The sequence below is a fragment of the Chiloscyllium plagiosum genome, unplaced genomic scaffold (genome assembly GCF_037043375.1).
Source record: "Chiloscyllium plagiosum isolate Xiang-an unplaced genomic scaffold, Cpla_swu_hap1 HiC_scaffold_24, whole genome shotgun sequence".
Classification (NCBI taxonomy): Eukaryota; Metazoa; Chordata; class Chondrichthyes; order Orectolobiformes; family Hemiscylliidae; genus Chiloscyllium; species Chiloscyllium plagiosum.
The window spans coordinates 23725956-24014313 of NW_028270162.1; the positions used below are offsets into that span (position 1 = coordinate 23725956).

The 288358-nt window shown below is 42.0% G+C and overlaps 1 protein-coding gene and 4 long non-coding RNA genes across 6 annotated transcripts; 2 read left to right on the forward strand and 3 right to left on the reverse strand.

Moving 5' to 3' along the window:
• Window positions 1-1097: 1097 nt before the first annotated feature.
• On the reverse strand, window positions 1098-15049 carry LOC122562457 (uncharacterized). The gene is made up of 4 exons (XR_006315309.2): window positions 14944-15049; window positions 10010-10126; window positions 6062-6121; window positions 1098-2041 (listed from the first exon to the last, which is right to left on the reverse strand). It is a non-coding gene; the product is annotated as an uncharacterized LOC122562457 (long non-coding RNA).
• A 2519-nt stretch (window positions 15050-17568) lies between these two features.
• mn1b (MN1 proto-oncogene, transcriptional regulator b) lies at window positions 17569-130732 on the forward strand. 2 transcript variants are annotated; one of them, XM_043715618.2, is made up of 2 exons: window positions 17569-21238; window positions 125471-130732. In XM_043715618.2, the coding sequence occupies exons 1-2, from the start codon at window positions 17569-17571 to the stop codon at window positions 125653-125655; spliced, it is 3855 nt and encodes a 1284-aa protein (XP_043571553.2). In that variant the 3' UTR covers window positions 125656-130732. The 2 variants fall into 2 exon arrangements, with proteins under 2 accessions (XP_043571553.2, XP_043571554.2); XM_043715619.2 differs by lacking the exon at window positions 125471-130732 and adding an exon at window positions 43000-49730.
• Window positions 79994-86854, reverse strand: LOC122562622 (uncharacterized). The gene is made up of 3 exons (XR_006315377.2): window positions 86593-86854; window positions 85403-85553; window positions 79994-80177 (listed from the first exon to the last, which is right to left on the reverse strand). It is a non-coding gene; the product is annotated as an uncharacterized LOC122562622 (long non-coding RNA).
• Window positions 130733-235251: 104519 nt separating the features above from the next.
• Window positions 235252-242697, forward strand: LOC122562459 (uncharacterized). Its single transcript, XR_006315310.2, has 3 exons — window positions 235252-235369; window positions 241020-241175; window positions 242614-242697. It is a non-coding gene; the product is annotated as an uncharacterized LOC122562459 (long non-coding RNA).
• A 24830-nt stretch (window positions 242698-267527) lies between these two features.
• LOC148145376 (uncharacterized) lies at window positions 267528-272423 on the reverse strand. The gene is made up of 2 exons (XR_015761299.1): window positions 272294-272423; window positions 267528-268253 (listed from the first exon to the last, which is right to left on the reverse strand). It is a non-coding gene; the product is annotated as an uncharacterized LOC148145376 (long non-coding RNA).
• Between the last annotated feature and the right edge of the window lie 15935 nt (window positions 272424-288358).

Here is a 288358-nt window from a genome sequence, read left to right on the forward strand (position 1 = left end):
AACTCCAGTCACCTCGTATCAATGTGGAGTATAAAGGAAACTATAGATAAGGTGAGAAACTCAAAGGATAGGAGAGAATAAATCCACAGTGGAGATTTGTTCACATCAATGACCAGTCAGACTGTGGTGATAGAAGCTACTAATGTTGGAGAGCACAGAGGGGGGTCAAATAAGGAAATCACAAGTGGACTGCAAAGGCTATGAAATGCAAAGTTGCAACACATAGATATGCACAGTAAACTGTCTGCTTCATTTAGCCTTCTAGACCAAACTGTGATACCAACAGGCATAGTGATTGTCAAAATAGTTTCCTCCATTATTGGTGCTTTAACATCTATACCTAAGGCATGTTCATTAAATAACATTTAAATCATTTAACATTTTGAATTCCAGTTCTTTGTTCATGTCTTCAGGGATTTTTTAAGTTAACAAAGGAGGTTTTGTTGTTCACCAAGGTCTCAGCCGTGCATTTTAAATAAGGTGGAAATCTGATCCTCTGAGGTCGCCTCTCATGCACATGAACTGTCTGCAAAGCACGTTAAAAGAACAGTTTTGTCCAGAGCAGGGCCCATGATCACATGATACTTAAACAGCATTCATTATAAATGACAGAGCAGAGTTAATGGGATCCATTACCATGTATAAAGAGGCTGCTGGCTTTTTATTAGGAGTTGATGTGTCGGACTGTATGGTTTAATTTTTAAATATAAGAAAACAGAGAAAGAAGAGGTCCCTTGATGATCCCACTGTTTGAAGCAATAAGATATTCACCTTTACATTTGAGAAGGGTCCCAGGTTCAATTCGCTATCTGTTCTGAGCTAACGGATCTCAGATGGAACTGTTGTAGATGTATGATTGACCTCTATGTTCCTGAGATGGAAAGGGAAAATATTATCCAAAGTTTTTGCTGATGATTGTGACATGCAGAAATGTTTATGTTAGCTCTCCATGTATTTTATAATATAATTAGAATGAAAGATGTATTTTTTCGCGCATATTCAAAGTGAAGGATCACAGATGATGCTTTGTCTGTGGAAATACATTGAGTAGCTTTATTGAGAAACCAATTAAGTCAAAGTTGTTCTAGTAGCTGGAACAGTTTATTTGAAATGTTAATGTATGCAGATTGACAGACAATGGAGTAGAACAACTCTATTCATTTCGAATACTGAACCATTAGGGTAATCCATTATCTATGCAAAATTCCATCTAGGGGCACTGCATATTGGAGATGGCAAATATCCAGCCATTAATACCTTCCCTTGCAACACTTAAACTTCAAACTTGCTTGTTTATTTGAGAACAAATGGCTGAAACATAAAGACATCCATTGGCACAAGTCAGAGATCAGACTTTAGTTCTGGTTATGATACTGAACCACTTGGGTAAACTGGAATTCAAGTCAACTGTGTAATCGCATCCTTAAAGTGTACAAGAGATTAGCCCCATAATTGTTTCATCCAAATGATTTGACTTAGAGGGTCTGATGCTTATTAAATCCACATTTTGTAAATTGGATCTTAACTTCTTGAGCTATGACTTTAGTTTAATTGCTTTTTTTAGAGATGGTTATCATTTTGCATTGTATTTGCTTTTATTTAACCAGTAAGTAAAGCTGAATAAGTCGTGCCATCCTGAATGCAGTAGTATGATAGTATTTCTGTCTTCAAAAATGGTACCAGAATTCAGTAGATCTCCAGGCTTTAACTAATGAATATTTAAGGGTTAAATGTAAAAATTCAATGCTGCATATTATGAAACAAATCACAGAAATGGATGCACATGTTTGTTCCTAGGGACTCAGTGCTACAAAAACAGCCAACTAACAATGAACACAGAGCCAATGTGTAGAGGGAATAGCCTTAATTGTCATTCTGATTATCTTAAGAGTCTTGATGGAAAGTCTATTCAGGTGAGGGCAGGGTCAGTTGTGATGCATCTCATGATGGATATCCCACTGACACTTGTTGTCCAGGTTCACAATGAAGAATGATAACTTAGGCAATATTAGCGAAAGAGGCTTCCACTCATGGTATGAATCTTGATGTTTAGGAAAAGATGGAAATAAACAAAGAGGAAATTTGTATAAAACAAAGAGAAAAGCATAAAAGATACTAGAGAAGTTACTAATCAAGCTGACTTTTGCTACCTTATATGACTTTTTTGCTGTAACATTCTGATAGCAATATAAGGTGACAAGTGTAAGCACCTAATACTGAGCAAAATCCCATTCAAAGCCACATCAGCTTACATTGCTGCCACCATTTAGTTCACAATGGTCTCAAACCACTTTTATCATAATGTAAACCCAGCTGATCTCTGATAAAGATGTTGGTGTATCAGTCATTGATGTGACAGTCAGTTACACAACGCTGAACAGTACTGTCAATGAAAACACTTAACTTAGCAGCAGCGTCAAATCAAAATGATGCATGCTGGTAATTGGATGGTGGGCATTTGTGCAAGTGGGATATTGCTAAATGGATGGAGACAAAAGAGATGGTGAAACAAGGCATGATTAATAAAACAATTGCCTGGTGTATATGCATATACAGTATCTACTTATCTGTTGCCTTTCACAAAATATTATAGGATTGAAGTTGGTAGTGATGGTGATTGGGGGCTGGGGGTTTGGAATGGGGTGACATAATACACATATGACCCATTATTTTCTATTAATCTTTGAAAACAAGAACTATACAGAATGAAGATTATAAGTACCTGTAAACGCTTCTGTTCAAAAATGAGAAACATCTTTGCCTCACGAAGGAAGGGAAGGTTTTGGTCATGCAATAATAATTATGAAAATGAACTGAGGTCTCCACTAATTTCTACCATTCAGAGTGGGAAGAAGGGAAGAAACAATGGCTCAGTGGTTAGCACTGGTGCCTCAGAGTGCCAGGCACCCAGGTTTGATTCCACTCTCAGGAGACTGTCTGTGTGGAGTCTACACATTCTACCTGTGTCTGTGTGGGTTTTCTCCGGGTGCTCCAGTTTCCTCCCACAGTTCAAACATGTGCAGGTTGGGTGATTGGCCATGGGAAATGCAGGGTTACAGGGGTGAGTGTGGGTGGGATGCTCTTCAGAGGTTCAGAATGGATTCAATGGGCTGAATAGCTTGTTTCCACACTGTAGGGGCTCTATGGAATAAAGGCTATAGGCAGATTGGAATGAAACAGGTGTGGATTGCCTGCATCTGCTCTGACCTAAGAGGTATACCTCCTTGGAAGGTCAGAATTTAGGGCTCTAATTCACCAGTGAAATGGAAATTCAGATTTATCAAAATCTGATTTTCAGCAAATCTCTGCCAGAGAAATTGCACTGCCAATCATGGTTATGGTTATCAGTTCTGATTTCAATGGAAATGGTTTATTCTAAGCATTGGTAATGTCAGGTATGGTTAACCTACAGCATTGCGCCTCATGGATGTACCAGGCAGAAATAACTAACCCTAGGATTGGGCAAATTGGGGTCCCCACCATAGAGCCTCACACTGGGTTTATAAACACATGAGAGGAAACAGAGCCAGGGTAGGGATAACGTTTTTCTTGAATAGGTCGATGTAGCACTTGTGTCCTTTTGTTTTGTTTCAGGTTTAGTTTGGAGTAGGTATGGCATCATTATCACAAAGAGCTTCATGGAATTATAACCAAAAATCTCATGAGAATTGGTTTATAATTGTGGTGATATTGAGCAATTTTGAACACGTCCTTAGAGTCACAGAGTCATTAAGATGTACAGCACAGAAACAGACCGTTTGATCCAACTTGTCCATGCTGACCAGATATCCCAAATTAATCTAGTCCCACTTGCCAGAACTTGGCCCATATCACTCTAAACCCTTCCTATTGACATATGCAACCAGATGCCTTTTAAATGTTGTAACTATACCGGCCTCCACCACATCCTCTGGCAGCAGGGTAGGTTTCTTTCTCTGATCAGGTAGTCTCTGCCTTTGTCTCTCTTCCTCCTTTTTAAAGTGCTGTTGTTTTGATCTTTCTTCCCCCAAAGTTCCAAAATGATGCAACAGCTTATAAACCAGTAATTAGTGCTCCTCAAATCTCCAATACCTAAAATATCTCAAAAAAGGAGCAACTCTTAGAGCCACAATTTTTTTTTCCTATCTTTCTTGGTACAATTTGCCTTGGTCCCAGCACCATGCTTAGTGATGGCTCCATAGGCAGATGACAATTCCACTTTCAGGAATGGTCTCTGCAAATTTCTCAGGACAATTGGATTCTCCAAAATTCCTGGTTTAATGAGTGGAATTGTGTGTGTGTGTGTGTGTGGCGAGGGGGGGGGGGGGCGGGGGGGGGGGGGGTCATAGCTTGCTCAAGCAGCAGTCATGATATATTCATTTTAAGCCACTGCATACTGCTAGGATTCATGGAATGAGAAGGAAGACTGATTGGCTTCCAGGTGATCAAGTTCACCATCTGCAGCTCCATATCTTGACACCATTGACATAGCCATCAACTGATGAGATATAATGAAGATCATGCAGGTATCATAGATTCATAGAGATGGAAACAGACCCTTCGGTCCAATCTGTCCATGATATCTGACCAGATATCACAACCCAATCTAGTCCCACCTGCCAGCACCCGGCCCATATCCCTCCAAACCCATCCTATCCTACCCATCCAAATGTTGAAATTGTACCAGCCTCCATCACATCCTCTGGCAGCTCATTCCACACACGTACCACCCTCTGCGTGAAATAGTTGCCCCTTAGGTCTCTTTTATATCTTTCCCCTCTCACCCTAAACCTATGCCCTCTAGTTCTGGACTCCCTGACCCCAGGGAAAAGACTTTGCCTATTTATCCTATCCGTGACCCTCATAATTTTGTAAACCTCTATAAGGTCACCCCTCAGCCTCCGACACTCCAGGGAAAACAGCCCCAGCCTGTTAAGCTTCTCCCTATAACTCAATTCCTCCAACCCTGGCAACATTCTTGTAAATCTTTTCTGAACCCTTTCAAGTTTCACAACATCTTTCCAATAGGAAGGAGACCAGAACTACACACAATGGCCTAACCAATGTCCTGTACAGCCGCAACATGGCTTCCCAGCTCCTGTACTCAACACTCTGACCAATAAAGGAAAGCATACCAAACGGCTTCTTCACTATCCTATCTACCTGCGACTCCACTTTCAAGGAGCCATGAATCTGCACTCCAAGATCTCTTTGTTCAGCCACACTCCCTAGGGCCTTGACATTAAGTGTATAAGTCCTGCTAAGATTTTCTTTCCCAAAATGCAGCATCTCGCATTTATCTGAATTAAAGTCCATCTGCCACTTCTCAGCCCATTGGCCCATCTGGTCCACATCCTGTTGTAATCTGAGGTAACCCTCTTCGCTGTCCGCTACACCTCCAATTTTGGTGTCATCTGCAAACTTACTAACTGTACCTCTTATGCTCGCATCCAAATAATTTATGTAAATGACAAAAAAATAGAGGATCCGGCACCGAGCCTTGTGGCACTCCACTGGTCACAGGCCTCCAGTCTGAAAAACAACCCTCCACCACCACCCTCTGTCTTCTACCTTTGAGCCAGTTTTGTATCCAAATGGCTAGTTCCCCCTGTATTCCATGAGATCTAACCTTGCGAATCAGTCTCCCATGGGGAACCTTGTCGAACGCCTTACTGAAGTCCATATAGATCACATCTACTGCTCTGCCCTCATCAATCTTCTTTGTTACTTCTTCAAAAAACTCAATCAAGTTTGTGAGACATGATTTCCCACGCACAAAGCCATGTTGACTATCCCTAATCAGTTCTTGCCTTTCCAAATACATGTACATCCTGTCCCTCAGGATTCCCTCCAACAACTTGCCCATCACAGAGGTCAGGCTCACCGGTCTACAGTTCCCTGGCTTGTCTTTACCGCCCTTCTTAAACAGTGGCACCACGTTTGCCAACTTCCAGTCTTTCGGCACCACACTTGTGACTATCGTACCAGGAGCAATACCAAATATACTTTAGCAGCCTGAAGAGTTTACGATCGTCTTAAAATAGCACGGCTTGACTCTTCAAAGTTGTCAAAATCTTAGTACCTTTGTCATCCAGGGAAACATCGGGATGAAGCAAGCTGGAGGAAGAAAGCCTCCTTTCGGCTGTGAAAAGTACAAAATGCAGACAACATTTATTTCCATCATGATAACATTAGCCGACTCCATTCCTGCCTTAGGTCATCTGCTAATGAAACTGTTTCCATTACTATATTACTTCAAGACTTGAATGTTCTGGTGCTCTTATGGCTAGTCATGCATCTTCCATACTACTTAAATCTAATCAAAACTCTGCTGCCTGCAACCTAATTCAAACCAAATCCTAATCACCCATTGTTCCCTGCTCACTGACCTATATTCATAGCTGACCTAGTAATGTTATGACATTAAAATTTTCATTCTTGTTTTCAAATTCTTTCATTATCTTGTCCCTCCCCATTGTTTTGAGCTCCACCAACCCGTTAACTCTCCATGGTATCTTTCAATTCTGACCTCTTGTTTGCCTACAATTTCTATTATTGCATTATTGGCAGCCTTGCCTTCAGTTGTTAAGGTCCCAATCTCTCGAATTCTTTCCCCATGCCTCCCCATTTCTGTATCATTCTGTCCTCTTACAAATTGTTCATTCCAACCTTCCAAGCTTTTGAAAATCGATTCTGATAGCTTCTCATGAGGCTTGATGTCAAACTTTGTTTGATAACATTCCTGTGAGGCACCTTAAAATATTTGTTATATTCAAGATGCTGTATAAATGTAAGTCATTGTTATTAAAGAATCAGAAGAGAATCCAACTGAACCACTTTCACAGGTAGCAAGTGCCAGGGTCTCCTTACAATACCTTTACCTAGGTACTCCATTCAGCGGATATAGCTACAGTTCTCTCTCTGTTTTCACATAATACAATGACCAATACATGCAGCATTGTTTTTATCAATGCAGAGTTTCAGTTGTTTGCTTATTGCTAATCTATAGCAGTGCTCCTTCTAGGTACTCCAACAAGAATTCAGATGCCTGGTGCTGGTTGTCTATTTTGGGTCTTTTGTCAATGAGGTGTCAAAATCCTGGAATTCTGGATCAAAATCCTGGAATTCCCTGCCTAAGGGCACTGAGGGTCAACCACAGCATGTGGGCTGCAGCAGTTCGAGAAGGCAGCTTACCATTACCCATTTGAGGGCAATTAGGATCGGCAATAAAAGCTGGCTCTCCAGTGACTCCTACATCCCACAGATGAATAACAAAAAAGTGACTTCCTTGCTATTTACACCTGGTCCCACAACTGACTCTATCACAAATCCTGTAGTAGCTGTGTGGTGTTGTTTAGTTTCTGGCACATCTCTTGACATTTGAACAAGGTACCTAATGGGGTTAGATGTAATACTACTTGAAGTGCAACAGCCATTCTGTTTCCACTCTAATCATGCTTCTATTTCCAGATACTTACTCAGTCACCTGATCTCTGACCAGGCATCAAGGTAGCAATGAAGATAATGAAACTCTGCAGTATATCTGGTCAGCACGGACAAGTTGGACCAAAGGGTCTGTTTCCAGTGTCTAGCTTCTTGAGAGCACATTGGATAGACTGTGGAGATTGGTGTACCCATCACTTTTGCACCCTGACCATTCACTGCAACTGGCCTTAGGATTACTGCCACTTTGAACTTGTCCACATTTGGTTCTGATGTCGCCCAATGCACCTTTTGTACATTCTTAATAAGCAGTAATCCCGATTGGAACAAGTGAGCTCTTTCATAGTGACCATCCACTCTTGTGTGGTGCTGGATGCATTCTCTAATAACTCCAGAAAATGTTGCTACCCAGGTAACATTCCTCTTTTCAAATGAGGCCCTGCAAGATTTGGATCCTAAGGGGGTGTAGCGAGTAGAGTCATGGAATTGTGAATCATACAGCACGGAATCAGACCCTTCAGTCCAACTCGTTCATGCTGACCATGTTTCCCCAACTAAACTAACTGCACTTGCCTGTGTTTGGCCCATATCCCTCTAAATGCTTCTTATTCATGTACCTGTCCAAATGCCTTTGAAATGTTGTACCTGTACCTCCATCTACTACTTCTTCTAAAATAAGGACATAAGCTTGTGCTTCAGCTACCAGATCCAGTTCCTCTTCTGCCATCTTCACCAGCCCCTTGCCACACGTGGAATATGTAGTGCTCACCTTTAGCTACCTCCCAGTGTAGAGGTACCTGTATGTTGCTTTCTATGGGCAAGGTCAGTCTGCTGAATGCAGTGTGGTGCTGACTTCATGTATTGCATTGAAATTTGGAGTGGCTTCATCATAAACACCTACAGGAACTAAATAAAAATTAGAATGGCAATTCCTGAAGCAGTTTAAAAACTAGGATGCATCTTGCTGACACCATTTAGCACCTCAACAGTTCAATAGAGATGAATGATGGATGCATTCTTTCATTCTGCTGTTCAGCATTTTGAGATGGTGCCATTTCTCAGTTTGTGATATCACTTCATGTGGTTTTCTCCCTTTATCTCATTGATGTCCTCACTTGAGAACATTTTGATCATCCTTACCTCTCGTTTTAACTCATAATCCAGAGCTTATCGTCGCCTCATGAATGTTGACTCTAACTGTTCTCTGAGTTAATTAATCTATAGTGAACCTTAGGAAAGGTCACGGACCTGAAACATTAACACTGATCCTCTATCCAGAGATGTTGACAGCCATGCTGAGTATTTTTAGCACTTTCTATTATTTCAAGTTTCCAGTATCTGCAATATTTTGCTGCCACCTACATACAAAACTGTTTCTCTGTAATGTACTTATAGCTCATTTCTTTTGCTTCCTATCATATGTATCCTGGGTTTAATGGTTTATGTTGAGGTAGCTGATATCTGCTAGGACAACAGTTGGAGGTATTACACTTGGTCTGAGTGAACTTGGACTCAAGAGAGCTAGCGTTCCATTAATTCTTATCTATTCATACTTGATTTCGCCGGGGGGAGCATCAATCTTGATTATAATGCCAAGCTTATGATCCACCAGGCTGCCACTATCAACTATCACTTGAGAAGGGAGGATGTTCTCAATGACCAGGAAGTCCTAAATCCAGGACTCTAGGGAATCACAGTCTAAGAGTAACGAGGAGAATCTTCTTCACTCAGAGAGTGGTGAGCGTCTGGAATTCTCTGCTACAGAAAGCAGTTGACACCAAAATATTGGATGCTTTCACGAAGGAGATATGTCTTCAGGCTAAAGGGTTCAAAGCAGGAATAGGGTGATTAACCATGATCATATTGAACGATGGAGAAGACTCAAAGGGACAAACGGTCTACTCCTGCTCCTACATTCTAGGATTCTATGTTAACAGCAAATAGGAAAGAAAGTTACACTGTGGGCGGCACAGTGGCACAGTGGGTGGCATGGTGGCACATGTGGGCGGCACGGTGGCACAGTGGTTAGCACTGCTGCCTCACAGCGCCAGAGACCCGGGTTCAATTCCCGCCTCAGGTGACTGACTGTGTGGAGTTTGCACATTCTCCCTGTGTCTGCGTGGGTTTCCTCTGGGTGCTCCGGTTTCCTCCCACAGTCCAAAGATGTGCAGGTCAGGTGAATTGGCCATGCTAAATTGCCCGTAGTGTCAGGTAAGGGGTAAATGTAGGGGTATTGGTGGGTTGTGCTTCGGCGGGTCTGTGTGGACTTGTTGGGCCGAAGGGCCTGTTTCCACACTGAAATGTAATCTGTAAATCTGTAAGTAGGAACCAGCAACCTTAAGGAAAGCAAGTGGAGAAAATAGAAATGTGAATTAATTCCAGGCTGCTTACTAATGAATTTTAACTTAAGCCTTAAGATCCAAGGGATCGAAGCCTAACTCAATACATCTTTCCTTATTTTTTGTATTCTCATGTTTAAGAATTACAAAGAAAAACAGCAAAACTTTATTTGAAATAGAAATAAATTAATTTAGTGATGCAGTCATTAAACATAAACCTTTGTTGTATAAGATTTTGCAATTTTTACCAGTGCTTTTTCTGGTCTCAATACAATGATTCTGCTGTTTTATCCATGAAAATCATAATTCAGTAGGCTTGCTGATGAGTAATCTGGATGTGGACTGGCTGCAGCAATGAGTGACATCTGCTAAGAGAAGGCAGAATGACGTCAGACACCTGGCTCTATATGAGTCTTACTCAAAACTCTGGCTCCTGTCTTGAATTCCTTACACTGTTGGGATTTTGTTTTTCTGTGTGATGATTTCTAGGGAGCTATTCTGGATGGCTTTACTTTATTGGATTTTCCAACTAGTTCTTTCCAGGGAAAGAAGTGAAACCAGTGAAATTGCACTAAACTCACTTTATGTGATATCGCAGGCATTCTGCTGCAGTATCAGGTGCTGGTATTGATGCTGCCAGTGGTCTGTGATAAATGTGAGAGACAACATACTCACGAGGATAGCAGGGTGAGTGATGTGCGTGGTCCCTTCTCACAAGGACGCTAGTGGTTCAATGTCACCACAGCAAATCTGTTTTAAAAAATCGTCATCTGTTGTTTGCTGTTTTTTTAAAAGAAAACGCGCAGGCAGACACATTACGGAAAGGACACATTTGGATCTGGGTAATGGTGAGGGATGTGTGGTAATTTATACCTTATTAGTGGGATCTGAGCGTTTTAGCAGTGCAGCTCACGGCAGGGAATTTAAAAACCACGCTTAGTGTTATAATATTGCAAAGACAGTACACTGAGTTACTTACCCTTCTGTTCAACATGTAACTTTCTCTTACCAACGGGAATTAGGAAAGTGGAAACAGAGAGAGTCAATCAAATGGTTTGTCCGTGTCTCATCTGATGGCTCAGGGATGAATCCAATGCTAAGTCAAACAGAGACCAGCCAGGAGGGTATGTGGGGTACAAGAATTATTTAACATACTCTCTGGCAAAGAAAGAAGGAAAACAGCTGTCCGAGATCGCTGTTCCATGACGCCATTTGGCGTGGACTGAATTGGGCTCAACTGTTGTGTTGAGTAGCCTCTAAATTTGTATTGGTTTAAAAAAAATCAAGCAACACTTACCGTATATAAAACACTATCCGAACAACAGTTAGCTCTTTTACTTGTGGCTGGAAGAATGTTGTGTGTGTACGACAATATTAGTTATAGCCGTGGAATGGATCATTTTAAGAAATCAGTGCATAGGGAACTAAGGTGTAGTAATCCTACACCTCGACACTCACCAGAGCTGTTTTTGAAGGGTATACAAACAATCCTTTGCATCACTTTTTCTCTAACTGACATTTCACATGATTAAATGCTTTCTCTTGTTGCATTGTTTGGCTAAAAATAGTTTACAATTGAAAACTGATATATAATTACAAATGAAGAAGGCCATTCACCCATCCTAGATACTGTTAAACTAATACCAAATTTGCCTCCTCGATTCCACTTGGACATTTATTCTACATGTTGCTCAATCTGAGCACAGAAGAATTTTCTGATACCAGTACTAAAATTCACTTTCACTGGTTTGAAACTGACACACTAGTTTCCCTGTCATTTAATATAAAATAATATTCTGGACCAAATCTCAATACACTCTGAACAATTCTAAACTCCCAGCTGTCCCTTTTTAGATTAAAAAAAATCCTACGTTTCTCCAGTCTTTCACTGATGCTGGAAAGTAGTGTCTCTGTTGCTGTAATGTGTTCTTTATTCCTTGATGACCAGAGCTTGCACCATATAACATTTGACCATCAACTGCTCTGACATACTTTGCATTGTGCTGATGATATGGTTGAAAATGTTATTGGTTTGGCTGTTTGCTTTAGTTGGACCTCTGTAGCACTGAGTGCCAAGTCTCCTGATTTGCTTTCAGATTAATCCTTAGTGACACACCTGTAAAGTTGGCACTATGTATTTTCCATCTTCTGTGAAACACTTTGACAATTCAAATTACTTCATTAAATTTATCTGCCATTGTTCCTCCTATGTCTATATTTTATCCAATCCATTCTAAAGTTCCTCTTAATTCTATTCTCCCTCCTAGTTTTCTATCATCTGCAAATTTGGCCACTTCACGTTGAGGTTCGGAATCCAGGTCATGAAACGCAAAGGCACCCAGTTCAGTACTAATCAACTTCACTCTGACATAATATGCTTATTGTTCTGTGTTATTCCTTAGCCAGTTTTTTGCAGATTCCCATGGGTAATCATGAATCCCCACTGTTTTGATGTGTTTTTTAAAAATGTAACCTATATTTCTAATTAACCTATTCAGATATGTTAATACACACCTTTGGAGCTTGTGGGACTTGAACCTGGGCTGCTTGGTGCAGGGATAGGGACACTACCACTACACAAATTGAGAGTGGGGTGCTGGAAAAGCACAGCAGGTCAGGTAGCATCCGAGGAGCAGGAGTATCTAAGTTTTGGGCAAGAGCCCTTTATCAGGAATGAGGCTTGTGATGAGGGGGTGGCGAGATAAATGGGAGGGGGGCTGGGGCTGAGGGAAAGGTAGCTGAGAGTACAATTGGTGGATGGAAGTGGGGGTAATGGTGATAGGTCGGAGGGGAGGGCAGAGGGGAGGGTGGTGGGGTTGGTTGGTGTGGGTGTTGGGAGATGTTCTCTGAAGCGCCCTACAAGTAGGCGTCCTGTCTCTCTAATGCAGAGGAGACCATATCGGGAGCAATGGAGACAATAAATGACCTGTGTGGAAGTGCAGGTAAAATTCTGATGGATGTGGAAGGCTTCTTTGGGGCCTTGGACAGAGGTGAGGGGGGAGGTGTGGGCGCAAGTTTTGCAATTCCTGTGGTGGCAGGGTTAGGTGCTGCGAGGGGAGGGTAGGTTGGTCGGGGGATGTGGACCTGACAAGTGAGTCGTGGAGGGAATGATCTTCACAGAAAGTGAATAGGGGTGGGGTGGGAAATATATTTCTGGTGGTGGGGGAAATGGCTGAGGATGATGCAATGAATATGGAGGTTTGTGGGGGTGGAATGTGAGGACAGGGGGGTTCTGCCCTTGTTGCAGTTGGTGGTGTGGGGTTCAAGGTCGGAGGTGCTGGAAGTGGACCTTATGTGCTGGAGGGCATCATTGACCATGTGGGAGGGGAAATTGCGGTCTTTGAAGAAGGAGGCCATCTGGTGTGTTCTGTGCTGGAATTGGTCCTCCTGGGAGCAGATGCGGCGGAGTTGGAGAAATTTGGAATAAGGGCTGACTTTTCACGGGAGGCAGGGTGGGAGGAGGTATAGTCCTGGTAGCTGTGGGAGTTGGTGGGTTTGTAGAAGACTTCTGTGTTAAGTCGGTCACCGGTGATGAAGATGGAGAGTTCCAGGAAGGGGAGAAAGGTGTCTGAGATGATCTAGGTGAACTTAAGGTCGGGTTGGAATGTGTTGGTAAAGTTGTGGTGCCCCTGCACCACAAGAGGGCCTGTAAAGCTGTGAAATGCACTCAAACCAGGTTGAAGTTGAATCTACAAGCTCTTGATCTCTAGTTAAATACATTATCCCTGGTCCGACCCATAATATGAACCTCCTCAAGGGCCTCAGTGAGACTTAAAGTCACAATCCCTGCTTTACAAGGGTATTAAACACTGTCCAGTAGCCACTGAACCATGGAGCAGTCCCTGTTGACTTGTTTTTTAAAGCTTTAAGTTAATAACTAATTGTTTGTCCTTGTCAAAACCTGAGTTGCCCCATCCTCAGTGGAAGAGATTGGTCAGGCACAGTATTGCCTCTATTAATATGCTGACTCCTCCTGACTAGGTCCTGCCTGTACAAATGTCCCTCAAATATACTTTGAATGATCGTGTCCATAATTTTTAAATGCGATTGAGGTATATTAACCAGTAATAACCAATGTTGTTTTATCAAGGTTGCTGTCAACATAGGGACCACATGAACCTGTTTAGAGTTTATAATCCCCGGCCGTTTTCAGTGATAGTCCCATTATATAGGTCAGTACCTCACAAGCCTCCTGCCCAGTTTGTCTGGATTCTGAAATGAATAAAATCTCTCCTTGCAGAATTGTTTATTTTAAGCTTGGCGTGTGAACCAAATAGTGAGGTATCCGTGTGGGCGGACTTAAGGGGCAGGGGTGAGGATTTGTCTTTAGAAACCGGGCACGTACAGATGTATTGCTCAGGAAATTCGACATCTAACATCACTGGCCAGCAACAGGGCAAGATCCCTGCACAGGGCTGAGCCAAGATATCACAGAACGACACCTTCAACTCGCGGCAATAAAGATGATGAAACTTCGACTTCGTAGTTGTGTCCTGACTTTCTTTTTGTCGCCATCCTAATTTTCTAAGGAAAAATATAGTGTTTGAACAAAATTATATCCTCACGCTTTCTCTGGATTGTTCAAACCATCGCCACAAGATGGCAATGTCCACGTGTACAAGCTTTCACATCTTTTCTCAAAACCACAAAGAACAAGCGCTTTGTGTGTGTGTGTGTGTGTGTGGGGCGGGTGAAGAGGAGGGAGGGAGAGAAAACAACGTCTGGACTCGGGCACCCAGATAAATATTATGTTCTATAATTGTTCCCTGGCGAAAGATACACACGGAAAGAAAAAAAAAACATGAAGCAGAGTAAGCAACCTCTCTGAATCTAGGTGTATTCAGAGGGGCTGAAGAGTTCAGGTAGCAGCAGCACAATACAATGTAAAATAAATAGGGATTAAAGAACTTTGATCGAAAGGAAGAGACTGTATTTCAACTTCTCAGGCTGTCTTATATTTTATTTTGTTAAAAAAATTATAACCGGTGCAGTATGCCTCGCGTGGGGAATGTACCTGTGTGTCTTTGGTTTTGCATTGTGTTGGTGGTCACCCACAAATATTATTTCATAAAATATGTTGCTTCAACCTCAGCCCCAGAGATGTTGTAAGTCGTTCCTACATGTCATTAAACTTTAAACCCGGAATATAAACGAGAAGGGGGAAATTATTCATTTCTGTTACCTTCGGAAAGGTCTCGTTCTCCTCTCCTCTCTCCGAAATCACAATGCAAATTCGTTCAAATCTCTCGCAGCCTGTCACATCCTAACTAATAATTTCAGTGTCGAAGTTCATTTCGACGCTGTTACTCAATACCTAAAAACATCACCACGCGGATGGCTCACATGAAAACTAATTACACAGAATCAATATTTAATCACCAGCTCCAGCTCCCTGGATTCCATAACAGCTAGAGCAGAGATTCTTCTTAAAAAAAATACTGCAATACATTAATCCCCCTCAGCCTCCCGGACTCGGACACTTCAAGACATTTTAACTCCCATTTCTAAACTTTCACAAAAATCGGTTTTGTTTTACAGCAGAGGTGTAACTGACTTGAAATTAACAACGCGTTGTAGAATCGACTGTGTCTAAAAAAAACCTCCAAACGGAATAAACCTGGGAATATTTAAAATCATGACTACTGTTTAATTATATTAATAACAGGGATTATTCAACTGGGGCCGATGATTTTCGCCCTGATTTCTTGTGTGTATGTGTGTGTGTGTGTGTGAGTTCCAGATTCCCCGTTTTCTCTCTCTCTCTCTTGAGGAGGAGATTGGTTGTTGGCGAGGGAGCCTTGTCTCTCTCTCTCTCTCTCTCTGCTTGTGTCTAATTGTGGGATGAATTTCAAGCCCCGCCACCCCGCGTCCAGATCACATAAAGGTTTAACCATTTTAACTGAGATTATTGGCATAAATATTTGATAAAGTGAAGAGGAGATATTAAATTGCACTATTGATTTTAACACCAGAACAGAATTGCATTCGTTAGCCCCCCGAAGACTAATTGCGTTGTTTAAGGAGGCTTGGACTCCTTAACCATGTCATTTGAAACCTTTGTCTTTGTGGTTTTTCTCTCCCCCTTTGGTTCATTTTCTTTTTGAACAACCATCAGAATGAAATGTGGACAGGAACTGGGGCAGGTTGGGGATAACTTGAACTGAACGGTGACAGTGAAGACAGGAGTGCACTGTCCGGTTCGCTATCCTCTTCATTCGGGGGAAGATCGTTCTTATGAGCCCCTCGCTCAAAAAAAAACTTCAGCAAGATCCCTTTGCATTCCGACCTGCTTTAATTCACCGTTTGCACAACCAGACGAAACAGCATTGCTGCATTGCTCTGTGCTTGCAAACGAACTGTTAATTAGAGGGGAAAGGGCTCGCTAAACTCCCAGCTACGGCGAGCAGGCAAACCATTGGCTTTTCTGGGAGTTCGCTTTAACTTCCTTTGCAACCAGCAGATTTCAGAAAATACTGTTAACTTGACGGGGGACTTGTGTGGAGGATACAGCGCAGCGTGAATGCAATGGGCAAATCATTTTCTAAATGCAGTTAATTTATAAATGCTAAGCCAAGGCTTATCATTTCGAAGGGCGCTCTTTAGATCCTGCATGCACTTTGTAATGACACCCCCCCCCCCTCCTCACCACCCCCCTTTTCTTGCTCGCTTCCTTTTTTTGTGTGTTTGCCTCTTTGTCTCTCTTTTTAAGGGGTTCACTTCAGTCCACCTTAACTCCAAGCCCCGCCTTCTGGCTAGGAGCATGCGTAGCAATGATTGGTGGAGGAATAATGGCTGAAATTGATTGCAGATAGCAGTATCAAACTTGTTGCTGGCTTTCCGAGGGATGAGATCAGACTGTGCTTCTCAAGTCAGCACTAGTGATCGAGACAGAGAGACGATCAGACAGCGAGAGAGCGAGAGAGAGAGAGAGAGACAGATCTCAGCCTAGATTCACTCTCACATGGTGCTGGATTAAAGATTTTGAGAGAGACAGAAAGAAGAGAAAAAAAAAGGAGACGAACATTTCAACTGAGAGGTTCCAGTTCCCCGGCGGTCTCAATCAGTAGATGGATGCAAGTTTGGAACCACTGTAAGCAGCAGCAGCAGCGGGTGCAGTGTCTTAACGCCCTCCCTTTTCCAGTTCTCACCCCCTTCCCCACTCCTTCCCCTCCGCTTCCCCCACCGCCTGGTTCCTGGGCACTATCGCTGGATCAAGCGAGGAACTCAGCTCCCCCCGCCTCCCCTTTCTCTTGATCGATCAGACTAGCCCCGGGGACTTCAGTTCTCCCAGCGAATTAGAGAGCGGGGGTTGGGGTGGGGGGGGGGGGGGGGCATGTTTTGGGAAGGTGTTAAACAAAGAGAAAATTAAGAATTGATGACTGAACCCGAGAATTTATTTTAAAACCAAGAACTACAAAATAATGAGGACATGAAAGCTGAAATGACATTGTAGAGAGATAGAGAGTGTTTGGAATCACAATGTGAATCTGAGGGTGAGTTTCTTCTTCAATGTCTTTGACATTTTTAAACAATTCTCTTTTAGACTTGAGGTACTGAAGGGGGTGGGTGGGTGGGCTGCATTTATTTTCCCCTCCCTGTTTACTCGTTGATTTTAATTTGGGTGGGGGGGGGGGGGAAGAAAGAATTTTCAAATCCTCTATTTGTTTTTTCTCTCTGTCTCTCTGGGTTTTGCGGTTGAGATTAGCCCCAGGGACTCCCTCCCGGTTGACATGCCGTACTGATCAGGTTGGCCTGGGGTGGGGGTTTGGGGGTGGGGTGGGGTGGGGGGCGGGGGATTTGGGAAGTTATGTACAGCCTGGATCAGTTCAGCAGGAGCGGCGGTGGCCCGGGTGGGGAGAGAAACTTCAGCCAGGCAGCAGCCCTGGCTATGTCGGCTCACTACAAAAGCCCAACTTTCCCCGGGGCCAGTGGCAGCGCAATGGACGAGCAGACCCTGGGTCCCCTGGAGCCCCCCATGCTGGGCCTGGGGATGAACCCGGCCTTGGGCGGGGAAGCGTACTCCTTCCACCCCCGAGGGGGCCACTCGGAGCTGCACCAGGCTCCGGCAGCAGCAGCGGGGGGGAGCGCGGCGGCGCCTCCTCCTGGTGGACCGCAGCAGCCGCAGGCTCCACCGCCGCCTCCTCCGGCAGCGGCAGCGCCCCCGCCCCAGCCCCAGGCCACTCACGGCTACTTCCCCGGCGGCCCCCACCCACACGGGCACCCCCACTTCAGCGGCAGCTTCTGCGGCACCGAGCCCGGCCATTCGTGCCTGCACGGGGGGCGCCTGCTGGGCACCGCCGCCGCCTACAGCGGCAACCCCCTGGCCGGGCAGCCGCACGCCTTCGGGGACACCTATGACCCACTGGGGGAGAACCAGGCTGGAGGAGGGGCAGCTGCTGCTGCTGCAGGAGGGGGGCCAGGCGAAGGCTTTGCACAGCAGGCACCACCGGTGGGGAGGTCAGGTAACCTCTCAGACTACCACCAGCACCATACCCCGTCCTCCAACCACACGCCCTGCCTCCCCCTGGACCAGTCCCCCAACCGAGCTGCTTCCTTCCACGGCCTGCCAGCCTCTTCCTCCTCCGAGGCGCATGGACTGGAACAGAGGCGCCTGCAGAGCCAGCCAGCAGTGGACTCCATGGAGTACAACTACCAGAATGAGCCCTCCGCCAGGCCCTTCGACATGCCTGTGTTCTCGCCCTCCGAGTCTGGTGCCCAGCTCCCTCACTACGGCCCGGGTAGACATGTGCCCGGGGGCAGCTTTCCTGCCAACACCACTATGCCCAGGACCCCTGGCCTGGTGAGCTTGGGCAAGGTCCACCCTCAGCAGCAGCAGCACGGGGTGTTCTATGAAAGGTTTGGGAATGCTCGGAAGATGCCCGTGGGCATGGAGTCCAGCGTGGCTGCCAGGAATCCTCTCATGCAGCAGCAGGCGGGTTTGCTCGCGCGGCAGAACTCTTGTCCCCCAGCGATACCCCGGCAGCAGCAAGCAGAGACAGGGCCTCCGACCTCCAGTCTCCAGGACAGCGGGGCAATGATGCCGAATCAGCACGCTCCTTTTGAGTACCCCATTCAAAGATTAGAGAACAGGAATATGCACCCTTACACTGACCCTATGTTCAACATTCAGCAACAGCCCAATCAGAGACTACAGCATTTTGATGCTCCGTATCTCAATGTGGCAAAGAGGCCAAGGTTTGACTTTCCAAATAACCACAACGTGGACAATTGTGCTACTTGGAGTAGCAACAGTATGCACAACGCAAGTTTGGAAAATCACTTATCACCCTCAGCATACCCTGGGCTTCCCAATGAGTTTTCACCACCTGGTCCAGAGGGCTTCCCTCCAGGACCTCCTCTGCAGCATCCAGGGACTGATCAACAGTCCCTGCAGCAGCGGCAAAACATGCTGATGATGTTCAAGCAGATGGTATCGAGGAACCAACGGCACAGGATGAGGCAACCTGAACTTCAGCACCTCAGCCACCACGCCGATGTCAACCAAAACAGCATAGTGCACAGCGGGCAGGTGGCAAACATGTCGCAGCCTGGCTTTGAGAGGGAAAGTGGTGGGAGGATGCCCAGTTTCGATCCTCAGAATCCACAGATGGGCCAGGAAAATGCCTGGTTCCCTGGCCACCACCCATCGGGCGAAATGCTTCAGAGAAGGATGGGTGGATCCGCTGTGCCCCCTGAAGGCAGCCCCCATGAATCTGTCCAGATGAACTTACAGCAGAATGGTTCAGGCATGCTGTTCAGGCCGGGTGGGAATGGACTGGGGATGCAAGAGCCAATGAGAATGCCGGGTGACGGACATGTACAGGGTTTACACTCACCTGGGATGCATTCCCAGTTTGGCAACAGTATGGGCAATGTCGCGCAGATGCAGTCACCCAGCGGGGGCATGGGTCTCCCCAGCACGTCGACTGATCGAAGAGCCGGACCTGATTTCCAAGGTACCCCAATGGGCGGACAACCAGGCTTTCCATTTGGGGGGCCGAACCGACCCTCTAACCCACACAACAATCCCCCTGGAGTACCCCCATCGCCTGGTAACTACCCACCCCAATCTGAATACCAAACCAACCAGCGGCCCTCCATGAGCAAGATAGGGTCCCTGTCGCTGGGCTCCTTCAGCAAACCCGGTTCAAAGGATAACACCATTTATGGACAGAGTTGCTTGGCTGCCCTGTCCACGGCTTGCCAGAACATGATTGCCAGTTTGGGTGCTCCAAACCTCAACGTCACCTTTAACAAAAAGAACCAGAATGAAGGGAAACGGAAACTGAGTCAAACTGAGCAAGACAGCGTTGGGCCAAGCAGTGGGAGTGGTGGTGGGAATGTTGGTGGGCCCCCGACTGGCAGCACGGGCAATGGGCCCGAATATTTCCAAGGCAGCGCTCAGCAGAATAGTCAGATGGGGGTCTCTGGTGGTGGGAGTGGCAAGCTGGGCACGTCTACAGTGCAGAATAGCACCCAGGGGCCAAACCCGCCTTCCCAACCAGAGTGCAACCTGTCCCCAAACTATGCCTTGGAGGCCATCCCGAGTGAAGGCAAAGGACAGACTGGGCGAGGAAGAGGCCGGAGAAAACGGGATAGCGGCCACGTCAGCCCGGGGAATTTTTTTGACAAATACTCGGCTGAAAATGTGAATCCTGGGGTCAGTCCAGGGCAGCAGGGTCAGTCTAGCCACGCTGGTGACCGAGGTGGGACCCCGCAGGATAAATCCCTCACCTCCCCATCCTGGGCAAAAGGGAATGACCTCCTGCTCCCTGACCAACCTGACCTCATGTCCTCCCTGGATAGTGGAATTCAAAGTGTGACAAAATCAGATGGCAGCTCGCCTCAGGTTGACTTCTCGGACGACGTCAGCAACAACTATGGCAATGAAGACGAGGTGTCCTCGAGCTCTGACAACAACATACCCAAGGCCACCCGGTTGGTGACCAGCTCCCCCAAGCTGCAGCGAGCTGATCACGGGCTGCTCAGTGGCCAGAAATCCATGGGCCATGGCATGCTCAATGCACACCCCAACAGCAACACTACCTCCAACACGGGGCCTGGCGCCGACAGCTTCGGGCTCGGCAGCACTGGCAGTGGGCACCCGGGTACACCGGGTATGGAGCAGGTTCGCACCCCAACCAGCACATCGACCCAGGACGAGATTCACCCGCTGGAGATCCTGCAAGCACAGATTCAGCTGCAGCGGCAGCAGTTCAGCATATCTGAGGACCAGCCGCTCGCCATGAAGAACAAAAAGGCCGAGTGCCCCGGCCAGAATGGGGACACAGAACTGGCTGCTTGTAGCACGGACAATAGTAAGGCTGCCATCAGCACTATAGACATTGAATCATTGATGGCAGAGCATAACTCTACCTGGTACATGCCCAATGACAAGGCCATGATGGATCCACAGGATGAAGACAAGCAAATGGCACCGTGGGAAAAAGCCAAGTCTGCAAGTACCAACAAAGAAGGTAACTCTCTTGATTACTTTACTACATACTACACCATCACTTGCTCAGCCACCTTTTGTTTTAATGCTTTTGAGGGTCTCACCATTTTTAGTTCCAATTTGAACAGAAAAAAAAAACACAATTGCAATTGCATAATTATTTCCCTATTGGAAAGATGCCTACAGGATGTTAGGGTGAGTTCTAGGTGGTAGTGGTGCTCTTAACCAGCAAGTGGCTGTGGAGAGAAAGGCAAGGTTTTCTCACATTGGTGAGGAGTGCTCACACTTTCAGGTCAAGGACAACGCTTGTAATGGTGTGAAGCCAGGGTTTTTGGTTAGGTATGCAAAACGGGGTCGTTCTAATCAATATTAATCGGGTACTTCATTAAGCAACAGCAGGAAGACCACCAGAGGGGTAGTGCAGACTGAAGTCATGCCATTCATTTTCCAACAAAGTCACTTTTACCGAATCCTTCAGATTTGCAATCAGCGAGCGAATTTTCTCGATGAACTAAAGCCGAATGGGAATGTGTAGAGACTATTACAGATGTAGCGGTGTGAGAGGGCTCCTCCATTGTTATACCCGGGTGGCTGTGCTCGATCTCTTCATCCCCCAGCATGTGCTGTGGGCTTTCCATTCCCCCCGCCCCCCACCCCGGACTTATTTAATTAACCCTCCCACGTCTGCCCTAGTGGTTTGTGAGTCAAATTCCTGGCCAGAAGAGGATTCAGGGTCGATTCAGATTGGTCTTGAGTTTCTTGATCGATACCTCATCTCCACCTCGACTGTAATAAGTATTCATTAGAAATCCTCAGGATAGTTTCGACATGAGGCGGCGTGAGAAGCAGGGGGTGTTGCCGGGGCTCGAAGAGTCGCTGCTTATATTCCTTTAAACTGACCTAAAACAATGTTTATTCTCGGAAGAGGCGGAGGCTTTAAAACTGTTCAAGGAATTGAAGGGACAAACGAAAGAGATGCATTCAGAATTTTCCCGGGAGTTGTTCCCATTGGAATATTTTACTGACATTTTATATCACTTTCACATCTGTTTGTTACAACTTTGGTTTCTAATGGAATAAATGTTGACGGGGGGGGGGGGGGGGGGGGCAGTGGAGTGGAAGTATATTTTGTTGGACATCAAAATTGCACTGGAGACTGACCACCTTCCAGTTTCTGAGCGAAACTACACAACAGGTTCGACGTGCTGTTCTGCCTGCCCTGTTTAGCTTGACTTAGTTTCCAGCTCACATCTTGAGTTTGCTGTCTCTCCCCTAATCCACAGACTTGGCTCGGCCAGATATTGGTGGGGGGGGGGGGGGGGGGGGGGGGTGGTTTGCTGTAGAAGTTTGGACGGCATCATTTGATAGCTGCAGTCCGAATGCCATTCTAGCTTGGGTGTGTGAGTTGTGAAAGGTAACCCTGCTGCTCGCTCCTTTGTTCTGTTTAATACCAAGCCCAGTAGGGTTGGATTTCAGAGCTGGCGTGTTTAACATGCAAGACTTGTATTGGCGAGCCCCGCATCAGCATTCTCGGAGCTTCTTGCCGGCAAGGACATACACATTGCTGTGGAGAACCTTCTTCCCATTTTTCAATGTAATTGCACAGTCTCCTTTTTGGCTTTTCTGTGTTCACAACAGTTAAGGTTCCCTGGATCAATAGCTGGTTAGCAGAATTCCTCCACAACTGCCTCTTTAGTTTAGCTGAGGAATGCATTCGAAATCAACCTCTATCGTGTGGACTTAGTGACCTGTAACATTTACTATCGATGAACTACTTTGTTGAAGTGTTCCCCAGCTTAGCACACACTCTGACACGCACACATGCCGTCAAAGCAACATCGATGTACACTCTTGACACGTAATCACAGGCACACATTCAAATCCATCCAATCACACGGATTAACCGTTACACTTGCACATTCGGACTCTGGCGGAGGTATAGCAGCGCAGGTAGAAACGTTCACACAGACACAAACATTAATTCAGAAGCGCATCTCGCCCGCACAAATGCAATGACAATGCGGCTAGCGAAACACCAGAATTCACTCTCGGATATACTCGCATATACAAGCATTCACACTTGGCTTACCCACAAGTGTTCACGCATATAGACGCACAATTCACACTCAGGTTACACAAGTATTTACACTCTCGCAAAAACACAATCCACATTCTAGCCACGCACTGGGCTGACCCTCAGATAAACGCGCACCCACCATATCCACATTCACACCCGCTCCATACTGATCTGGGGTTTTAAAAGAACACACTCTGGACTTCCTTGGTCCAACTCTTCCACCATGTTCTCAGACTGCCATGCAGCTCAAACAGGGTCAGGTTATTGCGTTTGCAACATGATTTAAACGTTTGGCTAACTTAACGAATTTTACTTTCTAAACAAACCACTCTTAAGTTTACTGCAGTTACGGTGAGAAACTGAGTAAAATGTGCGGGTTTACAAGTGGGGGAAGATCTGAGGGGTCTTTTTCTCTGGATTAAGGATTTGAATCGAAGAAGGTGACTCTTTGGAAAGTTGATAGAAGTGAATGTACTGAATAAAAGTTGACGTCTGGGGTGGAACGCGACAACCGCGTTTGCTTGTGTCCTTTTTTTAAAAAAATAACTTATGCTTTGTGAGCAAAGAGCTTTGGGTTTTTTTTTTGTTTTAATAACAGAGGGTAATGGATGTTCAGGAAGCGATTGACATTGTCAGAAAGCAGCCAGAGGACATAACAATCGATAGCCCATTATATGGCGAGAGGTTTCCATCAGCAGAGAAACGGCCTGGAATTTACCTTCACGGCCTCAGTTTTCACTCCGGGGTCAAACCTCCTTCCCAGACACTTGGAGCAGACTGCAAGCCACTTGCACAGAACAAACCACTCTCTTATCAACATTCACACAGAAAGCGGCTTGGGGTTACATCAGCAGCAGATTCTGTCCAGAGTTCCATTTGTTTGATCCGGGACACCTTGACTGTGGTCAGATTGTCAACTCCGCCCGCCTCCCCCAAACTTCTTTCAGTCGTTCAGGCGGATTCGAGCTGCCAAATGTGGGGACAATTCACTATTTTACTAAACCGTGTGTGTGAAACCTCTTGCGGGAGAGCTGGTACTTGTGTAGGATGGGGACTGCTAGATTGGTTTTACAGACAGCATTCTTGTACACTTGGCGATAGAATTGGGAATAATTGGCGGGGGGGGGGGGGGGGGGGGTGGTGGTGGTGGTGATGAGGGGATGTTTCTGTCTGGATTCTTGCTTTGTATAGTTGAGGAGTTGTGTTGTGTCTGGCTTCTGTACGTGGTACAATGGGAGTGAATGGACGGGCAGTCCAGCCCGCTGTGATCCTGTGCAGAAATGGGCTCCGTGTTTATCTGCACTAACTGTATGAGTTCGACATTGTCAATTCTTGTACAGTTCACTTGGAATTGGAAACGCACTTGCTGACTGCAAAGGCCAACAGCCACGGTTTGTCAGGTGGTGTAGGCTTCTGAATGTGATAGATGGCACTCGCTGAACACTGTAATGTGTTAGATTCAGTTTCACCCGCAGTGGCAGCTTCAATAACCGGATTCAATTTATTTTAAATTGTGAAGTATACTCCACTATGGTATGGTTTACTAATTGATACCATTAGTACTTTAACTCCCAGATATTCGGGCTGTGATATGTTTCAGTGGTGCGCTGTTAGATCTCATGGGCTAGTTGCAGTAACGCTGTGGGATTGTTTGGTGAGGTGTGAATTGGTTGCTCTAAAACTCGGGGTGATTTCCTAACTGAGAGTTTTGCTACGGCCAATGGAGTGAAGAGAAACACATTTGTTTCTCGGGAGCTGAAACATTCCCGGGGGGTGGTGGGGGTAACCCTAAGTACCTGCCAGACGTTTTTTTTACACATGTAAAAGCTGCTAGAAGACCAGACAGTGAAGAGGAAGTGGTCTTCTGGCAAACTGATAGCAAAAACAGGAGGAAACGAATAACCGAGGGGCGCACGTGCAGACGGACGGGAAAATTAATCTTCTTCGACGCAAAACGTTTTACTTAACAATGGGGTGCTGATGTTTTGGGTTTTTGGAAACCTCCCTGGTCGTGTTAGCAAATATCGAGTAAAGAATGGGGATTAAATCAGTGGCGGGCGGGAAGGATTTAGATTTAACACGGATGTAGAATTTCTTCCATGCACCAGAAAGGCTGGAGTGAGCCCCTTAATCAACTTTAGCTGAAAGAACCCTGGAGAATTTCCCATTGTCACTGAAGCTATTCTCCTGAATATCTTAAAGATTGACAATGGACAGAGGCGACTAGAAATAAAAAAAAACTGCTGGTTCAATCTGAGATTGGGATTTGCACGAAATCTGGGCATTATGCGCTGCAGGGAAAAAAAAATACCCAAGGAGTTTTTAATCTAACCTGTAGTGAGATTGCAGAATTTCATGTGTTTGACCCTGGTCCTAGGTTAGAGAGAGAGAGCGGCGGGGGGTGGAATAAACAGTATCAAAGAACTTGCTGCGATTTGCCGCGCTCTCGGAATGATCCGGTTTAAACGGGCAGCAGAACTGGCAGTGGGTCCTTGGTGTGGACGCGGCTATCCCGCTCCAGGCAGCGCTTTGACTGGGACTGGAGGCGGCTGCTTCGCCCGGACTTCGTGCGCTCTGTGCCGCCGTGGGCGAGGCTCCTTCTCCCGTGACGCGCTGCGGATTTTCGGGTGCAAGGGATCACAGGGTTTGTGGTTTAACAGGAGTGCCTTCGCTTTCTCTTTCCGCCAAACCACTGGGGGTTACTGTCTAGAAAGGGGAGTCACTATCCTGGATTCAATTGCAAAATATCCTAAAAGAACTCAACCCCGTCTCTCTAAGGAGACTGCAATTTGAAATCTGATATGAAATGCCATTTCTTACATATTTGGTCTGTTCTTGGCTCTGTATGTGTGTATGTGAAAGACAGTGCCATAACACAGGGACTTAGTCACAGGTACTGACACTTGAATACATAGACCTACTCTTAAACGTACAAACTGTCACACACTCTCCCTTCAAGCCACACACTGACCCACCCACGCAGCTTTTATGCAGATACAGCTCACTGTGTCATTCAAATACTGCAGGCGAGAATTATTTCATGCTGGTGAAGCCAGCGTCTTGCTCCAGTCCGGTTCTGAAGTGAGCGCAAATATATTTCCTGTCAACTAGATTAACCCCACTTTTGCATTCAGTCTCCGGTGATTATTTATTCATCTGTTTTTCCTCCCATTAGTTGTGTTTTAATTTAAAACAACCTTCCTTCAGGCTCTTAATTCGATGCGATTACAATCTGTGCAAACTGCAATGTGAGTGAAAATCTAAACAACTCGAATGACTGAGACTAAGTGCAAGGAATAGCAGAATAGCGGGAGTGTTTGAGTGAAAAGACAACATTGGTGAGAAAGCCAGGTTCCTGAGCGACATAGCAGTGAAATCTTTACAGCTAGCTCCACACAATTGTAATCAGTAAATAAAGATGGGAATAAACGCGTGTTCAGCTTTATATCAAAGACCTTTTCATCTATTAAAGGAGATGCCAAGTAATGGTCTGTTGGGATATTTGATTTTCTCTTCAATAAGAGACTGTTCATCTGCAGAAATTGTTTGCAGCCACTCTGGGCTTGATACAGATTTTGCTGATCGTTCCTGTCAGTGTTTGGCACTCTGTTAGATTGTCTAATTAATTTCGTTCACACTAACAGTTAATTTTAAAAGAAAAAAATGTAAAGCTCGTTGCATTAAAGTCTGCCAACTTTGAGGCATTGATGTTGCATTCAACTCATAAAGGTTTTGAATATTTCCATCACATGTTTACTGCAAGCAGAATGCGAGTCATCAATGACATTTTTCAAATAAATAAATACATACATTTGTAGTGCGATGACTCTTCTGGAGAATGAGGTGCAATGTTGGTGAATTGACTCTTTCAGCTATTATATAAGCTTCTTCCTTACTCCCTCCCTCTCTCTTATAATGTGAGTTTTAAAGCAAAAATATACTGACCTATAGTTTGAGAACTTATCATCTTGGGTTCATAATATTGCAATTTTGTAGAATTCTATGTGTTGTCACTAAGATTCCACTGTCAGAAAATAGACTTGCCTTTAGTTAAGACACAGCAAAGATGGACACTTTGGCGTTAAAATTATGCACATTTGGCATCCGCATGTCATATAGTACATTTGTAGATGATTCCTTTTCTGTTGCTGAAGGCATTAACTGATTTAAAATAAATTTAGAGAAATTGTAACACCTCCACTAAAATACTGAATATGCTGTAAAAATAGTTTCATAAGGATTCAGATGGCATTCATAATCTAAATTTCATGTGCAATGTTTGTGTCCTGCTATTAACACAAAGTATTTATTTTTAAAAAGAACTGGTGGTTTCGTTTAGTCTAAATCTAGTTAAAACTCTCTTCTTCCCAATGTGACGTGCATTCCTGCCAGTCAAATACACTTCACAAACGGGCATTGTTGGTGGTGAGTTTGAAATGGAACAGCGTAGTTACTTGAAAAAAAAATGTCCATAGGTCTAATTGATTAACCTAGCTAGACATTTTACAATATTCTTCATTTACTTTTCTGGAAACATATCCATTGTTTATCCTGTTTGCTTCACTCTCATTCCATGAGAATTCAATCTAAAAATCAAATAACCTATATGTAGAAAAATATTGTTGGAATTTCTTCTTATTCCTAGCCTTCCCTTTTTTTTATCACTGTAAAAAGAGTCTCATTTCTTTTTCAGCAACAATCGTCTAGTTCCATGTAAACAAGTGATTAATTAAACTTTTGTGAACACTTTACTAGTGACAATTTTTTAAATTTCCCTTTGGAGGATTGAAGCATAGAATTTTACACATCAGAAGTAAGGCCATCTGAAGGTTACCAATCTAAAAAAAACTTTAATTCCATTTGCCCAACATTTCCAAACTTGAGGTGATTCATCTCAATGCTTGATATAAATCAGAGTGAGTGTGAAGAACATTTTGAGGTTAAAAAACATTTTGAGGTGCCATGCTGTCCAGCAGTGCAATGCTTTCACACACTGTTATCCTATGCACCAGAGTTCCACCTCTGCCTCCCATTTCTGACACTACCCACCCTAATTCCACATCTTCAGGAAAACATGGAAGGATTTACTTTGTTGAATGTGATCAGAGGAAAACTGAAGATGCATTGGTTTACCTGTTACAATTCAAAATAGCATAGTCAACACATCTCTTTATATTATATATTTTAAATTTATAGCTTTATTAATACAAACTTAAAATAGGCCTGCTAGACTAAGTACAATTTTAAATGTCATTCTCGTCACCACCCTTATATTGGTGACGTGGTGCTGATAATTTCACCTCTGTGAGAGCTGTATTTCTGGGACTGGATATCTTGTTTCAGTCTTAGTTGAGGAAGACTGCAGTGAAGGTGTTAATTACTCCTTCCATAAATAGCCCACTTATTACAAATCCAATTAAAGTAGAGCTTTATTAGGTATTATCTGGAAACTAATTCATATTTAGCTTTTTTTAAAAAAATTGATCTTATGTTCCAAACCATAACAATGAAGAGGTTCTACCTGTACTTTTCAACATAGTGCAGTCAAACATCATGGAAAGATGAGGTGGGACAGATTCTTTAAATGACTTCATGTGTTGAGCTTAAATCTGGCTTTGAAAGACATTAGAAATGTCCTTTGGGTTCATTCTGGGAACTGGCTGAACTGAATAAAGTAAATCCAACGTTCAATGTTGTCAGTGGTGAGGGAGCTGCGTGGTTCCTGGGTTGGTGAAAGGCTACATTTTGCCTTGACACCAGGTCAGGTTGGGCATACGGTCCAGAAAATGCCTGCACATTTGATGGGTAGAAGACTGCCTGTGACACCTTCCTTATCTTTCACACCCACAATCAGATAGCCTGCGAAAAGTCACTGCTTTGATTCACATATACAGAGTAGACATTTGGCTGAGATGCTTGAAAGATCTTGACATTATATTGAAAGTCAGTGCCTTAAGAAGAAGCCGAAAAACATTATTCTGGGCATAAAGAAAATTAATTATGCTTCATTTATTAGACTAGAAAGAAAATAGTTACTTATTTTACTGAGAGCACGAGTTGTCAGTTTCCATGGCCATTGCAAATTTTAGGACATTTGTATGCTATTGTCTTAATAATATGAGTGTAACCTTGAGGACATCAGTCGGTTTCATTGGTAATTTCTGTAGGAAGTTGTAGAAATGGATCAGAAAGTCAGCATCAATGTGTGTTTTGGTGTAAGGAGTGCCCAATGCTTTGAAGGAGGGTTAATTTTTCAGCCTCTGATAGTGCCTTGTTAATCTGGTGTTTTTTTTACAACTTCTTTCTCTGTAGCCTGCAGAGAGGATCACCTGCCTCATTTTCCTCCTAGATTTCAATGAAACTACATTGGATGGTTTCAATAAAAGGGTGATTACTCAGCAACGCCAGTCATGACCCAGGGTTGAAACACAGTCCTTGACCGTTCTTTTAAGGGTATGCCAGTCCAGGTTTTCTAGTCAACATTATTTTAATACCCTCTGGACCCAATGTATTTTAATTAACAACCTGCCGATGTTAAAATAACAATTCTTTGAAAAATCTAGGATTGTCATTCCTTTAATGAACACAATCAGAACTGTTAAAGACACTGCCAGTCTTACTACAAATGTAACAGGTCCTTTTACAGACACTGTTAGTTCTGTCGTGGACCTTGGCATCATATTATAGATACAGCCGGCTTTCTTACAGACACTATCAACTATGGCATAAACACTTGTGAAGCATGTTACAAATACAGTCGGTCTTTTTATGGGCACCATTCATCATAAAAGGAATCCAGTAAATTCTCATACAACTGTTTGTCCCTGGATGGAATTTGTCAGTCGTATCATGAATACAGGCAATCCCATTACAGGCAACATCAGTCATATTGTAGTATAGCCAGTCCTATTAAAGCTACTAAAACAGAAATTTCTGGAGAAACTCAGCAAGTCTGGCAGCATCTGTAGGGAGAAAACAAAGCTTACGTTTCAAGTCCTGAGACCCTTCTTTAGTACTGACACACTGAAGAAGGGTCTTTGAACTTAAAATGTTAATTCTGTTTTCTCTTCACAGATGCTGCCAAACCTGCTGAGTTCCTCCAGCAATTTCTGTTTTAAATTCAGATCTTTAGCACCTGCAGATCCTTGCTTCTTTCTATTACAATGATGTCTGTCCTGTCACAGACTATTTCTGATTATGACATAAGATATATATAGGACGTAGGATGAGATGGAATTTTATTTAACATCAATGATTATGACTTTGCTTTACAAAGGCATTGTAGTTACAAAATAAATGCAATGCTGAAAATGAACTCTGGGCACAACCTATCACCTGCACAATGTAATGTGAGATACCATGGAGGGGGGAATCTTACTCCACTTCACTCTATGGGTTTGAATATCTTCCTTGTACTTGATAAGTTTAATAAGAGTGTATAGCAGGAACCACCTTCACATTCCTGGATGTGTGGAAGAAATCAGGAATTGGGGTTACAGTAATGTGTAAACAGACTGAGTGAAATTCAAACTGATGGAAAATAAATTTCTGATTTTGTTTTAATTGATTCAGTGGCAAAGTATAATGGTGTTATTGTTAACCTCCGTTCTTTACATTAAGGAAGGTTGTGGCCTGATAATTATCCAACGATCTCTGAAAAGTGTTTTTTTGCTTGTGATACCACATGGCCAAATGGCCTGACAATATTTATTGGACATAAGCAGGTAACATGATCACTTGGGCAAATCAATAGAAAGTACCTGGCATCTTAAGAAAAAATGATTTGCAACTTCATGAGAGGAGGGACACAGTGAGTGTCAGTGCTTTCAGGAGAGGAGTGAACCCAATGTGTGTCAGTGCTTTCGGGAAAGGAGTGACTCCAGTGTGTGTCAGTGCTTTAGGGAGAGGAGTGGCCTCAGTGAGTGCCAGTGCTTTTGGGAGAGGGGTGACCCCAGTGTATGTCAGTGCATTCAGGAGGGGAGTGACCCCAGTGAGTGCCAGTGCTTTCGGGAGAGGAGTGACCCCAGTGAGTGTCAGTGCATTCAGGAGGGGAGTGAACCCAGTGAGTGTCAGTGCAATCAGGAGAGGAGTGACCCCAATGTGTGTCAGTACTTCAAGAGAGGTGTGACCCCAGTGAGTGCCAGTGCATTCAGGAGGGGAGTGACCCCAGTGTGTGTCAGTGCCTTCAGGAGAGGAGTGACCCCAGTGAGTGTAAATGCATTCAGGAGGGGAGTGACCCCAGTGAGTGTCAATACATTCAGGAGGGGAGTGACCCCAGTGAGTGTCAGTGCATTCAGGAGGGGAGTGACCCCAGTGAGTGTCAGTGCATTCAGGAGGAGAGTGACCCCAGTGGGTGTCAGTACATTCAGGAGGGGAGTGACCCCAGTGAGTGTCAGTGCATTCAGGAGAGGAGTGACCCCAGTGAGTGTAAATGCATTCAGGAGAGGAGTGACTCCAGTGAGGGTCAGTGCATTCAAGAGAGGAGTGACCCAGTGTGTGTCAGTGCATTCAGGAGGAGAGTGACCCCAGTGGGTGTCAGTACATTCAGGAGAGGAGTGACCCCAGTGAGTGTCAGTGCATTTAGGAGGGGAGTGACTTCAGTGAGTGTCAGTGCCTTCAAGAGAGGAGTGACCCCAGTGAGAGTTAGTGCATTCAGGAGGGGAGTGACCCAGTGTGTGTCAGTGCATTCAGGAGGGGAGTGACTCCAGTGAGTGTCAGTGCCTTCAAGAGAGGAGTGTCCCCAGTGAGTGTAAATGCATTCAGAAGAGGAGTGACCCCAGTGAGGGTCAGTGCATTCAGGAGGGGAGTGACTCCAGTGAGTGTCAGTGCATTCAGGAGGGGAGTGACCCAGTGTGTGTCAGTGCATTCAGGAGGGGAGTGACTTCAGTGAGTGTCAGTGCCTTCAAGAGGGGAGTGACCCCAGTGTGTGTCAGCGCCTTCAGGAGAGGAGTGACCCCAGTGTGTGTCAGTGCTTTCCGGAGAGGAGTGACCCCAGTGTGTGTCAGTGCATTCAGGAGGGGAGTGACCCCAGTGTGTCAGTGCATTCAGGAGAGGAGTGACCCCAGTGTGTGTCAGTGCATTCAGGAGGGGAGTGACCCCAGTGAGTGTCAGTGCATTCAGGAGGGGAGTGACCCCAGCGTGTGTCAGTGCATTCAGGAGGGGAGTGACCCCAGTGTGTGTCAGTGCATTCAGGATCCGAGAACCTGAGGAAGATTCAGTATTTTTAGGAGATGATGGGAAAGACTTAAAGTGGACAAAAAGGAACTCCCTGACCACTATGGTAGGCTGGAAGGGCTCTTAATTATAACAGATGAAGTGCTTCCAACCTATCCAATCACTATAAGTTTAAAGAATTTCTTCCACTCTAATCATCCGTACTTGTTTTGTTCAATTTTGTATGTTTATGGTAGCTATGACTTGCACATTCAGAGCATGATTATAGTTGTGTTTGTGTTTTTAAACTGTTGATGAATTACTTCTGAGTACAATCATTAATACTGAATTTGATTGGTGCATTTATAGCCAACTCTATGAAACTCTGAATATGATACATTGCATAATAGTGTGTGTATACACCAGTATGCCTGTCCATCTGCCTTTGTCTATTGTTCTGCATCTTTATTGCTGGATTGATCTGTCTGTCATCCTCATCTGTTTCTATCCATCTTTGTCCACTTCATCCATACATTTGCACCTACGTGTTTGTGTATTTCTGTCTCTTCTTGTGTTTGCGGTTTTCTTTCTTTCTGTGTCCTTCTGTTTCTATTGTAGCAGTATGTCTTCATTTGTTTTCAGGATTTGTCTTTTTGAGTCTGTCTGCATCTGTGTCAATCTGTGTTTGTGACTGTCTCTGTCCATCCATTTATGCCTGACTGTCTTTGTTCATCTGTCAATCTTTCTTTGTTCATCACTTTATGCCTGTCTCTCAGTGTCCATTGCCATGGTCTATTATGTATATCCATGTCGTTATGATCATCTGCCTGTATCTACTGCCTGTACCTATTGGTCTGTTTGTGTCACTCTATATGCCTGTCCATCCATTTAACTGGGTCTGTTTATATATGTCAATTTCTCCATGTCCATTTATTTGCGTTGATATGGATGCCTGTCTATTTCTGTGTAACTAAATTGGTCTCTCTCTATCTGTCTGGGCTGGATTTCCCAACTGGAGTTATCTTAATATTGTTGTTGATCTATTTAAAACTATGTGTCTGTATGCGTATTTGATCATTTATGTCTATTGGTGCTCTTTTGACAGGCTGGTGGATGGAATGATTTTTAAAAAAGTTTTCTTCCACTAGAACTGCTGAGTGCAACCTGTGCCCTGTTTGATATGCAGCAACTCATGCAAATGCTTTGTGAGTTGCTCTGCTCCTATCAAGCATGTATCTGGAATCAAATTCATTACACCACTTTCCCACAGTGTGTGGAAAGGTTTATGTGATTTTACTGATTCCAGACTAGGCTCATGGCAGGATAGTATAATGTTGATTCCTTCAATGTTTCCAAATGTGATCTCTCATGGAACATGGACTTCCTTGGTAAAAGTACAAAGACGTTTCTTTATCTGCAGTGGGGAATAATGTGTGGCTTGTTGTCAAAAGGAAAATGATTAGAGAAGTAAAATTTTAGCAGGCAGCACTTGTTACCTATTCTGCTTTATTGCTGTGACAGCAAATGCTGGCAATAAGGTGTGACTTGTATTTATTCTCTTTTCCTCTATCTTCTGAAGATATTATTTTAAATGGGTTGAGTGGTGCGGACATCTTAAAGCTGTCAACTTCAAATTTTCACCCGTTAATATTTTCCAGAGAAAGCCTTGGAAAGCAACCAAGAGTAGGACCCCCAGGACCAATGGGAACAGCTGTGTTCCTACCATTGCTCCACTGGCTTAGATCATCAAACTCTGTGAGGTGCAGGGAGTGTCTGGATGATCAATGTCATACTGGATGGTTCTTGTCCAATGCAACAGTCAGGACACCCTTTGTCTGCTTACCTCTCCACTCTCCCTAATACTTTGTCTTCGCTCACTTTGAGTAACTACCATAGTCCCTATTAGATCCTGAAAGCTTGTACATGAGTCACTCCATCAGCAAGTAAAGTCCCTTCCTTTTGTAATCATTCAGGGGAATTGGAAATTGCTGGCTGAGCCATCTCTAAGTAACCTTGAGCAGACAGTGATGAGCTGCCTATTGAAATGCTGCAGTCTGTTTGGTGCAGGTACACACAGCAATATTGGTGGGGGTGGAGATGTTCCATGATTTTGGAATGGAAGTACAGTGATATGTTTCCAAATCAGGATGGTGTGTGGCTCGATGGGAGCTTTTTAGGTGTTAGTCTTCTTATGCATCTGTTGCCCTTGTCCTTGGAAGGTGCTGTCTAAGGAACTTGGGTACATTCTGTAGTGCATTCTTGTTTCACTACCCATTCTCCCAAACACATAAGGCATTGATCATCCTTTTAACCAGGTAGCTGCCAAGAGTGGCAGTTGAAAGTCAGAAATATTTGTAGAACAACGCTGAATCTTCTCCGCAGGACAGACTTTGATCAGGATCATTGTGTATTTAAAAACTTTAGTTCGGGGTAGCTGACACTGACTCATAATTTGGGTGCCAGTGTGACATGTGAACTATTCCCAGGTATTTGATAAGTTAGGAGGTGTTGGAAACCAGCTGGACAATAGGTAAAGTAGCAGGAGGAGAAAAAAACAAATTCAGCACAAGCCAAATCCTCAATGCCCATGCACCTACAGTACTCAAAGCAGTATTGAACCTGTTCAAGAGGTCAGAAAGTGGAGCTGTGCCTTGGAGTGGGGTTACCCAGCCCCGAGTGTCCTGGAGTCTCCAGGCAGTAATGATTAATGGGCACTGCTACAAGGAACCCAGGAGAAAATTCTTAGTGGCTATCAAACACATATTCGCTGCACGTTTGTTTCTGAGTTAGAAAAATATTGGAGATGGGGAAGACAGGCTTTTTGTCATGTGACGGTGGTGATTGAGGTCATGTGATGAAACATCGAGGAGTGCCTCCAGTCAGAATTGGCAACCCAGTACAATACTGGAGTGGGAACTGGGAGTCAAATAGGAATTCTAAAGTGGGAGTGACTAGGAGGACATCAACACCATTTGCGCTCTATGGTGACTATAAACTTGAAGAACTTGAAAATGCTAATCAATGCTCCTCCTCTTTGTTGGGAGTTTTTTTTTGGTGTGGCAATTGCATTTGTAATGAGGAAGAAATGGCTGCTGCATTCTCTTAAACAGTTAAATCCCACCAGGCAAGTTGCTGATTTGAGGGTATTGTGTGATCTGAGGCAGGGGAGAGGAGGGGAAAGAAAAGGACATTTTCTCTCCTCCATCCGCCACGATTGAGCCTGGATTAGATCTTCCTATTCAGCCCCAAACCTGCCTGAGATGGGAAAGGAAAGTTTAGGAGGGCAAGGCCGCTTTCAGGAGCAGCCAAGGAGAAACAATAGTTTCTATCGGCTGTAAGGATCCAGTCAGCTCTGAATATGACCAGTTTATTGTAATTAAAAAGTCTCAACCCGTACAAAACGGCGCAAGTCCTGACTCTGATTGTTCTAAGTACACGGTGTGTTTCATTTTGTTGCCATTCAGAGCAATAGCTCGGAAAATGATTGGATTGCATATATTCTGAAAGGGGCAGCTAGAGAGAGAGAGACAGACAGACATCAGGACCTTATGCTTGACTAACCGTGGAGAACGGTCGTCTTCATCCCGGGCTCCTGCTGTGTTCAGTGGATGGAAGTTGGTCAGTCGTGCAGCAGTTGCTTGCAGTTTGTCAGCACGCTCCAGTAGGTGAAAGGGACAAGCCCGCAGGCCAAGCCAGATATTCAAACTCTGTCCTGTCACTTAAATTCTCCCAGTCGCGCTTAACTACAGTGTACATCTGATTCTCAGGAGTGACCCACGGCAGATTGCAATTTCAAATAACTTCTCAGCTCAGAAGGGAAAGAAACAAAAGCGAAAACAAAATACCCCACGCGCACACAATCAGAACAGGGGCTGAGAAAAAAAACTGTCTCCCTGAAGTATAGCCATTATTTATCGTTTCTCTTGGAAGGGTTCCTAGTTGTGTTTTAAATCCTTGGAGTTTGTAGCGTTTAATGTCCTTTATGATGCTGTATGAAGCCAGTGGAGGCCTATCTTAAAATGAGAGGTAAATCCATCTTTGTTTGGTTTTGGGGTATGAAAAGATTGGAGAGTGCAAGGTTTGAAGTTTAGTTGCATTCTGGAGACTGGCCAACAAAGGGACCAAATCTTACATGCTCAATTTCACCGATTGTAACCACCTGATAAGCGAAAATTCTAATGAAATGAATTGAAATATAAAATTGAATAATGTATTGTTGCTCAGCTCTTGCTCAATTTAATTATTTTTATGTAGGGCGTGGATGGGAATTAGATTTCACACTTGACTGTTTTTGTAGCACAGGAATATGCGCAGCATCCAGTATTTAAAAAGCCCATTTATTTCTTTCCTTTGTTACATGTCACTCCCCCTCCCCCTTACTTCTCCTAGTTTGCCAAAGGACATCCGAATAGTTTTGCAGTCTGACCTGGTGCAGCCTGGAATTTTCATTGCATATGTGAAAATTATCTTTCCCCGTTTGTTCACTCTGTCTGCTCCCCCCCCCCCCCCAAACCAGATAACACAAACCCAGACAATAAGAAGTATAATTCTCCCTGTGCTGCTCTTCTGCAGGCAATAGCTCCCCTCCATTACTTCACCCAAGTGGCCAATCTTAAGTCAGGCTCAGTCAACAATTTATACAGCACTTCCACACAGTAAAGTGTCTGATGATGTTATGCCGAATGATTGTCCTCCAAAATTTAACACTTTTAGGGCAGGTAACCAAAGTCTGGGTCAATGACATTATGAGAAAATGTGAGAAATGAGGTGAAGGGATTTAGGGTATGAATTCTAGGATTTAGGGTCAAGGCAGCTCCAAAGGTGGTGTGATTAATGAATGCAGAAGAAGCCAAAATTGCTGGAATGCAAAGATCTTGCAGGATTATAGGGCTTGGGGTGGAGGGGTTGTGTGTGGAATGTTGCAAACACAGGGAGACGGGAGGTATTGGTGGGAATTTTAAACAAGTTTGAGAATTTTAACATTTTACAGAACGCAAGTGCCTGCAGTCTATTCAGCTATGGACTGAAGATCAGAGAACTGCTGGATTTAGACTTTTTTACGTGCTAAGTTGATTGAAAATAATCATTGTTGTTGGTATTTTACATGACAGCTTAAACATTCTTGTGAATTGACTTTTAAAATCCTAGTTCATGATTGATAATTCCTTTGTAACAACTGCCTGAACTTAAGTGATCTTCTCCAGCCAGATATCTCGGCACTCACCCTCTGCACTACTCTGTGTTTCTTAGTTCCTTCTTGCACACTGGTCAGTGCTAGTTCAGTAATATCCTTCCTGTCCAGTTCTGCTTTATGTTTTGCTTTTATATAAGTTCCATAACTTAATTTGATTAAGTAAACCCAACTCCTTGGAATATATCACACAATTTTATGATTGTTACTTTACACAGAAGTAATAACCGTGTGGCTCTAAGATGAGACATACCTTGTGTTTTCAGAAAGTTTACACAAACAAAAATACTCTTAGTCCGTTCCTGATGATGGTCTGCATAGATTGTGATGGCGCTGAATGGCATTACAAAAGATACATGTGTGGATTACAATTTATGTGCGTATATCCACATATAGGTGTGGTCAGTGTGATCTGTACATGTTCATGCTGCAATGTATAATGTTGCATGGCCATAGCTATATAGAATGATCAAATAAGATGGTTGTAGTTTGTTGAGATTAAGATTTATAAATATACACCCAGGCAGCATGGTTGGAGTTAGAGTGTAATTTTCTTTTTCGAATTTTGAATTAGTTTAGAAGCAGTTTGAACTGTTCTTGTTTGTCGCTTTCTCAGGAATGCCCCCGTTATTGACAGGAATCCATGTTCACTGTCGTGATCCTGCTTTGTGAGTGCATTCGCCTGTCCAATAATTCAGCACATATACTGCTTGCCTTGTTTTTGTTTGCAGATTTCAAAGTGCAGAATCTGGTGAGTTATTAAAAATGAGGCTGCTGCTTTTTCTGACCTGAATTAGTTTTTCAATCAATGTTAATAAGGCAAGAGAAAGGTTAGTATGTGTGCAGGGTTTGAAGGTAGGGTTTGGAGGTTGAGGGTATCGAAGGTGAAGTTATTCAGAACTTGGACTCTCAGGGTGAGAGTGCCAAGGTTTGCTTGCCTCCATGTGCTGGAGTGATGGTAACACGGACCTTAGTTTGGCAGTGGTGTGATGAGCAGTACAGGAGGAGGAGTAAAGAATATTTGTGGATGGTGTCAAATTGTGTTGTTTACACATAGGCCTTAGAACAGTTTTACACCTAAGGAGGTGAACGGTTGCATCATAGATGATAAAACATGGAGTGATGATTACCTAGTATGAGTCTATCCTTATAAAGCTGATATATTTGTTGATTCAATCCATGGCATGTGTTGAATAAGTTAGAATCATGGTTAGAAGAAGGTTATTTGGTCCATTGTGTTCCTGCTGTTGAATTGAAATCACCTGGCACGCTGAGGTCCTGCAATTCACCCTTGAATGCCTGGGATTAGGGTTTGTCAGCATATAATCTGATTTGCTTAGTGATCACCCAGTGGGAGATGTTTGTGGTGTGTGTGTCTGTGGGTGGTTATTGGGGGAGGTCAGGACAAGGTTTGACTGTGGTGCCTTCTGGTGGGAATAGCTTGCTGGCAGTCACTATTCAGAGCGATACTTAATGAACAGGGGCCTTGATGAAGAGGTTCTGCATGGAGCATGCTGATGGGGCATCACCTCAGAAGATTCAGCAATTTCAGGGAGAGAGATTGTTATATTTGTGTTGTCACATGAAGGCTGTGTTGGCTCACCATTTAATCGCCAGTGATCTCGTGACGAAATGCGCTGGGGTGGGTGCTGGAGGAGTGTAGCTCTGATGACCCGTCTGACTGCCCTCTTTATTTTTTTTAGATGCCGTTCTCCACGAGGACAGCTGACACAATGTTGCGATAAAGCAAACGTGTTACTTGTAGTCTGTAGCTGGGCAGTTGGCGTGCGCATGGGCTGAAAAAAAACGTAAAGCTGTTCGAGGTGTTCAGCGTGACATCGGCGCGCAAGCGCGCGAAAAAGAGCACGGTGCGTATTTCCAACTAGGATGTATTGTGCTGAATATCAGTAGAGTTGAATGTTGAGTAGTCATTTCATTGTGCAGTGAATGATCTAAAGCATCAGTTTGATCAAGCAATTGAATTACTACGATACATTGGAACTTGAGAGATATATGCACTTTGGTTTGTTTTGGGTAACAGGACACTTTTAGCTTGGTCCTAGTAAACCATTGACATTAACCTACAATAATGTACTGTCTTCTAGGGGAGGGGTTGAGTTTTTGTTAGGGGTCACAATCCCTGGTCTAGATCTTGCTCTCTCAGAATGCTCCAAATGCTTCATGATATAAGTCTATCGTTTCCTCATGTGATCCATATCATGGCAATGGAGACCAGTAACAAATGGGAGGCTGATCCCTCCTTGCCAGGCTACCCTCCCCTAACTCAGAATAGTCTAATACCACTACATCAGTCCCATTAATAACTCTGTATTAGAGGGCCTCTTCACTTTAGTGTGGAAGCTGGAGTAACCCTGTGTGGAGTACAATGTGGACTAACCCTGCCTCCTCCTCCTTCTGACATTCACGTACTTTGTTTGCTGAAAAGCAAGACTGGGAATAACACTGAAGTCCCATTTTGCAGTTGGGTAGGTTGTCAATAGAAGGTTGAAGACCCATGGAGTAGCGAGCCAATCAAGGTCCAGGATTGTCAAGTCTGATGGAACATTTTCCCGAAGGATTCAGCACATGCCTCTGTGGCCTAATGTCCATGTGTGCAGCATATTGTCTTCCTACACCAACTGAAAAGGAAAAGGACTCCTTGTTAACTGATTGGACAATTCTTGACTGTCAGTCCAACAGTCTTTTTTGCTGTCTCTGTTATTCTGCATGCCCCTATAATCTTCTATCTGGTTGCTTGTGTCTGGGAGATCAATGTTGAATTCCTGGAGACTCCAAGATAACCAGAGAGTTAGCAACCTCCATGAGTGGACAGTGGTTCTCATGGTGTATAAGGTGCTGGACTGCCCAAATGATTGCTATTTGTACAGTATGTTGTTATTTTGATAAATTTCTACATTTATTGAATCTAAAAATACGCTGTCTTTCAAAAATAGAAATGAGAAAAAGGAGAGATTCCCATCTTTAATGTGCTCCTCTGGGGTGATTCAGCAACCCTAATCTCACAGGAAGCATTGGGTCAGTGATAAGAGTTATAATGGTGTAGTTCTGTTTCTCCAAACCACACTTCTGAGCTCAATTTATTGTTTGATGCTGGGAATGTGGGAGTGCAGAATCATTCCTTGTAAACTGCCCCTTCAGAGTTGTGAGTACTTTAGTTTACCAGGCACTTTTATAATCCCAAGATTTTCTGATACTTGACATTCTGCTCTGACGAAACAAATCAGACTCAAAAATACATGGGAGATGGGAACTGCTGTTACCAGTCATTCTTGTAATTGCACACCTCCAGTTGGATTTGAACAATTGGGAGAGCTGTTGGGTCTAAGCTGAATGCTGTTATTGTCTGAGTAGCTCATAATTTCATTTATTTATGGTACTAAATATAAAGCTGAAACATCATTTCATATTTTCTCGGCCTTGTTTTGTACCTCCTGGATACTAGTTATTTGGGCAGGTTGCCATTTTTATAAACTATGAAATTTCCCTCACCATCTGAGAACTATGCACTCAGTGGTGCTGGGGCTAAGGAATGAGATGAAATTCAATGTCAAAAGAATTTCACTTTTTCAGCTGTTTCGAGTGATGCAAAGATGAATTGCAAAGATAGTTGATGACAGGAGGTGATATTTCTTTTGTTTTTATGGCTTTAAATAGATTAGGAAGTAATTGTTACCAATTTTGTCTCTGTATTTCCAATTTAAAACAATCTTTGCCAACGCTGTTTGTAAAATTGGGCTACTCTCACAATGTTAGTGGTGTCCTGAATGAAGACGTCACTGAGCATTACCATTGAACCTGGAGAACTGACCTGATGTTATTCCAAATAAGCACTGAATGGAGCTGAGTACTCTTCATCGGCAATGGGAGGCTTTGGCTACTTTATTCAAGAGCTGTTTTTCATTGTGTGATTGCATGGGTGTTGATGAACTATTTAAACCCAAGGCATCATAACCAAACCCAATCTTGCCAATGCTCACAGGCACACATGGCCAGGGGTGGGAACTCTGGCAAACGATGCCCTTTCGTTGCTCAGGGCCAAATTAACTGCAGAATGTCCATTACTGCAGTAACTGGCATTCACTTCTGAGATCAGAATTCTGCAGTTTGTATGAGGAATTGGCTGAGTGGAATCCATTCTCTGTAATCTTCGCAAGAAGAATAGCTGATTCAAGTTTCAAAAAAGAAAGGAAAAGTTTAAGTAACTGTGGATTGTGAGGTCTGCAGGTATTAAGATGATATATTATTGACTCTCCAGCCTAAGTATGACAAAATCAGCATTTTGTATCTGGATGGTGTGTTTGGGTCAAGCTTGGAGTGCTTCACTGAATTGGATTAACCTGAGGTGAAATGCATTTTGGGCAATTTGATGGTCTCATTCTTTTTGATGTCGGTTGGGATTTGGGTTTGCGCTCACCTATTCCATTTTACTTCCCATGAGTGTATGGTAAGAAATGGACAATGGAGCAAAAAGTAATTAGATGCGTCCTGTTACAAAGGTGAGCCTATGTGGCATTAACAGGGGAGACCCTTTGATACTATCACTTAAGAGCTTTTTGCCAAAATTAATTCCTGTTTTAAAACAAAAGGACGTCTTGCTAACTTGTTTCTTCATGTCACAATGATTAATTATAAGTGAAGGAAAACAACAGGTATTGATATCACTTTTTTTTAACTGAAGAGAATTCTAAACTATTTCCCTGGCTCCCTATCAACTGGGAGTGACACCCCTCTGTAAGGGGAGAGTTCTGCAATGTTCAAGGGTTCCAGAATTTCAAAAGAATGGACCCTACCGTGTAGAGATGTGAATACATTTTTGTGAAAACAACTTTCAGACTGATAACAGCAGAATGATGATGCAGTTATTTAAATAAAAATTTTACATGTTCAATGCTGAAAGAGTGAATATAAGGCTCATCACAAAAAGGAACAGTTTCAAACTTAGTTGAATCTGATTTCCTTGGTTGCCAATGGATTTACTTTATACATCATTCCTTTAAAGTAAATCAATTTCTCCTTCTAAATTGTTCACGACTGACAGGTGACAATGAGTCTTTCCTGAAAAGATATCCCTGTAATTTGTGGATTGGAAGGTAGTTGCACCATTGATGATCTTGATTCTGCTGTCCAACTCTTGCCAAAATTGATCAGCAAAGTTCACGTGAAAAGGTGAGGTTGTCCACAGCAGGTTATACAGAGGAGAATTACAGGGGTTGCTGTTGGCTTGAGGAAAACTTTAAGCACAATAAGAAAAGTCAGCTTATTTATGAAAGAAAAAAGAGAAAACGAAAATGGTCCTTAATCCAGAAAACTAAAACTTATTCTGTTTATTAACCCTTTCCAGCCCACGAGCTTTCCCAGAACAAGGCTTCATCAGTCCAGACTGGCAGCCATTTGCAGTGCCTGTCGGTTCACTGCACAGACGACCTTACTGACTCTAAAGGCCGGAGCCCCATGCAAACTTGGAGATCTTTGCATTCGGACATCTCTAATCGATTTGGGACATTCGTGGCTGCTTTGACCTGAACAGAGATGAATTTTCTATTGTTTTTTTTTGTTGTTGTTTTCTCCTCTCGGCTGCTGCAGTGCGACAGACAGACAGAACATCAAAACAAGTAAAAGTTGTAGTCAAGAAAGCATCCGGGCCCCTTGCTGGCACTTTGCCTCAGTACCTTCGACACTGGTGGCCTGGAAAGGGTTAATTCCAAGCCTGCGCCTCCGGGTGTTTGCCACAGTGGCCTGTTGGATTACTTAAAAATATGGTACAGTGACCGGTTCTAAACTTTGTTGAACAGACCATTTGTTATTGGGATTGTACGACACACTCTCTTTACTGGATTCCTTGCACTTATATCTGATTTCTTCCCTGGCCCTCCCTCAGGCTCTGGGGACCGGCTTTCCAGGCAACAGCCCCACTGTCAAAAAGCACCATACTGTTGGAAATACTTTTGTTTTCAGACTTTGTTCACCAGGAATCCAAAGGTCGCCGTGTGTAAACTTCAATCCAAACTGGCACAAATTGGGTTCTCACTTCGACTGATATCAGGCAAGGAACAGCAGAGAAGCAGGCTTAGGGGTGGGGATTGCGGCTCGAGTTTGGATTTTTTTTTGTCGATGCAGTAATTTGTTGATAACCTCAGCCACTAATGGCTCCATGTCGTGAGATGCGGACGTAAACGTGGAGAAGTGGAAACTTGAGTTCCGAAGCTCGATTCACATCTCATCATTTCTGGACTCAAGAAGAATGGACAAATTGCTTGATACAATTTATTCCACAGTCATTACCCAGCCCATAGTGGACCGTGATCAATCTGTGTTCATTATGTTTGAATTTCTGGGACAAATATGTATTAAAAAAACACACACGCTCAAAACTTCACTAGTTTCCCATAACCATTGCATCACTGTTGTTTATAAAGCACATTTCTTTCACTTGGACAATGTTTAAAATGTGTGATGCGGCAGCAAGGCCTATAATGAGAACATCAAAACAATGTTTACAAGGTACAGCAAGAATGAACAATAAGGGTAGAATTCACCCCAAGGTGCAGTCAGTTGTCCACATCGTGTGCAATTACATTTGCACTTAATCCCTCCACTGAGAAACATCACATCATACGGAAGGATCTGGAGCAAAAGCAGGTCTATAAACCACAGATCAGACATGATCTTATTAAGTGATGGATAGTGCTAAATAGAATAGTCCTGTTCATTTGTTCCAGCAGATATATAGACTTAGAGGGTCATTGATAGTAATTGCAGTATTGGGAGTAGAGAAAGAGCTATAACCCATGCCAAAAAATAATTAAGGGAAAAGATCCCACTTATCCATCTCATCAGCTATTTCCTCCCAGTTAGCGAGTGGTCTTTTTTTATCGTGGTTCCATCGTTAGATTTTTTCTTGTTCACTGACCTCATTGGATACCTTCTCCACACCCAGCAATCTACTACTCAAAAGAATATTGAGTGCTGGGTGAATACACCTGAGGATAACAGTGCCTGTTATCATCCTAATCCTCTTGCATTTGTTGTGCAAGTGAAAACATTGGGGGCAAAAAAAATGGAGAAATCCAAATCCAGGAAGACTTCTAGGGTGCCCATCTGAGAGGGAGATGGTCAACATCTTTCCCTGTATCACTCAAGTTCTTCTTTAAGCTTTTTGAATTGGAATCATCTGGCCGTTCCTTCACTGTCCCTGAGTCAAATTCCTGGAACTGCCTGACAGCACTGTGGATATCCCTACACCTCAAACATTGCAGTCGTTCAAGAAGGCAGTTCACCACCACCTTTTTCAAGGCAATTAGGCAAGAGCGATAAATGCTAGCCAGTGACACCCATGTGGCACGAATGAAACTTCTCATACATGAATAGGAGGACTCTTAAAGTAATATGAATACACAAAAGCCCTAGTTATATGATTGAACATTGCAGCAACATTGGGCAGAATGCCATTATGTAACAATGTGCGTGTGGTTGTGTGCACAGGGCTCTGACTGAGATGCAAGTCTGAGAATGTTTTGGAGTTTATGGGAACTACCATTTTTTTTGTAATCTTGCACTGAAGGTCCGAAGCCAGGAGCTTGATTCTGTTCATGATTTGTCCGTCTCAGGTTGGTTGCTTCATTGTGAAGGGGAACTAACCATTGCTGAGTCAAATGCCTGTCAGTCATAATTTTCCATTGTGATTCTGTCTCCAGTTAGATAAGAGTGTATTTTCAGTCAGAAACAGGAGCAAGGAATTATCTTAGTGTTGAAAGTACAATAGGAACTGATTCAGTCGGTGTACCGATCCACACAGATCAGGCAGCTCCCAGGCTTGGTCAGTTTTGTTCTGTATTAGTTGGGCTTAGCTAGGGGTAGCAGTGGGGATCTTAAATGGGTCTTTGTGCTCTTGAAGGTGAGAGCAGGGAAAGTCAGGCAGAGTTCCTGTTCCTGATAATGCACCAATTCCCCACCCCAGGAATATGTGTGTGCATTGAGGTACATACAAGTTTGCTATTGTTGAATGAGGGGACAAGGTCAAACTTGGCTGTGATGTTCCCTTTTCCGATTAAGTGCATGTGCAAGGAATGGTCACAAGATCAAAGGTTCTCAAGGGTCGTTAGATGGAACAGAGAAAGCTGGTAAAATACTAAGCTGTCTGATCCTCATAGCACACTTCACTTGTTGTACATTGTGTCTCACAATGGAAACATGGGCTGGGAACAGGAGGGATGTTGGTATGGGGGTGAGAGATTGTGCTTTGAAGCAACCATGCTCCAGTAAAACATTGTCCCAATTGTGCCTAATAAATGTAAGGTTCTACTTTATATTCCCAGAGTTATGGACCAGCAATTCTTTCCATTGCTAAACTGCAATCAACATGCAGAAGAATGGTTAAAAACACCCAAATAGTACTTCAATCCATTAGATAATTTGAGAGTTGCACTGTGGATTATTTTTCCTGCAGCCAGCACTAAACCCATTCCATTTCACTCCATGGAAATAGATGTTGAGTTGATTGAAGTGTGAGCAGAGCAATTTTCATTTGTCAATTATACCTGCTGATGCCCCCTTCAGATCTTATACCATTATCATCATGATAGTTTATCCACACAAGGTTTGGAAAAGAGAAGTTTTTGGCAGTTCAGATTCAATAAACTGAAGGGCCTCTGAAGTACTGTACTATGAAAACGGTTTGATCCTTTGGTACCCCTGAACACATTAATAAACTGACTGGTTGGTTTGCATGGGCCGAACAATATGAATTATGCAAGAGATTACACAAAACATAACTGGTGCTCAGATTACATAACACACGTTGACTTCAGCAAGTACGTTGCTCAATTTCTGTGAAGCATCCTCACCCATCCCCTCAGTTTTCTATCTGACCTCTAGTTTTTTTTTGCAGCTTATACTTTTAGTTCACACTCCACCAGTTTGAATCATACAATTAAAGTTCAATCTTTGACACTTCCTTGGAGCAATGTTGCCATCCTTGAAGAAGGTGGCAAATAGGGGATGGGGGCAGTGGTTAATTAGAATGATGTAAGTAAATCAATTCAACTTTTAAAAATAACAAAAAATAAAGACTAAAAAATCCCAAGCCATCTGTTGCCTTTATTTCCATCTTGTATTTTGAACTGGGTGAAGCCATACGTACTTAAAACTATACTGAAAACAAGAAATGCTGGAAATCACAGCGGGCCAGGTAGCATCCACGGAGAGAGAGTAAGTTAATGTTTTGAGTCCAGCTGACTCTTGAGTACAGATTCTGGCATCTGCAGTAATTTGCTTCTACATTTAAACTCATGTTTTCTGAAGTATTTTCCACACTTGGTTTTAAATGAGTGAAGTTATCATTCCTGAAACATCGAACAAACTTAATGTTTCCAAGAGCGAGTTAGAGAGAAGGTGTTCAGTTTAAACAGCAAGGAGCACAGTTCTGGCTTTATGCATTGCTTCAGTCTTGCTGTTCTCAGGAAAATCCAATGATCCTCAACCCTGTTTTGAAGTATATTTCAATGAGCCTTTATATTGGAGGCGACTTTACGGAAAGAACCTCACCTGCTTTAAATCACTGACCTTAGGGAATACTGACCACACAAGCAATAAATAAACCATGCATGCAGTGTTTCCTTTACAGTGCTATATGGACAAAATAGCTGTTGCAACAATCTGCACTCAGTGCTACTATGAAAAAGTCAGCTAACTATAGAATGTCTAAACAGAATCTAAAACATTCTAAATAGAAGCTTAAAATCAATGAGAAGACATGAATCTGGGGAGAATTCCTTTGTCTGCTATGCATTAGTGACACAGTTTACCCAGTGGAAGCATTGCTTATTACCATTTTCAACCAAATAAAGAATATTTTTCTGTAGAAAGTTATTCCAATTTCAGTAGGAATGTGGAAACAGGGGAATCCCCTCCCACCTAAATTGTGTTTAACAAAATTGCCAAAACGTAGGAGCAAGTTTTGGCAATCCCTTCTGGTTATTCCGTGGAGCTCATTGTTCACTCTGCTTCCAAGTAGCCTACACAGGTAGTTACACACTGGTAAACAGTCATATTCTTTTATAAGTTAACACTAGACAAAATGAAATATATAATTATTAAATTGACGCTAGTGCTCATCTCAAATATTTGGATTATGTTTGCCCAACCAAAATCCCTTTTTTTTCCAACTTTGGGTGCTTAATCTTTGAGAATGAAATGTTATAGCCCCTGTGTTGCTCACGGCTTGTGGGATCTGTTTACTCTGAAGGAGCTTTAGTCCACAGTGGATTCTATTTCCAATGCCTGTCTTCCTTTCTTTTGTGGTTTTGGTGCATATAACGGCAGCAAGCCAGTACAGCTTATCACAAAGTAAATGGTGATTTATGCCAAGTGTTATGTGTTGCCTGACATACAATCTGCTTGAAGCACATGTTTCCTCACAGTGCTACTTACTCTATTGAATAAAGTTGATCCCACACTTAACACCTTTTGGTGTAGTCCGATTCTTATAGACTAACATGATAATAACTGTTGAATTCCAAACCATGTAACCCATTCCACACAATTTCCCTGCCTGTAGCTTTGTTTGAACTGTAAACTGTATTGTATAATGTCAAGCTCAGAATCTGCCTAGAAATCAGTGTGCAGAGGTAAAGTTGTCCAACAAGTTTAATGGTATCTGGATATTTCACTGCCTTTAGAAACATTGTACTGGTACATTGAAGTGTCTTGTAACATGCTGTTGTTCCCACGGTAGAGTGTTGCATAATCTGTCATAGACCTACATCCCCATCTGTCATCCACTGGCAGACGTTTATTAATTAGTTTGCTTTATGAAAGTAACATTTTGGATTTTCTTTGGTATTTTAAACAATACTTCTTTTCATCTCAAATCCAAATCCCTCTATCCTCTCACCCATTTTTATTTCAGCTATCTGCTTCAACTGCACCTGTACCTTCCATTCTCCTACTCTGGACAAATAATTGGCTCCAGCTCCCACTAATCAGCCATCATTGATTCATTGCTATATAAAGTTGCCTTGGCAATCCACCCCATTTGTATTTCAAGAAAATCTTTCACTCTCTCCCTTGCTCTGTGTGGTGTTCTCTCTCTCTGTGAGCTGTTTTTAGAAGTCCATACTCTGAAGGAAATTCATGTTGCTGTATTTTATGCTCCAAGCCCTCTCTAACCATTAATTCTAAACTTACTTTAGAAACGTCACAATTATTACTTTGGTTTACATGTTAAGCATCAAGGTTCTATAGATTTATTTCCATTCATGCTTAGCACCATGATTATCCTGAGCTGCTTCATAATGGGCTCTCAATGGTTGCTGTTCTGTCCTGGGACTCAAACAGTGAATTAAGAGGTGAAAAAATGGTTTCTTATTTGTTGCAAAATCTTGCCTCCATCGGTTTAAAGCCCTTCATACTCTCTAACCTGTCTCGTGTGTTACCAGTTTACACCAGCCAGTCCTGAAACCAGAATCACTGTTCTATCTAAGATTAAATTATTGTGTGAGAATTGGGGTTTGATTCGTTTGCTATTTTATGATTGTGGTCAATTTAGGTTGTTCTTGAGAGTAGGGGTAAAAAAAATATGTATTAGACAGACATAGAAACAGGTCAGCCTATACATTGAAAGGTTACAGTGGCCCTTGCCATATCATGGTGCCCGACTGGTTAACAAAAAGTTCCTTTCAGATACTGGGGTGAGGTGGGATGGAGCATCACTCATTCTGCTCTGGCTGCAGGTGAAGGCAGTTGCATATGCAACAATATGAACTGATAGGTCCTTTCTGTGTGGTTTGACAAAAAACTGTTCTTGCCATTTTGAAATTTGAAGTTTCTCTTTGGCTCTGGCTCGTGCAAAGCTGGTTTGGTCTTTGTTGACTGACTGGAGCAGTTCCCACAGTTTTTATTTTGCGTGTTTTGTTTCATTCAGTGCAACAGGATTTATTTTTGGAAACAAATTTTTAAAAATACAATCTGGACACTGTACTGTAGGTGCATTTGCCTGTACTCATGCCTAATGTATACATATGTTTTAATGAGACTCAAGAAGATGAATAAACTATAATGCAAGTTATAACTCAACTCTGATCTGAGTCCACTCTTATTTTACCTCCTATTCTTCAACATCATTCCTGAGCTTTAGATTCCTGGCATTAGATCATAGAAAACTTTGTCACTCATTGCTAGGTGTTGACTTACTGTTCAAAACAAAGAAACAAAAAACAGACAGGTCATCTTGCTTGGTGCTGAAATATGCTGTCTAGTGGCTAAGGATCAGGAGGTTACAATATAGTTAAGATACAGACTGCAAATCGAACCATGTGTGCAGGCACTGACTGAGGTTAGGATCATGCTGAGCTATGATATGTGGCTCTGTGGGTCCGCCTAAAGTATTTTGTTTCTGTCCATATCAGAACCAGAGCCACAGGCTACCTCAGTACTCCACTTCCATCTGCAATCAATTGTTTTGCCTTGCTGGAAGAGGCCTTAGGAGGGAGGTAACCTGTTGGGCCTTATTTGACCAAGAGGGAACAATCCATCAAACCTACTACCCACCCAATGTAGCTCCAGTAAATTCAGGAATCACAGTTAAAACAGTAACCCTTGCATTTATATAGTCCCTGAGTGTGTTGGAACATCTCAAGCATTTTGGACAGAGAAATGTACATCGTCTTATGTCAACAATGTTTAGCAAAGGAATTTTTCTTGTGAGACTCTCCTAACAGGATCATTTGGAGCTTATTTACAACCTTTGCTGCTGTGACAATGGTTCGGCTTCAATAAGGTTGATGGCAATTTGCCTTTTTCTTTGGCTCAAACCCACTGTCAACCCATACAACCTGAAAGGTCACCAATAAACTAGTCTTCTTTTGTGTAATAAGCCAATGTTCAGGAGAGAGGAGACTGTCTTGTAGGATAGTGGGGTGAAACTGAAAAACTTGACCTGGAGAGTGATGAGATTCAGTAAACTGAAGGCTTAAGATACAGAAACATCAAAGCTGAAATTTTTAACTAACATCCTGCCATTATACAAAAATACAACAAATATTTACAAATGCCTCATCTATATAGATGTTGAGGTGTGTGTGTCAGAAGTAGTCCCTTTTACAGTAGTCAACCGTAATTGTGCTTCACAGCTGGATGGATAACTGCAACTGGTTCCTGGCTCTCAGCTGCAGCTTCACACAGCTGTTTGTGCATGGCACCAGCTACACTCCTGCAACTATGTTGTCCAAAGGACAACCAGGAAAGAGGAACCTGTGAGCTGGAACCATGCAGTAGGGAGCGCAGGAGGAATACTATCCATTTCTAATCACTATTTCTTAAATGCACAAAAAAAAAGCTGCCTTGATAGATTTAGCATAGGAAATGGTATTCCTTTCTGATACTGGGACCATTATAGCACAACTGTTGTGCAATATAAAGTTTATTAGCATGGATGCAGAGGTGCTGTAGAGCATCAAATGCAGTCAGCACAGCTCCAAGTCATCTTGTTAAGCCACTGGGAACAGATGGGCAATACTGAAAAAATTGGTCTGCCTGAGTGCAAACCAGGTAAAAACAATGACTGCAGATGCTGGAAGAGCACAGCAGTTCAGGCAGCATCCGAGGAGCAGTAAAATCAATGTTTCGGGCTTTGCCATCAGGAATACAGGCAGAGAGCCTGAAGGTGGAGAGATAAGCTAGAGGAGGGTGGGGGTGGGGAGAAAGTAGCATAGAGTACAATAGGTGAGTGGGGAGGAGATGAAGGTAACAGGAGAAAGTGAGGTCTGCAGATGCTGGAGATCAGAGCTGAAAATGTGTTGCTGGAAAAGCGCAGCAGGTCAGGCAGCATCCAGGGAACGGTAGAATCGACGTTTCGGGCATAAGCCCCTTGTTCCTGAAGAAGGGCTTATGCCCGAAACGTCGATGCTCATGAAGGTGATAGGTCAAGGAGGAGGGTGGAGTGGATAGGTGGAAAAGAAGATAGGCAGGTAGGACAAGTCATGGGGACAGTGCTGAGCTGGAAGTTTGGAACTAGGGTGAGGTGGGGGAAGGGGAAATGAGGAAACTGTTGAAGTCCACATTGTTGCCCTGGGGTTGAAGTGTACCAAGGCGGAAGATGAGGCGTTCTTCCTCCAGGTGTCTGGTGGTGAGGGAGCGGCGGTGAAGGAGGCCCAGGACCTCCATGTCCTAGGCAGAGTGGGAGGGGGAGTTGAAATGTTGGGCCACAGGGCGGTGTGGTTGATTGGTGCGGGTGTCCCGGAGATATTCCCTAAAGCGCTCTGCTAGGAGGCGCCCAGTCTCCCCAATGTAGAGGAGGCCGCATCGGGAGCAACGGATACAATAAATGATATTGGTGGATGTGCAGGTAAAACTTTGATGAATGTGGAAGGCTCCTTTAGGGCCTTGGATGGAGGTGAGGGAGGAGGTGTGGGCGCAGGTTTTGCAATTCCTGCGGTGGCAGGGGAAAATGCCAGGATGGGAGGGTGGGTTGTAGGGGGGCGTGGACCTGACCAGGTAGTCATGGAGAGAATGGTCTTTGCGGAAGGCGGAAAGGGGTGGGGAGGGAAATATATCCATGGTGATGGGGTCTGTTTGGAGGTGGCGGAAATGTCGGCGGATGATTTGGTTTATGCGAAGGTTGGTAGGGTGGAAGGTGAGCACCAGGGTCGTTCTGTCGTTGTTACGGTTGGAGGGGTGGGGTCTGAGGGCGGAGGTGCGGGATGTGGACGAGATGCGTTGGAGGGCATCTTTAACCACGTGAGAAGGGAAATTGCGGTCTCTAAAGAAGGAGGCCATCTGGTGTGTTCTGTGGTGGAACTGGTCCTCCTGGGAGTAGATACAGCGGAGGTGGAGGAATTAGGAATACGGGATGGCATTTTTGCAAGAGGTAAGGTGGGAAGAGGTGTAATCCAGGTAGCTGTAGGAGTTGGTGGGTTTGTAAAAAATGTCAGTGTCAAGTCGGTTGTCATTAATGGAGATGGAGAGGTCCAGGAAGAGGATGGAAGTGTCAGAGGTAGTCCAGGTAAATTTAAGGTCAGGGTGGCATGTGTTGGTGAAGTTGATGAATTGCTCAACCTCCTCGCGGAAGCACGAGGTGGCGCCAATGCAGTCATCAATGTAGCGGAGGAAGAGGTGGGAAGTGGTGCCGGTGTAATTACAGAAGATGGACTGTTCTATGTAGCCAACAAAGAGACAGGCATAGCTGGGGCCCATACGTGTTCCCATGGCTACCCCTTTGGTCTGGAGGAAGTGGGAGGTATCGAAGGAGAAATTGTTAAGGGTGAGGACCAGTTCGACTAAACGAATGAGAGTGTCGGTGGACGGGTACTGTTGGGGACGTCGGGAGAGGAAAAAACAGAGGGCTTGGAGGCCTTGGTCATGGTGGATGGAGGTGTAGAGGGATTGGATATCCATGGTGAAGATGAGGCGTTGGGGGCCGGGGAAACGGAAGTCTTGGAGGAGGTGGAGGGCGTGGGTGGTGTCTCGAATGTATGTGGGGAGTTCCTGGACTAGGGGGGATAGGACAGTGTCGAGGTAGGTAGAGATGAGTTCAGTGGGGCAGGAGCATGCTGAGACAATGGGTCGGCCAGGGTGGTCAGGCTTGTGGATCTTGGGAAGGAGGTAGAACCGGGCAGTGCGGGGTTCCCGGACTATGAGGTTGGAAGCTGTGAGTGGGAGATCTCCTGAGGTGACGAGATTCTGTTTGGTCTGGGAGATGATGGTTTGGTGATGGGGGATGGGGTCATGGTCGAGGGGGCGGTAGGAAGAGGTGTCCTCGAGTTGGCGTTTGGCTTCAGCGGTGTAGAGGTCAGTGCGCCAGACTACCGCTGCGCCCCTTTTATCTGCTGGCTTGATGGTGAGGTCAGGATTGGAGCAGAGGGATTGGAGGGCTGCGCGTTGTGAGGGTGAGAGTTTGGAGTGGGGGAGGGAGGTAGACAGGTTGAGGCGGTTAATGTCCCGGCGGCAGTTGGAAATGAAGAGGTCGAGGGCAGGTAATAGGCCAGCACGGGGTGTCCAGGTGGATGCAGTGTGTTGGAGGTGGGCAAAGGGGTCCTCAGAAGATGGGCGTCCACTCTAATGGACTCACATGCAGGTTTTTGTTTCTCATGTGCAATCCTTAACAGCACCTTCACACACAAGCTGTTACATCCTGGAAAAAATGAAAATTCACTCATTTTGTACTCACCTACACAATGCATGAATTCTAGCAAGAACTGTTCTTGACCACAACATGGAGCTACTTTGGCAAAACAATACTGACATTGCTGCTTTATGTAAAACCTGCCCAGCAGAGGAGGGCCAACTGACAGGGCTAACTGCAAGCTACATACTCTCCCTGCTAAGCAAGGCAAAGACTGAGAGGTAAGTGGTGGTGTCCACTTTGTTAGTGTGATGTCAAGTTTGACATTACAAAAAGTTTGGACACTCTCCCTGGGACAGTAATGTACTTGAAAAAAGCACAGCAGGGTTAGAGGAGATGGGGAGTTGACGTTTCAGATGGGAAAGGTGTTGAATCCCCTTCTGCTCTATTGCTGCTCGACCTGCTGTGCTTTTTCCAGCTCAACCCTCTATCCATTCTGACTCTCCAGCATCTGCAATTCTCACTGTCTCCACAGTACTGTATTTCCCAAACGTTTTTCCTCAGTGACCCCGCTTTGAGGCTTGAAAATTGTTGCAACACCCTCCATGACCACTGATGGAACAGGAGTTCAGCTGCGTGGCCCTCATAAAAGCAAAGTACTGCGAATGCTGTACAGAGAATGCTGGAGAAACACAGCAGGCCTAGGATCATTTCTAGAGAAAGAAACAGAGTTGAAACAGGCTTTTGCAGTTTTTATAGTTTGGCCAGAGCTCCATTGCACCAAAATTTCAACTCATGGCCCCACTTGGTGTCCAAAGCCTGACTTTGGGATGCTTTGCCCTGAGGGCATAAATACTCACCTCTTGACAACAAAAGAATGCATCGGTGTATGTGCCTCAGCAATGCTTAGTCCTGGGGTTATCAAGGACGAATTCTGATGGCCTGGACAGAGCTGTTGCAAATAATCCACAATAAAATCAGCTCATTGTGAAAGGGGACTTTGATGCAAGAGCAGTAGCTAACTGCCGGGCTTGTGACATTGTTCAAGGAAACAAGGTGGGGAAATACATAAACGATGACATGATTCATCGAGACCCTGTGCAACCACGGAAATATGCCAAATCACCAATAGATTCTATAGACAGAGACAAAACCATATAGCTGCACCCAAAATCTAAACACTGGTCTCAGATTGGCTTCACCATCAAGTGAAAGATTTTGTGATCACTGGATTATGCAAGGGGTAGAGAGCTGTCCGGACCCAAAGATGCTATGCTCATACATAAAAATTATTATCACATTGAAATGAAGAACAACAAGCTAAATGTGTAGCACCTTGCATGTGCAGAAAGCCATGAATAATTCAGGCTGACACCCAAGGATCAACCATCCCCCATGGAGTACCCGCGAGATGATGTTGAAGTGGCATGGTTAACTTTCAGACAAGCAGATCTCAAAGTTGTCCTGGGAACAGAGAAGAGAAACCATCAAGATTGGGTCAATGAAAATGATGATCGAAGCAAACTGGTTGAGGAGATTAAATCAGTATACTCATTAGGAATCATTGACCACATCCACTGCTGAAAAATCACTCCAAGACAGCAAATGGAACCTTTACCAGAAATGTTATAGGATGCAACAAATGCGGCAGGGTGGAGAGGTCAAACAGATCAGGGAACTCCAGGACCATGTTGATCAGTAAGGCATGAGGAATTTCTATAAACACCTGAAGACTGCATGGTCCTCCATCATGCAGTTACTCACCTGCTGTCAGCACTGACAGGGAGCACTCCTTATGGACAGGAAACCTATTAGGAGTGTGTTTAAATACCCATCCACTGTAAGCAATAGACAAACTTCCAGACTGGCCCAAATGTGAAACCTTATGCTTTGCAGCTTGACAAGGCCATCTGATCCTTACCTTTAACGAAATCAGTAGGTTCAGACAGGATCCCAGGAGAAATTTACAGATTTGAAGACCCCAACTAGCTGTCAAATTTGCACAATAATATCACAGAATGTGGGATTAATAAAGCTGTGTTAATATACACCCTTCTACAGGCTTGTGAGACACATTAAGCAGTTGGGCTAACACATTAAGCAGTTGGGCAAATTCCATAGGAGATATATTCAGAACATCAGAGGGAGGACCGAGTGCCTCACGTAGCATTACTTCAAAGAGCAGGAATGTCTCTAATTGCAGCTCTCAACATCACAGCCAGTTCAGGTAGAGTGGATATGTAATATATATGACTGATGATAAAATCCCCACAGTGGTCAATTATTCTCAATTTGAACTTGGACATTACTTGCGAAATAGGTTAAGATTAAAGGACATTTTAAAAAGTGCTGGATTGATTCAGCCTCACTCCAACCACATGAGCAGATGACCTATACTGACACTCCAGTGAGGTACTGAGGGAGTGTTGCACTGTCAGAGTTGTTCTCTTTAGGATGAGATATTAAACCCTCATTCTTCTCACAGGTGGATGTAAAGGACTCTGAGACAGAACTCAATAAATCTTCCCACTCAACCAACACTGGCAAAACAGGCTCGAGCTGATGGTTTATTCACTATTTCTGCCATATTTGTCTGTCTTAAGCAGTAGTGTACTGAGGTACCTGATTGACGACAAAATACTTTGGGAGGTTATAAAAGGCACTATACAATTACAGCTCATTTCATTAATTCACTTTGTGTCTTTAGACCATATTTTACTGGCTAACTGCAGAATAGTTATGCATTTAACTTGAATATGATGGCTTAACTTAAAGTTGAAGGAGATTTGTGTGCATGTGTTCCATGGTCAATCTGAGCCCACCTTGTAGTTGCTTTCAATTTGAAGATGGCTCAGACTTTGCCCACTGAAATCAGTGAAATGGCAACATTTTAATTTTCCTTTATCAGTTTATGTGTTCTTTGATCCTAAGTGGCTCTTTGAGTTTTAGGAAGTGTCAGTGCTGTGTCAGAAAAACCTCTTTGGGCAAGTCCATTTAGCGAAAGCACTGCTGGCTTTTTTGTGTCATGTCTTTTACTAGGCTGGAATGGGGGGAGTGGTGGGGGGGAGCATGGTTTTGTTCTCTGTTGTTCTTATTCAAACTTAACAAAGAAAAATGATATTGCCATGCCAGCCTGCAGGCTCCTGTGTGTACTAATAAACAAAAGCTATGCTTGTGTAAAACTAATGGCACTCAGGGGACTCCAGAGAACCTCAAAGCACATAGGACCTGGTGTAAAATCCATGTTTCGCTCTTGTTGTGAACTGTGGGAGCCGCCAGTGCAAAAACCAATCCCAGGCTTCATTTAATGTGAACCATTGCTGCACTGGGTCCTTCCGCATTCAGTCACAGAAATGCTTCTGCTGGAAGTTTATGAATGTACAATTGTGCTGCTTTCAAAATAGATTTGCACAATCTTTCATGCCATCTTGGTATGTTAAAAGCACAATTCTTATTCCTGCTCTAACTCTATGGTTAAATGTGTCACCCGCTATGGTGTTGAATCCTTCAGGTTATGGGTGCATTACGTTTGATCACTTCAGAGGAAGTACCACAACTGGCATCAATGCTTTGAGCATGAGAGGCCAAGGCAGGGGCATGGAATGGGGGTTGGGTGTTGGTGACATAGGGGGAAGTGAGTGATTTGGGAGCAGTGATGGTGTGGGCTAGGAAGGTCTTTATCCAGTGACTCAGCTGGACATTATTATGCAGATGTTAAGTGGGAATTGGACTCGGCTCAGCTGTGTGCTTTTTAATAATGGGTGTCCTTGGAACTGTTCCTGACACGAGCAAGACAGGGGAGATAATTGAGAATGGAAAATAACATAGAAAATAGCTTTAATTTCTGAGGGCAGGCTAAGGCGTTCTCAAGTTCTCCAACCATCTCACCCTTGCCAAATATACCCTTGCACATGTTATGTGACTTGTTGTGCAAGGTTAGTTAACCACTTAAGGCACAGATAAACCTTTCCTGTCCATTCCTGAGGACAGGGACAGATGGGGTGCAGGTTACAACAGGTTAACAATGTAGTCGCTAAAACCGTTCTATATGCAGCCACTCTGCACCTCATGCCACAGAAGTCAAGATTAGAGTTAGATTGTTTTCTGTGCGGATATCACAATGCTGACATTGGGCCTGGCTGAAGAGTGACCCAGGTGCCAGGGTTGAGTTGAAGCAGCAGGGGGGCAGTCCAATAGCCTTTTCAGACGCTAAAGATTTGGGGGATTAAAATCCTGAAAAAGCAGCTTCTCAGCTGTTTGTTAATGAGTCTCCAGCCAGCCAGCAAACAAACCTAATCAATAGTTTATTAAAAAAAACCACACACACACACAGACACACACACATACACACACTGACAGACACACGCAAGCACACACATACATATACACACAGAGACACATACACACAGAAACACACACACATATACACACACACACACATACACACAGAAACACACACACATATACACACACACACACACACACACAGACACACACATACACATGCACACACAGAAACAGGCACACGCATACACAGACACATACACAAAACACACACATGCACATGCACACACACCCCCCCCTCAGCATTAGGCTGCCAAAGAAAGCCACTTTGGGGGCATGAGAGTCCACTCCAAATACCACACACACAAAAGGCTTTCCCTCTCCAAATTTGTGCTATCTCAACTTTCTCACATTTCTCACTCTTTGAATGCTGCATATTTAGGTTGAGGCTCCAATTTCGGGTTGGGTTCCGTAATGGAAACTTGAATCCACACAGTTGTTCCTTGAGTCCTTTGTGGTGTCACTAAATTTTTTGTTCTGTTTGAATAGAGCAGTATTGAAAAGTCATTAAGTAATGATAATTGGTCTAATCAGCAGGCCTTAAGCTCTGGGCTGAGGTGGGAGGCGGAGAACATTTGTTCTTGATTTTGCACCCTTCCCCCCAGCCACTGTTTAGAATTCCCTTTCTTGGAATAGTTGAATGGCAGTTGAGAGGAAGCCACCTTCCTCTCTGTCTCTTGAAAGGAAACCAGCTGAAGCCTGCTTGGTGTCACAGCAACACAATAAGCACATCTAGACTGGGGCTTGGTCTCACTTCAAGGATGAAATATAGTTTGTGATGGGACAAATAACTGTTGCTTTGATAATTAAAGGCATTTTATCTTAATTTGACCTGTTAGAAACAGTCCTTTTCATGATTTACGATGCATGGATGAGGATGGGGGAGCCCACTCCAGTGGCTGTATCTAAAAATCTGTCCTGACAGACCCCAGTGGGCCTATTACAGAGTTGAGATTGCTTGCTCTTACTCTTGATGCCTGTTCATCTCTTATTGGTGTGTGCATATTAAAATCAATACAGCATTGCTTAGGTGTGCTTATTGGAATCACAGATGTTCCCTCCACCTTGCCCCATACCTTAACAGTTCTCAGATGAACTGAAATGATGAAATTTTGTACCAGCCACAATAGAAAAGCCCAGAAAAAAGACAGAAAGTGGAATTCATAGAATTAAACGCCGAACGGAAGTTAATTTGTTTGTTGACTACACCACAACAAGTTGGTGAATATACAAAGTTGCTGACTATGATATTTTCCATGCATGTTGAGTGATTTCATAAGTCAAAGTAACTGTTCAAGATTGTATAATTGTGACTTAGTGTTGAATTTTATTTGATAATTGCCACTATAAAGTTTTGTGATGGTTTGCGACAGTAAAGGCATCATTTTGAGTTTGGTGCCAGAGTGGACTTGTGTATATGAGGCAGTGGTAGAATCTTAATATCTTAATCTGAGTAAACTGTAAGATTCAGAGGTGACATGAAAGATCAAGTAATTGGGATTAAATGGACAGCTATTTTCAGTGAGCTGGTACAGGGATGAAAGCCCAAATGGCTGCTTTCTGTGTTGGAAATTTTAGGATTCTGATTGCATTTGGTATAGCACAGATAAAATATTAAAACACAGCCTTAGTTTAAGTGTAAAAAAAGAAAAATCTTGCATGCACTACTTTTTATATCTTTGGGTCTCTTTTGTTATTTCAGATTTTTGAAGTGTAAAAGTCAGTCAAAATGGGGAGAGAAAAAATTATCTTAGAGAATTTATTCTCATACAACCACTAACAGCAATTCTTGAAGACATTTTATTCCTAATTTCTTGAAGCATAGAATCTCACCCCATTCTTCGCTAGCTGAAACGCATCAAATTTGGGCCGTATGGATTATTAGTTCTCATTCTCCCCTGCCCAGACAGGAAAACTTTACTTCTAAGGCTTGATATGTTTATTAAAAACTTTAGACCTTGTGTAATAGCAGTCCATTTTGTGTCATACTTTGGTTAATGCTGAGTGCCAACATAAAGGATTTGTGCCAACACAACCTGGACTACATGTTATAACAGTCTGAAATGTGGGCAATTATGTCTATAGTCTGTAAGACATGTAACGGTATGCCATGGAGTCTCTCTGGCGTGCAGTTATGACGTAGCTGTTGCCTGCTTTTGGGTCCAGATCACGTATCTGATAATGCTTTGGTGTTGATCCGCCTAGCTGAAACCGAAGAAACATCAGGAATGAGAAACTGGCATTCATTGTTTTAAAGCTCAACACTTTAGTACATTAACTCTTAATGCACTACCTAATAATTTGACTAACAGTTGTGTTTTTGGTGACTTGTTAAATTAAATGTTTATCAGAGCAAAATTATCTTTCATTGGATTAGAAACTATTATTCACATATTGGAGCTTTGATGGTTCTTCTGAGGGTGGTGGAGTGTGGAATGGACATATGACCTCAGACAATCATGCTGAGCTGGGAAGATTCATTTTCCTAAATTGATATTTTCTTGATAGGGGTTTGTACACTGCTTCCTATAACTATATATAAGTAATTAATTATAGGCTGATGACAGGCTTGAGTAGTGCAGATACAATTGGTTTTCTCATGATTTACAACAAAACCGTACCTCAGGGAAAAGATAACAAAAATCTGTGGGGAGGCGAGTAGGGGAACATTTCAGCCAGACACATACAGTCACGTCCTAGTGATTGGAATGTTTAATACACCCCACCTCTCACTGTTACACTGCGATAAACCACAAATCCATCATTATAATGCAATCTGACATATCTCACAATCTTACATACACCCCTAACTATAATGCAGTCTCATATACCACACATGCTTCAAAATAATACACTCTGACATTCCTCATAATCGTATGCACAGTCTCACTATAACATTCTCTGATATGCCACACATCCATCACCATAACACTTTCTGACATTCTTCACAAACTTCCCCACACCCCCTCACTCTTACACTCTCTGATATACCACACTTCCTTCATTATAATTCACTCTGACATTCCTGATAATCTTATATATATCCTTCACTGGTAATACCGTGATGATACCTGCCTGACTTGAGCAGGTTTATCCAACAATATCAATGAGGAAACTCATCTGGGCCATGAAAGTAGAGTCTAGCAGAACTATCTGAACTCAGGGAATGGGCTGCTTTGAATCAGTACTATGCAAACAATTTTTTTTATTTCAGTATGTCTAATTGCGATAGAAGAACATTGGAATATTAAAATAAAAGTAGAGTAATAGTTGAATAAAACAATTTTTAAACTGCAAATAAAGCACAAAAAGAAGTCAAATTGAAAAGCACAGGGGAAGTTATTCAAACTTGTATAAACCTTAGTTGAAACACACTTGGAAAAGTGTGACCAGATCTGGTCTCTTTAATATAAAACACAGATAGATACTGGAGGAGGTGCAAGAAAGATTTACAACAATGATACCAGAACTGAGAAGATATCTTATCAAGAAAGATTAAACAGGCTGGCTTCTTTATTTTAGAAAAGAGACAGTTGATAGTAGTTTTTAAAACTCTGAAAGAATTTCATAGGATGAATATAAGTAAGATTAGGTTCCCTACAGTGTGGAAACAGGCTCTTCGGCCCAGCAAGTCCACACCGACCCCCTGAAGAGCAACCCACCCAGACCCATTCCCCTACACCTAACACTATGGACAATTTTTCATGGCCAATTCACCTAACCTGCACATCTTTAGACTGTGGGAGGAAACCAGAGCACCCAGAGGAAACCCACGAAGACACGGGGAGAATGTGCAAACTCCACACAGACAGTTGCCCGAAGCAGGAATTGAACCCAGGTCCCTAGCGCTGTGAGGCAGCAGTGCTAACCACTGAGCCACCATGCTGCAGATATTTCCACTTACTGGGTGGAGGAGAACCAGGGATGATGATAATAAGATCGACGCTAATAAATCGAATAGGTAATTCAGGAGAAACTGTTTACTTTTGGAATGGTTAGAATGTGCAACTTAACAAGTGCTTGTGGTTGCTGAGGTGAATATTATCATCATAGTTAAGGGAAAGTTGAATGAGTACATAAGGGAGAAAGGGACTTACAGCTTTTTTGTTTGGAGTTAGATGAAAAAGAATGGGAGGTGGTTCCTGTGAAGCATAAGCATCAGCATGGACTGATTGGACAAATGGCCAGTATGTATAATGCAGTACTGTCAAACATCAGATCGATAACACACATTTCCGGTTTTAATCCATTATGATAATGGCGATGAACTGAATATACTGACCCTAAGTTCAGCAGTGATTTCTAGGTGCCAGTTGCCCTTCAGTATATGGCCAAAAATTTACTTCTTATGAAAGAAAAGGATTATGATTTAAAAAAAGCTCTTCCCCTCATTTTATTCTCTGTTTAAAAGGTGCCATACTACTAGGATCTTTGAATTGGCCGTGGACATTGATATGACACTGTCAGTGATTCTACCTCAATCTGCTGCAGTGCAGAAGCACCTTACACAGACACAGCACTTCTGTCTGACAGGGTGATATGGGAATCAATATGGTCACTTTTGGAAACAATGGTCAATTCAGTATCTTCGATGTGAATGTAATGGTTTTCAGACATTAGTATAATTCATTCTAAATAGTCAGGTGAGAGATATCCCCAAAATTCCTAGTTTGGAAGAGAACACAAGAGAAATTTCTGTCAGAAAACTGAGAATATGAGGGAGAAAACAGTTTCCCTGGAATTCAGTCTCTCTAAAATTGAATCTTTAAGTTCCACTTGAGGCATGAATGGATTGAAGAAGGAAGTTTGGTTGGATATTATCTGTTTGCACTCAGAGATCCAAGAAGTTCCTTGTAAAATGACTCCCTTTATGTAGTTTAAATACAAGCTTCTGCTGTGATTCTCTGTGAAAATTACCTGAAGCTCTAAAGCATGGAAATTGATAACTAATACATATCTTGCTGCATTAATATTGTTCGGGTGTGCTTCCAGGACCCCTCTGTAAAAGACTGTCTCCCCATCTTTTCAGACAAGACAAAACGTGGGAAATAAACTATATGTATATGGCAATCAGGAGCCAGAGAGAGGTGAGCAAGCACCAGGAAGATTGGACATTAGGAGCTCAAAATGGCATGTTCTGTTTCCAAAAAAGACACTAAGGCAGGAAACTAGTGGAGCAGGAAACAAGTGAATGCACTCCTCAAAGTGAGTTATGATATCACTCACCATAACGACCCCTGTACAGGAGGGCGCCACCCCTACCTTCAACCAAAATGCAGCCTATATTTCTTGCTTTCTATGTGAGTACATGCATGAGTAGGATTAGCCTTTGAAGAACTCCCTCACTGCCAGCAGATGAGTGATATATTATTGTAAGGACTTCAGGCCAAGTGGAAAGGGGCTGATGTTACACTAGCCATTTGTTCATCTTTTTGCAGCAGGCTGACACTATGTCTTCCTGCAGCCTTCTATCTAATTGTTTGACTTTAATAGGAAACCCATTGCCTGGTTGTGTTTTGTTCCTTTAGTGATCGGACTAATAAAAGAGAAAGCAAGTGGTTAGGGGGAGGGTTGCGGGGGGATGTTTGTGGTGGGAGGGACAGACAGAAAAAGAAAGGGAAAAACTATCATCAAATCCACATTTTTTTTCTGGGGAAAAAAGAATGAACTTTGACCTTGTAGTGAAATCCAATAGAAAGCGTTTGTTCCCTGGCGTTGAGATGAATGAATGAGGGACCCCTTTCTCCTCAATGGGTCTTTGAAACAAGACTTTCTTTTTTGTTTAAGAGAGTAGGGAAGTTGCTTTGTTCCTTGCCCTTTCGCAGGAACAGGTTTGTGCTTTTAGAGAGAAGTAAGTTTTCCTGTGTTTTATTGAGGGTGAAGGCCCAAAAAGTAATCAGACATTGATTATTTAAACTAATATTGAATTGGACACTATTCCTCAGAGCAGGCTGATTTGTGGCAAGTATTTGTTGGGCAGTTCCTGTGCGAGAAGCTGGGACACATTATACAGTAAATAAATGTTTGTAGCGTACTATTGCCTTTCACATTGTCTTGTCAATATTTCAAAGTTTCATTTGTAATTCCTTGTGTCTAAGTTACTACCACTGGAGCAGGAAGATGAGCAATTAAGTGTGCAATATTGTGAGGCAGTATTTCTGTGTCTGTGCATGTTTCAGTCTAAGAGTGCGCATGGATGGGCATTTATTTTTATATCTCTGAATGAGTTAATGGATGAGATTTTGCATTTGTATGAGTGGTGTGTTTGAGGTTATATTTGAGAGTGTGCAACAGTGGATGGTTGTGAATGAATTTTCACTGAAGATAATTTGAGACGTGTTAATGGAGCTGATGTGACTTGATCAACAGACCTCAGACTGAGCATTGGGAAGAACCAGTTTGGATTCTCATTCCTTGCTGTTGTTGCCGAAAGGATGACAGATTGGTCTGGGTTGTGATAACCTCCACTGCCAAACTCTGTGCGTTTCTCACTGCACAGCCTCTCACATATCCGGTTTGAGGACCTGGTGGGGGGGGGGGGGGGGGGGTGCAGGTATGGTACATAAAATGCCTGTAACCTGTGCAGTGCTACCCTCGAAAATCATGAGGAGGGGTAAAATAGTCCGAAAATGAAACTCACCTACCCCAGTATATCAAGAAGAGTGTGTTTGAATATGCAATATATACCACTGGGACTTGAGGGCTTGAGGTCTGGAAAATCATTTACAGCTGACCCAACATTGCTTCTAAAAACAGAGATAGTGGCCAAGTCCTGATTCTGGTATGAATGCAAAGTATTTCAATCAATAAGTTACACTGAAAATTGACGAGTGGGGATATTGATCAGACTGGGCTCCTTCTGCTCCTGATCATAACCTGTTTCAAAATACTTTCATTTTCTCAGTTGACTGAAGTAGTAAATCAGTTGACCCGTCCAACTATATCACTTTTAGTTTCCTCCCCTTCCTTTTTTAGCCTTCACCAATGCCCTGGGGCTAAAAGAGATGTCTGCCTAATTTGCTTTTCGGTTACTGCCCTCTGTTTCTCTGTCCTGCTTATACCCTGCAATCACTGCCTGGCATAACCAACAATGGATACAGTTAGGAACTCAGTGATGTATTTTTGGATTTACGTAGGGCACTTAGGTGTCTCTGGCTGGGCCAGCATTTTACTGCCGATCCTGAGAAGATGGTGGGGAAGGACTGTGAGGCCCTACACGCTGTTCTGCAGGGACACTGTATCATACCCTATGCATTGGCCACAGAATGATCAGGGAAAGCCTTGGGACTCAAGCACAGATTTTTAATGGTTTCTTGATTTATCAATGCATAGCTTCCAACTTCTGTTCACTGCCTGTAATTGCAGACCCACTTGCAAACACTTCTCCTGGCAGAAGGACACAAACCCTCACAGCAGATTTGGTGCAGGTTTCAGATCTGGTCTTACCTATTGAATTCACAATCCCCTCTCTCTATTCGGTTCACTCAAATAAGGCAAAATCTGCAAAGCTGAACCATGCCCTTCTACCCACTTTCTGCCACGTCTTCCTGAAATTGCTATAGTTAATTGGCAGCTCCTGCAAGTGAGTCTAGTCTGTAACTGATACCAAGTGGAAATTGGCAGATTGTATTTGAGGATGTAGTGAAACACTTGCAGTTGGGAGGCAAGGTAAAATAGCCAGTGGTGAAATTCAGGGCACATAGATGCATGTTACCACCCATTGGAAGAAAGACTGACTGCCATACTGTTAAGGGTCAAAAGTAGAAATTGCTGGAAAAGCTCAGCAGGTCTGGCAGCATCTGTTAACCTTTCAACCCTTCCTCAGTTCTGCAATTTCTATTTTTGTCCCAGATTTGCAGCATCTGCAGTTCTCCTGGTTTTTATCTTCTTAAGGGTACATGGTGAGATTGGAGTTCATCCCGGTAGGGGTTGGCCTAGATGATAGAACTTTAATGGGGGTTCTCTGACAGGAAATTAACACACCTCTGAGGAAAACAGTTCAAACAGTTTGTAAAATTGGCAGTTCGACAGAATTCCCGTGGTCTGGTCCCGAATGTAGGGAGGAAGGTTGGGAAATGTTTCCCAACAATGTGCAGTTAACAAATAGCAGAACTGAACCTTGCGACCCTATCAGTAGAATGTAAAGTGAAACTCTGACTGAATTGCTGAAGGGACTCTGATCCAAACGCACAGCAACCATGTGGAACACAAGAGAAACATCCACACGCTGAAGCAGTGCAGGAGTAGGGAACATTTGAAATTTTATAAGATTTTAAATGGTGCAGCTGAAGGAACACAGCACCATATCTTTCAAGGCAAGTCAGAAAATTGGTCTAGGAACATTGTGGTGAATGACAAATTTAGGACTCATGTCAGTAAGAATTTTCTTAAGTAAACAGCAATCAACAATTGGGTTTCCACTCCTGGATGGAGCAGCGAGCAAGCCCCTCAGCCCCATTCAAAGATGAGTTGAATGCCGAGATGGCCACTGCCAAATTTTACTCTCTGATGAATAAACTAACATGGGTCAAATGATCTTCCTCGTCTGTATTTAAGTTCTGCTTCACATAGATCCTCTGAAGGATCAGTGAACACTTCCAGCATGAGTGATGACAAAGTGTAATGACAACCTGCTTCTAACTCAGTCACCCCACCCCCAGCCCCCAGCAACATGGCTGATCAGTTTTGCAGTCCAAACCATCGTGGAGTTATTGGCTTGCAAATTTGTTTCATTCTTTTATTTTTTTTCCTTTTGTAATCACATTCTGCCTTTCGTCTTTTGGGACCTCCCTACTCTTCAGGAACCAGAGGGGCTTTGGTGAAATCAGAGAGAGCAGTTCTCAGTGCCCTTGGGAAATGGCATAGGTCACATCAGACAATGGGCACTTTGATAGTGGGTCTGTGGAAATGTAAATCTGTAAAGAGGAAGAATAGGCATTCTGATGAGAGGAGAACCTTCCATTTAACTGGGGGGATGGGGCAACTGCAAAAGGTTTTTAATCAAATTTTCGTTCTGTGCTTCATCAGAGAATGCTTGGTTACCAGAGACTCAAGCGCTGTTTAACCCTTGTTGACTTCAGGCAGTGTTTAGATTGTGAGAGCCCCTCCCTGCAATTATTACTTCAATCCAGTCCCTGTAACTTTTTAGATGCTTTGCCAAAGTCAGTCTGCCCTGGCACTGTTACCGCAGTTATCTCACATTCACAATCCTTTCATGTCGTTAGTACAGGCTGTCCAGTTTTAAAAAGGTAGAGAGATATTGAGATAATTTTAATAGAAAAAGGTTTCTTTTCATTTTGTTGTGTCCAAGTGATTTCTTCCCACAACATTCCTCTCATGGCTGCTGGTGACAGCAGTGACTGAAGACTATAGGTTAGAATGGCTTTGGGTGACATTAGTGAATGAATGCTGAACGGGTTTGTATGACATTCCTCTGTCTGCTAATTTAAAATAAATGAGTTAACACCTTTGTTAAGAGGGCAGACGGATGAAGGTTGGATGAATGCATATTATTACCAACAGTAATCTCTAGCCTTGTATTTTGTGATGTCTTTCACTGATAGAAAATGAAGGAACAGCCACCATATGATAGATTAATTTAGATATGGGCCTTTAATTAAAATAGAAGTGATCAGAACACAGAAAAAAAGAAAAAAGGAATTCGAGGAGCAAAGGAAACAGAAAGAAAAGGGAGCAATTGAGAGAGGAAAGAGAGATATAGGGAAAGGTAGAATGAAGGAATAAGGAGAAAAGAGAAAGGAGCAAACGTGGTGAGAGAATGACTTGGAGGAAAAAAATACAAAGAAAGCAACAAGAAGAGTGTGACTAAGGTTAGGGGAAAGAAAAAAACAGAGAAAGGAGAAAGAAGCAAAGGCAGGGAGAAGGAAAAAAGAGAGAGAGAGAAAACAGATAGGAAAAAAGATCAGAAACAAATTAGCGTATCTACCCTAGTAATAATCGATCTCATGTAAAAGTCAATCCCATATTTTTGACCAAATACTCTGGAAGTTTCCACATATCTCACGTAAACGTCGACCCTAGTTCTTCACAGATAACAGATCAACGTTTATGAGTCAGTGTGCCGTTCCAGCTATCTCGTCTGCTGGTTGTTCCGCTCCACTCCCAGTCTTCCAGTCTGCTGGCTGGTGTATTCCACTCCGGGTTTTCACAATTCCATAATTCGTTGTTTATTTTGCTTTATTCCTTTAGAGATGAATTCTGCTAATGGTACAGTATGAATTTTGACTGGCATGAATTTCAGCCCCTCAAAAATAGTATCCATGTAACAAGCGACCCCATAAATTTAACCTGAAAAAGTAGTCAAAAAAATTGACTATTATTTGAGTATGTACAGTAATAGAGAAATAATGAGAGGAAAAGATGGAACAGAGATCACGTGGAATATATATATATATATATAATTGATTACGTCGTTATTCTTATTTGGGGTTCTGCCCAACATAATTACCTTTGTGCTAGCAATGCATATAACTCAAGACAACGACGGTAATGTTTGAAATTTGTTGGCACTTCAGTTGGGAAGCGATCGTGTTGGAATACAGACTCACTTGGTAAGTAAAGAGATATTGATACTTGAAAAATGTACATTTATGTAGCAACCTTAAATGTGGAAAAATATCATGAGGAATTCAATAGGGGAGTAATACAACCATAATTGAGGTTAAGCTGAAGGAAGTGATGTTGGAAGGGATGACTGTTACCTTAGTTAAAAATCATGCAGAGAGAGGTGAAGAGGTAAAGAGATTAAGGGAGGGAATTTCAGAAGTTAGGATGTAGGCAAGTGAGGTATGCTCCCAACTTTGGGACAATAGAAATAGAGACTGCACAAGTCCAGAATTGAAAAATGCAAAGTTATCGTGGTGGAGCGGTTTATAGAGATGGTTTGGTGGCTGGGAAGTGGGGTTGGCGGTGGTGGGGTGCAAAACCGCACAGTGATTTGAACATGAGAATTTTAAAATCAATGTGTTAGTGGATTGGGAACCTACGTAAGAAAACACAAGGGTGCTGAGTCAGTGAGACTTGGTCCTTGTTAGAAAAAGGACTTTTGGACAACTCCTCCAGTTTGTAATGAGTGGGAGACTGATCAGGAGAGCAAATGAATATTGACGTCAGCAGCTGATGAGCTGATGCAGAGTCTGGTGTCCTTCTGATGGAGGAAGTATGGATTTGGAAGCTTAGTTTAGGGTCAAAAATACCACTGGGGATAATAACTCTGCCCCCTCCCTAACCCAGGCCAATTGCTCCACCCTTTCTTCTGTCTTAACACCAATTAACTCTACTCCGAATAGAAATCTAATCTGTGTCCATCTTTGTCTCAGTGGATCAATTTGCTTTAGGACTGTACTTACTATCTAATACATTGGTGATACTTGTATGGTTCTCTCTTAACTGTAGGATATGATACAAGAACAGAAAAAGAGCCAAACACTTGAAATACACCTTTGCAGTGAAAAACAGGTGGAAATTTCAAAATTACATTCTACATTCTGCGCTGACCATCTAAAGACACAGCAGAGATAAAGATTGCTGACACTGAGAAGCCCATTAACAGACACTTTATATTTTGCTAATGAAGTGTTACATAAGAAAAGGATCAGCTCCCAGGCAGTATTTTATATGTTTTTATTAACCACTCCTGTTCCTACAACCATGACTGGACCTTAGCTAGTAAGCGAGTCAAGTGCCCTTCCACCCCCCCCCCAGCAGCTGGGTTGTGCAGACTCTTTCCATGGAGCTTGATGAACAGAAGGCTGTTTTGTTGGACTGAAAATGGCAAGACCTTAATTGGCAATGTCAGGACTAATCAATGGAAGCTCTTTGTTAATTGGTGATTTGATACAGTGTTAATACTCTCTGGTGGGGGTGGGGGAGAGGGAGGTGGGTATTTTAATCAATTGAATGAGGAAGGAAAGATTTATAATTAACCTAATCTCAGGTGTTCTCATGAATATAGTTTTCTCACAATTGAGAGATGCTTCCCGGGTGGAATGACAGGGGCATCCTGATTGGTTGCCATGTTACATCACTTGTGCTTCCTATCTCAGGTACTTAACCCTGTGGGTGATTATAAAAAGTTTATTGTTTACAGTTGATTTGAAAGCTTGTGTATGTTGCACCTCACTGGGATAACACTCTAGATGTCAAGCCTCTGTATTCCCAAAGTTGACAAAGGTTCAAGATTTTAAAATGCTTATAATGATTCCCTGCTACCTGACTTTCAGACCTTACTTGACAGAAAGCATGACCATGTTTCTGTGTTTAACAAAAATGACTATTTATTACAAATAGTTAGGCTCTAGCTTTTTTTTTTAAACAGTCGTGTGGGACCTAGGTGTTGCTGGCCAGCCAGCATTTCTTGCCTGTCCTTAGTTGCCCTTGAGGAGGTAGCAATCAGCTGCCTTTTTGAATCATTGCAGTCTATGTGCTGCAGGTTGACCCACAATGCCATTAGGGAGAGAATTTCAGGACTTTGACCCAGTGACAGTGAAGGAATGGCAATATATTTTTAAGTCAGGATTGCGAGTGGCTTGGAGAGGAACTTGAAGTTGGTGGTGTTCCCATGTATTTGCTGCCCTCTTCCTTGTCAATGGAAGTGGTCATGGGTTTGGAAGCTGCTGTCTGAGGATCTTTGGTGAATCTCTGCAGTACATTGGTGGTGGAGGGAGTGGATTCTTGTGGATGTGGTGCCAGTCGAGCAGGCTGTGTTCTCTTGAATGGTGTCAAGCTTCCTGAGTGCTGTTGGAGCTGAACTCATCCAAGCAAGTGGGGAGTACTTTATCGCACTCCTGACTTGTGATTTGTAGATGAGAGATGGCTTGTTGCAATATTCCTCGTGTCTAACTGTTCTTGTAGCTACTGAATTTGTGTTGTGAGTCCAGTTTAGTTTTTGGTCAGTGGTAAATGCAGGATGTTGATCATGGGGGATTCAGCGATGGTTACACCATTGAATGTCATGGTGGGGATTAAATGGTCTCTTCTTGATGATGGCACCAAGCCGTTCAGCTGCCAGAGAACCAATCACATGTCATTGTCAGGCAGAATACCTTTGTCGTCGATAACTGGTCATAAGTCCACAGACCAATCAAAGCTCTATTTGTAGATCCATTGGTTCATCTGCAAACTGCCTTTTAGTGTCTATAGGAACCAGCCACTGCCTAAATGGTGTTGAGAATAAGCGTCAGGTTACTTGCTTTAAAACATGCAGCAATGCTACAGCAATTCTTCATTTTAAGATTTTTTTTCATTTCAGTCCACGATTGAAAATATAGAAAATTAAAAAGACATAGTCTTTACAGTGTCTTTAGCAGTGAAATGGGCCTTCGCTACTGGTTTAGGCCTAATCCATTTGCTATCTACCTCTGCTGAAGGTTTTGGTCCTTTTCAGGGTGGGTCAGAAGACCCTTTGATACCTTTCCTGAAGCAGCAATTCTTCATGAGCAATCCTAGACTGTAAGTGCTTGAACGTAACCTCCACCGCGAATATCACAGATTGACCCATTAATATTCTCACGTGACCGCCAACACAGAGATTTTCCAGCAGGGGTCACTGGCTATTGATCCAGGAAGGGAAGCCTGGAGGATGTTCCCCAAGCCTTTGGGACCCAGAAACCTGGTGGCCAAATGTAGCACTTTAACTGCTGCTCTGAATCAGACGAGAACATTGCCATGTTCTGACAACTAACAACACAGGCTGAGGTTTGATTTGGGAGTTTCCTGGCTGATATGGCTGAACCAGTGGGTAAAGCTTCATTTAACAATATAATAGGGACAAGAGTAGACCATTTGGTCCACCAGGCAAGTACTGTCATTTAGTTAGACTGCAGCTGATATTAAGAAGAAGAAGGAACAGGAACAGGAATTTCTTTCCTTTTCTTCCCTTCAATGAACTATACAGCTTGGCATTGCTGAGGCTTTAACAACATCAATGTCTTGGGGCAGTAACCCATGTGTAACCCTTCAGCTGCCAGAGGCATTTGTCCTCAGACAGAGTTAGTGGGTGTCTTCCTTCAGTCTTATCTACAAGCAACCTCAGGATGGTCTCTCTCAGCAGGTGGTCCCCCTAACATTCACTTGCTGCCCAGTTAGGTTAACGTAAATCACATTTGTTGTTCAGAATCCTTCTTATTCTCCATCTGTCTTTTTGGTTGTTTTTATTTTGAATAGCATCTAATGAGCAAGGAGTATCTGATTTCTTTCAGCCCACAGTGATGGTTCAACCTTGCAATGATTCCCTTCCTTTTGCCCTTCCAACTTCAAACATTAAGTTGATTCCAAAACTGCAATGTATGTTGTTGGAAGAGGTGATATAAGTGCTGGTGTGCATCTGTAAGTACACACGTGTGTGTGTGTGTGTGTGTGTGTGTGTGTATATATACATATGAATATGCGTGATTGTATGTGTGTGAGTGGGTAAATGATTTTACTAAAACACAGATCAAGTATGTAGTGTAATTCACAGGCTGTAGCTACTGAGTACACTGAATTACCATCTAAATTATACTCATAAATTCTAGCTGGAAACCACACTTTGGTGGAGAGCTGGAGGAGGTGGTGGACTATTTGGTGTTAAGGGATGCTGCTTTCCATCCTCCCCCGCCCCCTTCTCAATCCTATTTTCTTTCTTTCCCAAGCTGTGCTTGCTATCGCTTCCCTGGAGTATTTCAGTCTCGGCATTGATTGACTTTTTTTTGTTTTTCTGGTTTTGTTAAACAGTTCTGCCTGGTGGGTCATTATCTGGTGAGTTCTGCATAATTCATTGATAGAAAATATCAGTGAACCCAGAGGGGTGAAGGCTTTTCAATAATTTAACCCTTTTCAGTGGTGATTTGCTGTCACAGTGGTTACCCAACGTTCCAAATTGAACAGAAAAGAGAGGAAGTGATCGAGAAGGAAACAGAAACAGAGGAGGAAAGTGGGGGAAAGAGTCAGTGGGAGAGAAGGAATGGATGAGAGACATAGAGAGGGAGATGGAGAAAAGCAAGGAGAGACACCGACAGAATCAGGAAGGGAGATTGACAGAGACAGAATAAGTCAGGATTGTTTGGGAGAGGACAGATGGAGATTAAGCACTGCATCATCCTATCCTCATGTTGGTGAATTTGGAATTGGGGAACATAAAGAGGAGAGGAGGAGCTTCATTGCGATGACTTCCGACATTTTTTGCTGCCTAAGTTTCACAGGTGAGGTTTCGGTAATGGATTGGCTGCCTGGTTCATGGAGCTGGGCATCTTGTTAACATAATTAACCCTGAATTAAGGGCTGTTTTGCCAAGAGTGGAAAACCTCCCTACTGGTTGCAAAAGGCACCAGCTCAAGTGTGTGGTGAGCTCCCCACCCCCTGCTGGATCACCTCTCTGATCCATCAGAGACAGAGGCTTCATGCGACAAGGAGTGTACTGGATTTCAAAGGCTGGAATAATCGTTTACCCTCCATTCGTTTCACTTATCGCTCTTGATCCTTTTTATGTGATTCCTGCTGTATAGGCGAGTGAGGATTCCTTAATGTTGAGGTGCCTTACAATCCCTGACCTGCAGCAATAGTGCCTAACTTCCTTTCTGTCTCATAATGAGGTGGCGAACGTGGAGGTGGCGAATTTGGAGACAAACTCTAGGGTCATTGCTCGAATGGTCTCCCAGCAAATGCACAGGGATCTTGACTTTGAAGTTGACTGAGGCAGAGACTGGTTGGGGACAGGTGGCCAAATACTGGGGTCACAGATTTGAGTTTTAATGAGGATTCAAGGGAGTGGCAAAAAAAAGGAAGTCCAAATTCTGGGGCCCCGATTGATAGTGCACAAAGCTCAATTCAATAAAATTGACAGTTTGAAGTGGGGCTTGGTGCTCTGGGGGGATTGCAGAAACGGAGAGAAACAACTTCCTGAAGGGCATTAAACACCAGAGTAAGAATTTTCAATGTGAGATATTTAAGTCAGCAAATGAGATTTGTCTTAAAATAGTACACGCAGCAGAGTTTTAGACAAGATGGAGTTGATTGAATGAGATGGGAGGATGATGCGAAAGTGGCAATGATATGAATGATAGTTCCAATAGGAGGTTGAAATAGGCACTCTTTATGATGCAGAGTATTGGACTGGAAGCTCAATTCAGGATTAAATAAGACACTGAGATTGTAAAGCATTTGAAAGAGTGAGGCAGATGAAAACGTAAAAAAAAAACTTAAAAACAAAGGAAAAAGATGGACAGACACTGAAAGCATTCTTATACTGTTCTGTGCATTCTTCCATTCTGTTAGGGGTGAACCATTAAGAAGAGTAGCTCTGGCTGATTTTACTTCTTAACCTAGGAGGCTGACACCAATTGTGGCCCACCAGCTGAAATCAGCTCCTAGTATAGATCGAGGATTGAACCTGAGACCTTCCTGATCCCATATGGCTCAGGACCATATTGGATTGTGTATGAACTGGCTGAGGCACGAGGGAGTTCAGGTTTGAAATTTAACTCTATTGAGCAGAAGCAGAGATGGAAGGGTGTTGATGCATTCAGGGCTGCTTTGTGCAGTGATCAGGGACACGTTTCGAGGGTGGATTGATCTTATGCTCGCTTTGGAGGGGGTGGGGAGGTCAGTCGATTGCCTGGTTGCTCAGCCCTGCTGATGCACAGTCAGTGAAATTGATTTTACTGCTCATGTCCGTTAGCTGAAATCCTTTAGTGGGAGGGGAAGCATTTTCAGAGATAATGTGCAGAAGGGCTCAGCAGGAGCTATGTGCAAAGCACTGATCTCTCTATTTAAAAGGTCACTCCCTCCCTTTAATAAATTACCTTTGGTAGGGCTTCTAGTTTTCTCTATGCCTGCCAAATGTTGCAAAGGATTGTTGTGACTTATGCTGAATTTGATTGATTCATTGGCCTTGTATCACAAATATTATCTATGAATCAACGCATGGTTATACCATGTATACATGAACGTCCTTTATACAACAATAGCTACGTTTCAAGATCGGTTGGAAGGTGATTTGTAAAACGTACTATAGCAATGCATGTTCTCTCTTTAACCCCAACACTTGTGACAGGGCCTTCAGCCATCTTACAGCTATACTCTTCAAAAGCCTCATAATGTTACAGTTATCCTCATTTTCACAAACTTTCCCCAAACCTCCTTCAACTGGTTCACTGGAGTGTAGATTGAAATACTCTGTTTTAGCCTTGGCTGTAGTGCTGTCGATTCCGTATGCACAGCAACTAATACCTTTGCTGTGATTGAGGGTCCTTGCATTGCTGAGGTACCTAGCACCAGCCCGATCTCTTTGCTTCTCACATTTGCCAACTGTTTTTCTCAATGTTACAAGGTCTTAGGTTGTGTGTTTACCATGCTCCTCTGCTCAGCCCACTTCAGCTTAAGGTTGGACATGAGGTATAAGAAATGGGAGCAAGCTGAGGCCTTTCAGTCCTTGGATTCGGCTGTACCAATCAAACAGGTCATGACTGATATTTTTCTTCATCACCATTTTCCTGCGCGATTCCTGGATGCTTTTAATATATAGAAACCTGCCGATCTGAGCCTTGAATATACACAATGCTGAGCGTCTGCAGCTGGCTGGAGTCGAGAATTTCAAAGATGCACCACCCTGTAGAAACTTCCCCTCATCTGAGACGTAAATGTCTGCATCTTCTTCTGAGTCCCCTGCATTTAGACACCCCAGCTCGGGGAAACATCCTCCCTACTGTTACTAATCACACCCTGTAAAACATTTGTGTTTGAATGAGGCCACCTCTCAATATTCTAAACTCCAGAGAATATAGGACCAGACTGTTTATTGTTCCTCATAAGACAAATCACCTTCCCAGGAATTAGTTTGCTGAATATTTTGTTGCACTCCCTCTATGGAAGGTATATCTTTCTGTACGTAAAGAGACCAAAACTGCACACAATCCACCAAGTGTAGTTTCTATATAATTGCAGCAAGGTATCTTTGCTCCTATACGCAAATCATCTTATAATCCTGTAGCAGTAACGTTCAAGCTTGTCAAGTTCAAACTCATTGTCCAAATGCATATCACTACTGCTTTTAATGTCTCTCTCTGTCTCCCTGGTGGCACTGTTGCATTTGCACAAGGAACTGGCATCTTCTGATGCCTTATAACTGTAGATATTCACAGGCTTTGGATTCAGGGTTGCTTTGACAGCTGAACCTGCTCCTGTACCTGTCCAACAGTTAACTTGCACACCCCTTTAGAAGGTAACCACAGGGCTATCAGCATAGGGAAATACATCAAATATTCGATGCCCAACTGGAGGTTATTTCATGCCCCAGTTGGTGTTCAACCAAAGAATCGTGGGTCAGGGGTTCAACATTAGCCCTTTCGGAACTGAATAGCTCAGTTCTACATACGTTGAAGCAGTTAGCCCCATTGGGGGAGTGAGCTGAAATAACCATGAAGGAAATCTCTTCTCTCATACGGAGACGTGGAAACTTATACAAGACGATCGAATATCTATGTAAACCGAACTCCTCCAGTTCAATTAAGACATATATAGATGTGAAATGGGGAAAATATGAAAATCCATTTTACCGTTGGAGCTCAGAAAAATAGAGCAAGAAAAGATATTTATGAGAGGTCAGGTTTGATAGGATCAATCTGTACCTGAGGGAAAAAAAAATGTTAGGGAAGTGGAACTTCGATTGAGAGAGCTTTCCTTTTTAAAATTATTTACGTCTCAGTGCAGTAATGTGTTTACTGATGACCCTGCTTATAAATCAGCTTCACTGCAGCAACAAAGGCCTCTCTTAAGCAGTAAAGGTTTCAAGTAATTAATATCTTTATTGCTGTCAGTCCCCTTGAGTTCAATGCTGTTTATTTTATTGACCCCTTGGGCTCAAATTTTCAATGAGATTGTAGGCCAAACGATCACATGGACGAAAGCAGCCAGTGAGACACTAAACCAGGGCCAAGACCAATTCCCAATTAACTCAAATGTGTATGTATGTGTGAAATGATCCATTTTTAAAAATCTAGCCTCGCTTTTCTGCTCCATGAGATATTTCCCCAGTTCTCTTTATCTCTTGCCTCCAATATTGTGCTTAGCGTTAGTGCACATTTTCCTCCCTTCTTCATTGTAAATTTCGACCAAGCCACCAACACTCCCTCTTCTTGGAATACTTTCACAATGGTTTGACGCTAGTCACATTGAAAACCTTCTCTTATTCTTATTTAGATTTTTATTAGGTTACTGGTTTTCCCCTCTCCTCTCTCTAATGTGAGAATCTGACTCAATGAAATCTGATACCTCCCCCAAAGTTCTAACCATGAGAACACAGTGGAATCTGGATCCACCCTTAGCCAACACTCACCCACTGTACAGATACAAAAGTTGCTGGAAATAAGGCGAATGGAGAGGTGAAGGACTTGCAGGCCAAATTAATAGTGCTGCTTTGATGGAGAATGGTAATCTTAAAAAAAAAAAAAATAGAATCTAAAACACAGTGGGTCAAATAGCCTGTTAATCAACTTCGATCAGTTTTTAGAGTCATAAAGTCATACAGTAAGGAAACAGACCCTTCGATCCAACTCATCCTCACAGACTACGCATCCCAATCTGACCGAATCCCATTTGCCAGTGTTTGGCCCATATTCCTGTAGACCCTTCCTGTTCATATACCCATCCAGATGGCTTTTCAATGCTGAAATTGCACTCTCCTCCATCACTTGCCCTGGCAGTTTGTTTCATACACACACCACCCTTGGTGTGAAGAAGTTGCCCCTCAGGTCATAGAGTCATAGAGATGTACAGCACGGAAACAGATCCTTCAGTCCAACTCGTCCACGCCTACCTGATATCCCAACCTAATCTAGTCCCACCTGCCAGCACCCAACCCATATCCCTCCAAACCCTTCCTATTCATATACCCATCCAGATGCCTTTTAAATGTTGCAATTGTACCAGCCTCCAGCACTTCCTCTGGCAGCTCATTCCATACCACCCTCTGCATGAAAAAGTTGCCCCTTAAGTCTCTTTAATATTTTTCCCTTCTCACTTTAAATCTATGCCCTCTAGTTTTAGACTCCTCCGTTCTGTGAATAAGACCTTGGCTATTCACCCTATTCAGTGCCTCTGATGATTTTATAAATCTCATTAAGGTCAGCCCTCAGTGTCTGATGGTGCAAGGGAAAAAAGCTCCAGCCTATTCAGCCTCTGCCTATAGCTCAAACCATCCAGTCCCAGCAACATTTCTGTACCCTCTCAGGTTTCACAACATCCTTCTTATAGAAGGGCGAGCAGAACTGTACACAGCATTCCAAAAGTGGCTTAAACCAATGTCCAGCATAGCTGCAATGTCCCCAGTCCTATTCTCAATGTTATGACCAATGAAGGCAAGCGTGCCAAATGCATTCTTCTTGGCCCTGTTTATCTGTGATTCTACTTTCAAGGAACAATGCACTTGCACCGATAGGTCTCTTTGTTTGGCAATGTTGCCCAGGGCTCTACCATTAACTGTATAAATCCTGGTCTGGTTTGCCTTACCAAAATGCAGCACCTCACATTTAACTAAAATAAGCTCCATCTGCCACTCCTTGGTCCATTGGCCCTTTTGATCAAGGTCATGTTATACTTCGAAATAATCTTCTTCACTGTCCATTGCACCACCTATTTTGGTGTCTTCTGCAGACTTACTAAACATATCTCCTATATTCGCAACCAATTCATTTATATAAATGATGAACACCAGTTGAACCAGCACAGGTCCTAATGGCACATCATTGGTCACAAGCCTCCAATCTAAAAAAACATCCCTCCATCATCACCCTCTGTCTCCTATCTTCAAGCTAATTTTGTATCCAGTTGGCTAGAAACTCTGGATCCCATATGATCTAACCTTGCTAATCAGTCTACCGTGTAGAGCCTCGTCAAATGCTTTACTGAGGTCCATATGGACAATGTCTACCGCTCTGCCTTCATCAATCTTCTTTGTCAGCTGTTCAAAAAACTCAGTCAAGTTAGTTTGCTCCTATCAAGCCTCGTCCTATCCTCGCTTATCTAACCATAACCATAACCTTCAATGCCCTTCTTCCTTATGTCACCCAGCCCCCTTTAAATGCATCTGTGCTGTTCATCTCAACTTCTTCATGTGGCAATGGCTCCACACTCACCATTCTCTAGATATAGAAATTTCTTCTAAATCTCTTAGTGATTATTTTATTATGATCCCTAGTTTTGCTCTACCAGTCAGAAGAAAGTATCTGCTCTGTTAGAATCTTGAATAATTTTCATAGACCATAGGATCCCTACAGTAATAAGTCCACACTGACCCTCCAAAGGATATCCCACCCTGGTCCATTTGCCTTTCCTACATTTCCCCTGACTAGACCACCTAGCCTACACATCCCTGGACACTATGGTCAGTTTAGCATGGCCAATTCACCTAACCTGCACATCTTTGGATTGGGGAGGAGAACCGGAGCACCCAGATGAAATCCATGCTGACACAGGGAGAATGTACAGACAGTCACCTGAGACTGGATTCAAGCCCAGGTCCCTGGCACTGTGAGGTAGCAGTGCTAACCATTGAGCCATTGCGCTGCTCGTTTTAAAGGCACACTATTAGGTCAACTCTCGTTCTTTTTTAAAAGATAAAAATGACCCAGTCAGTTCAGCCTTTAAGTATAACCTCAAGTTTTTAATATCCTTGTCAATCCCCTTTGCACGCTGTCCTCTGCTCTATATCTTTTTCATTATAGGATGACTAGAATACAAATCAACACTGTAACTGATCTAAACAAGGGTCAATAAAAATTTTGCACACTCTTCACTCTTCAATTCTGTTGCTGTCAAAATAAAGTTAATTCTGTTGCTGTCAAAATAAAGTTAAGAATGTGGTTTGACTTTTTAAAGTGGTTTTATTAATCTGTGTCACTACTTCTAGTGATTTGTGTATTTGAACTTCAGATCCTTTTGCTCTTCTACCACATTTAGATTTTCCTTCCCAAAAGGACTTTCCTTCCCAAAATGTAATGACTTCACACTTAACCATGTTTGAAATGATTTGACAACTGTATGTTCATTCCACAAGTTTACTGATGTCCTCTTGTAATTCGCTGCAGTCTTGATCAGTTTTGACTTTATCACCAACTTGATATCACCTGCAAATATAGAAATTGTGCATTTGTTTTCAGTGCGTAAATTGTTAATGTCTACTGTGACCAATAATGAGTGAACATGTGAACCTATGAATTAGGAGCACAAGTATGCTATTTGGCCCTTCAGATCTCTGTGCTCAAATCATCAATGATCCTATATTCTCCAGCTATACAATCCTTCGTGATGTCCTCCAAACTGATCTCCCATCCACTCTTGAATTCCTTTACAGCACCAAGGGTAGTTTTAGATACTGGCAATGGATTCATTTCCTCAATCATTCCATCCCCCCTCAGCCCCCCCATTCTCCAAGATACTCTTTAAAAAACAACCTTTGTAACTGATGTTTACCCACCCATCCTAATGCCTATTATTTTGGCTCCTGTGTCAACACTTGCCTGAAAGCAACCCCTCCATGTGGCTCCCCCCAAAGCATCCTGGTATTTTTTGCAATATTAAAGGTGCTATATAATGCAAGATGGTGCTGTGATCTGTGCAGTTGAATATTACAACGAGTAGCCCATCCACAAGCTGACCCAACTTACTGGTTTCCTTGGCCTTTTCTTTAGAGAAACCAGTCAGGTAATTGCTGTTGATGGTGACTCTTCTCCTCTTACAGTAACCAGAAAGACTTGGGAGCGAGAATATCTGTAAGTAAACAGCAATGGCTGCCAGGAGGCAGTTCTGGTAAATCCACACTGGGGCTGCTCACTCCACAGCCTGCAAAACTGTTGTAAAATTAGCTTTCGTCGTGCCCGAGGCAAAACATAACTTGGATAAAAATATCAGTTTTCCAGGACTGTGGGTCTCTCTCTCTCTTTCTCTGTCTCCACTTTAGAATACAGACACTCTGTATTGCATGCATATTGTAGAGACATTTAAAGAAGGACAGATTCTGTTTTCAGGAAGTGATTTTTGTCAAAAAAAATGTCTTTGACCTCTTGAGGTAATAAGTCACCTGTAGGAGAGAGTAAGGCGAGCAGTTGCTCGGTTTTCCCATGTGTGTCTTAATGGCCTGTAAGTGTTTGCCCTGTATGATTCATGTATGTGCATGATCACCTCTACACTTCATTTTTCCCTGCCCTGAGTAAATACCTCTCAACTGTTCTGCTTTAATCAGGGCATTCTGGTCACAAACAGTACTACTGGCAAAAAACAGCATCAGTCTAACATGAGCCGATGAGCTGATTAAATCAATTGATTTTCTGATTCTGCAATTGTGCTCTGATTCCAAAGATTGGCCACGATTTGTATCCCTTCAACACATCACAGGCCTTGGGATATCCTCATCTGGTGTGGTAAACATTAACTGTGGTAAGGTTGGCTATGAAACCTGGAAGTCTCAGAGTACTTCATAGCCAATGAACTGTATTGAGTGAGTAATCCAGTAGCTAATGTGCCCAAAGCAATCTCCCATAAGCACCAGTATGATAGTGGCCGGATAATCTGTTTTCTTTTAGTGGCACTGACTGAGTGATAAATAATGACCAGGATACCAGGGATAACTCTCCTGCCCTTTCTTCAAAATAGTACCATAGGATCTTTTACACCCAAACGAGTTGACTGATGGGGCCTCAGATTAACATCTCATCACCCCCAATGGTTCATCATTCTCTTCAAAATGTGTCAGATTTTGTGCCCAAGCTCTGGAGTGGGACTTGAATTTGGGGCCTTGTAATTCAGATGCAAGACTGCCACTTGAATGGCAAGTAGAGTCCAATGGTGTTCTTAAATTCCTCAATAATTCCCCTGTTCTGATGTTTTGACTGTGACTGCATGCCATGACATTAATGCCAGGCACACGCTGCAATCCTCTGTTAATCCAAAGCCCAAATAGCAATCATACGAGATAATGGTCTGTAGAGAATGAACCACATGTATCCCTATCTGACTTCTCCATGACACTCCATGCTGATTTTCCAGGTTTGTGAGTAGGTTTCCTGACTATAACACCAAATAGTATAAAGTGCAGAAAAGCCAAAGTGAAGATTACCTAAGCCAATTTTTCCAAGGTTTCTTCTGAGTATGGTCTGCACAACAAATAATTGCAGACCCAGTGTTATTGTGGTAAGGAGGTAGGAAATAGCATTCCAAGTCTTCCCACTTCAATTTGTCGCAGTAATGTCCAAGGGGTGCCCCATTCAGCTGCATTCCAAAGGCAAGGTAGTGAGTCTTGGATCTGGCCTCTTTCAGATCAGCATACCCAGCAGTATGCTGAAAACGTTTACTAGGCAGATGACCTACTTTTCTTCAGGGAACCACTGAATATGTGAGTCTGGGGATTTAAAACAGTCAGACTGGCAACAAAAATGGTGGCCAATCCCAGAGTTGTTTAGTGAAAGCCGGTCTGACAAAGGACCTTGGGCCTAGATTAGAGTAGTGCTGGAAAAGCACAGCAGGTCAGGCAGCATCCGAGGAGCAGGAAAATCGACGTTTCGGGCAAAAGCCCTTCATCAGGAATAGAGGCAGGGTGCCTGCAGAGTGGAGAGATCTTGTCAGGTGGAAGGTTTGTGGTGAGGTTGTGAGGAGATATATTCATGTCCAAATATCCAAAGGTGTTATTTAGGACTTGGATGGGTATATGAATAGGAAGGGTTTGGAGGATATGGGCTGGGTGCTGGCAGGTGGGACTAGATTGGGTTGGGATATCTGGTCGGCATGGACGGGTTGGACCGAAGGGTCTGTTTCCATGCTGTACATCTGAGTCTGTATAACCAAAGACTTGCTTACAGATGTAGGCTATTGAGGGGCATCCATAAGATGATCAGAGAGACAGAGAAATTTTGGGACAGAATTCAGGAGTTTAGAAGCTTTGCAATTGAAGGCACTATTGCCACTGGCACATTAAAATTGGGATTGCCCAAGAGGCCACAATTGATATCCTTTAAAGTGCAGTATATGTGCGTTGTTGTTGCTGTGTTTCCCAGAAACTTGTTGAGTGCCTGTTGGAATCAGTGTTGGGTTATACACATCTTTATCATACAAGCATATGAATTCAGAACAAGAGTGACCGACTTGTCTCTGCAAGCCTGATAGCTGATTGTAACTTTTACTCCACCTTCTTGCCTACCTCCAATATCCCTCTACCCCCTTGATACCTCTGCCTTTAAAGTCTCAAGTAATATCAAAGAAAAATCATTCTCCTTATCTCTGTCTTAAGAGCGCAGCTCTTATTCTTAACCATAACCCCTGGTTCTAGATTCTTCTCCAGAAGGAAACATACTTTCCATATACAAGCTGAAATAACCCCTGGAATTTACTTTTTTTCAATCAAGTCTTCTAAAACTCTGGATGCATGCTTTGCTTGACCAACTTTTCCTCATAGAATAACCAGCCCATTCCAGAGATTAGCCTAGTGATCCTTCTGTGGACTGCTTGACACCCTTCAGTAAGGAGACCAATGCAATACTCCAGATGTGGTTTACAAATGTCCTGTATAACTGAAGTAAAGCAGTCTACTTTTGTTTTCAAATCCCCTCACAGTAAATGTTAACATTTTCTTAGATTTCCTAACTCTTGCTGTTACGTTTTACGGTTCACTAGGACACTTAGATCATTTTAATGACATGCTGCTCCTTTTCTCTTCCTGTTGTAATGGACAGTCTCACATTTTCCCACATTATCCTCCTTTTGCTAGATCTTTGCTCACTTAATAATCTATCGAGATCCCTTTATTGTCCTAATGTCCCCTCCATAAGTTACTTCCCTAAATATGTTTGTGATCAGCAAATTTAGCGACCAAACATTCAGTCACCTTTTGTATGTCATTTCTGTATGCAGAGGAACCTTGATTATCTGAACGACATGGGCGAGCTGTATTTTGTTCGGATAATCGAATGTTCGTATAAGCGAATGCCGGATAACACAGTTTACACAAACATTGGGATCTTGCGATCTTGTCTGGATAATCCAAAATTCGGAAAATCGAATGCTGGATAATTGAGGTTCCTCTATATTATTAAAATGTTGTGACCTCAGCACTAATCCCTGTGGTATGCCACACTTTGCATATTGCCACTAGAAAATGATACATTTGATACCTATTCTGTTTGTTGTTTGCTGGCCAATCTACTGTCTGGGTAAATATGTTAACCCCACCTAAACTTTGAGCTTTTATTTTCTGCGATAGCTTTTGATGTAGCAACTTACAAAGTACCTTCTGGAAATCTAAGTGCTGTACCTCAACTAATTCCTCTTTAACCACAGCACATGTTACATTCTCCCAGAATTTCAATAAATTGGTTGAACATGTTTCCTCTTTCAAGTCCTAGGTGTGAATAGCCTTACCCCTTCACCTATTTTCTATATTCCTCTGCTCAAACAGATCAATAATCAGGTTGCAAATCCTTCCAGTGTGCCCATGGCAGACAGTAGAGAGAGGGAGAGATTCCATGTTTAATAAGTTAGTGGCCATCAAACTGTAACCTCTTACTTGTCTCTGAAGTGGATAAAGAAGTCGCCAGCATTTTGTGGACTATAGCTAAGTATGACTGGATGGATCAGTTATTTTGGCAAGTATGTTTATGCCAAAGTCACTTGAATCACGGTGCCAAGAGTGTTGTGCAATAAAATGAGAGACTGGAACCAATGAAGCCAGGGCCGTGTGGTAATTTACACTCTGAGGAGGAAGTGGCTGCAAGTTGGCTCTGGTGTCCCATGAATGCAGTCTATATGGTGAACCATTGCAATGTGTTCAGAGATTTAGTAGCTTTTGAAGAGGTGAATACTGTACGAGTTGAAACATATTCAGCAGCGTAAGGGTTATTCATCGCAAGTTGTGAACAAGGTAAGGATTACACAGTGTGTAATTACACAAAGTTCCTGGTTATTCAGTGAGGTAAAGGCAGGGCCCCTGGAATTCTCCAGTTCCTTAAGGGCAATTTCTGTGATAAACCCAACCAATTTCTGTGTCAAGAGAATGTTGATTATGTGGCAGGTCTATTCACTTTCTCTGCTGTGTAGTTAAGTGGCTTGCACGCATTTATATTGAATGAAAAGCAGTACTTCTTAGGTTGGAGGACAGCACAAATTTAGAGAGAGGCCAAATGTGAGAGGGATAAATTATTTGGCTTTTGCTCCCAGGGAACCCTTCACCTTTGCGCATAGTAAGTAATTAAAAGTGGTGTCACATGCATATCCTCTGTATGTTGGGACCAGGGTTTCCACTATTATTTTCTTAAGGGACAGCCTGTGCCTGTGTATATAATAGGCACAGATTCAGTACACTCACACGATTAGATTCAGCTTCCCAGTTCCACATCCCAGGTTTGGATCTTCAGGGATTTGTTGGTCATACTCTAGAACCTGAGCTCAGAGGTGGGCAACTGATTTTCATCAGCACCTTGATGATCTTCAGGCCTTGCAATCTTCTGACTGCTGATCTGAAACAGTAATGGAAAATATACAGCATTAACAGCAAGGCCACAGAGATGAGCTTCTTAATCTGCTTGTCTTCTGTGCTTTCTCATCCAGGCTGTGCCAGAAGGGCCTGCTTGCCCATGACACTGACCAGTCCAAGCTAATGCCTTGGCCCAACAAATTTGGACACAGCCTGTCTTGGAGAGCTGCAGCAAAGACTGGAAGCATCATTTCTGACAGAGTGAGAGGGTCAGTAGGAATGCTTGACCAGCGAGGTGCAGGAGAGTGAGAGCAAACAGGAGTGAAAGAAACAGCAGGATAAGGAGAGCCAGTGGAGTGGGACAGGCAGCAGGCGTGGGAGAGTCAGCAGGAATGGGAGAATCCCTGCATTTGCAAGATTAAGGACATTTTATCTTAACTGAACAATGTCCTGCAAAGGCTGACTGTTCACTTTCACTCCTCCCACCTACTCCAGCAGTTCCCTGTTTGGACTTTATTACATCCAGATAGTGAAGGAGTCATTTTATGGAGTGAAAGGAACTATGCAGCCACAGAATTAAGATTGTTCGAGACATTATTTAGCTGAGCAAGGGTTCCTCCTTTGTAAATGTACAGAGTTTCTATTTATTCAGCAGGATCTTCCTCTAATCAAAAATGCGTAAATTTACTGTTTATTCCACAGGTTCAGGCTTAGTCACACTGTGATAACAAGGATTCAGGTAACTTCCAACCTGGATTGGATATTTAACTTTTCTTGTGCCCTGCTGTATCACACTTGGAGCACTTTGTTAAAACCTGGCAAACAACCACAATGAAATCTAAACCGAAGTGAAGGTGGGGGTGGGGAAGGCCTGAGTGGTGTGGGGTTGTTTTGTTTCACGGTCTGGTTCCTTCCACAGGAGGTTTGCCTTGGCCCAGTCCTGGTTTGCAGCAAATGCTTAGCCATCAACGTTATTGTGAGAGAACAAAATTGTTCTTTGTGGTTTGCATGTTGAAAAGCACAGAGCTGCTCACGAGCAAATTGGAACAGTCTCACTGCTGACTGGAGTATGCAAGAAGCACCTTTTGTTTGCTTGCAAAACAGCAGATTTCTTTTCCTCTTGAAGAGAGAACACATTCTGTTACAGGGGATAGTCTGATTTCAACATTCCTCTTCAGAAGATGCATGGAGTGGGCCTGGCGACCAGGATAGTGAGGCCTTTGATGGCTGGCAGGGGCTTTATGTTGGCTGGTTTTGACCAGTCCGACCTGTTGTGATCGGATTCTCCTCAGTCTCTCGACATCCGTTCAGATCACTGACAGTTCCTCTTAATGCCAGGACATGAGCTTGAGCCTCCCTGCGACTGGGTTTTGGTGCCTCCGATGTGCTCGACACAGGATCGTATTAGCAGCGAGTGCGCTGACGAGCTGACAGGTCAGAGCGGCTCCAAGTCAAGTCATGTGTGTGAGTCAACAGAGCACGAAGCAAGGTCCGCTGTCTGCTCCTGTGGGCCGGTTGCCTAGCAACAGCACTGCTCCTTATACTTTTTTTGGGGTGGGGGAGGCGAGAAACTTTGCACATTAAAGAAAATTATGTTTCTTCTTGTTGAATAGACAGATCTTTGAATTGGGTGGTTACGTTATGGCACAGTTATACGACAGTGAATCACAAAGGCCGTGAACAAAACCTGGAATCCCATCCCATTACCTCCTCCCCCTCCACCCCCTCATATTCAGCTCTGCTGCCACTCAATGGCCTAAGCTTATGCATGACAACCTGCCATTTGGGTCTTGCAGTCTACCGGAGGGTGCTCAGTACCTGTGGGACTTCATTTCAGTTATGAGCTAATGACTTGGGGAAGAAGCAGAAAGAAATTGGATCCAAAACAAGCAGAGGGCCTCCCAAAATTAAACGTATTAAATTAGTTGAAAATTACCTTCTAAACAAATCTGGCCACAGGCTGACTACATCAAAAAGGATTCAAGGATTTTCTTTTCCCTCCTAAAAGGAGTCATTTTATTGAGCACTGTGTAACTATATAGAGTTCCTCGTTTTTCTTAGCAGGTTAAGAGTTATTCCCTGCGTAACTGTATGGAACTCCTATTTATTTAACAGGCTAATGGTACTCACTGTGTCACTGTATAAAGGTCCTGTTCATTCAGCAGGGTAAGGGTCAGTAAGGATTACATACTGTGTAACTACATACTGCTTGCCTACATAAAACCAGGGATTGCATTGCCAAGTAAATTATTGAACATGAAGGTCTCTGGGATGTTACTGCGAGACCTGATGGGGGCTAAAATAAATTCAAGTTCTTTACTTTCTGTTTTTTGTTCAGTGAGCAACAGATGAAACTCCTGTTTATTCACCAGCGTTTCATTATGAGGAAGCAGTTTGTTGCCTTGTGCTTTACATTTGCAGTTTGTTGCGAGTGGTCTGCAGCGACTGTGCTATTCTTTTCTCAGACAGGTGCCATTTCTCTTTATGGTATGTCTTGAGCTTGAAGCAAATCCAGAAGCAAACCCCACAGTTACGTGTACTGAAGGGATTTGCTGTGGGGAAATACATGCTTTTGTGCCCACCCTTTCCACCACTTCCCTCAAAACTACGGCAGGATTGGTGGACAGATGCAATTTGTCGTTCTCTTTCCTTGGATCTCAGTTTACATAGGCCTGTGTGGTACATACTCTGCTGACATACCGGCAAAAGAGAGTGTGGAGGGGTGCCTCTAATGTTAGCTTCCTAAAGGCAAATTAAAGCAAAACATTGATGGACCTTTTGGAAGCGGCTACCATGAAATAATTGTTTTTTTGGAAAACTTTTCAATCTTGAAGTTGAACATCTTGCCAAATCCAGAGCAGTGGCAAGCTCTGATAGTCTGGACCAGGTACAGGCCAAAAACACAGGAAGAACTGTAAATGGAGGTGCCCAACAACTTTGTGCAGGTTCGTCCATCCCTGGCCTTTGGGAATGGGTCTGGGCTGGGAAAGAGTTCTGATGATGGACCAATCCTTCAGCAACTCTAGGCTGCAAGTAGCAATTGATGCTAAAATGGTCTAACATTTTAAATCTGAGCTTGATATGTTATTGTTATCTAATAATATTAAGGGGTATGGGGCAAAACATTATGAAATTAGGTCCCAGGCCTGTCATGATTTCATTGAATGATGGAACAATTTTGGGGGATTAAATGAACACTTCCTGTTCTTGTATGTTATTCTTTGACAGATGAGGTTGCAATGAAACCCTGTAATACTGAGCTCCTTTTTTTCCAACCATTAGGGCTTTCCAACCTGATTGAGTTAAGTACATGGTGCCACTGTGTTTGCATCTGAGTGGATGCTGGGCAGTGGAGACACCTATATGTCCTCATGGTGTTGAACATTGCTATGGCAATAATGCTTTAAAATTTAAAGACTTTCTTTGATAGTGCAATTGAACTCTGTGCCAGTAGACGGATTTCCAAAAGTGGTGAAACCAAGAAGTCTTTTTACCTCATTTTCCCTTTCTGACCATTTGTCCTGTTTGCTCTGCAGCAAAATTCCACCACAGAATCAATATCTTTCACCTGGCGGGGGGGATGATGCAGTTATAACGGAAAACGAGAAGAGAACCACCAGCTGTTGGCACATGCATTTGACTAGACAGCTCACTTGAGAATTAAACCTGTTGGACTATAACCTGGTGTTGTGTGATTTGTAACTTTGTACACCCCAGTCCAACACCAGCATCTTCACATCACACCTGAGAATTGTCTGTGATGACCTGACTGTGCTGGGTTTAGATCAGTGGCGGCATTAACAGACATTTGGCAGCAGTTTCCTGCAGCATGTCCCAGTGTGTGTGTATGGGTGGTGCTATCAATTGGAGAGGACGACAACCCACTACCTTGATGTCAGCGTTGATTAAAAGGGCAGCCAGATTTTGGACTGCTTTGTCACTTGTCGAGAGACTTGTACCCGCTTTAAGGACACATCTCTTCTTGACTTTCTACTACTTAATGCCCAGCTCCTTCACTCTCAGCAAAGATCCTGTTTGGTTGCCAAGCTTCTAACACTGTCCAGAAAGTTTTTTGGTGTTTTTCCACTTCTCATGACACTCCCCCTTAATTGCAGCCACCACAATATATTTGATTTACAGCAATTTTCCCATCCTCCTAAATGGTGTTTTCTACCTGTGCCTACACCTTGAATTATTTTGAAAGTGAGATTTATCAGTGTCATTGCTACATACACTGGAGATTCAGGTGGCCTCTGAAGCGTGGAATCCAACTTAAAATTAATTTAAACCTGAAGGCAAACACTTACCTAAGCCGCTCATGTTCAAGGAACTGAGGGGAGGAAGCATAAAATGTGGCCCTCCATCCTACCCGCTTTTGCAATATCATCTTAAATGCTTCACGGTATGTTATAAGATGAGCATAGGAATGTAAAACAATATTGGAGCAGCAGGGTGGTATAGTGATTAGCCTTGTTGCTGCATCACAGCACAAGGGACCTGGTTTGATTCCAGCCTTAGATGTTTGAAGTTTGCATGTTCTTTCTGTGTCTGTGTGGGTTACCATCGGGTGCTCAACGTTCCTCCATCCGTCCAAAGATGTGCAGGTTAGGTAGATTGGCCATGCTGAGCGTGGGTATAGGGTGGGTGGAGGGCTGGCTCTGGGTGGGATGCTGTTCAGAGGATCAGTACAGACCCCATTGGCTGAATGACCTCTTTTTGCACTGTAGGAATTCTGTGATTCTTGTATATTTGGTGTCTCCAGCAAGGCTATTATATATTGCCTGTCCCTCCCTAATTGCTCTTGAGAAGGTAGTGGTGCCCTGTTTTCTTGAACCACTGGAGTTCTTGTAGTGCTACAACACTGCTGAAGAGGGCTGCTGTGATCAATGTTCGATAATTTGTTATGAATCCTGAAATAAATCTTGTTCAGTGATGGGACATTAATTGGCAGTCAGATTGTCAGGATCACTTTGTGACGTTGTATTTAAATAAAGTAACAAATAATGCAATGGGTAGGAAGTTATTCCCTCTGACACACAGATGCCTGCAAATGCTTTGCTTGCAGAATATGCAGCTTGTGTAGATGAAGAGAAAGGAGGAGGTTCAAATTCAAAGCATCTTGGTGATTAGCAATGCCTCGGCTCTGCACCTAGATCACTTTCCTTGATCTGCAAATATATTTTACAATAGAACTACAGAGGTTTACAGGAGAGAAGGGAGCCTCTTGTCTCTTGATGTTTGTGGCATCATTTTGCTAGAACAAAATGTAGCCAATTCCTCTAGCCCTTCGGCTTCCTGTATTTTTATCTAATTAAAAGATGCAAGATCTCCTGACTCAACAGCTCCCTGCATGCTATAGTCCTTTATGTAATAAAACTTTCATAACCTCTTGCCTCACTGTTAGCAATACTTTAAATTGACATACCTATTGTCACTAATATCACAATCAGAGGAAGGAGCCTTTTCCTATTCACTTTGTCATAATTAAGTTTAAAATTCTTTATTAAGTTTCCTGTTAGCCTACCCCGATCACGGTATCTCATGTATTTCCATATAACCCATAGTTAAAAATCACACAACACCAGGTTATAGTCCAACAGGTTTAATTGGAAGCACACTAGCTTTCGGAGCGACGCTCCTTCATCAGGTGATTGTGACAATCACCTGATGAAGGAGCGTCACTCCGAAAGCTAGTATGCTTCCAATTAAACCTGTTGGACTATAACCTGGTGTTGTGTGATTTTTAACTTTGTACACCCCAGTCCAACACCGGCATCTCCGAATCATATAACCCATAGATTGTGATATTTGGTTACACCCTGGTGAATCCATATTGAATTTCCGTTTACCATGCAAAACCCCAAAATCTACAAAATTGTCTTCTCTCTGTGGCCCAACCAACATTTTACTTTAAATCATAGATCACATTGTTTACTTGATGGTGGAGAAGGAACAGGGGCACAATCTTGGGTGGTGGGAGGAATACATTTTGCCAAGCGAGGGAGGCTCTAGTTGGTGTCCCCTGGTACGGTCTCTGGCAACCAGAGTAGGTTGAAGCCTATACCAGGGCATCCGTGTTTGTAAATGAGACAAAGATAGGTGGAGGGACAGCTATAGTGCTGAGGAAGCAGAGAGGCTGCAGAAGGATTTGGATAGGCTAGGAGAGTGGCAGATGGAATACACTGGTAGGTGGAATACAGGTAGCGGGAAGTTAAACTTGATATGTGGCAATGAGGAGTGAGGGACAGAGGGGAAAATCAGAGCAATTTAAGTGGTAGATCAGTTAATCGTGGTTGAAGATCTGTTTGTGTGGCTGGCAGGGAAATTCTCTCTCTCACCCTGGTCTGTGTGCAATTCGGAACAGTACTTACCTGCATCATTCCCTGCCACTGCTTCCCTTTAGCTACCTGGTTTTTTTAAACCCAGGGGAAGCTGGCAGTGTCAAATTTAAATGGCTTAATTTACAATCTGAGAGAAAAAAGATTTATTAATATATTGTACTGACATACATGTCCCCTAGAATCCTCCAAAGCACCGAAATTTAGATTAGATTCCCTAAATGTGGAAACAGGCCCTTTGGCCCCACAAGTCCACATCGCCCCCTCCGAATAGTATCCCACACAGACCCATTTTCCCTACCCTATATTTACTCCTGATTAATACATCTTACATTTTGGGCAATTTAGCAAAGCCAATTTACCTAACCTGCACATCTTTGGTTTGTGAGAGAAAACTGGACCACCAAGAGGAAATCCGCGCAGACACTTGGAGAATGTGCAAACTCCACACACAGTTGGCAGAGGTGGGAATCAAACCTGGGTCCCTGGGGCTGTGAGGCAGCAGTGCTAACCACTGAGCCACTGTGCCACCCATTTAGAATGGACATAGTTGTCTTCATGAATGATTATGATTAGGTTTCACATATTAATTGATTTAAACCCGTCCTAATTATTTTTTACATATTATTGAGGACTGGGGTTTGGGGGTGGATGTGGTGTGGATGTTAAAATTCTTCATAGATTTACATCCTTCTTGTATATGCATTCCTATTTGTATAACTCAGTGGCCTGTTGGGCCATATTATGGCTTTTGCTACCTCAGCACTCACTTTAATGAATAGATGTATTTGAGTCTCTCGGTCTGGGTTTATTCTGACCCATCAGAGTCTTTTCATTAAGTGTGTACTTCATTCCTAGCTCATTCTCCAATTTTATATATAGCCACATAACCAGTCCTGATGAAACATTCACTCTCGCTCACACTCCAAAGATGCTGCCAGACGTGCTGAGTTTTTCCAGCAGTTACTGTTTTTGTTTCAGATCTCCAGCATCCACAGTTCTTTGTTTTATTTCAGTGTCTAGCCACATACCTATCGACACTAAATCATATGTCACTCTGCTGACCTGTATTTGACGGAATCTTTTGACGGAAACAGCCAGGGAAATAAAGTGTGCAATGCGAAATGTGTAAAATGGTTTAACAACAATTTGGTTTTCATCCAAATGATGCGTTTTGTTCGTGTTTAATCTGGCAGAGGGTTTAGCCTTACTTCTGTCGAGTTTTGTACTGATTATTATTATATTTTACATTGTTATTTTATTTTGAATCAGTATAGACTGAAACATCAGTGATCCAAGTGTCCTCCACTTGATTGCTGCATAGGCTCTGATAATGAAGCCATTTTGTCTGCTATATACATCACACTGAGCTGTCTATTCTGTAGATACAATACAAGAATCACTCTTTTAATGAATAATATGAAAAAAAATTGCTTCAGTCCAACATTGACAGCAGCCAATTTGTCAAGAGAGCAGTTACTAGGAAAGACATGGATGAAATGAAACTTTCTGAACTGCAGATATAAAACTCAACGGGGTTAAATTTGACTTTGGGTATCATTGATCGCTATTGATTCATTTCCTGGTTGGCTTCTATTGAATGAAAATGAGGCAAAATCTATAAAGGAAGACTGAACAAATAACTCCTTTCTTACATTATCACCCAAAATCAAAATTATCCCCGTTACGTGGAACAAAAGAACCAAGATTGTTAAAGCATTGAAAGCCTTTGGAATATTGACTTATCAGTAAAATGTTATTTTTTTTAAAAAAATCTGATGACCAGAAAATGCTCACAACCCTTATGGACTCCAAAGAGGAGGATTTTGTTCGGGTAGAGGTTTCTAGGTGCCAGTGGAATAAACATTGCAAACGTGCCAGTTTATGGATTATAAGAATTGGAACATTGCTAAAATGAAATAAAATGACATTGTAAAGTCCATTGAAGAGCACAGCATAGACTGATTGGGTTATGTCCCACAGTCCTGCCTGCATCGAGGCAATTGACGCAATCTTTATAACAGCCCTATAAACCGGATTACATGAATGCATTTCTCACCCCATTTCGCCTTGTCCTATAATGTTAGACAATGGAAAATTTTGCAGTTCTAGAAGTCATTTACAACTGAAGTGCCTACTATCTCTATCAGTGCACTTAATGTCATCAGTGGTGTCATTGCTAACTCACTTATCTCTGAATCAGAAGGTTATGAGTCAATTCCCTTCCAGGATCTGAACACAAAATCTAGCCTGACACAGGAGTATAGCAATGAGGGAATGCTGTGTGGTTGGAGGCACCATCTTTTGGTTAAGGTATTAAACTGAGACCCTGCTTGCCCTCTTACATGAGTACAAATGATCCACAGCACTGTTTTGATGAAGAGCAGGAAAATTATCCCAGTTGTTTTGGCAAGCATTTATCCATCAATCAAAGAAAATGAAACAGATTATCTGATCATTATCGCAATACTACTTATGGGAGCTTGCTGCATGCAAATTGGCTGTGCATCTTCATACAAGATTTGGAGGTGCTGGTGTTGAACTGGAAACACCAGTTTATTTGGAAACATTGGAAAGTGCTCCGAAAGCTACAAGCCAGATTACATGAATGCACTTCTCACCACATTCCACCTTACCCTATCGTGTTAGACAACTGAATCTTTTGCACTGAAAGCGCTCCGAAAGCTAGTGCTTCCAAATAAACCTGTTGGACTATAACCTGGTGTTGTGTGTTTTTTAACTTTGTACAAGAGTGGCCATTCTTCAAAGGTACCGCAAAGGCAGTAAGGTGCTTTAAGATGTCCTAAGGCTATGGAAAATATAATGTAAATACAATTCATTATTTTTTTCTGCTTGTTTCTTATCCCTGTTTCTGTCTGATGGTGTGGCTTTTCTGATTTTAAGCTTTGCATGACCTTGTGGTTGGGAATTTCTTTTCCCCAACCATTGCTGTAAGAAATCCTGCCTTCAGCAAAGCATTACCCCATGGAATAGTTCCAGCTAGCAGTTGTGATGAATTGTTAGAGAGAGCGGCACTGAACACTTTTTGTTATCACTGTTAAACAGTGTTGCTTCTGGACTTCCCTTCTACTCTTTCCAAAATTAGCATTGTCCTGGGTTATGGGGCTTGGTTCTTCACTTTGCTTTTGTCAGAACCCCTATTCTTTTGTTTCAGTTCTTGGCACAAATGTGGGTTCAGATCTGAACCAGGGACAGAGCACAGAGGCAAGCCTTAAATTCACCACAGCTAGAATGGGGAATTGCACCCTGTGCCATCGGTATAAATTTGATTCCTGCCAGCCAACTGAGCCAAACCAGGCCCCGAGTGTACTGGGGGAACAGACACTTTTACAGGCATGTTGCAATGAGAGCAATGACTGGCGATGATCGAGGCTCCAAATTTCGACTGTCACATGGCTGACCAGGCATCTCTCCTCCTCTTACAACTGGCATATACTGGAAGTGTTTGCAGGTTGTGACTCAAACTGTTTGGCCATCAAGTCCTGCAGTGGAATTTGAATCTACTACAGAGGCAGGGATACAACAGGAGTGTTATGGTGTCACAATGGTTAGTGCTGTCGTCTCACAGTGTGAGTGACCCTTGTTCACTTCCAGCCTCAGGTGACTGTCTGTGTGGAGTTTGCACATTCTCGACATGTCTGTATGGTTGTTCTCTGCTTTCCTCCCATGGTTGAAAGATGTGCAGTCGAAGTGGATTGGCCATGGGAAAAGAGGGGCTCTGGAAATGGGATGCTCTTCAGAGGGTCAGTGCAGGCATGTTGGGCTGAAAGGCCTCTATCTGCACTGTAAGGGATTTGGGGGATTCTATGGCACTACCCATTGCACCACAGGGTTTTCTTTACTTAGGAAATTGGTAATGGAAATGTTAATTGAAAGAAAAGCTGGTGGAAAATAAGTTGCTTGTTTGGAACCCACTTGCATGCTTTATTTTGATCCCAATCCAGATTGCTCCTGGTGCCAATAATGTGGACAGATTATGTAACTTCGATGTGCACTAAGATCTGTGGGAAGGATTAAGAAGCCACGACTGTTAATTATGTATTTTTAAGGGCCCGCTATACCTCAGCCATGTCCCCAACCTGACATGGTTTCATATCATCTCATATATTAAATGATGTTACGGTGAAAAATACTCCTGTTCTCTATGGGATTCTGGAAATAAAGGATAATCGTGGCCAAAAGCATTCAACTTGGGAAACATTTCTAACAAGTAAAAATATAAACACCGCAACAACTTTGACAGCAGAAGTCTACAAGCCCAAGATAAGATATTCCCAGGAGATTCAAACAGGCTGGAAGGAAGATGAGATTTCTCACCAGCTCAGGATAGTGAGGCTCCTAGTCTGATTCTTTTTGAGAACAAAAGAGGAGAGAGAATGCAGATGAGAGGGAACCAACATACTGTGGTAACTTGTTAATCCGGTTTGTGTCAGGGAGCCTTTTAGGGCAGTGCACCAAGCTAACCTCCAATGTATCATGCTTTACCAGGCTATTGGGCACCCACCTTGGAGCTTAAACAACCTGAGTGACTGCCCACTCTTTGGTGGAAGGGTTCACATTAATTTGCCCTTGTCTGCCTCTAGTGTCCAAAGCACAAACACAGTACCCAGCAGGAGGTCAAAACCTGGTTTATTGCAAGGGAGGGTGAAATTCTAATGGCTACTCTTCTGAGAGCACTTGGTTCTAACCCTTTAAAGCTCCGACATTTTAAATAATTAAATCTGAACCAGTTAGTGATTTAGATAGGATAGCAACACAGGAATTTGCAGGAGCTTGTTAGAGATCACCCAATAATGAAACAATGGGTCTACAGAAGGTGGGTCATTTGCTCGTTCATAAATCTGTTGCCGGTTGTCCACTCTGGCTGAGGTCCGCAGCACAACAATGATCGGAAATAGTTATTGCATTTAGTGTGTGTTTGTTCATTTTTAACAGCAGCTAGAACATTGAGAGTCCATTTCAAACCTGTACTGACATCATGGTGCATTTTCACATGTGTTGTCATGAGAGATGGTGTATAGGGGTCAGAAAGAGATGGTTTGGTTCTGGTTTCAATAGAGTGGGCACTGATGGCGGTCAAGATTACGGGACAGCAGGCCAGGGTGCTGCTGTGTGGTGGGAAAGATATCATCACTGCATGGCATACAAAAATATACATCATTACAGACATCCCATCTACAAACTTGTGTCTAGCCCAAACTGAATAATCATGAACATAGAAGTAATAACAGGGAAGGAGAACAGAACTCATGGTGCTGTCTTTCTGTGGCAGGGCAATTTAAGTGAGGCACAGGGCCAACCATATTAACATTCTGCTACCTCAGAGAAAGATTGGAGGCTCCTGAGAAGGATTGTACATCAGAAGATAAACCGTAATGCACTCACTTGAATGATGCATTGGCCAAGTAGAGGAAGGTGATTGGTACCTGAGGATGTGAACCTAAAACAGTCAGCTGCCTCAAGGGGACAAGGAAAGGAAACGAACAAAGTTCGGTGAGACTGAATTATTTGTATCCTTCGCTCACAGAGCCTTGTTTCTCTGGATGTGAGTGTGGGGATGTGATGCTTCAGGTTGTCAGTGTGTAGAGTTTTATTATGTCTGACTGTGACGTTTCGGTGTGTCTGACTGTGACGTTTCGGTGAGCCTCTGTGTGACGTTTCGGTGAGCCTCTGTGTGACGTTTCGGTGAGCCTCTGTGTGACGTTTCGGTGAGCCTCTGTGTGACGTTTCGGTGTGTCTGACTGTGACGTTTCGGTGAGCCTCTGTGTGTTGTTTCAGTGTGTCTGACTGTGATGTTTTGGTGTGTCTGACTGTGATGTTTTGGTGTGTCTGACTGTGGTGTTTTGGTGTGTCTGACTGTGGTGTTTTGGTGTGTCTCACTGTGATGTTTCGGTGAGTCTCACTGTGATGTTTCTGTGTGTCTGACTGTGATGTTTCTGTGTGTCTGACTGTGATGTTTCTGTGTGTCTGACTGTGATGTTTCTGTGTGTCTGACTGTGATGTTTCTGTGTGTCTGACTGTGATGTTTCGGTGAGTCTCACTGTGATGTTTCTGTGTGTCTGACTGTGAGTTGTATCAGTGTGTCTGAGTGGGATGTTTCGGTGTGTCTGAGTGGGATGTTTCGGTGTGCCTCAGTGTGACGTTTCGGTGGGTCTGACTGTGATATTTCGGTGTGTCTGAGTGGAATGTTTCGGTGTGTCTGAGTGGAATGTTTCGGTGTGTCTGAGTGGGATGTTTCGGTGTGTCTGAGTGGGATGTTTCGGTGTGTCTGAGTGGGATGTTTCGGTGTGTCTGAGTGGGATGTTTCGGTGTGTCTGAGTGGGATGTTTCGGTGTGTCTGAGTGGGATGTTTCGGTGTGTCTGAGTGGGATGTTTCGGTGTGTCTGAGTGGGATGTTTCGGTGTGTCTGAGTGGGATGTTTCGGTGTGTCTGACTGTGGTGTTTCGGTGTGTCTGACTGTGGTGTTTCGGTGTGTCTGACTGTGATGTTCTGGTGTACGTTTATATGTCATGTTTTCTTCATGCATCAGGAAAGACAGATTCTGAGACCCTTTCCAACATTGATAATTCAGCATCATCAGTTGCTATGTCGCACTCTACCAACACCTTATTTTGCACTTCTACAGGCATAGGTCAAACTAGGAGAAACATAATTCAACTTGCTCTGGAGCATCACAGGGCAGGAATTATTTAACTGGGAATGAGGTCTTGTAATAGATAACAGACCCTGTTGAAAACTCTTTCTATTCTTCGTTGACATAGTTTGCTGAACTTACTGTGAATCTGCAGACATTTAGACATGTGCTGCAGACAGCTTTCAGTCCTTAAACGTTTTTCTAAAAGACAGTCGAGAGTTTGTAATCTGACCTGTGGAGTTGGATTTACAATTCACTTGTACTTGGAGGTCTCTTTTCCTAAGTCTGTGGAAGAAAAGAGACGATTGTCCTTTCTTTTGACCTTGGGGAACAGAGTGAAAAAAGGGGATGATTAAGATTGCGATGGGAGTCACACTGAGAGTCAGAGGTGGAAAGAGAGAAGGGCCAGAGAGATACAAAGGAAAATAAATGAATGCAGGTATCAATAAATATGTGCAGCAAAGAATTTTGAAGTTGGAGTCTTTGTCTATTATTCACTGTTGTTTGGGGCAGTGCGTGTCAGGGAGCTGTTTCTCTTTCTCAGTGTCTGGCATTAATCTAAATGCCAGAAAGCAGACCTTACAAATGCAGTGATGTCGTTGAAGCAGAGTTGTGTAATTCCGTACGACATGAAGTTATCCCTTGGTAAAATTTAACAAATAAAATGGGTCCTCTCTCAGTTTGCAGCTGATAGAATTGTACACAGTGCAGGACAGGTTCAGCCACTTCACTCTGAAGCAGCATAAATAAAAAAATATTTCTGTAAATATGAAACTGCTCTGATATAGGGTTAAATGAGGCTGAAAGCCCCACAGAAACCATTGACTGGCAGATGCAAGGAGGCGTAAACATCAATGCACACACAAGCACCCACGCACGGGTATATAAGGTGACACCCACGCATGGATATAAAGAGGCAGCAACCATACAGTGATTTTTAAAAATTCATTCATGGAATGAGGATGTCACAGGTGGGCCAATGTATTCCCCATCCATAATTGCTGATGAAAACACTCTGTTTTGAAATGCTGCATCTCTTGTGCTGCAGGTAAACCCACCATGCTGTTAGGTAGGACATTCCAGCCTTTGAACCCAGTGCCAGTGAAGGAATGGTGGTACATTTCCACGTCACTGCGGGTTGTGATTTGGAGGATAACTAGGCAGATTGTGGTCTTCCATGTGATTACTGCCAGTATCCATCTCGGTGTTGGGGGTCACAGTGTTCGGAGTTGCTGTTGAAGAAATCTTGTTGAGCGCTCCAGTGCAACCTGTCAGTGGTACACTCTGCCACCCCACATTTCCACTGGTGGAGAGAGTGAATATTTGAAGTGCTCATGAAGTGTGTTGGATAGTGTTGAGTTTCTTGAGTGTTGTTGGAGCTGCAGTCATCCAAGTAAATGAAGAATATTTATCACACACTTGACTTGTGCATCATAAATAATGGACAGTTTTCAGGAAATCAGGAGTTGAATCAGTTACTGTACAATGCTCAGTTTTTGATCTGCTCCTATAGTCACATGATTTATGTGACCCATTCAATTAACTTTCTGGTCAATAGAAGCCATCAGGATACTGATGATGGCTCTTCCTTTGATGCTGTTGAATGTCAAAGGCAGATGGCTAGACTCTCTCTTATTGCTGGTAGCTGATCTAAATATTATTTGCTACTTATCAACTTCAATTTGAATGCAGTCAGATCTTCTTTCATGTAGGCACGGAGTGCTTCACTACCAGAGGACAATGATGAAGAGCTGAAGATATTTGGCTTTGGGACACTGCGCTGAAGAGCTCCTGAAGTTATTTCCTGGTGTTGAGATTTTGTGCTAGGTATGAGATCAGTGAAGAGTTGCTTTCTTGATCTCAGTTGATTATAATTTTGCAGAGGCTTCTTGATACGAGACTCAGTCAAATGCTGTTTTGATGTTCAGGATGGTCAATTTCACCTCACTGCCGGAATTTTAACTCTTTTTCCACTTGTGGACCAAAGCTGTGAGGATGTCAGAAATTGAGTGTTCCTTGCAAAACCCAAGGTGAATTTTGGTGAGCAGTCTATTGGTGAGTAAGTGTCCTTTGGTAGCCTTGTCAACAACAGCTTTCATCACTTTATTGTCAAGAGTGTGGTGCTGGAAAAGCACAGTGGTCAGGCAACATCTGAGGAGCAGGAGAATTGACATTTCTTCATCCATTGATAAGTGTGAATAAGCTGATTGGACAGAGATTTGGATTGGTTAGATTGGATTTGTTCTGCTTTTTGTAAACGGACAAACTGGGCAATTGTTTACTCTGTTTTATCGATTCTACTGTGTAGCTGTCATGGAGTAGCTTGGCCAGGGGCATGGCTTGTTTACATTCGACTTCTGAATTACAACAAAGGTGTTCCCAGGGCTCATATGATTTGTGACACCTGTGGTGCTCAGTGTTTTATTCACGTTTCATGAAATGAATTGAATTGGCTGAAGATTGACATCTGTGATGGTGAGGACTTCAGGTTCACACACTCAGCACTTCTGGACGAAGATCGTTGCATTTTCTTTTACAAACATATTTTTTGAATATATTGTGAGGTATTGCACCATGGACGTTGGGGATGTTCCTAGAGTTTCCTTCCCCAGTTGCTCTTTTGCTAACAACATATCTGGTTGGGATAGGACTGCAGAAGTTTGATCTGATCTGTTGGCTCTGATTAGGTTAGCTTTATGCTGTGAAGGTGTTTTATCTCAAATATTAATTTAATTTAATATTTAATATAATTGACTGGACAATTAACAATATCTAAGACATTTTGGAAAGTTAAGGAGATGCTGCAGCAACAACCCTATTACATTTCTAAAAATCTCAAGCTGTTCAACTGAACAGGCAACACTGAATAGACAACATTGTCAGTGAGAGGTCAGTTGACCCAATTTGTGGGTGTAACAAATCTATTGGATTTGAACACAGTGAGATATTTTGCCCAGGGTAACAGCTTTATTAACCCTGTCCCTTTTCTCTTTCTCTGAAAGATCTCTGATCAAAGTTTGAGAGTTGTAAACATACTAGAATATCTCATCACCGTTAGTGAAGGGTTCCGACAGGAGAAGATGCCATTGCTGCTACCTAAGAGTTCTTGATCAAGAATCCAGAATCTACCTCAATTGTCTCCAGGTAAAAAGACTTCAACCAGCCATACCTGCTCCTGGAAAAAAAAAAGTCCCAATGTCAACAGCTTGTGACCAAAGTGACTTTGACCACAGGATAATCTTTGAATGATCTCTGATTGTTTTTTCTGAATTAAACTTGATGTGGCCCAGGTACTTTTAAGATAATACATTGCAGAGTTTTACAATCTTTTCTAAACTCTGCAATTATGTATGTGTTTATTACTTTGCAAGCAGGGTAGTTGTATATGTTTGCACGTTTAAACCTTTTGTAAATAATATTTACATCTTTCTTTTGAGTAAGTGTTGTTTGCAATAAATTTGTTCCTTATTTGTTATTGAAGGAACTTGACTAACATTGAGCTGCGTCTGGCCTTCTATTTGTGTATAGATACTTGGCAATTTCATTCCATTTTCAAATTCAAACTTTTGTTGTGATCATTAAATGAGTAGGACAAGGAATCTAACCAATTCAGTTATGACATATGTCTATACCACTCTGTTTCAGGTGCTTAACACGCACAGTGTCTTGTGTTGTAGTTTCACCAGGTTTGCACCTTGCTTTCAGGTACCCCTACTGTTGTACTATGTGTTTAGCTCAGTTGGCTGGATGGCTGGTTTGTGATGCACAGTGATATCAATAGATTCAATTTACACACCAGGTGAGGTTACGTGAAGGTACCACCTTCTCAACCTCACTTTAGACATGGTGACCCTCAGGTTAAATTCATCACCTATCGAGAGACCAGCACTGTTAACTTGGAGGACTCTGTTCTCTTTATGTGTTTAAGTGGATATATCCATAATCTGTGCAAATCAACAGGCAAGCCAATGGTGTAATTGGGCATGTGATACAGAGTTGAATGTGTTAGTTGACCAAGCAAGAAAAATAATAGTTTATCAGCTCTCGAGCAATATGTATATACCACAGGAACTCACATTATAGTTCCTCAGTTCTATCTGAGTGATTAGTGAGTTTGTATTTGAGAAATTGCAGGAAGTACAATTCCAAATGTTGCTCCTGGTAAGTTTTTCAATAGTCCTCAATGAAACTTTGATCCTTAGTTTGGTGATAATGGTGAAGTTAGGGATAGGCCAGGGCATGAGGATACTGATAGAGTCATAGAGATGTACAGCATAGAAACAGACCTCTCGGTCCAACTTGTACATGCTGACCAGACAACCTAAATTAATCTAGTCCCATTTGTCAGCACTTGGCCCACATTTCTCTAAACCCTTCCTATTTGTATACTCATCCAGATGCCTTTTAAATGTTGTAATTGTACCAGCCTCCACTACTTCCTCTGGCAGCTCATTCCATACACGCAGCACCTTTTAAATCTTTCCTGTCTCGCTGCTGGTCATACCCTGCAGCACTCTCTGGGATGTGTAGCCATGAGCTGCTAGATCTGTTCAGGAGCCATCCCCCTCAACACTGGTAGTGTCGCACATGTTGGAAGGTATCCTCCTTGTGAAAATCCAGAGCCAGCATGGCACACCCCAACAAATACAGATAGAGAATGACGCACTTGAAGAAACACAGATATAAACACACCCTGATGCACCTGGATAGAGGAGAATGCGTAATTGTGGTGAAACAGGCCCTATCACTTTTAGAAAAGTGGTTCTGTTTGATGTAAGGTTTCCTAGCAATTGGTTATTGGTTTTGCACAGTGCAGTGAATATTGTCTTGCTTTGCACAATTCCTTTCTCTCGCAACACAACAACTCTGGAAGATTGCATTGTGTTTAAAGCATTTTTGATTTAAGCTAGATTGCAGTGAATGATTACTGGGCTGAAGTACAAATATTCCACATAGTTGTGTTTTATACAAACACTCTGTACAGATCTGGATCCAGCAGAATCGTTCTTGGCAAGCCAATCATTGTTTATCAGAATCTCACTAAAGCTTAAAACTGCATGCCTTGTTTTGAAGAAAAGCAAATGCTTAGGTATGCTTGTTGTTCTAAATGGTTGAGTGAGTTTGGGGAAAGGGTATGCAGAAGAACAAAACTTCCCCAGCATGGAGTGAGATGGATAAAAGAGAATAAACAGGTAACGTAGCTTTGGAGAATGGCCAGGACGAGGATATTTTCTTTTTATTTCATAGACTCGTGGAATGTCACAGCAAAGAAGCAATGCATCTGACTAGATTAGATTCCCTACAGTGTGGAAACAGGCCTTTCGGCCCAACCAGTCCACACTGACCCTCTGAAGAGTAACCCACCCAGATCCATTTCCTTCTGACTAATGCACCTAACACTATGGCCAATTCACCTGACCTGCACATTTTTGGACTGTGGGAGGAAACTGGATCACCCGGAGGAAATCCACGCAGACAGGGGGAGAATGTGCAAACTCCACACAGTCACCCGAGGCTGGAATTGAATCTGGGACCCTGATACTGTGAGGCAGCAGTGCTAACCACTGAGCCACTGTGCCACCCAACCCATACCTTGCTTGCTGTTGTGCTCTATGCCTCCATTTATAAAGCCACGGCTGCTCTCTTCCAGAGCAACTCAGCTGGACCACACTCCAACTCGTTTGCTACAGTTGTGCAGATTTAAAAATGATAATTACATAATAATAATTATCTTAACAGCCTTTTGAAAACTGCAACTGAATATGCCTCCTATTTATTCAGGCTGTGCATTTGCAATCCTAAACATTTGCTCCATATTAATGCTTCTTCTCACATCACCTATGGTTCTTTTGATTAAATCACTTTAACTCAGTGCCCTTGGTTGCAACCCTTCCACAATTTAAACAGTTTCTCCTGATGTACTGTGCGTAAACTCTGCACAATTTTGACCACCTCTATTACATCTGTCAACCTTTACCGTCTGTAGCAGCCCCAAATTTTCCAATCTGCACATGCAACTGCAATCCCTCATCCCGAGAACCATTCTTGGAAATCTTTTCTGAACCCTCTGTAATGTTTTCTGATCCTTCTTTAGAGTTGGTTGCCCAAAATTGGACACAATACTCCAGTTGAAGCTGAACCAATATTTAACAAAGGTTCACTTTAACCTTTGTGCTTTTGTACTCTTTGTCTCTATTGATAGAAATCAAGATCCTGTATGAACCACCGATTAAATACTTTCTCAACATGCGTTCACCTTCACCGAATTGTGTGCATGGACCCTCCATGTTTCTCTGCATCTGTACTTGCTTTTCAATTTTATCCCATGATTTATATTCCTCTCCTCACTCTTCCTCCTGAGTTGTACCATTTGACATTTTTCTACACTAACTTTAATCTGTCACTTACCTGTCTGTTCTGCCAAACTGTCTGTATCATCTTGAAGACTAGCTCGATCCACACAGTTTATAATATTTTATTTCATATTATAACGGTTTCATATCCACTGCAGTGTCAATCTTTTTTGCCCAGCATTCCCAAGTCTAAGGCATTAACAAGTATTAAGAAAAGCAGTGATCTTAATAGTGCTTGTTGGGAATCCCACGATATATCTTGCTGCTTCAGTTATTTGGTTTTTTTACTTTTTATATCTTGCTCCAGTCTGCAAAACAACAAAACCCCATCACCCTGCTTGTTATCTGGTACTTTATCCAATGTTTTTTTAGAAGCCCACGTGCACCACATAAAACACATATACACCACAAACCCTCATCAAGCCTTATCGTAAAACTTAATCAAGATAGGTAAATACAATTTTCCCTTAACAAATCTGTCTTGACTTTACTCTCAACTCCATCTACCCACCTTCTGATTAAATATCTTCACAGGTAGACTCTCCAGAAGCGAATCCAGTGTTTTTGCACATGTTCTACCACCTTCAGTAGCCTTGCCTGGTCAGTTATTCCACAAACCTATTCAGGGAAAACAATAACTTCCCTCTGACTCCTCACTCCTAAGTTTGGCTGTATTTCCTGATGTTTATTGGTGGGTAAAGTAAAATTTGAACATGAACTTAGGAGAAAAAGTGGTATCTATGTGTCTGAGTGTGGAGCATAGATCATCCTAAAATCTGTCCCCTCCCAAACTACACCAACACAAAAGACAGAAATTCCCAATAATCTGTAGCATGTACAAATGAGTCCTGTCACTCTTACTCTCCCCCTTTTGGACTGCATGGCTGTAACAGGCTGACACTGTGCTACCCCTATTGATTTTTCTGTATCAACACAACAAGTGAAAGACTGATCATCACTGGAGAATTTCCACACTGGGAAGCTGGTATGTGTGAATTGTATTCTTAAGATTTTGGAATGCCTTGTAATATAATTGCCAACTGGTAGGCAGAAAGCCAGTGAGCATTGGAGCCTGGATCAATGAATATTATTGAATTGCAGAGCTGCTCAATGAGCTGAACGACCTCCTTCTACTCCTATTTCTAATGATCTTATAAACCATGGAGCTCAAGGTACTGTAGCTGTCGAGGGATACCCAACTTCTTGGCCTGACTTCAATGAGATTTGAGATCCAACATCAGGACTACAGTTATGACATAAATGTAACAACCCACTAGGGACAAGCGGAGTCTCTTGAGGATTAAGTGAGCTTTAAGGTGACACAGTGGCAGTGAGAGATTGGAGCTGTTAACTTCCTTCAGGAAATACTGTAACTGATACTTAAATGATAGGTAAGTGTGTTCAGAATACTCCAGAGCTCAGAGCACTGTTATGAATATCAGACAAATAAGCTTATTAATAGAATAGTCTTATCATGGGGCCTGGTGCTCTTTCCAACTTAATCCTTATAACCACGCAAGCCCGTGTACTCTTGGTTAGGTGTGATAAATAGCAGAACGTTTCTAAAGACTCCGTGGATTTGTGAGCCTTGATCCTTAACAATTTCTGTCTAGAATTTCTTACTTTAGATGAATATGATGTCCCTTTAGGGAAGAAAAGACATTGAACTGTGTCTGAGGTAAACCAGACTACTTATGTGGATTTTTCAGGAGTTTGGTTTGGACACACTTACACACGATAATGGGTATCAGCACGTGCCAGACTCAAAACTGACCATAAATAATCGCTGTAAGCATACAGAACGTATGTATGCTGAGATGGTAAGATGTGTAAGAAGCATTTCAAAGCCATCTTTTTTTTAATGTGTGTGTGTGTGTGTGTGTGTGTGATGTTGCAATCTCTGTGGTACTGTGGTTTTCAAAAATATTTCTTTCTGCAGTTGAGGTCAGAGTATCAGAAGAAGGAAAAAGATGATTTTCTTTAACTCATGCTGCCTCAAACTCTGTTAAACCATCAATTCCAGATTAAAGCTCACTTCACTGGTCAGCAATAGAGGCAGAAACTGATCCAGAAAATCAAAAAAAATTTTCATCACGAAAACTTGTTGACACAGAGTCTCATACAAGGCTTGTTTCATCTGCCTGGCTATCATGACAACTATATTTTCAAAGCAGAGCTGCTTTTTGACTTGTGGAGATAGCACAGAGATCAAAATAATGTCTCAGTGACTGGCTATAGGTCGTGGTAATCATTGATATGAAACAGTATTGGAATGCACAACAAGAGATTGTTATCTCTTTATCACGGCATGGTGTGGCACGGTGGCTCAGTGGTTAGTACTGCTGCCTCACAGTGCCAGGGACCCAGGTTTGATTCCAGCCTCAGGTGACTGTCTGTCTGTGTGTTGTTTGCACATTCTTCCTGTGTCTGCGTGGGTTTCCTCTGGGTGCTCTGGTTTCCCCCCACAGTCCAAAGATGTTCAGGTTAGGTGAATTGGCCATGCTAAATTGCCCATCATGTTCAGGGATGTTTAGATAAGGTACGTTAGTCAGGGGAATGGGTCTGGATGGGTTACTGTTTGGAGGGTCAGTGTGGACTTGTTGGGCCAAAGGGCCTCTTTCCGCACTGTAAGGATTCTAATTCTAATCAGACGTCTAAACCTAAACCTAAACACAACACAAATTAATGTCACCATTTAAACAGCCCACCAAACAAACAATGGGAAGTAAGACTCAAATGAAGCAACTTTCCTATTTGCTATTTGAAATGTCTTGAGGGGTGAGTTTCATGACAGCAGTCTGGCATGGCTCCGAGTGCACTTTCCCACACAGTTTTCTGCTCTTTGCCCATCAATTATGCAAGCAGACTTATGAGCTCCCCTCTCAGAGGCAATCCAAGCCAATCCAATCTCTCTGTATGTGTCAGTCCTACTTTCCCAGGTCAGTCTGGTGATCACTCAGTGAGCTGCACAGTCAAAGTACTTGTTCTGACTTACGTGTCAGGAACTTGTGCCATTCCAGGTAGTGGTGGATGGATAAAACAAGTGGGGCTTTAATAAGATGGTAACATGGTAATGTAATCACTGCTCAATGCTGAAGTCACCACTGAGGGGAAAATCAGGAATTTTTCTCTCCATGTTGAGAATCTGATTTTTAAAAATTCTCACCACATACTCTGGCTTTTATTGTCATTGTCCATGCCACGCCAGGAAATTGAAAATTCCTCCTAAATTCCTTGGGGCCCACTATGTGCCCGTGTCACAACAACTCTCGATGCATCCAGATTGCAAGAACCCCTCTGTCTAGGCACTCATTTTTAATGTTGAGAAGGAGAGTCCTTCATGGCAACCTTGATGTGGAGGTGATGGTGTAGGACTGTGGTGGGCAAAGTTAAATATTACACAACACCGGGTTGGAAGTACTAGCTGACACAGCTCAGCTACCTGATGAAGGAGCAGTGTTCTGAAAGCTAGTACTTCCCAAAAAAACCTGTTGGATTATAACCTGGTGTTGCACGATTTCTGACATGGTAGCCTTAGTCAGTGTGGGGATTGGACCCATACTGTTAACATCACACTGCTTTGCAAACTAACTATCCAACCAACTTAATCAAACCGCTTTTCATGTTCATTAATGGCATATACAGTAATTTTTAAGCTCTGATTTTTGTTGTTCTAACTTTTCACTCAAATTAAAGCAGAGCAGCACCGCATCTTAACATATCTGAGAATGCATGTTCTATTTTCCTGCAGCACTTCAATCTAACTTCCAAGGCAATAGCTTCGAAATGTAACTCTGGGCATTCTTAAGACTGAGTAGTGAAGTACAGGAAGCAGCTTCCCTCTGTAAGGCTGTGCAAAACGTCTAATTCTAAAGAACGTGGAACTTCAGAAGGAGTGAAGTCATTCTTTCCATCATATTACTCAAACTTGCCTCCTTCAGAAGGGGAGAAAACTGAGCTCAGCAGTGAAGTCATTCTTTAAAACTATAATTCAGTGTTCTTCTACTTTGTATCTCTTTCAGCTGTTTCTTATTTAAGCAGTCAACGTGCTGGGTGCTTGCTTACCAAAGTGACCAGGGTTGACACGACACTTACGTTACTGCTGGAAATTATGGCGAGTTGGTTGAATTGAAGCTCAGACTGGTTGAGGCTAATTCATGTTGATTGAGACTCATTCGGTCATTTTAAACATGTGCTGTATATCGATGTAAAATAGAATGTAGTTCCGTGTATTTGTTCATGTCTACTATTTTCCTCAGCCCTTTTTGATCATAGATCTCAACATTTCCCAGTGTTGGCACGTCTGGCAGAGCATGCAGCCCAGTGGAAAGGCTCCACCCAGTGACAATAATTTTATAAAGCAATGTTTTTCAAAATCCGCAAAAGGCTTTATTGTACTTCGATGAACGAAACAACTGAAAAGAGACTGTTGTGTGGAGGAAGTTAAGAAAAAAATTGAGAAGATTTTATTAATAACTTTCACAGAGATTCATTCCATATGAATTGATAAACCCAACAGACTCTGATATAACACACACCCTTATTATGGCATTCTCAGATATACCCATACACCTCACAGCAATGCATTCTGAAGTACCTCCATTGCTTGCTATAACACTTAAGATATACCACACCTCTAGCTATTATATGCTTTGAAATACCTACATTACTCAGTAAAATGCCCTCAGATTCACCACAGTTACCTCAGATAATAAACCCCACAACATTTAACCCAATCTCCTGTTTCCCCAAAACCTGTGCACTATCTGCAGGATATGTGTCAGGAATGTGATAAAATGCTCTGTATTTGTCTTGATGAGTGCAGCTTCAACAACACTCAAGAAGCTCAACTCAAAACACCTTCCAAAACAAAGCAATTGACTTGATTGGCACCCTGTCCACCTACTCCAACTTGCACTCCCTTCACCCACTGAAGCATAGTGACAACCGTGTGTACCATCCACAAGATGCTCTGCACAACGGCTCCTTCTTCCCACCCTGTGATCATAACTAACGAGGGCAGCAGATGTATGGGAACCCACTATCTGTAATTTGCCTTTAAACACACACATTTGTCTTGGAACTATTGTTCCTTTAATGCCACTGAGTCAAAATCCTGGAACTCTCTCCTTAAAAGCACTGTTGGTATCTCTACATCCCAAGGACCACAGCAACTGAAAAAGGTAAATCACCAGTACTTTCTCCAGGACATTAGGGAGAGCCAGTCATATCCAAATGGCAGCCTTAGTTCAAACTTTTGTACGCAAACCTCATTACAGCCTTGATTCAAGCATGGACAAAAGAGCTTTGCCGTATTCAACTGAGTGTGGTATCAAGGAGAAAGTGAGGACTGCAGATGCTGGAGATCAGGGTCATAAAGTGTGGCACTGGAAACGCACAGCAGATCAGGCAGCATCTGAGGAGCAGGTGGGTCAACGTTTCGGGCAACTAGGCACAAGCAATAAATGTTGGCCCAGCTACTGGTGTCCGCATCCCACAGGTGAATAAAAAATGTCATGAATGAGCACAAAGAATTAACCTAGGCTGTTGTATCTGAGGAAAAATAAGACTAAAAGGTAATTGCTGAAGGTTGATGTGAGTTGAGATCATTTTACATATATCCATTCATCAGCTCACAGGACCATCACTGTCTCCATCTCACTCAACTCTGGTTACTGTAACCACCTCTTAGATCATTCACTTACCTCAGGGTAACACTCACGGATTTGCACTTCCTTTCACCCTACGTTTTCACTGTAATATTTTTTACCTATCCCATGCTTCACAATATGGCAGCATTATATACCACAATGGAACAGTCATCGACTTAGCCCACACTCTTCATGATGACACTCTGATATATCCAACACTGCCCTTGACATTCTGATATGGCATCCTCCTATTACAATTTTTAATATACTCACTAGATTCATTGATTTAAGGCATCACCGATACTGATGATATCACATTCACTCTAATTTTAAACATATTTTATTCTATTATTGTTGCCCCTTTAAATCTGCTACTTGCACTTCTTTACTGACGTGCCAGTCTGTATGCTTGAGTGCAGTGACAAATGATATATGCTTGACTCAGTTTTCTCTGTACCCTTACCCTGCTCACATCATTAGATCCTCACTCACAAATCCTTTACCTGGGAAAACTCTGCCTTGATACAGTAAATCCAGCTCAGATTAGCTCTCAATTTTCAGACCTTAACCCATTCCTCCTGAGACGGTATTATGTCAAAGTCTGAAACAGAACACATGGCCACAGTCCCCTTTCGAAATGGGGCAGCTGCATCACTAACACTGACAAGGAGGAAATACATTTTGAAGCCATTCTTGCCCTACTGGTGGCAGATTCAAGACTGACCCCATAGTCTATGAATAACAAAAAGACTTTAATGTCAGCCGAAGTCTTCCAAACAGAAGCAGTCTTCTCTAGAGAACTTCCCGCTGCTCAGTTGGGGTGGATAAGGTAAAGGTAATATATAGCCGATGGCAATAACAGAATGCTGAGACAGGCACATTTTCATTTCTTCCTGGGGGTTTGATGACACTTCTCTCAATTTCACAAAATGATTTTTCTTGAGTATCTGGTGCAACACCGAAGTACTTGTTTACAAACAGATCAATCAGATCTCATTGAGTCAACCTCCCTGATTTGTTGCAACAAAGATTTCAATCATATTTGGTGTGAGGCTGTACCTTTCTCCAGTTAAAACATAGTTAACTAATTTTTACTGCAGCAGTAAGGCGCCAATCCTTGGTTTTCCTGAGTGGAAGAAAGAGCAATTTTTCCTCATGTACAAAGGCCTAGGTTAATTCTCAGTGCTCATTCATAGCACTTTTTATTGATTTGTTGGATGTGGGCATCAGTGACTGGGTGACACGGTGGCTTAGTGGACATCACTGCTGTTTCACAGCACTAGGACCTGCGTTCAATTCCAGCCTCGGGCGACTGTGTGGAGTTTGTATGTTCTCACTGTGACTGTGTGGATTTCCTCCAGGTGCTCCGGTTTCCTCCCATGATCCAAGGATGTGCAGGTTAGTTGAATTGGGCATGCTAAATTGCCCATGGTGTTCAGAGATATATAAGTTAGGGATAAATGTCAAATAATACGTTCAGGGAATGGGTCCGGGTGGGTTACTCTTTGGATGGTCATTGTGAACTTGTTGGGCCGAATGGTCTGTTTTCACACTGTAGGGGAATCTAAGAATTAGTCATAAATTCTGAGCAAAAATAACAAAGATTTAACATCAAGTATTGTATATGACCTTCAGACAGTCTCACATAACATAAAATAACGAAATTAAAAGGGGATTGCATTCAATAGAAAAGAAAGGTAAAAGAGTGTACAGTTTAGAATTCTTTGAATGTTTTTGAGGTGTAAGTGTTTAACCTGAAACCAGAGTTGGTGAGTTGATTTCTGTGAGCATTAACATGAGCAAATATTGCATTTATCTTTTATGTTCTTGGTTTCCTGGTGTTTCATTCCAGTCAGTGTTGTCACCAGGTTTTTCTTGAGGAACAGAGGACGAGAACCTTTTCCAATCTGTTTCAGTTCTGCATTTAAAGATCAATCTCCTCTGTTTTTGCCATAGAGAGAGAGAGAGAGAGAGAGAGAGAAAGTATATTGAAATAACAGTTTTCTTATATGTTCCCCATGCTGGTGATGTTTCAGCTCCAACAGCTCACCACCATCTTCTCTAGGGCAACTAGGACAACAAATACTGGCCAGGCAGTTACACCCACCTCCCACAAGTGAATGAAAATATTGAAGAATATTGTGATGGTGCAAATCAGACATAGCAATTGGACAATCATGCAATATGGCATCAGTACCTTTTCATACCACCCAGGGAGGGCCTTTTGGCTTGTTTCGTTGCCCTTGGGGCAAATAATAATTTAAGCTCAGGTGGAATTTTGGTAAATCTACTGTGGTTCACTGAAACTTGGCAAACCCATGTGGACAGATAATGCCTGAGGCCATTTTCAGTCAGTGTTTTTGGCCCCTTTTTAAAATGATTTCAATACATTAAAATCTCAGGTATTGAAAGGAATGATGGGATTCAAGATCAATAGTGCATATTTTACATCATCATGATGTATTTCCTCAAGTCAAAGACCCTCTGTGACATTTGGATTTGAAGATACATTACTGTAATAGATGAAGAAGGAATGGTGTTGTGTTTGTGTGTGAATGTGAACTCCTCACCATTAAGAACTGATTCCAGACATTTGCATATTTACTGAATTGTGCTTAATTGCAATACTCCTTTACTAGGACTAAAAGCAAACTAATTGTTCTGTGCATGTGCAGGAGTGGCTACTTTCTGTAAAAGCTTTGACTTTTGTGAAGCTTTGACTTGCAGCAATTTCAACGTGAGGGAGAGATTAATTTCAACCTAACCCACCCAGTGGAGGAAACTGACAAGGTTGAATCAGACTGGCCAGTTTTGCTCACCATTGTAACTTATTTTAACTTTCCAAAATTATCACAAGTGCCCACAAAAGGTAATGCCACGCCATTAACTCGAACATTTGGTTGGCATTACCTTTACAGGGGCTGTAGGTGAACACCGTCCAAGTGAAAAGCATGCACCACTTGAGCTCCTTTTCTCTCAGACTTTAATGAGACTCGTCTAGGAGCATAGCAAATGTAATTTTTATGCTTTTTAGTAATAGCTGAAAGGCATTGAGACAGTCTGTACTTATACACGAACAACAGAATTAAACTGGCACTTTAAATTAACACAACTTGCATACGCTTCTATTGAATACCTATACTGTAGTAAAATATCTGAAGCACTTAACTTCAGTTAGTTGGTTCTCCATTATGCCAAATAGCTGAAGTCATAGAGTCATACAAAACGGAAACAGACCCTTCGGACCAACCAGTTTGTGCTGACCATGTTCCCAAAAGACTAGAACCATATGCCTTTGATGACCCATAACTCTCCAAACCTTTCCGATTCATGAATTTATCCAGATGCCTTTTAAATGTTGTAACTGTACCTGCATCTACCACTTTCTCTAGCAGTTCACTACACACACAAACGACTCTCTGCATAAAAAAGTTGCCCCTCATGTCCTTTTTGAATCTTTCTCCTCTCACCTTAAAAATCTGCCCCCCCTTGTTTTGAACAATCTCACCTTAGGGAAAAGACACTTGCCATTCACCTTATCTATGCCCCTCATGATTTTATTAATCCTCAATAATGTCAGCTTTCAAGCTTCTTTGCTCCAGTGAGAAAAGCCCCAGCCTTTCCAGTCTATTTTTATATCTCAAACCCTGCATTCCCAACAATATCCTGGTAAATCTTTTCTGAAACCGTCTCCAGTTTAATCATATCCAGGGCGGCCAGAACTGCACACAGTATTCCAGAAGTGGCCGTACCAACATCTTGTGCAATCTCATCATGACATCACAACTCCTATAAAGGGCGTTAAGGCAAAAATAAAAGCGTGGAGGCATTTACTCTATTGTTTATTTGGTCTTGATTCATGTGTGTTACTTAGCTACAATACATTAAGCCTATGCACTCCCAAAGTGGACTGCAGCCCCTCCCACTTTGCTAAACCATGTCACTTTGTCACTAGTGCATTGGTTGCTTAGGCCTGCTGGCAAACTCCATCACTGGCACTAATATTTTCTCATATCTCAGGAACCTGAGAGGGCTCTGTTTCCACTGAGAAAAAAAAACTTTCTCTGGAGTTTGAGGCACAGTGTGACCCAGACAATGTTTAATCCATGGTGACCTTTCCATCTTTACCAGGCTGTTGTAAGTTCAGGGTAGGATGTTGGTGCCAGCAACCCAGTGACATTAGACTTTTGCCATTGTTTGCAGTCTGAGAATTTTCTATTAATTTTGATATACAAAGCTAATTCATTTTTCATCCATTTTAACTTTGCAGAGGCTATTACACATTAGTTCAGCCACAGGTACTGTATACAGTTCTGTTCATTCCATTTCAGGGAAGATAGATCACAGTAAATAAAGGAGAGTTAACGAGATATTGTCAGGAATGGTGAGCTTTAGCTTGAGGACAGATTGGATTTTTTTTAGTTGGAATAGAAGAGACTGAAGGGCGATTTAACTAAGGTGTGTAAAATTAAAATGGCTCAACATAAGAATGTATATACAGGACCCAGCCCCTTTGTAGGTGACTAACCAGGCTTATGCATTTAAAGAAATGGATGAAAGAATTGATGCTAAAATGCTGGTAGGCACTATCATGACAGGTGCCTGTAAGTGAGGATCTTCCCAGAAAAAGTCACATGCCACTTGAACTCCATCCCTTTCAGGCTTTCATGGTACTCATTTAGATTAGATTACTTAGAGTGTGGAAACAGGCCCTTCGACCCAACAAGTCCACACTGACCCTCCGAAGAGCAAGCCACCCATACCCATTCCCCTACATTTACCCCTTCACCTAACACTACGGGCAATTTAGCATGGCCAATTCACCTAGCCTGCATACCTCTGGACTGTGGGAGGAAACCGGAGCACCTGGAGGAAACCCACGCAGATACCGGGAGAATGTGCAAGCTCCACATAGATAGTTGCCTGAGGTGGGAATTGAACCCGGGTCTTTGGCGCTGTGAGGCAGCAGTGCTAACTACTGTGCCACCGTGGATCAAAAGGCATTGCGACAGGAGGAGGAATTGTGGAGAAATGTTTTCACCCAAAGTGTAGTGGAGGATCTTGTACTCACTGCTTAAAAGAGACAAAAATCACCATGTTTTTAAAAAGCATTTGTATATGCACTTTTAGTGCAATAACTGACAAGACTATGAACTGTGAGCTAGAAACGGGACGAGGCTAGATTGATATTTTTCAAACAGCATGGACAGATGAGTGGAAAAGCATATTTTTGTGTCCTAAATGTCTATGATTCTTCAATGATTTGATGGCGCAAAATGAGATGTGGGGTCCGGCAGTAGGAGAAAAAAATTGTCAGCTACTTACAATGCCTGAGGGTTCATGGGATAAAACAATGGGCTTGTCATTCCAATGGTTCTTGCCTTTTTTTGCCTTGCCAAGGCAACTGGAGCCAAGTCTCCATTTTGACTGGCTTTTGAAAGCAGCCTGACTGTGTGAAACTTGGGGTGGAGGATGCAGGGGAAGGAATGGTACAAATCTTGGCACTATGAAACAGTGGCTGTAGTATGACTCAGGACCTCTATGGGAGGAGAGAAGAACAAGCAAAGAAAATTGGAAAACAAGAGGATCTCATGGAAGCATACTTCACTGAACATGGAGAGCTGCAATTTATTTAAATGATGAGCACCATGGAAGTTGGAATTGTTACAGAAATATTCTAAAGGCATGCATCTTGCTCCTTAAATTTAGCTCAGTAGAAACAGCGGGCTGTCAATAGTCTCGTTCCTAAGCTAGATACAGAGCAAATATGCAGCAATCAACTTCAACCAGTGCATGAGTTACATCAGCTGGATAAAACGTTCCTAAAAACAGATCATTTACATTCCACAGATTGTAATTGTGTTATGCTGGACTGCATCCACAACGGCATCTCAACAAAATGTTCCAGCTGAGCCACTATATCCTCTGCTACTGTAGTTAGGAGATGGTTTAGCTGTTTGTAACATGTTTATTTAGTAGAGTAAGGGTTACTTACTGTGTAACTGTGTGGAGCTGCCACTTCGTTAGTAAAGTAAGGGTTATCTAATTTGTATATTACAGAGAGATTTGTGTCTGAGTTGTAAGGTGTGTTATGATGTGTAGGTCTGTGTTTATGTTAGTCTGTTGTATCCATATATAACTGGCTCATCTTTGACAAAGATAATCAAGTGAGAAATGCAATTCCTATAACTGGGGTAAGTAAAGAGATGCTTTAGGAGTGTGTTTTTCAGAGGTAACAAAATCATCTAATACTTTTATTCAGGGAAAGAAATGAATTTTAAAAAAATGTGAATTGTGTATGCTGGAGCAGTGGCCCTGGTTCTGTTGCTTCTGGTAACTGCTCTGTGCTCATTAGATATGAGGTATCTTCATCCCGGTCTGACTCCTTTGGGAGTTTAGTCTTCATTTTATTAGATGTCGGCTTCCCAGTGGATTCTCTGTTAGTCCTTTAATTTACAGTATTGCCCTTGGCTAGAGACTGCTGCAGATGCTTAAATGTGATGAAATCTGACGGGGGCTTGGGCAGCTACTTAATTTCTTGGGAAGAATTTGAGTTTTTGACAAAACTCATAGTTCTTCCACTGAGTGGGAATAGGCCATAATTTAAAAGTGATAGTTTATTGCATGTCATTGGCTAGACCAGCAGTGTTATGTTGGAGGAGTTTGGTCTACATGTGCAGTGTTGTGCAAGTAATGATGTAAGATGTCTTCCCTTTTTAAATTGTTACGGCTTGGATACTACTCTATCTCACAGGCACAAATAACGCTTTTATTGGAAACCCATAATGGGAGAGCTCAGAGCAAACAGAAAACTGCAGGCAACCTTTCTATCCTGCAAGACCAATGAACCCATTATCAAGTGGGTGAGCAGTTTTGAAAAAAAAGTCACAGGATCCCCCAAATTATTTTCAGAGGGGCAATTATTGAGAAGTGGTTTTAAATAGCACATTAGTAAAATGAACACACTAGTGTAAACTAGTGAACATATTTTAAACGGGAAATGAATGTCCATCCTACAATGGTCCAATTGAAAACCATGGGTCTAGCTAGGTCAGTCCCAGCTGCATTTAACCCATGGTCACTTTATAAATTAGATTTAAAGAATAGATTATTGAGAGCCAAACTTAATTACTTTATAACCGTCTTGGCTAAATATGATACTCCTAAAATTGAGTGAATACTCCCAAAATTGAACTGTGCTGAAAATGAACTTGATGACAGATATTGCCTTCTGAATTCACCATATTGCATCCAACTGAGTTTTGTATTTCTCATCTAGATCTTTAACGGTAACAAATTTGATTGTTTCAATGAAAAATTAGAATATAGGAATTCTTTTGAGTATCATTCTCAGCTTTGTTGAATTTGGAGGTGAATGTTGTAACAATTTTACTCTAACAGGTATAGTTGCTTCATATCTAGTCTCAGTTATGCACCTACAGGACCAGGTGCATCTCTCTGGGATTGTCTGAAGGCTATCCTGGTGCCTACATTCTGTGCTTTGGTGTTCATGATCACCTGTATGGAACTGAGGGATATCTCAGTGGTACCTCCTGAATCTTCAATGTAAGCTTATATCAAACAGCTCACTGAACAACAGCTACTGCTTGTGTTTCAGTAACTTTCTAATAGAAAGCAGCTAATGAGAAGAAACAATTCTTGATTCTAGTAAAAGTTGGGATTTCACAAGTATGGGACAAAATGGACTGTACATATATGACTTTACTAGCCTCTTCCCCAAAGTCAACCTATTCCAGAACAGAAAAGAGGCTGCAATACAGTGAACGTACATGTGGTCTTTAGTTGACAAAATAATTCTCATGTCAACAGCTATAGTCCTGACAAGTCTTATGATCCTTTGTTCTGAGAACAGTCAGTTTGTGTGAAATACAATGAGTTTGAGAGGTAGAGAGGTTCTCCACGGAAACTGACCCTTTGGTCCAACTCGTCCATGTCAATCAGGTATCCTAACCTAATCTAGTCCCATTTGCCATCATTTGGCCTACATCCGTGTAAACCCTTCCTATTCAAATATCCATCCAGGTACATTTTCAATGTTGTAATTGCACCCACCTCCACCACTTTCTCTGGCAGCTCATTCCATACGTGCACCACCCTTTGCAAGAAAAAGTTGCCCCTTAGGTAGCTTTTAAAAGTTTTCCCTCTCACCCTAAACCTATGCCCTCTAGTTCTGGATGCCACCATCCTAGGGAAAAGATCTTGTCTATTTACCCTGTCCATGACTCTCATGATTTTATAAACCTCTATAAGGTCACCCCTCAGCCTCTGATACTCCAGTTGTATTCTGTCTTTTTTTTATGTGAGGGAAGGTTGAAACAGAGCTGCTGAGCTGTCTGCTCCAAAGCCAATAAAGTAAACAGCTTATGAGGTCTTGGATTTTGATTTTAAAGTTGGAACAATAGAAGCTACCTGAATGGGTGGGGGTCAATCTACCACAGAACCAGGATTTTTAAAAAGTTTTGAAAAATTTTTCACATGTGGGAATTATGGTGATGTAGGTGCATAATAATTGCAATTTTTGCTACTCTTTATGTGGAAAAAGTACATCCTGACTTTATTCCATACCAGCCTAACTCTCATTTTCAGACATTGCCATCTTGTTCTGGATAACCTGAGCATAGACATAGCATCTCGATTTGATCACGCCTCTTCTCAACACAATAGACTACCCCAATCAAATTTATGCAAACTGTCCTCAAAGATTAACCCTTTGTACCATGGTATCATTTAGACGAGTCTCTATTGGACATCCTGAAAATTCAATCTAACCTTCCTTATGTGAAATGTGCAAAACTGAGTGGAGAGTTCCAGATTGGGTCTAACAAAGGATCTGCAAAATTGAAGCACCATTTCTGAAATTTTGCATTGTAGCCCCCTGCAGATAAAGGTCAGTAATTCAAAAATGGTGTTTAAGTTACATTCTGTACTTGTGCACTAGCTTCTTGTGATTTGTACTTGGGCTCTCGATGCCTTGGTCCTTTCACCTTAGGGCTTAGGGAAGGAATGTCTCCTGATCCAACACCCTGTGTTCGACCACTGCAGCAAGGATTGCCCCTTCTTAATACAGTGCCCCTGTTACTTCTGCTGTCCCCAAAATCAACCACACATCTTCCCCTCAGCAGTAAACCTGGCTTCAGGCAGTCAATTGCCTGAATCACATAAAGTAGATTCATGGTATCCAGGGTTGGAGGATATGGGTTTACTTTAACTGTTTCTGGTGGGCAGAGTCACTACTCTCAACATTAAATCCAACCCTTGGTATCAAATAGAAATGGAATCATAAAGGGGCAGTGCTGTAACACTCCCCTCTATAGCACTGTGTTCACTACAGTTATCTCTAGAATATTGCTATAACAGGGAGAAATGAATGCAGACAAGAGAGTTTTGTAGAGAGAGAAGAGTTTACAGACTAGAGAACTATGGAGAGGGAATTGCTGCAGAGAAGGTCACGTTAGAATGAAAGCAGTGTAATAAAAGAAAGAGTACTATAGAGAAGGCCATGGTATAGATAGAGTAGTGTCAGGAGGAGAGAGCATTACAGAGGAGAATACAATCAAGATGGTAGTGCTAGAGGGGAAACAGTCTCATAAAGAGGACAGTGCTATGTACATTGCTTCCAGATGTACTGTTTGGTGTATTTTGGACTCTCTTATAGCTCTGATTTCTTGTTCTCTTGAAGCCGCTGCTTGTTTTCGTCAGGTGTTTTCCATTAAAGGCAGCCTTTGCGAGCTTTCTCTGACCTATTAGTAAAGCCTGGAGAAGCTGTCTGTGCTGTCAGGTTCTGTAGGCCTTCTGAGGCTCTGTTGCCAGAAAGCAGTAAGGGCACAAAGGGATGAATGACCCATCTTTAAAGGATACACTGACAACAACCATATGTTTTTTTTCTTATTGAGTAAAAGCAGGATTCGTTTGAAATTAAATTTTGTCTGTGGAATCAAAATTGTCTGCCTGAGTTTGCAGTGCAAATTCCACACCAGGGCACATTCCACACTAGGGCTCATTTCATGACAAAATGCTCAACTCTTTGTATTCCAAATGTATCCCTGAAGCCTGTGTCACCTTTTCCTTTGTCTAACTTACACCATGTATCTGGCTCTTCACCTGATTAGGAGGCAATAGCTCATTTCTCAAACATTTTAAACTTTTGCATATAATGAATTACCAAGTGGAATAACTTGTTATATGTAGAGGATGGTGCGTGTATTACATGTAGAAAGAGCCAAATAATGACAAGCGACCAATGCAGCTATTTTTGTACTGGACTGTGGAAGGTGGAGGTGGGATGGCGTTAGTGTTGTATGGGTGGTGGGGGCAGGGGGGAGGAGGGATGTGGGGGTATGGGGGATTGGGGTCGATGATGCTCACTTTTTGTGCTGTTACCACGTCAATTTGGAAAATAAAGTGTCCTAAGAAACCCCTTCTCTTAAAAACATCCCTCACAATTTTCTACCATGATTAAGGCGAGTGGCCTCCAAAATGTATGTGAGTTGCATTTCAATGCTGTTGCCATGTCTCCTGCCCATTTTGCCATGTGATCCCGACAGATGCTGGTCACAAAGGTAAAAGCAGAGAGTGTTGGAAAAAATCTCAAAAGGTCTGGCAGCACCTATGAAGAGAAAAACCAAGTTAATGTTTCAAATTGAATGTGACCTTTCTCTTGAAAAAGTCTTTAAATGTTAGCATTGAGTCTGTCTTCACATATATAGTGAGTTTTACCAGCACTTTTTGTTTTTCTAGCTGATTTCCAGCATGCACAGTATTTTGCTTGTATTCTGATATGCGGTGTTCAGTGTTGCCAAGCAGAGGTGTAATTGAAGAGGTATTTAAATTGAGAAAGCTTTATTTCCAATTAATCATTTCTCTTTTCTCATCAAAATCTTGCTGTCAGTTTTAGCAATGTTCCTTTTCATAGCTTTAATCAATCAGCAGAGGAGATGATGGCATAATCATTTGGGACTTTCCTATATTTGTGTCAATGGGAAAGAGCAGAAGAAAGTGAGGTGTAAAAGCAGTGAGGTCATTGAGACTAATCAGACAGCCATACCTCCCCATTTGCAGGGACAGTGTTTTGGTGGCCTAACCTTCCAGCATCCACACTGATTCTGACATATTTCTGTCCCCAGGAGCTAAATTTCAGATTTCTGCAGAGCTAAATATTACCAGCTAATCATTGAATAGAATGGTGCTACCAATCCTCCTATCTAGATATTTTCTAATTAACCTGTTCAGAACGGTATTACACACCTCTGGAGAAGGTTGAACCTGAGCCTTTTGGCTCAGAGGTAGGAACACTATCACTGCATCACTCTTCAATGTGCCTTTCTAGTTATTTCCTAATTAACCTGAGCAGAGATGTAATTAAATACCTCTGAAGCAGGTAGGGCATGACCTGGGCCTTCAGGCTCAGAGTTGGGACACTACCACTACACCATGAGAGCCCTCTCAATTCTATACTTGAGTCCAATAGTCTGTTTGGTTAGATCTGATAGATGATAAACTAATAGTGTGTCATAACAAGAAGAGACACTTATCAGAACAATAAAATGTCATTCATGGCATGCTAGCAAAAGATACGAGTTACATTGGCTAGTTAGACATAATTACTGTGACTATCAGGAGCCAGGGATTTCACATTTGACCCCCTTGGTGCCTCAAGCTGGACTCCTCAATTCTCCACCAAAATGAAATGACATTATCGAATTGGATCAAGTCTGAACCAGTCTCCAATGTTAACCCTTTCAGAACCATCACCTTACACAACAGTAAGCTTCTAAATTTAGTGATAATAACTTTGGAAGGTAACTTTGAGTGCAATAATAACCCTGTCCAAATAAAGTAAGGAAGGGTAAAAGCAGAGTAACACTGGCATATAAAATCCATGTTCTGACACACCTTCAGTGAAGAATGTTACCTTAAATTCTGTAGTAGTGTCTTTACCATGGACTTAAGCAAGGCTCTTAGTTTAATATAGAAGGGCCATTCTGATACTAGCAGTATTTTTGTTTTTTTGTATCTTTCCTACAAGTAGACCAACTCAAACAGTGGAGCATTAATTCAGTGGCACACTGGAGCATCAACTTCACTTATGTATCTCTCATGTATACTCATATCTAAGAGTGGAGCTTGGCCCAACTATATTCTATTGCAAGTGCACAATTAAGGTTAATTTCTAGATGTAAAGCTTGTTTCCAGATGAGTGAATTGCTGCCCTGCCATCAGAGTGTTTTTGAATTCCTCACTGTCTCTGTCTGAGTGGGGAGATGTCCTTCAGTAGGACATGTTGTGCTGTTGGGTAATGTTATTTCAAGGGACAGAGTCCTGAGAACAGCCAAGAACAGTTTGTGCTGAAAGTCGGCAAAAAAAAGAACAATTCTTTTTCCGTTATAATTTTAAAACAGTTGTCTGACTCATGACTGTATTTTCTTCTTGGAAAAACATAAATCACTTCTTTTCACAGAATGTAAGGATGATGGGTATGGGGAGAAAGCCTCCTTATTGTAATTAAACACTCGTGTTCAGAATGACAGCAGACTGCACACTGTTGCCAGGAGTTGTTATTGCTAAATTGGATATACTAACAGGTTAAAGTTGTTTTGTGGTTCTTTAGTTTGCCTCATTCTGCCAGCATTGACTTTCCCTGGGCTAAAGTACAAGGGATGCAGACAGTAATTCCCATGATCTCCCATTAGCACTCCCAACTTCAACCCATTTAAGGGTTCCACAAAAATGGTGATTTTAATCTACTTCTCCACATGGAAGTGAGTTTGAGAAATGGAAACATTCCTGTATTTCCTACCTTCACTGTGAAAATTCATCCCAATATCTCAATGCGTTCACCTCGTGAGAGCCAGGAGTGTCAACATCACAGCTAAAATCAATGCTATTCTCACCCAACTTTGAGCCCAGTCAGGAATCTTGACTAAATTTCTTCTTCCCTAGCTCAGGGCGACATATGTCTGTCGATTCAATTTGTCTGTCGACTTGTCTTTATATCTATCCGTCTGTCAATTCATTTTGATGTGCCCATTGTTTCCTGCTTGCCTAGCTAATGAATCTACATTTGTCTTGTAACAAGAGCATTTTACCATTTAAAATTTACAACATAATTGTCCGTATACTTATATGTGTAGAGTTGCTGTGTCAGAATATTGTGTAAATATATTTTATGCAGAACTAATGGAGCTGTACCTTTGTAAACTGGATTTATACTTACAATGAAGATAATGCCCCATGCTAGTTGTGTTGCTCTGTGTAATGCTGGGGTGTTACTGCTGGCCACAGCGAGGGCTTGGAAGGACCTGTCACCAAATGATGGATTGACAAAGACACAGGGGTCCTAAATGATTGCTCTGTGCATTTGGCCTGCAGGGGTGGTTTGTGGGTGTGCTGTTTGGTGGGAGAGGTTAGGGGAAGGCTGATAGTGAAGAGTAGGTCATGTTAAATCTTTTAGCAGAACAAAAGGTATATGACACATTGTCAAAGCTGGCATTTCTATACAAACTACCTCAATTGTTTCCATGGAAATGGTGCTGGATTCTATTTTCTTTTAAAATATTTCTCTCCCCCAGGTTGTAGGTTCTGCTCATTGATTGATCCATCAAGATGCAGAGTTGAGTGACGTCACAAGAGACCCCCACCCCCTCCAACCCCCACAACCTCCCTGCTGGGGGTCTGACACAACTGCATTGAAGTTCTGGGACTCCCCTCCTGCATAGCAGTGAAACATTTGTGCATTCCTAAAATCCAACTATAGTCAGAAAAAAACACTCCACAAATTATTAGACCTTTTTTTGTTCTTCATATATGTTTCAAAGGATGTACAATTGTTCCTCAGGATATTAATGATACTGTGTAAAATTATTAACTTTATCTTTTAAAAAGTTATGCGTCCCTATTGTCTCTGCATAACCCCTTTGTTTAGTCCCCCAGCATTGTTCTTCCTTTTACTAGGAGAATGGCTCAGCTTAGGTTATAGCTGTCAGCATGGGTCTATCAGTGCTGTTTTTGTATAATCTGATGAGGAACTCAGTAAGGAGATTCCCAACAATTATTTTCCCTTCCATTCCAGTCATTATGGGTGCTTCTTGCTTTGCACCTTGTACTTAGATTGAGAACTTCTGAAACATTGACCTGTTTCTTCCCTCTTTATACAGGGAAGGGGCGGACAAGCTGAAAGGCAGCTTTAAACGGGGAATCAAACTCTCATTCCACATTTCAGGAGTGAATCATTCAACTCAAGGAGCTTTTAGATTTTTAAAAGTTCTGTCATGGGATGTGAGCACATCTGGCAAGTCGAGCATTTGTTGCCTCTTCCTAATTGCCCTTGAGAATAGCTAACAACATATGCTATTGTGAATTTGTTGAGTCCTGTTTCCACAGGACATATTATTTGAGACCTTATAAGAAGAAAAATCTTTTGTCTGTCATGTGGTTCGGCAATCCCATTCTTGGTGGAATCAGTTCCACAGCTCAAAAATACACCAAACTTTATGCCAATTGGCAATCTCTCTCATAACATGAGTGTTTTTACAAACTCTGAGTAAGGCATCTTTTTGGGACAGAATGGAGAATGCTTTCTTTGCGCTTAGTCCATTTCAGAGCAAACCTATCAGGGCTGAATCAAACGGATTTGGAGAAGCTTTACTTTGCATCCAACCCCTGGGGCACCATACCTCGGAGCAATGCAGCACTACATGATGTAATATAAAGGGAGCTTTACCTTCCATCAAACATATGCTGTAGTTGATCCGGGGAGTGCTACTGGAGTCACAGGCTGTCTGAATGGAATGTATTTGATTGGCCAAAGCTAACATCACTCATCTCGAGTTAAAATTTACGAAAGAAAACATGATCAAAATAAAATGACTGTGCTTTGAATAAAACTGAGATTTCTATGTGTAATTATGTCTGTCTTGCTAATTATATTTATTAACCCATTACAGCCCAGGACAATTCCCAAAGCAAAGTATCGATGGGTCCAGCTGGCAGCCACTCTCAGCATCTTTCAGTCCACAGTACTGACCTCATTGACTCTAAGCCACAGAGCCCCGTGCAGTCGTGGATGGCCTCCCATTCAGAAATCACTTACCGAGCTGGGACCTTTGCAGCTGCGTTGACCTGTATATAAATGGATGATCAAGAAGGAGAGAGAGAGAGGGAAAGAAAGAGACCATGTTTTGTTAAGCGGACTGGAAAGGGTTACTGAAACCATGGCAACAAGACTTTTACATTAATGTTTTTTTAAAAAAGTTTTATAAGGTGCGTTTCCGTGCCTGGTCATAAATGTTGTGAGTGGTGTGAAGCTTCTCAATTGGTTTTGGAGAAGTTGATTAAATGCCAGCTGCAACATCCCTCTCACTCATTGGATGTGGGATAGCTGCAGTCCACAATGAGCTGGCCTGTGATTTCAATCTCCCAGCCCCCAAAGCAAGGCAAGCAACCTGATTAGATAAGATCACGGGTAAACACAGCAGAAGGGAATGGTCACGAATGGCTATTTTCGAATCATTCCGCATAGCCCACAGTTAGTTTTAAAAAGGAAACATGTGATTTCCTCAGTGTTGCACCCTAGAAAATTGGAGTACAAGTGGAGGAAGTGCAGCAGTAAGTGAGGAATACTTTGCAAGTTGACCACAAAGAAATGCCACATACTAATGATGATAGCTTAATAATTGGAAGGATTCATAACAATTTCAAATATTTATGAGGCATTGCCCAGTTATTCTGGTGGAATATTGGACTCCACAGAAGGTTATCAGTATGGATATGGTCTTGGGGGTTGACTCTGGTGCTCTGGCACCTCACTGATGAAGCTTACATGAACCTGGAAGGAGCTGTGGTCATGGTGCACCCACATGTTTTCAGAAGGATACAGGCAACAATCACAATGGCTGAACATTTCTTTGGAGCAGCTGCTGGTTCAGTGCTGTAACTTTGCCATAAGATCCAGTGCAAGGATTGGTGTTTCTCTTGCAGCTTGCTGTGAAGTTTGGGTAGCAGCTCCAAGGAAATTCACAGCTAATCATTAGGACTACCCCACGTAAAATATCTTTTAAAAAAGATCACAATAAATTCTTTTATAACTTTAATCCTGTTATCTTTAATCTGCTGAATAATGTCTTAGAGTTACACATTGTAGCTCTCATCCTGCTGGTAGACCATCTCTGTACAGTTACAGTGAGAAATCCTTATCTTGCTGAATAAACTGCAGTATAAAATAGTTATGCAGCAATTGTCCAAAGGAGTTTTTTTTTAAATTGGAAATTCTTCTTTCCCTTCAAGATGGCCCTCAAGTCTTTAGACTAGCTGCCATTTATATCAAAATTCTATTCTTGGCACTCCCTCTTTCTCCAACAAAAATCTTCTTTGTCTTGGATAGGCAGAGTTAATGTACAAGTTGGCTATGATTGAACTGAACAGCAAAGTATGGTCAAGGAGCTGAATGGCCTCTCCATATTCCTTGCCACACATAACTTTCTGTCACTATGCTAAACAATTTAAGGTTTCCCTCTGTGAATACTCACAAGAGCATATTCTTTCTGCTCTGCATCCAGATTTCCTTAACTTTGTCCTCTTTTCATCTTTTCCAGATATTCCCCTAATCTCTGGTTCTCGCATTCAGCACTCAGTCAAATACTACTGCAGCCTGTTTTATCTCTTGCTTTTCCTGCCTTCAGCTTAAAGCTTTCTTGAGTAGGTCCAGAGGTATCCCAAACACTATCCATCACAACACCTGACATTATTTCTGGAGGCATAGGATGTGGAGAGGGAGACGCAGACCTCTATGTCTTATCATGTCTCCTCTGTAGCCATATCTCCTAGCTTGCTTTTCATGGACAGGACTCTTTAATTTTAGTTAAACCCCTTTCAATGCCATCCCTTCTGATTGTTTCAAGCTGCTGTACTTTGTGCCCATCCTTTAGAATACTCATTGACCACAAAGATAATCCAACATCTGTAATGTGAACATGAGTAAAGGTTATACAGAAGGAAATGGCAAACCACTGCAGTACCTTGTCTGTATGTGTGGACCACTGCAATGGGGAGCCATGGCTCAACTCTTGGAACTGAGAAACAAAGACAGAAAGACAGTTCCAATGCAGCTCAAACATCTGCAGCAATCAGTCTCTTTCCAACCCTGCAGAACATCTTTCAATCCCTTTCATCCCTTCGTCTGGATGTTGCCTATCAGTGACATATTGAGGCCAGTTTCCATGCAAATGTTGACGATACTAAGCTCTAACTCTCCATCTTTTACCTTAACTTGTTGGTCCTTCTGTGCTGCCAGATGTTTTTAAGTTGTAGATGAGTAAAAAATCTTTCTCCAACAGAATATCAAGGCTATGATTTTTGACCTTTGTCATAACTTGTTCCTGATTCCATTCTGATCAATGGGCACTTACTGAAGCTATATTTTTCCATGTAAAAGGCATACCACCCTACTGGGCCCACAGCTGAGTTTGAGACTTGCATCTTGCCCGTCGAGGCTACTTCATGTGGGAAAGTGATGGCCAAATGGTATTGTTGGCCTACACGTGATTCCAAACCCACAGCAATGTGGTCAACCCTTAATTGTTTGCTGGGAGATGAGAAATGGATAATAAATGTTGCCATAGCCAGTAATGCCTCGTATCCTGTGAATTAAAGGAAAATAATCTTCACAAAATCACCTGCCGCAACGCTATCTTATTAATACTGTTGAAAGCCTTACCCATCTGTTTTTATTTCAGCACTTAATTTTCTAAACACATGTATTTTTGACTCCCAATCTTCTGCCTCGATACATCAAATTTTCTTATTATTTATTAAATTTCTCCAAATCTCTGTTAAATAGTGTGCTGTATTTAATACAACCTGCTCATGGTTCTTACCATACTGCACCCAACACACTGAATTGAAATTCCCCAGTATGAACCTGCACTCTGGTTTTGCCTGATACTATCTTTGCAGTTTATTCTGCAAGCCTTGACCCCATCCCCCCTTAAAATCTGGCCTTCTGAGTGCCCCATTCTTCTTTTTGCCTCACCAGCAGTGGGAGAGTGTTCAGCTGTGTCAGCCTGGACTGAAACAATTTCTCTCAACATTTCAGCCTTTTCTCACAATTTTGCAAATCCTTCTCAATGATACCCTTTTGACCAAGCTTTCAGCCTTCTTGCTAACTTGCCAAATTTGACACTGTACCTCTTCCTTTCCAATATTCCATCTGATTAACATCTTGGGAATTTGTTCCATGATGAAGTGAAATTTTGTTGTTATACGTGTTACTTCTAAATAAACAGTAATTCTGTACAATTATCCAGTGAAAACCCTTACCTTGCTGAATAAACAGTAACTTCATGTTGTTATATGATGAATCACTTCTACCCTTTGGAGTAAACAGCAGATTTTGGATAATTACACGAGATGCATATTTTTAAACCACAAAGTTGATTGTGTAACGAAGTTGTATCACAACAGTAAGTTAAATATATTGACAAGGAATGCTATGAAAAAGAAATTACTTTCAAAGGGTTAGCACTAATTCTTCAATGATATTTTATGTCTGTAAGATGATAATTTGTATGCATATATTGGAATGGGGACTGCTCATTAAACATAAGTGAGAGTCACAAATATGTGTTCACAAAATCAAATTTCCTACAGAATAACAATGAAATAGCATGCCTATAAAAGAAAAGTCTTTCGGCAACATCTAACACAAAAGGAAGTTTTAATGAGTGGACAGCGTTGATAAAGAGTTCAGCATCCTGTCTTATGGTAAAATCTACAGGTCTTGTGTTTATACTGCAGTAAGTGGTCCTAAAGTAAGGTTACATTTTGTCCTTATCGGAACTGGGTAAGGGATTGTGTAATTATCAAAGACGGTAGTTGAAGGTGGAGTTATAAAACTGGAATTATGAAAGTTTTACCCTGCTCATTGATAATGTACAGTGAGGTACTGTTTCCGTAAAGCTCATTTGTTTTTACAAATTGACATATTTTAAAAAATCTCTTCTCAAAGCATTTCTGTTGAAACTAAATTGGGGCTACTGAAATACCATTTTCTCAAATCAATACTTGACCATGAAAGAAGTTCAGGTGTGAAAACCGCCATGGATGTTCAGCCTTGACTACAGGATGCACCCTTAGGAAATGTCTGAGAAATGTTTCAAAACTGAATAGGAGGCAGGAAGGTGACGCTAATTTGTTGTGACTTTGCTGTGCAATTGCACACGTGGACAAGTTCCACTTTGACCTCTCCTGACAGAGCTGGAATTTTCACTCTCTTGATGTAGCCAGCCGCTGAAATGTTGCTTATCCATTGATGAGTATTGTTTTCCACTGTGCAGTGGGTTATGTGGCCCACAATCAGCAATTTGTGGTTCCACAGTTCCAGGTGAAGGCATCAAGTTGACTTCTGATTAGCAACTGAAGTCAAATTTTAATGATGTTGCCCAAAAGAAGGAATATTGCAGCTGGATTTAAAAATATATATTAAAAAAATGAATTATCTGTGGTACAAATTCACCTAAACCACAGCTTGCCTAACCAAACCAAGCCTAACTAAACTGGGCCAAAAATACCCCATTAGGGCTGAACCACATTAGACTTACTCAAACCAGGCCTAATCAGATTGGACCCAACCAAATTTGCAGCAGTCAAACTATGCTTGACTCTGCTTATCCAAACTAGACATCATCAAAATGGATCAACCTAATTAACTGATGTTAAGTTCTATGCTGGTATCCCTTTAACAGCTCATATGCATGCTTAAAACAATGGGATCCCTCTTTGTACCAACTTAATTCTCTTTTCTTTATGGATTGTATTCCAATTATATTTAATATCATAACATAATTGAAATTCAAATATTTGGAATTGGTTGCAGCTGAGACATGAATTGAGAATCGGGCCATAATCTACTTTATAAAAGCCAAACATCCCTTTAAAAGGATTTACACAACTTTACAGCTAAGACAAACCCAGCGTGATTCAGCTTGGTTTGGTATCATGGTTCAGGCTCTCCTTTTGTAAGTGTACTACTTTTAACCAAAATTTATTTTTCATGTAAATCTCATTCATTCAATTCCTTTTTATTAGTTCTAATTGTATGTGTGAGTAATTCATCACAAATACGAAAGCCATTCATTGGCTGTTTGAGTTCCCTATAGATGTGAAAATTTGGCCTGGTAAAATGAAAATAAAAACCACATGAGCTAAACTTGCATTGTACCAATCTAACCATCATTTGGAATCTGACTTTTCTCCTGTTTCTGGATGTGTGACATTACCTCTATGGCTTTACATGATATATAATGATACCATTGCTTCCAGTTTCTGCATGTGATCTCTGATGGCATTTGCATGTTAGTGTTTGCGTTTCTTGGAAGAAAAATGTTTTTTTTAAATTACAAAGAGACTTTTGTTTTGGTTTCCAACCATCACAAATGGAGACTTTCACTGGGAATTTCCATTGGGATTTTCTTGATCAGTCTCTATAGCTGTGCTGGAATGTATGCAGAAACTTTGATCAACTATGTAAAGGGAGCCTCAGATGATATTTTTGGAGGTTGTTTAGGTGAAATGCTGACAAATTTATTGGCCTTTGCTTTTATTTCATTTTGGTATTCAGTTCAGACTGTTCCTTCCAGAATAACATAAATTCTGAAGTTCCTGTTCCAAACAATTATCTTTCTTCAGAACAACACTGATGGGCTGTTGAAGATTCATATACACACTTGAGAGCTTATGTTTGTACCTCCCCCAGATCCCAATATTAACTGGTAGTGAAATTCCACCAACAAGTTTTGATGCTGTTTCAAAACACAGCTGTTCTGAGATGAAGAAGTGAAGGATGTTGTAATTCATTTAAATGATGCCAGGTCGGATTTCCAACTGTGCCAGAGATGACCAGAGCTCACATTGTCCAATGCTGACTGCAGAGTTCTAAATCAGAACGGAGATCGGACGAGACAATGCCAGATAGACTCTGCAATTTCCTTGTGGGGCTTAGAGTGGCAGTCCTATCAAAGAAGAAAATGCATAATTTTAATTTTACCCTTTAGTGGCATTGACCTGAACAATGCACTGAGTTGGCTGGCTCAAGTGTCCTTGTAAATATTGCAGTCTGGTTGCAATATCTGTGGAGCCTAGCAGGCAGATGGTAAAGAGGACGTGCCTGGCTTTAGATGAGTGTCCTTGTGGCCCACTTAGTTGAAAAGGGTGACATGCCTAGCAGAACCCCAAAGGCTCTGGGATGGGGGGGGGGGGCAATTTAAATAAGAAGGGGTGATAGGTGACTGTAAAGGACTTGAATTGCCAACACATACTTTCTACTAGGAGGGTAAGTTTCAGTTTAAAATCACTCTTCAGGTTGAAAATGTTCAGTCCCAAACTGAACCCATTCTACAACTACTATCCTTGCTGAGAGCATTTGCATTGAGGGTCAATCCTGAGTCTTTCAGGACACCTGACGTTAACTTATAAAACCTAAGAAACAATTGTTAATAGGATAGTTGTAGTGAAGCCATGCTCTGCAGTATCAATTTGCCCATTTATATGAAATTCCTTGGTTTGCAATTCTAGCAAAACCTTTCACTCATTAAATTTAATATTCACTCATTTTTATACTGATAGATCCAAATTTGCACCAAGTATCTCTTTATATATTGTTGATACAATTCTTTGTGAAAAACATACACCAAAAAGACTGCTGCATGGAGTTAATATATTAAATATATTACCCTAATACCAGTTAGGGGTTAGTCTCAGAACCTTTAGCATTCCACCTTCTGTTGCTTTTAGCTTCTTCAAATCCAGCAGGTTACAACATACACAAAGAAATGTTATTGCACCCCTCCGAATCAGAAAACAAAAATACAAATAAGCAATCATCTTTTTTCCTCAAAGTATTGTCAAAAATGTACTCTGATGGAATTTTCCATTTTTTAATTCCTTGTAAATATTTATGAGAACTCAAGTTTGTGGAAAGAGATGTAAATTTAATTGATACATGATTTCTTTTTAAAGAAGCAGAAAAAGAAATAAATCATGTCAGCTAAATGGGGAGAGATGCAGTTTTAATTGCCTGCACAACAGAAATGTAAGTTTAATGTTGTCAACAGGACAAGTCTCGTCCAACTAAGCAATGGTAAAGCCATATCTAAGAAACCCAACCATGTCACAACCAACCAACTCCACAATGAATGAGCAATCAGCTCTTCAACCAACTAAATGGAACACTGTCAATGTGTTAAATTAAACAAACAAATTAATGACAGCTACCCACCAACTCATTTACAAACAGCTAGACAAATGATGAGCAATTAACCAACCAATCCCATTTAAACCTAACGTCCATTCAGCCACAGAGTAACCAAACAGATCAGAACCAGTTGGCTATCTAATGACTGTAACTAACCAAAGCAACCGAAAAATCCAGATCAAGCAACAAGCTATTTCAGCAGACCGGAATATCCCAATGAAACCATCAACATATACAACCAGTAAGGGTCATGTCCCTACTTCAGTGCCAGGACATCTAGCTTCAAGTCTTACTTATTCCAGAGGTGAGTAATAACATCTCTGAACAGGTTGATTTTAGGTATTTTCTGATCAACCACTGGAACTAAAATGAACTAACCAACTGATGGCACAAAATTAGGTGATTATTGGGTTATGTCAGATTTTGAAAAATTGTACCATGTTATAAGCTGCCGTCTAGTTTCTGAAAACTTCCCAGAGTAACATGGATTGGTCTATCTGGAACAAATAAAATTAATATATGTTAATTTTTAATCATTTAAGTCATAGCCCAAAAAAACATTTATGCCTTTTTGCAACATTCCAGTCTGTGTAATAATATCCATGCTTTTGTGCTGTTGAGACCAAAGTGGTTTCCATCTCAGGTGAATTAAATGGATAACTTGATTATTGTTGACATTGATGGTGTTTTCTTACGTGATGTTTATATCACTTTGTGTTTCTCAATCTTTACCTAACGGAATGGCTCTTCCCTTGAAGATTCACAGGCTGGAGAGCAAGAAAATTTTCTGCCTCACACAATCATTTGTCCCACTTACTCATGTTCAAAGGGAAGAGGTCGCAATGGGAAGGTGGAATTATTTGACCTTCAAAAAAAAAGCCTTGAAGCTTCTGTCTTTGTGCTTTTTTTCCCACTTACTTCAGTGTGTTCATTGCTGGTTCTGTAAAGTGCCTCAGGATGTTTTGTTATATGTAAGCTGTTTTACAAGTATCACTACTAAGAATTAGAAAAGGCAACTTGTTTTGCTTCTGACCATTATATGAGTGTTCTCAGCTGGGAGCTGAACATGTGTGAACATAGTTGAATAAGTGATTGGGTTCAACTGCAGTATTGTCCGCCATGCAGTTATAATGCCTACCAAAGCGCTCTGTCTAAGCTTACTTGTAAAGGATGGAGTAAGACACTGGAAAACCATTGACATATGTGGGATCTACCCCAGAAGAAGTCAACAGAAGAAGAGATAGAAAAAAGATCAGTGAACTAAAGGGGAGGCAGTTGAATCTCTGGCATCTACTGAATAAAGGCAAATTACAATGGATGCTGAAGATGTGAAATAAAAACAGAAAGTGCTGGAGAAACTCAGCAGGTCTGGCAACATCTGTGGAGAGAGAAACACATAATAGTTTGAGTGTAATTTGACTCTTCTTCCAAATCTATCTGTCGAGATGATTTTTCAATTTTCTAATAGAGAAGTGAACAATTATACATCTGTATTATCATTAATGTTCAAAATTGTGTGTTGGAATTTTTTAACATGTTATAATATAAACACTAGTTTGGCAGTAAGTACAATGTGACCCTTCCCAGAAAGCTACAATGGTCAACTAACAAAGATGTTTCTTTAGCACTAAACATGAGGTATTGTTGAAAAAAGAGGCATGTAGTTGAAGTTTTTCATCCTGCACTCAGGACAAATGCAAAGATGCCACATTTCAAATCATCACCACAAATTTAATGAGTGCAAGACAAAAAGGCTTTGTGATATGTCTCAACTTTCAGTGATATTCAAGTTCTGTACTTCCAAATATGATGTAGTAATTCCATTTTTGAGCAGAAAGTATATCATATGTTTCCTCTTTGATAATGTAATATATGGCTATATATTTTAAAGTTGTGAGGGGTTTCAAAATGCCAGGTAGTATCCCAGCAGGAGGTGCAATTAAGATACAATTAAGTGACTTAAATGATGTGGAATATCACTTCATGTTATGTGCCAGAATTCTGTGTTCTGTGTACCACCCAAATATTCAAAATGGCATTGTATTTTGAGATTCCTTGTTGACTATAACTTTATAAGCTGTGATTTTTTTATATATAAAAGAGAAGTAGAAAGTCAAAATGCAAGTTGTTGCTCTTTCTTTAAATTGCTACTCTCTAACCTCCTTAAAATAAGGCTGCCTGTTTGATTGTAAGCTAACACCATTGGTACAGTAATCTTAGACAATCCACTTGTACTGATACATGGCAAACAAACCCCTGCCTCGTGCATTAGCTGTGACCCATTTTCTCTAAACCCTGAACATCTTCCTAAACTACTGGACTCGGGTAGAATGCATGTTGTGAGCTGTAAAATAAATGACCAATTTTCGAGACCAGCCACCTGCTTATGATGTTCTGTGGCATTTAAAAAGCTGGTTTTTTTTCTTGACCTCTTTCCTTGAATGAGCATTTTATGCAATGGTCAGGAATGATCAGGACCATCCAGTTAATTAGAACACTGGAGCCTTCTGCATACCATTTGATAGCACATGCACTTGCTCCTGATCCCAAACTCAGTTACCTCATTCCCATCTTAGAAAAGCTGCTGCTGAAGTCCACAGAAGGACTTTCTCCCTTTCTATACGTTTGAACATATATCTATTTCAGCCTTTGAGGTCAGCTTCCCATTGTATGCATCCTATCAGCTAGCCTCCGCTGGCTTGATTTCCCATTAACGTCAGATATCCCCCTTCTATCTGGCTAGCTTTCTGATATTTTGACTCAACCATCCCCAGTGACCTAGATTCACCTTTCCTTAATAACAGTTTCCTCATCTCTTGGCTTTCCCATGACTTGCCATCCTTCTCAGCTCACCTGAATGCTTCTTTCTCAGTGACTCCATGTTCTGTTAGCTGTGACTTTTTGAGTGATCCTAATTTCCTCACCTTGGCACTCAGCTTGATCTCTTAGAAGTTGGATATTTAGGACTTGCTGCTCCCATTTCCTGATGAGCACTTCTGGTTGGCCTACTGTACCTCAGTACCCTTCCTTCCCCCACCCAATTGACTGAATTTGACTGACCTCAGTCCCTCTGCTTAACTCACTTAATTTTACTCTTCTTCCTGTTCTTCTACGTCTTTTCTGTCCAATCCCTTTTTCTCTTTCCCTGCCTTGGTCCAAGCATAGCCCATGACCTGCCTAAGGGAATAACCTTCATGGTCTTCACCACTGTCTGAAATGGCACAGAAAATCAACTTTTCTTTTCTAAAAAAGAATGATCTCAGAATATTTCTTCAGTAATGCCATTGAATATTTGGCAAACTTAGAATTTGGGCAATTATTCACTGAACTGTTATCTCGTATGTGGAGGTTAGAAGTGATTTAGTTCTAAATATTTAAGCATTATCTGAACTTTTGGTCCAGATGTTGCTGGGAAGGAAGCAATGAGTTTAATGAGGCTCATTGCTACTAGTGTGTAAATTTCACAGTGCTTTGTGGTGTTGGAGAAATATCTGTGAATCGTGATTTTCACAAATCCTAAATGCTTTGCGTAACAAGCCTGTTGGAAACAAAAGCTTGTCATCAGCTTCCCTATGGGGTTCATGGATGTAATACATTTATGTTCTTCAAATTAATTGAACGTTATGCAGAAAATTAGGCCTGGTACTTGGCAGTGTAAGGACACTTTTTAAGGACAAGATTCTGGCAATTTTGCTGAAGTCTTGTGGTCCAGAATTTGCTGCTCCCCCAGCCAAGTTGTTCTCGTACAGTTACAACAATGGCATCTACCTGACAATGTGCAAAATTCCCCAGGTATGCCCTGTCCAATTACTGCCCCATCTGTCTACTCTTGATCATCAGTAGTGTGATAGAAGGTTCAGTGCTATCAAGCAGCACCAGCAATAAACTGCTCAGTGATGCCCAGTTTGGGTTTTGCCAGGGGTCACTCAGCTCTTGACCTCATTACAGCCTTGGTTTAAACATTGGACAAAAGAGCTGAATTCCAGAGGTGAGGTGAGAGTGTCAGTCCTTGAAATTAAGATTGCATTCAATGAATGTGGCATAAAGGAGCGCTAGCAAAATTGTCATCAATGGGTATCGGGGCAAACTTTCTGTTGGTTGGAGTTATACCTGGCAAATAGGAATATGGTGTTTATTGGAGGTCAGTCATCTCAACTCCAGGACATCTCTGCAGGAGTTCCTCAGGGTAGTGTCCTAGGCCCAACAATCTTCAGCTGCTTTATCAATGACCTTCCCTCCATCATACGGTCAGAAGTGGATATGTTCATTGATGATTGTATACTGTTCAACACCATTCACGACTCCTCAGATACTGAAGCAGTCCATGTTCAAATGCAACAAGATCTGTACAATATCCAGGCTTGAATTGACAAATGGCAAGTAATATTCACACCACACAAATTCCAGGCACCGACCATCTCCAATAAAAGACGGTCTATCACTATCTCTTGACATTCAATAGTGTTACTATCACTGACTCCCTCACTACCAACATCCTGGGGTTACCATTGATCAGAAAATCACCTGGACTCACCACGTGAACACAATGGCTGCAACAGCAGGTCAGGGGCTAGGGATACTAGTGAGTAACACACCTCCTGACTCCTCAGAGCCTGTCCACTATCTATAAGGCACAAGTTAGCAGTGTGATGAAATACTCCCCAATTGCCTGGATGAGTGTAGCTCCAACAACATTCAAGAAGCAGCCCCAAATTGATTGGCACCAAATCCACAAGAGTCCATCCCTTCCAACACTGACACTCAGTAGAAACAGTGTGCACTATCTACAAGATGCTCTACAAAAAATCACCAAAGATCCTTAGATACCACCTTCAAAACCCATGCCTGCTTCCATCTAAAGAGACAAAAGCAGCAGATACATGGGAACATCGCAACCTGCAAGATTCCCTTCGAGCCATTCACCACCATGACTTGAAAACATAATGTTGTTCTTTCACTATCGCTGGGTCAAAATCCTGGAACCCATTCCTAAGGGTGTTATGGATCAACCTTTGGCACATGCACTACAGCAGTTCAAGAAGGAAGCTCACCACCACCTCCCCAAAGGTAACTCGGGACGGGCAAAAGATATTGGCCCAGCTAGCAACGCCCATGTCCCACAAAAATAATTCCTTTGTTTTTAATCATTCACAGGATATGAGTGTCATTGGCTAGCATTGCCCATGCCCAATTGCCCCAAAGGACTGTTAAGAGTCAACCACATTGCTGTGGGTCTGGAATTACATGTAGGCCAGACGAGGTAAAAGATGGTACTTTCCATCCGTAAAGAGCATTAATGAATCAGACAGGTTTCCTCATAATGATTTTAATGATCATAATTAGACCCATAATTCCAGATTTAAAAAAAATTAATTCAAATACCATGATCTGCCATCGCGGGATTCGAACCTGAATCCTAGAACATTATTGGTCTGTAAATTAACAGTCAACTTGTTACCACTTGTTATGATCAAATGAGAAACAAGGAACTAGCTTCCGTCTGTGCAAACTCGCAAATCAAAACAACGGTTCAAGTTGTTTTTCGGCATGTGAACAAACATTTTCAATTCTAATGTAGCTGACTACTGTTTACAGCAAGCAGTAAGGAACCAATCACAATGTTTTCTTGAATCCCAGGGTACTGAAGGAGGTGACTCGAGAAATCGTGGATGCGTTGGTGATTATTTTCCAGAGTTCGATAGATTCGGGATCAGTTCCTATGGATTGGAGGGTGGCTAATGTTGTACCACTTTTTAAGAAAGGTGGGGGAGAGAGAAAGCAGTAAGTTATAGACCAGTTAGTCTGGCCTCAGAAAGATGCTGGAGTCTATTATAAAGGATGAAATTACGACACATCTGGATAGTAGTAACAGGATAGGTCAGAGTCAGCATGGATTTATGAAGGGGAAATCATGCTTGACTAATCTTCTGGAATTTTTTGAGGATGTAACTCTGAAGATGGCCGAGGGAGATCCAGTAGATGTAGTGTACCTGGACTTTCAGAAAGCTTTTGATTAAGTCCCACATAGGAGGTTAGTGAGCAAAATTAAGGTGCATGGTATTGGGGGCAAAGTACTAACTTGGATTGAAAGTTGGTTGGCTGGTAGGAAACAAAGAGTAGTGATAAACTACTCCATTTCGGAATGGCAGGCAGTGTCCAGTGGGGTACCGCAGGGATCAGTGCTGGGACCACAACTTTTTACAATATATGTTAATGATATAGAAGATGGTATTAGTAACAACATTAGCAAATTTGCAGATGATACTAAGCTGGGTGGCAGGGTGAAATGTGATGAGGATGTTAGGAGATTATAGGGTGACCTGGACAAGTTAGGTGAGTGGTCAGATGCAGTTTAATGTGGATAAATGTATGGTTATCCACTTTGGTGGCAAGAACAGGAAGGCAGATTACTACCTAAATGGAATCAATTTAGGTACGGGGCAGTACAGAGAGATCTGGGTGTTCTTGTACACCAGTCAATGAAGGTAAGCATGCAGGTACAGCAGGTAGTGAAGAAGGCTAATAGCATGCTGGCCTTCATAACAAGAGGGATTGAGTATAGAAGCAAAGATGTTCTTCTGCAGCTGTATAGGGCCCTGGTGAGACCACACCTGGAGCACTGTGTGCAGTTCTGGTCTCCAAATTTGAGGAAAGACATTCTGGCTATTGAGGGAGTGCAGCGTAGGTTCATGAGGTCAATTCCTGGAATGGCGGGATTACCTTACACTGAAAGACTGGAGCGACTGGGCTTGTATACCCTTGAGTTTAGAAGACTGAGAGGGGATCTGATTGAGACATATAAGATTATTAAAGGATTGGACACTCTGGAGGCAGGAAACATGTTTCCGCTGATGGGTGAGTGCCGAACCAGAGGACACAGCTTAAAAATACGGGGTAGACCATTTAGGACAGAGATGAGGAGAAACGTCTTCACCCAGAGAGTGGTGGCTGTGTGGAATGCTCTGCCCCAGAGGACAGTGGAGGCCCAGTCTCTGGATTCATTTAAGAAAGAGTTGGATAGAGCTCTCAAGGATTGTGGAATCAAGGATTATGGAGATAAGACAGAAACAGGATACTGATTAAGGATGATCAGTCATGATCATATTGAATGGTGGTGCAGGCTCGAAGGGCAGAATGGCCTACTCCTGCACCTATTGTCTATTGTCTATTGAATTAAAAAAAAGCCAAGCTTGTTATCTCCTAATTCTGAGAAAAATGGTACACCAGGTATACAGCCTTCATTCAGTCACAAGGATAAACACACATATACACACAAGGGCACAATGTTTAAACAAAAAAATATTGAATACAAAGAAAATGAAAGAACATAGAGTTTAGAGTATTTGGATGTTCCAGAGCTGTAAGATTTTAAGCTGACACCCTGGTCATCATTTGGTTTCTTAGGCCATTAGTAGCAATGAATATTGCAGTTACTTTTGCGTTTTTAGGTTCCCTGATTTTCTTCCAGTGTTGTCGCTATGTGCTTTTCTTTCTTGAGAGAGAAGCCTGTTTTAGCCTGAGTTCTGTTCTGGATTGTGGATTCCATCTCCTCTGGTCAAAAACAGCAGCTTATGTATATCCTGTGTCTGCTGAAGTTATGTTTTCAGGTTGTGTAATTGCAGAAATGTTTCAAGCTTCAACATGAAAAGCTTTTTATAATGGTCCAAATCAAATAGGAGATGACGACCTTTTCATGCCTCACAAACGGCCTTGCTGACTAGTTTCACTACCCTTGAGGAAACTATTAATTTCAAATCAGACTGTCTTTGATCGAATTCACATTGGGTTTCATGAAAATTAGCCAAACTCTGCTGGTCAGATGATCTTGGGGTTTTTTTTATTAGGTCAGTGCTTTAGTCCCTTTTCAAAACTGATTCAGCCCACGAAAGTCCTGCGTTTAATTAGATGATAGGATTCAAAACTGAATTTTTATTTCATCATGACATGCCCTCATAATGCCTTGCACTCAGAAAGAGAAACATTGAAAGCTGACGGTAGGAACATATTCCCAGAGATGTTTAAAATTTAAATTTCTAAAACTTCTTTTGTGTTTTCTTCATCTTTTGTTTTTACTCAATTTCTCACTTTATATAAAGGATTTGACTCTAGTCCACCCAATTTCCTCCTCCTTCATTTTATTCTCCATCCTTAAATCTCACTAAGTGAATATATTGTCAATTGCATCACTCACCAAGGTTATAAATGTCCAGTATTAGTTTGTACTGCCAGCAATTTATGTCAAAAATGTCATTTTCAAGCTGACAGGTAAGGTAAAAGATCTAGCAAATGTACATACCATGAGATGTCCCACTGCAGCAAGTTCAAAATGGAATCTTTAGTATTTGGAGTACACTTAGGCAGTGGGAGTGCTATAGGTTGAAGTATAAGACCATAATACATAGGAGTGGAAGCAAGGCCATTCCGCCCATCGAGTCCACTCCGCCATTTAATCATGGCTGATGGGCATTTCAATTCCACTCACCTGCACTCTCCCCGTAGCCCTTAATTCCTTGCGAGATCAAGAATTTATCAATCTCTGCCTTGAAGACACGCAATGTCCCGGCCTCTACTGCGCTCCGTGGCAATGAATTCCACTGATCAATATGATCAATAATGCTCTCATCTCAGTATTGGAATCTGGTAATTTTGTGATTCCTCATTGCATTAGGGCTACGGGGAGAATGCGGGTAAATGGAGTTGAAATGCCCATCAGCCATGATTGAATGGCGGAGTGGACTCGATGGGCCGAATGGCCTTACTTCCGCTCCTATGTCTTATGGTCTTATGGTCTTATTAGATGTGTATAATGATGAAGTTTCTGTGAATCCCCACAAAAATGCTTGACTTTATCCTCCAAGAGTTTAGTTGACTGACATTTAGAGAAGTTGAGTGAAATGACCTGATTGATACTCCAAACTTAATGAACGGAAATTATATTGGACATCGGCGAATACAATTTTGGATATGATTTGTAGAAAGTTATGAATGCAGGTGCATAAGGCTAACACCCTCACTCATCTAAATGAAGGAAAATTGTTTGGTTTCTGTTCAAAGTCGAAATGAACTTACATGTCAAGTCGATCATCAATGCAGAAAAAATTTCCCAAAGAGAGCTAGACCGAAAAGGGAAATGTGAAGTGGAGTAATATATTCTACAACAAATAAATATGGTCAGATAGGGTATTTTCATAGTGAGGGGATGAAGCTCAGTGGTAATGTGTATGCTTTGTATGTTTGAGGTATTTGGTTCAGCATCATCATTATTTATTCTTTTAAGAGATTCCTTCAACCTATCTCTTTGATCAAGCAGTTGGTTATTTGACCTAATTCTCTTTATGTGCTTCAGTGCCATACTTTGCTTTTTAATACTCCTGTGATGCTTTATGGGAGATTTCAAGATGCTAAGCGTGATCTAGATTTTCACAAATCAGCCACAAGTTTCTTGTTTTTGGTCTGCAAGACTTGATTGTACCATTTGGCCTATTACAGCTGGATTTCTAATTGAATAAGTCTCCCTCAGGCAGCCAATTCTTGTTGAGAGCCTAGGCTGGTCAAATATGTTCAACTTTGTGAAATCATTCTGTGTCTCAATAAGTTCAACAACCTGGTCTTGCCAGCACTGGCTGACAAACGTTCTAGTGGTAGCCTTCAGCAACTATCCACATAGATCAATGGTTTCTGTACTTTAAATATTTGCATGAAGCACTTGGATTTTATTTACCGCTGGATAATATTTTAGAATCATAGAACCCCCTACAGTGTGGAAATAGTTCATTCAGCCCATCAAGACCACGTTGACTCTGAAGAGCATCCCACCCAGACGCACCCCATTCCCATAGCTAACCCACCTAGCCTGCATGTTCCTTGGCACTATGGGCAATTTACCATGGCCAATCCATCTAACCTGCACATCTTCCTTGTGTGAGGAAACCAGAGCACCCAAAGGAAACTCACGCAGACACAGGGAGAATGTGCAAACTCCCACCAGTCGCCTGAGGCTGGAATCAAACCCAAGCCCCTAGTGTTATGAGGCAGCAGTGCTAACCATGCCACCCTATTTTGTTAGCTAACTGAGGTTTTTTTACATCTACTGTGCTAAATACTTAAGTTTTTTTTCTTTAAATATGTAAAATTCATTTTAAGGTTCTGCTTCTTCTTTATCTTCCTCAAGAGAGACAGATGGATTTTCAGGAACAGTGTCCTCTGAATCCAAAGTACAGAACTGTCTGAACTTTCAGATTTGATTAAATGAATGATCCTTTGCTGTAATTACATTTTGAAGAACTAAGGTCTCTCAAATAATTGAGCAACAGGTGGATCTAGCTGTGCACACTACTGCTATGCAGTGCTCACATGAAATTAGTAGGAAACTCTCTTCAAGCCAAAAAGGCATTTTGTCTATGACAGAAACGAAGAATGTGGTATGTGAATGTCAGTGCTGGCATGACTGTAGGTATGTAATCCATCCACTTTAAGGACTGGTGAATTATATCAAATGGCTGTTTTCTACAGACAAGACAATGACCATAATAAACCAACCAGAGTTTACAAATCTCAAAACAAAGTGTCCAACATTAGATGTTTTCTGCATTTGAATTACATTTCTTAAATAATCCTGAGTGTGTGATGAATTACACTGATAGGTAAAAACAATGACTGCAGATGCTGGAAACTAGATTCTGGATTAGTGGTGCTGGAAAAGCACAGCAGTTCAGGCAGCATCTGAGGAGCAGGAAAATTGACGTTTCAGGCGAAAGCCCTTCATCAAGAATACAGGCAGAGAGCCTGAAGGGTGGAGAGATAAATGAGAGGAGGGTGGGGGTGGGGAGAAAGTAGCATAGAGTACAATAGGTGAGTGGGGGATGGGCTTGAAGGTGATAGGTCAGGGAGGAGGGTGGGGGAAGTTGGACTTCACCAGTTTCCTCATTTCCCCTTCCCCCACCTCACCTCAGTTCCAAACTTCTAGCTCAGCACTGTCCCCATGACTTGTCCTACCTGTCTGTCTTCCTTTCCATCTATCCACTCCACCCTCCTCTCTGACCTATCACCTTCATCCCCACCCCCATTCACCCCATTGTACTCTTTGCTACCTTCCCCCACCCTCTTCCCTGACCTATCACCTTCATCCCTACCCCCACTCACCTATTGTACTCTATGCTACTTTCTCCCCACCCCCACCATCCTCTCATTTATCTTTCCACCGTTCAGGCACTCTGCTTGTATTCCTGATGAAGGGCTTTCGCCTAAAACGTCAATTTTCCTGTTCCTTGGATGCTGCCTGAACTGCTGTGCTTTTCCAGCACCACCAATCCAGACTTACACTGATAACCAATGTAAGATTGCCAGCTGGGCTGACAGTGTGATACATCTCCATACTCAAAACTACATATGGGGATTTTGTACATGCAGTGTACCTGTTTCATGAAAATCCTTTGACTAATCAGACAACCTGCCTGGTTTCAAATTTAAGCAATGCTTGGCAGTTAACTCTCAATCATCAGCTAACTTATGCATCTCAAGCCAATGTCTCTACCAATCAGAGACCACTTATCAAATAATCAGCATGTTCCTTTCCCTCAACATAAATAATGATTCCCTTTATATCGGTGTTCCTTGTAAATTGTCCTGGTGAAAAACTGTGAAAAGATATGACAAAATGTATAGTTTTAAAACAATACTTCCGAGTTCTGTATTTTTAAATGACTAATCAATGCTCCTTGCTGCTGGGAGTCTCCCAGACTGCTGTGGCCTCTTGTTCAATTTTCTAGTCTACTGATGCAACCTTACTCTGGTCTCTCTGTTTGCATTTGTGACTCTCTATATAACTTGCTGAATTGGACTCCGGCCAGTGCAATTGCTTGATAACTTGGACTGTATCCTGTTCCTTTGCATGTTTACTGTCAGTGTCTTTTCTGAGTGCTCGTCCATTCTCCAACTCTGTAAGTAGTTTCATTTTTGTAAATACATTACTACATGTGGACAATAGATTTCTTCCTATTGCTAACTGCTATTGTGAACCTTCTCCCGCTCATTCTTCAGAACAAATAGATTTCCCATCCCACAGTTCAAAATATCATTATGCCTCAAATTTTGTCACTGGACAGCACCACTGGATCTTGCTCCGATATGTTCCTGACTCCTTGGCTTGGATTGCTGAGCTGGTGTAATGTTATCTATCACTGGACTGGCATTGTGGTGTCCTTCACTGGGCTGGTTTTGTGGTTTTGCTGTCACTGAGTTTCACATCAGGCTTTTACTATCTACCTCAAGTTCTGTGGGTCTGGTCACAGTTACAAACAGGTAATAATATGAGACTTACAGCAGTCTTGTGAGTGAATAGCAACAGTTCAAGTAAACATAGCTATGTAAATGGAATAGTAATTGTTAGCCACATGTATTTTTACAAAACATACCTTGAAATGTGTCGAAGTCACCATGTTCCAGTGCCTATATGTGTAACAGAAATTTTATATATAAAAAAAATTAAGACAAAGTCCATCTTTGTTCAGTTTATGGCTCATGGGTTGCTAAGGTTGAGAAAAGATAGGAACCACTGCTGCAGGAAGCCAACATTGAAACTGCTGAATCTCCGACTGCAGGAACCCCAGGCCAGACCACCACACCGCCAGAGACACCACCTCAAGGGCCCATCTTGTCACCGAAGCCACTGCTGAAGAAGACCATCACACCAGGCTGCTGATTTCTGGGCTGGAGACGCCACAGAGGCTGCCTCAAGGAATCCTAGGCCAATGAAGCAGGAGGTGTTAAGAAAGGACTTATTTGCAGCCCTGCAGATATCAGTTTCAATTTTGCACGCCTCAATGGCTATCTTAAAGGTACAATTCCCTTTCTTTTACACAATCATCAGTTGATGTCCCCACTTCTGACTTTAATGGAGGGACGGTCATTGATAAAGCAGCTGAAGATGGTTTTTGCCTAGGACATTATTCAGAGGAACTCTTGCAGAGATGCCCTGGAGCAGTGATGAATGATCTCCAGCAATCCCGACCACCTGAAGTTAGTCTGACTTCAACAAGTGGAGTGTATTCCCCCCAATTCCCATTGACTTAAGGTTTGCTGGGACGCTTTGATGCCACACTAAGTCAAAAGCCGAAGGTCAGTAACTCTCACTTCTCTTCTGGAATTCAGCTCTTTTGGACAAAGACTGAAATGAGGACTGGGGTCATGTGTCCCCAAACTCAGTATCAGTGAGCAGGTTGTTACTGAGTAAGTGTGGCACATTGAGCACGGTCAGTGACACCTTCCATTACATTGCTAATGAACGAGAGTAGGGTTGTAAGTCTGCAATTAACTAGATTGGACTTATCTGCTAGATGTAGACAGCGCATACCAGTATTATGGCACTACCACAACAACTTGGCTATGAGTCCTCAGTACTACAGCCAGAATATTGTCAGGGTTCTTAGGGTTTGCTGTATCCAATGCCTTTGGCCATTTGTTTTTATTACATGGAGAGATTCGAATTAGTGAATTCTGGTATCAGTGGTGGTGATAACCTCAGGAGGCGGTTATAATGAATCATATACTCAACACCCATGGATGCATATGGTTTTAAAGGCTATGGCTTCGCCTTTTGCATTGCTATGTTGGATCCTGTTGAAGACGGGGTCTTGTGTGTCTCCTTCCATTCATTGTTTAACTGTACATTACCATTCACTACTGATTTCAGCAGGATTTCAAAGCTTTGATTTAGTCCATTGGTTGCAGAATCCCTTTGTGTGCTACTTAGATTGTTTATCACACATGTGGTCCTGGACTGTAGCTTCCATGGGTTGACACCTCCTTATTGGATTGGCAAAGCATAGTAGGTGGTGGAAAATGTCTTATGGATTCCAGTGAGAATGAATAGGCTGAGGAGAGATTCTGTGGTCACTATCACAAAAAAATGTCAATTGGGAGTTTAATTAGCATTGCTTTGATGCTGTAGAAGGGGTGTACACCTGATATTAGATTCAAACAATTAATTTGTATATCAACTCCTTTATTATAGACAAGTAACTCTATTTTGAATGGTAAGCAGTTAACAATATTGAATTCACTTCAAGAGCATCGAATGATGTGAATAAAATCTTGCTCAGTCAGCTTGAGGAATTAGTGAAGCATGGATTTCCCATCTCATCCCTAAAGCTCCATTGTATCACTTTCAGCCATGATCTGTTGATGAAGGTGCTCTAGTTTTCACTTTTACATATTCTGAACATTCATGCTACAAGGCAAGAGACCGCATTCAAGAGATTTTTCTTTCACTTTTGCTCATATCTGTCACCACCATCAGGCATTCTCTGCAACCATCCGGTCAAAGTAATTCCTGGCAGATTCAGGTAGTGACAGCTGAGGGCCCCAAGCAATGGTTCCTCCCTCAGGACCTCAGTGGAACAGCTTAACTTTCAGAGACCCAACATAGAGCAGTTGAATAGATATTTTAATACACTCAGCCCGAAGGTGTGCAATGAGACTATTTCACACATTATAATCTATTGTGGATTTGACTTTAGAGACAAATTAATGATGATAGCTCTTAGGCAAGACATATACCTTCCACCTGACTTCATCGTATGCCTCCCTTATACTTTCTCTCCACAGATGTTGACTAATACCATTCCTTCTGTGTGTTTAGGACACGAGGAGCTGCTCCAGCGCCTCCGTCCTGATCGCAGGCTGAATTCCCAGTCAGGAACCTGGAGATGGCTCTGGTGGCACCATGGACACAATTTTCGAGGAGGTGGCCAAGACGAAGGATATTCATTGACAGATTTCCTGAGGACTGAGAATCTAAAGAGATAGGTATAAATTACCTAACGAACCACATTTGGAACTATTTCAGCTGCTTTACTGTGCTTTAGCATGACTTACGGGCTTCATATGCTTACAACAGGAGGATTTTTTTCCTAATTCCATTGGGTGTCACGATCGTAAAGTATGAAATAAAAATAAAGTACAATGTTAGCTGTTAAATTTTAAAGAGCATCATAAATTTATATCTGGTTCAATGAACAATGTTTAATCGCAAAGAAAAGTGAGAGAAGTCTAACGGTTTGGTCCTTGTTAGGCAGAGCTTGTTAATATTAATTTACGGACATCACTGGCCTTCAAAGACGCATTGTACCAAAAATAATACCTTGACAGTGAAAGCCGACAAGTAGGAAGAAGATTTCTTCTTCAGAGGAGATCGCTAGTATGCTGTAATGCTCTCTTTACTGTCATGTGACACCTTATGCCGCAACCATTTAAATTTTAAGGCTTATATCTGTACTCGTTTTATGTTCTACCTTGACAGTTCCATAGATGCATGTACAAGTAAGGAGGTATATAGAAATCAGATAGGCATCAATTACCATACTACAAACTTGCACCCTTATATAAACGCTAATCACATATAAGAGCATTTTTAATGTGTCATAGAGTCATAAACAGAAGGAGTCACTTTGGCCTAACTCACTCCATCAGAATCACCTCCACGACCTCTCCAGCTCTGTTCCACATCCATCATTCCATTCGCTGCTAAGGATTTTGAGGCCTGATGGCTAACAAGATTGAGGAGCAGTTAAATCAAAAAGACAATCCTATCCTGATTGGTTCCCTTATTGGACTCCAATGAAACTTAGGACTAGATCACCCATCTCAGCACGAATGGAGTGAAGTAAGATCAATATTTCAGTAGGAAATGTTCATCCAGGAATGATAGTAGCCAAACGATTGTACTTATCCATTCATGTTCAAAACAAAGCTAGCTGTCCATGCTCATTGCACATTCGATTATCCATGTGCCCCTGTCACCCATTTGTAGCCAACACACAACTAGCCATCCATGTTAATTGCACAAGTAGCCATTTACATCCAGCAGATTGATGATTATCCATGTGCAGTTCACAATTTGTATAAACATCCAAATTACAGCTTTCACAAACAGTATACATCACTTACCCAGGGTGATCATACAGATAGCTAGTCAAACGCAACTATTACAAGCCATCTGATCCATTGCACAGCTGTCCACTGAGAGCTATACAAATAGCCATCAATCCCCAGCACGCATTTTCAAACCATCTCAGGAACCAAACAACATAGATGGAATCAAAGTTCGGTGCTGCTCCTATTCACCAATATCACCAAGAACAAACTAAAATCTGTTTAAGTAATCTTCCTCATGACAGTGGGTGATCTTCCATAGACGATCAGGTGGAAAACTTCTAGGTTTGTATAATAAAAGGTAAATTTGCCACAGTCTTACCAGACCATATAGCAGCTCTCTCAACAGTGAGAGATGACTGATGGTGGTTTAATCTAAGGCAAGGTGAGAAGAAAAGACTTCCAGTGTGGGAATTGAACCAATGCAGTTGACATCTCTCTGCATTGCAAACCAGCTAACTCGGCTAATGGAGGCCCTCAGTGTTGGTTAGCTCAGCTGGCTGGATGGCTGATTTTCAAGAGAGAGCAACACAATACTGTGAGTTCAACTCCTGTACTGTTTAAGGTGAGGATGAACAATTCTTCTTCCCTCACCTGAGGTTAAACTCACTCCAGTCATTTCTTTATAATGAAAGAGCAGCCCATGGTAGTCTGGGACTACAGGAAGGTTACCTATGTAGATACTCCAGATACAGGAGCAACAAATACTTCCCTTTACATTGGAGGAGAAACAATGTTTCAAACAGTATTGGACTGGTTGCTCCCTTCCCCTATTTTTTCAGAAATTGAAAAGTGTGTGAATAAATGGCAAAAAGGACATTCATGTACCCAAGTATACGGAAGGATGTGAACATGTTTAATTAAATAGTTTTAACTGAGCTGGAGACAACTGAGCAATTAAAACAAAATTGTTCTCGGAATGTTGGCACCACTGTTAATACAAGACTTTATGGCCCATTGCTGGTTATCTAAATAGGGTGGTGGTACAGTGTGACACAGCCAGGTGGCTTACTAGACCACCTCTGAGGGCAGGTATTAGTCAACCATATTAATGGAGGCTGGAGTCACATTTCGATCACATCAGGCAAGTATGGCAGGTTTTAATCACTCAAACCCTTTGTGGAATATGTCAAGACTTTATGACATTGTGATAGCTTCATGGTCACTTGTATTGTAACACAGATCATAGAACAGTACAGTACGATACAGGCCATTCAGCCCTCGATGTTGTACTGACCTTTTATCCTAATCGAAGCTCAAACTAACCTACATACCTTACATTTACTATCATCCAATTGCCTATCCAAGAGTTGTTTAAACATCTCTAATATATCTGACTTTACTACCACTGCTAACACTGCATTCTACACACCCACCACTCTCTGTATAAAGAACCTACTTCTGACATCTCCCCTATAACTCCCCTTCCTTCAATCACCTTAAAATTATGCCCCCTTGTGATAGCCATTTCCACCCTGGAAAAAAGTCTGTGGCTATCCACTCTATCTATGCCTCTCATCATCTTGGACACTTCTATCAAGTCACCTCTCATCCTTCTTCATTCCAATGAGAAAAGCCCTAATTCCATCAAATTTTCTTCATCACACATGTCCTCCGGTCCAGGCAGCATCCTGGTAAATTTCCTCTGCAAAGTCTCTGCGCTTTCACATCCTTCCTATAATGAGGCCACCAGAACTGAACACAATTGACCAAGTGTGGTCTAACCAGGACTCTATAGAGCTGCAGCATAACCTTGTGGCTCTTAAACTCCTTACCCTTGCTAATGAAAGCCAGCACACCATATGTTTTCTTAACAACCTATCAACTCGGGTGGCAACTTTGAGGATCTGGACCCAAGATCTCTCTGTTTCTCCACACTGCCAAGAATCCTGCCTTTAACTCTCTAATCTGTATTCAAATTCCATCTTCCAAAATGAATCACTTCACATTTACCCAGGTTGAACTCCATCGTCTGCCATTTCTCAGCCCAGCTCTGCATTCTGTCAATGTCCCGTTGCAACCTACAACAGTCCTCCACACTACCCACAATTCTTCCAAGCTTCGTGTAATTGGCAAACTTACTAACCCACCCTTTCAGTTCCTCATCCAAGTCACTTATACAAAACACAAAGAGTAGAGGTCCCAGAACAGATCCCTGTGGAACACCACTGGTCAGTCAGCTCCAGGCTGAATACTTTCCATCTAAACCACCCTCTGTCTTCTATGGGCTAGCCAATTCTGTAGCCAAATTTCCCTCTATCCCAGGCCTCCTTACTTTATGAATGAGCCTATCACAGGGAACCTCATCACACGCCTTGCTAAAATCCATATACATCAGATCCACTGTTCTACCTTCATCAATGTATTTTGTCACATCCTCAAAGAATTCAATAAGGCTTGTGAGGCATGACCTGCCCTTCACAAAGCCATGCTGACTGTCTTTAATCAAACTATGCTTTTCCAATTGATCACAAATCCTGTTTCTCAGAATCCTCTCCAATAATTTCTTCACCACTGACATAATTCTGACTAGTCTGTAATGTGAAGGGTTATCCCTATTCACTTTCTTGAACAAGGGAATACCATTTGTCCCCCTCCAATCATTGGGCACTACTCCAGTGAACAGCGAGGATGCAAAGATCTTAAGGTTGAAATAGATAGAATCTTGATCAGTAGGGGCATCAACAATTATGGGGAAAGGGCAGGTAAATAGATGTGAGGAATCAGCCATGATCGTATTAAATGGCAGAGCAGGCTCAAGGGGATGAACAGCACTTTGTCAGTATTTTATTTGCTGATTTTTTGAAAATTAAATTCAATTTCTCCGACTGCTATACTTGGATTTGAGCTTACATTACCAATGCAATGACAATCTCTCCAAGATCCTAGCCATTCCCCATTCTTCCATAAAGTATGAGAAATGATGAAATATAGAGATTATCAGTGATATTCTACATTCTGAGAGGAAAAAAATGGAACCTGAAATTCTTCTTGTAAATCCATTTGCAAAACAAAACGAACGGTCTATCAATTCCACTGGCAATTATTTAACCAGAGACAGTGACATTTTAAAATATATTAATACTATTTCTTATGCTCTATCCACAGTCAATCTATTTGAATAGATAATTGATTTTTGAATCAAATCCTCTTAAAAAGTTCAGAGTTCACAAAGCCTTGAAAACCATAAATTCATTATTTGATGTTAATATCTTTTCAGCAGATCTGCCGAGATTGTACGGGGTAATTTCCTCTGGTAAAGAAACCACTGCCCAAGCTGCAGCAAAGGAGAACAAGGATTTTCACGATCAGGTGGAAGTGGAAAGCAGTCTCTTTGTGACCAGGAGGTAGCTGAGCTTGGTGAGGAGAGGACATCTCATTCAGATCAATTCTGAAAAATACAGAATACTGGCAGATCGGCTTGATGGCAAATGAAATAGAAAATAAGACAGCATCTCTGGAGATTGGATAGATGAGTGCCTTACTCTCAATATGCCCTCAGTACGCTCTCTGTATTAGCTGTCCTTGATCATGGGACAGGTGGGCTGAAGTTCTAACTATTGATATTACAACAGCTGCAATATACACCATCATGAAACAAGGTTGGAATAAATAGCTTCTCATGGTCACATTGCTAATCATTGTGTTACGTCTTCAGTGGCAAATGATAAACTCTCCTATCCCATGGCGGGATGTCAATAAACAGGACCCTGCGATGTCAGTTGATGCAGATTATCAACTGGTATTAAGGTGACAGTGATGCTGTAAATGATGAGTTTCTCTGCACTGAGTCCGACCCTTAAAATGTACCTACAGCAGAAACATATTAAAATACTTATATAATCTTGATTGTGCATACTGCACTTCATAAATTAACTCACTGGTAAAGTAATATTTAATTTGTTTCTTACACAGCCTGAAAATGAAAATGCAACTAATTTTCCTACTTCCATTAAAAGATGTAAAATAAACAACTGATTTTATCACTTCTGCTTTCTGTTGACTTTCTTTGATCCAAACAGTCAATTTCTGCTTTATAATTCGCAGGACAAAATGTGAGTCCCACACAGGAAAGTTCCCTTGTCTCCAAAATATAAGTTTTCACATATTGCTGTATTTTGGCATACCTGGTGCTCTGTACCCTTGCTGGTTGCTCATTTTGGTGTTGAAGTATTATGGGAAAGGCTGGACTTTTGTTAAATTTTGAATCAGCAAGAGATTTGGAAGGCGCAATGCATGCTTTTATATTGACCTCGTTAGTGGACCATGCATAAAATGGCTGCTGCATTTATTTGCATTTAGTACAATTCAGGCTAATTCATTCTGGCATAAAATAATTGTGGTTGCATAATGTGTTGTGCTCATGAACGAAGACTGTAAGATCATTCCCACAGTAAGAATTGCATCAATCTGGTCAATGCAAGGTTGCTGGAAAAACCGAATTTGTTCACGAACATACTTCAGAAAAGAAATCTGCCACCCTATTGGTCTCTCTGACATACAGCAATGGTCTCACAGATGTGGAGACTTTAACAAGGAATGTGCAATAAATACTATCTTTCTGGTCTCATAAGCATAGAACATAGAACAGACCCTACTGAGCATCATGTCTGAGCTGACCTTAATGACATTCAAAATTAATCCCATTGGCCTGCACATGGTCTGTATTTCTCTATTCCCAATCTGTTCATCTGTCTGTCCAAATGTCTCTTAAACTTTGCTATCATATCTATTTCTGCCACCTCCCCTGGCATAGCATTCCAGGTAAAAACAAGGACTGCAGATGCTGGAAACCAGAATCTAGATTAGAGTGGTGCTGGAAAAGCACATCAGGTCAGGCAGCATCCGAGGAGCAGGAAAATCAACGTTTCAGGCAAAAGCCTTTCATCAGCACAGCATTCCAGGCACCTACCACCTCTTTATAAAACACATGATGCACACATCTCCGTTAAACTTCATCCCCCTCACCTCAAACCTCTGCTCCCTAGTATTTGGCATTTCCACCCTGGGAAAAAGGCTCTGACTATCCACAATATCCATGCCTCTCAAAATTTTATACACTTCAATCAGGGTGCCCCTCAGACACTGATAAGTCTCATGAATACAATCCAGGTTTATCCAACCTCCCCTTATAGCTAATACTCTCCAAACCAGGCAACATCCAGGTCAACCTCCATTGAACTGTGTCCACAGCCTGCACATCCTTCCGATAGTGTGGCGACCAGAAAAGCACACAACTGACTGGGAGCAAATACTTTCAGGTAAAACCGATTCCGAACAGTGGGATGCATTCAAGAAAGAAATATAGAGAATACCGAACAAGCACGAACCAACAAAGAAAAGGGTGTGACCATCAAATCCTGTGAAACCTGGATATCCAGTGATGCACAACATTGGATTAAGAGAAAAGGGAGGATTAGATTAGATTCGATTCCCTACAGTGTGGAGACCGGCCCTTCGGCCCAACAAGTCCACACTGGTCCTCCGAAGCGTAACCCACCCAGACCCATCTCCCTCTGACGAATGAACCTAACTCTCTGGGCAATTTAGCATAACCAATTCATCTGACTTGCACATCTTAGGACTGTGGGAGGAAACTCACGCAGACACGGGGAGAACTTGCAAACTTCACACAGACAGTTGCCCGAGGCTGGGTTCAAACCTGGGACCCTGGTGCTGTGAGGTAGCAGTGCTAACCACTGAGCCACTGTGCCGCCCATTATGGCAGATCCTGAAGACTCAAAACAGCAGAAACCCGGAAGGATATACAATGTGCAAGGGGAAACTTATTAGGGAGATTAGGGGACTTAAAAGTGGATATGCAAAGACACTGGCCCATAAAGTAAAGGAAAATCTTAAGTTGTTTTACAGGCACATAAGGATAAAGAGATAATGAGGTAAAGAGTAAGGCCCATTAAGGACCAGAGTAGCAATTTGTGCATGGAGTCAAAGGATGCAGCTAGGTTCGAAATGAATACTTTTAATTTGTGTTCGCTATTGAGAGGGGTGACAGGGGTATGGAAACAGGACAAATTACTGGGATACAATTAAAGAAATGAAAGGGAGGAGGCTATGGATGGTTTGGCAGGCTTAAAAGTAGATACATTTCCTGGGCCAGATGAAATGTATCCCAGGTTGTTTCGTGAGGAAATTACAGATGTGCCTGCAACAGTGTTCAATTGCTTTTTGGCCGCAGGAGAGGTGCCAGAGGACTGGAGGATAGTCAATGTGAAGGAAAGCCCAAGAAGGGAGCAAGTCTCACCTGCTTGCCAAGAACCATTGTTCGGGTCGACGTAGTAAGATTTTCCCCTCAGTTCTCACCCTTTGCTGATAATCCAAATACCAGTCCAATTCCCCTACAAGACATCTTATTTTAACTGTGTACTGTGCTGGATATAATCTGCCTGATAGGGTCTTGTCCACAGGTCAGAGAACTTGGGAAGCAGGAAAATCCTTTAGTCTTGGGAGAGATCTGACCATATTAAACGCCTTTCAGCGACTTAGATGACTATCATTGGGCTTTCCCTATGATTCAGGAGCCCAGCAATGAAAATCTGCTCACCAAGATCTATTGACCAGTCAGAAGCTGGCAGTGCTCCTTAGCACCAGTGGAGTCAGTGTTAACCAGAGTTATAGAGTCATAGAGATGTACAGCATGGAAACAGACCCTTCAGTCTAACTTGTCCATGCCGACCACATATCCCAACCCAATCTAGTCCCACCTGCCAGCACCTGGCCCATATCCCTCCAAAGCCTTCCTATTCATATACCCATGTAGATGCCTTTTAAGTGTTGCAATTGTACTAGCCTCCACCACTTCCTCTGGCAGCTTATTAGTTTTCCCAGACACACTCTGATGTCCAGCGATACATGAATTCAACAGCAAAGGCAATAACTGTTAACTCTGTCAGTTAGCAACGGGGGTTTCTTTCTCTCTCTCCTGCACTGACCTCGCCATGTGCTTCCTTAGTCGGTCCGGAATCTCCAAGGGATTCTGGGCTAAAGGTCAGTGAAGATGAGCTTGCATTCAGAGAATGGGAGATGCGAGCAAGTGGTGGGGGTGGGATGGTTTCGAGGCAAGGACAAGGACTTGACCTTCTGTTGCCACCTTACTTCCTGACGCTGGTGTGTGATAATGAGGAAGATGCCTTTGACAAGCCTAGATTATGCTGGGCTCAGAATTAATAGATTCCAGCTTCTTCCCCCACTTGCTTAATCAGGGTAGGTCTTGTCAAGAGTCTAATTCAAGGTCTTTCCTGCAATAGACATAGTCACCATAGTTCCTGCCACGGTGGACTGTATTAAATTTAGCCTGGTGTCTTTCAGAGGAGATGTTAAACTAAAACCCTTTCTACCTTTTATGGTGGATTTAAAAGATACTGTAGCACATATTTCAAAGGAGAGAGGGCAGTTATCCCTTCTTTCTAATCAAATATTTATCTCTTAATCAACAACAGAAAAAGACATATTATTTGGTCATGATCACGTTTCTGGAGCTTGCTTTGTGTACATTAACTGTGGTTTTTCCAGTGTTATAACAGTAAATGCATTTCATTGGTTGTAAAGCATTCTGAGTTTTATGAAAATTGCAATATTTACACAACTCCTTCATTTTTTCTTGAGGCAGTAGCCACCGGTTGTGTTCACAGACGCTGGTTTTTAAAATTCTCTTGTGGGACCTGAATGTCACTGGCTGGGCCAACATTTATTGCTAGTCCCTCGTTGCCCTTTAGAAGGTGGGGGTGAGCTGCCTTCACGAACTGCTGCAATCCATGTGGTGTAGATACACCCACAATGCCCTTAGAGAAGGAATTCCAGTATTTTGACCCAGCGACAATGAAGGAGCGGTGACATATTTCCACGTCAGAATAGTGAGTGGCTTGTAGGGAAAGTTGAAGATGTTGGTATTCTACGTATTAACCACCCTTGTCCTTCTAGATGGAAGTGGTCTTGAATTTGGGAGGTGCTGTCTAAGGAGCTTCAACAAATTTCTGCACTGCATTTTGTAGTCAGTACACATTGCTGCTACTGAGCGTCAGTGGTGGAGGGAGTGAATGTTTGTGGATGTGATTCTAATCAAGCGGGGCTGATTTGTCCTGGATGGTGTCAAGCTTCTTGAGTGTTGCTAGAGCTACACTCATTCAGGCAAGTGGATATAACAGAATGAGTCAAGATATGAGGGGAGCAGGACCTGATGCCATTCACTGTTAACCAATTTCCCATGGGCTTTCTTAAATAAGTGTCAGATCCCTCACTGCAGCATGCAAAGTGACTAATGGCCTGATTCAGACAGTCTGTTCTGAATATTGCTCGAACCAGAATGGCATAAGCCATAGTTCAAGCTTCCTTGGGGACCATGATATGACTGATCAAAAACAGGCAGAGCAAGGTCCAACTTACATCCCACAGTTTGGTCAACAAACAATGGCTTCATTTGAATAGCTTCAGTTTAAGTCTCAGCATAGAGTAACATTAATTACAAGGGGTCAAATAGAGTGGGGAGTGTTAGATGGCTACTAGAGTATTAAAATGCACCTCTCTGCCTCCTCCACCCCCCAACCCCCATACTCCCCCCACCACTTATCCCCAGTGGTGGGTACTCTGAACTCATCTCTTATTTTAGAATTGTTATTCCCACTGGAAGCTATCTCAAACATGTGTCGGTTACTTTGCAGGTATTTTTATGACTGGGATTTGCAAGTATATTTTTGTCACAGGATTAGAGGCAGCCTGGGCTCACGCCAAGCCTGGCAGGGAGTTAGCTGCTGAAAACACAGATGTAATGGAAGCCTATCTCTCCTCAGACCCTTATAGGGAGGTTCAGGGCTAGGAGTCTATGTAAAAAGGTAGTAATTGCATCACCGTGCTTAATGACAGAGCTGTAACTTAACAAGCAAACGGCAAATGGGACACAGAAAATAGTCTGTGAACCTTCTATTCTTGCCCAGCGTTAATGCCAGGCAGAACAGTGAATCTAATACGAGAATCATGTGATTCACAGAGCAGATATTTTATTCGAACATTGTGTGTCTGAAAGACTTCATAGCAGCTTAAGCCTTGCCCCTGTGAATCTGACAACAGAGTAATGCAGCCATGTGACTGACCATGAGTTATTGCCCTTTTGTGATTGACTGTTCATAGTTTAGTGCAATCCTTGTTTCAAGAAGTCAGGAATTAAGATCCCCAGGTTTCTTTGATAATAACTTACAATCCTGAAAATCACCCCGAGGTTGCTGCCTTTAATGCAGGAATACAGCTGAAGAATTAGGAATTAGGTAGGGTCCCATTTAAGAAGGTGTTGCTCCTTTCATTGGGGCTGATGCTCCATCAATACCAATCACCATCCCTCGGGCCAGCAAGGTGCCTATTTGGCCTCAGCCCAGTGGCAGAGGCCTGGTCATTGTGCCAGGTGGAGGAAGGAGACCTGGGTGGATGTCAGGCCCATAGACATCTTTAATGTCACAGCCCTTTTTATGAAGTGGAATTTTCTCAGTCGGCATGAACATGAAGGGACAGATGAAGGTGCAGGACATCATAGATCTTCAAGCCATCAATACGATCATGGGGAGGGAACCCAACATCCTCACATTGGCAGCCTATGTTGGCTGCAATTGGAGGCCTGTGCAATCAGGGAGGTGACTAAGATATGACCTGTGTAGCGTTGCTACACACTAACAATTTTTAATGTCAAACCCTGGGTGAGGATCCCCAGTTCATTTGTGGCTCCAGATGGGATCCATCAAACTGCTAAATTCTTTCTTTATTGCCCGTCTTTATTCACCCACTCCCTCAGGGTTAATTTGATAAAAAGATCCCCTCCTTTGTGGATTCCTTTCTTCCAGACTCAAATGAACTCATGTACTAACCAAACCTTCTTGGTTAACAAAGAGTGAGTTTATTTATTTTGAAATGCAAGAATTAGTAATGCAATGCACATATACACAGATTAGAAATAAGGAGTGATTTTAAAAAGATAAAAACTAAGAAAAAACTACAGATCAGACCTTGATTTATTCACAAAAAGCGGATGGTACAACATTGCAGCAATTGCTGTGGAGATTACTGATATCAGGAATATTGGTAAGTGAATTTCGGCTTTCTGATATCCAGTTTTGCATGTTTATTGATATACTGTCATTCTGATGCCTTTTGGCCAATGTTGAACTGAGTCCTTTTGGTGTCCTATTTCCTTGTGAACTGATTTGCAGCACTCTGATTTAGAGAAGGGATAACACAGGGATGACTAGGGGACAGTTCTTTGATGGCAATCCTCCCAGCATACCAGCTTTCAAACCTTGCTTGGTAAACACAAGCGTACTCAGTACCATTAATCCATTTCAGTGGAGCTTAAACTGGCTTTTTAGCCACTGATTTTGTGCAACCTTCCAAAGGAAGAAACACAAAATGTATCTCGAGTTTAGAACTCTCTCACTGGCATATTTCCCCACTCCAGCATTCCTTCCAGAACCCACACAGATTATCAATCATAAATTCTATTCTAAATGAGCACCTAGATGATGCGTGTAATTTGTTCGCTTTGCTCTCTAGGCTGACATGACGCACCTGGAGACTGTATTAGAAACTCTGATATGTGCTTTGCAGGAATTTATGCCTGAACATGGTTCCTGGAATGAGAACCTTCAGTTACATGGACTGACTGGAAAAGCTGGAGCTGTTGTTCTCAGAGATTACATTAGATTAGATTAGATTAGATTAGATTACTTACAGTGTGGAAACAGGCCCTTCGGCCCAACAAGTCCACACTGCCCCGCCGAAGCGCAACCCACCCATACCCCTACATGTACCCCTTACCTAACACTACGGGCAATTTAGCATGGCCAATTCACCTGACCTGCACATCTTTGGACTGTGGGAGGAAACCGGAGCACCCGGAGGAAACCCATGCAGACATGGGGAGAACGTGCAAACTCCACGCAGTCAGTCGCCTGAGGCGGGAATTGAACCCGGGTCTCTGGTGCTGTGAGGCACAGAGAAGAGAAGGTTGAGAGGAGGTTTGATAGAGGTGTTCAGAATCATGAGAGATCTGGGCAAGTAGATTGGGAGAAACTGTTCCAACTGGCAGAAGAACACAAATTCTGTTTAAGTAATTGACAAATGAAATGGATGTGGCATGGGTACTTTATAAGTCCAGATACTGCTAAATCCATGAACTGTGCTACTTCAGCAGATTAAGCCTGCATCATTTTGCTCCCACGGCTTCTGCCTACCTCTGATGTCTGAGCGTTGGTGTTTATACTGCACTCTTGAGCCTGCTGTATCTAGCTAGAGCACTTCTGGTCTGATTCTGCTGCACCTCTACCAATCTAAGCATAACTGCCCCTCACTTTCAGTAAGTCCTATAAAAGCTAATATAGACATGGACATCTTTCTCTCATTCATTGTGGGAATACAGAAAACAACAACACCCCAGGAATGAGCAGATAGTGGACAAACTAACAAGAACAATTTACTTGCACACCATGAAAAGACCTGAATGCTTCATTGATATTGGATGAAACAAATGATGAAATAGTGACTGATGAAAGTGGGACAGACCAGAAATATCAGAGTCTTCTTCATGAATGATAATTTTCTTTGTTGACCATGTGTATGGGGTACCTTGTAAATGGCAATGCAAATGATAATGCATGCAATTTTTTTATGGAAAGGAGGGTATTTGGAAAAATTCAATTGTACATTGCCATTGTCATATGAAGTTAAAAAATTACACAGTACGAGGTTATAGTCCAACAGGTTTATTTGGAAGCACTAGCTTTTGGAGTGCTGCTTCTTCATCAGGTGGTTGTGGAGTATAAGACCGTAAGACACAGAATTTACAGCAAATGTTTACAGTGTGATGTAACTGAAATTATATATTGAAAAAGACCTGGATTGATTGTTAAATCTCTCATCTTTTAGAATGGGCATATTGGTTTCAGATCTTTCATATGTAAACGGCAGAACTTTTTTAAAGTTACATTCTCAAGTGAACTTTAACAAATAGTGCTATGTTGGCTCAGATAATGGATTTATGGCGTGAGGTGCCCTGTGTGAGACTGTCTGTGCCCCCAGTGTTCAGACTGATTCTAATCTAAAAAAGGGATTTATAGAATCTTACATGAATTCAAGCAGTTTTTAGGTGAAATAAAATGTAATTCTACAAGTACTAATTCACCCCACAAACTTAGATGTGTGTGTATGCATGTGGGTGTGGGTGTGTGTGTGTGCAGGGGGTATGAGTGTATGTATGTGTATGTGTATGTGTATGTAAAGGGGTATAAGTCTGTGAGAGAGTGCGTGTGTGAGTGTATGTGTGAGCATATGAGAGAGCGTGCATATGAGAGACGGTCTGCGTGAGTATATGGGTCTGTAGGAGTATGTGTGTGTATGTGCGTGTGCGTTTGTGTGTGTCTCAGAGTGTGTCTTTGAGTGTGTGTCTGTCTCTGTTTGTGTCTGTGCATATGTATGTGGACACCTGTAGTGGCACATGAACCCAAAGTCCCGGTTGAGGCCATCCCCATGGGTACAGAACATGGTTATCAGCCTCTGCTCGGCTACGTTGTGTTCCTTTTGCCTGTCCTGAAGTCCACTTTGGAGGATGGTCACCCGAAGATCCAAGGTCGAATGTCCCGGACCACTGAAGTGTTCTCCAACTGGGAGGGAACATTCCTGTCTGTTGATTGTTGTGTGGTGTCCATTCATCCATTGTCATAGCCTCTGCTGGTCTCACCAATGTACCATGCCTCAGGGCATCCTTGTCTGCAGTGTATGAGATAGACAACATTGGCCGAGTCACATGAGTACCTGCCACGTACATGGTGGGAGGTGTCCCCATATGTAATGGTGGTATCCGTGTGGACATTCTGACACGTCTTGCAGTCTCTACCGTGACAAGATTTATGGTGTTGTCCTGAAAGCTGGGCATTTTGCTGCAAACAATGATCTGTTTGAGGTTTGGTGGTTGTTTAAAGGCGAGAAGTGGAGGTGTGGGGAAGGTCTTGGCTAGGTGCTCATCCTCATTGACAATGTGTTGCGGGCTGCGAGGAACATAGCGTAGTTGTTTGGCTCCTGGGGAGTACTGGACACGAAGGGAACCCAGTCGGTTGCAGCAACCATACTCACCCTCTCACAGACTTATACCCCTTTATACTCATACTCACCCCCCCCCCCACCCCACACACACACACACACACACATCCACATGTACACACACATATGAGTTTGTGGAGTGAATTTGTACTTGCAGAATTACATTTTATTTTGCTCAAAAACTGCATGAATCAATGTAAAATTCTGTAAATCTCTTTTTTAGAATAGAATCAGTCTGACCATTGTGCACAGACAGCCTCATACAGGGCACCTCACACCGTCAGTGCATTATCTGGGCCAACATGGCATCTATTATTAAAATTAACTTGAGAATGTAACTTTAAGAAAGTTTTGGGATTTACCTATGAAAAACCAAATTGCCCGTAGTGTTAGGTCAATTAGTACGAGGAAATGGGTCTGGATGGGTTACTCTTTGGAGGGTCGGTGTGGACTGGCTGGGCTGAACGGCCTGTTTCCACAGTGTAGGGAATCTAATCTAATCTAAACTGAAGCCAACATGCTCATTCTAAAAGATGAGAGACTTAACAAACAATCCAGATCTTTTTCAATATATAATTTCAGTTACATCACACCGTAAATTTTTGCTATAAATTCTGTGTCTCACGATTTTGTACTCCACAACCACCTGATGAAGGAGCAGCGCTCCGAAAGCTAGTGTGCTTCCAATTAAACCTGTTGGACTATAACCTGGTGTTGTGTGATTTTTAACTTTGTACACCCCAGTCCAGCACTGGCACCTCCAAATGATTGTCATATGACCCCTTCATCTGCTGTAAGTTACTTTCACTTTTAAAGTTGTAGCCATTAAATACAATCCTTGAAGCAGATTTGGCTGCTGAAGACCAGGAATAATTGACAGAACCTGTAGCACGTATTTGCTCATCAGTTGCATTGAAGCCCAAAAGTGACATTTAGCCCAACAGTGTAATTAGGAGAAAGTGAGGACTGCAGATGCTGGAGATCAGAGCTGAAAATGTGTTGCTGGAAAAGCGCAGCAGGTCAGGCAGCATCCAAGGAGCAGGAGAATCGACGTTTCGGGCATGAGCCCTTCTTCATTCCTGAAGAAGGGCTCATGCCCGAAACGTCGATTCTCCTGCTCCTTGGATGCTGCCTGACCTGCTGCGCTTTTCCAGCAACACATTTTCAACAGTGTAATTAGCCAATTTCACAAAGCATAGACCTTGTCCCCCAATAACCCACCTTGTAAGGCACTTGAACCTCAAATGCAGCAGGTACACAAGGGTTCTTTGGGATGTCAGAGTTGTGGCAGTTCCCAGGGTACCAGGTGTAAGATATGGAGCCAGTGATCATTGATCACTTGCACATTGATGGAATCGAAGCCCTTCCTATTGACGAACTCCACTGTAGTGTGAAATGGCTTTCTCAACATGATGTGTTTGCAGTTGATGGTGCTCTGTCTCTGGGGAGCCAGCTATGTTACTGAGTCATACTGCCTGGGCTGTTAACACTGACCATGTCAGGGGGGAATGAAATTAATTAGTGTGATCCTGTACAAATAACTTCAGCCATTGTCTTGATGCATTTGTGGGTGGAAAGTCTGAGAGATCTGACATATGTTCCATGTGGTTCTATGGAATGAGCCAGTCAAGGCAGCTGTTATTTCATGGCCACTAACCCAGGAGAGCTACCAACTCTGTCAGGTCTTATGTACTGATCTAGTAGCTGGCACAATATAGGTGTGGTGTCCCAGGATGCATGGAACCTCAGCAGACACTATGTCTCTTCATCCAGGGGAAACAGTATTGAGGGCAAAAGAATCTGAACCTCCTGCATCTTCAGCATTATCCTGAGGAGCCTTTCAGCTACAAGCTTTCTAAGTGCTGGAGACTCTTCAGCTACTGCCCAAGTAGCTTTAGCTCCAGGGTTTACTGGTGCATCTGCTCCTCCTCCATCTCCTTCCACCTTTACAATGCGGCCCCTGTGAGTATCACAAATCGTGTGGCTGGATTTATCAGTGATGCTTGCAGTGAGCCTGAGTTGGGAAGATAAGGAACAGACGGGGCTTGTAGTTATGAGAAGAGTTGGTACTTGCGTACCCCACAAATGATGGCTAAACACATTCCACCATACAATGAGACATGCAGCGTTCCAACAGGAAGGCCTGTAAATTGAACTATCATAGCATTTTGAGACAGAGACTTATGTGGAAAAGTTTCTCCCCCAGTCATTTGGCAAATACACAGCAGCAAAGGAAGTGTTCCATAAATACTTAACCTTCCAGCCCCATATCACCCAGGAAAGGCATCAGTGCATACACGACAGTCTTGCATCAAACTCACTGTTGTGGTGGAGAGGGATTTGGTTCTCTGTCCCTTTGCATGTTTGGCTGCCTTTGCACAAATGTGTACACTTTGGCTGACAGCGACATCTTCTCAGGTTGGCTGGGATTATCTCTGCAACATGGATATGCTCACCTGCAGTTTGCAAGGACCAGTGACATTTTGGACATTAATTGTGGCCAGCATTTGCCACCCACATATGTGTACACTGCATAAATTTCACACACATGATAATATGATTGCAAACGATGTAAACATGCATTCTCCAGGGACATTTTATATATATATATATATATATATATATATATAAAACCCTGGTTCAATTCCTGCCTCGGGCAACTGTCTTTCTGGAGTTTGCACATTCTCCCCGTGTTTGCGTGGGTTTCTTCCGGGTGCTCCGGTTTCCTCCCACAGTCCAAAGATGTGCAGGTTAAGTGAATTAGCCATGCTACATTGCCCGTAGTGCGAGGTGCATTAGTCAGGGGTAAATGTAGCAGAATGGGTCCGGGTGGGTTACTCTTCGGTGGGTCAGTGTGGACTGGCTGGGCTGAAGGGCCTGTTTCCACACTGTAGGGAATCTAATCGAATCAAGGCTGATGCAATTGTCCCTTGAAGGACCCTGTCACACTGGAATGGAGCTTACGCTTCTGACCATCAAATTGATGCTGATTATGTTCTTCCTGCATGTTGTTCAAGGCCTTTTTCAGTTGAGTTCACTTTAAGTGTCCAGGTCATGTTGGACACTGTGAGTGCAGGATTTGGCCTGGTCATCAGCTCCACAGTGCAGCATTACAGCGCAGAAGCACATTGTAAGTATATCAGAGATATGCTACATTGGTAAAAATGCTGGATGATGTACAGATGTCAGATTTCAATGCCCATGGATGTAGAGTGAGCACAGCCGGTGTCCTGGAGTGTGCTCCGAAATGTTGTCAGGCTGTCCAAGATGCCAGTCCAGAGAAGCATGCAGCAAGCTGGAGTCACGAGGTACCTGCTCTCACGTTCATTTCAGGAATTCTCAGTGTCTAGTTCCCAACAATTCTGTGGTATGATAGGGACCTGCATATTAATGAGGTGAGATTCAGTGTTGAGAGAGACGATAAAGAAAGATTCTTCTTAGTAGCCATCATGACATTCCATGGCAAGAATATCATTTCGAAGCCTGGGACTCTGGCGGATAATGCAACTAATTGCTCCAAAGTCAAGATTCTCCAAGATTTCTGACCATAGCTCATGTTGTTCAGGGTATTATAAGATTCTGCCCTAGGATTTTAAATAGAAGACAAGGGGACATTGCAGATGCTCCAAATATCATCATCCAAAGTTCTCCTGATCTGGAAACATTCTCCTAGATTAGAAAATTACACATGCCACTGTTTTAAAAAAGTGATAAAGGGAATGCAGGGAATTACTTCCCAGTTAGCCAAGCATCTGCTGTTGGGAAATTTCTGGGGTGTGTAATGAGTGACTGAACGCCTTGAAAATTGTCGGCTGACCAGTGAGAGCTTGCATGGAGTTGAAAAGGATAGGTCACATTTGACAAATCTCATTGGTTTTCTTTTGAGAAGATAACTAAAGTAATGAACATGGGCAATGTATATGTATATAATTTATATGGAGTCCCAGAATGAATTTGATAAAGTCTCTTATAAAAGATTGTTAGTTAACATTGAAGCTTTTGAATTGAATGCTTATTGATGTCTAAGTTAGGAAATTGGCTGAGTGATAGGAGACAGAGAATGGACAGGCACTGACAGGATATGATGCGCAGGGATCTGATCTTGATTCACGAGGATCTGATCAACTATTCCATGTATTTACTAACAATGTTAATAGTAGGATAGAAAGCATATATCAAAATTTGTTGGCACATAGACAGGTAGAATTATAAATGGAAGCCAGAACATTGATTAATGAAGTGAACAGACAAAACTGTGGCTATATTGGTAAAAATGAGGTCATCCATTTTAGAATTAAGAAGGATAGAGCAGCTTCTAAATGACAAAAAGCCAAAAGTAACAGATGTCCAAAGAAACCTGGGGTCCAGGTACACAGATTAATGAAATGTCACAGCTAGCTTCAGAAGATAATCAAAAAGGTGACTGCAGATGCTGTTGACATAAGCCTGTGAGCTACCTTTCTGTTGTTCCTTCATGGGATTTGGGCTTTGCTGGCTCAGCTGGTTTTTATAGTTGGAAGAATTAAGCCTTGTTTTAGGTATATCACACCCTGGTCAGACCACACCTGGACTTATATGAGCAGTTCTGCGCATCACACTTTCAGAAGCAAATATTGGCTCTGGTATAGACTTTCACAAAATTATGAGGAGAAAGTGAGGTCTGCAGATGCTGGAGATCAGAGCTGGAAATGTGTTGCTGGAAAAGCGCAGCAGGTCAGGCAGCATCCAGGGAACAGGAGAATCGACGTTTCGGGCATAAGCCCTTCTTCAGGAATCTGCAGCCCTTTCCTGAAGAAGGGCTTATGCCCGAAACGTCGATTCTCCTGTTCCCTGGATGCTGCCTGACCTGCTGCGCTTTTCCAGCAACACATTTCACAAAATTATACCTGGATTTCAAGAGTGAAAGTATGAGGAAAGGTTACACAAGCTAATATAGTATTTCCTGAAATTTAAAAGATTATGAGGTGACTTTATCAATATGATTAAGATTTTAAGTAGGTACTGAAGATTGCCACTGGTTGGGAAGTCTAGGATGAGGATGCACAGTCAAAACATTAGAGGAAGATAATTTAATAGTATAATTAGAAAACATTCCTTAACAAGAAGGATGATGGGGTTTTGAATTCCATTTTGCAGAGAATAATAGATGGGAAATCAGTTGATAATTTTAAAACCGAAATTGGTAGATTTTTGGATATGGGACAATGACATGGAAATGGAGTTAAGTTACAGATGAAACATGAACTGACTGAATGGCAGAACAGGCTCAAGGAGCTGGGGAGTATTTCTATTCCTATGGTCCCATGTTCCTACATCTTGTTAGGCCACAAACTGTAACATAAAAGTAACAGACACATAATAGCAGGAAAGATAAAGAATAGTGATAGACATTTGATCGCTTAGAGTCACACAGTAACAGAGAGAAATGCAGTCTAACGGAGTAATCTGCAACACCAAGTACAGACAAGCATGCAGTGAATGAGCCCACACTGTGGCACAGAATTATTCTGAAGTGTCTATAGTTATTCCGGTACTCACCCTTCTGAAATAGTGCAGTCCTGTGGAATCCGTCTGCTCTCCTCTTCTTTTATTGTTTGACTATCTTGGTGTTGTAAAAAGCTCCAATTTTCTCCAGAGAGTGCAGCACAATGGGTTCATTCATTGACTTCTACTATGAAAATGCCACTACTCTATTCAGTCACAGGCCGATTTTGTTATGTTGGGTAATGATGTTATTGGATGTTATTGTGCCCAGTAAAGTTCAGTCCAGGTCTCTGAATGACATTGCATTCAAAAATGTGGAGCACAGTGAATTGGTTTCTTCCTCACAGGTTGTGGGCCTCTTTTAATACTGACTGAGTGTTATTACGTCCTGAGGGAGGCTGGAGAGCAGACACTCCTTCACCCCTCCCAACTAAATGTACGGTTTACAATTGTTTTAAACAGTGAAACGTAAGTTCCACAGATGGTTATATTTTTGAGTGCATTGGTGTGGGACTGACCATGCCATGCTAAAAGTAGCCTGGTGCCAATCTTGATGGGTGCAGATGGTTTTTCTGAGTCCACAGTGAGGTCTGGTGGATTGAGAAGGGGTACAAGTTTTACTCTTTAATCAATAGCCATTGACTTAAACAGGAACGTGCGCGTGTATATTTTATAGAAGGACCAAATCAGGGTTAAATCTCCATGCTTGAATTCTTAAAATGGCACTTTCTAACTACAGCCAGCTAGTCCCTGTTCTCCTTTCACTGTAATACTTCTTTAGCAGTTAATCCCTTATTGCTTAATGTCCTTATCGTCACTAAAACCCATCATCAGTCCCCATCTTCACACACAAAGGTCCAAGGGATGTACACCTTAAGGTGTATGGCACACATGACGTGCATGGTTTTACCATTTATTGCTCCTCTATTGCCCTGTCCTAAACAAAAGCAGGCAGTTTACAACCACAGTCTCCTAACTGACCCTGAACTCCTATGTCCTCTCCATTGCAACAACTATCTTCTTCCAACTCTGTGATATTATCTGTCACTCACCTGGTTTCAGCTGATTAACGTTGAGATCCACATCATTGTCTTTGTCACCTCCAGACATGAGCATCCCACCATATCGTTGGCTGATCTCTATGCCTCTTCCAGAAATGTGAGTCCATTCGAAATTCTGCAGCCCATGTACCAACCCACATTATGTGCCAATCACATATTGTCACTGACACCTCGCTTCTAGCCCGTTACCACACTGATTTAGAAATGTTTGTCCCAATGTGCAGGTCCCTCATTGAATCAATTTTCTACAGCTCTGTAACTGGTTTTCTCTATAAGAGTAGGAAACAGAGTTTGGGGCAGTTTCTGGATCCCAAACCCAATCCAACAGAGGATACAATCACACCATGAATAGAACAAAGCATCCCCTTCTTTGGCATGAAGACAGATCTCTGTCCAATTCAGGGCAATAGGCAGGCAGGATGTTAGTGACAAAGAGAGTGCTTCAACATGAAGATGTCTTGTCCCGAAAAAAAAATTAATTAAAAACAGTTTGTTTCACCAGGGATGAGAGAACACCTCTATAGGATGACAATGGCCTGTTCTCATACCCAGGTAGGTACAAAAGGTCTGTCTGCCTGCCTGGAGCATGATCACCTGACCTGCTGATGGGTTCCCAATTTGAGGCACATAAGCTGGTGCCCAGGGGTGTGGGAAACTGAGAAATCCCACCTCGCTTCTTTTTATTTCAGTTAATAAAGCTTTTAATAAGCCTAACCGGCAAGTGGAGGGGATGGTGTGGGAAGTCATGCTAGTTCCAATCGTCAAATATAACAATGAACAGAAAATGCTGGAGAACTCAGTGGGCCTTGTGGCATTTGTGGAGATAAAAACAGAACTAACATTTAGAGTCTGATACAACCCTTCTTCAAAATTGAAGAAGTGCCTTTATGTGCAATCTGTTGGAACCATTAAACACGCATTACTTGAAACAAGATGTCAAAGTGGAGCAGCTGAAAATGTATGGATTTTCAGAGCTTTCAGAGAGCCAGCCGCTGAAAGAAACAGCAAACAAGAGGTGAAAAAACAGCAACTTTAAATTACAGAGTGAGCCACTCCCTCCAGACAGAATTAGAATTTCCTCTGCTCTCAGTGACAAAACTGTTAATGAGTAATAGAACTAATTAAAAAAGAAATCCCGAGCATATACAAGTTGCAACCCTACTAACAATGCTGTGGAAAGAATGCTACAAGCTGCTTGAAGCCTTGACCTCACTGAGATGCAAAAAAGCCAGACAGGGAAGATTTTGAAAGCTTTGAAGACACATTTTGAATTGATATTAATGTTATGAATGAATGGTATGTGTTCAAGATCAGAGCTCAGGGAGAAATGGAGACCATTGATTAATATGTGACTGCACTGATACACCCAATAGAATCCTGAGAGTTTGGACTGCTGGAAGATTATTTCATCAGGGATAGGATTGGCTGTGGCACAAGGGATCTTGCTGAGAGAGCACATAGAGTCATAGAGATGTACAGCATGGAAACAGACACTTCGGTCCAACCCGTCCATGCCAACCAGATATCCCAACCCAATCTTGTCCCACCTGCCAGCACCCGGCCCATATCCCTCCAAACCCTTCCTGTTCATATACCCATCCAAATGCCGCTTAAATGTTGCAATTGTACCAGCCTCCACCACTTCCTCTGGCAGCTCATTGCATACACGTACCACTCTCTGTGTGAAAAAGTTGCCCCTTATATTCCTTTTATAACTTTCCCCTCTCACCCTTAACCTATGCCCTCTAGTTCTGGACTCCCTGACTCCAGGGAAATGACTTTGCCTATTTACCCTATCCATGCCCCTCATAATTTTGTAAACCTCTATAAGGTCACCCCTCAGCCTCCGACGCTCCAGGGAAAATAGTCCCAGCCTGTTCAGCCTCTCCCTAAAGCTCAAATCCTCCAACCCTGGCAACATCCTTGTAAATCTTTCCAAAAGGAAGGAGAACAGAATTGCATGCGATATTCCAACAGTGGTCTAACCAATGTCTTGTACAACCACAACATGACCTCCCAACTCCTGTACTCAATACTCTGACCAATAAAGGAAAACATACCAAACACCTTCCTCACTATCCTATCTACCTGCGACTCCACTTTCAAGGAGCTATGAACCTACACTCCAAGGTCTCTTTGTTCAGCAACACTCCCTAGGACCTTACCATTAAGTTTATAAGTCCTGCTAAGCTTTGCTTTCCCAAAATACAGCACCTCGCATTTATCTGAATTAAACTCCATCTGCCACTTCTCAGCCCATTGGCCCATCTGGTCAAACTCCTGTTATAATCTGAGGTAACCCTCTTCAGCTGTCCACTAGACCTCCAATTTTGGTGTCATCTGCAAACTTACTAACTGTACCTCTTATGCTCGCATCCAAATCATTTATGTAAATGACAAAAAGTAGAGGACCCAGCACCGAGCCTTGTGGCACTCCACAGGTCACAGGCCTCCAGTCTGAAAAACAACCCTCCACCACCACCCTCTGTCTTCTATCTATGAGCTAGTTTTGTATCCAAATGGCTAGTTCTTCCTGTATTCCATGAGATCTAACCTTGCTAATCAGTCTCCCATGGGGAACCTTGTCGAACGCCTTACTGAAGTCCATATAGATCACATCTACTGCTCTGCCCTCATCAATCCACTTTGTTACTTCTTCAAAAAACTCAATCAAGTTTGTGAGACATAGTTTCCCATGCATAAAGCCATGTTGACTATCCCGAATCAGTCCTTGCCTTTCCAAATACATGTGCATCCTGTCCCTCAGGATTCCATCCAACAACTTGCCCACCACTGAGGTCAGGCTCACCGGTCTATAGTTCCCTGGTTTGCCCTTACTGCCCTTCCTAAACAGTGGCCCCACGTTAGCCAACCTCCAGTCTTCCGGCACCTCACCTGTGACTATCAATGATACAAATATCTCAGCAAGAGGCCCAGCAATCACCTCTCTAGCTTCCCACAAAGTTTTCGGGTATACCTGATCAGGTCCTGGGGATTTACCCACCTTTACTCGTTTCAAGACATCCAGCACTTCATCCTCTGTAATATGGACATTTTGCAAGATGTCACCATCTATTTCCCTACAGTCTATATCTTCCATATCCTTTTCCACAGTAAATACTGATGCAAAATACTCATTTAGTATCTCCCCTATTTTCTATGGCTCCACACAAAGGCCACCTTGCTGATCTTTGAGGGGCCCTATTCTCTCCCTAGTTACCCTTTTGTCCTTAATATATTTGTAAAACTCTTTGGATTCTCCTTAATTCTATTTGCCAAAGCTATCTCATGTCCCAGTTTTGCCCTCCTGATTTCCCTCTTAAGTATACTCCTACTTCCTTTATACTCTTCGAAGTATTCACTTGATCTATCCTGTCTATACTTTACATCTGCTGAGAAAGGTGAAATGCATTCTCAAGAAAGCTATCACCATGTGCAGAAGCACCACAATTGTTGAGCCTATTCATTGGAAAACAGACAAGGCTTTGTAGTTTGCTGAGGGACCAACCAAAAGCCCAAGGCCAGAGAGCAAGATGTAAATATTGAGAACGATACAACAGATAATAAAGGAAAGCATGTCCAGCATGGGGAAAGTTGTGCTCAAATGCAAGGAAGTGGATCTCTTTGTACCTAAAATAAGACAAAGAACTGGAGAGGCTGAAGGTTTGAAACAAATAACAAACAGAAATTGCTGGAGAAACTCAGCAGAATTCAGAACAGTTTTTATTGAAGAGGGGTCATTGGACTTGAAATAGTAACTGTGTTTTCTCTCCACAGATGCTGCCAGACCTGCTGAGTTTTTCCAGCAATTTCTGTTTGGTTTTTGTCTTTGCATGTAAGTGCTTTGTTGGGCAGATGTAAAACAAGCCCATAAAGGTGCTGGAAAACTATCAGCCAATGATTCTGATGAACCACTTTACACTTCTTTGCAGGTTGGTGTTATCAGGTCTAAAGACTGATAAAGGTTTTCAGACTATTAGAATGAAGATTGCAGAAGGAGAACATCCAGTGAGTGTGATGTCAGATAGACACTGGTGCTTTGTGCAACATCATGCATTTTGCAAATCTGTGCAAAGAGGCTTGAGATGGTGACCCAAACCAAAGCCCTCGAAAGTCTGGTTGAAGCTATATAATGGAACAATACTTGTGCCAAGAAGACATGAATCTGAGAACCCAATGCATTGTGAAGAATGAACACCATGATGTTCCAAAGAGTAGACATTCAGCAAAGTCCACTCAACTCAGTTACAGTAAGTCTTCGACTTGGGCAAGTAACCCTAAACCTGCCCGAAGAGGTCTGCAGGCCACTAGACCATTTGCTGCTGAACAGATTCTAGACAATTGTAAAAATATTTTTACAGATCGTGGCTGTCTTCCTGGGGCATATCACCTCAAAGTGGATGTGAGTGTGAGATCACTGCACAGGCAAGTTACCCATTCATTCAAGACCAGCCTTAAAGGCAAGATAGAAGAGAAAGGTAGAAAAAGAGAGAGTAGTCAAAAAAGTGCTATCTCCTATATATTAGTTTAGCAACATGATAGTAATGAAGCAATGCAGAAAATGAAGAATGGCATAAATCCAAAGGATCTCAATAAAACATTGAAGAGATCTTACTCTCTGATGCCACCGTTGAAAATATTTTGCCACAATTTGTCAAGGCAATGGTCTTTATGACCCTTGATATGATAAATGGTTACTGCCAAGTGAAGCTGGGTGAAAGAAACAGTTTTCTAACTATATTTTTCATGCTATTCAGGCGATTCAGATGGTTGCTCATTGTGTTGCGAAATGTCATTGATCCAGAATGCTGACAGGATGAGATGGTCTAAGATCCGCCCAGAGAGGACGTTAACCTGAATGATCTGCTACTCCATGGATACGGAAGCACAATGGAAGATGCCATTACCAATTACAATCAGAACTTACTGTAACAACTGAAGCGAGCTTGCCAGAGATCTTGAAGCTGAACAAGAAAAAAGATTTTCTTGAAGATTCCAAAATTCAAATACACAGTTCATGCATTGGTCTCAAAGGGATTGCTTCCAGATCCTGACAGAGATGCAGTGGATCAACAGATGTGGGAACAGTGCACATTTAGTTGGATTTGTGAGGTATTTAAAACATTTGTTGTCTAATTTCTCCTCAGAGAGTGAACATCTACTCAAGCTCACTGTTGAGAACGTGCTGAGGTCTTTGGACACAGGCAAGAAGCAGCTTTCACATTGAATCAAACAACGGATCATGGTGATGTCAGTGCTGAGGTACACCAATGGCAATGATTAAGCCATTTTACAGTGTGATGCCAGCAAAACAGGCCTTGGAGCAACCTTTGAGGAGAAAGTGAGGTCTGCAGATGCTGGAGATCAGAGCTGGCAATGTGTTGCTGGAAAAGCGCAGCAGGTCAGGCAGCATCCAGGGAACAGGAGAATCGACGTTTCAGGAAGAAGGGCTTATGCCCGAAATGTCGATTCTCCTGTTCCCTGAATGCTGCCTGACCTGCTGCGCTTTTCCAGCAACACATTTCCAGCTTGGAGCAACCTTTATATAACAAACAAAATTGGACTGCATTTGCATCCAGTACTTAAACACAAACTCTGCGACCCTTCCTCAGAATTATATGTTTTCTTGTGAGTATTTTAATTAATAGGTTTTTGGGAGAGACAAAGTGACAGTGGAGTTCACAAACTACCTTAAGACATCTCCGATAAACCTTTTTTATTTGCTCCAAAGTGCTTGTGAACAATGTTACTTCAGTTATAGAAATATTATCAGATGTGACATATAAGCAAAGAAAATTGCTGATATGTTGTTGAAAGCAGCATTCTCTGTGAAGCAAGTTGAAGAACAGAGTGTGTGAAATCTTCCGTCTTAAATGAGAAAAAATATCCCAACATTCTGTGGAAGTCATCAACCCACAGAGGCATTGAATCTGAACAACATGTATCTTGCTCAAATCAGGTAAACTGTATAAAATGCAACATTTCAAATGTTGCAGTAAGTGGTGACGTTAGATGGCCTGAAAGTGTCAAGGACACAACTTTTGCTATAACAGAGTTTCGGGTTTAAGGAGATAATGAGATTGCCTACCATGACATATTGTTCAAAAGGATTCTGCACTCATTATCCCCAGGGAAATGAGGAATGACACAGTGGACCATATCCACATAGTGGACCATACCCACACAGCCATCAAGAAATTGAGTTTCATTTGAAGAAGAGAAGTGCTCTACTGGCCAAATATGAGCATTCAATTAAGGACTACATCAGCCAATGCAGCATTATAACAAATACCAAAGCCACTAATACTAAGCAAGCCAAAAAATTGGTTCTGACGCTTGATGTCCCAGGCTGACTATAGATCAAGTTTGAAGTGGACCTCTTCACTCTCACAGACCTGATTGTCTTGTCATCATAACCGCTATTTTGATTAATATGAGTTAGACCCGCCAATGCCAATGAATACCAATGTGTTTGCTGAAAGCTTGATTGCATCTTTCAGTCCTTACAGCATTCTAGTCATTGTAATGAGTGACAATGGCCTTCCATTCATGAGTGAATTCAGCTGCTTCATAAAGGATTGGGAAATTCAGCACTGTACATCTTCTCCAAATTATATGCATTCCAATGATAAGGCTGAGACAACAGTGAAACTTAGCAAATGGGATCATAAAGAAATAAAGCGAATCCAGCTCAGACTTGAAAGGCAGGTGTTCAGTGAAGAAATATACCTACTGAAGGCATGGAGGGTAGTCCAGTCTAATGTCACACCTCAATAGTAAACATTTAGGTGCAACTAGTGATATGTTCTCAACACTGGCACAGGTTATAGGACGATCATCAACCCCAGAGGCCCAATGTTCCCCAGCAATGGAAGTACACCAACAACAACAGTTTGCATGTCATCAAAGAAGGGATATCACTCTGAGAGGGACAGCCAAAAACAACATCATGTGAAGAGACCTGCATGATTTAAAGATGAATGTCCAAGAAAATGGTGTTGGAAAAGTACAGCAGGTTGGGCAGCATCCAAGGAGCAGGAGATTCAACATTTCAGGCATAGTTAAAGACTATGTGTGTAATGAAAGTGCAGAAACTTACTAAAGTGGTCCTGACCAGCGTTAACATACTATTTTGTAAATGAATGATATTTTTCTTTGTGACCATGTATATCGGGTAATTTTAACTTGGAATCTACAAAGGGTTGTGCATGTTAATTTTGTTTATGAAAATTGACATGTTTAGAGAAATGCAATTGTACCCTTAGTGTGCTGTCTGACTTCCAGTAGTCACATGATCACTACTACTACCCTGAGTGTCTTTGTACAGTCTGTCAGAGCTAGTGAACCCACATCACTTGTAACAGGAGAAGGCAGGTGGGACTGATTTGATTTGGGATTATGTTCGGCATGGACTGGTTGGAACGGAGGGTCTGTTTCTGTGCTGTATGATTCTAAGAGGGAGAGCTGAATGAAAAGAAAGAATAGAAAAGGGTGAAAGCCAGAAAGGGATTCTCGGCAATCCAAGATGGAGGACGAGAAAATTTCTGGCTGTAACAGGCTGCTCCAGGATCAAGAGTGTCTCAGAGAGGGTGCAGAACGTTCTTAAGGGGGAGAGGGCCCAGCAGGAGGTCATTGTACACATTGGAACCAACGACATAGGAAGGGATAAAGATGAGATTCTGAAGAAGGGAGAGTATAGAGAGTTAGGCAGGAATTTATAAAGGAGGTTCTTGAGAGTAGTAATATCTAGATTACTCCAGGTACTACAAGCTGTTGAGGGTAGGAATAGAAGGATAGAGCAGATGAATGCGTGGCTGAGGAGCTGGTGTATAGGAGAAGGATTCACATTTTTGAATCATTTGAATCTCTTCTGAGGTAGATGTGACCTGTACAAGGAGGACGGATTGCACCTGAGTTGGAAGGGGAATAATATATTGGCAGGGAGATTTGCTAGAGCTGCTTGGGGGGATTTAAACTAGTAAGGTGGGGGAGTGGGACCCAGGGAGATAGTGAGGTAAGAGATCAATCTGAGACTGGTACAGTTGATAAAAGAAGCAAGTCAAAAAGTCAGGACAGGCAGGGACAAAGCAGAGAATAAGGTAGGACTGATAAATTAAACTGCATTTATTTCAATGCAAGAGGCAGATGAACTCAGGGCACAGTTAGGAACATAGAACTGGGATATCATTGCAATTACAGAAACGAGGCTGAGGGATGGGCAGGATTTGCAGCTTAATGTTCCAGGATACAAATGAAATAGGAAATATAGAAAAGGAGACAAGAGAGGCGGGGAACTTACGTTTTTGATAAGGGATAGCATGACAGCTGTATATCCCCAGAAATACATCCAGAGAAGTTATTTGGGTTGAACTGAGAAATAAGAGCGGGATAGGATTGTATTATAGACTCCTAATAGTTAGATGGAACTTGAGAAACAGACTTGAAATGAGATTCTGGATCAGGCAGCATCTGAGGAGCAGTAAACTCAACGTTTCGGACAAAAGCCTGTCATCAGGAATAAAGGCAGAGAGCCTGAAGGGTGGAGAGATAAGCTAGAGGAGGGTGGGGGTGGGGAGAAAGTAGCATAGAAAACAATAGGTGAGTGAGGGAGGGGATGAAAGTGATAGGTCAGGGAGGAGGGTGGAGTGGATAGGTGGAAAAGAAGATAGGCAGGCAGGACAAGTCATTGGGACAGTGCTGAGCTGGAAGTTTGGAACTAGGGTGAGGTGGGGGAAGGGGAAATGAGGAAACTGTTGAAGTCCACATTGATGCCCTATGGTTGAAGTGTTCCGAGGCAGAAGATGTGGCGTTCTTCCTCCAGGCGTCTGGTGGTGAGGGAGAAGCGGTGAAGGAGGCCCAGGACCTCCATGTCCTTAGCAGAGTGGGAGGGAGAGTTGAAATGTTGGGCCACAGGGCGGTGTGGTTGATTGGTGCGGGTGTCCCGGAGATGTTCCCTAAAGCGCTCTGCTAGGAGGCATCCAGTGGGTGCAGGTTTTGCAATTTCTGCGGTGGCAGGGGAAGGTCAGGATGGGAGGGTGGATTGTAGGGTGGGCGTGGACCTGACCAGGTAGTCACGGAGGGAACGGTGTTTGCGGAAGGCGGAAAGGGGTGGGGAGGGAAATATATCCCTGGTGGTCGGGTCTTTTTGGAGGTGGCAGAAATGTCGGCGGATGATTTGGTTTATGCAAAATGAGATGTCAGATATCTGTAAGAATACTAGGGTGGTAATGATAGAGGATTTTAAGTTTCCAAACAGACTGGAACTGCCATTGTGTTAAGGGTTTAGATAGAAAGGAATTTTTCAAGTGTGTACAAGAACATTTTCTGGATCAGTATGTGAATGTACCTACTAGAGAAGGTGCAAAACCCGACCTACTCTTGGGAAATAAGGCAGGGCAGGTGACTGAGGTGTCAGTGGGAGAGCATTTTGGGTCCACCTACCGTAATTCTATTAGTTTTAAAATAGTGATGGAAAAGGTTAGACCGGATCTAAAAGTTGAAGTTCTAAATTGTAGGAAGGCTAATTTTGACGGTATTAGGCAAGAAATTTCAAACACGGGGGGCAGATGTTCGTAGGTACAGGGATGGATGAAGAATGGGAAGCCTTCAGAAATGAGATAACGAGAATCCAGACACAGTATATTCATGTTAGGGTGAAAGGAAAGGATGTTAGATGTAGGGAGTGATGGATGAGTAGAGAAATTGATGGTTTGGTAAAGAAAAAGAAGGAAGCGCATGTCAGGTATAAACAGGATAGATTGAGTGAATCCCTAGAAGAGTGTAAAGGCAGTAGGAGTATACTTAAGAGGGAAATCAGGAAGGCAAAAAGGGGATATGAGATAACTTTGGCAAATAGAGTTAAGGAGAATCCAAAGGATTTTTACAAATATATTAAGGACAAAAGGGTAACTAGGGAGAGAATAGAGCCCCTCAAAGATCAGCAAGGTGGCCTTTGTGTGGAGCCACAGAAAATGGAGGAGATACCAAATGAGTATTTTGCATCAGTATTTACCATGGATATGGAAGCTGTAGAATGGAGGGAAATAAATGGGGACATCTTGAAAAATGCCCATATTACAGAGGAGGAAGTGCTGGATGTCTTGAAATGCATAAAAGTGGACAAATCCCCAGGAACTGATTAGATGTACACTAGAATTTTGTGGGAAGCTTGAGAAGTGATTGCTGGGCCTCTTGCTGAGATATTTGTATCATTGAGAGACACAGGTGAAGTGCCAGAGGACTAGAGGTTGGTTAACATGATGCAACTATTTAAGAAAGATGGTAAGGACAAGCCAGGGAGCTATAGTCCAGTGAGCCTGACGTCAAGTTGTTGGAAGGAATCCTGACCGACAGGAGGTACATGTATTTGGAAAGGCAAGGACTGATTAGGGATAGTCAACATGGATTTGTGCATGGGAAATCATGTCTCATGAACTTGATTCAGTTTTTTTGAAGAACAGGTGGAGTTTAATTTAGATAAGTGCGAGGTGCTGCATTTTGGGAAAGCAAATCTGAGCAGGACTTTCACACTCAATTGTAAGGTTCTACGGAGACTTGCTGAACCAAGAGACCTTGGAGTCTTGAAATTAGCTCCTTGAAATTAGAGTCACAGGTATTAGGATAGTGAAGAAGGCATTTGGTATTCTTTCTTTTATCGGTCAGAATATTGAGTACAAGAGTTGCGACTGTACAGGATATTGGTTCGGCCTCTTTTGGAATATTGCATGCAATTCTGGTCTCCTTCCTATCAGAAGGATGTTGTGAAACTTGAAAGGGTTCAGAAAAGACTTACAAGTTATGTTGCCAGGTTTAGAGGATTTGAGCTATAGGGAAATGTTAAATAACCTAGGGCTGTTTTCCCTGGAGCATCAGAGGATGAGGTTTATAAAAACCTTATAGAGGTTTATAAAATCATGAGGGGCATGGATAGGGTAAATAAACAAGTTCTTTTTCCTGGGGTGGGGGAGTCCATAACTAGAGGGCATAGGTTTAGGGTGAGAGGGGAAAGATACAAAAGAGACCTAAGAGGCAGTCTTTTCATGCAGAGGGTGGTGTGTGTGTTTGTGTGTGTTCAATGGGCTGCCAGAGGAAGTGGTGGAGGCTGGTGCAATTACAACATTTAAAAGGCATCTGGATTGGTATATGAATAGGAAGGGTTTGGAGGGATATGAGCCGGGTGCTGGCAGTTGGGATTAGATTGAGTTTGGATACCTTGTCGGCATGGATGAGTTGGACCAAAAGGTCTGTTTCTGTGCTGCACATCTCTATGATTCTAAGTAACAAATATAATTGATGAGGGCAGAGCAGTAGACGTGATCAATATAGACTTCAGTAAGGTGGTCAACAAGGTTCCCCATTAGAGCCTGGTTAGCAACGTTCGATCTCATGGAATACAGGGAGAACTAGCCATTTGTATGAAGAACTGGCTCGAAGGTAGAAGACAGAGGGAGGTCGTGGAGGGTTGTTTTTCAGACTGGAGACCTGTGATCAGTGGAGTGTCACAAGGATCGGTGCTGAGTCCACTACTTTCCTCATTTATATAAATGATTTGAATGTGAGCAGAAGAGGTACAGTTAGTAAGTTTGCAGAAGATACCAAAGTTGGAAGAGTAGTGAGCAGATGTGTCAATGGGCTGAGGAGTGGCAGATGGAGTTTAATTTAGATAAATGCAAGGTACTGCATTTATCAGGACTTATACACTTAATGGTAAAGTCCTTGGGAGTGTTGCTGAACAAAGAGACTTTGGAGTGCAGGTTCATAGCTCCTTGAAAGTAAAGTTGCAGGTAGGTAGGATAGTGAAGAAGGCCTTTGGTGTGCTTTCCTCCATTGGTCAGCATATTGAGTACAGGAGTAGGGAAGTCATGTTGCAGCTGTACAGGACATTGGTAATGCCACTTTTGGAATATTCTGGTCTCCTTCCTATTGGAAGGATATTGTGAAACTTGAAAGTGTTCAGAAAACATTTGCAAGGATGTTGCCAGGATTGGAGTGTTTGAGCTGTAGGGAGAGGTTGAATAGGCTGGGGCTGTTTTCCCTGAAGTGTTGGAGGCTGAGGGGTTAACCTATAGAAGTTTATAAAATCATGAGGAGTTTATGTTGGATAAGTAGACAAAGTATTTTTCCTGGGATGGGGGAGTCCAGAACTAGAGGGCATAACTTAAGAATGAGATGGCAAAGATATAAAAGAGACCTACGGGGCAACTTTTTCACACAGAGGGTGGTACATGTATGGAATGAGGTGCCAGAGGAAGTGGTGGAGGCTGGTACATTTAAAAGGCATCTGGATGGGTATATGAATAGGAAGGGTTTGGAGGGACCTGGGCTCGGTGCTGGCAGGTGGGACTAAATTGGGTTGAGATATCCGGTCTACATGGACGAGTTGGACCGAAGAGTCTGTTTATGTGCTGTGTATCTCTATGACCATCTGAGATGTTTTTTTCTGGAACCTTTTTAGTATATTCAATACAAAAGATTCATATATTTTTAGATATTAAAGGCATCAAAGGGTATCAATAGAAAGTGGGAATATTGTGTTGAGATAAAGGATCAGCCATTATCACATTGAATGGCAGAACAGACTTGAAGGACTAGATGGCCACACTACTCCTATTTTCAATATTTTGTTTTCTTTCTGTGGTTGGGTGGATGGATGTGTGTGAGACACTGAATAAACAATGAGAAATTGCCTGGATGTGAGAATTATAAAGTTGGGACTAAATTAACATGTGGAAGTGAAGCAACTTCTGTGTCAAAAGGAAATTTTTCACTGTAACCAAGTCTCCCACTGGAAATGTTTGCAATATGATGTTGAATGGTTCAGTGCTGTGGTTTCTCCCTTCTGATTGGTTACGTCTTCTGAACAACTAATTGGAAAATGTATGGCTGCACTGTGTGTGTAATAGCCTTTTACAAGTTAAACTTTCTGGACCCAACCAGTCAAACCTTATCTGTCTACAATCCTTACATGTCTGTACAAGCACACTTCAGATTAAAACATATTTTTTGGAATTGTTCCAAAAAATACAATTCAATCTTTTCATGAATTAATACTGTGACCTCGTGGAGAAATGCCAGTTGAGATAGGAGTGATACATTAAAGTGCTGTTCAGATTCAAAGTGGGGGAGGGTTATGCTTAGTTATTACTTAGATCCAGCCAGATATTGGTTTAAGAGTGATATCCAATTAGATTGATAGGTTCGGAGAAAGATGCATTTGAGTTATACTATCCTCTGTTTACTCACTGGTGAAATAAATTGGAGTCTGCTTCCCTACAGAATTAAAGTTTTGATCTCCAGCATGTGAACAGAGTTTAATTTTTACAGCAGGTAATCCCTCAACCTTGCTGAGCAGCCACCAAATGTTTGATGGAAACTCCTGATAATGGGATTGCTGTTGAGCATTTGCTGAAGTTACGAGTGGCCAATTGTGAGAACTGCTATGGAAATCCTCTAGTGTACATGTTGCAAAGCTGTCTGCACAGCCTTCATGAGAATCTCCACTTACGGAAGAGAGATTAGCAAGTTCAATTAAAAAACGGGGCTGATTGGTCCAATGGAGTGTCTGGTAAGCCTTTAAAATTGGCTTTGCACCAGAAGTACTTGTACTGCAGTGAAGTTCAAGTGCTGTGACTACCTCCTCAAAGTGCCATAACATTGCTCACTACAATTTGATTCATGCAACTTCACAGCTGAATTACACCTCTTAGTTTACATTGGTGCCAAGGCAAAATCAATTCACATTAATGCTAGATGTGAGGTATAACTGGGATAAATGATTCTCTGCAGTTGTGGACTGTCAAAATTTATGCACTATTTAAGCTGGAGTAAAGTATATCTGAACTAGTTATGAACAGCTCCCTATGTTGTGAAATATGCTGAAGTAGTGGGAGGTGGGGCAAGAGTCTCAAAGGTAAAGATATATTTATTCAATATCTTAACACAAGTCGGAATCTTGTGGATTCTGCACTGAAGAGTCAGACTAGATCATAATCTTCAGTGCTGAATAAAAGACTTGAACCCATAACTTTCTAATCCAGAGGCAAGGCTACTACAGATTGATCCAAGTGACACTTCAATAATAAGCTCTGCACTATGTTGTATTTATGGCAAAGTATTTTCGTGAGAAACACTGGCAGAACATTCTTTGATCATTTGGTGTTATCTATTAAACTGCATGGAAGAAATGCCGGGAATGGAGCATAGGGCCTTGCACCTTCCTGGGTTCACAGTCAGAGCTCTTTTAGATAAAGAAATCTTACAATCACAACAAACAGTTGAATGCCTAATGCCAAGGCCTGTGTAAGGAGCTTTCTTCATTGCAAAATGGTTGCATTTCATTAGCCAATGTGTAATGAATAGAGGATAGGGAGGGTTTGTAAGACAGGATATCCTTACGTATATGCTGCGAATACAATTCTGAAAATATGCACACAAGTGTCTTTCCATGTGTACTGGGTTCACTTACAGCAAAACTAAACCTCATCTCACTGGCAGAAACATTTCTACTATTGTTTTTGTCAGTGTCAAATGATCAATAAAACCATTGGCTGAACTCGGTTCATCCAGTCAATTCCATATTGCTGTCGTAGGCACTGTTCATTTATATTATTGCCCTCATGTTTTTAATCACAATTGTTTTAAACAAAGGCTTTCTCGGATTCTTACAAGAGTATAAGAAAATTCAAAGCAAGAAAGGATTCAGCCCATCAAACACATTCTATAGAGAATCTATCAATGATTAAATGACCACAGATATAGATATTTTCTAATCAATCTGTTCAAAGATAGCATGTTTTAAAATACACTGTAATCCAATGGTGAAAGATCATCAAAGTTTAAAGGGACTATACTCGGATAAGCTGTCGCTCGCTTCCCTTGTGGAGATAAGCTTGACATGGCCAGTGTGGGTTTAAATGATTGATGAATTAATACTTATCACTTTCAGATTGTTACAGGTTGTCTCAAGGTTTCAAACTCAAACTAATACAAAATATTGAGACATTCTGAAGTAACAAAAAATCTTTTATAAATGTTTATGCTATATAATTATCGACTTGATAAACAGATGTTGTAGAGATTGTGTCTCCTAGAGCTCAATTATTAAATCTGTCACATGTTGTTGAATTCCTAATCTATGTGACTTAGTTGATGCCAGCTGGCGAGCTGGTAGGGGTGCTATATTTGTTACCAACTGTCCAGGCCTAATTGGTCAGCAATGTAGCATGTAATCCAGATTCATCTCTGTGCATTCTATTTCGACCTGGCTTCTTTAATTCTGATCTGCGGTCAAATCCATTCAGCATGAATCTTACGCCTTCTGATTGGAGGATTCCTGTGTGTGAAATGTAGAGAGTGGCCCTTATCAGTAATCCACATTATTAAGATCATGTGAAAAAAAATGTCTGTGCACTTTCAAAGTCCAACATTGATGTTGTATCCTTCGTAGCCGATGTGTATGAACTTTTATGACAGCACTACTCTATCTATTATCTTTTCGTTGGGAGCAATTAAAGTTTAAATTTAGAAGGAGATCAAGCACCATTGTGAGCCTTTTGTGTGGTTAGACTTTCAATGCTGCCCCCACAGAGTGTGATCATTGCTGGATGAACGGTGTGTCTGTTATCACTGCAATCTGCCATTAGGAATGTTGCAACATGGTGAGCTGGAGAATGATGGGACATGAGTCTGGCCAGCAAAATACCCCTACTCTGTGAGTTCCTGATTTCAACATTCCACTGTGGAAAGTTGCCAAGTGCTGGCTGAGCACTTCCATGGGAAGAAAGCTATCTACAGTATCACTATGTATCATAGTTCTATTTTAATGGGGTCCTTTCACTTACAGCATGAAATCTTAGATAACCTTGTCTCCTCATAACATTCTTTCTTCAGTTGAAGAAACAAGAGTAGAACTCAACTGAATTAGTCAAAGTCCCACAACTAGATAAACTAGCATTGCAAGCTGAGAAAGGCACAGAGCAAGCAGCAAATTGATTGAAGCTAAAGGGGAAATAGATATATTATTAACCTTTCTTGAACTATATCAGAAACATTTCAATTCTTAAATTATGTTTGTAAATAGAAGATTAACCCAATGCCTGATGCTCCCTTAAGTACCAGTTTCACTAAATTTCCTTGTCTTGGACCATCTCTTGTAGTCAAAGATGACTTGCTTCCACTGTGATTTGAGTGATTCAGAGATGATTGATGAGTCCACTGCATGATCTGTAGTTTCAGCCACATGTGGGGACAATTCTTCTGCATGGTTCGGGTTGATGTGTTGTTGAAGGATTGTACATTCCCCCTGATCTGCCCATTCTCATTGTACTTGGTATCTACATGAATGAGCCATCTCGATTTTGGTTGACCATAAACTGGGATCTCTTATCAGTAAGTAGGTATACTTGGATTCTTCAAGGACACAGTGAAGACTTCCCTAAAGTGTTTTCCGGAGTCTCTTGCCACGACTGAGTTCTGAGTCGAGCCATTGTTTCAGGACTCTGGTGTCAAACACATGAACTACAGCGGAGATGGTTTTAATTGATTTTAGCACCTCAATGTGAGCAAGTTCTCTTCGGGGAGGGTGTTGTTGTTAGACCACCTTTCTAACCATTGGTCTAAGAACAAAAATGATGGAAAACTTGACAGATCAGGCTGCACAGTGGAGAGGTTGAGGGCCTTTCATCATTCCAACCACCAGATTTGCAGAATCCTGTGGAGACACTGCAGGTGGGAGCTTTGCTGTGCTTTGAGGTGTTTGCTGTAGTTAATTTATTTTTAGGAGGCCATTTTGGGTTAGGTTTCACTTTGTGGGGATAGTAACACAATGAAGCATTAAAAAACTCCTTCAGTCAAGTATTGGCAAGCCTTTTCTAACTATAAACATGTGACTGGACTCATCATATGACCTATCTCTTCTAGTTTGCACCTTCGAGACAATGGAAAGTAGCTATCGTATATGTTGGAGGAGATTTCAAACTTGTCGAGCAAGGACTATTTGAACTTGCCCAGAGCTGCAATTGTTTTATTGTTTTTTTCTTCTGAAAGGTAACTGTTTCCTCTTTAGCTTCCTTGGAGACAGCAGACTTGGTATTGTGCAGTAAGACCTCAAAGTAGTAACCTCCTTCCATCCTGAAAGCTGGGCTCCCTGAGTGAAGCCTTCTACCGAAAAGATCAAACTGACTTGACCTGTGGGAAATTGGCTGGGGTCAGTGTTAAGCCATGCAACAGCTGGAAAGCAGCTCTCCCAACCTTGCACTAAACCCAGGAGAGAAATGAGCCTTTGTTGGATGTAAGGGCCCTAACTGAGAGGTGCCTGATGTAGTTTCTATGCTGTCCCACATGAGAGCTGTGCTCACTTAAATGTTTAGCTGTCTTTCACCTCCAGGGTCGAAACTCCTCAGAATTAACAAAGTTCTCCTGATTTTCAATCCATCATATGGAAGGATGATAAATATTCCCACCAGATTACTCTTCTGGCAGTAAGGATGCAAATCTCCTTAAACTGTGTGAAGACAAACACCCAGAGGACGTGGACAAACATAAATGTGTATTTTCAGCATTTGCTCTCTGCCATTGCTTTGTGTATCATGGTGTCACATTTAATGTATTTCCTCACTGATCAGATGTGGATTATTCTCTATTTGAAAAGGAAATGGCCTGGATCTTCTAGTTTATGCTTTTCTAAGTGCAATTAGCCAAGCCAATGTAAAAGATTGCAGAATTTCAAATGCAAATAATTTTTATTGCAAGTCAAGTTGCACAAGTTTTTGCACTTGTTTAAGCAACATTGTCCTCTAAGCTGGGCCTGCCCAAAAGCTTTCAATGACACTTTCGTTGTTATTTTGAACGATTAGTTTTGAACAACAATTGTTAGGTACAAAAATACTAGCAGATCCATTTTAAAACCTTTGAAAATGTCACTTCTAAATTTACTGCATTGATTGGCTTAAATTAATAAAACTAGAAAATGTTATTGCGGTTTTGTAGAAGTTATTTAAAAGAAAGTTGTTCGAAAGTGGGAACTGTGCAATTGGACTGAAAAAGCTTACTTATCTGACAAAATATTTTTAACATTATTAACCAAACTACAATTTAAAAGCATTTACCCCTCTTAAATATATCTCAGAAATATCCTTTTTCCTAAAATATGCACAGAACATTTAAAATACTGCCTGGTTGTAGTTAAGAGCATTAGAGAAATTCCATCAGTAATACTTCCATTGCTTTTTCCAGATTCAATGGGAAGAGCAATGAGCAAACACCAGTGTTCTTCCTGAAGCCAAATCTGTAAGCAATCAGGTAAAACCCTGCACTGTCAACTGTAATGGATTGGATATTCTGCCTGAAAAGTATCTTCCCTGCCAGCTTCTGTTGTCTCAACTCTCAAATGTTCAGTGTTCCAGAGGAGATGAAACCAAATGCTGCAAAGACATTACAAAGCGTGTAGATGGGAGCACTTATCATTGGTAACTGGGAGCAGCTTGCTACAAATCATTCAAAATGGCAAAAAGTTTGTCCATTAAGGCACATCAGACCTTTAGGTCAAATGTTTTAATGATGAAGGACAATGTTGGCAGGGAAGGAAAAGAAAAAAGGGAAATCCTGCACTGTGGATCCCACTACCTGATGGGACATCTTTCTCTTTGTGCCCAAAGATCTGCTGCTTTGGAACTGGCCTGAGGAGCTACTTGAATGAGGAAAACATAAGCTACGTACCTCTCAGTAGACACCATCCTTGAATCAAAGGGCAATCAGTTACAATTATGCTGGTCCATTGTCTATTTTGCATTCAGTGATATGCAAATAGTAATAAAAAATAAACTACCCAACACGAGCACAAATTTATTGCACCCAAAGTGTAAATGCAATTCCATTCTATAAGACTGTAAGACCATAAGAGCAAAAGTAGGCCTTTCATCCATTGAGACTGTTCGACTATTCAATGAGATCATGGTTAGTCTGATAGCTCTCAACTCCACTTTCCTACCTTTTCTGCATAACGTTTGATTCCCTTGCTAATTAAAAATCTGTCTCAACCTGATGTGTACTGAATGATACAATCTCAATAGCCCCCTGAGGTCAATAATTCCACAAATTTGTCTTCCCTTTGAGAGAAGTAACTCCTCCTCAACTGTGAGATTTTGTCCTTTGGTCCTTGACTCTTCCATAAGAAGGATCTTTTGTTTTAATCTTCTGGCTATTTTTGAGTTCCAAGATCTTTTCCATCTCATTTTATCTTGATTACAACGGAGTTGCTCATGGTAATTGTAACTGCATGTGTGTTGACTATGTATTGCTGTGTATGTGTGTGTGTGTGTGTGTTTTATTTTCAGGACCTGGTTTGAGGGTGGTGAAGAGTCTGATGGTGAGCTCAGAGCTGATTGATTTTGTTGTGTGGCTGTGGGCTGTAATAAATCAGCTGGCTGTCACTGAGGTGTCTGCTGTTTGTGGTGAGAGTGCTGCCAGCAATTAATCGGCAGAAACCACTTGTGGTTCTCCCACTGAAAACAAGACTGGAACCTGTCACTTAGGAATGAGGACCATCTTGACTCGAGCAGAGGCTTTGTGACAAGTGTATTAGACTTTTTTTTTAACCTAAAGACATTCAATTACTTTGTAAAGAAGCTGGTCTTGAGACCAGAGGAGGCTTGGTGCTGCCAAAACTGTGCTTTTGATAATCGATGCTATGACCCCATATTTGCATTTGGTTCTACTTGCTGCGTGTGCGTCTCTGAATTATGAAGATCGGGAAAATCACCAGGACTCACTGCTGCGTTTCTCAGGATTTGAAAGCTTTCCTTTCAAGGACACATTTTGTTTTCTCTCCAGTTTTTCTTCCCAACTCTTCCAAAGGGACTGATTCCACAGGCACTGCATGATTGCCACTAATTCACTAATTTATCCACTTTAGCTATTGTGAAAAATATTCGATGGGATCTGCATTGCTTTCCATCCTCATCTGAATAGCAAAAGCCCATTTTAAATGAAAAATGGTTGTCACCACACCTGCAGTTGGTGATGGAGGTGTTTCTTTCTGTCTTGGGATGGGTGAGTATTTGTAAGTGATGTGAGGCCCTATAGAGGATAATTGCCTTAATCAGGCACTGATACAGTACAGATTGTAGACCTCTGTGGTCATTGTATGCTGCATGTGAAATGCATGCAGCGTCCCAATTGTGTGAAATCCTGGTCACAAGCAAACTTCAAAGGAATCACTGGTTATCTGTGTGAAATCTCTCAATTCACATCCCACAAATGTATCAAGACCGTCACTGAAACTATTTGTTGCCAGATCACATCTCATTCCACTTTGACAAGATCAGTGCTGCAGCCCGGGCTGCAGGTTTTACCACTGTACTTGGCTTCCCCCAGATGCAGGGTAAAGCAGACTGTACACACATCTCTTTACTCTGCCATATCATAATGTGGCAGACCAATAGAAAAGGCTTCCATTCAATAACTATGCAGGACTTCTGTGAGTTTCAGTATCATATCTTGGAGGTCTGTGACAGGTATCTAGGAGCTACTATGAGGCCTGTACTCTTGAAAACTCTCAAATTTATGCTTCATTTCAAAGCTGGATGCCTTACAAGGATGGCTGCTGAGAAACTGGAGGGACTGAAAGACAAAGGCTGCCTCTGTGACCATGGTTAATGACTCCAATATACAATCCCTTGACTGAGGCAGAGTGTAAATAAATGCAGTCCACTCTTCCACCAGGGCCATTGTGAAGCATACGATAGACCTAATAAAGATCAGGTTCTAAATTTGGGGGGCTGGGAGACTTGAAGTCTACTCTAGGCAGAATGTTTTATATAATCTTGGTGTGCTGAACTCTGCATAAGTTGAGCAGGCAAAGAGTGGATGTGATGGACACCAAACAGCTGAGAGAGTAACTGCAGTCTTTGGCGGAGGAGGGTGGGGATATTGAGTGGGAAGAGCACCACCTTCATCCTGATAGAGCACTGCAATGTCAGGTGCAAGAAACCAGTCAGGACTTCATTGACACCCACTTCCAATAGATGTGAGCTGGTCGAAATCACCATTCTTTGGCTGTAAATTTGTTCTTCCTTGACAAGCAAGCAGTCCCTTATTTTTGTCAAAGAAACAAATGATTTTTTTTTCCATTTATATTCTCTTGGTTCTCCCTATTGTTTAATAAAAGTTAATATTCTCACCAGATTTTCCAACATGTGATGCTGACAGGTAGAACTATGATAAGATGTTATAATTACAGTGATAAAGTGTGCTGGACATCAGGGAAACAATAACACTCCCTGGGACAAGGTTTGAATTTGGAATGGCACTAAGGATGGATATCCTGTGTAGCTTCTATCTTATGGCTGCCACTACATTGACAGTTGATCAGATATGGGATGATGCAAACAGGTATTTATGAATGTGAGATTCTACTTCCATTGAAGTATCACATGTACCACCTATCTGCTCTCAGAAACTTTTTAAAAATTTCCTTCTTACTACAAATACTGTCAAGGGCTGGTAATGTTTGACCTAGTGCGCTGTCGGACATTAAACCTGGAAGGTATTTTGAAAAATTACACAACACCAGGTTATAGCCCAACAGGTTTATTTGGAAGCACTAGTTTTCGGAGCACTGCTCCTTTGTCAGGTAGCTAGTGTGGCAGAATCAAAGTACACAGAATTTATAGCAAAAGATCAAAGTCTCATACAACTGATGCAATGTATTGAACAAACCTAAATTGCTGTAAGTCTTTAATTACTTAGAATGGGTTAATATTTTACTATAAATTCTATGATGCTGCCTCAATAGCTACCTGATCAAGGGGCAGCCCTCTGAAAGCAAGTGCTTCCAAGTAAACCTGTTGGAATATAACGTGGTGTTGTGTGATTTTTAACTCTGTCTACCCCGTCCAACACTGGCTCCTCCACTTCATGGAAGATCTTGGCAGTGGCAAATACTTCTGCTACTGGTGAGTGTTCAAATTCACAAGTGGAATGCCATAGAGCAGGGGGCACACATAATGAGGTGCACAGCCATTGGTTGCATGAGAAAACTCACTAAAGTTCACAGAGTGAAATCCTAGATGAAACTCCCAAAATTGACACAGCCAAACTTCAGCATATACTTTTCAGCAGTGAACACTAAGGTAATGGTCACGTTATATTGAAATTATAGAGTATTACATAGATACCAAAACAGAGCAATTAGTCCAACTGATCTGTAGTAGTTTTATAAACATGTCTCCTGACTGCTGTTTGATTGAACACTAAAAGCATGTCCTTCTATTCTTTTCTCTCTCACATATGTCCCTACTGTCCCCTTAAAGCCATCACTTGCCTTGGCTAATTCTTGTGGTTATAACATGTTCAAACGTGCAAGTTAAAACAGCAATTCAGATTCCTTTGGAGACCAGTTGGTTCAATTAGCTGGATGGCTAATGTGGATCAGAGTGGTGCCAATAGCATGGGGTTTGATGTGTATTCTGACTAGGGTGAGTTTAGGATTCACCTCCTTGTCCTACCACTAATGGAAGTCACAGCACTGTTGGACCTGCCTTCGGACAGAGAACTAAAGCAGAAGACAACTCCTTGTGACAGCAAGTTCCATGTTCTATCTATTTTCTGGGTGAAGACATTTCTTTTGAAATCCTTATTGGATTTAATTGTGACTGAGTTGTATTTCAGATCTCTAGTTTTGGATTCTCCCACAGGTGGAAACTTATTCCATCTGCTTGTCCTATCAAACTGGTTAATAACTTTAAAGATCTGTATCAGGTCTATTCTAGTGAAGAGAGAGTGAGCCTTTTCAGTTTATGGCTTTGGAATTGGATACTATTGCATCTGGTGCCCTCACAGAGTTCGGCGTAGCCTGGAAATCGAACCTGGAAAACATCTGGTTTCAGAGGCTCACCTGGTGGGACGTTTACCTTCCTGAAAGGGGAAGTATTTGTTTCCTTTCTGGGGTTAGTCTTGGGATTCTTACTACTGCTACCTCCACTTAACTGAGCCTTCAGTGAGCTGCTTGGGGTTTCAAATAACGCTCTTCTCTCTAACCTCATCACCCAAAAATGCCAAGTATTTTAGGTTCTAATTTCTGATACTGTTCTCTTAGAAACAAAGCTGGCTGCAAAAAAAAAGTACAACACATCCAGATCCCAAACACAGGCAACTCTTTTCAACCCCTGCTGCTGCTAAGTACTCTGACACATACATAAAGGAGCACTACTGACGTGCTTCATATCCTGGGTCGATCTGCAACCGTTGTCTTGCATTGCAATCACCATTATACAGAAAATACTGCACTAAAAGCAAGAAACATTTCCACATGGGGATTCTGAGACTATTGCTCTGCTTTGGTGTTACCAAGTAACCATGTTGGTAAAAACAATAACTGCAGATGCTGGAAACCAGAGTCTAGATTAGTGTGGTGCAGTAAAATCGATGTTTCGGGCAAAAGCCCTTTGTCACCAAACCCAGGGGTGGTTTTGCTTGTCTAATAAGGATGGGCACCTTAATGGTTATCCGAAACAATAATACTAAAGATGCTGGGAAAACAAAATAGAAACCATAAAATGATGGAAGTACATGTCAAGTCAAGCAGCATCTGTGCAGAGAAAAGCAGAATTAATGTTTGAGGTAGTAATGGAAGTGCATCAGAACTGGGAAAAGTTAGAAATGTAACATGGTCTGAGGAGGTGAAACAGAGAAGAGTGGAAAAGGAATCACAAAAGGGAGAAAGATAAGACACATTAAAGGATAAAAGGGTTGATGATGCAAGGCAAAGTGAGGGATAATGGGAGGAGTAGATCAACAAACAGTGGGACAAGAGGAGGTTAAATGGCAGCAGAATGAACAGTTGATCAAACTCTACACAGAAAAGAGTGGGCAAAGTTTACGGTCTGCAATTTTTGGACCTTGAAACTTGGAAAGCTGTAAAGTGCCTACTCAAAAGTCGAGGCACTGCTCCTTGAGCTTGTGTTGAACTTCCATGGAACATTGCACAGTATAAAGGGGAACAGAGATACCAGTGTGAGAGAGAGGTGGGAGATTAAAATGGCAGGGAACCAGAAGCTTGGGTCATTCTTGCAGCCTGAGTGGAGATATTTCAGACTGATCACCCGATTTGCATTTGGTCTTCCCCATGTGGAGGAGTCCACTAATGAATGGTGTTGGTCTCTGTGGGTAGGATGGGGTTGGGACCTCTCTGAACTAAATGAGTGAACCCTAATGAAGCCATTGTGGATGCATTTCAAGCAGTCATCCTTACATTAGGCTTATAGTGTCCTTCTCCCAATAATGTGTTAGAATAGAGGAGGGACACAGCCCATTCCTCATTGTCTGAAAATACGTCAAAGCACAATAGAGATGGCTAGCTTCCACCCATTCCACCCAAATCGTTTGAACTCTGGATTCAAAGCACATCAGAACTTTGCCCTCAAATCATCTGGATTTGGGAGAGAAGGATTTACTCCTTAGACATGTGCACATAACCCTCAGCTATTTCCTCATCTCTGGAATTTCTTGGGCTCTTAATTAAAATTCTTATTGCAAAATACAGATTTCTGTTGAGGAGTCTGCACTGTAGCAAAGCATGTGTTGACAATAAGTACTCAAAGTAGGAACTCTTAGCTATAGCTGTTGAGACACAGCTTCTGTGTGCAGTACCTGTATTGTTTTGGCCCCTTGCCCCTTGATGCCATTCTATTGACTCCTTGCCCAGATCCTCTGCCACCTTCACATCCAATAACAGGCCATAATCACAACTAGGCCAAAACTCTGTTGATCTCCTGACTTCTTCAAACTCTTTCACTGCCCATTGAATTGTTGATAGACTAAGGATAGTAAATCTGTGATGCCAACACAAACTAAAGCAGGAGCAGGACTAATGGCTTGGAGTAAGGGAATGGTTCAGAGAAGCTTTGAAGGTTATGTTGGCTGAGTTTCTTAAATGTATTTTAAGATTCTAATCACAACCTTTTTAATTAGAGAAGTAGATTAAAAATGATATTAGTCTGGGTTTCACATGATGACATAAAGGTGCTGAACTTCAGAAACACGTGTAAGGGGAACTGGATTACTAGTTCAAAAACATTACCAGATGTGACAATCCCTCATTGATAACCCCAGCCAAATTGAAGTCAATGGAAATCAGAGGGATAACATTGCCCTGGATTGGGTCAATATCTGGCAGAAAGGAAGGCGGTTATGACTCTGGGAGGAGGATTTGGTAGTCTTTGTCAGAGAAACCAGTTGAACTTTTTCTACCCATTGCCCTAGTACATTACCCAGCAAACACAGCTGGAAACACATTGGGCATGACGGTGTGAATCTGGACTGATGCTGCAGATGAGCAATCCATTCTTGTGATTGGGGGTGAATTGCCCTAAAATCACTTGTTGCTGACTTAGTTGTGAAACTGCTGCTGAGGGCTTTTACAGAGCTATACAATTTCTCCAATTTAAACAGCTTCTCCATTCAACTTATGCCAGAGCTACAACACTAAGTCAACTCACCCCAAGAATTAACTTTCCAGGACAACAGCCGAACAAAAATGGAGTTGACTTTGAAAGAACAATAGGCCAATTTTTCATAGAGTCCTTGTCTTTGTCATCAATGCTTTTGAATGACAGTTTGAGGCTACTCCAGAAATGCACACTGTACATTCTGTGCATTCTAAGCCATGAAGTCCCTCACAAAAATAACATTTCTAGCCACAGTAATCCATGCAAAAGCACTAAATGGGGTTAAAGCACTATAGGGCTTGAAGGAGTTAAATCTTACTATAGCACACATGCCAATGGGGGGATGTTATTTAAAGAGTTAGAAAATATGTTTGGATTAGAGGTTTGGCTGAGGAATGCAATGATGATAGGCAGGTCAGGGGAGTGAGCAGGTTCTGCAGTCCTCCTTTTCCATCGTACCAGACTGATGGCTCCCAGATGCTGCTGTTAACTTTGTGTTCAATGGAGCGCACAGGTCTGCCTCTAAGAAGAGGGACGGGTGGGGGTGGGTGAAAGGGACTGAGAGCTCAGGTCAAACCTCCTGTGGGTAATATAAGGTTTCAAAGGAATGAGGCCACCAGTATTTTCTCGCGTTGTAAAGTAAGGGAGAGAGACGGAGGGGTGAGGGGCTGGGGAGGTGAGAAAGAGTCAAGTGGATCCTACAATTTTAAGATTCTTGAAGTGTAGAAAATCAATTGTTTTCAAAATGGGTGATATGTTGGCTCATTGTTCTGTACTTCCACTTTTCGCACACCATATTTCCATTTATATTTTTCAGGGAACTGTGTCGAAAAGCTTAATACCAAAGTGACTACACAGAATAGCCTTCCCTGAAAAGTACTTGGTCAGAGTACACCTAAGTGACACCATGCAATAGTCCAGTTAAGGAAATAACAAAACAATTACACATGGGAAATCTGAGTCCTACAGCTGTTACACACACAGATGCTAACCACAATTTTATAAATCTGTGCAGATTCATTTAACCTTGAAATGATCACATAAAAAGGAATCATTTGGATCCCAAATTTCAATGATTTGTGCCTTCTGACTTGCTTCCAATTTGTGTGCTGTGATGGGCTGAACTATAGGCATATTATTAACCAATTACAGGTTCACAATCAGAAAATAATCAACCTTAAAGTGACTGAAGCAAGTTGAAGACTGGAGATGTAATGAATTAGAGATTGATTGTCAGCAGTTCAGGATAGATTTATCAGTAAAAGGATTGAGGTCAGTCTCTCTAGGATTGGCTTACACCAGTGATAGTTTGGGGTGTAAATGGTAAGGGTAAGGTTGGAACCAGTCACAGATTTAGGTCACTATGCACCAAGGGGTTGTAGTCAGAGGTGGGGTTGTTGTCAGTCAGGGCCAGGAATATAGTCAGTCCATATATAATGTTGCCTTGTCTTTATGCAGTCTGCATGCCAGTTTAACAGGAGCCTGGATCCTCTCAGTGTAGTTTCTCATGGTCTTGAGCTAACTGTATTAAACTGCTTGTCCTTCATTAACAAATATATCCAATTTACCAATTTTGCTAGGATAGTGCACAATGCAGGCCAGGATAAAAAAAAAATTAGATTGTCATGGAAGATACCCTTGTGTTACACATGCAAATGTTAATGAATGGGGGAAAGTTAAGGACATGGCACTTACATTTAACCTGTGCTATATCTGATATGGGAGTGCCTAATGCGACACTGCATTATTTTACATTGAAACTGTACCTGACCTAATCTTGGATTAATGAATGGGCCCTTTCTCTGTTTGATGCAACCCTGTCCAGTTTGTTTGGGAGGTGAACATTAAATTGGCAGCAGCAGAGCCCCATGCTGCGGAAAACGTCAAAGCCAGAGTATTGTATTGTACCAAAGTTCCAGTTGGTAATGACAATGCAAGTTCTGCAATGCCACATCCCAAAAAGTAAATATGAGTTCTTTTAGACTGCAGGAGTTTGAATTCAGATTGGTGGAGTGACAGGGCAGCAGCCTGGTTCCTCTTGGTGCTGACATTGACTATTTATGTTGACAAATGTAATGTGTGCTTGCAGCCAACAAGTTGTTAAATAATTATCCTTGTTTTCATGCCAGTATATTTCATTTCATTGGCTGTATTTCAAAACCATGATAAAAACTCAGAAGACATATCTATCTTTCAAAAAAAGAAACTCATTATGTTGCTTTTCTATCTTTGTCTTATTTTCCGTCATGTACATCTTGTGAAGTTTTCACTTGCTACAAAGTCACATGAATGTACTTGGTTTGCAGGTAGCATTACCTGCACAGTCTGACATCAGGATACAATGGTGGGAACACCAGGAATTTTTTTAGCTGTTTGGGGACAGATTTTTCTTGCAGTCAAGGTGCTCCATTTGAGATAAGTATTGTGGAGCCAAGATGGCTTGAGAGTTACGACAATCAAAATTGGTGAGTTTGCAAGTTATTGTGAATGAAGTTGGTGGATCGAGATATAATATAGATGGTACATTGACTTCTGACTGTTTTTGAAGAAGAGAAGAATGTCGCCTTTATCACAATTTCTCAATCACAAGTATCCTACTGCCTCAAAAGATTACTCGGTCATTCATCCAGCTGTTGCCTGCATGTACCAGTTTTGTAAGCACAACTGAAGCAGGATATTTTTTGTAATTCACTCATGGAATGTGATTGTTTCTGGCTAGCCAGAATTTATTGGCCATACCCTTGAGAAGGTGGTGCTGAGTTGCCTTCTTAAACCGCTGCAGTCCACTTTCTGTAGCATTGACCCACAATGTCATTAGGGAGGGAATTGCAAGATTTTGACCCAGTGGTATATTTCTAAGTCAGATTATGGTAGTCTTGGAGGGGCTGGATTGGACATTTACATACTGGCATGATAAAACAGTAAATTATGTTGAATGTTTGTGTAGACTAGCTTTAAATTTCCTTGATTATTTTTAAGAAAAGGATAATCTAATTAGGGTAATTAAATTGATTAAACAATTTTGTCGTGTAGAATGAAACTAAGAGCTCTTGTGATGCAGCGGTAGTGTGCCCAACTTCAAGTCCCATCTGCTCCAGAGATATGTCGTGAGATCTCTGAACAGGGAGATTAGAAAATGGCTGGAAAGGAAATGCTTCTTTCTGATGGTCAGGTCAAGTAAGAGAAGAGTTTGCAGCAAGGGTATTCAGGGATGATGTGAGAAGGTATTTCTTCATGTAAAGAATATTAAAAATCTGGATCTCTTCCTTCCTAAAATTCTTCTGGCTGGACAAAATAAAAACTGACGGATGATTTTGCTCGACATGATTATTAAAGATTACAGAACACAGGGCTCTTGTGATGCGATGGTAGTATCCTTGCCTCTGAGCCAGGACACCTAGGTTCAAGCCCCACCTGCTCCAGAGGAGTGTAATAACATCTCTGAACAGATTGATTAGAAAATATCTGAAGATAGTTTGTCAAGTTGAAATACTGATCAGCTGTGATGTAACAGAACAGCAGAAATACCTATTTCTATTCCCATAGTCCAAGATACTAACTGAGGTATGGCCATTTCAGAGTGATTTGTTGCATTGCATGCCAAGAAGATCATTATTTGATGTGTTTCCACTTGATCAGCACCTGCATAGATGGAAGAAATGTTTATGTCCTGGATGTATTATTCACTGTCCAAAGACTCTACTATCAATACCGGAGAAACTCAGCAGTTCTTGCAGCATCTGTACAGAGAGAGACACAGAGTTAATATTTCAAATCCAACAACTTTTTTTTCTGGCACAGAAATTGGACAGGTAGTTAAAAAACAAAATGTTAATGTCTGTTTTATTAAATTTATGGGCAAATTAGGTTAAAAATGGAGGGATAAGAAAAGATTATACACATAGGATAATGTGAGCATAGATGTGAGGTAGTGCATGTTGAACATAAAACTTCCACTTTGGTCAAATGGGCTGTTACTGTGTGTAATTTCAATCTAATCATTTGCCTTAGTGGTACTGATAGAATCAAGGTCAGGGTTGAGGATAACAAAAGGCAAGGTAATTGTAAAACCAAATCTGGGGGGGTGGTTAGAATTAGGACTATGTTTAGCCAATATCTGACTGATGCCTGATCAAATACTCATGCTAGCACTAGTGAGGGGTTTTAGGACAACTGAGGGGAGGAACTGCTTCCACTGTATGTAGTTTTAGGATAAATATGTTGATGTGAATTTCTTCCAGTCCATAGCTTTAATAGTTTTACAATTTTGCAAGAAATATCAAAAGGACCTGCTGGTACCACTGAGTCAAGATACTGAAACTCTCTTTCTAATAGCATTGTGGGTGTACCTACTCAAAATTAATGGCAACTGTTCAAGAAGGCAGTTCGGTTTGGGATGGGCATTAAAGGCCGGCTCAGCCAGTGAAGCCCAAATCCCATGAAGGAATAATAGAAAAACGGTGCTCAGGCTTATGTCAACAGACAGAGTGAAACATCAAGCACTTTTTTTTTGAAAAGCTGTAGGCTTTTTACTTTAAAATAAGGATTTTTAAATACTTTGACAGCTTGGTATTTCCAAGGATTATTCACTTTTTATGCACACTTATGTTGACTTTTAGCAATCCAAATGGATACTTGATTTCCCCTAAAAGATCTCTGGACCTAGTGGAATGGGCACCTCACATTTCCATAAAGATACTCTTCCCTTTTATTAGGATTAGATTAGGCTGGATTAGATTCCCTGCAGTGTGTAAACATGCCCTTCAGCCCAACCAGTTCACACCGACCCTTTTCCCTCTAACTAATGCACTTAACACTATGGGCAATTTAGCATGGCCAATTCACCTAACCTGCACATCTTTGGACTGTGGGAGTAATCCAGAGCACCCGGAGGAAACCCACGCAGACACGGGAGAATGTGCAAACTCCACACAGCCCAAGGCTGGAAATGAATCTGGGACCTTGGTGCTGTGAGGTAGCAGTGCTAACCACTGAGCCACCATGCCGCTATTTAAATGCGCTGGTAAGTTTAGAGAATATGCGGAAAAGTGTAAAGCTCACAAGTTATATTTCAGAAACCTGAATGATGAAATTCATTTCGGACCAAATACAGATTGCACTTTTAGATGTACAGCTGCCTCTGCAAATTATGGATGTGCAACCTAAAATCTACTCTGCATTCCATCTTACCCTTACATCACTTATGGGCCTAAGGCTAACATGCTTGGGCCTGAAAAATGCCCATTCTACCTCACGTTACCCTGAGAAGACAAGGTAGCTCAAAAATTTGAACAAGGGGTGAAGATAACTACTTCATGTTTCTGAGCAACACAAATGCTATTTACCACTAGCAGGGTGCTGTCATCAAAATGAAAAGACATGTTCTGTCCATCACTCAAATGGGTAATGTGCTTTATAAATTTCAGTGGCAGAGGATTCTACCATATGGTATTGGGTTGTATCAAACAGCATATGACATTGGTTCTTTGCAGCAGGCAAGGTACTGATTGGGTAAAAACAATGACTGCAGATGCTGGAAACCAGATTCTGGATTAGTGGTGCTGGAAGAGCACAGCAGTTCAGGCAGCATCCAAGGAGCTTCGAAATCGACGTTTCGGGCAAAAGCCCTTTCATCCTGATGAAGGGCTTTTGCCCGAAACATCGATTTCAAAGGTACTGATTGTATTTAACCATCCTTAGTTTGCAAATAAAGTAATGTCCAACATAAAATATGACTCCATGACTGGACAACATTCATTAAATAATTTTGAGTATGCTGATACGCAGTTCAGGATTATGAGTCTGGTTCACATTAAGGTGCACTTGAATACACTGGAAGCAAATTATATTAGGACCCACTGTCCTTTTCTTTGCCAAAGAAGGAAAATTTACACACAATGCTTCTATTTCAACTGGTTAGAACATAGCATTTTTTCTGGCTCATTTTGCAAGACAATGTTTTGATCAATCAGAGTTAATTTACCTGGTTTAAAATTTAAAAACTTGGCAGTTCAGTATCAGTCATCATCAATTGATGCAGTTTCCATGGCAAGGCCTGAATTAATCAGGGTCCACTTACCAATCAATCAGCACTGTCTTCTCATACCATATGAATGTTGGTTTCCATTTGTTTTCATATTTCTTGCAAATTGTCCTGATGAGTGCAAGATGCAAAGCTTCAACAAAATATGTCTTTTTTCAGCAATACCCATGCTCTGTGCAACCAATATGAATATATTGCCATCAGATGAGGATAACCTCATGTACTGCTTTGATACCATTGTAGAAAATAGCCAATGGAACTCACTATCAAAACTTGCATATAAAGCATGACTGTTAAAGCAGAGTCACAGGAGTGCAGGAAACACTGATGGCTTTATAATCAATATAAGTTAACTGCATTGTCAGAGCAGGTGAGAATTTGGAAACAGAAATAGACGGGGCTGTAATCTATATCAGCACTGGTTCTAAGTAATGGCCTCCACTCGAGATGTTAGCGTGAAATTTGTCTCTATAGAGGTGATGGACCAGTGTTTTCTGTTTTTATTTCAGTACTGGGACCAGCTATCATACTGCTCTGTAAACCCTCTAGTACACTCACATGGAAAGCAACTGCCAGGAATTTAATCATACCTTCAGTACCTTGGGAAGGATTTTTGCTACTGCCAATATGACTGACTGCCTTGCATTTAAACACTGCCGGAAAGTGTTTGGCACTGAAATTAAGGCTTTATTTTAGAAGGGACTTCTATAGGTTTGTGAAGAAATATTTGGATTTTGTTTTGTTTTCTAAGGTAATAGGGACCCTTATTGAAATATCTACAATGTCATTAAGAAGAAGTTAGCTCCTCGAGGTTCCATTCATTATCCCTTCCCCAAAGCTGCCATCTTAAGCAATGCAAATTTTTTATTTGCATTGTTATGTTCAGCAGGTTGAAGGATATTTGTGCTGGGGAGTAGAGCACAATTGTACTTGGGGGGACCCATTGTCAACATCAGATACTCTTAGATTAAGGAGAGTATGGATGAAATATAGCGTAGCATTTTCTCTACAGTATCACATCGTGCATTCCTAGGTTAGGAAAAACATATTTTTGCAAAACAAACCTGCACTACCCCAACATTTTCATGTGTTGTATATTTTATATATCTCACAGCAATGCAAAGATTACACCACTTTCTAATTTTGCAACAGATTTATTTTTAAGAAATTCTTTGCACTTGTGCTAACAGTGCAGCTTCTAGCAACTGCCCTGCTACCTCAAGCTCTTAAACAACACCCCAGGCTTTACCAATCAAATATAGTGAATCTGGTCAGTAATCAAACTTACAAAATCAAATACAGAACAATCAAACACTTGACACTGTGAGGCAATTTTGGGGGTGAAGGTGTTGCGTGAAGTGAGTCATTAACTCTAAACGTTGAGAGGTTCTAAGCAGTGAGGTTCAAGCTTGAAAAGTCCGAATCCCATCTCCAACCTGCTCCCACACATCCATGATTGGTTTTAACAGAGGGAGGATGGGGCAGGCAGACAACCTACTCCAAGAAGCTGGGATTGTACTTGAAATATTCTCATGAGGCTGTGTGATTGATTGTTATCCTCCACTTGAAATTCTATATTGGATTGATGTGTTCCGAGGCCTTGAGTTAACTTCAAGTGGGTAATATGGGATAATACAATTGCTTCCACATTAGCTGTCAGATTCAGTAGGCTGGCTTGGACACTAGCCATAATTAGATAGCACACTTTGAATCTTCTCCCGTCCTTTCCTATTAGGTGTCTGACTTCTCTCTCAGATTTTGATTCACCTTCATGTTCCCTCCACTATTTTGAAGCCTCTAATCTCTTACCTGGCTTTTGATTCTGTGCTTGAGGCTTACACAGTTCCCCAAGCTTCTGTTTGTCCTTCACAACTTACTCCTGCCAAGGCCTTTGTCCCCTGTACTCAAGATCAAATCCCTCACCCTACCCAACAACTCCTTCCCCCCTCTCCCCCCGCCAGAATCAGCCTCCCTCAGATCAAACACTTACATGACCAACTCTCCTCTCTGGGATCAAATGCTTCCTGAAATCAACTTCTCCCATACCCAGCAACTGCACCCCACTCTGTGGACATCTGGGCTGGGACTCTTACTCAGGATTAATTCCCTCCTCTCCCTGATTGAACCCAAGTCCTACTCTTGGATCAATCCCCAGCACCTATCCTGTCTGGAGCACAGATTATCATGTCCTGTAGCCTCCTCTTTACTGTTCCCTGTCTGATTGATAGCCAGGCCTTTCCATAAGGCTAGCTTCCCAGCGGAGAATCTGACAATAATATTGCCCACATGGTATGGAATTAAAACCCCACAATGTGTTGAACACTTTGACTTTTGGATTCCACGTACTCATGCAACTCTCACTCTTAGCAGGCTTGCCTGGTTAAAATATAACTCAGTGTATCCCAGTCACAGCTCCTCTTGCATTAACAGTTTTCCTACACCAGCTATTTCCTGATTGACTGAGTGATATTGCTGCTCAGCCTCAAATGAGGAGTAGAAAGCTTTGTCTTTAGTAAAACTTCACAAACTCATTTATATAGAGTCTTTACAGTCAGTTAAAAGTGGAGACTTTTATTCCAGCAGCCTTGGCTGGAATAGATCCCAGTTTCCAGAATAATTCTACAAATCCAAAAAATGGGAATGCAATTTGAAGGAACTACACACAAGAACTGAGTTTTATCTTGTGCCAAAACTCTAACCAACAAGATAATTATCCCACTCTCAAAACACATAAGGGGTAATTTTAACCTTTGGCAATGGAAAGAGAGCTATAGAGAGCTTTGGCCTGATTCATTTGGAGCATTGTGTTTAACTTTATCCATCTCTCACTTAGCAGTGAAAATATTATGAGAATCCATCACTAAGTCAGAGTAAGTGAGCACTCAGAAAGGTTCGAGGGTCAAGAGTGTGGTTCTGGGAAAGCACAGCAGGTCAGGCAGTACCCAAGGAGCAGGAGAATCAACATTTCGGGCAAGAGCCCTTCATCAGAGATGAGCCCTTCATCAGGTTAGGGGTCAACCTAGCTCCATGAAGTGTAGACTATATTGTATGGACTAGTTGGGCCAAAGGGTCTGTTTCCATGGTGTGTGATTCTATGATTCTCTAAGAGGGTTCTAGGGCAAAAAGTTGTGGTGATAAAGGAATATTGGAATAGGATGTGCACTGAACTTTCTATGCGAGATCATTTGAACTAAATTTCAAGTGCATAAGATTCAAGATAATCCTGAAAAGGAATTGACGGACCAGTTGGAAACTGAAAAGAAATAAGATAAGTGAGATATTTCTAGATTAGCAAGCAGTGCCAAATTGTGGCACCCCAAAGACTGATGCTTTTCACTGATTGTTTTCATACATAAACTAAAATTGGGAGAAGTGTTTACAGATCATACAATGGCAGGTGATGTACTGTGGTTTGTAAACTAGGGAATAGAAACATGCAAACAAAAGAGAGAACAAGCAAATGGAGATGTGAAGGTTATGTAATAATCTGATTAACAGTTAAAGATGTAAATAGGAATCTGCTTTACTCAAGGAATCAAAACAAGGGGACATTATTGATGAATTTGAGAGAAACAATTAAAAACAAATCCAAACGTTATTTGAGAAACAGTTGTCTGAATTTGGAACACACTCCCTGATGCAACATAAATTGAATGTTTAAAAAGACCACACAACAAAAGGTATTAGTGATATGGAAAAAGAGCTGGGAATTGAGATTAATTAGATAGAACTGTCAAGGCTGATTAAAGTGCTGGAGCAGGCTCAATGGACTAAATAGTTTACTCCTAGGGAGAATATATTGGTCCTGATGAATATTTTAGTGCAATATACTGGGATGAATAGATTTAGCTATGAAAGATTGGGTAAACTTCGGTTATGATTTCTAGTGATACTGAGGCTAAAGGGTAATCTGTTTGAGTTATTTAAAAAGTGAAAAGAACTGGCATGTGATAACTCTTTCCAGATTCAAAAGGACAATATCTTAAAATTAGGCCTAAACCTGTTAAGAGTTGATTGAGAAAATGCCTTCACAGAAAGGATTGGGTATGTAAAGCACTATTTACAAGACATGTATAGGGAATCAACTGCAGAGATTAATAGGAGATTAATAGAAATGTAACTTGGTCACAGATGGCAATTAATATATAGTGAATGCAAATTCAAGTCTGGAGGTGGGAAGTCCCAGAAAGAGGATGAATTTTAGCTGTCATACATTAGTTCCAAATGGAATGAAATCTTCCTGTAATGTGATGATATTCACAGCTTAATTAACAGGGGAGAAATATTTGTTGAACTCCTGTTTGTGTGCTGGAACTCAATGGAACAGGCACAGAAGCTGTAGATAAAGTTTATCAAGTCCTTTCCTTCCAGGGTTGCCATGGCTACCTGGCTGAAGTTATGACAGATACATGGGGAAAGCTCACATGGACAATTCAAACCCAAAAGTTAGATCATTGGATGTAGTACAGTCATTCAGCTAATATCATTTTGAAATGGATCCACTTAAAAAAAGGGTGTGGGGATGAGAACAACCAGTCAGTTCTGCTACAATGCGATAGTTCAGTTCTTGAGCGCAATCCTGTGGTATAAGAAAATAGTGTAATAGCAGCACCATCTAAACTATTGGGGCCGGATTTGCATTATAACCAATGCATGTTTTAAAACTTTGCACTTTGTAAACACTGTCCCCAGTTCATCAATCGTGTTATATTGAATTTGTGTTAATGAAATGCGCCTTCTAGCAGAAAGACCTGTCTTAAAACAATCACATTAGAACCTGCTTGCCCCTTTAAATATCTGTGCTGAGTTATAACTGCGATTTAATCAGTGGTCTTTTGTGCATTGTAATTAAGGTCCATTTTGTAATTAGGTTTCTACTTTTGCCTGATTACATCTTTCTGAATAAAGGTAAAAACAAGGACTGCAGATGCTGGAAACCCGAGCCTGGATTAGAGTGGTGCTGGAAAAGCACAGCAGGTCAGGCAGCATCCAAGGAGCAAGAAAATCGACGTTTCAGGCAAAAGCCCTTCATCAGAAATCCTGATGAAGAGCTTTTGCCCGAAACGTCAATTTTCCTGCTCCTTGGATGCTACCTGACTTGCTGTGCTTTTCCAGCGCCACTCTAATTCAGACTCTTTCTGAATAAAGCCAAGAATGTACTTGGACATTGCAGGCTCTATACAAGTATAATTTGTTTTAGTAATTGGTATTATACCAGCAACATGTCGTGTGGAAATATTTATAAAATATACGGTCTCTTGAAATTGAATTATTGGCTTCCAAAGTCCTTCAATTGGCTGTTATGAGGAAGACTCAGACTGAGTCTCTTAGTGTTTGGCTGTCAGTGAAGGGAGATGGGGTGGTGTAGGGCCTGTCTTTTTAAATGGATATCATTGCCACAATATGTAGCGGAGTCTTTAAGTGTAAATGATTACCAGAAGTGTGCTAGACTTACCTTTTTCATGAATAATATCTTAGTTAAGACTTTTTGTCTGGCAAACTGGAAATTTCCATGTTTGTTACTCACTTTTGACTTAACACTGTGATTGATAACAGATCATTGGGAAGACCGCAGTCGCTGCGAAACATTTGTGCAACTGGAAAGCAACAAGTGCTCTGGCTGCCCTATGATTGTTAAAATAAAGTTATGTGTCATTAAAATGAACTTAAGAGTGTATTGGTTAATTAGTGGAGATGTAATGTCAATTCAGAAACCTCCCATCAGCCAGTTTCCTTTCATCAACTGGTTCTGGCCTGTTAAATTTGAAGAAGTGATGTGGTTTCCATGGATCTGACCTCTGGCTGCAGTACAGAACCTCTTCTTTCTCCCACAGTCCTGGCAATGTACGTGTAATTTATCATATTGTGTCCTATATTTATAATGGGCCCAATTTTAACTCTGTGAAAATGGACAGATTTTGAATGAATTAAAAATTCACCCTTAATGGTTTTTGCCAGTGGTTGAATCAGATGGGTTAAATCACCTTGGGTTTATTGATATTAAAGCCTATTTCTGTGCATGTCCCAATCTTGAGGATGAGGTCCTGTGAGATTTACTGTACTGACACGTATGAGCTCTGTTTCAATTTTGCTATCTCTGTTAAATCATGTGTTAAATGTTACACATCCTCACTTAGTGTTTCTATAATGGGAATTGGTCCACGGCTGGCAGACAGCTGACCTCACCTCTGAGGTCTACCCTGCCAATCATCCACCATATTTTCTGGGTCACTGGAGGCTCCTTTTTGCCAGGTTTTCCATGGGCTCTTCTCTTATGGTTTTCAGCAGGATGTGGGAAGTTAAGTAGAAAGTGAACCATGGGGGTTCTTGCAGTGCATTGGTATGTCCCCAGCTATCGACCAGGAGACACAGGTTTAAGTCCCACCTGCTCCAGTGGTGTATAATAACATCTTGGGACAGGTTGATTAAAAAATATCTAGAAAGTGAGTAATCTGCTCATTCCCCCCTCCCATCTCTGCCCTCTCCATCTTCATACATTGATTCAAGTGTTGAATAGTCAAGGAGAAAGTGAGGACTGCAGATGCTGGAGATCAGAGCTGAAAATGTGTTGCTGGAAAAGCGCAGCAGGTCAGGCAGCATCCAAGGAACAGGAGAATTGACATTTCGGGCATAAGCTCTTCTTAAGGAAATTCTCCTGTTCCTTGGATGCTGCCTGACCTGCTGTGCTTTTCCAGCAACACATTTTCATCTCAAGTGTTGAATAGCCAATTAGCAATGGTTGGCAGGACAGAAGGAAGAAAGCAGGAAGAAAGAGCCTCTCTAATCAAGAGCTGAGACGTCAGGCGGGCAATGTTGCAAAAGGAAGTTGGTCAAGGTTACAAATTTAAACAATTCTTATTTTCTTCATCTTTCTTCATGATTGCAAGGTACAAAGTATTAAGAGAAAGGAGCTACTGACAGATACTGATGCGGCCACTCTCTTCAGCAGAATATGCTGCTACTTTCAGCCATGTCCCTGTAGCAGAGCTTTCTCATCATCCCTTGTCCCATCTCATCATAGCTCATCAAAACAACACCAAACTTTTTCAAATCCTGGCAAATGCAGCAGCCAAAGAGACATTGCGGATGATTGAGTTGTCAATGAGGTTAATTGCTCGTTTGTAATCATAAAATGGGGGGGGGGGCTCCCAAAATCCACAGACACTCTGAGCTTTGGATGTTAGTGTGATGATGCTGCATTGTTGACCCAATGTCATCGTGTGGGGACTGCCTGCCTGATGCTTGCCTCCCCATTCTCCTTGTTATTCTGTTTATATCTCCTCCATGTCTATTATCTGTCACTTCATTACCATATTTTGTATTGGCTGACTTTTTAAAAATTATTTAATTGTGCCTGATATATTTTCAACTGATCAAAAATCTTTCTCCTTTTTGTTCCTTTTTCTGTGCTCCCCCTTTGCTTCAACACCAGCTTAAAAGCTGTTGTCTGCAAATCGAATAGCCCATTAAAATGGGCACAGGGATCCACACCCTCAGCTTCCAATAGGCAGTGTGCAAGCTTTGTGGTCTGCTCAATTAGGCTCGGTGAGTTAGTCATGCAAAATGCAGGGTTACAGGGATAGTAGAGGGGCGGAGGTGCATCTGGGTGCGATATTTTTTTGGAGGGACGGTATAAACTCGATGGGCCGAATCGCCTGCTTCCTCATTGTAGAGATTCTATGGTAAACGATTGTAGGGTGCAGCCAGCGCAACACATGGGATTAAGGGCCTGAGATGCGGGCACAGGCTTTGAGAGGTCAACGTGTATGTGAGAATGATGAATATGAGAAAGGGCATCCTACTGGTGTGAGTCACAGCAACCATGCTGCTGAGCTGTGAGATTCTCTGACAGGCTGCGTGGAAACATTTTCACCTGGCAAGTCATTTCTTATAACGATATTTTCAATCTCCACATTTTTACCTCACAATCCGACAAGTTGTTCGGGTGCAGTTTCTGGCATACTGCCTTCCCACCCGTACCTCAGTTTCAGCATCATTCATTCGGGTTGGACCTCACCACTAAATGTTGCCAAGGTAATCAAGAATGTGGACCGACTCCTTATTCTGACCCTGACTGAGGTTAGTTTTAATGTCTTTACTGATAAATTACCACAGATTAACAATCGGATATGGGATCTTCCTGACCTATTGGATTCTGCATTGGCACCAGCAGGTACATCAACTACTGAGTCAGAAGATGAACTGATAACAGGCAAAGTTTGAGATGGGAGCAAAATGACAACCAATGAAAATGCCTTCAAGGTTATTAAAGCTTCTTGGCCTCGAGTCAGGAAGTGTAATGACATTCATTTGATATGTGAAAAATTGTAGCAGTTAAGTAAAATGTGTTGGTTTCTCTGAACCTGCTAAAGGAATTTTCAAAGCAAGCTGAGCTTTTGATATTTCACGCTGATTCACACAAAGCAAGAGATTCCACTATTTGTACCTAGCTCCGTGTTTAATTGAGTAAATGGAAAATATGCAAAAAGAGGGGCATTCAGTGCTTGCAGGATTAAATAAAACAGTTGGCTATTAGTGCATGTGAGTGATAACATCTCCATAGCCTGTGAGCTCATGGGTTGCAGTCTGGAGTTGATTCTCCTCTTTGCATTTTTGAGATACCCAAATTGTACTCCACTCTTCCCGGGATGAACTTCAAAGCTTTCCATCTCGCTGTGTTTGGCACGAATGTGGACTGTCACTGTTAGGATCTCCCAGGTAGATAATCAAATACACAATCCTCTGAAATGTGGTGACCAGTTCCATTTCCTGTTTAAGGATTTTCACTTAGGTCATGTGGCAGGCACATTTGGTCACAGCAACAGCAGTGATCTTCCGAACATAAACGTTTTAAACTACGGTTGTCCAAAATGTTTACCAAAGTCATTTTCACACTGGCACTCTTTCAGCCTGGGTGACAGGACAGCAGAACCTGATTAAATCTGACTCCTTGTTCAGGTGCCAGAATCCCGAAAGAGGTTTCATGGGTCTATCTTTCTGTTACTGGGTGAACAGGGCAGATTTATTAGCACATATTACAGGATACTGCCCTCTCAGAATCCATACTAAACAATGCTTGGTGTAAAATTAACTTTGCTTATCACAGAGCCTCATTGTGAATGATGTAAAACCATAATAAAAACTGAAGTAACTAATTCATAGCAATGAGAAATTCTGCACTGAATTTTGAACTTTTAATAAACACTTTCCCCTGTTTTAAGGACTGATCCTTGTACTATGTCACTGTCCAAAATGTTTTCTTTTATAATATATATTTTCTTAATGCTCTTTATTCTTACAAAGAGACTTGGTGATGCCTAAGTTGAATATACAGCTGATTGGGTTGTATTAGAACTGTTTGAGTAAATTAAGTTTCTCAATGGTATGGAACACCTGTCCTCTCAAACCCACATTAATTCATCATATCAATAAAGCTCAAACCTCTGAAAATCTGCTCGGCCGCTGCTCCCAATACTAATCAAGCATACCTAGCAGAAGTGACCAATACACATCTTCAATAATCTTCTGCTTTGCCTCTGATTAAAGGAGCTATCAACACTTAAATATTCTGCAAATAGGGAGATATCAGTATCAATATGCCCTAGCCGGAGATGTGTTGCTGGAAAAGCGCAGCAGGTCAGGCAGCATCCAGGGAACAGGAGAATCGACGTTTCGGGCATAAGAAGAAGGACTTATGCCCGAAACGTCGATTCTCCTGTTCCCTGGATGCTGCCTGACCTGCTGCGCTTTTCCAGCAACACATCTCCGGCTCTGATCTCCAGCATCTGCAGACCTCACTTTCTCATCAATATGCCCTACCCTGATGAATGTTACTCACTGCAAGTTAGCATCTATCTGGACCTATATAAACAGGACTGTCCAAATCATCTCCCCTCCTTGCTCCAGCCTCCCTGAACCTCCCACCCCCACTTCTTCCCACCATCACGACAAAACCACCATAACACTAATTGGTCACTGCGACCAATTTATCAAGATAAGAGTGGGTGGCACGGTGGCACAGTGGTTAGCACTGCTGCCTCACAGCGCCAGAGACCCGGGTTCAATTCCCGCCTCAGGCGACTGACTGTGTGGAGTTTGCACGTTCTCCCCGTGTCTGCGTGGGTTTCCTCCGGGTGCTCCGGTTTCCTCCCACAGTCCAAAGATGTGCAGGGTCAGGTGAATTGGCCATACTAAATTGCCCGTAGTGTTAGGTAAGGGGTAAATGTAGGGGTATGGGTGGGTTGCGCTTCGGTGGGTCAGTGTGGACTTGTTGGGCCGAAGGGCCTGTTTCCACACTGTAATCTAATCTAAATCTAAATCTAAATCTATTACATACGGAGCAACACATGACCTGCAATTCTAATCTTGAGTGCTTTTGCTTTATACATTACTCAAGAGGCTTGGGGCACAATGGAAATGCTCCAGCAATATAGACACATTTAGAGCTGATGACACAAGGCAGCCTTATAGTAAAGTGCTGCTTACAAAGACACAATACACTTGCTCATTGCAAGTTACAAACTAGCAGAATTTTTGGATTTTAAAAAAAAATCATGAAACCAATATGGAGCAATTTGTCTCAAGTACATTCTACATAAGAAGGCAGAGAAAAAGAAGACTTTCTATCAATCTTGTATCACTTACAACCCTCAGTCACCTGTTTCCTGAAGAAACTAACAAACTTCTCTTCAGGTTAAAATGTAGGTTCAGTTGGGGAGTCAGGAAAGCAAATACAATGTTGACATTCATTTCAAGAGGGCTAAAATACAAGAGCATAAATATATTACTGAGGCTCTGGTCGGACTGCATTTGGAATACTGTGAGCTGTTTTGGGCCTCATATTTAAGAAAAGATGTGCTGGCATTGGAAGGGATCCAGAGGAGGTTTCCAAGAATGGGGATGAAGGGCTTGTCATATGAGGCATGGCTGAGAACTCTGGGTCTGTACTCAATGGAGTTCAGAAGGATGAGAAGAGATCTGATTGAAACATATGGAATACTGAGAGGCCTGGGTAGAGTGGATGTAGAGAAGACCTTTCATTAGTAGGAAAGACTAGGACCCAAGGGCATATCCTTAGGGTGAAGGGATGACCCTTTAGGACTGAGATGGGGAGGCATTTATTCAGCCAGAAGGTGGTTATTGCCACAGAGGGCTATGCAGATCAAGTCATTGACGGTATTTAAGACTGAGCTAGATAGGTTCTTGATTGGTAAGGGGATCAAGGATTACAGGAAAAGGCAGGAGAGTAGGGTTGAGTAACATAGCAGTCATGATAGAATATAAGAGCAGGCTAAATGAGTTGAATGGCCAAACTTTGTATATATATCTTATGATCTTATAGTCCTCTTCTTTAGTCTGCTTCCATTGTCTCCCTGATCATATTCCCTCCACACAATACCAGCTTTTGCATATAATAAATATATCTAAACTACCTCTTCACCTTTGTTGTACAGAGTTTGAATACATGTCCTGTATTACAGAGTTTGTGGTTTTGGGAAGTAAGTTTTTAAGATTCAGCTTATCTATATTGCTTGGTGTCTACAATATCTCAAAAGAGTCCGTTATCCAATCTTCTCTCTTATGCACTCAGTTGTCTGCTCTCCTGCCAGAACATTGGTGGAAGCTCAAAAAGTTATGGTGGGAAGTCTGGGCGAAGACCTGAGAAAATTCAGATTAATATCAGCAATAGCAGGTTGAGCCCCCTAAATGTTCATTAATTGGCCACTTAAGAACTTCAATTGATGTTGGTAGGGTTCTGCTCAGAGATGGCAGGTTTCAGGCATGCTACCATCCTGGGAGCTTCAATGTCCTTCTCATCTTCAAAATCACTACTAAAGACAGCAGAAAATTCTGCCCCCAGTTTCAATTTCACTCAGATGAGGTACTAGTGCAATGAAACCATCTCTAGCAAGACTCAATGCAAAATGGCACTAAATTAATAATCACATTTGTAATGTCAGAAAGAATACAGGATGGATTTTTAAAATACTTTTGCAGGATTTAGGTATCACAGTCAAACCCTTTTTGTTTTCTCATCCCTAATTTCCCTCGAGAAACTTTATGTAGGAAATGGAGTAATGTCATACTGGTATATTGCTGGGGGTTTTGTCAAACAGCTAAGTTATATTGTTGAAACAGTTTATTCGGAAGCTTCATTATCCATCTAACTGGGAGTGTTTGTATAGATAGAGCAGAAGATTTGCTTTACCTTTAATAATGCTGTACTATGCCAGGACAGTTTTCTTATGCACTTAGCCATTCAGGATTGGATCTACAATCATTTGATGGAGTTGGGGATTCACTCTTTGGCTTGCTTCATATGTATCAAATTGCACATAGGCTACTTAATCAGATAAGAGTGCATTAACTTGGAGGTAGTACATTAACATGGTTAGAAGATTGGCTAATTAATAGAAGACAGAGAATTTTCAAGATGGCTTGTTTTATAGGATTCCTACAGTGTAGAAACAAGCAGGTCCACACCAACCCTCCAAAGCGTATTCCACCCAGACCAATTCCTCTACCACTCTATGTTTCCCCTGGTTAATGCATCTAGCCTACACATCCTTGAACATTATGGGCAATTTAGCATGGCTAATTCACCTAATCTGCACATCTTTGGAGGTCATTGCTCCAGAGGAAACCCACACAGGCACAGGGAGAACAAGCAAACTCCACACAGATAGCCACCCGAGGCTGGATGCAAACCCGGGTCATTGGCGCTGTAAGACAGCAATGCTAATCACTGAGCCACCATGCCTTTCCCCACCCACAGATCTAATGTAACTATGGAGCAACAGAGGGATTAGTACTGGGCTGCAATTATTTTCTATATCTATATAGTAGTGACTTGAATGAGGGAAGTGAATGCCCTAGCATCAAATTTGTGGATGACACAAAGATAGGTGGGAAGACAAATGGTGAGGATGACACAAAGCGTCTGCAGAGAGATACAGATCAGTTAAGTAAATGGGTAAAAACTCAGCAGATGAAATATAATGTGGGAAAATATGATGCTGTGTACTTTGCCAGGAAGAAAAGAGGAGCAAAATATTATTTAAAGAGAAAGAGGATTGTTACAGAGAAGGATTTGAGGCCCTCATGTATAAATCACAAAAAACTAGCATCCAAGTTCAACAGGTAATAGGAAGGTCAAATGGAATGTTTCTTTTTACTTCAAAGGGAAAGCAGCACACAATAGGGAGGTCTTGCTCTAACTATGCAAGGCACAAGTTAGACCAAACCTAGAGTACTGTAAACAGTTTTGGTCCCCTTATCTAAAGAAAGACATTGGAGGCAGTCCAGAGAAAGTTCATAGGTTGATCCCAGGGAAGGAGAGATTTTCTGAGGATGATCAAACGAGCCACCAGTTCATTGAATGGTGGAGCAAACTCAATGGGCCAAATGTCCTCCTTCTGCTCCTACTATTTATGACCTAATTGGGGATTGTTTCAACATGTCACTAAAGGCTCTGAATATAAAATGGTCCAATTCATCTCTCATCTTGACTTTTTTTTCAAAGCAGACTTCTCCAAAAAAGCAAGGACATTGATGGTGAGGTGAAAGGGATAAATATAGACTGTCTAAAAAGTGTTGACATTTCTTGAGTCAGATGGCAGGAGCTGGGATAGTGCTACATTGATCTGTGGGTGGGGAAAGGACATTTTATGCTGGGAGATTGCACATTGATGGGATACTGACTGAGTAAGCTCTATTAAATCCCACTGAAAGAAGGGTTGTGCCCTGACTCTTTCCAAAAACAAAACCCATTGAGATAGCAATCATACTAAATTTATTGCTTCCCTCTTCGAAGTCCCCTGCGTGCAGACTAGGTCGTGCTTTAGAATTTCAAAAAAGAGGAAAAATGGTATTTTGTGTGTGGTCCACTTCATTAATAAACATGAGTTTGTATTCATTGCTAAGACTGAAGTGAAGTGGGAGTGGCTGTGATGTGGTGGCTTTGGTCACATCTTGTATGGGAGATTTTAACCAATCTTACTCCCTACCAACCAAGATGAATTCATAGCCTTATTGTGCTATAGAGATAAGGAATGTAATGTAAAGGTTATTTGTCATGCCAATCATATTAGTTACTGTAAATGGTGAAATATATTAGAAAATCTATTCATATGTGAGAAAAGTTCTTTGACACCAGTGAATATATATGAATAAAACAGAACAGGCTTCAAGAAGGTAATACTTTTGTTAGACAAAGGACAGGGTCCAGTTCTATTTCTTTTGGAAATATATGTTCACTTACTGATTGAAGAGGAACATAAATAAAGGCACCAATTTGAAGACAAAGAGAGCAAAGAAAAGTACAGTTTTTCAGTTAGGAAGAAAAACAGTGAGAGTAGCAAGTAAGAGCATATACTGTAGTTAGATACAGCGTTGATCGATACGTGGAGAAAATTTGAGAAAAAGGAAGAATGATAGATCTAGGAATAACAAAACTAAGCAAAATGAAAGAATAAATAAACACAGAAAAGGATAATGCAAAAGGTATAAGTACAGAGGTATTAGTTGATGCCCGCAAGATGGAATCCCTACAGTACAAAAACAGACCATTTGGCCTTTTGCATCCATACTGCCCCTCTGAAGAGTATCCCACCCAGACCCACCCCATCCTTGTAACCCTGCATTTCCCCTGACTAATCCATCTAGCCTGCACACCCTTGGACACTATGGGCAATTTAGCATTGCCAATTCACTTAGCCAGTACATCTTAGGACCGTGGGACGAAACCAGACCACTGGAAGGAAACCCGTGCAGGTATGGGGAGAACATGTAAACTCCATGCAAACCGTTACCCAAGGGTGGAATTAAATTCAGGTCCCTGGCACTGTGAGGCAGCAGTGCTAACCACTGAACCACCATGTCACCTGAGAATTGCAGAATGATAGACACAGAAAGAGAGAATGTAGGCACAGTCATGGATCAGTTGAGTCTTCAGATTCTGCGTTCAACTCCAACACCAGGACTTGGGCCCAAAGATCAAAGCTTATGCTCCTATGTGGTATTGAGTGAGTTGGAGGTGCTGTCTTTCAGATGGAATCTTTAACTGAGGTCCCCTTTTGCCTGCTTGAGTGGCTGTAAATGATCCCAGGTCACAATTAAACAAAGTCCAAGAGATTCATTTCTGGGGTCCTGGCCAATATTCATTCCTTGATCAACAGCAAAAACAGATTATCTGGGGGATTTGTAGATTTTTGCTGTGTACAAAGTATTCCTTGTTTACAACAGTGATTATGCTGCAAAAGTATTTAATTGACTAGAAAGCAGTGTAGTGGTTGTGATAAATTCTATAGAAATGGGAATCTTTCCTGTCTGAGAAGAGAAAGAATAATTTAACATAGAAAGCAAGCAATCGGTTATCGTCGACAATACATGGATATGGATTCATCGTGGATAACCTCAGAGTGGGTTAGTTGAAGAGTAACTGAGATAAATAACAGATGGATGGAGATGGGTGGAGATTGGAAAGACAGATGAAACAAATCCCAGCAAAAGAAATAAACATATGGAACATTTTACTGAATATTATTGGTGACTAACAATCAATCAAAGTAAACTCAAGTTTTGCATGAGGATAAAACCAGTTTCTTATACTGATCTGCACTTGCATGTTAGTGGCAGAAAGGAATGGTGGAACTCCTTGTCTCAGAGAACAGGAAATATGTGGGACTGTTCTTTTTGGGAAAAGTTTCTTTTAAGTTTCAAGATGAAACGTTTTGATAGAATAAGCCAGTAAATATTCTTTTACCAAGCGTGTAAATAATGAGACATCATCAATTTAAAGTCATAGGAAATGCGAGAGCCAATTAGACTTTTCTCCATTCAAGGAGTTGTCAAGATCTATAACACAACCTGAAAAGGTGGTGTCAGTTTACAGTGGTGGGAGTCACGAGAAGATGGGGTTTCACTTGGCATCACTTCTTGAGAACTGTTCTGAGGAAGAGTCATACCAGATTGGAAATGTTAACTCGATTTCTCTCCACAGATGCTACCAGACTTGTCGAGTTTCTCCAGCATTCTTATGTTTGTTTCAGATTTACAACATTCACAATATTTTGTTTTTATATTCAGTAAAGACTTTATCACACCCCTCAGAGTTGTCTGAAAGTATTTTACAAAATAGGAATCATACTTTAGTGCAATGACTCTTACTGGTACAATAATAGTCACTTATAGATCACTTGCAATTTAAAGAAGAGAGAGGGATGGATAAAAGCTCATGCTGCGAGGGTTAGTGAAAGTGGCATGACAGCAGGTTCCTCTGGAGGATAAACAAAGACATGGACCATTTGAGCCAAATGTCTATTTCTATACTTAGCATTTAATATATTTCTATTTAATATGTGACATAAGTTTATAGTGGACCACACAAATATACTAGACAATGGTACTAATCAGTCATCTCTTTTTTGTGTTGCAGCTTCAGATGACACTAGATATTCATTAATCATTCTTAATGGAAACTGAAGCTGTGTCCAAAATTGGTTGTGGTCTTTGGCAGGAATATGTCCCAAATTATGATGGAGCTAATCTTTATGCCAAGCATGGTTTGTCATCCTGTCACAGGAATATAGGAATAGGAGTGGGCCATTTAGCCCCAAGCCTGTGCTGTTATTCTATTGATATGACTGTACGTTTACCTCATCACCACATTCCTACACTATTCCCATATCTCTTGATGTCATTAGTAACTAGAAATCTATCAATCTCTGTCTCGAACTTGCTTAATGACTGAGCTTTAACAGTTCTCTGGGGTAGAGAATGAGGGAGGGTGTAAATGATGGTGATGGGAGACATTATTATGAGCAAGAGACGATTGCAAGAGGACAGAGGCAGATGGTGGTGCCAGAGGTCTGATGGTGGGTGAAAGAGAAGTACACTGATTATTAAACAGGGCAGCACTGCTGCCTCACAGCACCAGGGACCCAGGTTCGATTCCAGCCATGGGTGATTGTCTGTGTGGAAGTTGTACATTCTCCCCGCGTCTGCGTGGGTTTCTTCTGGGCAGTCAGGTTTCCTCCCACAATCCAAAGATGTGCAGGTTAGGTGAACTGGCCATGCTAAATTGCCTATAGTGTGGGTTAGATGCATTAGTCAGGGGAAAATGTGGAGTGATAGAGTAGGGGAATGGGTCTGGGTGGGTTACTCTTTGCAGGATTGGTGTGAACTTGTTGGGCTGAATGGCCAGTTTCTGCACTGTAGGGATTCTATATGAAGAAGAGGTGTTTATAGGGTGGCTAGTCGGGCTTGAAGGAGGAACACACATTCCCTGTTAAAGGCAATTGCCTGATTGTTAGGAAATCCTTAGTAAAGCACTAATTTACATGTATGGCCACCATCTGGTCTGCATTCAGGTGGCCTTTCATTGACTTATCGAAAAGAATCGGGCTTGATTAAGAACCAAGGTTTGATTATATGACAAGACTAACTGCGTTCACCTCAAAAAGACTGTGTTTCAGACAGAAATAACTCTCCTTACAGGTCATTACTGGTGCTGATAAGTGTTGCAATGATCCAAACTGTAAGTTATTTGCATGAATCCTATTTAACTTGTGGCACAGTGGTTATGTCCCTACCCCTGGACTAGGAGGCATGGGTTCAAGTCTCACCTGCTCCAGAGGTGTGTAATAACATTGTTGAATAGGTTAATTAGAGAAATATTTTAATAAAAGAGGTACATGCACTTTAGAAAAAAACATCGTGTTTTGATAGATGGGCAAGATCTCGGTGCTAAATCTATCAGTTGCACAATCCCTAACAGTTATAAATCTGTATGATCATTAGACATGCTAAATGATTTTTTAAAAAGTGTTTCACATTCATGGTCTATGTTAAAAATTCTTTCAGAATGTAGAATGTTTTGGTTGGAACCTTTTTTTTTATTTTGATACCTTTAATAGCACAACATGCTTTCTGGCGTTAAATGAAAATGTCTATTTCACAAAAATTGTCAAAGGGTAAGTCTGCTATTTCCTCAGGTGTTGGAACTCCTTTCTGATGAACCATGCTTACTGATCTCATGTCAAACTTAGCTTTGTGAGCAGCACTTTTACCTCAAAGTCAGAAAGCTGTTGATTTACGTCCCACTCCAGGACTTAAGCTGAAACGTAATGAACTTCAGTGCTGCACTCCTGAAGATGCATGTTATGGATGACATCTTAAATTTACACTTCCATCTGCTCTCATAGGTGGATAAAAATTATCCTATTGCTTGACGATATTTCAGAGTGGAGCAATGGTGATTGTCCTGACCATATATTTATCCCAGGTTCAGTGTCACAAAAAAAAGGAAGTGAGCTGATCGTTGTCATATTGCTATTTGTGGGAGCTTGCTGTGCGCATATTGGTCGCTCTCATTCTCACATTACAAGAGTCACTACACTTCAAAAGTACATGTAAGGCACTTCGGATCATCCTGTGGTCAGGAAAGGCAGTACACAAATTCAGGACCAGCTCAGATTTTCCGGGATCTTCCTATATTTGAGATGTTGGCCCATTCTCTAGGTTGGGTCGGCCATTGGCTCACATTTTTTGATCTTGCACATAATGTACACAAGCACTGAACTTTCCTTCTGGCTATCAAATCTTAAAGGTTCGCCAACTGTCTGTCCACCCCCCAACTGCTCTTACAGTTTAGCCAGCACACAACACAGCCCTCTGTTTGAGTGTAATGATCACCCATACCAAACTCTCCCTTCAGTTTCACTCCCTGAGAGTTGGTCACCGTACATATGAACACAAGCATTTCTGCAGTGGGAGCGCCCGAAACACATTGCATATAAAAGTCTTTTGAACGAGAAACAAGCAAGGGATTTCAATCCTGTCAGTTTGAGCGAGAATAGAACCCAAATCTTAGCGGTCAAACTGGTGCCTAGCCTGATTCCCAACTCCCAGTTAGCTGTTTAAATCCACTTGGGACCAGCAACTGTTGCATGAACATGGCTAAAAAAAGACACGTAGCAAGAGCCCTGTGACTGTGAGTGTTAAATATAACAACACTGCGAAAAAAGCTGTACGAAATAAATGACCCCCGTCAGGATAATCAGGCCTCTGCTGGTTTGTTAAAACATTATTGACTGTGTGCTCAATATGCCACAGAATCCAATAGAATATAATTTAATTATTTTGCTTTAATCTGCTGCATGGCATTGTATATGAATTAAGAATTTTTGACTGGGTTAGCCCCTCAGGCAAGCAATTCATTCCTGTGTCCAATTGCTCCAATTAAAGGAGCAGACCACCTTAAAGGGCATTATTGATATTTGTGATTTTGCCAGTAATAATTCAGCAACTTCATGTAATAATAAAAAAAGAACCTGTTGCTTTGGTTCACATCTTGAATTCAAAATCAAGCAGAATGGATTTGAGGTCTATGGAGATGTGTCACGAGGGGGGACATAGTGCAAACTCAATTACTTGAATCTCCAAATATCGAGCGTGGGTTTAGCTGTGTTGTTAGACTGGATAGAGGGATTGCATTTCCCATGGGGAGAGAAACACAAAAGGAGATTTGATCCAGACTGCTCCCATTTGTCTCTTATTGTAAATCACGGAGCAGCATTAGCCTATAGGAAGCTGTCTTATTGTCTGTCTCTCTCCGTCACTGTCTGTCTCTTTTGTGTATCTCTATATCTCACGTGCTGCCATTGTATGTCCATCTGTTTCCAGTTGGACAGCTCCTCCCTGGATGGAATTTTCAGATATTTTCATAGAATCATCATGAATCCCTACAGTGTGGAAGCAGGCCATTCAGCCCATAGAGTCCACACCAATACTCTGAAGAGCAACCCACCCAGACCCACCCCATCCCTGTAACCAACTCGGAGAAAGTGAGGAGTGCAGATGCTGGAGATCAGAGTCGAAGAGTGTGGTGTTGGAAAAGCACAGCCGGTCAGGCAGCATCCTGATGAAGAGCTTATGCTCGAAATGTTGACTCTCCTGCTCCTTGATGCTGTCTGACCGGCTGTGCTTTTCCAGCACCACACTCTTTGACACATCCCTGTAACCCTGCACATCCCTGACACAATGGGCAATTTAGCATGGTCAATCTACCTAACCTGCACATCTTTGGACTGTGGGAAGAAACCAGAGCACCCAGAGGAAATCTGTACAGACATTGGGAAAATGTGCAAACTCTACCCAGACAGTCGCGTAAGGCAGGAATAGAACCTGAGTTCCTGGCACTGTGAGGCAGCAGTGCTAATCAGCTATTTGAGCAGAGGAATCCAGAGCATTACTGGATGCTATGAAGGTGAATACCTTTGGTTGTATTACCTCTTGCTCATTGGTTTCCCTGGGCAGGTGGTCCATTTTAGCTCTAGTTCCATTAGAACTATTCTGTTAAGAGCCTACAACAGCCAGAGCTGTCACGATAGAGACCCATCACCCATCATCTTACATGTCTGGGGAAAGAAGTATTAATTTTATTTTAAAAAACCAAAAGAATTGAGGATGCTGGAAGTCAGAAACAAAAATGGAAATTGCTAGAAAAAGTCAGCATTTCTGCACATAGTGTGGTCTTCCCTGCATTGGGGAAACAAAGCACAGACCGGGTGACTGCTTTGTAGAACACCTTCTACAAAGAAGACCCTGAGCTTCCCCTTGTCTGCCACTTGAACACACCACTCTGTTCCCTGGCCAACACCTCTGTCTCGGGCTTGCTGCACTGCTCCTGTGAAGCTCAGCATAAGCTGGAAGAACAGCACCTCATTTTCCACTTGGGAACTCGACAGCTTTCTGGACTCGATACCGAGTTCAACAATTTTAGGGTTTCAGGCACCTTCTCCCATATCCTTATTCTAACCCCTATACACCATTACACACCAAACATTGTAAGCCACGAATAGACGCATTCACAGCCATTCATTCTTCTGGACTGATCGGTATCCTCTCCTTTGTCTTTTCAACTATCTTTCTCTCTCTTTGGGCTCTGTCATTTACTCCCTACCCCGTCTACTATTTTCTGAGCATAAGAACAACTTTTTCCCAGCTGCCATCAGTTCTGAAGAAGGAGCACTGGACCCAAAACTTTGATTTCTCTCCACAAATGTTGCCAGACCTGCTGAATTTTTCCAGCAATTTCAGCATGGTTGGCACAGTGGTTAACACTGCTGCCTGACAGTGCCAGGGACCTGGGTTCAATTCCACCCTTGGGCAACTGTGTCTGTGGAGTTTATATGTTCTCGCTGTGTCTGCGTGGGTTACCTCCCACAGCAGAAGATATGCAGATTAGATGGATTGGCCATGAGAAATTGTCCATAGTGCCCAGGGATATGTGGGACTAGCCATGTGAAATGCAGGCTGATAGGGTAGAGGGGTGGGGCTGGGTAGGATGCTCTTCAGTGGGTCAGTGTGGATTGAATGGACCCGAATAACCTGCTCTAAACCGTAGGGATTCTATGATTTCTGTTTTTATTTATTAGTTTTATTTTCTACTGACACAAGCACAATCTTGATGCCATAACACCTTCACAAATACTGAACTGAGTGATTTAGCTCGGAGAAACGCAATGGTGGGCCTGAAAACCAGATGTCAGATGCCAATCAATCCATCCCATCCCCTCACACATTAGGATATCTCTACTAGATGCAATTTGCAAGAAATGGAGAATTTGGTGCATGGTATTTTTTTTCAAAAATCTGAAGGTATTAGTGGACACTGATGGTTTCATGTTGGGTTTCTTGGCTCTCGGTGCCTCTGAAGTAAGTTCCAGGTATAGTGTAATGGGAGAGTGTATTTGGAGCATCGCTCTGACCCATGATCTGTCACACAACTAACTTGCTGATCTCAGCCATGGGGACCGTATGCCTAGATTTGATTAGAAACTGTTCCATGCTATAAGTGGGCAGAAAAATTAAAGGGGACATATCCCTTGGTCAGTTTCATTCTTGGCATCTATGCCATGATGGGTTTGGGTGCAGTCTAAAATCAAGTCAACTGAGCAGAAGGGTGTCTGACTCCTCAGCCCTTACAGGAAGAAACCCCTACAGGAAGAGACAGGAATCACTCCTGCAGGGATCGCAGGACAACTGAGTCAGTACCGCTCCCAATTCCACTGCAAAACTCACATTATGCCCCTGTCAGTCTCATTCATTGTCCTAACCCATCTAACCACCGGCCTTGACATATTCTCTCTCTTTTTCTATTACAGAAATGGCCAACATCTCCACCACCATCTCAGAGAAATGGCTGGCTCCCTCAGAAACCACCTTCTCAGTCTCTGAGGGTGAGGGTACTGAGGCCTATTATGGACCAGGCCAGACCCCATCAAATCATTTCAGGAAAATAGTCCAGACCCTAACTTTGCTCACTGTTTTAAGCAGGTGTAAAGTAGATATTCGAGGACAGATGCTGCTGGTGAAACCATGCAGTTTGAAACAAGACAGAATTTATTTCCAAGATTATCGACAAAATAACAACCTATCCAAAACCTCAACAGATTATCCCTACTTAATGATGTTCCAGTACTTGCAACAATCTCTATAAACACTTCTTGGTACAAAAGGTACAATCAAACACAGGTTCTTACAGGAGAGAAGTCAAAGAGAGATAAGCATGGACCCACTTTTCTGGGTCCAGCAACTTTTTCAACACCACTGATAAAAATCAAATCAAACCAGAGAAATGCTGAGCTGGGAGAACTGGCTACTTTCCTTTTATTGTGCAAGTGTTTTTTTTTACTTGTAAGCCTTCTATTAGCTATAATCAAATTGGCCTTAAAACCCTTCAACCCCAGACATTTTGGAGTCTGTGTCTTTTATGACGTCTCTGAAAAAAACCCAAGCATAATCTTGTTATAGGAGTAGCATTGTCACAGGCCTCAGGAGATACATCGTAGACAGGCAGGAAGCTGGAAGAACACAACAAGCCAGGCAGCATCAGGAGGTGAAGAAGTCAATGTTTCAAGTGTAATCTTTCTTCAGGAGACACATCAGCAAGGCACCACCTCCCAACCCACCTCCCAACCCCCACCCCACCAGCTCAGATACTGGCACCTCATTGAGAGTGTGGTAAGCTATAAATTGAGCACATCACTCTAACAACTCCACAGGTGGTCAAGGCAGAAATGACCAGGCCATTGGCCATTGGAGAACTGCTGGGGACCAGGCTCCTGCTCAGCCCCTGCTAGGAGACAACCCTGTAGTGTTGCAATCAGAAACTACATCCACACTCTCAGGGAGGGCCAGGAATGGCAGGCAGGACTATGGGCACAATGGAGGACCCTCGTTGCCCAGAAGTTGTAACAGTGCAGCAAGTCATGTCATGACCAAGCTGCTTCCAGGAACAGGTTGGCAACTGCTCTGGAGACCCAGGTCTGGCAGTCTGCTGCCAAGACACGTATATGTGTTCTCCATTGGCCCAGCCATTGGTTCTCAAGACTGGACAATAGTGATGGGAGAGGGTGTGGAAACTGCCACATGCCAGGTGCTGTTTCCTCATAAGTAGACAAGGTGATGCCAGAGGGCACTCAATCAATGGAGGCTCCTCTCAGAACACTCCAGAGGTGGCTGCACCCTTCACCTCTACCTACCAGCATGTTCTGACCCTTGAAGGTTCACGCAAAGGAGGGTTCACTTGCCCCTAGCTAGAAGATCCTCAGCATGTCTGGGCCATCCAGTCTCGAGTGTAACTGTGCCAATGTGGTGCTTGTGCCATGGACTGATGTCTCTGTTAAGGACCTGCTGCAGCATCTGAAAGCAAAAGGAACAGGGTACAAAGAGGGTATTGGGTCCTGATGTCATTGGTTCTCGTCCTAAAACACCCCTACATTCCTTCCCTGGATTCTATGTCCAAAAGTGTTGGTGTGAATATGGTTGTCAGTGATGGCTGAGGTAGCGAAGTGACTGGCAAACAGGGAGGCAATGCATTAAAATGGCCAGAGATGAGGAGCCCTCAAGGTCCATCTCCTCTACAGTGAATGCATTGAATAAATAATACTTTCCTGTTGGTGCCATTGATTCTTTTGTCAATTACCTTAATTCTGTGTCCTCTAACTCTTGATCTTCCATCTATTTATTCTGACCAGATCTCTCATAACTTTGAATTCCTCTTTCAAATGTCCTTATAAACTTTCTTGTCAAAAGATAAAAGCCTCAATATCTCTAATACATCGATGTAATTGAAGTTACTGAACTCTGGAGCCATTCTTCCGAAACATATTTTGTACCTCCTCTAATGTCTTTGTGTTCTTTCTGAAGTATGGAGGATGCAGTGCTCCAGTTGAGGGCAAACCCGTGTTTTAGACAAATTTGACATGATGCCTTGCTGTTATACCCTATACTCCTGTTTATAAAATCCAGGATCCCACATGCCTTGTTAACTACACTCTCAATCAGTCGTGCTACCTTCAATATTTTGTGCACACTTTAACCCAGATCTCTCTGCTCTTGTACCCCTTTTAAAACTATATCCTTTATGTGGTACCATCTCTCCATATTCTTACTAATTAATCATTTCATGTTGCTTTGAAGTAAATTTAATCTGCAACGTATATGTCCACTGTGCAATCTGTTCATGTACTTTTGAATTTAACACTAACCACTTCATGGCGCACAAATACTTCTAACTTTCATGTTATCCATAAATTTTATAACTGCTACTTACACACGAAAATATAGATCATTAAATTATATGAGAAAAAAAAGGGATCCTAATGCTTAGCCCAGGGGAAACCCCACTATAAACCTACCTCTAGCCTGTAAAATGACTATTCACTACAGTTGTGAGTGTGTTGCTGGAAAAACACAGCAGGTCAGGCAGCATCCTTGATCAAGGGCTCTAGCCCTGAAATGTCGATTATTCTGCTCCTCAGTTGCTGCCTACCTGCTATGCTTTTCCAGCAACACATGCTCAACTCTCATCTCCAGCACCTGCAGACCTCACTGACTCCTATTCACTATTGTTGTCCATTCTGTGTCCCTCAGTCAATTTCATTATCCATCTTGCTCTTGTCCCTTTTATTCTGTAGCCTCTAACTTTGCTTACAGTTTTCTTGGGCATTAAATGCATTTTGGAAATCTATATATGCCACATCAATCACATTACCCTCATCTACCCTTTTGTTACCACATTTAAAAAACTCAAGCAAGTTAGTTTAAGAAGATTTGCCTTTAATAAATCCATGCTGGTTTTGCTTACTTAATCCCTCCTTATCAAAGTGACTATTAATCTTGTCCAGAGTTATCATTTTTAAAAGCTTCTCCTTCACCAAGATTAAACTAGGTTAGAAGTGAGACAACATCAGGTTATTGTCTGACAGGTTTATTTGAAATCTCAAGCATTTGAGTGTGATGAAGGGGCAATGATCCGAAAGCTTGTGATTTCAAAAGAGCCTGTTGGACTATAACCTGGTGTCATTGACTTCTGGGAGAAAGTGAGGACTGCAGATGCTGGAGATCAGAGCTGAAAATGTGTTGCTGGAAAAGCGCAGCAGGTCAGGCAGCATCCAAGGAGCAGGAAAATCAATGTTTCGGGCATGAGCCCTTCTTCAGGAATGAGGAGAGTGTGCCAAGCAGGCTAAGATAAAAAGCAGGGAGGAGGGACTTGGGGGAGGGGCATTGGAAATGCGATAGGTGGAAAGAGGTTAAGGTGAGGGTGATAGGCCAGAGTGGGGTGGGGGGCGGAGAGGTCAGGAAGAAGATTTCAGGTTAGGAAGGTGGTGCTGAGTTCGAGGGTTGGGACTGAGACAAGGTGGGGGGAGGGGAAATGAGGAAACTGGAGAAATCTGAGTTCATCGCTTGTGGTTGGAGGGTTCCTAGGTGGAAGAAGAGGCGCTCTTCCTCCAGCCGTCGTGTTGCTATGGTCTGGCGATGGAGGAGTCCAAGGATCTGCATGTCCTTGGTGGAGTGGGAGGGGGAGTTGAAGTGTTGAGCCACAGGGTGGTTGGGTTGGTTGGTCCTGGTGTCCCAGAGGTGTTCTCTGAAATGTTCCGCAAGTAGGCGGCCTGTCTCCCCAATATAGAGGAGGCCAAATTGGGTGCAGCGGATGCAGTAAATGATGTGTGTGGAGGTGTAGGTGAATTTGTGGCAGATATGGAAGGATCCATTGGGGCCTTGGAGGGAAGTAAGAGGGGAGGTGTGAGCGCAAGTTTTGCATTTCTTGCGGTTGCAGGGGAAGGTGCCGGAAATGGAGTTTGGGTTAGTTGGGGGTGTGGACCTGACGAGGGAGTCACGGAGGGAGTGGTCTTTTTGGAATGCTGATAGAGAAGGAGAGGGAAATATATCCCTGGTGGTGGGGTCCGTTTGGAGGTGGCGGAAATGACGATGGATGATACGATGTATATGGAGGTTGGTGGGGTGGTAGGTGAGGACCAGTGGGGTTCTGTCCTGGTGGCGATTGGAAGGGCGGGGCTCAAGGGTGGAGGAGCAGGAAGTGGAGGGTCCGCCGCATCTGATCCCAGGAGGACCAGTTCCAATACCGAACAAACCAGATGACCTCCTTCTTCAAAGACCGCAATTTCCCCCCAGACGTGATCGACGATGCTTTCCACCACATCTCCTCCACTTCCCACTCCTCCGCCCTTGAGCCCCGCCCCTCCAATCGCCACCAGGACAGAACCCCACTGGTCCTCACCTACCACCCCACCAACCTCCATATACATCGTATCATTCGTCGTCATTTCCGCCACCTCCAAATGGATCCCACCACCAGGGATATATTTCCCTCCCCTCCCCTATCTCTGTTCTGAAAAGACCACTCCCTCCGTGACTCCCTCGTCAGGCCCACACCCACAACTAACCCAACCTCCATTCCCAGCACCTTCCCCTGCAACCGCATGAAATGCAAAACTTGCACTCACACCTCCCCCCTTACCTTCCTCCAAGGCCCCAAGGGATCCTTCCATATCTGCCACAAATTCACCTGCACCTCCACACACATCATTTACTGAATCCGCTGCACCCGATGTGGCCTCCTCTATATTGGGGAGACAGGCTGCCTACTTGCGGAACGTTTCAGAGAACACCTCTGGGAACCCAGATCAACCAACCCAACCACCCCGTGGCTCAACACTTCAACTGCCCTTCCCACTCCACCAAGGACATGCAGGTCCTTGGACTCCTCCATCGCCAGACCATAGCAACATGACGGCTGGAGGAAGAGCGCCGCATCTTCCGCCTAGGAACCCTCCAACCACAAGCGATGAACTCAGATTTCTCCAGTTTCCTTATTTCCCCTCCCCCCACCTTGTCTCAGTCCCAACCCTCGAACTCAGCACCACCTTCCTAACCTGCAATCTTCTTCCTGACCTCTCCACCCCCACCCCCACTCCAGCCTATCACCCTCACCTTAACCTCCTTCCACCTATCGCATTTCCAATGCCCTTCCCCCAAGTCCCTCCTCCCTACCTTTTATCTTAGCCTGCTTGGCACACTTTCCTCATTCCTGAAGAAGGGCTCATGCCCGAAACATCGATTCTCCTGCTCCTGGGATGCTGCCTGACCTGCTGCGCTTTTCCAGCGACACATTTTCAGCAGTCATTGACTTCTGACCTTTCCCACCCCAGTCCAACACTGGTACCTCCACATCCAGGTTAAACCGACTGACTTGAAGTTGCTGATCTTATCGTTACAACTTGCCTTGAACAAGGTGGTAAAATTTACAAGATTCCACTCATCTTGCACCAGCTCCACAATGAAAAAATGATAGCCAGTACCTCTGGAGTTTCCACCCTCACATCTCTCAGTATCCTTAAATAATTCACACTTGGCCATGATTTCTTGTCAACTTTAGTATTGTCAGCTCATTTAATACCACTTTATCAACTTGAAACCCATTATGCGTCTTAACCGGCTCCTCTTGCTCCTCTTGCTGGTAGTACGTAAGGATTTACTTTCAAATCTACACTATACTAAAGGTGTGGAGGTTACTTTCTCTGACTTTCAGTATGAATTATGATCTTGGAAAGATCTGAATCTAGTTCTTGGTGAACAATTCCCTTCCGCAATTTAAGAAAATCAGGCAACAATATTTGAAAAGTGAGTAGGCTTTTTGTTCCCTTATAAAAGCAAAATACTGCAGATGCTGGAAATCTGAAACAAAAATGGAAAATGTTGAAGAAACTCCACAGATCTTGGGAGCATTTGTGGAGAGAGAGAGAGAGAGAGAGAAAGAGAGAAAGAGAGAGAGAGAAGCAGAATTAATGTTAGGCATTCGATATTAATCTTCTTCAGAATTGAAGAAGAACCACATTGGATCCTAAACATTAAGACTCTTTCTTTCCCCTTCAGTTACCTTACCTGGCTTATAACTGCTAATCGTCCCTTCATCAATAAGTCCATATGAATTGTATTATATAAGAAAAGGCACTACAAACTAATTAATAAACCCCACCATTCTTATTTCCGTTATGACATTGTCTGTTCATTTTCTGCAGGAATTATAAAATGCATTTTTAAAAAAAAAATTGACATTTTTAGTGAATTACAGAAGGGTATGAATAGGAATAAATATAAAATTATCTTCTCAGGTGGAGGTATAGTTTCTCCATTGATTGCAGACATGTAATTAGTGGCAGTATAAAAGCTTGAAGCTTCAGCAGCAGAATTTACATTTTCTTTCCCTCAGTCTTCCTTGTGCTAAAATTGATCTGCTGCCACTTAGCCCTGGTGTGCTGCCTCGGTTCATGAATTTTGTGAATCTAAGACAGGAAAATTAGTGTCTAATGTTATCCTGCAGCGTTGCTATAGAACCAGTAGACTTGCATCCAAGAGAAAATGTCATTGGTGTCCCTTTAAACCCAAACAATTTGCACCAGTGACATTCTTTTACAGTATAAATGGCAGTACCCATTGCAGCATTATTAGTTTAGTAAACGCAGGCATCTGTGATCTTAAAAAGAGTAGAGTTATGAAAATGAGCTGTTAATGAAAGTAAGGGTTGCATTTATGTAGTGCATTTCGTGACTACTGGACGTCTCAATGTGGTTTCTAACCAATGAAGTGCTTTTTGAAGTGCGGATATTGCTGCAAGGGTAGAAAAGAGGCAGTCAATTTGCACACAGAAACCTCCATGACAGATGTAACATTGATCTATTAATGACCAGATAATCTAATCCTGGTGCAGCAGTTTGAAGTCCCAAAATAATTACAGTAAATAAGAGCGCGTGTTACTTACATTATTATTTCTTGGGGTATTTGCATGATAGCATCAGGCTGGCTCAGTAGATACATTTCAATGCTTTGATACTTCAGATTCTGGGACCGTGTGTTTTTGTCAATTCCTGGAGCACTGGTTTACACAAGGCAGCAATTGCAGAATGGCAGTTCAAGGTTAACCAGCAATTCCATAGGTAAGTTATTAGTGGTTCAAGGTATTGTTGTATAACCATTACAACTAACACTCTCCTAAACTGGAATCACTGGCTGTTTTGGGGAAATCCCTTCATTCTATCTCATGCCAAGCACAGAGAAAAATCTTCATCCATATCCTTAAATGTAACTTTTCAAACAGGTATAATCAGGCTTTTGGCAGGGCTCGACCCCCATGTGGATCGTAATTGTAGATTCTCAGCACTGGCTGATTGCCTTGTCCCTCTGGCCAGCTGGAATGTGTATTTGTTTGCACATAGTTCCTGTTAATGTTGTAATTATGCACTTACACCTCAGTGTTTCCTGTACCTCCAAGCTTGGCAAGCAAAGAGTCCAATCCCTGCCCCCTGCCCCCTGCCTGAAGCCAATGCCACCATACCTCTTCCTTTACACTGCTACTCTCTTGCTGGATGAAGGAACAATGCTTACGGTGTATGCGGGAGTTAATTAGCAGCTCCTCCAAAGTCTATCAATAATAGATCTTGCGGAGGTTGTTGATTAGCAGGCACAGTGGGTGGGCAGTCCCCTGTACAGCACTGTGATTGATTGCAAATCACTCCAGCTTTCCTAACATTCAGTTAAAGCAAATTAAAACACTTTTTATTTTCCCCCTCTTAAATTAACAAGGTAAACAGCAGCAGCATGCCACACAGACTCTTTGGCAAACTGTGTTGGCTGTGGATAGCTGATGGCATGTGTTTTGGGGGAGAGTTTGTCTACTGAAGGATGCATTAATTGTATAGAAAATAAAAAACAAGGGAATTTGAGAAACTAGCTAACACACTTGCTTTCGATCCCAGTTTTAACAGTGTAACTGTGACACTAAGTACCACTGTTTTGTCCCTCACTGAGATTGCAGCCATCTATTAACCCTTTACTGACTACTGCTTGCTCTATGGAAGGTAATTAAAGGGGCAGCTTTATAATCCCCTTAAGCATGTGTCTTTTTGTGTGCTGTCTATTGGGGCCTGGGCAAGTTTAATCCTTTACAGCTGTTAAATAACTCCTTAAAAACCTTCGGCGAGACACATTTTCTTTAACTTTTCAATGTTCCTTTCAGATGTTTTGTTTGCTCTCCCATTGACCTGAAGGGACTAGCTTTTTCTGGGCATGGTTCCACAGGCACCATTAACCCTTCACAACCTCAGCATATGGCCATACTTCACACGTGCCCTCAAACAATGAATATTGGATGCTTAATCCATAGGCTGGATAAGAAAAATGATCACATTCATCACTGCAAAATATCTCAAGGCATTTCACGGAGCAAACTCAAACAAAATGCGACTACAGACCACCTCAAGGGATATTGGGTAGGTGACCAAAAGCTTGAGTCTAGATTAGAGTGGTGCTGAAAATGCACAGCAGGTCAGGCAGCATCTGAGGAGCAGTAAAATCGACATTTCGGGCAAAAGCCCTTTATCAGCCGAGCTTTTCCAGCACCACCCTCATCTTGACTCTGATCTCCAGCATTTGCAGAAACTCACTTTTGCTGACCAAAACCTTGATCCTTGAGATAGGTTTTAAGGAGGTTCTTATAGGTGGAATGTGAGGGGGAGAGGGAAATTTAGTGAAGCAATTCCAGAACTGAGTGCGTGGACAGCTGAATGTACATCCACCAATGGGGGCGCTCAAGAGGTCAGCACTGGGGAGACATCCAGATCTTTTAGGGCACGGCAATAGAAATTTGAGCCTTCCTTGTGACATGTGCACATTTTGTAACATGTTCACTGGATAGAGATAATAAAGAGGAACCCTGGCTGTTTCTAGATTCCCTTGGCTAAAACACTGAAATATAGTGACTCGACCACTACTTGGATTACATCAACTGATGCATCACAAATGGAGTTGGTACCATGGACTTTTGGCTCTGTGTGGCCCAGCTCCCTCTGACACAGTTTATTTGCTTGATGTTTGGGGAACAATGATTTCTTTTTCAGCAGTTATTGTTGGAGAAGTGTTTTTCAGAGACATTTCAGGAATGGATTTCTTTACTACCAGCATTTTTGTTGACTAATAAACACCCACATCACAATAAAATAACTTAAAGCTCCAAAGTGCTGAGCCCTTTGTGCTTATCGCTGTTTAATTCTGAGACATTTGCTGTGACATTATAAATATGTTTTGATTATAGCACGATTGCTGCATTGCAATGTCACAGCAACTTTATTGTATTATTGTGAAGAGACGAAGGTGGAAGAAGATCAGGCTTTATAGCAACAGCAAGTCTGAACTCTTTCAAACTGAGTTTTCAGAAGGACATCTCGTTGTTTGTTTTTAAGATATATAATCATAAAGTGAAGTCAACAGCAAGTATTTGGCAAAGAATCCATTATTTAAGAAAGACTTGACAAACTTGTTTTTCTCTAATACCTTTTACAACTCCAGGATGTCCCACATTTTTACATGCAATCAAGCACTTTTGAAATGTAGTGTCATTCTTGTAATTTGTTAAAAACAGTCCCCAGTCTGCCCACAGTAACATCCCACTAATACCAACAGGATAAAGACCGGATAATCTGTTCCAGTGACGTTGATTGAGGCATAATTATTAGCCAGGACACTGGATTAATTTGGCTGCTTGTCTTCAAAATAGTGCCTTGGAATCTTTGACATCCACCAGAAATGATCTTGTCTTAATATCTCATCTGAAAGACAGCACCTCCAGTACAACAATATTCCATTAGGTCTGCACTGGACCATCAACAGCCATTTTCCTCGACTGTATATAACTCCAAGGGCAGAAGTTGTCCGTAAATGATTTCCCTCACCATCAGTGACACCAGTTTGATTGTGAACTTCTGATACTAAAGATTCAGCAATTGCATCAATGTCAGCAAATTCAAACCATTTTGGCTTCACAGTAGCAGTTAACCAAATAAAAATAAAGCCAAGGTGTTCTCAAATTGGATTTGCCAGTCTGTTCTCTATTTGCGAATATCAACCAGATAGCACTGGGACACTAGAGGTAGCTCTAAAATGCTTGGATAAGTTATGAAAGAATCAGCTAGATTGGCGACTGATGATCCCTGCCAAAAGATGGATTACATGCATATGTGGGCATCTGGTACAGACAGTATTCTGCTCTATGGTGTTACTCCAGTGGTGTGGTCTGCACTCTCACATGCAAAGAATTGTCTTGTGGCTGATTATTCAGAAAGGCAGCAGATGGTTGGACAACTGTATCCCAGCTCAGGTCTTCAGGAGAGGAGGGGAGCCAATCAGAAAGGAAATAAATGGAAGCAACATTCAAAATCTGAGCAATGGCTTTTTAAAAAAAAGTCTCAATTCTCTGGCACTGTGTTGCAGATGTCAGTGTTTTCTTTCACCCTCTACTGATGAAACTTGGAGAATTCTGTAGCGTCAGGAGTTGCCTCATTCCAGGCCACTTGGGATTAGCTATTCTATTCTAACTGTGTTTATCACTTAAACTGAAATAACTTCAGTCTCTCATCAACAACTTTATGATATCTCAGGGGGAGCTCCAGAGCCAAAAAGATTGTTCATGCCACATCATAAAAATAAGAACTTAAGTCCTTTCCACATAACTTAAACAAATTGAATACTGAGTTTATTGGGATTTCATTTCAACAGATGAAATATTTTACTTCGTTTTGGTTAAAAATTGACTTGTCATTAGTCCAATGAACAGAGGCCCCAATTGTAAAATAGCAGTAGCTGGAGAGAGACCCAACTCATTAACTGGATGAGATGAGTGCCTTTCAGATAAGAACCAGTACATCAATATTAATCTGGTCAATTTGCAGCCAGGGTTCCCCCAGTCTTTATCAGGTCAATAAGTTTGGACCTGGGACAATGGCTGAGGTGCTACAACTGCCTTCAGTACTCTTGAGGGTGAGGAATGAGTTCTGCTATGAATAGTTGTCCAGAAGGCACTTCTGCGAAGTGCAATGCCCTTCAATGCTCAGCTGTAAGGTCCACACATGCTGAAGTAAACTGTTCATACTCACTATAGAGCGTCATTATGAAGAATTGCCATCCAGCTTTGGTGATGAGATATATCAACACTCCTGGAAGAATATGACTTGGCACCATTAGAGAAGAAGGGAAAAAATGTATGAACAACAATCCCTATAGAGGGTAGTGGAGCAGTCAAAACTCTTCAGCTGAATCAGATTCTGATAAAGAAGCATTCCAATTTTTTATTTTATTCACTTGTGGAATTTGGGAGTTGCTGGCTGGTCATCATTAATTGCCCATCACTAGCTGCCCTTGAGAAGGTGGCACTAAGCTGCTTTCTTGAACAGCTGCAGTCCGTGAGCTGTGGGTTGACCCACTATATTTCCAAGTCAGGATGGTGAGTAGCTAAGAGGGAACTTGCAGGTGATAGTTTTCCCACATATCTGCTGTCCTTGTCCTTCAAGATGGACATGGTCGTGGGTTTGGAGGTTGCTGCCTCAGGCTCTATGGTGAATTTCTGCAGTGCATCTCGTAGATAGTACACACTGTTGCTACTGAGTGAATGCTTGTGGATGTTGTGCCAACCAAGTGGGCTGCTTTATTGTGGATCATGTTAATCTTCTTGAGTGTTGTTCGAGCTAATACTGCCCTGAAGAATTCCTGCAGAGATGGTGTGGAGATGAGATGACTGACCCCCAACAACCACAATCATCTTCCTATGTGTCAGGTATAATTCTAACCAGCAGAATGCTTGGCTCCTAATACCCATTAATTCCAGTTTTGCTAGGGCTCCATGATGCCACACTTGTTTGAATGTAACCTTGTTGTCAAAGGCTGACACTCTCACCTCACCTCTGGAATACAGCTCTTTTATCCATGTTTGAACCAAGGCTGGAATGAGGTCAGGAGCTGAGTGGACTCGGTGGAACCCAAGCAGGTGATTACTGATGGGGGTAATTTGCCATGTTAGATTTATCCTGCTTTCTGTATATGGGACAATTTGTACCTGTACCTGGATAATTTTCCATGTTGCCGGGTAGATGCCAGTATTATAACTTGGAAGAGCTTGGCTAGTAGCACAAGGCTTCAATACTACTATTGGAATGGTGGCAGGGCCCTGAGATTTTGCAAAATCTAGAACCGCCAATCATTTCTTGTTACCACGTAGAGTGAATTGAATTGGCTGAAGACTGGAAATTTAGCATTCCAGAAGTACAGCAGTAGCACTAAAACAAAACAGCAAATTTCTCTCTTTCATAGTGGAAATCAAAATTGAGTTCCTTCTAATCTGAGGGTGCTAAGTTTAGTCAGTGTGGTAAATGAAGCTGTTCAGGAAAGTACGCAGTAGTTTTGAGTTTCTTTTCATGTCAGCATTTGACAAATCATTTGCTACACTTCCATTCATTCTCCATTTTGTAATCTGGATAAAATGCTGACCTTCATCCTCCCAGCTATCTCATTGCCAACTGCAGGCTGAATTGACTGGGGAGCCCCAGGTGAGTTGAAACCAATGGGACTTGGTGACTATAACTAGCTCCTTATCACCCAAAGCTGAATTGTAGAAGTCATAAAATATATTACCATGAATGGTCTGTTTTAGGAAAGAACAATGATCAATAGAGGAAAAATATAGAGTTAAAACCATTGAAACCCGATGGTTACTGTCAACAGATAGATAGAAGTTACATAAAAATTAAAGCATGAAAACTGTCCATTATGTTGAAATATTTTGCACATTTTTTTCTCATTCTTGAGTCAACAACATTGTGAGATGCAAAAAGATCCCAATCAAGAGAAAGGATGAAATCAAAATTAGTTGCATCATTGTGAAGTGTTAATTATTCTTTGGTCGGTAGATTCTGTAATGCTACAGCTGTGTAATATGGTATGCTTTTAATTTGAAGATACTTCATTTAACTGGCAATTCTATTTTTAGCAAGCAATAGGCATTTAGATCATCAGTAGACCACGGCACAGCACACTTTGTAACACAAAAGATGACAGTCAGTGGATCTACTCCAATTATTGAAGCCAAGACATTGTTTAAATGAAAGATGGGCATAATCTCAATCAAAGATCCCTGATACATTTTGTACTTTTAGTCAATGAATGAATTTATTGCCAGCAGTTAAGAGGTTATGTTATCTGCCTGCTTCAGCCCTCATCACCTGATGTGCATCAGTCCTGACTCACCTGTACATTCTGCAGGTGTTGTCTCTGGTGAGAAAGCACTTATCCTCAGGAAACAATGATTCAGAATTCGTCCAGGAGTTAACAGATGAAATTGCTTGTGACAGATGCTTCAGGTAATGTTTCTCTCATTCTTTCTTTACATGCTGAGGGCTTCGTGAGAGTTTCAACATGTTTTTCAATTAATTTGAAATGTGATTCTGCAGGAAGTTTGGAACAATTACCTTCAATTATTCATCAGTTGCAGATCAAGATCCAATATGGGGGGCTAGACCAAGACTTCTAGAATTAGTTGCTCATTGACAACACTTTGAAGGAGAAAGTTCTTTGGTTAGAGCCAATTATCTCCAGAAGGCAGCTTTGCACCAATAATTTCACTGGATAATCAATTCTTCATGAACAAAGAGGTGGGGGTGGGGTGCAAGGGGGAAATTGCTGGTTGAGGGAGTGGGGAAATTAACTTACTAGAAACCATTCATGTGCTGAAAGTTAAAATACATCTTGGAGTCAGATCATGGATATTGTGCTGGCAAGATCCAACTCTGAATTTCTCTTGATCAACCCAATGTTTCTGTGTTGTCGGACTATTTGTTCTCACTTGCTCCATCGCAAGGTGGACCAGAGGCATCGAGTTGGAGGAATCAAGTTTGAACTGGTGTGGTACCTGGTAGCATCAGTGGTGCCTGCATTGGTGAAGTTCTGTGAGGACCTTCAGTGGTGAGGGCGTGGTTGGAATTGGGATGACATTGTAGCAGCAGCACAGCAATGCAGTGAGGGGTCTTGGGCCTTGCCACCAGGCCCTTGCCCCATGGTGGAGCATTTAACAAGAAGGACTATACTGCTGAATGCTTCTGCTTTATTTCTTTATTTTTCTACTTTTATCTTCCATGGTTTGGTTTATTTTTCTGAGTTTTAAGATGGTACCAGAGAGTGGTGACACTATACAGCTGTATTTTGTGACAATAAATAAATCAAATCGAATCAAGGATTGTTTCTAACAATAGCTGAGAGTATTCTGGTGCTGTCGGAAGTGGAAACCTGATTGAATAAATCCAACCACAATGCTGTGAGGAAGATAAGTGTTGAGTTGGGAATTTGGGCATGTTCAATAATCTTGAAGATGAGCAGGGCTTGCAGATGACCAAAATAAAAGGCAGGGATTTAAGATTTTCAGGACGAGGTAATCCTGGTGAGTTTAGAATGGAAGTATAGGCACTAAGGAATGCAACATTTGTACAATCATGGAAGCTTTTTAAATTTTTTTTCATGGGCTGTGGACTTCACTGGCTTGGCAATCATTTGTTGCCCATCTTTAACTGTCCATGAGAATGAGATGGTGAGTTATGTTCTTGAACTGTTGCAATTTGCGAGAACCCAAATTGCTAAACTTTTCTGTAGTTTAGTGTAACTGAGTGGCTTGCTATGTCAGAGCCAACCACATTATTTGAGTTACACATAGACCAGATTTATCTAATGGACAGTCATAAACAAGATCAAGTCGTGACAGTTGCAAATGGTAATTATTATTTGAATTAGCTTTTCATTTCCAATTCATTCACTAAATTGCAATCCCACCAGCTATTGTGGTGTCAGTGAGATTTGAAACCAGGAATTAGCTTAGACCTTGGGATTACTAGGTCAGTGCTATTACCATTATGCCATTATCTCCTCATTCAGTGGCTTTATTTAAAGGTAACCTGATTGAAGGAATAGGAGCTGGGCTTTATGGAAGAAATGTACATGGACAAAATGGTAAGGAAGCTAAAGAGAAGCGTAGGATCAAGTCTAAAGAAAAGGCAACCTCTAAAAATTGGATACAGCATGAAAAGTCCAAAATGGAGGAGGGATTATGATTGTTGGAGACTGTTGATCCAGTAGGGTTGAAGTGCAGAGGTTAGAGTACAGATGGTTTCAATCTAAGTTACACAGAGCTAATCATTTGTGAGAGATGAGGGAGATTGATAAAGGATTTCAGGAGGTAGTTGGAAATGGAGAAAAGCAGCCAACTTTATCTTTGTTCTCCAGGGCTTGGTTGGAATAGTAAACGTTTTTGTGGGAAGAGTGAGGCCTGACAAATATTGATGAGGTCGAGTCACATCTGATGATGGATGGATGGCTAAACCAACTGTGTACCAGAAACAATCAAATCTGCATCCCAGGAATTAAGAATATATAGACAAAACCAAATTGTGGGACTGTTGATTTTCTTACAGATCATTCAACAATTAGTCAAGGATAATTCACACATAAGTCAGGAGGTATTATGCCCTGGTGATTCAGCCAGAAATATGTCCTCTGCCCAGGTCACTGTACTGCAGAAAGCTGCATATCACCAGAAGTGTAGTTTAATTTATGCATACCATATTGTAATTAGATTTGCTTTAGTATTAATACAATATTGTCCCTTTCTGCATGCATTATTCTGCATGTTTGAATTTTAATGGATTTGGGGGTGTTTTGGGGGTGTGGTGGGTGCTTTGAATAGTTTTGCTGCCAAAGGCACTAAAAATTCATAACTCACCATAAGGACAGTGTCACAGAGTTTAATTTACTTTCATTGGAGAAACGTGGAAAGCTGCAGATGATGTCAACATAAACATTAAAATTAAATGCAATTCAAATTGTCGTCATGCAAACAGAAGTCACAATAATCAAAGGTACAAGCTACAGGTGAGACCAGAGATCAGAAGAGACATTCCATCTTCATCAAAACAGCTAAACTTGAGCCAAATCATTCTTTCAAGCAAAGATAGGTGCCTTGATTTGACATCAGATTGGTGACTAAGATGATTACCAACTCCATGAAACATAATTGCTTCTGTGATGTTGGGGAATAATGTTAGGGAGGGGAGGAGTGGACCACAGCCGTATTAAGCAATTGGAATGCGAGGATCATTTCCTTGAGATTCCTTTGTCTAAAGGAAATTTCCATTTGGAGTTTGATTGGGCAGAATGATCTATGGAAAAAAGGAAATCGTTTGATGGCTCAAATAATGACTTAGCATTTTATCAGGGGTTACCAGAGAGGAAGCAACATAGGAGAAAGGTTGGGCCATTCAACAACTCGAAGCAATTTTGACATTTAATTAGGTCACTGTGATCGTCAGTCCATCAAACTCCCTTGGTTCTGTGACCCTTAATAGCCATGCCTAACTATGATCTATCAGTCTCAGATTAGAATGATCAATTGACCTATAATAGCTTTTAGAAGGGGAGAATTCAAGATCAACACCTTAAGATTGTCTCTTCTGATAGACAATCTTAAAATGATCTAATTGCATCATGTTGCAAACAAATCCCCAGGAATCTATCTAGGGAAGTTTCCTTATGAACAGGTGCTGCTGTTGGATTGGGGTGTACAAAGTCAGAAGTCCCATGGCAGCAGATTGTGGTCCAACAGGTTTATTTAAAATCACAAGCTTTCGGAATATAGTGACTTTGTCAGAACGCTTGTGATTTCAACTAAACCTGTTGGACCATAACCTGGTGTCATGTGACTTCTGAAAATAAATCAGCGTAGTAATACCAGTTAATTGTATTTTATCATTGTTACCTATTACGATGCTTCCCAGAGCAGATGAGAGCATTACCTTGGAATTAGAAATATTTTTCATGCGGAGCTTGAAAAGTATTGCATCCCTTCCATTCTTCAAAAAAATTTTAAAAATTCTTACAATGGATTATTCTATAGGTTATGCCATACCTCTACAAATACAATTGAAAGTTCCAAAGGCATCAAGCCTGATGCATCAGAAACACATTGCAGATGGATTCATACAGTAAAATGAGAGAAAGGAAATCTAATTTTCTCGGCCAACTATTAAAAAAAAATGTTGATGCAAGCAGATAAATATTATATGGGTGAGTGTGTTAACGAGTCAGGAAGTTTGATAAACTTTCATATTTCATATAATCAAACTGTGTGATTACATGGTTATTATCAGCACAGACAGCACAGTGTTGGCACTTCCCTTCCTAGTATTGCACTGTAAATAGAAGCAGACTGGCAAAAATGATGCATGAGGTCCCATCCTGTCCATTTCCTGCACTCTTTCCAGGTCCATTATCACTTCTAGCAGTTTGAAAGGATCCAACAGTGTAAGAGTTAAATGCAGTTGTGCCCTTTCTTCTGACTCAGCCTTCAAATTTCAATTTGATAAAAGTTGAATGATTCCAAGATTTAACTGCTTTGCATATTCGTGAGCTTTTTATGAGAACTGCTGCCCCAATTTGTTTCCTCCAATTCGAGTTTATACTGGCCATTCAGAGTTGCACAATGTCAATGTGAACATGCATTTTCCCATAGTGGAGATAAGGGGAAGAAATGGGATGGTTGGATTACTCCCAATGCCAGTCCACATGAGTTGAGTTATTGACTTATTGGTGCTGATTAATCTGGCACCCTACATGTTGACTATGCAGAAAATTATCATCCGGTTGGCAAACTTTAAATGTTATGATTGCAATTTAAAAATATCAAATAGAGGTTTCATGGACACTATTTGCATAGAGATTAAAGAGGAGTATGTATGTTATGTAGGCCACTGTTATCAAGGCCATTGAAATTATGACTATTACAAGGTGTCAGACTCGACAAGTTCAAAGAGTGATGTTTGAGCATGATGTAAAATTGGAAGGATACTCTTTAACTTGCACACAGATTGACATCAGTATTTGGAGTAACAATATATTGAAGATTGCAGCCAGGATTCCCCAAAGTGGCATAATGGTAGCAGGTCAAAGTCTTCCTTCAAATGGGCTGGAAAACTAACATAGTTTAATACATTCATTGGCTGTGAATGCCCAGGAATGAAGTTTGTTTAGCAGGCGTTTGACCCTTTGACCTACTTACTTTCGTTTTTCTTCTTTCTTCTTCATTTGACATTTTCATTTGTAGGTATGGACAATGATTGGTGTGAGTGCTTGATTTGAAAGGGGCAAGATGGGGATAGTGACTGGATCAGAAACAGGAGTTAGGTCCCTTGTAGATTAACAAGTCCCCCCCCCAGAAAAGAGGTAAACCAATTATTGTGTTCAGCATCTAAGGTGAGATCAGGTAATTCAGTACAGGTTAGGGAAGGATGTCGATATTTTCTTGCACTTAGCATTACACCAGAAATGTGTGTTTCATGACATGCGTGGCAGGTGTATCTCTGATGGATTTATACTGACAGATGAGGTGACTGGCTCTGGTGCATGACACACCTATGTGCTACCATCCAAAACGATGACAAACTTGTTGGATATGAAGGAAGAAGGCAATTGCAATTTGTCAGGACCTGTAAGCATCATTAAACTTGCATCTCACCCTCAGGGTGATTGATTCCATCACAGACCAGAAGTATTTTTACATTATGCCCTGTTCTGTATTTCTGAATAAGTTTGTGAGTCTTGTCAGCTGTGTTTTTCCTCTTATTTAAATCCTGTCAAATTAGATCAGGCTCCTCAAATAGAATAAGGTAGAATTTCTGGCTTTGAGTATCACTTGACAGTGACCACAGTCGATGGCAGTTGGTAACATTCACCAGAAGTTAGACAATTGACAGATGGAATATAGCTGGGACACATGATTGCTGGATGTTGAGGTGCACTGGGTTGCGGGGGGCATAGGATAGAGCTTTCCTTCCCTCAAAAGAAAAAGTGGAAGAGAGCATATTTTTTGCCAAGGAGTCAGTTGTGCCATGGAGCTGATCTCCATCATGCTGAAAGAATGGAGATCCCTCTTCAAAGTTTCTTGTTCCAAATTCCACTTCCTTGTTTCTTCAGGATGGCAACTCAAGCATGCCACCTGTTACCACTCCTGGAACTGGCCTGTAGAAGATGCCTCACAGCTCTGTCAATATTTACCTTCTGTACCTTCTACAACTGAGATCAGGAGCTCACCAAGTGAGGAGATGTCAGGTTGGCCCCACATCTCCACAGGTATCAAAATGCGCACACAATGTCAAACCACACAGTTAAGTAAACCCAATCCAGGGGCCAGTAAAAGGGACCCTAAATAAGGGAAAAAATAAGATCTTAATATTGAGCTATGGAATTATCTGAGCACTTTATCTCTACATGACAGGGATGCCCCCTGCTGGCTCACTAGTGAATTAATGGAATCTATTTCCTTTGTGGCTTCACAAGTTGGAGGGAATTCGGTTTTGCACTAAACATGTGGAAAACTGACAATCAGGTTTTAATTCAGAAGACTCCGAGTTCCTAGCTGTGTAAGACAGGATCATGAGGCAGTAGATTAGGCAGTGAGGTTGCTTTCTGTAATAACTCTTGATGTGAGCTGAGGTAAGAATGATTTGGAGATGCTGTTGTTGGACTGGGGTGTACAAAGTTACCTGATGAAGGAACGTCGCTCCGAAAGCTAGTGTGCTTCCAATTAAACCTGTTGGACTATAACCTGGTGTTGTGTGATTTTTAACGAGGTAAGAATGGAGCTGCTTGAGTTAACTGTGGAGCTTCCCGTTCTCAGAGAAGGTTTCTGCTTCCAGAAAATGTATTGACATGTTTTAAAATATGTTAGTCAGGGTTGTTTCCTAGCGGAAAACATTGTGCATGTGTGGTTTCTCCAGTATTCATCTGCTTAAGGTAGCTCGAAAAGACCATGTAGTTAGAATATGAAAGTTTGATTGTCAGATTTTGCTAAATTAATTGATTTCAGCCTTATGTAATGTGGGTACAAGTTGTCTTGTCAGTCCTATGCCAATAAAAGGTTGTGAGGGTATAGTTGCGGGAGGATGGCATTTAAAGAAGGAGAAGGTTGTTGGAAATTTGTCCAATTGCCCATTCCCCATCAGCATCCTGTGGCCTCTACTGGACAATAAGTGAGGATAGGAGGTGATTGACCTGTGAAGACTGCTACAGATGAATAACCACACAATATCTGACTTCTAAACTCCCCCACAAAGAATGATGACTTGGATATAATACTATACAGCTATTAAATGTGGAGTATTTACCTCAGGGACACCTCATGACCTTTGTGAGAGAAGAGGTAAGACAATTCCTGAGTGTGGATCAGAGCTGAGAGGTAGATGTAACGGAAATAGTTTTGCCATGTCACACGTACCCCTTAACATGAACTGAACTGCTAGTAAGGATGACTAGAGAGATATCAAGTTACTTACTAAATGCTTCAGTGGAAGGATGAATGATTTCATTGCTGAAGCATTCTATGTTCTTATCTGTGTGGCAATTACATAAAATATACGTGTTTACACGGGTACCAGTTTGGTGAGGTATATCGTGATCTGTAGATAACACTGTTCAGATATCCAGTTCCAGCACACTGCACATGACTCATCTATGCTCCTAATGTGTTTTAACATTGAAGTACAAATCATTTTACTGTTCTGTTTTTCAGGTGGTCTGTAACCCTTCAGTAGTTCCATGGAAAAAAATATTCAATAAGTGGAAAAAGGGAATCCTGAAATAAAGTGAGAGTTATCACAAAAATGTAGCCTACAATTTATTGCTGATTTCTGGCACCTTTTTCCTCCTTCAATATCGTGTGATTGTACAAAGTTTCTGTTACTCAGCAACATATGGATCACTTATTGAAATGATATAGGTTTATTGTTTATTTAACAGCATAGGGTTACTCACTAGGTGATTGTTTGGACTTGCTGTTTAATCAACAGGGTAAGGGTCATTCAGTGTGTAAATCTCTGAACTTTAGCGTACTGAGTTTGTACAACTTTCATGATTTGGCTTTTTGACATCACTTTTATCTGATCAGTGAATAAATGTGACAACACAATATAAGCGAACATCAGATCCCATAGTCTGTTACTGAAATAGTTTGACTTTTCCAAAAATTGGGCAGGTGTCATGATATAATTTTGTGGTAACAGATTATCAAGGTGAATATTGCAGCTTGCCGTGATTTGTTTTGAACTCACGAATTTCAGGTGAAGCAATGTAAATTTTTTTCATAATGTAAGGACTAGATTTTCAGTTCCCCTTTTGGCTGATAGAAAAATTAACAACATGGTTTTTGTTGTAATTTGAACTGAACTAGACATCAGATCCCCCAGTATTATCCTTTACTAAGTGGTTTATTGCTGACTATCCATAGTTCTGGGCTATCACTTTTTTCACTGACTGCTTCAGAATGGCTCCCTAATTCCTACAGGCTGGGTTGATAAATATATTTCAGGAGGAAAAAATGATCAGTTCAAAATGGATTCTATCATCTGCCTTTAAAACTCGATGGAAACTGCCAATCAAACTAAACACGCAAGCTGTTCATCTTTGAATTGAATGGGCGGACTTTCTTTCAGATATCTGAACAGACACAACCTCTGTATTCTGCATTCTTGTGAATGCAAATAGGCTGGTTTATTTTTCTATCGGTGAATCTGCTTCTTAACCCCATATGTCCTGGGAAAGGAAGAATGAAGGCAAATTTGTGAAGCATCACCAACAACATTACAGCAGGTGTTTAAACACAATTAGGATGAATAATCTGCCTGTTAGATTATTGAGATAAAATAACAGTCTGGATAAGGGCTACAATTAAAAAGAATTGGAATTAAAATTTGTGCAACAAAACCTGCAGAGCCTGTGGGGCAAGTCAGTCACAATACAAATTTGTGTTTGCTCCTTCATCAGACTAAAATGGCTGTCAGTCTGATCTAAGCAGTCACTTCCAATCAGTTATATTTCTGGTTATATCAGCTATATATATAAATATATAAGGAAAGTAGGCCTATGTTATTGTCCTAAAAGTAGAAATCATTGAATTAATTTAAAAGGTGTCAAAATCTTTTAAAAAGTAATTGATTTTGATGAGCTTTCAGCTAATTCATTGTTCATTGCATCTTTATCTTACAAATATAACATTCCTGCAAAGGTACACAATGACTTGATTATTTGAAATCAAGTGGACTATTTGCAACTGTCTAAAGCCAATTCATAGCTTTTAATGAGTTTATCTGCTACCTTTACTGCACTTTCCAAAAGGCAGAAGAAAGTCAAAGCTAAAGCATCTCTAAAAAGACTAAAATAAATCCAAAGATTAAGTGGAAGAAACCTTGCTAGACAGAAACTTTGTGCATAGCTAGGCTGATGTGCAGGAGAAAACTGTTTTGTAGGATGACGGTCCACTTTCTGGGGCCTCAGCTATGAATGAGGATACTAGAAATGGTGATAAATGAAGTTGGAAAGTAAACAGCTTCAGAAACTAGTACACGTGGACACAATGAATCCCCTTCCCAGCCAATGACTGGAGGATGATCAGGACCCTGCTTGATAATGTATGGGTAGTTTTTCCAAATCCTCAAACTCCTAAATGATGTGTGATTGGTGGGGAGATGTGAGGAGATGGGAGAATTAAGTTTTCCAATGTTGAGGAAATAAAACGTTTGCTTCTGCAATAAAATTTTGAAACAAGAAACTTGCTAATGAGCAGTGAGAGCTTAACTAGATGCACTGATACTTTACCTTGCCTCATTTAAATGCAGTTTCCCATTCTCCCACACACTATCGAAACTAGTGCTGGATCTTGTGTTTTGTTGAGCTGAGTACGAGTTGCATTGAGTTTTTTGGAGGGTTTGTGGACAGTGAGACCTAACGGGTTCTGTCATGTAACTTATTACATATGCCACGTTAATCACCAAGCACATCCGCGTGGCATCATTCATGTCCGATTGCAGCCCCACTCACCCTGCACTGTTCCTACAGCAACTTGGTACTCAGCAGGTATGTACTGAAAGATTGGCACTTCCTGTGTCTTTTTGAAAGGTGACTGTGCAACTGGACTAGCAATCTGGCATTGCCCCTCACTGGCGACATAATGGCACAGCAGCAATGTGTGCCAGCGACAAGCTGTATTGCAGGAATTTATCAAGAATCCTTCGACAGTGTCTTCCAAACTCATGACCCACCATTTCGAAGGACAAGGGCAGCAGATACATGGGAACTGTAGTGATATGTTATGAGTTCCCTGATTGGAGCTGTTAATCTGGTCCAATCAGGGATCCCTGGCTGACATAAAAAGTTTAGGTGTAAAGGGTACTGACACTGTGTTGCTAACTCTGTATGAGTCAGTACTATAGTCAAGAACTGTTCATGTGTGAATAAAGGGTGATTAATGAGGGAATATCAGCGTCTGTGGAGTTATTTCCAGGAATGCAACCACCTGCAAACTCCCCTCCAAGCCGGTCATCAGCCTGACTTGGAAATATATCGCCTTACTTCATTATTGCTGGGTCAAAATCCTGGAACACCCTCCCCAACAATATTGTTGCGGTCCCTGCAGCCAGTGAACTGCAACGATTCAAGAAGGCAGCTCACCATTACCTTCTCAAGGGCACCAATGCATGACTAATGAATAGTGCCAGCCAACCTCACCTACATCCTGTGAATGAATAAAAAAAATGCTACATCCTGTCTTAACACTCTCTAAGTCAATGCCACTCTGTCCACAATACCCACTGGACCCCAGCAGCCTTGTTCTAAGTAGCTGGAGGACAATTTTTGGGAAAGAAAGTTTTCAGGAAGAATAAGTTTCATTTGACAATGATAGTGATTAAAAGTCTAGCTCAGCCTGGAGAAAGCTCTAAGGGAAGCATCTAAATTGGTTAGGACAGTGGATACTGTAGCTTATAATGTTGTTCTACTTGGTTGAAACTGGGTAGCTGATAGTACTGGTGATAATTTAATGAATGTCAAATGCTAGGGTTTAAAATTGTTTGTTTCAGCTGAGATATGTATAGAATTCCGGATCAATGGAAATATTAGAAAGAAAAAGCTGGAGTTACGACAGAAGTTTCCACTGGGAATTCATAGCCCAATATTATCCCTAAAATCTGGCTTGATAACAGTGACCGGTAAAGAAATTAATTTAGGCCCAGTTTGAGCTTGATACAAGTGCCCTACCCACTCCGCTGAGAAGCTTGTGGATAACCTAAATTTGGGCCTCAGGCTTTACTGAGACATTTCCACAGCCAGTTTAAGTGTTTTAGGTGAGAGGAATGACAGAAACTTTGCCTCACCCCTGGCAAATCATAGAAGGGAACTAATAGATGGGAAATTGAATATGGACTGGCAATGGCTCTCAGGCAATCTATGTGCTCAGGGGTAGTACTTTTTGTTTTAAGGCAGCTGATTGCTTGGTGGAACTTGCACTTTGAACACCCAAGCAGAGCAGGTTGTCAAGCATTGAACACCATATATCTGTGATATATAACCATTTGAAACACCCAGTGGTTTTAAGAGATGGGTTTGTTTAATGAAATTTAAGTTCACCCCTCAGCAACCTGACTGAGCTTTTACAGATAGGGACCAGAATGGTAAAACAAAAGAATTCAATTGATTTTATGATTAAGGTCTTCCAAAACATGTGGGAAAGCATTGGGAATAGATTTCTATTGAAAACTGTTAGATTACAAAGGGTTGGGAAATGGATGAGATATGGCCCTTTCGGGGATTCACAGGATATTGAATGAGTGGGACATTTTTCCGTTACAGGGATGAAGTCGTTGGTTAACTATGATAACATGGAATTGTGGACTACTGACATCTCCTGGAGTTTTCTTAATTACCTTATCAAGTTAGAGAGAAATATCTCAGTTGTTTCTGGATTGGTTTCAGCTTCTGTTTTCCCTGTTTCCTTGCTCCTCCCAGGAGATAGCATTGCTGGATGAATGGTCAATGACAAGGTGGGGCTTGCTTGAAGAACCTAATTGTCTGTTTTGACCTTTTTTGTTTGTCCATTTTTAGCAGGCTCAATGCTGAATTAGAGGACGTGACTAAGAATGTGAAATTTTTTTATGCTGTTCAATATTTGATTTTGATAAATGGAGGGTGGAAGACTCATCACTTGCTAAAATCATCATTAGTTGCCTGTTGTTTCAAACACCTTCTTTCTCCATTTCTCTTTAGATATGGATATGATGGAAACTTCTGCCTGATTTCTTCCTTCATTTTGAATTAGATAGTTCTTTAAACGTCTTCAGTTCTGTAAAGGACATTGCTGGGGATGATTTGTGAGTTAAGAAGCATTCTCCCTCGATATCTTTCTGACTGTAATTGACTCATTCAAGGATTCCATGCCACCTTCCTTCTGAACAACTCAGCAGGAAAATCGTCGCTGCAATAAATGAGAATGAACTGGAATGCTCTGTCCACAAAAGCAGTGGAAGCAGATATGACCAGTGTTCTGAAAGGAAATTGGGAGGCAACTAGTTTATTTTCAAGTTTATTAAAATAGGAAGAGTGCAGAAAAGATTTACTATGATGCTACCTTGACTGGAAGGTTTGAGTTATAAGGAGAAGCTGATAGGTTGGGACTTTTTTCCCCTGGAGCGTAGGAGACTGAGGACTGACCTTATGGAGATCTATAAAATCACAAGAAGCGTAGATAAGGTAGATAACTGGCAGATTCTTCTCATGGTGGGAAGTCTAAAACTAGAAGGCATAGGTTTATGGTGAGAGGGGACAGAAACAAATGGGTCCGGGGGGAAGTTTTTCACAAAGAGCATGGTGAGTGTCTGCAATGGGCTGCAATGGGTAGTGGTGGAGGCACGTGCAATTTAGTCATTTAAGGAACATTTGGACAGATACATGAATAGGGATGGAGGGATATGGACTAAACATAGGCAAATAGGACTAAATTAATTGGTAGATTTAGGCAGCATGCTCAAGTTGGACTGAAGGGCCTGTTTCCATACTATAAACTTCCATGACTTTCTGACTTGAAGCAGATATGCTTACAGGGCTAAGAGGCTAGAGCGAGGGAATTAAGACTGATGTGGTATATCCACAGAAATGTTTTAAGGTTCTTGTGGTGCAATGGTTGTGTCCCGGCTGGGAGACCAGTGTCCAAGGCCCTCCTGCTTCTGATGTGCATGATAACGTATTTGAACAGGTTGATTTAGAAAGAAAACTCCAGAGAGCTGGTATGAACACAAAAGGCCAAATTATCCTCTCCTCTACTGAAATGACACAGCTTCACTTTATAATAAGGACTAAACACTAAGGCAACAAGTGAAAACTGAGGATGTCCAGAGTGTGATTGAAATGTGGGTGGAGCATTCTTACTACAATGGTAATGGAATTTCAGAAAAATAGTATATAAAATTAAAATAAGTTCATGAAACAACTGGACGCATTTCTGAAGAGGGAACTTACAGAGAGAGAGAAATTGTGGAGACAATAGGATTAGTTTAAAGAATGCTCTTGAAAACTGTCACTCAAATGTTGGGTTGAACTTCTGCCTTCCAATTTGTAAAGATCAATTATTCTAATTAAGTAGGTAGGGGTGATCTTTAAAAAGGATGAATACATTGGGTACAAAGGCTTTTTCTTATGATTCATCTTTCTTACTACCTCAGGCATAAACTTTCCCAATAAACAATTAGCCATTGTTTGGTATGCCAGAGATCCAGAATTCTCCAACATGAGAGTCTGTTTTGATGAGAATGAGGAAGAGATTTAAATGTTGCAGTGATATTTGCTTTCATAAACTTGCAGAAATGCACGTACTAAAATTTACTTTGCCAATGTCCCTTCATTAAGTGTCTATCACCTTACGTGTGGTTTATGTTTATCCAAATGCCATGTTATGTATGTTTCTTTTGGCTGGATTGTTGATTTGCAGAGCAATGTGATGCCAACAATGTGGGTTCAGTTCCCACTACTGGTTTAAGGTCACCATGAAGGACTTTCCTTCTCAACCTCTTCCCTCGCCTGATGTCAAGTTAAATCACCACCAGTCGCTTCTCTCTAATAAGAGAACAGCCAACATGGCCTGGTGAGACTATGGTGCCACAACATCACAATGTCACATACTTCACTGCAATCCAAGCAGAAGGGGAACAAATACTGTCTGTCACATTGTGAATGTCGCTAGAGATACCTGTAATTCAGTTCCAGTCAGTCTTTGTGAGAGCAGTCTTCCATCTTAGGCTTTGGCTTTATGAATTTATTTCTGGGCCTTATATAATTGGCCCACTCTTTTATAGGCAGTGAACATTAATGGGGAGGTGGTGGCATGGAGTAATCTCTCTGAACTAGCAGTCCAGAGTCTCAAACTAATGTCTTGATAAGTTTGAATCCTACCTCGGCAACTGACAGAATTCAAATTCAATTTTTAAAAACAATCTGGAATTGTATTTTTGCAAATCTAGTCTAATGGTGATCATGTAACCAGTGTCAACCACAGTTTAAAAAAAGACCCAACTGGTTCACTAATAACCTGTAAGGCAGGAAATCGAACATCGTCACCTTGTCTGGCTGACATGTGACTTCAGTCCTATAGCAATGTGGTTGACTCTTAACTACTTTCTCCACAACTAGCAATGGGCTATAAGTGCTGGCCCACTTCCCATGAATAAATAAAGAAAAAAATTTAACATTCCTCAGCATTCCAAGTAATGAGATCAGATCCTAAGAATCTATGAACCCATTTAGACTGGTGACATGCTGTGGAGACAGAACTTCTCTCATCCTCTTATTAATCAACATGGAATGCAGGGTCAGCTAATAGACATATCTACTGATTACATTGGGTCTATTGCACAGGGACAGGCCATTCAAGACATCCAGTCCATGTAAACACCACTAGTGCTCTCTCTCATATTTTTGTATTCAATGTACTGTCATAATCTTCCATTCCCTCTCCCCCATATGCTTGTCTATTTCGACCTTAAATACATCTAATACTGTTCACCTTGACCACTCCTTGTACTAGCTAGTTCCATATTCTGATCACTCACTGGGTAAGGAAGTTCCCTCTGAATTACCTCTTGGATTTCTTGGTGATTATCTTATATTGATGTTTTCTATTAAGCTTTTCTCTACAAGAGAAAACAATGCCTCTGCATCCAAGCTATCAAAACGTACACCTTTGAGAGTTTGCCCCTCAGCCTTTTCCCTTCAGACTTGAATCGATTTGGGACAGCACTGGCAAGGCTTTTTGCTGCCTATCCCTATCTGGTTCTCCAGATAGGAGTTTATGCCAGTTGACAGTGGTTACATGGTTGTTCCAGATGTTACAGAATTCAAATTTCACTATCTGGCATGTTGGAATTTGAACCCTGGATCTGGATTATGAGTCTACTAACATTACTACCACTATATGCAGCCTTCTCGAGAGAGAAGGGTCCCAGCCTGTACATTATTTCCTGATATAAATAGCCATATATTTCTTGTCTTAATCCAGATGTTTAGAATTACAATTCACAGGTAACATGAGAGCACACCTGGTCTTTGAGGAGGGAGGAGAAGATGATGATTGCAGCAGCAAATGGGGAGCATCAAGAATGAAAGCATTGTAAGACAGAGATGAGAGGGCTCACACAAGACTACATGGTGCTTTCAAGTATAAATGGTGTACCTGACTAAGAATCCTAAAGAAGAATATGAAAATAGGAAGAAAAGAAGAGCACACAATTTCACTAACTGACCTTTGGACGGTCCAAAGTGATATTCAGCAAAAACTTTAAAAAGCTGCTGGATAGAAGGACAATGTTTTGTACATAGACAGAGATGGCAGTGGCCTGGAGTATCATTTTGTTCTTATCCCTAGAACTTTAGGTCAGAGCTGGGAAATAAGTTCAATGAGCTGATGTGAGCAGGCACTGTAACACACAAGTCCCTGTCTATTTTCTTCCTTGAATGAGATACAAAGTAAAACACTGTTTATTCTATAAAATTCAAGGAGCTGAAATTCTTCAGGATCTCTGTCAGCATTCTTTCATAACTCCACTGGGAGACTGGCAAAACAATTCATTGAAACTGTAGTGACTCTGGTTACTCTAAGAACCTGGTCTTCCTAAGTTTCCCCATTGACTTGTGAAGACTGGAACATTTTATGGACACTCCTTACAGTGCAAATGCTGAGCAGAGGTCCCAACTGCAGGCTGAGCTGGGGTTTCCTGAAGCTGAATGAATTTCCTGTTCATTCTCAGCCTACAGCTCTAGATCTCGTGATTTGTCAAACCACTGCTAGGGAGGTGGCATGACCTCACAAACCTTTCAATAGAGATAAAACAAGGGCACAAGAAAAAGATAAAGTTAAAGGCTACAAAAAATGAGAAGAACATTTTATTCAGGCTACTTGTTTCATGTGGAGAGAAAGACCAGCATTTGGTTTCAATTGCCTCATTCAGTGCTGAACTGCTCTATAATTGCTAGATCTGTTTCAATCTTTTCACTTGTATCTCCCTTCTCTCTCTCTTTCTCTCTCTCTCTCCACATTAGTGAAGGTTTTGAATTCAAACCCTTATCCAAGATTAACCTTCAAAACAATTCTGAGCTAAGTTTGGACCTCTACTCTGAGCATTTGAGCTTTCTTGCATTTCTTCCATTCAAATGAGAGAAATAAGTAAATTATGTTGAGAAATTCTAATGATGTTCTGCATCTATGAATCACATTCAAGCCAAGTGCTGGTACAAGAGCTTTGAAGAATCCTCTATGAGCAGTACTATGTCTCCTTGACTGAAAGAATAGTTTATTACTAATTTAGTGGTCCAGGTGGGCTACTGCTGGCAAATGTAAACATTTACCTGGAAAAAAAATACAATTCTCGACATATTTATGGAAAATTAGTCTCACACTCTCTCAATTTTTGAATTGGTGTATTCTTTTCCCACTGCATACATATTTTAACTCGAAGCCTCCTTGTATCCATGCCAGCTATCAGCTATTCTGTACGAAATTAATTTTTCAGTAGTCTGAATCAAACTTGTATTAGACACAAGGAAACAAGCTCAACCTGTTACTAAGGTGCAGTTCAAAAAAGCAGAATCAAATTACTTGTACTTGAGGCCTCACAAGCAAAGTTAAAGCATTTCTATTGGGGGCCCCTCTGGCACTAGCTCTGCTTGTTGGCAGATTCACAATACAGAAAGCCCCTTCTTAATTATGGGTGGTCAAAGGTCTGTTGTTATGTGTTGGGTTTTGATAGAGGTTTCGTGCTCAGTAATCTTAGGAGAGGCTGTTTGTATTCCAAGGTCTTGGTAAGAATACTTTTTGAGTTTGATTTATTGTTGTACCAAGATATAGTGAAATATGTTTTTTTGTGTGCTATACAGGCAGATCATACCATACAAAGTGCATTGGTGTAACAGAATGGAGTGCAGAATACAGTGTTACAGCCGCAGAGAAGGTGCAGAGTAAGGCATCAGCATTAACATTTGAGAGGTCTGTTCAAAAGTCTACTAGCAGTGAAGAAGAAGCTGTTCTTGAATCTGTTCTTATGTGTATTCAAACTTTTATATCTTGTGCATGATGAAAGAGAGTGGAAGAGAGTATAACCAGGGTGGGAGGGGTCTTTCATTATTTTGGTTGCTTCCTCAAGGCAGCAGGAAGTATAGATAGAATCATTGGAGGGAAGGCTGGTTTGTGTGATGGACTGGGCTGTGTTTGCAACTCTCTGCAGTTCCTTGTAGTGTTGGGAAAATCAGTTGCCATACCATGCTGTGATGCATCCAGAGAGGATGCTTTTATGATTCACCTTTACAGATTATTAAGTGTCCTAATGGGCATGGTGAATTTCCTTAGCCTCCTGATGAAGTAGAGACGTTCTCGTGCTTTGTTGATGTCGGGTTGACATGGTTTTAACTTTCTAAGATTGTGACTCACTTGGTCATTTGTACTTTTCTGATGGCTCATGGAATGGTAGGGCTGGATTACCAATGCACTCTCCCTATCAGGTTTGCGACAAGATTGAAAGCCCCAGTAACTTCTCAGGTGGCGAATTTCTTCCTTTTATTTTCTGCCTCACCAAAATATCATCCACAATGCTGTTGATCATAGAGATTGAGGGTTTTGTTCTGGTTCTTGTTGGATTTGGCGTCTCGTAGGAGTGGGCAATAGTCATTCCTGCAGCGTTAGCCCCAGCATTCAAAGGAAACCTGTATCATCAGCCAGAGAGCTGCAACCGCAGCAGTCAGAGGTCCGGTCAGGGATGTCCAGAGGCTGCTCATCATAGTTGGTCAGGGGTCGAGGTCAAAAACAGTCTTGGAAGTCTGTTGATTGTTGAGGGGGTGCCGCAAAGTGGCATATAGGGGTAGCAGTGACAGGCACAGGCAAAAGATGTGGGATGGTAAAGGCTGAGTAGGGAAAGCTGAGGGTGACTGTGTGAAGTTTGCACATTCTCCCTGTGTCTGCATGGGTTTCCTCTGGGTGCTCCAGTTTCCTCCCACAGTCACAAAGACATGCAGAACAGGTGAATTGGCCATGCTAAATTGCCCATAGTGTTAGGTACATTAGTCAGAGGGAAATGGGTCTGGGTGGATTACTCTTTGGAGGATCAGTGTGGACTTATTGGGCCAAATGGCCTGTTTCCACACTGTAGGTGATCTAATCTAAAACATGTATGTGTGGAAGGGCAGGATAGGCCATGGGATGTTTTTTTTCCTCGCAGTGTTAACCACCAGGGCTTCCACGTGTGGAACATAAATCGGCAGGCTCAGTTTCACTAAGATATAATTTTGGGTTGCGGGTAGAGAGGGCAGTAAGAGGTGAAGCTGAATATGGTGGGGCAATGGCGGAAATGGGTTGTCAGGTTAGAGTCAGGTAAGAGGACACCTGGTGACTCTGAGGGTGTACCTAGTGACTAGGCAGAACCTGGTACTGGCGATGTTTACTGTGAGTTGTGTTCTTTGTCACCATTTGCTTTTTGCTAGATGCAAAATGCAACTGGAAAATGGCTGGGCCAATGCCCAGGGTGGTGGTGTTCTTGTCATTGATGAGCAAAGGTGCAGGATCCATATCTGCTGGAAGCTAGGTCATTAAAGGGGCAAATATGTGAAATGTTACACTTGTAAACCAAAATGACTTTATTTGCGATCATTTGTTGGCATGTGCAAAGCCTGCACAATGACTCTGCCTGGGCATCAAATACTATTCAAAGATAAATGAACCATCCCATTGGTCCTTCTAAATCTAACATTGCCATCTCAGTGATGCAGAAGTCAGTGGTAATGTCTTAAAAAGAGGTAAATACTGGTCAAACACACCCCATCATTGGTGGAACCTCCAAGGGGATGCATCATATCTCTCGTAAGTATGATGATTGACAGCTGAATGTATTGAATTCAATGATAAGTTTCATGATTGATGTGAGTCAGGCATGGGAAGTGCACCAGTGTGCTGCATGCATTCCCTTTTAGATGAAACGTGTTGGTCATTCAACTGGTACAGTGCCTTCACTGCTGTTGTGATGGAGCAGAGGTTAGGGACAAGACAATATCTTCTGAAGATATACTTCCAAACCTTGGAGTTTTGTTGGGGCAGGGGGTGTTGTGTATAGTCTGGACAGAGTGTGTTGCATTATTGTGGCATGCTGTATTCTGCATAAATGGAGCAAGGAGTTAGATGATATGATATGTGCTGAGGAACCAGGGGACTAGAGGGCAAGGGTATTAGGGAGGAAGAAATTGTGCTTGTCTATGACAAAGCTCAGTTGTATTAGACACTCAAAGCCAGACAGGAGTTGACTGACATCCAGTACCTGTAGATGAGAGCTAAGTGCAGCAAACAGAGACAGAATGTAAACTCATCATTGGTCATAATGCTAGTGTTTGGTTGGCACTGAGGAGAGCGCGTGTTTGGAATATTCCAGTTTCTTGCCTGCTGTAATATCCCCCATCTGAACAATGACAAGCTATGGATCTCCAATGTGCATTGGGGACAAAGTAATGGTGACCTAGCTAGTTTTAGACAGAACTTAGGAAAGAATAGGTAAACTGTGTGGTGTTTTAAAGAATGACTAGGACAGTTAATGGGGTTATATGTGCGAGGGTGTGTCAGCCATGACATGAGCAGCATGGATTTGTAGACACTGTGTCATGGCATTGACAGTAAGGGGCATTGCCTTTTAAAGTTGCTGAGGCTGCTTTCACCTGGATGATAATCTCAGACCAGGCTGGCATGGTCTAGTGTTGTATCCTCCTGTTGGTCCTCAGAGAAGAGGAAGTTCCACATGACATCCAGGATATTGTCCGCACAATGGGATGATAATTTCCACCCTGTCTATCATGTCAGAGGCAAAATATCAGGAACGGTACAGGGCAGCTCTAGCCTCACTGTGCTTGTCTGGGCTTTTAAAAATAGCACATGCACAAGGGCTACTAGCCCATTCAAGGATATCTGCTGGGTGGCGAGTTGTTGTGGGAATAGTGTGTGGTCAGATGAGATGGAAAAGCAAGTGTGATATGCAATGGGGCATAGTAATTAGTTCATGAGGTGCGTTGGTGAGATATGACAATGGAACCTATTAGGCCTTAAGACAACCCTTCCAGAAAGGTGATGCAACTTGGAATTAGCCAAACAAAGAACATAAGGTTCATCCCTCTGTCTTTACATATTATTCACTTTATTGTACAAGAAGCAGCAATGGAGGGATGGGCACCGTCAAGATAATAAATAAGTTGGATTTTTAAAAAGTGTTATATATGTATGGAGTATCTCTGGACACTGATCTTATACAAGAAGAGAATGTTTACGAGTACTTTAGAATCAATGGGGAAGAATCTTGGTGAATGGCTTCTGGGATTTTGTTAGTCATTGGGGAGCCAATGAGATACAGTTTTGCTACCTCTCACAGCTTCGAAGCCAATCCCAGTGAGGTATTAGTGAGGTCACTGGCAGACTAACGCTTGGCATCAAAACACTGGGTATGGAGGTCCAACCCAGCAAGAGCTGCCGGCCAATAAGGGACCACAGGGGAAGTGGAGGCTGCTGGCAGAGTAGCCTCCAAGATGGCTTGGGGACATGGAGACAAGGCTTTCAGAAGCAGGGGCAAGGTGTGACTCCAAGCAGAAGCCCAAAATGGCTCATCCCTACCACTGCCCCACCGCACCATTCTATCCATCCATTAAGGGACTTGCCTCCACCCCATGCATTCCCACCCAACCCCAACATCTGGCAGCATGTCTACACTGTTTGACTTGTTCTATTCATGTCATATGGTGATGAGCCTGTCTGCAGCTGGGCTAATCCCAGTGAAACCCTTAGCAGGTTCTAGTTGGCCCCTTTATGGCCTCAAATGCTGGCAGGCCGGAGGGTCAAGCATACACCCCCCTACCCTGAAACTCATTTCGGTGGAGGTCAGAGACCTGTGGTACTTTGGGATATCACTATTCTCAATGATGGAACACCCTTCTCATTTGTAAGTACACCATCATTAGGAGCAAAGATTCTACCCAATGGTACTGCCGGAAGAAAACATCAAATAAAACATAAAATACTGGTAAAACTTAGAAATCTGCTTATGGTAAGGCATTACCCCACCACCTCCCCCCAACCTGTAAACCATAAACACCCTAACCACCAAATCCCCCAAATTCCCCACAAGACAATGTCCCTTGCACAAAAAATACTGATCTCCCAAAAGCACCCTTGACAACACAAAGGGGGATAATTTTACATTACAATTCTGTATGGAATATTAAGCCTGATTATCCAATCTGCATTCCCAGAGGGTCAGGAAATGAGCCATCTTTATCCTCCCTCATTCCGATCTGGTCCTCACTTGAAATTCAGAAGTTCAAGGACAACTTGCTGATCCTTTGCTACACCAATCTCCCTTACACGGAGGGGTTACTGATACACAATCAATGCTGAGGAGTATGCTGCTGGAAATGTATGGCTTGTGCTGTTGGGAGTAAGTACTCTCCAAACTGAGCCAGAGCCAAGATGCCAAAGAAAGAGCTTTGTGCCTGAAAAAAAATGGAGGCATTTCTCCAGCTGGCTAGAAACTGCACTCTCATTCCTTCCAGCTACTCTCTCTGTTTTAAGAGAAATGATATGAGGAATATATAACATTTGTCTGAATTTGATTGTCACCCCCTGTCAGATCTTTCTCTGCTAATGGTACACTCCTCAGATCATTTTACTCCTTTGTCTTCTGGAGAAATGTTTCTGTTTGTATCCTTTCTTCATTTTCTCGGTGAGGTATATGACACTTTTCAGGCAGGGCCTGCCTTCGCTTCCTTGAGCTGTGTGGAAAGCTTTGTTTACATTCTAATGCTGAAAGCTCATTTCCATGTTGCAATTTCCAGTGTCGTCTTGTTTTCTTTGTTGGAACAAATTGTAGAATATTAATGAGTCTCCTTTCTTAGCCAGCAGTCAAGCAGCCAGGAGGCAATGCACTTCCAAGTGCGAAACTCCATTTCCTTAAGGAATATAGTTTTTATCTCCCACTCTCTCTCATTTAGCTTCAATCATATGAAGGAACGCAGGTATGGTTTACATTGTGCTGCCTAAAATCACCCTGGGATCATTATGTCAGAAACTACAGGTGGGTTTACACTGTTCCACATGGGATAATCCCATGTGTCTGTCATTACAGATAACACTTGGCCCATGTAATCTCCTGGACTGGTTTAAAATCACCGGAGGAGGTTGGAGAGGAATTTTCCATCGTATTTTTTGTCTTATTGGCCTTGGGTTTTTTTCTCTTTTATTTGTTTGTCTCCCAGGACATCAGGTGACGGGCAGGTTTTGATCATGAAGCTCTATCCATCAAAGTGAGGGGCAAACTTGTTGGACCAGCTGATTTTCGCCCGCATATTAATTCTGTGAATTTTATTATTCCACATAGGCCAGTTCCTGGATCTCTTCAACACATCTCTTTAACCCTTTGCCCACTTCTACAATGATGAAAATGCTGATGAGGGCATTGATACATAATAAAATATGTTTCCATTTATAAATTCTTTGCATTGAGACTATGCTGTGCAATATGAGTTTATCACTGTTCTGGACATGCCGCGATCTGAGTTATACCATTGTTATGGACTTCAGCATTAAAACCAAAAAGGATGAGTATTTTGGAACAATTGGGGAAGTGAGCTTTATAGTCAAACATTTATTTTGCCCACTTGTAGAAATGCTTCCATCACAAATCAGAGTCTCCGTATGTCCAACCAAAATGTACAGAATCAAGTATTTCCAGCCTATGTTTAATGGATGGTAAGCTTGAGTTACTATCGCTCTAGCTCAGGACATTTGAAATTGCTCTGCAACCACCTGGCCAAAGATCAATCAACTCAGCATCGAGCAATGATGGAACCACAACTTAATGATTCTCTGTGGTTCAGTGCAATGTTGGATGCTGCACTTGGCAATGGTGAGTTCTCTATGTACTTGGATGTGCTCTGAAAGTGAAGTCACTTTATAAATTTTATAGGTTTTTGGACTAAGGGTGACTCAGGAATAGCTACAGTTAGTATTTAGTCATAGTTGCTAGGAGAAGCTGGCCCTTGTGATAGTTGACACAGTTCCCTCTGTCAAGACACGAGCCTCCTTGCTTTCAATTTTTTTTAACTGCATCATTTCTTTTTCCCATCAAGCCCTTTCCATTTTATTTGGCATCTACCGCTGAAAAAATTGTGAAGCACTCTGAGAAATCCTTCTGCTGCTGCACTGTTCCACCTAGCATTTTCCAATGGGTATTCATAGCCCTATTTCCCATTTACATTCTGTCCCTCGGTGACTTACGCAAAGTCAGGTTCACTATCGATGCTCAGCATAAGAAGGTTTGCCTTTTCTTCTCCTTTGCTAACCATTCCATTGCCTTTGCAACGTGAAACTGCTTGTCCATCATTCAGTCCAGGATCATTGGGAAGACTGAAGCCTTCATCTCCACCCTCTGCAGTGAAGTCTGAATTCCTGCCATTGTTCTCTGAGCAGGAGAAAGTGAGGACTGCAGATGCTTGAGATCAGAGTCGAAGATTGTGGTGCTGGAAAAGCACAGCCGGTCAGGCAGCAACCGAGGAGCAGTAGAATCAATGTTTTGGGCATAAGCATTCCTGATGAAGTGCTTACACCCAAAACATCCATTTTCCTGCTCCTCAGATGCTGTCTGACCTGCTGTGCCTTTCCAGCACCATATTCTTCGATGTTGTTCTCTGAGTAGAAAACCATCTCAGATTGAATCAGCCTTTTCACAACCACAGCATCCAGTCTGATGTAGTTTGAAGTTCTATCCTCAATTCCTTTCGGTCATAAAACCTGTCCACTTCCAATTCCTTGCCTGTCTCCATTCCTGAATCAGTCCATAAATCCTGCATCAGTCACTTCCAGACTTGACCTTTGCACTGCTAACAATGCAGCTGACCTCCTATCCTTCACTCATCCAAAATTGCTGCCATATTCTGACTGCAGCCCCTAAGTAATCTCACTAATCTCCGAGTTACCCAAGACCTCAAATTTAAAATTCTCATATTTTGGGCTCACTCCTCCAAAGATTTCCATCTCTGTAAACCTCCAAGGCTTCTGTATTCATTTGAATCTTTAAAAAAATTCTCCAAAATAAAACATAGCTTTACCAAGCTCTCAGTCACCACATCCATTTTTATTTTTGGCTTGACATCAATACTTGTTTGATTGCGCTTCTACCATTGGGACATTTTTCTACATTACAGCTTCTGTGTAAATGTGAATCGTTATTGTATGCTGGCAGTCGAGGTCAAGGAAGAGATAACAAAGAGCTCCTTCCCTGTTGCCCACTCTGTGGTATTATAATTGTGTGTGCAAGTGCTCATCTTTCTTCCTCAGAAATAATCCCCAACTCTCTGGTGAATTATGTTGTGTTATTATTGAAATAAACCTGTAAAACTGCAGATTGGGTTGATTCCCTGCACTATCTCCATCTTTCCTGTTTTTTCTAATTTCACTCTGTTGAGAATTTGAGAGAAAACTTGTTCCATCCAGTTGTCCATCGACTCAATGGAGGTCAGATATTCGAAGTTTGGGCAGCAGAGCGCAATCCATCCCAGAATCCTTCCCTGGATGCGTGGCAGAGGATTTATGAATTGTGTGTGTGTAAAGGGTATAAAAGAGAAGAAAAGGATGCAGGTGTAATTGTCTATCATAACATATATGTGCGAAGTACCAAAAGTAGTGGAATACAAGATCAGCTGAACTGCGCCCTTGTCTGAGAATGAGATTAGGAACATTGGAAAATGAGTTTGGCCATTCAGTTCATTGAATCTGTTATTTCATATAATACAATCAGGGCTGATTGAGCACTTCAATTCCTTTTGCCTACATTATCTCTAATGTATCAATCTCTAATTTAAATATATTAAAAGACTGAGTTTCCATTGCACTCATGAGTACAGATTCCAAAGATTCACCAGCAGATGCTGGAGATTAGAGTCGAGAGTGTGGTGCTGGAAAAGCACAGCAGGTCAGGCAGCATCCTGGGTAGCAGAAGAATTGATTTTTCGGGTTAAAGCCCTTCATCAGGAATGAGGCTGTGAGCCGAGGCGGTGGTGAGATAAATGCGATAGGTAGATGGAGGTGGGGGGTAATGGTGATAGATCGGATGGTGGAGTGGATAGGTGGGAAGGAAGATGGACAGGTCATGAGGGTGGTGCCGAATTGGAAGATTGGAACTGGGGGAAGATGGGGGGAGGGGAAATGAGGAAACTGGTGAAATCCACATTGATGCCCTGGGGTTTGAAGGTCCCGAGGTGGAAGACGAGGTGTTCTTCCTCCAGACATTGGGTGGTTAGGGTGTGGCGACGGAGGAGGCCCAGGACCTGCATGTCCTTGGCGGAGTGGGAGGGGAGTTGAAGTGTCCTGCCACGGGGCGGTGGAATACGTACCCAGTCTCCCCAATGTAGAGAAGACCACATTGGGAGCAACGGATACAGTACAAGACATGTGTGGAAGTGCAGGTGAAACTTTGATAGATGTGGAAGGCTCCTTTGGGACATTGGGTGGAGGTGAGGGGGGAGGTGTTGGTGCAGGTTTTGCAATTCTTGCAGTGGCAGGGGATGGTATTGGGAGGGGAGGGTGGGTTGGTGTGGCGCGTGGACCTGACAAGGGAATCGCGGAGGGAACACGCTTTACGGAAAGCAGAGAGGGGTGGGGAGGGAAATATATCTCTGGTGGTGGGGTGCGTTTGTAGGTGGCGGAAGTGGCGGAGGATGATGTGATGTATAAGAAGGTTGGTGGGGTGGAAGTTGAGGACCGGGGTGTTCTGTCGTTGGAGGGGTGGGGCTCAAGGACGGAGGTGCGGGAAGTAGATGAGATACGCTGAAGGGCATCATCAACAATGTGGGTGGGGAAATTGCGGTTTTTAAAGAAGAAGGCCATCTGATATGTTCTGTGGTAGAACTGGTCCTCTTGGGAGCAGATGTGGTAGAGGTGGAGGAATTGGGAATAAGGGATAGCATTTTTACAGGAGGCAGGGTGGGAGGAGGTATAATCCAGTGGTAGTTTGATGCATTGACCTCTACACCGCTAAGGCCAGTGCCAACTCGAAGACACCTCCTCCTACTGGCCCCTCGACCACGACGTCACCTCCATTACCAAACTATCATCTCCCAGACCATACACAACCTCATCACCTCTTGGGATCTCCCACCCACAGCTTCCCCCCTCATAGTTTGGGAACTCCACACCACCCAATTCTACCTCCTACCCAAGATCCACAGACCTGACCACCCCGGCCGACCCATCATCTCGACCTGTTCCTGCCCCACCAAACTCATCTGCACAAACCTCAATATTGCCCTATCTTCCCGGACCAGGAACTGCCCCCATATGATCGGGACACCACTCATGCCTTCCACCTCCTCCAAAACTTTCAATTCCATGGCCCCCAATGCCTCATCTTCACTGTGGCCATCCAGTCCCTATACACCTCCATCCGCTATGACCTGGACCTCCAAGCTCTCCATTTCTTCTTCTCCTGATGTTCCCACCAGTGCCTTTCCACTGACACTGCCATTCGTTTAGATGAACTGATCCTCACCCTCAATAATTTCTACTTTGAATCCTCCCACTTCCTCCAGACAAAAGGGGTAGCCATGGGCACCTGCATGGACCCCAGCTATGCCACTCTCTTTGTCGGCTACGTAGAACAGTCCATCCTCTGCAGTTACACCGCCACCACTCCTCACCTTTTCCTCCACTACATTGAAGACTGCACCGGCACCACCTTGTGCTCCCACGAGGATGCTGAACAGTTCATCAACTTCACCAACACATTCAACCCTGACATTAAATTCACCTGGACCATCTCTGACCCTCCCTCCCCTTCCTTGACCTCTCTATCTCCATCAATGGTGACCAACTCAATACTGACACCTCCTAAAACCCAACGACTCCCACAACTATCTGGATTACACCTCCTTCCACCCTGCCTCCTGTCAAAATGCTATCCCTTATTCCCAATTCCTCTGCCTCCGCTGCATCTGCTCCTAGGAGGATCAGTTCCACCACAGAACACACCAGATAACCTCTTTCTTTAAAAACTGCAATTTCCCCTCTCATGTGGTTGATGATGCCCTCCAGCTTATCTCATCCACTTCCTGCAGCTCCACCCTCAAACTCCACCCCTCCAACCGCAACAAGGACAGAACGCCCCTGGTCTTCACCTTAAACCCCACCAACCTTCATATACATCGCATCATCCTCCACTATTTTTGCCACTGACAAATGGACACCACCAGAGATATATTTCCCTCCCCACCCCTGTCTGCTTTCCATAAAATTTATTCCCTCTGCGACTGCCTCATCAGGTCCATGCCCCCCACCAACCCACCCTCCCCTCCCGGCACTTTCCCCTGCCACTGCAGGAATTGCACGCACCTCCATCCTCACGTCCATCCAAGGCCACAAAGGAGCCTTCCACATCCATCAAAGTTCCATCTGCACTTCCACACATGTCATTTATTATATCTGTTGCTCTCGATGCGGTCTCCTCTACATTGGGGAGACAGGATGCCTACTCGCAGAGTGCTTCAGAGAACATCTCTGGGACACCTGCATCAACCAACCTCACCACCCCATGGCTGAACACTTCAACTTCCCGTCCCACTCCACCAGGGACATACAGGTCCTGGACCTCCCCCATTGCCCACGCCTGGAGGAAGAACACCTCATCTTCCACCTAAGGACCCTCCGACCTCATGGCATCAATATATGGATTTCACCAGTTTCCTCATTTCCCCTACCCCCACCTTATTCCAGATCCAATCTTCCAACTTGCCACCGCCCTCACAGCATTGTACTTGTGTCTACCCTGTCTATCCCTTTAATTATTTTATGTTTCAATGTAAGCACCTCACATTCTTCAAATCTCTGGAGAATACAAACCCAGTTACCCAATTTATCCTCATAGGACAGTCTCCCCATCCTGGAAACATGACTGGTGAAGCTTTGTTGCACTTCCTCCATGACAGTAAAATCTGATAATTAAGACATATGAGAGGGATTGTTTGTCTGAATCTAACTCACACTTTTAACTGGTGTTAGAGTGTTTGATGGGAAATGGATAGAGCTTTATTCTGCAAATACCTGCCTTGGACTATTTCATACTGATATTTTACAGAATATGTTTGTCTTATACTTGATGAGTGCAATAATGCAGTCTCATTGATGTATTTTTTTTCTGTATTGTAGAAAATTAAAACAATTGTCACACAGTTTGGTGATGATTAACCAACCTACCAGTCTAAGTAGCAAGTGAACTCATTGACTGGTTTCATTCAACATGAATTTTAAAAGTGGTAATGACAGAAAGCTAGCCAATCACAATTTCCTTTTTGCAAAGTTCATTCCAGCAGTGCTAAAAGAACTTAATTAGCTTGTAATCAGCAGAAATATGGAATCGATCATGTACCCAGCTGTGTAGTGTGTGACATTTAGTTGAAATGGCCCCAGTGAAGATTTCATAAAGCGTATTTTCCAGACCAGGACAGAATGGTCCCAATAGACAGTGTGACTGAAAGGTCCGGCGCCCAGAATTGGCTCCTGTTTACAGTGTCACAATGTAAACAGAAGTCACTCACCACAGCAAGCTGGAGAATTGGCACTTAACCAACCCGCTGTGATCTAAACCCCATGGAAGTAAATGAACTTGCAATTGGTAAGTTAGATCATCTTGACAATTTTAAATGGGTGATAAATCCTGTTCTTGCTAGTGGTCCTTGCATTCATGAATACCTTTTGAAACTGTTATTTTTAACATGGAGAGGATGGACAAGTATAGATGGTTAGGTTATAACTCGCTACTTATTCAGTGATTATATTCTTGATATCATTCATAATCCCAGTAGTGCTAACTTGGACCAGATCAGTTGAGGACCAGCAGGACATGGGTCAGATCACCCCAGGGCTAACTCCATTTTCCAGGATCCTGATGGGAATCAGGTCTACTCTGCTGGTGGGAATCAGGTCAGTTCAGGACTTTGTATGAGAGTCAGGTTAGGTTGCCAGCACATTTGGTGCAGTGAGGTCTTCCAACAGGAGTTGAGTTAATGAGAAAGATACAACTATAACCTCCAGTCCTGACTTTAACAGAATACTGACTATGCTGACATATTTAAACCTTGACTTTCATTTGTTTGATTGACTCTTGTTTAAAAAGAGATGACTGTGTTTCTAATGTCTTATCTCTCAAGTTGCATGATTTATTATGATTGATATTTAACTGTGACTATACGCCCTAAAATCTTTATTACCCATGTTGTTTAGTCCCTTAGTTGGGTTTGGTTTTTTATTGATGATAAGCAACAGAATAGTTGCAGAAAGGGATTTTTGGAGTTGTTAGCCTTACTTGTATACTTTCTTGCTTTCCTTTCCCCCAAGGTTTGCAGTTCTTTGTCAACATGTCTACAATAGGCATATTTAACAGATACACGAACAGGCAAGGATGGGGTCAGTTTAGAATAGCTTCATGGTCGTCACAGACATGGCGGGCTGAACAGTCTGTTACTGTACTGTGCTGTTCTATGTTATTTGTTGTTAAATTGTTGCAACTTCTTCAGGTTGGAGGTCAACTATTATCCAATTTGACCTATTCAATCTTCCAATTGCTCCAAACTGGCAGTTCAGCAGCCAGGCATGTTATTTCATGCAGAATTTGTCTAAGTACAGATCACATCTCGTCTGTTTCCTTGGGTGTGTGGCAGTATAATCAGCATGGGCATGTGGTTTGCTTATCAAACGCGTGTGTGTGCATGTATGTGTAAGAGAAAGAGGGAAAGAGAGAGTGAGAGAGAGACTTGCCCATATTTTGTTTGTGAAGGCTGATTGTCCATGTACTTGGTAACTCGAACATGAAATAGGCATCTATTTAGGGTTGGAAATCAAGCAGGTATCACTCTAAGAGGTCTTCTTCAAAATGGCAGAGTGCTTCAATTTCAATTCAAAAATGAATACCAATGATATGAAAATCAATACAGATATTAATTTCCAATTTTTCAAAGGAAACTATACTGTATGATCAGATTGATTGCATAAAATTGGCGTTGAGGTCAGTCATAAAGGGTGGAATAGTTCAATTGGAGATTATATGGAAGCAAATTTGAATTTATCTGAATTTATCATTTTGTTTTGCTGGCAGTTGTCCAACTCCGTTTATATTAATGCAGTAAACAAAAGTGCCAGTTCTACTCTACAAATGAAACCTTTCAGGGTACAGTTGAAATAAAGTGAGATCAGGTTTCATTCCCAAAAATCCCTCATGTTTAAATCTGCCATAACTATGGCTTTCTGTTTCTCCTGTAGTGGGACAGAGGAGATGGCAAACGCTGGGATTTAGTGGGAGATGTTTGAAAGGGAGCTGACATTGTATCTTTGTATATGCAACAGAAAGAGGTAAGGACAAGAAAAGAACTGAAACCTATCAAATTGGACATAGCCATGCTTAACACATACTACTCACTCACCTTAATCGGTGGCTTTTGGCGGTATATGCAGTGATACAGAGGAACAAAGCTGTAGCCAAATCAGGAAAAACTCTGAGAAATTCTCCTCTGACTCCCCCAAGGCAGTCAAATGAGTTCCAGGAGATGGCAGTACTCCATGGCTTTGCAAAACCTAATAGTGGCTTTCCGTATATATTCATTCCCCTCAGACATTTTCAAGCTCCCTCTCGCAAGTCTGCAGAAAGCCTGAAGTCTGTTTTCGAGAGTCAGTTCCAGATGTTTAAAGAAATCCTCCTGGCATTGAACCTCATTCTCTAAGGATTTGTCATGGATGATCTCCATATTCCACCATTCCTGTCCATCTCAAATAATCTAATGAATTGGACTTAGACCAATCCCTTCATTATTTTTCAAATCTCAATGATCTCCACTAAATGCCTGAATTTCTCTGAAGTAAATAACCCTAGTGCTTGGAGCTTTTCCTTTATAACTAAGAGTTATTCGATTAGGAACCTTTCTGTTTTCTTCCCCGTACCTTTTACAGAACTTTTAAAATTTTACCATGTGCTGGGTCATGAAGTAGTTCTGCAACTGGTATCACCATGTTGATTTCTGTGGAAGATAAACAGGAGCCAATCACCCTTAAGCAGGAAAACCACTTGGTTGTGTGTTGCAGTTTCCTCAGAGAGACTGTATTGATGTGGCAACATGTACTTATACTTGTGTTGTAGTCTGGAATTATAGCTAGCAATAGCAAAGGCTCCAACTTTCTATTCGTCATATGGCTGACCATGAATCCCTCCTTCTCTTCATACTTGCCACTGACATATGCTGGAAAGGTTTTCTGCCTGTTTGGTTTTGTGATGAATGCACCTTCCATGGCCGTCAAGCCCTGGAATGGGATTCTAAGCCGCACCTTCTGCCTCAGAGGAAGGCATTCTATAACTGTAGCACAAGACTTTCTATAAAGCCCATTTTGCAAACATTAACCTAGTTATACAGAAACGTTGTTAGATCATCTCACTCTAGCACGTCTCCATTACCCTGTCTGGAGATTTCTGCACTTGATTCCCTAGATGTGGAGGTGGAAGGTGGATAGATTCTTGGTAAGGAAGTGGGTGAAAGGTCATCAAGGGTAGTCATCAATGACTTGAGGTCACAATCAGATCTGCCACAATCTTATCAAATGGCAAGTTCGGCTTGACGGGCTGAATGGCCTGCTCCGAGTCTTAGTTTGTGTGTTTTTATATTCATATGCATTCCCGTAATTTAATTAAATGTTGTTTTCTGGTTTTATGTTTTTGATCTGTTAACTGCACAATAAATTTCTATGGATAATCCTGGAAGAACCAGGGTTGTATGTTAAAAAATACAAGTTACTCCTCCTTTCCTCATTACGGAGATCCTCTATGGACTGTCTAGTGTTTAATTATCTCCTTTATTTCTTGGTGAACTGTATGGGCTGCAGTTTGTAAGACGCTGTGACAATATTGTTGAATACTCTATTAGCTGTGTTGATTGCTGCTCCAGGTCCACTGAACAGATTGAGATAGACGTTACTGCGTGTGAAGTGGCTGTAATGGAGGTATCCTGAGATTAATATCCTGTACCTTAATTGCAAAGAAAAGCAAATTACTGTGGATGCTGGAAATCTTGATTTGGTTTGATTTGATTTATTATTGTCATGTGTACTGAAATACAGTGAAAAGTATTGTTTTGTGCGATAACCAGACAAGTCATACTTTACGTAAGTACGTCAGGGTAAAACAACAGAATTCAGAATATAGTGATACAGTCATAGAGAAGCTACACAGGAAGTTCAACTTTAATTTTTTGAGAGGTCCATTCATAAATCTGATAACAGTGGGGAGACAGCTGTTCTTGAATCTGTCCATATGTGTTTTTAAACATTTATACCTTCTGCCTGATGGAAGAGGGGAAGGAGAGTGTAACCAGGATGGGAGAGGTCCTTGATTGTGTTGGCTCCTTCCCTAGGGCAGCGGGAAGTATAGATGGAGCTAATGGACGGAAGGCTGGTTTTTGTGATGGACTGGGCCGTGTTCACAGCTCTGTAGTTTCTTGCAGTCTTGGAAAAAGCAGTTGTCAACCACACTGTGATGCATCCAGATAGAAAGCTTTCTATGGTGCATCTAAAAAATGATGAGTCATTGTGGACGTGCTTTATTTTCTTAGCCTTCTAAGGAAGTAGAGGCATTATTGCGCTTTGTAGTGTCAACATTGTTGGACCAGAACAGATTGTTGATGATATTTACTCCTTGGAGCTTGAAGCTTTTGACCACCTCCACTTCAGCAACATTGATACAGATAAGGGTGTGTCTTCCACTCTGAACCTGGAGCGGTTCCGCAGATCTGGTGGTTCTGTGAAGAGAAAAATAGTCCATGTTTTGAATCTGATCAACCTACTTGACTGAACCTCCAGAATGTTAAAGCAGTTCTGAAAGATTGGAGGACAAGCCTTCAGTCTGGATGAGCTTTGACTGCAGTGTTATGATCCCAGCTTATTTTATTACTGAAAGAGTCAGATGCCAGACCCAAAGCTTTTTAAGGGACCATATTTTATTTTGTATTTATTTAACAAATTTGTTTTATTTACTTCATTGAAACACAAGCATGCAATGCAGCAGATTTGGCTTTAAAAATTATGCAAGAAAAAGGTAACAAAGAATAAACAAACTATTAACATATAACACTCAAACACCAGATATAATTCACTTCTCTATCATAATCTCTATCTGTAAGTTTGACTCAATTGTTTCTTTCAGTTCTGAGAGTCTTATAGCCTCTTTCTTGATTAATCGCACAACTGAGCTTAGACTTTTTCAGCTTCAAATAACCTCTTCAGCATTCTAACTGAACAATTTTGGTCTGGAGGTTTCAAATGAAAATGCTGATGCTGAGGTAACCTATTTCCTTACTGTTCTGAACCAGGTCCTTTCTCTTATGGGAAACTATCTCATATGTCTAACTTCAACCACGACGTCTGAATATGGACCAGCAAGAGCTTCGGAAACTATGGGTTTAACTGCTAAGCCAAAAGATAAAGTTCTGATCCTTCAAAACACAAAGCAAACTAATGCTTCTTAATGTTTCCTCTGTCCACTTGCAAACCTATCCCTATTAAAACACAATTCCTTATCACTCCAGTGACTTCCCCTCTCTCATATAGGTTTACAAAAGAAATAATTGACGCCAATAATTAAATCCTGCTCACATACACAGGCTCACATGCCTCCAGTACAAAATTTAAAACTCTAACACAAATGATATTAAAATAAATATAAATCACACACCTTACATCACAATAGGACTGGGGTGCTTGAGGCTCTGTTGTAATTGATCCTAGAATTACCATATATTCAGGGCAGTCTGTCAGATAGAGATATATGACTGCACAGACTGGACAGTGGATTTCTTTACAGTTACCAGCAAACCATTCAAGATCTGTCATGTAATGTTAGAAAGGAATATTGGTGCTTGGAAAGCATCCATCACAAAAATGAAGGTCTTTTCAGGATTAAATCTCTTTCCATCACAGCTGAGGGACAACATGCTCATCCTCCAACAATCAGGTTCATGCTCCTGTTCTCCCACCATTACTTACTCCCTTGTGCTCTGATCGGCCTCATACACTCTCCATAAATTGATTGCCTATTCCACATGGGGTAGGACGTATGTATGTGCATATTATGTTGGAAGGACCGAATGACACAGAGTCCTTATGTATCAGTGTGGCCTACGACTAATTTTTTATGCTTTGCTACAAAAAGGAAAAGTAGGACATATCCTACAGTGCTGTACCTGTCAAATAGAGGCCTTCTTGGCAGTGTGCCACAGTGTGTCTCAGTTTGACCAAGGAAAGGATAAGAAGAGAAGAATGCTACCCAACCTGAGCTTTGACAAAGCTTCGAGTTCATACGCACAGAGCCCTCTCTATCATTTTAGGTTTAAAGTGTAGAGCCTGTGCAAACTGAAATGAGGAACCATTCTTCTCTTTGGGTAGTCTTCTATCTCTTATCCATTGCCTTTTCTTTGTAATTGAACAGTAGTGATGAGATATTGGAGGCTTGAAGAAGCATAAACAATCATCTTGCATTTCAGCACATGTTGAAACAAATGAACATGAACCATTTAGTTAGTTGGCAGTTTGTGTGTAAGGTTTCCAAACAAGGCAAGAGGAGTTCAAGTTTGAATTGACAATAATACTGATGGGTGTTCCTTATTGCAGTGCTGGAATGCACATGAGGCTTAGAAAGAACAAGTTTGTGAAGATTTATGATGTATTCTGGCGAAATGTGAGGGAAATGTTGCAAGGCACAGCACTTACTTATCCATTATCTCTTGTTCATGGCTGTTAGGCTGTTGCTATGAAAAGGTTACCCTGGGGTCCTACCCAGAGTAGCCCTCCTCTACAGTCTTTCCTGCAGAAATACCTCTGTGAGTAACAACAGGAAATGGAGGTGCTTTGCCCTGATTGGCTGAAATTTCTAGTGTTCTGTCCAGCAAAAGATGGCTGTCGCCCTCAAAATAGCAGCCGCAGCAATCAAGAGGCACCAATAAGTTCTAAACCCTAACAGTGAGCTCCTTCCAAAAGATCCAGTCAGGTTGAAAGGTTACCATTTAACCAAAGGTCCCACATTGGGCTAATCCTGCAGGGGCTATGGAAGTGGCTACCTGGCTGACGGTGATATGTCACTTGTTAGTGACAAATAACCAGCTACTGGAACTTAGACAAGAGGGTCAGGGAGGCCTTGTAGTTATCCACACTGGCAAAGGAGTCACTTCAACCAGAGGTCGCAGGTCATCCTGCGATGGGGTCACCCCCTACACAATATGTTGGCCCTACAGTTGAGCCTAGAAATAATCTTAGTCATTGCATTTTATCTTCCAAATACTTCTTCACGTTGAGGTCTCCTTTCCTTCTCCCTGTGGCAGATGTACCCACCTCCATTGGAGGGGCCGGCATTGAGTCAAAGCTGTGGAACCCCCATTGTGCCTGCAAAGTACTGGTTCCACTCCCTCTCCTTAACTGTTTGCTGCTCCCAGCAGTGGCCTTCTAATCAACTGCCTTGTTGTAAACTCGGACAGGGGGCGAATGGCTACAATGACGAGGGGCAGGCCTCACTGTTGATTGCAACCTCAGGAGATTTTCAAAGGTGGTAAAACTCTGCCCCGGTCTCTTTGTTTTGCCCACTCTCTCTCGCCATCGATTTTTATCATTGTATTTGCACTTTTGATAAAATCCCTTCGAATAGAAAAGGAAAGAGGAACACTTTAGGCAGATCTTCCATTCTTGAGAGCCAGCACTCATTTGTTACCGTAGGTTACCGTGAAGGATCAATTGGCAGAAGGAAGGCAACCTTTAATCAAAAGCAGGTATTGCTGGCGAAATCCAGCAGGTCTGGCAGCATGTGTGGGAAGAAAGCAGAGTTAACATTTCCAGTCCGGTAATTCTTCATCAGAATACAGATCAGGGCCCTTAATCAAGCTTAGCATGAGTGCAGCAGGGGGGAGAAATATTATCATCTGCTAAAGAGTTAAATGCAAGAGGCTGAGGAAAACATTTTTATTTTCTTTCTCTAAAGCTGAAACCGCCTTCTTTAAGTCAGTAGAGATAGGAGAACCCAGCAGACAGAGTCAGATTAGTTCAGGGGAAAAGGGTGGAAAGCAAGTCTGGCCCTTCCTCCCCCTCCCTAGGTCAGTGGCTGCAAATTGGTGAAGTTTTTTTCTTTCTGAGAGCAAAGGGAAAAATACTGAACTGCTTGCCAAAGAAAACAATGGGCCCTTCCAGTGCTGGCTGCATCCAGACAGTCTGGGCCTCAGTCCAGCTTTCAAGCACCTCTCGAGCCTCTGAAAATGCAGGAATAAGCAGAGGCAGAGCCTGGGCTGAGAGCGACCTCGACAGAAGGCAGAGTAGGTGCAGCAAAGACTAATCAAACAGCCCAACATCAATGACATTTAGAAAAGGAAAAGTAAGGAGCCTTCCGTCTCAGTGAAAGACTTATTGGGTTCGCCTGAGGGCTGAGTTTCCTGAAGGCCCCAAAGAAAGATTTTGAAATGTTAAGACTTGAAATCTGATAGGCAGTCTTTTTGCGCAGCGATTTCTTTTGTTTGCTTTATCATTCCTTAAAAGATCTTAGTTATCATTCCTTAAAAGATCTTAGTTATCATTTTAATTGTTGTTCAGAGTAAGAAGTGTACATTTTGTAATTTAAATAAATTAGACTGAATAAATTGTCCATGCTATTTAATTAATAGGAGTTTAATTTCCTCTGTTAGTAGACAGCTCAACACCTCCATGCAAAGCTTATTTGTGTGCTGTTTTGACATGAGTGTTAACTCATTTCAAATAACGAGAGTGTCTGAGATTAAAGGGACTGAACTGAGAACGAATCACATACCTTTCCATTTCTCCCTCACTCTTTTTCTTGTGCACACATTGGAGTTCTGTCTGATAATATCCAGGCAATCATACTTATGACAGAGTAAATTGTACATGATCTGGGGAAAAAATGCAGTAACAGAGTTGAGTGCCCCTTCTGTGTCCCTTTCTTTCTGTTTTTATCTATGATTCGTCCATCTGACATTGTGCAATTTGTACTGTCATAGGCTGTGTATTTTTTCCCAATTTCATCAGTGTGCCAGTTAACAAGTTTGCAACAGATTCCCACTTCTAGCATGCTGGTTAATGTACATGTGCACAAATAAAACTAACTCAAAATGGCACGCAGCAGAACTTCAACCCTCATCTGAAGGTTAACCAATACTTTGGAGGTGAGCTGTCACAGCGAAAAAGGGAAACTTAATAAAGTTTCTCCAGAGCAGCAAGTTAATGGAGTGAAAGTTGTGACATGATAGTCCTGGATATCAGTCTTATGTTAAAATTAACCACAAATCTGTAAACAATGTGAATGCACAAATTTTTTTTTTGTGTATCAGGGTGAACATTAGCTCTAACCAGCCCCAATCTAACCAGCCCTATTGTTGATATTCCAATGATTGAACCAACATCATGTTGACTTTGACACTTGCCCTTGTCGCCAACAGTGCTGTGCTCAAACACTTCTTTATTTGAGTTTTTTCCCCTTCTTCCTGTTCCTAACTCAAGTTCACTGAGGTCAACTCTCATCAACTAAAGCTCAAAGCAGGTTTTGAAATGATCCTCCTGCTACGTAACACAGATACCCACTGGAGAAATGAACCAAATCACTGAAGCGATATCACCATTATAACAACACATCTTTGGTTGGGAGTCATTTTCTCTAACCCACTACTTTATAGCAAAAATAAATTGCTCCTAATTCTTGTTGCGTGTAAAGATTGTTCATCATTCCTTCCCAGCTCTCATTGCAAATTGTGAAAGTTAACCCATGTACATCTCCGTTATCCAACTGCCTTAGCATTCAAAACACTAAGATCAAGTCTTCAAACAAACAAAAAGAGCATAACCGCATGGGCTGTTTTGACAGAATATTTATTGGAATCAGTGGGATTTCCTACAACAATCAAGCATGTGTTCTCTTACCCCTTGAACAATTGAAACATGGCTGGTTTGTACTGATAGTGGACAGGATGATTTTACAACAAAATATTCCCAGCTTCTCTTGGAAGCTGTCCTGAGCTGATCATTTGACCCCATAACTCCTCTCACATTTTTGACACTGTTACTGCTCCCTCGTGCTATATGATGTACTTGAGGTGACCCTTGAGTCCTGGGTTCCCTGTGCAACCATTAGACAGGGGCTTACCCAGTTTCATGATTGGGCCACATTTTAATATTCAGGCCAAGCTGCTAATTGTCTCAAGCTAAATTACTGTTTAAGCAGAACTGCACTTTCAAAACCTGTGGGGAAAGTAACTGCAGCCAGGATATCTGAGTTTACAGAATGTGTCATGCATACAGTCATAGTCATAGAGGTCTGCAGAACAGAGAAAGGTCCTTACGTCCTACAAGTCATTGGAAACAACCACCTAACTTTACTCATTCCATTTTCCAGCACTTGAAAGTTAACCCACGTACATCTTTCATACAGTCTTGTGTGTCTTAGCAACACAAATGTACAGCTAAATAGTTCTTAAATGTTATGAGGATTTCTACACCCTGACAGTTAGCTAAATCCAGATCCCCACCAACCTCTGGCTGAAAAGATTTTCCTTACATCTGTATCTCCAGGTATTGATCTCTTCACCAAGGGGGAGAAGTTTCTTCCTGTCTGTCCTATCAATGCCCCTTGTAAATTTATACATCTCAATCATGTCCCCCATCAGTCTCCATTGCTCCAAGAAAAACAATTCCAGTCTGTTCAATCTCTCTTCATAATCGCAACTCTCCAGATCACGCAACATCCTGGTAAATATCCATTGAACCCTTTCCTATGTAATCACCTGTCTCCTCTAATGTAGATTCCAGATTGGCAGATCATACTCTAGCTGTGGCTTAGTATAACATTTTATACGTTCCAGCTCTGTTCACCTTCCTGCTCTGAAACTCTATGCCTTGCCTGATAAAAGCATCCTAAACACCTTCCTAACCATTGTATCTACCTGTCTCACTACCTCAACGGACAAATCTATATTTTCAACAAGTGATCTCTGATCCCTGGTTTTCCCAGGATCTCACCACTCATGATACATTCCCTTGCCTAGTCTTTCCAGCCCAAGTGCAACACCTCACATGTATCACATTAAATTTAATCTGCCACTGATCAGTCCATATGACTAGCCCATCTATTTCTTGGTGTAATCTAAGGCTATTCTCTAACTATTTACCAGCCAATCAATGTTCGTATCATCTGCAAACTGATCCACCCTCCTATATTGAAATCTAAGGTCATTTATATCCACCACAAAGAGCAAAGGATCCAACACTAATCCTTACAGGACCCCACCAGACACAGGCTTCTGATCTCACAAACACCTCTCAACCTTCTGATTCCTGCCACTCAGCCAATTCTGTATTCAATTTGCTAAGTTCCCTTGGGATCCTGTGGGCTTTTACTTTTGCTATCCGTTTCCCATGCAGGGCCTTACCCAGGGTCTTTTTGAAGTTCAAGTAGACTACGTCAAATGCATTGCCTTCATCTACACACCCAGTTACCTCTTTGAAAAAGTTCAATCACATTGGACAGATGCCTTTCAAATGTAGATTATTTCTGTCCCTCAAATAGCTTCCAATAGGTTTCCCACCACTGAGGTTAGACAATGTTGTCATGGAACAGGTCAGTAATGAGAAGGAGGGATTTCCCTCAGTGGCATATTCTGGTTTCAAGACAAATAGGACAGTAGCAGTGAGAGGAATGTCAATGCCCCAAGAATTGGTCTTTTCACCTGGCAGAAAATGTTTAATTATCTCAACAGAACTGTTATAGTAAGACTGTAATCTGTCTTACAGTCAATATGTATATCTTTAAGAGACATGCTCATGATATCACACTGTAACATAACACATGTCCCAAGAGTATAAAGCTTTGTACTCCAACCTGCCAGGGATCACTTAATTTCCTGATGAAAGGCTTGTGCCCAAAGTGTCAACTCTCCTGCTCCTCAGATGCTGCCTGACTGGCTGTGTTTTTCCAGCAACACACTCTCGACAGGGTTCACTTAAAGAATCACACATTACTTGAAGTATGCTGACCTTTTTTTTATAGAATGCGTACAGTGTGGAAACAGGTCGTTCGTCCACACCGACCCTCCAAAGAGTATCCCAACACAGATCCATTTCCCTAATACTCTACATTTTTCCTCACTAATGCACGTCCTTGAACACTCTGGGCAAGTTAGCATGGACAAATCACCTAACTTGCACATCTTTGGACTTTGGGAGGAAACCGGAACATCCGGAGGAAACCCACGCAGACATGGGGGGAATGTGTGAACTCCATACAGACAGTCTGTCCGAGGCTGGAATCAAACCCAAGTCCTTGGGCTGTGAGGCAGCAGTGCTAACTACTAAGCCACTGTGCCAACCAGTTCTAACCTAGTACTTTAATGTTAACCCAGATGCTGACGTACCTGTGAATGTAATGTCTATCTATAGTTACTAGTTATAATAAATGTCTGTTGGATTCTTCAATATTTCGATATCCATGTCCTTTTTTTATGTTGTGGGAGACTTGAGGCAAAGTTACATCAAAGATTCCCTATATATTTCTCCTTATACAATTGATCCGTTCCTCCATCCAATCCTGTGTCTGTGCTAATCACAAGGCACTTCACTTCACTTCCTCACCATTCATTTTTACAATCAGAACCTGCTATTGCCTTCACAGGGACTTTGCCCTCCTCCCTTTATTGATTGCTTTTCTCCCTCAGGATACACAATACATGAAACTGACTCACTATGTCTGGAGGCCTTCTAAAGGGCACACACCAAAAGGCGTTCCCCCTCTGCTTATTGGAAAGGTTGGCAAACAACAGCAGGGACAAACAAGCAGAAGGAAGGCTGACATCAATGCAAGTGCTGAAACCAGGGGAGGAAGCCACCATTATAATCAGTGACAGAGAGAGAATGCACAGAATTGTAATAGGTGAGGCTGGAAGACACCCATAACCCGGTTGGCTGCCCATCTTTCCTTCCTCCCCCTTCTGTAATGAACTTTCTTATGGTATACAATCTGCATGACTATCTGAGTAGATCATTGCATTGCCACGCAACAGCTACTGCTGAGCTTTACTGTAGTGCGGTAAACTGTGTTGATGTTCTTTCGGTCCATCAGTTATTCTGAACGAGGATGCAGCTGATACTGAAGAGGAGAACCTTGTATTATTTGCACTCAGCCTTGTAAATCAGTTTTAAAATGAACTCCTTATCTACTGTGAAATAGTGAGTAAGAGGTTTCTGGACTGGATAAATCAGTGAATATAAGACAGGAGGAACACATGAGTGAGCAGGAGTAACTACAGAAGGAAATATAGCTTGCCAATAGATAAGGTCAGTCTTAGCATTGAACATATAAGGGTGCAGCCTCGAAACAAACAACTCTTTTGTGGGATATGGGAAAGCAGCCTCAGCACCTGTTGCCCCTCCCTAATTGCCCTTGAATTCAGTGATTTGTTCAGCCATTTATGAGAGCAGTTAAGAGTCAGCTAAATTTGCTGTGAGTCAATGTAGACCAGACCAGGTGTAGGTGGTAGATTCAAGATTAGAGTGGTGCTGGAAAAGCACAGCAGGTCAGGCAGCATCCGAGGAGCAGGAGAATCAATGTTTTGGGCAAAAGTCCTTCATCTTTCCTGATGAAGGTCTTTTGCCTGAAATGTCGATTTTCCTGCTTCTCAGCTGCTGCCTGACCTGCTGTGCTTTTCCAGCACCACTCTAATCTTGACTCTAATCTCCAGCATCTGCAGTAACCACTTCTGCATAGATGGTAGATTTTCTTCCCTAAAGAACAGGAATGAACTTGATGATTTTCTTTACAACTGATGATGGCTGTCATGGTCACCATAGTTGAGACTATCTTTATCTTCCAGGCTTATTAACTGAACTGAAATTCCACCAGCAGGAATTGTGCTTCCAGACCATTTTGGAGGGTGTGGAGGAGTCCACCATTAGTTTGTGTGGATCTTGGTGCAAGATGTTAATATTTCAGTCAGCCATGACCACCTCATGGGAAGTTGCAGTCATAACCTTTTTGCAGAGGATTAAGGCAGCAGCAATACCACCTTTCAGGAAGATCATAATAATACCTTGCAAGCTTCTTGCTCCACTACCTTCTCTGTTTCACGAGTCGGGGGGACCAATTGAACAGATACAACCTCCTATGTGCTATTTCACAAGTCCGTGAGATTAGCAATTCCACAAAGGGAATAATTTAACTTGCCTTATGGCAGGGTGAATGCTTCTCATATGATCCTTCAATTCATGCACAACCTGTTGGCAGTAAACTGGACCAAAGATTGGGAATGGAGACTTTGGCAGGGTGAACGCATCGTGCCAGCTAACAAACAAAATCTGTGCTAATACTTTTCAAATTTTGGAGCTGCTGCTGCTTGTTTTCGGCTTTAAAAAGGGCATCATCATACCTTCATAGAGCCTCAAAGATTGTCACCGCTGGTGGTCATGATGTGGAGGTGCCAGTGTTGATTCGGGGTGGACAAAGTTAAAAATCACACAACACAAGGTAATAGTCTCGCAGGTTTAATTGGTAGCACTAGCTTTTGGAGCACTGCTCCTTCATCAGGTGGTTTTGGAATATAAGATTGTAAGACACAGAATTTATGGCAAAAGTTTATAGTATGATATAACTGAAATTCTATATTGAAAAAAACCTGGATTGTTTGTTAAGTCTCTCATCTTTTACAATGATCATGTTGGTTTCAGTTCTTTCATATGTAAATCCCAGAACTTTTTTAAAGTTACAGGTGGCTCTTGGTTGGCATTTCCCAATTGCCAAGGTGCAAGTGAGGACTGCAGATGCTGGAGATTAGAGTCGAGGGTGTGGTGCTGAAAAAGCACAGCAGGTCAGGCAGCATCCGAGGAGCAGGAGAATCGACGATTCGGGCAAAAACCCTTCATCAAAAATGAAGCTGTGAGCCGAGGGGGTGGTGAGATAAATGGGAGGGGGGTGGGGCAGGGGGGGAGGTAGTTGAGAGTGTGATAGGTGAATGGAGGTGGGGGTGATGGTGATAGGTCAGAGAGGAGGTTGGAACAGATAGGTGGGAAGGAAGATGGACAGGTGGGACAGGTCGTGAGGGCATTTGAACTGGGATAAGGTGGGGGGAGGGGAAATGAGGAAATTGGTGAAATCCATATTGATGCCATGGGGTTGGAGTGTCCTGAGGTGGAAGATGAGGAGTTCTTCCTCTAGGCATCGGGTGATTAGGGAGTGCGATGGAGGAGGCCCAGGACCTGCATGTCCTTGGTGGAGTAGGAGGGGGAGTTGAAATGTTCGGCCACGGGGTGATGGGGTTGATTGGTGCGGGAAATGTTCTCTGAAGCGCTCTGTGAGTAGACATACTGTCTCCCCAGTGTAGAGCAGATCTCATTGGGAGCAGCGGATACAATAAATGATGTGTGGAAGTGCAATGATGGATGAGGAAGGCTCCTTTGGGGCCTTGGAAGGAGGTGAGGAGGGAGGTGTGGGTGCAGGTTTTGCAATTCCTACAGTGGCAGGGAATGGTGTTGGGAGGGGTGGGTGGGTTGGTTGGGGGGTTTGCATGGACCTGACAAGTGAGTCATGGAGGGGATGGTCTTTACAGAAAGTGGATAGGGGTGGAGAGGGAAATATATCTCTTGTGGTGGGGTCCATTTTTAGGTGGCAGAAATGGTGGAGGACGATACAATGTATACGGAGATTGATGGGGTGGAAGGTGAGGACCAGAGGGGTTCTGTCCTTGTTGTGGTTGGAGGGGTGGGGTTCAAGGGTGGACGTGCGGGAAGTGGATGAGATGTGCTGAAGGGCATCATCAATCATGTGGGAGGGGAAATTGTGGTCTTTAAAGAAAGAGGCCATCTGGTGTGATCTGTGGTGGAACTGGTCCTCCTGGGAGCAGATGAGGTGGAGGCAGAGGAATTAGGAATAAGGGATGGCATTTTTACAGGAGGCAGGATGGGAGGAGGTGTAGTCTAGATAGATGTGGGAGTCTGTGGGTTTATTGAAGACGTCAGTATTGAGTCGGTCTCCATTGCCTCCCTGACGGCACCACATCCTGCCCCAACCCTGCTTGGATTCAACCATATATACTGTCTGCCAAATTTTCTTGGAGATCCTCTCCACTTTGAGTCAGTTGATGGTAGCCATGATGTGGAGATGCCAGTGTTGGACTGGGGATGGACAAAGTTAAAAATTACATAACACAGGTTATAGGACTATAACCTGGTGCATAATTTTTAACTTTGCCAAATTGTCGTCATTCACTTTAACATGTCTTTGCAGGACTTTACCCCAGTGACTTCTCCCTTACATTCTCAAACTCAACGATTGCCACAGCACAAGGCTCAGTGACTCCTCTGTTCCTCTTAATTTGATGCTCTCATTACCTCACAGGTCCTGCAAATATAAAACATTCCAAAAACAGAGCAGAAACTTATGGAAAAAAATTGAAGCATTTTGAAATGAATTAGTGTTGCTCACTGCATTTTGACTTTTGGCAAGCACGCTTCTGGAGGTGCCCCTTCTTTGAGAGAAATTAACTTCATGCGATTAAAAAAAAGCACTTGATTAATGTGTATAGACCTTTTCATGCTCAATGGATACGATTGGAGCTACACAGTTTCATTGTCACAGGTCTTGTGCAATTGACTGTCATGAATATTCCCAAATTTTAACTGTTGGTTCTGTAAGGAGAAATGACTATCATGTTTATTCAAAATGCTTTTATTTTTGTTGGGAGTCTTTTAAACTGTAGTGGGCAGTTTTTTTTACTGTTGGTGTAGAAGAACTGATTGTGAATTGGCAGCGAGTCCTTTATTCCTCAGGGATTGATTTTTCTTATTTCAATTGGAATAAAAATTATGTGAGATATAAAACATGACCAATTTTCAATCACCCGTCAAAATGTAAGCCTCGTCACATCCCAGTTGGTGACCTGGGTTGAATCTTTGCTTTAATAGTCATCCAAGCTTGGTTATCAGTAACAGTGCTAAATTTTCGGGGTCAGGAGCAAGTTACCATGTGGAGCACCTTAAATTTTAACAGAATGTGCACCTCATCAGTTGGAATCCTGTCTCAATTCTCCCCATTAAATATGGCACTTTGTGCTTACACAGTGCAGCATTCATGCCAGCTGTGCAGATGTCCTTGGTCTTAAAGATCTTCTTGAAGTTGAAGTGTGGATACTATCTGGAGATTACAGCCTGCACATTCCAAGAGAATGAGATCAGCTCTCAGATTGCAATGGTGTGAAATCTGCAGAACTGTAAAAATCAGCTTCTCAAGTGATGGAGCTCTAAATCGCCCAGGAGCTGTGTAGGAAACTGAGTTAACTTATGGCATTGTAATGCTCTGTAGTGTAAACATAGAGTGAGGCTGCCTGCCTCATGGGACAGTTATGGAATGCTGAACACAGAGTCCTAATGGTTTGCATGTGTCTCAATTGCTGTTGTAAACTTGCCCTGGCTAAAGCTTTTTTTTCTCTTATTGTGATTCAGGTTTCTTTGTAGCTTTTTGGAGTGAACGTAAAGAGAGATCTTGAAGTTTCCTTACAAACGACAGTGTCCCTGTGAAATGTTCCAGTAACATCTGAGGTTCATTGTTTTGGGAAAAAAAATGTTAAGGCTGATTGGAAGAAGATGATCTGAAATAACACTATATAGAACAAGGAATTTCTTGAAAGAGTACATATTCCTATTAGGCGAAGGATATATTTTGTGAAGAGGCCAAGATCAAAAAGACTATTATATCCTGAGTTGGTGCTACTTATGGCAGGTTCATGCGCTGAACAGATACTTACTGAAAGCTGGACTACATCAGAATGTTATCACTGAAATGTATTTAGGCAAATCTTTCATTGACAATGGAGGATTTAAACCCAGGTTTATAGATGCAACTACAATCAGTAAATCTTATATAAGCTTGCATTTTAGCCTGACACAACAGTGCGTTGCTAAAGTAGTGCTTCTCGAGATGTCGCTCGTGCGATGAGATGCCAATCAAAAGTCTAATTTGCATATTTTTGTGGGATAGGTGGATCCCAGAAGCTGCTCACTAATCAGGGTGCAGTAAGAAGCAAAGATTTTTGAGGCTGGCTTTACCTAACAGGTCAATGGTTTCACTAAATGTCAATGTACAAAGCCAAAGTGTCTCAAAGGTTTCCAATTTAAGCCAATCTTACTTAACTCCATCAAAACCTCCTTTGTGAAATTTGAGTCAATGAGGTGTATGTCTGGTTTCTTGTCGAGGAACGTCATCTGTCAGGAGGACATTTTGTTTCTTAAAGGGCTTTGCTTGGTAAATGCTGAGAGAATGTTTCCCTTATCGCCAGAGTCTAGGACCAGAGGGTATAGTCTCAGAATAAAGGGGCACAGTATTAGACTGAGGAGGAGGAATTTCTTCTCTCAGGCGGTCGTGAGTGTTTGCAACTCCTCACCACAGAGAGCTGTGGGCTGCAGACTCCCTGTGTATATTTACATCTTGATTTTTGATCTTTATGGGAAATCAAGGGTCATGAAGAAAAGGCAGGAAAGTGAAAGAGGAATGTCAGATCAGCTGGCATCCTATTGAATGGTGGAGCAGGTTCAATGAGGTAAATGGATTACTCCTGTTTCAATTCCCTCTGGTCTGATGCTAATGAGAGAGAAAGAAAATAGTCGGGATTGTGAACTTGAACAAGGAACACAGCAGAATTCCTCAGGATGGACCCCCTTTCACAATGGGGTCAATGGTAGTCTGTATGGAGTTTGCAAAGCGGTGGGGAAATTCTCCACCTCAGAAATATGCTTGAAGTAGGGAGAGAAAGAAGTGGTAGACAGCAGTAATTAAAATAAAGAAATAAGCATTTGAGTTTATGTCAAAAGTTTCAGTAGATATGTGTGTGGTGTATTTTTTTATGCTTTACCCTCTTGGCCTTTTGTTTATTCAGCATTGTGAGGAATACAGAGACTCAGACAGGAACAGGAAGGAAATCTAAAAATTACAGTTAAATTTCACTCCGACTCATTGAATATATGCAATCCCTGATGTGGCACTGAACTACTAAAACTATGAAGGTTCCAGGGTTCAAATCTCATGTGTACATCGAGTTAACTGATTTCAGCTGGGATATGGCAGGAGCATTGCAATTGGGCTCATTGTCCCTGAGCTGGGGAAATGGGAAATCAGCCAGGGTTTCTATCAGCTAAAAGGAATAAAGTCCACTACAATTACACATAGAATTTAATGGCAATGATGGATCCTGGAGACATTATTCTGACCTCTAGTAAAAAGTGATCCAAGGGTTCATGGGAGGGGAAACAATGATATAATTCCGAAAGCAAATTGCTGCATGTGTTAAAAATGTGAAATCAAATAGAACATGCTGGAAACACTCAACTGGTCTGGCAGTATCTAAAGCGAGAGAAACAGACCAAATACCTTGGATTTTTCAGTTTTCAGAACCCGATTTCAGAACGTTTTATGGATAGTGATTGGCTTTATCGTGACATGTATGCTATGATTTTGAAAGGCCAATTAATGACTCGTGTCTTTTCAATGGCTGGTAAGACTTTCTGAATGCAGGAAGGCCTGTAAGAGAGGCTGCAGAACTGAAGGAGGTGTATCCCGCTGTTAGAGGTGTGAGAGACACAGAGAAGCTGCTTCAAGGTGGAAGCAGTCTCTCAGCACCTCTCACAGATGGTTTCATTCATATTTACGACACAGCTCCTGGAGCAGGTGGGACTCCCAGTTCAAAGGCAGGAACACTACCACTGCACCACAAGCGCTGTCACTCAACACTTTTCATAAATTCCAAGACAGAAATGGCTATTGGGCTGCCATCATGGAGGGTAAATGCCTCCACAGTGTAGCCTATGACTGCAGCTATGGCTATACCGTGGTAAGGTAGGTATGGCTGCTATGTGGGAATCAGGTGGGAGAGAGGGCGTTGGCAGGTGTGTAGTGGGAGGGCACGGGAACCTCAGTTTGACTGGGAATTGCTGCACTTATACCCACTTTGTGGGCGGCATGGTGGCACAGTGGTTAGCACTGTTGCCTCACAGCGCCGGAGACCCGGGTTCAATTCCCGCCTCAGGCGACTGACTGTGTGGAGTTTGCACGTTCTCCCCGTGTCTGCGTGAGTTTCCTCCGGGTGCTCCGGTTTCCTCCCCACAGTCCAAAGATGTGTAGGTCAGGTGAATTGGCCATGCTAAATTGCCTGTAGTGTTAGGTAAGGGGCATGGGTGGGTTGCGCTTCAGCGGGTCGGTGTGGACTTGTTGGGCCTGTTTCCACACTGTAATGTAATCTAAACAAAAATCTAATACCAAGTCTGCAAACTTGAGACTGCCTGTAGGCAGCTGACTCACCTCACCCCATGCTAGAGCCTGAACATTTCCAAGGGGTAAAAACAATGACTGCAGATGCTGGAAACCAGATTCTGGATCAGTGGTGCCGGAAGAGCACAGCAGTTCAGGCAGCATCCAACGAGCAGCGAAATCGACGTTTCGGGCAAAAAACATTTCCAATTGGTCTCTGATCATTGGCCTTAATTGGCATTGTAATGGTTTTAACAATTACCTGCTGCTTGCAAGTAGGTAGTTATCAGCCTGCCCATTCTTCCTGCTTTGAAATGGCTCACAGGTGGAATGGTGCTGATCACACAAGAATTTCTGGTGCAGCTGTCTTCATTCCATTTGGGCTTCCTCAGTCCAATGCAACATTTCAGATTGACGACCCATTGTTGGAACTGGATAAGTTATAGGCCTGACAGGTTTAAGCAAAGACAGAGACATGCAAAAGTGTCTGAGAGCAGATGAAGTAAAGCCAAATCTTTGGTAGGGTGCAAAACAAGTGAAATTAACAGACGACAGAGTTGATGGTAGAAGGTAAAAAAGAATGATCCTAGGGCAAGATCAGTAACAAAGAATGTATTTGGAGGAAACATAAATGGAAAAGTACAGGATTATTAACAGTTGCTCAAAAAAATCCACATATGAACAAAATAAACACTAAGAATGAAAAAGAAAAGATTGTGCAGAGGTTATGTTGTGAAATTGTTGAATGTTCAGTCTGGAACACTGCAACATGCCTCATCAAATGGTGAGATGCTGTTTCTTGAACTTACCTAAAGCTTTATTTTAGCAATATTAGAGGTTGAGGATAGAGATGCCAGACCAGGAATCTAGAATTAAAATAGCAGGAGACTGGAAACTCTGGGTCATTGTGACATTGAGGTGTTCCACAAAACATTCACCTAGTTTTCAATTATATTCAGCTTTTAGGAAGGCTAATGGTCTGTTGGCTTTCACTGCATGATGGTTTGAATGCAGGAGCAAGGAAGTCTTGATGAGAGCACGGCTGGATAATTATGTTCAGTTTTAGTCTGTTTACCCAAGAAAAGATAAACTTTAGATAAGGCAGTGAAGTGAAAGTTTACCAGACTGATTCCTGGGATTACAGGTTTGTTCTGTGAGAAAGGTCGCCGGGAGAGTCCTTAGAGCTTACATTGAATAATTGATGATGGCATATTCCCAGAAATAGAGACAAAGAAGTTGAAGAAGAAAAGGTGTGAGTTGAAAACGGATCATTTGGAGTTGACAGCATCTTTGATAATTTCCAGTTCTGGTTGAGAAAAAAAGATGGGGAGAGCAGCTGAGTAGAACGGGAGCAAACATATCTTACAAAAATGCCAGTACTACCTATGGCTTGAACAAATTCTTAGACCAACCCCTTTTATGTGGAGGAGCTGAGTGGAGTTTAGAGTGATGTTTTTTCATGTCAGCACGGTGAAGTTAGGGCTAGGTAACTGGCAGCTGGTAAAGTGGTGGAGGGAATCAGAAGGGATGCAATTTTGGGGTGGAGCAGGGAACGGGAGTGAAGAGACAGCATGGACAGGGGGAAGACATTGAGTAGGAAGAGATCAGTTCTGTGGAGCAAGCACAAGCAGAAACAATAGGTCTCCCAATACAATCCTGTTTGCAGAGCTTCAGAAGGGAGTAGAAAAGGGATTGTTCAGTGTTGTTGCAAACGCTGCATGCATTCAGATAATGAGTTTGAAGCTTTGACTTTTTATGATTATTATCTATTCTGGTTCTAATTTCTGTAGCACCCTTCTATTTATACTTTCTGCCCTTTCCTGTCACATTGATCGTCACCTTTTCATTGCACTTCATTTTTGCTCTCTCATTCCTTTTTGATTTTTTTAAACATTTCCTACTCCACACTAATTACTATGAGGTTAAGATCATGAATGTAAGCTCTCTGGAGGAGTTGAGGTCAGCAACAGTCTTACAAATGATGCTTTGATGTTCAATGATGGCCTTGTGACCCCAGGAGAGGTAGGAGTCGGTGTTGGAGAATTAGTGCTTACCCTTTCTTAGGTCATATTAGTTTACCAAGCAACAACTGTGGCCATCTTGTCAACAGGTTCGATGGCAATGTTAGGGATGGACCTGAGAGAATGAAGTGCAGTACATTCAATGGAAAGTAAATTCGAATGAATGAGGGGAACCGAGAAATTGAGGTGACCAACATTGCGCTGTAAACTTTCAACAAACATAGCTTAAATTGGCTTTTATGTTAATTCTCGTTTAAATTATGCATCAAATTTGAGATCACTATCTGAGGGAATGAATAGACTCCAGTTTCTTTGAATGCAGGCCACAGATTTTGCCCTTGGTTCATCACAAGCCGATTGTAGCTGTTATTTTTAGCACACCAAGAGCACAAGTAAATAAAAAAAAATGAAAGATGGGAGTCGAGTAGTTCATTACCAGGAGAGGTTCTGTGTTCCCAGCACTGCAAAACAAGGCAGATAGTTGTTAGAGGAGAATATTGATCCCACCCCATGTGATTGATTGATAAGAGGCAGGTTTATAGAGTGCTGTGAGCTGATAACATTTCGCAGGGTCTAAGGTACCATTCCAGTTACTGTAATAGCACAGCGCACTTGCAGGCTTTTATATATGACCCTTTTTATGGAGTGTTTTTTACTGCCTCTGGCAACTCAGAGCATGGGTCTCTAATATTAAGGTTTTCAGCTATTAGTAGTGCGGCTGATATAAAGCTGCAGGAGCAGCAGGTCCCCTGGCGTTTAATATACCTCCATCAGAGTGTCTGTTAGTTATAATCAAAGGTTACGACAGCCAGGTACACTGGAGCTCACATGAAGTAGTTACATAATTTATCCTGATAAATATTTGGAGTTGAGCAGAATTGGCAACCACATTGGTAACCCTTCTTGCTTAAAACTGGTTAATCCGTTCCTGGGACTATCTGAGAGAATTCTTAGGCTTACAGAAAAGACACAATTGCTTTTCATTTTCATGTGCGCACTTGTTTATGTGTTTGGAATAAATTTGTGCCTGTGCTACTTTAATGTACAAACTTGAAACAGAGGAAATGAATCCAGAAATGATTGTAATTCTTGGCCTTCTGCAGGAGTCATCACTTATCAAGGTTAGTAAGGTTATTGATAAATTTTCATTAGTAGGAAAGCAAACAAATGGTCCCACTCCCTGCTCTGCATTTGTCTTGCCCTTTCTCAGATTTTGGACTTGGCAAAGCTGTTTGGTAAGCTGATTTTCAAATTGCTGAATTGGAGCTTTTTTTGGACTCAGTATTTTATTTTTCTTCTCTTCCATGTCAAGCTGATGTTTCTAGAATAAATCTCAGCCCTGACTTTGTGAGATTCTGCTGGCACACAGCCTCTCTGTATTGGTAAATGTGGGTAAGGAAATCAAGATGAACAGTTCCTATTTACTTTGGGCCATATTTTATGATGAATAAACTGGATGGTGTAAGTTCGCTGTCATGGCCTCCAGCACAAAGACAAACAGCGAACTTGCCAAAGAGGTAGCTTTTACGAAGTGCTTTAAAGGAGGAAAGTGAGGCAAAGTGAAGGAATTTCAGAGTTTGGTGATGAAGCAACCAAAGATATGGCCCCTAATGGTGGAACAATTACAGTTGGGAATGCACATGAGTCCAGGATTAGAGGAATGTATATATTTCATAGTGTTAGTGGAAGTAACATAGATAGCTAAGGGCATGGAGGATTTAGATGACAATTTAACAATGAAGATGTTACTAGATCTTAATCTAAGATCAGCAAGCACAGGGGTAACTGGGGAACATGATTTGCAACAAGTCGATTGGTTGGCTCGATTGGCTGGTTTGCAATGAAGAGTGATATGGGTTTAATCCCATAACTAGCTGAGGTTAGTGTGAAAGCCCTGCTGTCTCAAAACTGTCCCTCACCTGATGTGTGGTGACCCTCAGGTTAAACTCACTAATAATCTCTCCAATGAATGAGCAGTCTATAGTCCTGTGGAATTTTGGCATCTTTCACTTCCCACAAATTAAAACACAGGCAATACTGTAAAACTTTAACAAAAAATAATCTTTTCAAGAATGGAGTTGGAATTTGCTCCCTCTGATTGATTGTTTCTGCAGAGTGCGTGTTCTTTGCATCCTTTGGATTTTATTGCCCACTCTTTTATACAGTGATCAAAATCCCAAAATGCTGAGGATAAAAGGTCTGATGAGTTTTTCCTGTACTATTCCTCATGAAGGTTGAATTAAACAGGCTGAAGTGAGGGCCCCTTGTTATCACCCTAGAACCTGAACTTAGGGACCTACACAGTTGTACATGAGCACATTATTGGTGACCTACCTTAGGTTCACAAGGGAGACCAACACAACACTGAGCTACTTACAGTTAAATCCATATCTGCGAAACAAGATGTAAAATGAAAAACTTTAATGGCATAAAGGTATCAGCATGCTTCTAAGGCAAGACAAAAAACAGGCTGCATATATATTTATGCATTCACAGGATGTGGGTGTCATTAGCCAGACCAGGATATACAGCCCTTGTTGCTCTTGAGACGTTGAGCTATCTT

What these genes read in the sequence shown, in the direction of transcription:
- mn1b (XM_043715618.2), top strand. Translation starts at nt 17,569, where the DNA reads ATGTACAGCCTGGATCAGTTCAGCAGGAGCGGCGGTGGCCCGGGTGGG. An exon ending in TGCAAGTACCAACAAAGAAG is followed by an intron (nt 21,239 to 125,470) that starts GTAACTCTCTTG and finishes AACCCATTACAG; the next exon opens with CCCAGGACAATTCCCAAAGC.